At 60.5% G+C, this 205,650-nt stretch overlaps 9 protein-coding genes across 15 annotated transcripts; 4 read left to right on the top strand and 5 right to left on the bottom strand.

Annotated features, from left to right (window-relative positions):
• The first annotated feature begins 6,726 nt into the window (after positions 1 to 6,726).
• Positions 6,727 to 17,107, top strand: TMEM222 (transmembrane protein 222). Of its 2 annotated transcripts, none has more exons than XM_019488933.2 (6): positions 6,727 to 6,881; positions 9,872 to 9,956; positions 10,701 to 10,732; positions 11,492 to 11,588; positions 12,451 to 12,581; positions 13,478 to 17,107. In XM_019488933.2, exons 1-6 carry the CDS (start codon positions 6,760 to 6,762, stop codon positions 13,656 to 13,658), a joined length of 648 nt encoding a protein of 215 aa, XP_019344478.1. In that variant the 5' UTR covers positions 6,727 to 6,759; the 3' UTR covers positions 13,659 to 17,107. The 2 variants fall into 2 exon arrangements, with proteins under 2 accessions (XP_019344478.1, XP_006270255.2); XM_006270193.4 differs by having other exon boundaries at positions 6,728 to 6,881; positions 13,473 to 13,685.
• A 7,797-nt stretch (positions 17,108 to 24,904) lies between these two features.
• LOC102561101 (trophoblast glycoprotein) lies at positions 24,905 to 28,970 on the top strand. Its single transcript, XM_006270218.4, has 2 exons — positions 24,905 to 25,442; positions 27,406 to 28,970. Exons 1-2 carry the CDS (start codon positions 25,177 to 25,179, stop codon positions 28,241 to 28,243), a joined length of 1,104 nt encoding a protein of 367 aa, XP_006270280.1. The 5' UTR covers positions 24,905 to 25,176; the 3' UTR covers positions 28,244 to 28,970.
• Positions 28,971 to 29,837: 867 nt separating this feature from the next.
• Positions 29,838 to 40,273, top strand: SYTL1 (synaptotagmin like 1). 2 transcript variants are annotated; one of them, XM_059729502.1, is made up of 15 exons: positions 29,838 to 30,025; positions 33,064 to 33,478; positions 35,392 to 35,540; positions 35,858 to 35,957; positions 36,044 to 36,083; positions 37,008 to 37,050; positions 37,180 to 37,286; positions 37,561 to 37,683; positions 37,827 to 37,993; positions 38,367 to 38,469; positions 38,689 to 38,850; positions 39,056 to 39,134; positions 39,384 to 39,483; positions 39,627 to 39,832; positions 39,969 to 40,273. In XM_059729502.1, the coding sequence occupies exons 2-15, from the start codon at positions 33,351 to 33,353 to the stop codon at positions 40,106 to 40,108; spliced, it is 1,647 nt and encodes a 548-aa protein (XP_059585485.1). In that variant the 5' UTR covers positions 29,838 to 30,025; positions 33,064 to 33,350; the 3' UTR covers positions 40,109 to 40,273. The 2 variants fall into 2 exon arrangements, with proteins under 2 accessions (XP_059585485.1, XP_059585486.1); XM_059729503.1 differs by lacking the exon at positions 29,838 to 30,025 and adding an exon at positions 30,943 to 32,405.
• Positions 40,274 to 40,508: 235 nt separating this feature from the next.
• Positions 40,509 to 54,862, bottom strand: MAP3K6 (mitogen-activated protein kinase kinase kinase 6). 2 transcript variants are annotated; one of them, XM_059729492.1, is made up of 29 exons: positions 54,601 to 54,862; positions 52,509 to 52,648; positions 51,555 to 51,578; positions 50,528 to 50,715; positions 49,668 to 49,836; positions 49,241 to 49,347; positions 48,697 to 48,867; positions 48,293 to 48,405; positions 47,666 to 47,825; positions 47,373 to 47,523; positions 47,115 to 47,222; positions 46,988 to 47,037; positions 46,668 to 46,763; positions 46,401 to 46,485; positions 46,121 to 46,254; positions 45,381 to 45,508; positions 44,718 to 44,854; positions 44,441 to 44,546; positions 44,090 to 44,247; positions 43,754 to 43,931; positions 43,524 to 43,677; positions 42,710 to 42,881; positions 42,396 to 42,581; positions 42,166 to 42,271; positions 41,731 to 41,971; positions 41,523 to 41,632; positions 41,259 to 41,350; positions 40,936 to 41,012; positions 40,509 to 40,788 (listed from the first exon to the last, which is right to left on the bottom strand). In XM_059729492.1, exons 1-29 carry the CDS (start codon positions 54,845 to 54,847, stop codon positions 40,710 to 40,712), a joined length of 3,867 nt encoding a protein of 1,288 aa, XP_059585475.1. In that variant the 5' UTR covers positions 54,848 to 54,862; the 3' UTR covers positions 40,509 to 40,709. The 2 variants fall into 2 exon arrangements, with proteins under 2 accessions (XP_059585475.1, XP_059585476.1); XM_059729493.1 differs by lacking the exon at positions 54,601 to 54,862 and having other exon boundaries at positions 51,091 to 51,578; positions 52,509 to 52,584.
• A 5,725-nt stretch (positions 54,863 to 60,587) lies between these two features.
• Positions 60,588 to 67,401, bottom strand: CD164L2 (CD164 molecule like 2). Its single transcript, XM_059729495.1, has 6 exons — positions 67,237 to 67,401; positions 65,113 to 65,217; positions 64,192 to 64,269; positions 63,813 to 63,878; positions 62,746 to 62,908; positions 60,588 to 61,926 (listed from the first exon to the last, which is right to left on the bottom strand). The coding sequence occupies exons 1-6, from the start codon at positions 67,307 to 67,309 to the stop codon at positions 61,911 to 61,913; spliced, it is 501 nt and encodes a 166-aa protein (XP_059585478.1). The 5' UTR covers positions 67,310 to 67,401; the 3' UTR covers positions 60,588 to 61,910.
• Positions 67,402 to 75,362: 7,961 nt separating this feature from the next.
• GPR3 (G protein-coupled receptor 3) lies at positions 75,363 to 76,945 on the top strand. Its single transcript, XM_006270215.4, has one exon. The coding sequence runs from the start codon at positions 75,376 to 75,378 to the stop codon at positions 76,360 to 76,362; it is 987 nt and encodes a 328-aa protein (XP_006270277.2). The 5' UTR covers positions 75,363 to 75,375; the 3' UTR covers positions 76,363 to 76,945.
• A 7,777-nt stretch (positions 76,946 to 84,722) lies between these two features.
• Positions 84,723 to 120,173, bottom strand: WASF2 (WASP family member 2). Its single transcript, XM_059729490.1, has 9 exons — positions 120,080 to 120,173; positions 101,168 to 101,321; positions 97,369 to 97,503; positions 96,680 to 96,833; positions 95,198 to 95,315; positions 94,066 to 94,196; positions 91,945 to 92,100; positions 89,627 to 90,138; positions 84,723 to 89,095 (listed from the first exon to the last, which is right to left on the bottom strand). The coding sequence occupies exons 2-9, from the start codon at positions 101,295 to 101,297 to the stop codon at positions 88,938 to 88,940; spliced, it is 1,494 nt and encodes a 497-aa protein (XP_059585473.1). The 5' UTR covers positions 101,298 to 101,321; positions 120,080 to 120,173; the 3' UTR covers positions 84,723 to 88,937.
• Positions 120,174 to 124,945: 4,772 nt separating this feature from the next.
• On the bottom strand, positions 124,946 to 134,955 carry LOC102573813 (probable methyltransferase-like protein 24). Of its 2 annotated transcripts, none has more exons than XM_014601576.2 (5): positions 134,722 to 134,955; positions 129,652 to 129,750; positions 128,887 to 129,029; positions 127,728 to 127,962; positions 124,946 to 126,551 (listed from the first exon to the last, which is right to left on the bottom strand). In XM_014601576.2, exons 1-5 carry the CDS (start codon positions 134,938 to 134,940, stop codon positions 126,234 to 126,236), a joined length of 1,014 nt encoding a protein of 337 aa, XP_014457062.2. In that variant the 5' UTR covers positions 134,941 to 134,955; the 3' UTR covers positions 124,946 to 126,233. The 2 variants fall into 2 exon arrangements, with proteins under 2 accessions (XP_014457062.2, XP_059585474.1); XM_059729491.1 differs by lacking the exon at positions 134,722 to 134,955 and adding an exon at positions 131,492 to 132,347.
• A 6,579-nt stretch (positions 134,956 to 141,534) lies between these two features.
• AHDC1 (AT-hook DNA binding motif containing 1) lies at positions 141,535 to 205,424 on the bottom strand. 3 transcript variants are annotated; one of them, XM_059729487.1, is made up of 6 exons: positions 205,141 to 205,424; positions 154,436 to 154,604; positions 151,599 to 151,636; positions 146,252 to 151,327; positions 144,758 to 145,458; positions 141,535 to 143,119 (listed from the first exon to the last, which is right to left on the bottom strand). In XM_059729487.1, exons 1-4 carry the CDS (start codon positions 205,244 to 205,246, stop codon positions 146,295 to 146,297), a joined length of 5,346 nt encoding a protein of 1,781 aa, XP_059585470.1. In that variant the 5' UTR covers positions 205,247 to 205,424; the 3' UTR covers positions 141,535 to 143,119; positions 144,758 to 145,458; positions 146,252 to 146,294. The 3 variants fall into 3 exon arrangements, with proteins under 3 accessions (XP_059585470.1, XP_059585471.1, XP_059585469.1); XM_059729488.1 differs by lacking the exon at positions 205,141 to 205,424 and adding an exon at positions 201,491 to 201,647; XM_059729486.1 differs by lacking the exon at positions 205,141 to 205,424 and adding an exon at positions 185,102 to 185,896.
• Between the last annotated feature and the right edge of the window lie 226 nt (positions 205,425 to 205,650).

Here is a 205,650-nt window from a genome sequence, read left to right as displayed (position 1 = left end):
GGTATTTCCAACCCTTCCCACGTTGCTGTGAACAGGACACCTTTCTTGCCAAATCTGGCACAAAGATCAGATGAGACATTTTCTTTAGTATTTTTATTTCTCATCTCAAGCGGGTTTGTGAGCGAATCCCGGACTTCTGGGTCTTTCTGAAGGAGGTAGCGGTATCTGACTTTGCCGTTGCCTTTTATCAGGCACTTGGGTTGTTTCTAGACCTCCTGCCTAGCGTGAAAGTGGTGTCCGGTGATCTGTCTCTTAATGAAGACACTCAGCTCTCACCCTGGTCTTTACTAAGCAGGTTCTGCTGGGCTCGGGTTTTCTGCCAGCAAACCTGAAAGGGCTGAACCTGTTGGAAACCTGCAGTTAGTCTCCACCTCCGGAGGGAAGCAACTAAAATGCATCTGTGGCTACATGCAAATGGGGGAAAAAAACCACCCCCAAAACTTTCATTTAACCCCAAGCTAAGCCAGTTCATTAAACGCTGCTTTCCACAGAGTAGGAGAGAGCAAGGAGGAGGAAGCCAAGTGTTTGTGAATTGACCTGAAGAAGAAAAACATGTTTCCAAAATGGTCCCAAAGGTGTGTCCTTCTTGCTCTATTTTTTATTTTATTTTATCTTTTTCCTGCTATTAACCCTGCTCTGGGAGTGTGTCTTCCGAGGTGAACGTAACCTTGGCAAGAGCCTTGTGCCCTACAACAGTGACTCCTGAGCATGCCAGGAGACGCGCTTTGCCAGCTGTACTATTCTTAGTATGCTCCTTGCATCAGCTTTTGCAGTGAGATGCTGAACAAAGAGGAGATGGAGTAGGGTTGTAGAGCCAGGAGATGAAAATGTGAATAACTGAAGGGTAAAACTAGGCTTTCTGCAACTCCAGGCAAGAGGGGTTTGGGTTCCAAGAGGAGTCATTTACCCTAAAAGCTCCTCGGCTCTGGTGTCGGGGTCTTGTCGCCTGGGAGGAGGTAGAAGCTTTGTTGCATGGCAGGTTACTAGACTGGGTAGGGAGCAAGCCTACCCGGACACCGGCAGTGGATCCAAGCAGTCTCAACCTGAAAGGGATGGGAGGAAAAAGTAGTGGGAGTGCGGTATGGAGAGAACTGAACTGAAGCAGGGAAGTCAAGTGAGGAAATGGCTCTCCTGAAAGCCTCGCTCCTAAATGCCCCCCCCCAGGCTAATCTTCACTTAACCTTCCCAATGTCGCATGAAATGAGGTTCACGGGAGCCTGCGACGGTCGGGCAGAGGCAGGGCACTGCCCTTCTGTGGGCTTTCAGAGGGCATCCATGGGAGGTGGTGCCCGTGGGTGGGAAAAGTGCCAGGACCCTGCATCTCCATCACGGGAGAGCTCCCGCAGCTCGGGCCCTTGGAGAAACCATTCGCTCTTCCCCTCTCTCTGCTAAATTTAGAAGCTGCTGTGTGGATTAGCCAGTCATTTGCAAGTGGCAGGCGGTGAGAAGGGGGAGGTGGCACTGAAATGGCATCCATAAAGCGAAGCCCTGAATGTTGAAGATGGGATGTGGGGCTGGCTTGGCTGCTTGTTTTGGGGGGTTTGTGTGTCCCTGCTTGATATCGCCACCAGCAAGAGAGACGGAGCGGACATCTCTGGTTGGCGTTGAGCTGCTCGTGGCTGTCAGACTGCAGCAGGCACAGGCTGCGGAAAAGAAAAACAGCTCCCCCCCCCCAGCACAAGCCTTTCAGAGGGAGGAGGAGTATTTTTCAAGTGTCCTCCATCAACCTGTGCCTAATTGACATTTCAGATCCATTTCCCTAGGCTCTTGCACATGGCATCAGCTGCCCACATGCTGCTGCCGCTTTACTTGTCAATTTGGGTTCCCTCCCTCAACACCCCCCCGCTTTGCTTTTTTTTTCCCTCCCCCCAGCAAATGGCTCAGTTCTGGCAGTCCCTATAACACTTCAGCTGTCACGACAGACAAGGCTCGGGAGAAGGCTGCATGTTGAGCACAAGCTGGTTGTGTGCCTGCTGCTTTCAGTCTTTGGGTAAGAGCCAGCGCTAGAAAGGGAGTAAGCAGAAAGGAAGGATTTGCACCCTTTCGGTCTGATTGCTAACCGGGGGAGAGATGCCCCGCTGGGTGGGGAAATGCAAACTGATGTCCTCCCCACCACCCCGCAGGGCTCTTCCTTTTCTAAAGGCTAGGTCTGAAAAGAGGGCTGCCCCCCGTCGACCCCAGGCTCGCAGGCCCCTCTCCCCGACTGACGGGAGAAGGGGTCCCTAGGCGCAAGCCACCTGCGTGCGAACGCAAATGGAAGAGGCACAATGAGCCATGGGGAGGCTGGTGATGTTTCTGCTCTCCTGCTTTTCTGGCAAGGCATAGATCGCTGCAGCAGGTATTGTGTCTAGCACTCCTTGTGCCATCCTTTGATACCTGGAAGATATTTTTCCACCCCCCGCTCACAGCCTGCAGCTTGCTTTCCAGATGCAGCCTTTTCATGCCGCTGACTAGGTGTCCTAGGGTGGATGGGTGCCAGTTCTCTGCCACCGTCACCAGGCAGAACCTGGTGCGAGCTGCGGCTGACTTGCCTCCAATGGAAAATTGGGGGTAGATGGACTTCTAGCAGCGGGAGAGAGCTTGTCTAACAAAGCAAATGTGCTCTGCTAGTGTGGGCTGTCTCTTGTGCCTGCAGAAAGGGGGGAGATTGAAGGGGGATGCAAGGGCTGGAAATACAGAGAGTTTTGTGCCTTTTACAGTAATGCTCCTCTGCCCTTCAGCAGTTTGGTCCTTGTCATTGCAGGTGAGGCCTGGTGGGCGAGCAGGGGGCCCAAGGACTGCATGGCCTTGTAGCTACCGGCCAGGGTGGAAGCAGGTAGGATGGGGCTGCCACCTGTGCTACTCGCTGTATGGAAGAATACAGGATGCTGGTCTCTAGCGCTGTCCAGTTGCCATCAATGAAAACCTGAAAGACCAAATCGGATGTGAAATAACCTAAAACAGACGGGCTCGCTGAGGGGGGCAGTGGTCCAGGCTTGCCAGATGTAATATTAACACTTGGTTCTGCTGCAGCACATGGAGGCGGGTTTGTCCCTTTAATGTTGCTTGCCTTGGGTGTCTGTAAGGGAAATGGAAATGAAACCCCCTCCCTCCCTCCCTCCTCCCCAAGCTTGGGCATTGTTTGTGTTTAAGAGTTGTTTTTTTTTTCTGTGCTTTCTCTTTGCCTTTTCCTCTTTGAAGGCCAGGAGCGGAGTGCTCTTCTATAAGCCTTTTCCCATCAAGGTTAGACTGAAGCCCGAGCCGAGCAAAAGGCATCGCAAGTTGAAAGCTCCTTTGCCGCCGGTGAAGTGATTGACGGATGGCAGGCCAGGTCCTGCGGACCAGACGTCCGTGTCATGAAGTCCCATGGGGGCCTCAGTGGCAGGAATCGACGAGCTGGGTGGACTGCGCTGAAGTTTATCCCCGCAGTTGTTCTGGTCTAGACTTGGGGTGGGATAGTAGCTAACGTGTGTCCACACAAACTGGTTAGAACAAGGGAAAGTCGGCTTTGACGCAAGCTAACCTCACTGCATAAAAGCTAGGTTCTAACTTGACCGGCTAGCACGTTAAAGTGCATATTATCTCCTCCTAACTAGCCTTTTAGGATGTGAGCTGAATTGCCTACTAACACTGCAGCTTTAAATCCTAATCGAGACAGACCTTTACTTAAGCCTGATGTAGCACGAAGGAAAACGTGCGGTTCTGCTCTTTATCCTGTGTGTGCTCTGTGGATGGGGTGTTAATCCCCAGTGTGCTGCAAGTGGGCTCTTCCCCTGGGCTAAAACAGAATAAAATCAACCCTCTGTCTCTCCTCGCTTTCTCTTGATGCTTTCCTAAAAGATCTCTAGAATAGCTTCAAGCCAAGGAGGGGCTGCGTCTGTTCAATAATGGAGGGGCTGTGTGCGCCGTGGAAGAACAGAGATGGAAGGGGGGGAAATCTATATAAAAATGGGCCTTTTTGGCTGGTGAATTTATATCCTACTGGCTATTGGGAATGCTGCTCCCAAATCTGATTAGCAATGAATGACCTTCACCCCCCCCCTCCCCAAAGCAATCCTTTTATTAATGCAGCGCTCTGGATGCATTGCACCTACTTCGTGTTCCTGGAGGAGACTGATTCAAGCATGTGCACATAGGAACTGGGCCAAGACTGTTTTATTAGCAGCGTTCCACCAGCTGGCTTCACACTCCACAGCACCTCAAGCACTACTCATTATTTCCCCCCCTGCTGCACTTGTGGGCTCACGTGCCCGCTGTCTGCTAGTCGGTGGTCATGGACCTGGGTGCAACAAGGAAGCAGAATCACTTCTAAGAGGGGGGTAATAAAAGGGGTGCAAAGAGGAGTGCGGGGTACGTGAAGCCACCCCACATTGCAGACTGGTTTCCCTGGGGTTGCTGGGAAAAAGCATCTGGCTTTTGGGCGGGAAGTGACTTGGAAGAGGTCGGACAAGTCGTACCGCAGTGTCTTGCTGGGTGTGTTGTGGGGGGTGGAGCTCTTCTGGGGTGAACTAATTTTTTTTTCAGCTTTCTTGTGTAGTTGAATTGAACTTCCTAATAAAGCAGCTGTTATTTTTCTAATATTCTGGATTCTTAAATAGCCTTACTCTAAATACAGCATCTAGCCCACACCGACCTCCGGGGACTGGCTGGAACTCAATCCACGTTTATAAAATGTTCCGAGATCCTCATCTAAAATTCACTGGGGATGGGCAATTACCACCTCCCACAGCTCTTCTAGCACATATGATCTGATTCTTCTGTTCTCTTGATAAGATCTGGTTTGTTTCCAACTTCTTTCCTTCCCAAGGGGGTGCTTTCTTCCAATCCCCTCATATCTCTCTAATTTTCATGACCAAAGTAAACCATCTGCGGCAGTCATTCTTAACCTTTTGAGACTCAAGGCATCCCTGGAAAAATGCCAGCTTAGTTTTCACCTTTTTTTCATAGTAAAAAACATAAAAATAAAAATAAGGGAGTAATTCTTCTGTTGCAGAGAACGCAGACATCGGGGTGGGAGTGTATTTAACTCTTTGGATTCCTATTTGAAGTCTCTGGGTTTATCTTGTGAATCACATTTGCACACCCAACAACAAGGCACACTGCAACACTCTTGAAAGGATCTCAAGGTACCCCAGGGTGCTGCAGCCAGTGCTGGGTGAGAATCACTGTAGGCTAAAATCAAACGTGATGGGTGGGGGGCATCCAAACTTGTACATGGGACAAGTCTGGATAACGGGGAGCGTCTTAACTCCTGGGCCTATGTAGGATGCCTGGCCTAGGTGAAGTTATATGGCCCATGTTCATAGGAAAGTAAGGTGGGAGGAGACCTCACAGGATTGTCGGGCCAGCCCCCTGCTCAAGGCAGGATTGTCCCTGACCAACCCATCCCAGCCAAGTCCAACCTGCTCTTTAAAATTTCCAGGGAGGGAGCTTCCAGTTTCTCTAGGTGCCTGATCCAACGCTCAGCCGCCCTCGTCGTCGGAAAGCTCCTCCTCGGCTCCAACCTCAGTTTCCCCTGCTGCAGCTTGGGGCCGTTGCTCCTAGTCCTGTGCCCCGCAGCCACAAAGAAAAGCTCATCTCCATCCTCTCTATAATCACCCTCCAGGGAGCTGAAGACTGAGATCAAATCCCCTCTCGGTCTTCTCTCCACTAAATAACTGTAGCTCTTTCAGCCTTTTCTCATCAGTCTGGACTTCCCGGCCCCGTTCTTGAGCTTTGCTCAACCGGGCTTGGAATTTACCTGGCTGCGTCGCGGCCTCTCCGCTAAGAGCAAGCACGACCGGGGAGCACTGGCTCCGTCTTCCAGGCGTGGGGTTTGCACGCAAGATACCTGCCTGGCTGTGGGAATGGCCAGAGCCCCGGCCTAGGGGGCTGGGAGGGAGGACATGGGCTCGGGGCAGTTTTATAGCCCGTGGATCTTTGTGGATACAATTATCGAGCTTTGTTCAGTGGAAAATTGGAACGGAACGGGCTCTTGGATGATCTGTGTGCGTGTGTGAATGGGACTGGGCACGTGGGTGTGTGTGTGAGAGAATAGGCACTTGGGGGGGTGTATATATATGAATGGGCACTTGGATGCTGTGCACGCGCGAGAATGGGCATGTGGTGGGGGTGTGTATATGTGAATGGGCACTTGGATGATACGTTTGTGAGAGAATGGGCACTTGGGTGTGTGTGCGTGCATGAATGGGCACTTGTATGATGCATGTGTGGGTGAGAAAGGGCACTTGGGTGCGTGTGCGTGCGTGAATGGGCACTTGTACGATGCATGTGTGTGAGAAACGGCACTTGGGTGTGTGCACGTGTGTGTGTGTGAATGGGCATTTGGATGGTAAGTGTGTGTGTGTGTGTCTGAGAAAGGGCGGAGGGGGGGGGGTGTAAGACCCCTACAGATACCAGCATTTTGGAACCGCCTGGTATCCCCCCGACAGATGACGCGGGACACGTGTCCCACAGGTGCGGTCACACGCGCGCACAGCCTTGCCCTGGGGGCTGACCCCGTCTCGGACGAAGGCCTGGCCCGTGCCCGAGCCGCCCCGGGCCGGTGCCGGCTCCAAGCCGGGCTGCAAACACCGGCGTGAAACGAAGCGCCGCGTCCGCCGAGCAGCGGCTCCGCCGAGGCGCGGGGCTCAGGACGAGGCCGCGGCCACGTGGCAGGGAGGCGGAAGCTGCACATGGCGCCCGGCGCTTCCGGGTTTCCCCGGAAGTCCGGGTGGCGCGCCGGAAGTGCGAGCGGTCTCCAGGAAGTGACGCGCCCCGCTCGCCCGCCCCGCCCCGGTGATGGCGGAAGCAGAGGCTCCGGGGGGCAAGATGAAGCCGTTCGGCGGCGGCGGGGCCGGGCTGGACGCGGAGCGCGGCCGCTTCCCCTACTGCGTCGTGTGGACGCCCATCCCCGTGCTCACGTGAGTCCGCCCACCCCCCGCCCCGGGCCCGGGGGGGCGCGCCGCGCCTTGCACCTTGTAGACCGACCGGGGCAGGCCACGGAGCGCCGGGGTGAGCTCCAGCTCGGGACACACACACACACACGTATGTGTATACACACAATTATTTATATATATATATATATATATATATACACACACACACGTATATGTGTATGTGTGTATATAATTGTGTGTATACACACATATGTATATATGTGTGTGGTGTATATATATGTGTGTGTGTGTATATACACACGCGTATATATATATGTGTGTGCATATGTGTGTGGTGTGTATAATTGTGTGTATACACACATGTATGTGTGCATGTGTGTGGTGTGTGTGTGTATGTATAGATATAATTTTGTGTGTGTTTGTAAACACACACACACACACATATATACATGTGAGCTTCAGTTCATGAAAGCTTGTGCTGCATATACCTACACACACACACACTTTGGTTGGTCTGTAAGGTGCAAATCTACCCTGCTTTTATCTTGGGAATACAACGTGTTGCACCTTGAAACCATCTCGAGGCACATTACACGCTCGCACGGACACACGCTCTGATGAGCCTCCAAGTTGCAAATCCGCCCTGCCTTGGACGTGGCGCACCTGAGGGCACGAGCCCCTGAAAGGCCCGCGGGGCGCCCGGTCGAGCCCCCGGAGCGGACGCTGCCTCGCTCCCGCGGAAGCGCTCGGTTTAGCTTAAGCCCCTCGAGCAGCCACGAGCGACATGAAAAGAGGCTTTCTTCGCGCAGTACCAGGCTAGAGAGGTTCACGTGGTGGATTACATCTGCTTAAATTCGTGCCGTGGATGGTACACAAGAAAGAGAAAACCTGACCAGCCTGTTTAGAAAGGGCGTAGAGTGGTTAGTTGTTCGGTTCTGCCCAACAAAACACAAGGCGAGCGATGGGAGCTGAGATACCGGCTTAATTGCCCAGTAGCTGCGCTGCGTGTTCGGAGACGCGGGCTCGAAGTTCAGCGTCTGACTCACCTGAAGCCGCCGTCGCGGGCGGGGTGGGGCAGGGCAGGGCAGGGCACTGCTCCCCTGGGACAGGTGCGGTGCCGGTGGATGAGGTTGCTCACCAATTAAAGGCTTGTTTTCGCAGGGACCTTAGGGAAATCAGCCAAGGGTACGAAGATGTTGATGCTCTTGGAGCAAGGCATTAAGCTACAGGGATCGAAGGCCGCTGTACCTGACAGAGAGCCTCCCTGCCGGTGTGTAAAGATGAAGCTTTTACCTTCGCTTCGTGCCTCTGGTTGATTTTATTTCAGTCCCTGTCCTGAGAGTTTTTACATAGACAAGCCTGTGAAACGATACACTAGGAAACCGTGAAGCCGCTGTGGAGTAGCCGCGATGTCTCTACAGAGAGCCCCAGCCAGTTATTCTCAACCCATGAGCCGCCTCTGGAGCTTGGCTTGGGCTCAGGACTGGGAATAATGAGTCTCTGGCATACGGAGAAGACAAGGAAGGTTTGTTTTCACAAACCTTGTTTATAAACCTTTGTGTTTTTTTTATATATATATATATATATATATATAAATGAGACTGGAAAAACCAGTGCAAACACGACAATCCTTAACAATCCTTAGGGTGTCCTAACAAGTCCATGTCAAATCAGCACAGCGGAGAGGGGTACTTGGAATACACATAACCCATTCCCCAATAAATCAGTATGTAAAGCGCTGCAACAAAATCATCCCAACCCTAATGAAGTTATTTTTGTTTGCCTGCTAATGGTCTCAGTGGGTGTTGACTGTGCCTGAGCTGAGATGGGGGCTAAAACACCTGCTACATCCCATTTTAGAAAGGCAAATGACAGCAACTTAACTTCTCATGAAAAAGGAAAATCTTTGTTATGGTGCTGAGTTTCGTGGAGGTTTTAAGGCTGCCCGCCTACTTTCCTTGTAAAGTCTGTATTTATTTGGTTAGACTTCCCATGCTTCATCTCATCCCAGAGACCCTGATCTGCCGCGTGCCACACACCGAGGCTGCCCGTGTCACTGGCAGCGCTCGTGGCACAGGCTGGCCACCCCTGTCCCAGGTAGTGAAATGCAAAGAGTAAATGGTGTGAATGATGACAAGTAAACTAGATAGTTTTAGTTAAGTCCCAGGTGTGGGAGTTCAGATGCTCCCCCCTCATTAAATGTGATCTTACCCAAAAGGCGGAGAAATGATGGAAAAGACTACCACGTTGGTTCAGAGAGTGATGGAGGCTGGAGATTTTCTAGGGCTGGAGTGACTGACTTACCAGGGTGTAAATGGTTAGCTCTAAACAGTGACTAAGGGTGTGGAGGCATAACTCGACTCTCTTTGAAGGCTGTAAATACCAGGGAGGGAGGAGCCTTTTAAGGAACAAGGGACCCATTTAGGCTAAGGAATATTCTCTTTAATGGTGGGAGCCCCATTATCTATAACATGTAAAACAGGATTGCAGTGAAAACCAGCCTGGTATCAATAGAAAGATGGCTTAGGTGGTCAAATACATTTTATTTCCAATCTGTGAGGCTTGGTTTGTCTTCAGGACAGCTGCCTTTCTAGAACCAGTTTACCCAGAACAAGGAAATGGGGTAGTTTCAGGTAAAGATGTTAGGGCTCCTTCTTTCTTTGAGAATAATCTGACCCCTGGGACTCTTGTCCTCATAAAAACTCCAGCTAGTCATCACATTAAAAGCCTTGGTGTTGCTGCAGAGAACACTTCTGCAGAACAGCCCGTCAGAGGCTCTGTGGGGGTGGATGTCTGTACGTGCGTCCTTCCTGCCTGGACATCTTCAGGGTGCCCCGTGTGCATCCGTAGGACCTTGCCTCTGTTAACAGCTGGTTGCTTGTCTGCAGTGAGCTAGTGGTATAGTTCTCCTTATGGCCGCTCCAGCAGTCCCTTGTTGGCTTGTTGCTTTTTTCCCCCGCGTGTGACCGGGGAGTACGTACGTCACCCTGACAATTCTTTTGTTCCCTCCGTAGATGGCTCTTCCCAATCATCGGCCACATGGGCATCTGTACGTCGGCTGGAATCATTCGGGACTTTGCAGGGCCCTACTATGTCTCAGTAAGTAGCTGGTGGGTTTGGTTGATAAAGGAGGTGTTTGAAGTTGGTCTTGTTCTGACCTGACTGAAGGGTGTGGGAGCTGCTGCTTGTTTCACCCTTCCAGCATGTATTAAAAGCTTAAAATAATTGCTGTGTACATCTCTGAGGAGCAGGGGGCTGCTGTGTGTTCCAGCATTTCCACTGGCTATCTATCCCCGTACTGGATTCAAGGCTGCCTGGAGCTGTGACTCATGCAACCGTATTAGTCACCTTGGTGTTGACTACAGGCTGATGTAGATGAGCTGTGGAGTGGGATAAAAAAAAATGGGAGAATCAGGGAAAGGAGGTTTTTAACTCCTAGTGAACCTGGAGAAGCATTAGCTTCCATTAGCAAAGGTTAAGCCAGCATGTTGAACAAAAATGCATGCACTGTGGTGGTTTTTTGGTGAAAGGGGATCTAAATTAGGGCAAGTCTCATTGTGATGGAATGGATCATTTACAGCTTCTATGAATATGCGACCATCTCAGCAATTGGAAAGAGGTGTTTGCAAAAGAAGCATAGAGGGGGTATGCAGAATGTACAGGTGAGTCACCAGCACAATATAGGTGTGGCATTAATTGGAAATGCAAACTCCTACAAACACAAATAAGCTCTGCTTCCAGATCAAATTAGATAGAGGAAAACTTAGGTTGTCAACTCCACTAAGCAAGCAAGGACTCTGGAAGAGCAGTATGCACTGAATGATCTGGATCTCTTCTTTGCAGGAAGACAACATGGCCTTTGGGAGGCCAGTGAAGTAAGTACTGTTTCTTGTTAAACTGAATGAATTCACATGCAAATCTCCTGAATTCACTGAAACCGATACAGGTGCGTGACACAGTTCTTACTGTGGGCGATCGCCTGTTCCCATTCAAAGAAGCAACTAATGTCTCTGCTTCCCAAGGAAGAAGGTGAATTAAATCAGTTCTCTTTTAATATCATAACTTTTGCTTTTAATATGAGACTCTGTAGATGCATCTATTACAACAGTAGTTTTAATAAATTAAAAGCCCCCTTTCAGATGCATTTTGACAGTCTTAAGTGCTACAAGTTATTGATATTAGAAGCTGAGTGATAATCTCTCAGTGCTCACATCTTGCCAATGATTTCACTTTTCAGGCTGCAGATCAAAGCGTGCGTGAGTGTGGGTGTGTGTGCATGTGTGTGTGCACGTGTGCATGTGCGCGTGGAGGGAGAGGAGGGGTCCTAGGTTCTTTGTTCTATTTATATGTACAAGTATTCTGGATGCAGTCTGTATTTTAAATGTGAGAGACCTGGAGTTAATAGTATTCATGCTGTGTGCACAGCAGTCCCCTTCTGTCTGGGGGGAGCATCCTGAGACCCACTTAAGCATGTCCTTTTGGACAGAGTAGCTCCTTGGGTTCCTGCGGTTGCATTCATGAAAGAATGGCAGCCTGTCTGCTAACTTCTGCTTCACGCAGCCTGCAAGGAAAGGGAGCAGCAAGGGAATGGAAGGAACAGTGGCTACATCAGGGGTTCTCTTCTCTTCATTCAGGTACTGGAAACTGGATCCAAATAAAGTGTACTCCACGAGTCCCAATGCATGGGACACAGCTGTACACGACGCCTCAGAGGAGTACAAGCACCGAATGGTAAGGCTGTGGTGGCCTGAGGTCCAGTCTGTGTGCTGCACAGCAAACCATACCCTGGGGTGGAAGCTGAGGTCTGCAGTGGGGCAGTGTGCACATGCTTGCAGGCTAATTGAGGGACTGATCTCCAGTACTGAGACTTGCCACAGCCAATTCCAGCTCTGATGTGGTGTCTTTCTCCACTTTGACAACATGTAGCACCTTACAGGCTCAGCGCATCACAGGTGAAATCACCAGGTGTCACTAAACCTACCATTTAAAATCTTTTCTGGGAAATTAAGAACAGGGCTGTCCTGGATCTGAGTTTCCAGAGGGATGTGTAAACAGCAGCATTATAGTCTTACGCGTTGGCTTCTGCTGCCTTATTTTCCAAAATGTCTAGAGGACTGACTGAGGCCGAAGGAAGAGAAGAGAGCCTTGTTTAGCTTGTGGGGAAGCCTTGATTTAATTAGTTGCAGCAAAAAAGAATCTGCCTGTTTGTCTTCTTGTGGAAACATTTCCTTGTGACCCTCGCACAAGCCTGCCATTGTTCCTCTCCACTTGTCCATGAAATGGCCAGCCCCTGGTCCCTTGAAGGCCAATCCCATTTCTTTTAGAAGACCGTAATAATTGGGACCAGAGCAGGTTTTGGGCTCTGTGTGCAACTATTGATACTCGTGTGTCTGCAGGTTCACGCTTGCCTGGGGAAAGCCTTCAGGATGGAGGAGCAGTACATAACTGAGAGGGTTGGGGGAGCTGTTTAGCTCTGTTAAACTCTGACCTAGGGGCTGTGGAGAATCTCCCATCTTCCAACAGCTGAGAGAGGGGATGGCCGGAGAGGACCTGAAGCAACTGCCATTCTCATTGCATGTCTCTTCTGTTCTAGCACAACCTCTGCTGTGACAATTGCCACTCGCATGTGGCTCTGGCATTAAACCTCATGCGATATGATAACAGCTCTTCCTGGAATATGGTCAAACTTTGCTTCTTCTCCCTTTTGTATGGGAAGTATGTCAGGTGAGTTGGGGACCCAGGGGGCATCCATTTGTTGAAAGGCTTAACCTTTTGCATGCTTAAGAGACTACGAGAAGTATAGTGTAAAGCGACTCCTCCCTCCCTCCCAACACAGTCTCTCTGGCCCGTGGTTCAGGCCACTGCTCGTGCTGTTCATAATTCTGTGGCCAAGGTTGGCAGTTGGCTTAGTCCAAAGTAGTTGCAAGCTTTTGCTCTTTTGAGTCCTGGATCGCAATATATCATTAATTTTGAATTTTGTTGACCTGCCAACTCTTGCCTGTTCAGATTGCCATCTTCTTCCTTGGCCCTTCAGCCCCAAGTCTGTTTGCCAGCACTCTGCATGGCTTCTCTCTTCCTAAATGACTCCTGTGACATGTTCCAGGAGGCTGAGATCCTCTGCATCCACAGAACTGGGAGAGCCGGCCATAGCAGCAGCCTTCCCTTATGCTTCTCTCTCAACCTGTCTCGGCTGTTGTGAAGGAGTCTTGTACAGGGGCGTTTGAGTGGGTTCTCTCCCTGTTGCCTTTGGCAAGACAGTCTGAATAAAGAGGACAGTTGTAGCAGCATTTCATTATGTCTTTGTACTGTGGATGCTTGTGCACTAAGGTATTATCCAAGATTGCCATCTCCGTGTGTAAGGCCACGAAATAGTCAGGCAGAGCCAACCTGTGGCCTAGATTTGAACTGACAGCAGAGAGGGGTGACTGCCCAGTTACCTGTGCACTGCTATCAAGTCTTAACCTGATGAGTAGAACATCCCTGTTGCAGTGTTGATGCCAGTGGGGTGACAAGTAGCAGAACAGCATGGTTCAGTGATCCCCATACGTTTCTCCCTCACTGTCCCTTGCCATCTGCTCCCCTTTTTAATAACCCCTCTCTCTCTCTCTCTCGCAGCATAGGGGGATTTGTGAAGACGTGGCTTCCCTTTGTCCTCTTCTTGGGGGCAATCCTGACAGTCGCTTTAACCCTTCACTTGCGGTGATGGATCCCGTGATCTTCCCTTCCCCTTGGTGCCCAGAGGAGGAACCGTGGCTGCTCAGTCCAGCAAGGTGGAAACACAGGACTCTGGGAGTTACGTGAAAGAGCAAGCGGTCACTTTACCCCGTAGTAACGGCTCTCATCTTTGTTTCCTGGGCCTGGCTTCTTCCCTCTGTTTTTGTTCTGTCATCAGTGTCTCCCGGTGTTTGGGGTCCTGGAGCCTCCTGCTCACCCTCTGCAGATGGGGTGGTGGGAGTATGGGCTTTGATTGCAGCACAGGGCAATGTTGCCAGGGCTAAACCTGCCCCTCAGTATCAGAGCACAAACAGATCCTCCTTGTAAGGTTCTCTCTGACCCAGGGCTGCTCCTCCCACAGCTGTTCCTTCTCAGCAGATGTCACCATCCAATGCTTCTTGCCTCTTGCACTTCCCAGGCTTGGTGCAAGTACTTAAACTCAGAGCAGGGGCAGGGAAGGTACTCCCCAATTGCAGAAGCCTCCCATGGCACATTGCAAAGTGGGGATGCAAGTTAGTCGTGGCCCGGTGTCCTAGTGGGGTGTATATTGCCGCTGTGCTTGTGGACAACCTCCCGGTAGCTGCTAGTGAAACAGAGGCTGGTGGGAAAGCGCTTCCCTTTCAGCATTCAGCATATTGCTATGGCAGGGCAAGCAACTCCTGGCAACTTCAGACTGAGGGGAGCCGCATGGATGCGCACGTTGGGCTGTGCAGCGTCTCTGGCTTGGAGCAGCTTGTGCACTTCGATTGCATGTTGCAGAGATCGGAATCTGCTGTTGCTTTACTGGGCTAGTGCCTCAGAAAGCACAGTTCTCGGGCCCCTTCCTGTGCCATGTCTTTCTTCAGTTGCAGCACTGTTTTCCCAAAGCTGCTTCCTTCCCTGACATCCCTCACGCTTGTTCAGCCAAGCCTAGCAGGAGCCCAAATGGTGTGGCAACTACAGAAGGGTTTGGATGGGACAGAAGCCTTGTGTGTAGGCTTTCTAAAGCATCCTTGTTCTGAAGGGCAAGTGCATGTGCTCCCAGCTTGCTGGTGAATGGGAAATATTGAGACTGCTCAAAGTACTTGGAAGACCCAAATTCCTTTAAAGCAGTGTACCTCTCCATTCACGCTTGGGCCTTGGAGCGGGAGACTGCCCCCAAGCCAGGGGTGGCAGCAGCCTTCTGACAGCCAGTCTCAGGTTATTACGCAGGACATCAGTTGGCTGTGGGGTAGTTTCATTGTCCTGCCCCGAGGAGGCAGGGGCATCAATAGAAAAGCAGTAGAGAGCAACTTGTGGGGTTTTTTTTACCAGTGCTGGAATGTGACTGCCGCTGGAGATGCCAGCTTGGCAGCTGAGACCTCTACTAATGCCTTGGAGCAGAGATGGTGTGAATAGCCATGGGGCAGTTGTCTGCTAGGTGCTGGTCAGGGAATGGGCGTCAGCTCGGAAGTGGAAGTGGCATCTCCAGCAGGGGAGAGAACAGTCTAGTGCCCTTATCTGCTCAGTTTGTAAAGTCCCCTGCCGAGGGGCCCATCTAGCCGGCCAGCTGTGCTGGCTGGCTTCTACAGTATGGCTGCTTGTCTGCGGTCAACCTGTGCAAGCTCAGCTGTTGGACTGCAGGGCAGGGGTTAGCTTTTTTTCCAAGTCTGATGCTTCTAAGAAGTGGGTTTCACCCCCAGGTACCTGTTATGGCCAAAAACCAACATGCCGTGCTCACAGCCAAAACCAATGCTCTTTGCTCACAGTGGCACATCTCCTTCATGGCTTCCTTTCCTTCTTGAAGTCCATAGTGAATCCAGCTTTGCAAACGGAGCGTGCTCGTCTCCCACCCGCTGTCTCCCGCTCTCTATCTTCCATCGGAAAGGGGGACCTCTCTCTGGATTGCCGCCTCCTACTCAGTCACTTCTAATCACCCTTAAACCGTCTCTCTCTGGTATCCAGTTGTTTTTTCATCAGCCAAACACTTTCCTTTCCGGAGTCTTATACAAACTGCATTGTCTTTCCCCTACACCTGGAACAGAAAGAGTCTTCTCAGTATCTCCCTTGCATTCAGTCATTTCAAGCATGAGTGGAGAGCAGGCCAGAGGATTCTGATAAATAAGCTCTAGGCTGATTAGATATCAAAGGTCTTACATCAAAGAGAACCTTACAATGGGAGCATGGTGTTTTATCAAGTTACCCTGTGCCGCTTCACTTACTACCCAGCAGGCCTGCTACTTAATAGTGACATGATAGACCCGGCCAATTGAATAGGAAAGGGTCTTCGCTCTGCTCGCTCTCTCTCTCTCTCTCTCTCTCTCCGTCTTTCTCTCTCTTTCTCTTTCTTTCTTTTTTAAAATCTTACTTCTGGCAAGAATGCGACTGGGAAAGGCTTAAAAATTCCTGGACTTGGAGCTAAAAGCCAGCCCGCTTCTCGCAATAATAGCAGCCCCCAGTGCGCTTGGATCTATCTCTTACAAGTGGATTCAAAGCACTTCACTGATAAGCTGTGCGAGTGGTGCCAAAGTTGAGGTGTTTAATGCTGTCGGTGACTGAAGCCCGGAGCAAATCTACAGGCAAAACCTTGCTTGCTCTTGGGTTTTCTGAACTTGCATTAATTGCCAAGCCTCCTCCCCTGCGATGGAACCAGAGGATTGTAGGAGCTGAAGTGGGAATAACCTAACGCAGCAGGCTGTCCAGTCCCTTTGGGTTACAGCGAAAAAGCAGTGCTCTGACCATTGGGACCACTGCTTTGGTCGAGTTCTTGTTGAACATCTGACTGGCTTGCCCTGGGCACCTGGCCGTCAGTGCCACGGCCCACTTGAGCACAGGGCACCTCAGGGGAGGGCAGAGGAAAGCCATGGCTGATTCTAGGAAGAAGATCCCATGCAGGCAGCTAACATGTCCTGCGCAGGTGGGTGCACAGGCAGGAGGAGAGTTGGAGGTGTAGGGTCTGCAGGGAGGCCACGAGTAGGAAGTCAGGGTTGTGGTGGGGGGGGCTCCATCTCTACATGCAATACACAGGCCATCATGCTCCAGTAGGAGTTGGGAGCTAGGCCAGGGGGTGGGTGCCGGGGGGTTTGTCACGGTAGGCACCCAGACGTGGTTGTTAGCATGTGCAGGTCCTAGACCAGCTAACAGCCTTGATGTTTACATGGCGGAGCTGAAGCTACCAGGTGTGGCTCGGCTGACGTGGAGCGCTGGTCTTCTACCTGCTGCTTCCCTCACCTCGCCAATACAGTGCATGGCACCCCTTTTGAAGCAGCCCCCATCAAGCACAGCACCCAGAAAGGGTTGCCCTCGTTCCACATACATGCCTTAAAGGCGCATCTCTCCATCTGAGTTGGCCCCGTGTCCCTGCCCCTTGCCCTCCTCCGCAGTTCTGCTGCAGAACTCCATGGCTTTGCCTCTGTTCTTCGGCAGCGGCTAGCCTGGAGCGTCCTTGTCCTCGTTCTTCTCGCGTCCTTCTCGCGTTCTCCGTGGGACGTTGCGTCGCTTTGTACGTATCGCTCTTGCCGCTGTGATCTCGTGAGCCCGAGGTGGGGAAATAAACTCGTTTCTGTCTCTGTCTCCAACCGCCGGCTCCTGCCTTGTTCGGTCTTGGCTTCTGCTGTCAGCTGCCAGTGAGGAGAGAGTTTTATTCCCCATGTCCAGTTAAGGTAGAGAGTGTGTGTCTTTGCCACCTCCCCCGCTCAACACACACAAGCACCTGGGAGCCTGTCCTGGCTCCAGTAGCTGGGTACAGCAAGGTTGAAATGAGGCATGAATAGGGGCCTGGCTGGCACAGATCCGGGTTAAAGCTCCAGGCTGCCAGGCGCTGGGGACCATCTGTGTTGTAGGTCCCTGTGACTGGGACCCCCTGTAGTAATGGGCACCCTACCACCCCTGGTGGAGTCCACACAGCTCCCTAAGCAGCATAAAATGTCCAAAGGCCTTTGTTATATTTTAGAAAGGAAGGCTGCTCCTGCAGCCATCCCCCATCCCCGCTGCCTGCTGTTACCAGTCAACAGCCTTGAATTGCTAATCGTGGAGATCAGTGGCACAGATGCATCAGCAAACCTGCCTGGCTGGGATCGAGCAAAGAGCTGAGCAGACCTCCCAGGAGGCGAGTGCTGCCCTTTAGAAGATAAGCCCCCTCCTGCCTGGGCAGGTTTAGCCCGCTCAGCTGGGAAGAGCTCCCTTTGCATTGCTTAATTCTGCAGTGTCCCTGTTTTCCCCAGGTTTTTGTGAGACTCGTTTCTTCTGTCCCCTGGACAGAGCCTCTGCTCCAGGCTTCTTCTGTGACCCTGGGCAAGTCCCTTAACTTCTCTGTGCCATCTGTTCAATGGCAATGCCAGTGCCTGCCTCCCTTGCAGTATTGTGTGGGTAAGCCCCTTTATAAGTGATGGGCTGGAGCACTGCAGAGAACAGCCATGTTCAAAAGAAGCCTATAAATGAGTGGACCGTTGCCTATTTGTCCCTGACGCTTGGAGGTGAATTTTTAGTCACGGTTGACCTGGGAGGGATGTCAGCCTGCAGTCGGTCCCGTGTCTAGATGATGACGATGATGGTAATGACTGGGCAGCCATAAAAGGCCAAAACCCAACCTTCTGCAGGCATTTACCTTTGGGTGCATCCTAAATCCCCAGAGTGGTGTTGGATGGGGGTACGGCATCATCTGAGCCCCAAGGGGGATCTCATGATCTTTGCAACTGAAATAAATGGCTCTGCGCCGTTGCGTGTCTCAGCATCGCGAACACGTGCGTGATCCTGGGTGGTAGACACAACAGATGCTATTAGCAGAGCCAGCCCGCCCTTCGGGTTTGTACTTGAGAAATGCATGTTCCTCCATGAGCTTTCCTTCTGGTTCGGTGCGCAAACGAGTGTTTTTGACATTTCCGGGGAAACGGGCGTTCCAAAAAAAGTTCAGAGAATTTTCCCTTTGGAATTTTGAAAGGTCCTTTAAGTGCTCCCTCATCGCGTCCGTCCTTTCCCCACGTTATTCCCTGACAAAAAAATAGGAAAAGTGCCTGTTGGTTTAGCTTTTGCTGTGCCCCTCCTGGCATGGCAGGGAACAAGGCAAAAGTCATAAAAAATAGTATAAAAAAGAAGAAAAATTCCTTAAAAGGTCAAAGTGAAATTGCAAATTTCTAAAATGATAATTTTCCAGCCTATGCATTGGGATTGTTGCATGGGAGATGTTGATTCCCCCTCCCCCCCACCCCAAATCCCCCAAACTATTGTGACCTGCTGCAGCTATTAGCGTAGCTACTATTGGAATAGAAGTAATGGGATTTAAAGTCCAGGCCAGCTTGTTTGGTCTGCGGTGCCCACAGGACAGGTGTAACTGGCCCATTTAGCATGTGCTAAAATGGCTGCAATCCATCATTGCAGTGTCAGTCCTTGGACCGTGACCGATGCTCGTGTGGTTTTGCGGAGGATCCTGGTGTCTGGATACCATGGTGTGGACTGTGTTATCGAGAGGTGAGGGAGAAAATGGAGGACGTGGAAATGTGTGGGGTTAATCGCTCTGGGTTTAATTTCTCTCATTTTGAAGTTGCCTCCCCGCTGGGATGTCAGGTGGGTCCTGGTTGCACTCGGGGCTCTTCCTCTGCTCTTGACGGCTGCCTGAGACGAATTCATCAGGCCGACCATCAGCAGCAGAGGGACAAACTCCTACCCCCCAAAAGCTGCTTGATGAGGGTTTAATTTGCAAAGGGAGCAGCTACAAATGACTCTTTAAGGAAAGGGCCTGATTTTTGGTCTCCCAAAGGTGCCTTGCTGTGGGCAGAGGGGCACAGCGGGGCCTCGGGCATGCGAGATCGCAGTTATAAAAGGTTGAGACTGTCTGTAGGTGAAGCACCGAGGCGAATGGATGTGAACATCTCCCTCGTGCACAGGTTTCCAGGTAAGAGTGACCCTAAACAATTCCTGCCCTTTTGTAGATGCAGGCCCTGGAATCATCATTGCCACCACATTACTGATGGTGAATTCAGGTTTCCTGCGTGCATCTCGAGCATAACTGCATCAGCAGGAGTGCGGAGGTTTTGCTGCTCACCCTGGGAACCGCTCTATTGATTCGGTTCGCTTTGATCTTCCTTTTCTCCAGGAGACTCCTGTGCTACGAGGCTGCGGCTGTCAGAGCTACAGCCCTGGAGCCCCCCTGCTCTTCCCGCAGCACTGGCGGGAGCTTTTCTGCCACCGGAGCTACATCCAGCTCCCCTGCATGCAAAAGCTTTGTCAGCAGGAGCTGCCTTCTGCCAGCCAAGCTGCGTCCACACCAGGGGCCAAGCTGTGCCCACATAGATGGGCTGGCAGGGCTTTGTAATGGAGACGGGGCAAGAAGGAAGAATGCATTGGGAGGGGAAGGCTTTGTTTCGGTGTGGGGCTGCTGGGTGAATGGCTAGGAGGGTCCGTCGAGATGTTGGCACAAGGCTGCACTTATCAGCCCTCCATAGGGTCTTCCTGGGGAAGCAGCCCCCCGAGACCTGAATGCCTGCTGCGTCAAACCTGGCCTCGATTCTTGTTTCAAAGGAAGCACCCAGACTTCCTTTATCATAAAGAGTAAAAGAAAGGCACATGCCCGATTCCTTTATCCTTGGCCTTTCATCGGTGACCTGGGGCGACGTGGCCTCACGTACCCTCAGGCCATCTGTCTGAATCCTGCAGCCCCCTGCGCAGGCGGGGAATGAACGGGAGCAAAGGGAGATGACATCCCCGGTGCTAGCTGATTGCTCTGTGAAGGGCTGTGTTGACTGCAGAACCAAGTCCTGACCTTTCCCAGGCTGCGACCTTGGCCCTGGGAGACCTCTGGGCATCTCGTTGCCTCCTGGGGGCAGAATACGGCCTCGACGTGTCCCACAGGCGAGCGATGGCAGCATGCAGAGGGACCGATGGCAACTGCGATGCCTGTTCCAGCTGGAGGCCAGCGCTTGGCCAGCCCTCTGCTTCCCCGAAAGGTAACGCGCTATTCGAACAGTACCGAACGCCACCGCCTGCACCCGTGCCAGTGCATTTACCAGTCTGCCTGGCTTTCCTGGAGCTGCCATAGCCTCTGGCCTGCGGATGCCTGCGGCGCTCATGCCCAGCCTCAGCTGAGATGAGACCCGCGTGCCTGGTGTCGAAGGCCCGACACGCTTGCGCATGGCCGTCCAGACGTTAACCTTCAACCCCAGGGTGCGTGCCCAGAATCCCCATTCCCGGTCTCCAATAACCTGCGGGCTCGGGTCCCTCCCTGGTTTCCTAGCAGAGGGTTGCTCGGATTTGCTGCTGCCAAGGCGAACCCCTGACAGTCCCCAAGTGAATTAACATTCCTGGTGGAAGAGAATGTCTTTCCTGGACGGGGAGGGATGGGGGGAACAAAACCGGCCCAGCAGGAGGGGCTGTGAAAGGGAGGGAGAGGGCTGTGCCTACCACTGGTCAGGAGCAGAGCTGGGAGGCTGGCTTTGAAGTGGGGTCATTTTGTCACAGCTGGATGGAGGGGGGGTGCCTCTCTCATCCTGTTAGCAGGCCTCGCATCAAAGGGCTCCCCGGTGAATGATATCAAATTGCACTTAAGCATTTGCACATTAAGAGCTTTTGAAATGACAGCAGCCGTGTCTGGGCCCTGGTGCCTGGCCGGCTGCAGCCTCTTGAAATGTGCAGCCACCAAAGAGCCCAGTGTGTTCCCAGGGCAGGGAGGGGAGCCCTGGCAGGGACGGTGGTGGGGCAGGGCTGCCAGCTGTCTGGGCTCCGGCTTCAGCCCTGATCCAAAGGAAGGTAGGAAAGCTGCAAGGTCCCCCCCAGCCCTGCTTGGGCACACATGGCCCCCACAATCCCAGGCCTCTGTTCCCTGCAAGTGTGTGGGGGGGTCCCACGCTGTCCCAGCACCGGGGAGGACGCCAGAATCGGCACATCAAAGTGGAGAACAGAGCGCGGGGGGTGGGTCGGGTCGGGTAGGGGGAGCCTGGCCGGGCAAAGGCTCCTTTGTGGGCCGCTGGCACTGAAATGGGCACAGCGCTGGGGAAGCCCTGCTGACTATTTGCTCGGTGGCTGCTTTGCAGGCCCCCACTTTTCATAGCTCCTCGCTAAGATGTCAGCCGCGAGCGAGCACCAGGCTGGCTCTGCAGCTGTGTGCAGCTCAGCCCTGGTACCAAACCACCAGCATCCTTTCCTGCAGCGCCTACCTAACCCGGTGGTTCCTCTCCCGGCTCCTTGCCCATACGGAGATGCGGCTGGACCAGCTCAAGCAGCCGGGACAGGTGATCTCCGGTGAACGAGAGCATGTGGCTTTGCCCCTAGAAATGCTCCACCAGACGGTCTCCCCGCAGGTTCGTACCTGGGTGCAAATGAATTCCTCCTGCTGGGATGTAACATAACCCCCTCGCCTGCCCTCTGCCCTGACACCTCTCCCCCTGTCCTTGGGAGGGTGATAATGACCCCTTTAATCTTGGCAGCCCTGGCTTCCTTGGAAGGGGGGCTCAGGCCGTGCCTCCCAGAAGACTCTGAAGTCCTAGGTTGCAAAGGGGGTTTTGCCACTTGCAAGGAGCAAGTGCAAGGTCCTTGATCTGAACCCCAAGGTGATGCCTCAAGGACATGTGTTGCGGCCTGGCGGGGCAGAGAGCAGATGGGGAGGCTGGAAGGAGATAACGGAGGGGGTGGGGGAAGCGGAGCAGGGCTCTCTGGCCTGGAGCCTTTGCTCTGCCATCAACCAGCCATGCCCAGCTCACTTGGCACCGGCCTCAAGTGGTGTGCGCCTTGCCACCTTGGCTTGGACCCTTTGCTTCTACACTTCCCCCCTCCCTCTCCTCGCTGTTGTTTCCCCCCTTTCATCCAGGATGAGGAATGCGGATCAGGAGCTGTGACGCTGTGGCCCCTGCCCTCCTGACTGGGCCCAGCGCGGAGGTGAGCCTCCCCCCAGTTGCTAAACCTGCGGGGAACTTCAATGCTTTGAAAATTGAAAATGCCATTCATCGCCCTGCTGCTCCGGGGCGGCGGAGGAGCCGGCTGCAGCTCCAGCCAGCCCCCGCGCCTGGGGCCCCTGGTCAGAAGGAGAGATCAAAGCAGCCTCCGCTCATCCACTAATGCGTCAGGCTGGAAACCCTTCGGCGCTTTGTCATAAATCCATATACCCCAGGGGACGGGGCTGCTCGGGGGATTAGCCTTGCCCTCTCGCTGGCTAGCGGGAATCCAGTTTGGGACTGGAAGCTAGCCCGGCGGAGCTGGTTCTGCCCAGAGGAGCTGGGTGGGTCTCCCCCCAGGTCTCGGCATGTGGGATAGCGCGTTCAGGGTCAGTGCCGAGCCGTGGCCCCTGGGTTCACGGACCTTGCAGAGGCTGAAGAAACTCCGCATCCTGTCTTGCTTCTGCAGGAGGTGCCTCTGGGCCAGGATTTAGGCCCCCGAGCCTCCCCCTCCCTCCCTGCCTGTGCCCACAGGCTCCCTGCAGAAGCAAAGGCTTTCCAGCCCTAGTCGCACAATCCGCCACCACCCCTCAATCCAAGTACTCGTCTGCTCCTGCGCGGGACGGCTTCACAACCTACGCCTCGGCCTTGCATGTTCGCAATAGCCGTCGCTCAACCCTGCACCCTACCACAGCCCATCCAGAGGGTCTCGGGTGCCTGCATGCAAGCACCAGCCCCAGCATTTAAGGTCCAGAAGCTGCCTCCTCTCGTAGGAAAAATGCTGGTAGCTGCTGCTAAGAGGTTGCTAAGGAATGATCCTGCCCCCTTCAAGGCTGGGCCGTACTGACAAAGCCTGGGAGTGGGGACTGGCGTTAAAGGAAACGACGTTCCTTGAAGCCGTGACGGTCCCGTGTTCTTGCCATGATGGACCTTCCTAGACATCGTGACAGGACTGCGCTCTCTGGGGCGGGCGGAGGGGATGAGCCTGGTCCCGTGCCATGCCGAAACCCCCAGTACATCTATCCCTGCTGGGACCTGCAGCCATCCCCCCGTCCTTTCTTTCTTTCTCTCTTCTTTTTGCACTTGTGTGAGGGATCTCGTGACCAGCCTCGTCTTTCGGCCTCAGCTCGAGATTTCGTTTTTCTGGAGCAGGTCCAGGGGCCGAAAAACTAGCACGAGGCAGGGGAGGAGGGAAAGGGCGGCCTTGTCTCCACGTGCGTCGGGTGTCTGAGGTCATGGGGATGTCTGTGGTTGTATGCGCAGGCCTGGGATGGCGTGTGCTTGACCCACGGAGAGGAGCAGCTTTTGGCTCTTCGGGAACCCACAACTTGGTTGGAACTAGGCTAAAGCCCCGAGCTCCCAGGGCAGCCGTGACCCAGGCGCCCACTCCTGTGGCCTCTGCGGACCCAGGCTCCAGGTCCCTGTCTCTCACTTTGGGATCACCTGGACTACTCAGGGGCTGATGAAGCATTTTTTGGATGGGACAGAGTAACTGTGGGGTGTGTGCGTGTGTGTGTGTGTACATGCGTGCCTATGTGAAGCTAAAGTAGGCAAAGTGGTGTCACAATAGTGTGCACCTTTCTGTGCCAGCATGGGGTTGTTGCAGTGTCTGTGTATTTGTGACCCTGTGTATCTGCGTGTGGTTTGCGTGTGCACATCTGTCACATGGGAGTCTGTATGAGTGAGCTGTTTGCCCTTATGAGATGTATCACTCACCTCCGTGTGTGTGTGTGTGTGCACGCGCACATGTGTGTGTGTATGTGCATGTCCTGGCTTCTCTGTATGTCTACACTTGTGTGTGTCCTGGGGTTCTGTATATGCGTGCGTGCGTGTGTGTGTGTGTGTGTGAGTACACATTTGTGTGCACGTCCTGAGTTTTGTGCATGTGTGTGTGTGTGTGTATCCTGGGTTCTTTGTGTGTGCACGCACGTGTGTGTGTCCTGGAGCTCCATATATGTGTGCGTACACGTGTGTGTGTGTGTGTATGCATGTCCTGGGTTCTGTGTGTGCACATGTGTGTCCTGGAGCTGTGCGTGTGTGTGCGCATGTGTGTGCACGCATGTCTTGGCTTCCGTGTGCACGTGCAGGTGCACGTGTGTGTGTCCTGGGGCTCCATATATGTGTGTGTACATGTGTATGTATAGGTGTCCTGGGTTCTGTGTGTGCACATGTGTGTCCTGGAGCTGTGTGTGTGTGTGCGCATGCATGTGCACGCATGTCTTGGCTTCCGTGTGTGCGTGCAGGTGCATGTGTCTGTGTCCTGGGGCTCCATATATGTGTGTGCACACGTGTGTATGCGTGTCCTGGGTTCTATGTGTGTGCACGCGTGTCTTGGCTTCCGTGTGTGCGTGCAGGTGCATGTGCGTGTGTCCCGGGGCTCCATAAGTGCGTGCGTGTGTGTTGGGGCGTGCCGGTGCCCTGGAGCTCGCTGTGTGTGTGCACGCGTGTTTGTGCACGGCCCGAGTTGCGTGCGGGGCTCCACCTGTGCGTGTGCCCGGCCCGGCCCGGCCCGGGCGAGCGGCGGGGCCGGGGGCGGCGCAGGGCCCGGGGCTCCTCCCGCTGCCGCGGAGCCCCATTGTGTGCGGCGGCCGCCCCCGGGCCAGCTCCGGCAGCGGGACCGGCGGTGTAACGGCGCAGGGTGGGCGAGGACGGAGGGACCGGGGGCTCCCCACCCCCGGGTGCTGCCGCTCTGTGAGCGCGTCTCGGAGGGGAGCTGGGGTCCGGGAGGCCCGCGCCGGGCTCAGCCCCCCCTTCCCTCACGCAGAGGCCGGCGGGTGCCCTTGGCCATGCCCCGCCTGGGGGGTCCCGGGGGGCTCCTGCTGCTGGGCTGCCTCCTCCTGGTGCCGCCCGGTGCCGCCTGCCCGGCGCCCTGCGAGTGCTCGGAGCCGGCCCGCACCGTCAAGTGCGTCCAGAAGGAGCTGAGCGCCGTGCCCCCGGGCATCCCCGCGTACACCCGCAACCTCTTCATCACCGGCAACCGCATCCCTCGCCTCGCCAGCCGGGACTTCCAGGGGCTGCCCAGGCTCGTCACCCTCTCGCTGGCCAACAACAGGTAGGGAGCACCCCCCTTCCAGCCCGGGGGCAGCTGGGGTGGGGCTGAGCCTGGTGCTGGGCGAGCGGGCAGCCCCGGGGCCTGCGGGTGCAACCTCCACCCGTGGAAGCCCGGAGGTGTAGGTTAGAGCCGTGATTCTCAGCCGGGGTGCCGCTGTGCTCTTGGGTATCGTGAGGTCTTTTTAGGGGTGCTGCCACACCCCAGGGTGGTGGGAGATCCTTTTAGGGGTGCCACAAGATCCACGTGGGGTGCTGCCGTGCTCTAGGGTGCAGCCAGATCCCCTTAGGGGTGCCGCGAGGAGGCGCTGCACAATACTTGCACCGTTCGCTGGGCAGATGCCTACACGTGAGTCACAAGGAAAAATGGAGATTTCCCGTAGGAATCCTGGGCATCGCAAACCTCCTGACCTGTTGCCATCTTATTTTTGCTACAGGGAAAATGGCTCTGGTATACATATATTTTTCCATAGTTGAGGAGCAAGTGAGGGGACCCTGGGGTGTGACCAAAGGTTGGGAACCCACGGGCTGGACAAGTGCCCGTCTGGGACGGTTTAGGTGGGGATGACGTGGCCTTCCTGAGGTCCCGTCTAGCCTTCTTGTGCTGCCAGATGTTGCTTAGGGGTGTGTGTGGGTGTGTGTGTGTAAATGCTGCTGGTTTTTACCCCATGCGTAACCCACCTGGGGAACTCCCTGCTGCCAGAGCAAAGTGAAGCAAAGAGCTTAGTGACACCCTGGGGGGATAAGGACCATGCCCACATCATCCTGCTGCCTGGAGCAGGGCGACCCTTGCAGAAGGGCTCTTAAAGGCTCAGGCATGAGCAGCTCCTTTCCTGGGGGGTTTCAGGGCAAAGCTCTCCCGCTTGCAGCTGCATCCGTTCTGCAGCTCCTCGTCCAGCCAAAGCCCCCAAAAGGCCGGTGCCTCATTCCTGGGTCTAAACGCTCACTGCGGTGGCATCCAGCCTGTCTCCATGAGCGCGCGACACAACTCCATATCCCCACGCACCGCTGAGTGGGGACTTTGGGGTCTTTCTGGTTCTGCCGCCTTCAGAGCCTGGCCCTGGGTGACCCCTTGAGCGAACTCCCGACAGGTGCGGTGAAGTTTGAGGCACATGGGTGCTCATGGAAGAGGAGTCGGGGCTGCAAGGGGAAGGCGTGATGGAGACCGTCGCTGGGGGTCTCTCCAGCTTGGGGAGCGTGCACACGCCCACAGCTGCAACCTTCCCACTCTCAGCAATCGGCTGCTTCTGCAGCCCTCATTTCCTTCCTGTAGGAATCGAGGAGCCTGGTCTCCTGGCATGTGTAAGCTTTTGGGAGTTCTCTCTCACCCATTGCTGCAAATGCTCAGATGCTCCTGGATTGCACGGTGGAGCTCTCACCCGGGGCGGAAGAGGGTGACGGTCCCAGGAGCCTGCCCCGCCATGCAGGACCTGATACTGATCACTTGGTCTCTGACTTGGCCTGTCCTGTCACAGGGCACGTAGAGGAGAGGGTCTGCAGAGAATAGGAGAGCTCCAAAGAGCTCTGCTTACGGGCCTGATGTGAGTGCCATTGTGTCTCATAGTTTCATAGTTTCTAGGGTCAGGAGGGACCTGAACAGATCATCAAGTCCGACCCCCTGCCCCGGGCAGGAATGAGTGCTGGATCATAATACCCCATGAGGAGCATGGAGAAGGGTGGACGCTATAGAGGGAGAGCATTGAACCTGATATCTCTAGAGTGATCCATTCCCTACTAAGTGCCCTCCCTGAGATCCTCCATCGTTGGTTTAGAGATCGTTGCCCCACAGCACAGCTGTAACCCAGGCCCAGCAATGCCAGCCTTCTCCCGGCTGCCAAAGTCCTGGCAGAGGCTGCTTGGGTGGGGATGACTTGGAGCTGGGTGGGAAAAGAGGCCCTTGTTCCTGGGGGCAAAGCCGTTTGGGCTTCGCGGGATACTCACCGTGTGCCTACTCCTTTCTCTCCCAGGATTGTGGCGGTGGAGACCGGGGCTTTCTCCGCCCTCCCCAGCCTGCGCTCCCTGGACCTGAGCAACAACCGCCTGGCCGCTGTCCACCCCGACGCGTTCGGCGTGGGCAACAGCTCCTTGTGGGCACTGAACCTGAGCCGTGCGCTCCACAACGCCTCCGCTCTCCTGCCCCTGGCAGCCGCCATCGCCCGGGGTGGCTTCCACAACCTCTCCAGGCTGGAGCTGGCCAGCAACGGCATCGTCTACCTGCCCCTGGGCCTGTTCTCTGGCCTCGCCGGCCTGCGGCACCTGGACCTGAGGAACAACTCGCTGGTGGACGTCAAGAATGCCACCTTCGCCGGCCTGGACCTTGAGCACCTGGACCTGACTGCCAATGCCCTCAAGACCCTGCGGGCCGAGGCGCTGGCGGAGCTGGGCCGGCAGCCGCATCTCCACCTCTTCCTGCAGGACAACCCGTTCGTGTGCAGCTGCGACATCGAGGACCTGGTGGGTTGGCTGAACCGCAGCCGCCAGGCAGCCGACGCCGACCGGCTGACCTGCGCCTTCCCCCGGGCTCTCCAGAACACCTCGCTGCTGGCGCTGGCCGGGGCCGAGCTGGGCTGCCACTCCAGCCCGCACGGCGAGCGTGCCCTGCAGACCTCCTACGCCCTGCTGGGCGCAGTGCTGGGCCTCCTCGGCGTGGCCTTCCTCTTCGTGCTCTACCTCAACCGCCGCGGCCTCAAGGGCTGGGTGACCAGCACGCGGGGTGCCTGCCGCAGCCTGCTAGAGCAGCGCCGCTATCGCTACGAGATGGGCGCGGAGTCCCGTGCCGCCCGGGTCTCCACTCTCGACATGTGAGCCTGGGCATCTCGGGGAGGGGGCAGTGCATGGCTGCTTTGGGTCCCTCGCAGGCCTGGCCAAGCCCTGCCCGTCTCCTGCAGTGGTTCGCAGACTCCTCGGTCCCTTTGGCACATGCTGGCACTTCTGCTTCCCTTGCCTAGGGTGGCTCTTCCTACGGGACCTGCCTCGCAACCCAGCACCAGCTTTGGGGGACCATGGCTGGGCCAGCACAGTGGCTCCCTTCTGACGGGGCTGTACCCAGGGTAAGGGATGCAAGGACGATGCTACTGGAGCAGACTGCCCGGCTCTGCCCAGCTCCGAGGAAGGCACAGGACAGTTTTGTCTGCAGCCGAGATGTGCAATAAGAGGCCTGGAGCATGTGGGACGGTTCCAGCCCCCAGTTGGGAACAGCTGATTCCCAGGGGCTGCAGCCCCTGGCTGGAGAGACGCTACTTCAGTGGGAAGGGGCAGAGGGCATTTCAGGGGGGTTTATTGTTGCTATAAATGGGGGGTGGAGGGGAGGGTTTGATTTCTTCTCGGCACAGTTCACAGAGAACCTGCCCCCAGGCTCGGTCTCTGGCTGACGAACTGGGCTCAGTGAGAGGTGGGAGGCAGGGGGCACCAAGGCCCGAGCCAGGTGCTGGGCCAGGAGCGGCTGCTTGGCCACAGCTGGCGGGGAGGATGGCAACGATGTGCTCCTGTCTCTTGTCACCCAATGCGGACAATAAAAAGTTCCTCGAACGGCGCCTGGCAGGTGTGGGGTGAAGCATCTCCGGCCCCGATGCACCGTGGCAGGGGAGGGGGGCAAGCAGAAGAGACCGACACTTCATGGGCACAACGTGGCAGAGCAGCTAGGGGCAGAGAGACCCCTTCTCCCAGCCTGTGGTCTCTCCTAGAGAAAGCGCTTACCTCCTGGGACCCCAGCCCCTCGCTCCCCGTGCCCCGGGGTTTTGCCTGCCATCTCCGTTGGTGCCAGGGCAGGAAGGGGCATAGAGAAACAGAGGCCCGACAGAGCCGGGTGTGAGCATCTCCCTGGCTTGCAAAACCCAGAGCGCTCATGGCAGCTCGAGGGCACCCCCTTGTGCCCACCTGGCCAAAATGCCAGGGAGTGAGCCCCCCACCCCCAAACTCCTGCCCCTCTTTGCATTGTAGCTTGCTCCTGCCTTGAACAGCTAAAATCCTGGCCCCAGGGGCAGAGTCTTACCCTGCAGAGCCTGAGCCCAGCAGCGAGCCTCTTTCCTTTGACACGGGAAAGAAACAAATGAGATGGGGCCAAGGGGGGGAGAAAACCCCAGATAATAAGGCTTTGAACTGGTGTAAGTGAGGAGTGGGTGCACAACAGGCTGCCCCTCTCGGGTGTAGTCACCCCAGGCAAACTCCCTGTTAAGCCCACGCTGTAGCCCCCCCGGGGCCGTGTGTCCCAGGGCAGCCCTTGCTTGTGTGGGATGCGAAGCCAGCTGCCCTGGTGCCCCAGGCTCCCTCGTGCCAGGCGCTGTGCAGACCCACCGGACTCTTTCCGGGCCAGGCCAGGCCAGTCCGGTCCGGCGAGCCGCTCTCCTCCAGGCCCTGGTTTCCCGCCGGCTGCATGGGGTGGGGAGGTGTTTCCTCCCCACTGTGGTTGACTCAGCCTTAGGTCTCCCTGAGGTTGCTTCTGTGCAGCTCTGCAAACGCGCAGGGGCGGCGACAGGCAACGGCAGCCAACTTTGGCACCGCTAGAGGAGGAAGAAGGGGGTCCCTGGAGCCTCGCCTGCGGAGACCCGGCCTCTTCTCCCCACCCCGTGGGGGCCCCTGGCAGGACAGGTAACTCCGCCTCGGCCTCGCCTCCCTGAGCTCCACCTGTTGCAGAGGTGGCGGGGGCACGGGAAGCAGCCGGGAGCCACCCCAACCCCTGCACCCCAGCCGGCAGCACCCGGCCCCGGGGCGGGAGAGGTTGGACCGGGCGAGGGGTGCAGCGGATCCGCCTCTGATCCGGTTCAGACGTGACCCGTTGGGGAATCTCCTGGCGAAGGCTGGGCTGCAGCCCCACAGCGGGCTCTGCCTTTGCCTGGTCCCGCGGGGCAGGAGTAGGGGCTGTGTGGGGTGAAAGGGCAGGCCCTGCCCAGGTCCCCAGGACTCGCCCGCGCTCCTGCTGCCTGGGCCTGGAGGCACCGGGTCTGACACGGGAGGTGGATTCGAGTCTCCCTGCTCAGCACCACTGGCCTGGGGGCCAGTCCCTTGGTATTGGCCTTGTGGTGGCAGACAGGGGGTCTGGACGGGGAACCGAGGGCTCCAGGGCCCATCTCTGTGTGTGGAGCTGGGCCAGGACCCAGCTGCTGTGCTGCACCCCAGAGGTGGCTGCATCTTAGTGCTGAGGCTTAAGAGGGGCCGAGTGGGCTGGCGAAGGGCTCTCGCTGCCCTGGTTCCTTGCGTCTTGGGGTTGGGGGTTGCCCGGGCACTGCTGGGAGGGGCGTTGCGGAGGTGGGGGCTGCTTCTGGGTCCGGGGGCTCCTTCCATTTGATGACTGAGATGTTTTGGTGGAGAAGCAGCACCCTCAGCCCCTGCGTCTGGAGGGGACGAGACAACCACAGCCGGCGCGTCTCTGGGGCCTCATAAACAGGATGCCGCCTGCTGCAGACAGTGCTCCGGGCCCGGGGCACGGGTGGTGCTGTGAGCCTGGGGGGCTGTGAAATGCAGCTGCCTCTGGGGTGGTGGGCAGAGGGCAGGGGGGACGTGGGCCTAGCTCATGCACCCTCTGCCCTGCGGCCCAGCTGGAGAGCTTAGCACCGCCAGCTCCCCTCCTGGCCCTGCTCCCTTAAGGTGAACTGCGTTCACCCTGCTCTCCTGGGGCAGCAGCAAGCAAACCCTGGGCTGGATCTCTGGGCCCAGGTCTGCTCGTCCTCATGCAGCAGTGGCTGGGGCGGGAACCTGTCTTAGGGTCCCCAGAGCTGCCCTGTGGTGTGGGCATGGCCGCCTGCCCCCGCAGCCAGCAGTCCCTGGCACCGCCCTGCCTGTCCGGCTGTGCAGCGTGGCAAGGCTTGCCCCTTGCCCTGTGCAAATGTTTTCCTTCTGGGAGGGAGGCTCTGTGCCAGCCCCAGCGTCCCGCCCCATCCATCCGCCTGGGTGAAATTGGGCTGGCACGGTGCCTGGGCTGCGGCACCCATTGCCCTGCCCCAGCCTCCGGCATCCCGTGGGGCCTCTGCCAGGCTCAGCCGCGGCCTGTTGGCTATGAGCATGGTCCCCGCTCCGTCCCCGGCCAGCCGGGGTCCTTGGGAGGATGTCAGGGCAGATCCACCCCGCCCTCCCTACCCCGGGCTGTGCTCTGGGGCTGTTCTCACAAGCCAGCAGCTGGGGCCAGACCCATTCTGCGCGTGCATTATCCGACGCTGGCAGCGTGCGAGACTGGGTCCCTGGGCCGCGCCAGGTGAACGCAGCCTGGCTGCGGGGCAAGGGGACGGTGCAACCCTGCCCGCAGCACCCGCCTGCAGCCCCAGGCAGCTCTGATGCAACTCCCCCAGCCTTGCCACAGCACGGCAGCCTGTTGTGCAAGGCGCCTTGCAAGAACAAGCCCGTGCAGCTCCTGGCACGTAGGAGCCCCTCCCTGCAGCAGGGAGCTGGGGGGTCTCGCTGCCAAGGGGAGAGCTCGGTGGGTCTCAGCCCCATCTGGGGCACAACAAGCACGGCTGCTCAGCCCATGCCTCCCCTCCTCGAGGCAGGCTGGGCAGAGATGCGAGGAAGGGCAGCCCCTGTTCTGCGTGAAGCGGCTTCCCAGGGGTGCGGTCGGCTCTGGCGCTGAGCTGCAATGCAGCTGGGCGCTCCAGCCTGGGGCTGGCTTCGTGCTTCTGCACAGGTTGTCCTTCCCCTCGTCGCCCTGCCCTGCCATGGGCTAGGACTAGCCCTGAGTGCACATCTGCAGGGCATCAGCACTGTGCCTGGGGGTGCCTGGGGCTTGCTACCAGCCAGGAGAAGACTCCATGCGTCTCCCAGCCCCGGGCGCTGCTCCTGCCCCTGCCCCAGCCCAGCTCCCACGGGCCTGGGTGCTTTCGAGGGGCCAGGGTTTCGGGGTGTCTGCTTGGGCCCTGGCTGGCAGGCCAGGAGCTGTGTGTTTGTCGCCGCAGGAGGAGGAAGCTGTGCTGCGCGTGGGTGCGGGGTCACATTGCTACAGACAGGAAGGGCTGCGCGGAGCATCTGATCTGCTCCGCAGGTGACGGTTTTGCAGCTCAGAAGCTTCCCCCTCCTCGCCTGTCCCCAGCTCCGGCCCGTCTGCGCAGGTTGGGGGTGCGTTGGGGGTCACCACCCAGCCCAGGCAGCACCTCTGCAGGGCTGCAGGCTTTGGGGAGGACAGGCCGCGTCTCTGTGCCCTGCCCTTCGCTAGCTGGACCCTGTCCAGGATGCAGGTGCCAGCTTGCAAAGCCTGAGGTGAGGGATCAGCGCCGGAGAGGTTGCGGGGGAGGCAGAGACTCCTTGCTCCCCTCGTCCCTCCCCAAACTAGCTCGGGGTTCAAGCATCCAGTGCTGCCCTGGTGCAAGCGGCTGCTTTGCTTTGCTAAAGCCCAGGGCTTGACCGGGGTCTCTGAGACCCCACGCGCGGGTCCGGAGCACCGTGCTTCCACGAGCTGCAGGCAGCTGCTGCCCGCCAGTGCGTGCCCAGCCCCTGCTGCCCGCTGAGCGTGGGAGAGCACAGTCCTGGGACTGGGAGGTGCAGGCTGCACTGGGAGGCTTTCCCTGACCCTTGGGCTTGCCCAGTGCTGGCATGGGCAGAGCCCGCACCCTCCCCTTCCTCTTTGCCTTTCCCTTCTGCACAGACCTGGGCTGCGGCCGAGCCGGTCGGGGTGCTCAGCCCCTCTGCCTGGTCTCTTGCAGGGCTCAGGATGATGTGGGACCCACATCCAGGCCCTCGGGGGAGCACCGTCCAGCGCTGAGCCCTGCTGCCCCAAGATCCTTGTGCTTCCCGTGCACCCTGGCACCAGGGCGGGATGGCCAGCTGCTGTCCGTGCCCCTGGATCCATGCGGAGCGGTGACGCGCTGATGGTGCCTGGGCCGCAGGGCTGACAGCAAGCCCGGAGCTTGGTGCGTCTTCTCAGGCTCCCTGACCCGCTGGGACGGACGGCACGTGTGGTGCGGCCTGGGCCTGGGTGCTGGACGCTGCCATGGCTCAGGACATAGAGGCGGACTGCCTGCTGGACCTCAGCTTCCTGACGGAGGAGGAGCAGAGCGCCATCGGCGAGGTGCTGCTCCGGGACTCACAGCTCCGCGTGCTGGAGGAGGGACGCGTCAGGTGAGACCGCGGTGCCCACTCACCCACCTGGGGACCTGGCTCCACCCCCCGCATGGACATGCACACACATGCACATATACACATGTGCACATGAATATATACATGTGCAAGCATGCATGCACAGGCACTCATATACATACTTGCGTGCACATGCACACACATGTGCATGCACACACACACACACATCCCTGCACCTGTGTGAAGCAAAGGGCACAAGTCTCAGGCTGGACATTGGCTCAACCCGCTGATTGCTGTTCCCTGGGGGCAGCTGCCTGCGTGGGAGGCTGAGCCGTGTCTCCGTGTTAACTCTCCCGCTCCACTTCACGCTACTCACTGCCCAGCCCCGTGGCCTTGGCTTTGCGTGGTCCAGAGGTGCACACACCCACCAGCACACGTCAGCGGCCCACCGCCTCGGCCATGCCAGGCTCCAGGGAGGAGGGCTCAAATGTCCCCGTGGGCCTAGGCCTGGCTGCGGCCCCAGTTTAGCCAGGGCTTCCTCAGGTGGGGCTTTGCCCATCACTGTGGTGTCTGGGCACCTTGTGAGTAGTAGCACAGGCTGCCCTGGCAGTCCCGGTCCTGCTTGTCCTGGGTTGTGTGTTGGGCGGGAGGCTGGTTGATGGGGCTGGGGGTGGAGGTGGCCTGTGCTGGGCTCTGCTTTGGGAGAGGAAGGGGTTGCAAAGCAGGGAGCCTGGCAGCGTCCCTGGGAGGCCAGAGGCCCTGCGTTCACCTCTGGAAACCGCTTCTTGTCTCCCTTGCGATGGGCCGGGACGTACAGCCGGGGGTGTCTCTAGTGGGTTATGGAATAGAGAAAATCCCACACAATTTACTGATTCGTTTTGATGCACTGGCTGGGGGAGTAGTTAACTGATTGCACGATTTCACAATGATTACACACTTAATTTATACAACACAATTTTATTTTAAAACTCTTTGCTACATATATAACACTGCTTAGCTTTAAGAGACACCACAAACATTAAAAACACAATAATTACATATATCAGAAACAATGCTCGGAATGCACTTCCTTCCCAGACAATACTATAAGAATTAGTGTTACAAAAACAACTACAATTACAACTAAAAGTTAAATTTGAATCAATACTATTATTTTTCATATTATACTTACAATCCTAGAATTCCAAGAAGCCAAATACCAAAATATGGTTTCATTCCTCAGTAGTACGATTCAATGGGTTGGCCTCAGTAGTACGGTTCAATGGAATGGGCTCAGCAATACAATTCAATAGGCTGGCTTCAGCAGTGATAGGACTAAGTCCCCTTCCTTCAGTCCTTTTCAGGTGCTCCGCGGCTTCAGCGTGAACTAAGAGATTCGTGTTCACGGAGAGGGTAGTTTCAGGTGATCGGTCTGACCCGAGCTATACTTGCGATTTTTCCTTCGTTGTTCCACAAGTATAGTCACCTCCAAATTGGGACAGCAAGTTACCGTTTTTATTGAGCGAGTTGCTGTCAGCGGGCTCCTCCTACTCAATATATGGTTGCTCCCAGATTTGGGCTCGGATCTTCCTCAACAGATTCTTTTACCTTTGTTGAGCATTTTAAATTACCTTTGGGAAACTTCCATATCACTGCAAATGCCCTTTTCTTACCAACCTGGTCAAAAGGCCTCAGGGTTTGATCTCTTGGAATTCAGGATATTTGCTCTCTTTGTAAAAGATTTCTAAAAGATAAAATTTAAATTAAGACTTTAAGCAAAGTCAGGACCTTTTGCACGTAGTCCCAAAACAAAGAACTAGATAAGGAGATAAATCTTATCTTCTTCCTGAAACTGGCTAATGGGCAACCTTCCCAAACATTCAAACTATTTCATTCAATATGACGGGGCACCTTGCCCGGGTGGTCCCTGACCCTGGCCGGGGCTCAGCCCTCCCGCACTCCTCCCTTTCCCCCAGCAAACTGCGCGAGTCGGTCTCCAACCCCAGCCAGCTGAAGGGCCTGACCGGGGACTGGTTCTGCGACGTCCGGGCCAAGCGGCACCGGCACAACCACCTGGGCGCCGACATCGTCCGCGCCTCCATCCGCAGGAAGAAGAAGCCCAAAGGTAGAGGCTGGGTGGGGGCCGAGCTGGCCGGCTGTCGGGCTCAGCCACTCTTCCCAGGTGTGTGTAGCAGCTCCAGCCCCTCCGCAGCTGCACGGTGGAGGTGCCCGCGGGGCCAGCCTGCTTCCACGTTGGGCTGTCTCCCTCTAGCGCCGGCAGCTCGTAGAGATGCTGGCGAGGCCGCCTCGTCTTGCTGCTGGGGTGTCCCCCACCTGGGAGGTCCCAAATCCGGGCCCGGGAGGATGGGATGGGATGGGACGGGGAGGGGAGACGAATCCCTCTGAGGCTTCCTGCCACCGCTGTCTTGTCCGTGGGAGCAGGAGAGCAGGAGCCGAAACGTGCCCTCAGCGCGGGGGACCTGGGGCCGATCCGCGAGCCGGTGCTGGAGGAGAAGGAGGGTGCGCTGGATAGCGAGGACAGGTGAGCATCGCTGAGCCGCCTGCCGGGGAAGCAGCAGAAGCAGACTGCCCCTGTGCCGTGTCACTAAGGGCTTTCTCCCCTCGCAGGCTCCCCGCAGAGGCTGCCCACGACGCCGAGGACACGCAGGTCAGTGGAGCCCAGGGGCACGGGCACTAGCAGGTGGGCACGACAGGAACCGCTGCCCCGGCCCCGTCACTGCACTCCATGCCTGGGGCTTTCCTTCCTGAGCAAGGCCAGGGCATTGGTGCCAGGGCTGCGGGAGCTCAGTGCATGGGGCTGCCCGCACGCCTTGTGATGGAGATGCCAGTGGGGCACCAGCCACATGCACCCACGGTTACTACTGCCGTGCCAGCCTGCCCACGCGGTAGACATGGCTCGCTGCTCCCGGCAGGTTTGGCAGGGGATTTCCCCCCCCCGACAATGTCAGGGCATTGGTGAGGCATCGTGTTGGCGTTTGAGTTGCCTTGCAAGGTCACGGAGGGCAGCCTGGCCACGGGCACGTGGGGGGCATGCTATAGGGCCGGAGCTGCTTGGAAGAGAAAGGCTGCTGCGGCGATAAGACCCCGTCCCTCCAGCTGGCAGGGGACAGCGGGGGCCGACTCCTGGTGCAGACGGGAGCTCTCCCAGGGCTTGGGCCCCTCTGAGCCCCTGCCCAGCTCGCTCGGGTGATCCCAGCGCAATGCACCGTGAACGCAGCAGCATTGCCGTCTCCACAAAATGCATCGACGCCACTGTCAGAGCAAAGTCCCCTCCGCTGACAGAGGACCTGGAGGCTGATTTGCATAATTAGACATCCAGATCAGCTGTTTTAAGTATGCAAATAACACCGGAAGGCCCTTGTGTGTTGGGGGGGGAAGATGTGCCTTTTTCACTGCTGTCACTGCTACTTGCTGGATTTCCTGCTTCTGCACCGCTGCAGTCTGAAGAGCCGGGAAGGTGATTAACTCGCTTTGCATATGCAGATGAGCTGAATTAGAATGGCTTTCCCTAATGAGGAAGCAGAGCTGGCTGTGTTCAGCAGCTCCTTCACCAGCTGTCTTGTCTCTGTAGGATGCAGGCCAGGTGAGGGAGCAGGAGCCTGGGGACAAGCCAGGTAAAAAAAGCATCCCCTGGGCCAGTGTCCGCGGTGCTGTGGGGCCACGGGCAGTTAGGGAGCAGAGCCCCCCCCCAAGCTGGTCCCCATGAGTCCCCAAAACCACCTCCAACCTCTTTGCTGATGCAGACAGCGACGACTCATTCGAATCATTCAACACGTCCAGCCCAGAGGAAGGGGAAGAGGCAGGGAGCAGGGAGACCCAGGCATGCCCGGCCATCACCATCACTGTACAGGTACGCAGGCAGAGTGTGGCTGGGGGGCTTTGGGGCATGGCAACATCTGCCCCACAGCTGGGGCGAGAACCAGGGCAAGAGCCCAGGCCTGCCTGCCTGAGCGGGCCAGGAGGGAGGAGGCTGAGCAAAAGGGGCACTGGCACCATGTGCCTTTCCTGGCACTGTTGGCTGCCGCAGGGTGGGGGCAAGTGCCAGGGTCTGGGGTGTGTGGGGGGGGGAGGCTGGAGCTGGGCTGGCCTCTCACTTGGGGCTGGGGTGCGCTGTGTCCCCCCAGAGCAACGGGGCCCTGCAGAACAGCCAGGACGGGCTCGTGGAGTCGCCCCCCAAGAGGAACGGCGCGGGACCCCCCCAGACCCTGCTGACCACCAGCACCTCCATGTCCAGCCTCGGCTCCACGGTACGTGGGCAGGGCAGGGTGGGAGCGGGGCTGGAGCGTGCAGGGGGGCAGGGTTGGATGGAGCAGGGAGCTGCATCGCGCCTCCTGCCCGTGCCCCTCCGAGCTCCCTGCACATCCTGCTCTCTTCCCCGCGCCCGCTGCAGCTGAGCGGCAGCATGATGAGCCTGTACAGCGAGGGGGACGTGGGCAGCGTGGAGGTACGCGGCTGCATCCAGCTCTCCCTGCACTACGAGGCCAAGAGGAAGGAGCTGCACATCCACGTCATCCAGTGCCGGGGGCTGGCCGAGGCCAAGAAACAGCGCTCGGACCCGTGAGTGCCGGGCAGGGGCCTGATCCTGGTCCCTAGCCCCCAGGCTCTGGGTGCCAGGTTTGCCTGCCTGTCCAGCCCCAGGCCACCTCTGGCCCTCTTTCTGGGCACGGCCACGCTCCCCTTTGGCCCTAGCTGGGCAGCGCAGGGCAGGGCACGCATGGGTAGCAGCCTTGTTTGGGTGCAGCTGCCACGTCCGGGGCAGCAGCAGTGCCAGTCAAGGCTCCTATATCCTGCTCTAACCGTGTCCGCGCTAGGTGCTGTACAACTGTTGCGGCACAGGGCGTGGAGGTGGGGGGAACTTCTGCTGGGTGCGAGGCAGCGGCAATCAGCCCCAGCCCTGGTCCCAGCCCCGGCCCCTCTGCCCGGCTCCCAGGTACGTCAAGACCTACCTGCTGCCGGACAAGTCCAACCACGGCAAGCGCAAAACGGCCGTCAAGAAGCGGAGCCTGGACCCCGTCTTCAACGAGACCCTCAAGGTGAGCAGGGGCTGGAGCCCAGCCAGGGCAGGGTCCCACCCAGGGGTGTCTGGAGCATCCTCTCCCTGGACAAGGGGTTGAGGGCAGGGGGGCGGTGGCAGGGGCGTTGCTCTCTCTCGGGGCTGCTGGAAGGGGCGGGGGTCCAGCCGAGGGGCAGGCGGTGGCGTCGGGGAGCCCCTGGTGCCAGCGCCCCTCTCTCCCCCCCCACGGCGGCCGCAGTACAAGATGGAGAAGGACGAGCTCCAGAGCCGCGTGCTCAACGCGTCCGTCTGGCACCACGACACCCTGGGCCGCAACCTCTTCCTGGGCGAGGTGGAGATCGCGCTGAGCACCTGGGACTGGGGCAACACGCAGCCCGAGTGGTTCAACCTCCAGCCCCGGGTGAGGCACCCCCCCGCCCCGGCCCAAAGCACCCCCTATCCTACCACGCTCAGCCGGCGGTGGTCTGTCTGCCTGTCCCTTTCTCCAGCCCGCTGCAACCCCGCTGGGTTGTTGCCAGCCAGGGGCAAGGGGCTGTACGTCCCCCCCGTTCCTGCATCCCCTGCACACATGCATGCACGCTGATCTCCCCGCACCCTTCCCGCAGACGCCGGTCTCCCACAACGGCCTCATCAGCCGGGGCAAGCTCAACCTGGCACTGAAGTTCATCCCTGCTGGGGCTGAAGGTAAGACCTGGGCATGTGGCTCCTGGAGCCAAGGTCACGTCTGCTTCCCTGGGCACCCTCACGCCAGGTGCAGGGGGATTGGCACAGCTGGGACAGGGAAAGCAGAGATGACAGACATGCAGGGGCCTGGCGGCAGGAAGGCAATGCACACGCGTGTCCAGCCAGGGAACAAGCCCGCACAGGTTGTGGGTGCAAGGGGAGCGGGGCAAGGAGCTGCCCCTGCCTCAGCACTTGTCCCTTCTCCCCCAGGAGCTGGCCTGCCTCCGACGGGGGAGCTGCACATCTGGGTGAAGGATGCCCAGAGCCTCATCCCCATCCGGGGCGGCACCGTGGACTCCTCCGTGCAGTGGTGAGGCTGCTGGCAGGGACGGGGATGCCCAAGGGGGCTGCGAGAAGGCTTGGGGGACCAGCAGGGACCCAAGGGCAGGCTGGGGGCAGCTAAGCCTCCAGCTCGTCCTGCTTTCCGGGCTCATGCCACGCTCCTGCCCGCAGCTACGTCCTGCCGGATGACAGCAAGGCAAGCCGCCAGAAGACCCGGGTGGTGAAGCGGAGCCTGACCCCGCTGTTCAACCACACCATGGTGTACGACGGCTTCCAGGCCAAGGACCTCAGCGAGGCCTGCGCCGAGTTCACCCTCTGGCACCACGAGAACTTCTCCAAGCAGCTGCTGGGAGGCCTCCGCCTCAGCCTGGGCACCGGTGAGCCAGGGCCTGGCGGCTGCTGGGCACGATGGGGCGACTGGTGCCTCCTGGGCATCTGCATCCACCTGGGGAAGGGCCCAGGTGAGGGTGCAGAGGCCCCGTGGGTGACGGTGCCCCCCTCTCTCCCTGGCAGGGAGCAGCTACGGGCTGCCCGTGCCCTGGATGGACTCCACGGAGGAGGAGCGGCGTGTCTGGGACAGCCTGCTGCAGCAGCCCGGCCTCTGGGTGGAAGCCCTGCTGCCCCTGCGGGCCAACCTCACCCCCAGGACTTAGCTCCCCCCCCGGCCTGGACTCCCCCCTGCTGCTGGGGGTGGCAGGCAGGACTGGCTTCTGATGCCAGGGTGCTGGCCCAGGCAATCCCAGCGAGTCCCAGAGCTGCTGTGCCCGACCCGTCTTGGAAATAAACCCCTGTGCAACCGCGCAAGGCTGGAGATGCTGCCCCGGTGTCTGCGCTCACAGCTCGTGGTGCCACGTGGAGGGAGGCTGCCCATTGTGGTGGGTACAGGGCTGCCGTCTCCCCTGCCCAGGGGTGCTGAGCCCAGGCAGGATGATGCCCATCTGGGCTCTGGGCAGCTGTTCAGCTCACAGCCCCTGGCAGCCAGGGCAAGGGGGACCCTGGCTGTCATCACCCATAACTCCCCCCGCGACGTCCCAAAGAGGAGGTGCTCGCAGGCACAATAAGCAGCTGTTTATTGCTCGGTGCACAGTGCTGCGGTGTCCCTGAGGATGCCATAGGTACCAACCTTGGGGGTATCCCCATCCCAGCCTGGGGGCCAGCACCATGCTGGAGGCAGCTGTTGGCGGTGCAAGCAAGCTGGGCCGGTCTGGCCGGGAGGCTCCATCCTCTGCGGCTAGGCAAGGGCCGGAGAAGGTCTCAGTCTGCTCCCTTCTGCGCCAGCACGGCTCGCCGGTGCTCCAGGATGGCTGCCCACAGCCGGCATACCAGCCCGCCCCTGCCGGGACAGGGGCAGCCTTGTGAGGCCACGGCTAGGTCCCCGGCTGCCACGTGGCCGTCTTGGAGGAGACGGTCCAACCCAGGCCTGGCATCTCCCACCCCCTCATCCCTGGGGAGCCAGGGCGGGACAGCAGGGTGGTGGTACCTGATACCCGTGTACAGCAGGTCGTCCCGCGTGGCGCAGGTCAGCAGGTCGTGCAGGGTGAAGCCGTGCGCCAGGAGCTGCAGGGGAGAGGAGATGTGGGCAGGGGGCTTGGCTGACCCCCCCTCGGGCCGGGCAGAGGGCTCCAGGCCCCGTGGAGGGGGAGTCCAGCCAGCACTCGGGAGCCCAGAGCCGCGCGGCCGGCCTCTGTCGTGGGCCAGCTCTTCTCGAAGCCCAGGAGGGGAGACATGGGGCGTGTGGCTCAGAAGCAGTGGAGGATTTAGCCCCAAACCCACGCCATCCATGGCCGTGCCCTGGGGGCCTACCGTCTCAGTCGTGTCCCTGTCAACGCTGTGGTGCTGCAGCCAGTCCACGAGGAGGGGGTCCGGGGGCTGTGCCTGGCAGGGAGCGGAGACGACTGGGGGGGAAGGGGCTGGGTGAGCGTCCGGGACCCCAGCAAACCCCGTGCCCAAGGCCACCTGGGCCAGAAGAGAGACCTCTCCCCCCATCACGGCTCAGCTCAGCCCAGGAGGGTATCGCCCCGTGTTTTGCAGCAGACCCCAGGTCCCCTGCCCTCAGCCCCTGCTCACCGACGGGCAGTGACCTCCGCCCAGTGTTGGCGTCCTGTCTGGCCGCCTGCAGCGCCCTCCTCACCAGCCCCTGCCACTCCTGCTCCTTCTGCACCAGCTCCTGCAGCAGCCTGGGGGGACAAGCCATGAGGCTGGGGGCCAGGGGCTGGCCGCTCCCCGTGCAGCACCGCGGCATGGGCAGCCTCATGCTCCCACGTGCTGTCCTCACCTGCCCGTCTCCACGTGGAGGTGCCTGAGCTGTGCCATGAGCAGGGAGGTGCCTGGCGGGTTGGTTTGGGCACCAGGGCTGGCATCGCCACCCGGCCTCAGAGCCCCCTCGCTGCCCGTTGTGGCTGGCTGGCTCTTGGTCTCCTCTTGCTCTTGCTCTTGCTCTTGCTCCTCCTCCTCCTCCTCATTGCTTGCTTCTTCGACGTCCTTTTTACCCTGCACCCTGGCTGTCAAGCCAAGCTCTAGAGGTACCCAAGAGACATGGCGAGGAGGGTCCGGCGCCTGCCTTGCTGCGCTCAGGACAGCCCCCGAAGCACGCCGACGTCCCAGCTGCAGCTCAGCTAAGGATGCCGTCTTCTCCGACCGCCCCGCCAGCTCCAAGCTGAGCCAAGGGCATCCCAGAGCATGGCCCCCCCCATGCCTGCCTCTGGCCCACCTGTCAGGAGCAGGGTCAGTGCCGCCTGCACCGCCTGTCCCATGAGGTTGTCCAGCGCGAACATCCAGTGCGGCTTGATCTGGTGCCGCCGCAGGACCTGCTTCACCTGCAGTTGGGGGTACACGGGGCGTGGGCACAGGGCGGCCTCTGCCCCCCCACCCCTCCCTCCAAGACCCCCTGCCCCCTGGGTGCAATGTGGGTGGGGGCAGAGCCCAGTCCGGGGCACTCACTGCCTCCTGGAAGCCAAAGAGCAGCGGCTGGGCGTGACGGAGGCTCTGGCCGCTTGCCTGCAGCTGGCCTTGCAGTGCCCGCAGGTCTTGCTCCAGCTGCCGGGGGCTGGGGGAGCGGATGAAGCCCCCAAGGCAGGACACCAGCTGGGCGATGTGGTCCGGCTCCAGCCGAGCTCCCTCTGCGCTCTGCAGGGGAAAGAGCAAGCTTCAGCCACAGCTCGGGAGAGCGTTGAGGCCCCCAAACCCCCTGGGCTAGATGCCAGGCCCTGCCCGAGTTTGCCCAGGGAGTGGCAGGGCTGGGGACTGGTACGGGCCTGTGCCTGGGTCTCTTGCAGGGTGGCCACGAGGCTGGGCAGCTCCTCGGTGAGGATGCGGTGCAGGGTGGCTCTGCGCTCGCTGTCCTTCCGCAGCAAGAAGAGGCCACTGCTTTCATCCGGGGAGGACGACGAGATGCTGAAATCGGAGCTGGATGACTCCTCGGGGGCCCTGGGGAGGCAAGGGAGTGGCGGGGAGGGGTGCAGCAATGCCTGGGCATGCGGCAGGTGGGGGGCAAGGAGCTGGCAGAGGGACCCCCCAACCCTTGGCTAAAGCCAGAGCTCCCCCAGCTACAGCCCAGGGGGCTCCCAGCCTGGTGGGTGATGCAGGGGCGATGCAGACCCCTGGCAGGGCCATGGCAGAGGCTTGGGGGGGGTGCCCTTTCTTTGCTTGGCACTTCACTACCAAGGAAAGCCTTAAAACCATCTACGGGGGCTGCAGGCAGCCTGGCACGGCCGGGCTGTGAGCTCCAGCAACAGGCACTGCATTGCATCCCCTTGGCGGGCTCCCTCCAAGCGCCCGGAGCTGCACCCACGGAGGGGCTGCGCCAGGTGGGAACTGGTTATATAAAGCCAGGTGCATGGGCAGGCCGTGGCCGCCAGGGGTCACCCCCTCCCTTCTCGCCAGCCCCTGGCACCCGTGCTGGCCCTGCCAGGGGGGCACGGGGCGCAGGACGGGCACCCACCCCTTCTGCAGCAGGGACCGAGTTGCACGACCGTGCATGCAGGGTAAGGCAGGGCAGGACACCAGGACCAGGGGGCACATTTGTGGGTGCCCAGGAGCTACCCCCTCCACCTCAAAAGGGGGCTGTACCCGCGGCAGCCGCGTCTCAGGGTCGCCTCGCTGGTGCAGCGAGCCAAGGGTCTGCCGTCCACCTTGGCACCTGCCCTGGGGACCTGCAAGGATGAGGAGACGCTCCTGGGGATGCCGGCAGCCTCTCTGCGGCGCGCCAGGATCGGGGAGTCGCCTGCGGGAAGATAGGTCTGGTCACTCTGCTGCCCCGGTTCTCCGTCACCTGCCCCTGTGCCCACCCCACAGCTCACCTGCCCCCTCGGGGCTCCTGGCTTTCTTTCGGCTGGAGGGCGCCAGGAAGGGCTGCAGCAGCAGGGCCGCGGCTGTGGCCCGCTTGTCTGGCTCCACCTCGAAGCAGGCGAGGATGAAGGCCTTGGCTTCTCCCGACATGGAGTCCGGCACCTTGGGGTGCATCTTGAACATCCCCACCTGGGCGGGAGGAGATGGGGTGGAGGGGGAAGCTCCTGGCTCATCAGTCTCTTCTGCATCCCCGTTGCACAGGCTGGGTCCAGGCCAGCCCCCGCTTCGCTGTCCACCCTGTGCTTGACCGGTCCAGATAACCCCTGTACCCACCCCGCAGTGGGTACCTTGAACATGGCAGCCTGTGGGCTCTCCAGCTCGTAGAAGGGGGGCTTGCCCGTAGCCATCTCGATGAGGGTGCAGCCCAGGGACCAGATGTCCGCCGGCTTCCCGTAGCCCCGCGGACCGTGGTCGATGACCTCGGGGGCCATGTACTGCAGGGTGCCTGGGGGTGGGCACCAGAGCGTGACCAAGAGAAGCCAGCCCACCCAGAGGAGCAGAGACGGCCCCGATCCTGGGAGCCGCAGCGGGCAGCACCGGCTCCTTCCCTCACCCTGGCACAGGGGCAGGAGGGGCACCCCCGTCCTGCTCTCCTCCTCCTTCCAGAAAGAGGGACGACCCTGAGGCGAGGACCTCACCTGTGAAGGTCTCGGTGCTGGGGCTGATCCCAGCCAGCCGCTTGGAGGTGCCGAAGTCGGAGATCTTGAGCACCCCGCTGTACGTGTTGATGAGGACGTTGTCGCCCTGCCGGAAGGGACGGGGTCACTCTCTCCCCGAGCCGGCTCCGCTGGCCGAGGGTGCCAGGGACGGTCCCTTCGGCTCCCGCGGTGCACAGCAGAGCTGGCCGTGTGGGTCCGCTTGGCCCCAGGGCCCCCATCCCCGGCGGGGCTCCAGGCTCCACCAGCCCAGGCTCACTTTGATGTCGCGGTGGACGATCTGGTTGTCGTGCAGGTAGCGCAGCCCCTCCAGGATCTGTCGGGTGTAGTAGACGATGGTGGGCTCGTTGTCCTTCAAAGGGCCCCACTTGGAGCGCAGCAAGGACGAGAGGCTCCCTGCGGATCACAGAATCGGAGGATCACTGAGACGGGGGGCTGGAAGGCATCTTCGGAGGTCACATCTAGTCCAACCCCGTCCAAACCATCGCAGACAGACCATCATCTAAGCTCTTAGTAAAACTACTGTCGCCCCTGTGCAGCCCCTAACACAGCTCCAGGCATCGCGCCCAACCCTGCCACAGGTCACGCAGGGCAACTACGGAGCCAGCGCCCTGCTCCTGGAAAAGGGCAACACACTCGAGGGATGCCGGGCAGGAGGAAGGCAAAGCCCCCCAGTCCATACCCGTCTGCAATGTGTGGGGCTTCTCCAGAGTGGGACAGACCCCGCGGGGGGAATCGGAGCAGCCAATTCCCCCTGCCCAAGGGCACGGACAGGCAATGCACAGCCACGGTGGCCCCAGGACAGTGCGAGAAGTGAGGCCAGCTGGACCCCAGTGCATCCCCTCGCACTCTGCCCCAAGAGCCATGCGGACGCTGGGTTCAGTCCCCGCTGGCCCAGAGAGGGGGTCCCGGCTGCACCCACCTCCTGGCACCTCCTCCATGAAGATCTTGATGAAGCCGTCCTGGCTGATGGAGCCCAGGTACTGGACAATGTTCTTATGCCTCAAGCGCTTGTGCAGGGCAATCTCCTCGTGCAGCGGCTGTGAGTATCTAGGCCGTGGGCAGAAGGGGGTTACACCCGGCCTGTCCCTCCCTGGCGGCGAGGGGCTCTGGACCACGGCAGGGCTTTCTGGTCCCTGCAGGTTAGGGCCCCGACCTGCAGCCGCACACCCACCTACGGCTCATAGGAGGCAGCTGGAAGGGGCCACGTCTAGTCCAGCCCCTGCTCAAGGCAGGCTCATCCCTGACTTAACCATCCCCAGTGGAGTCTCCATCCCTGGCGGGTTTTAAGACCCAGGCAGACAAAGCCTTGTCTGGGATGATGTAGGTGGGGCTGGTCCTGCTTGGAGCAGGGGTTGGGCTGGATGTGACCTCCTGCGGTCCCTTCCCACCCTCGTTTCTATGATCCTCTGACCCCAGGGGAGGCCTCACTAGTGCTGAACAGAGCACAAGAATCACGGCCCGACTTGCAAGCGACACTCCTGTTAACACAACCCGGGGCTGCTGGCCTGTTCTGCAACAGCATCACGGTGCATTCGTGGGAGTTATAAAATCATACAAAATCAGGGTTGGAAGGGACCTCAGGGAGTCTCAGGCACCCCCGGCCAGCTCACACCCCGCTCCCAGCCTCCAGCCCCCATCTGTCATCCAGCCTGGCCCTACCTGCCATCCCGCTCCGGGATCTCCTTGATGGCGATGCGCACCTGGTTGCTGAGGTCGCGTCCAGCATAGACAATGCCGTAGGTGCCCTTGCCCAGCACCACCCGGTTGCCCGTCTCCGTGTACTCGTAGTCGTACTGCAGGGGCCAGAGCAAGGTCAGAGCCGGGGCTGTGGACCCCAGACCCTGCCCTGGCAGCCTGGGTGCTTTTGCTGCCCCTGGCTGGGCACCCAGAGCTCCCGGCACCTACCAAAGCAGCTTGCCCAGCTGCCGTGAGCACCCACCTCCAAGACCTCACTGGCGCTGCTGCCTGCCTCCTCGCCGGACCCTGCCTGCGCCGCCACGATGGAGCCGACCAGCTTGCAGAACCTGCCACCACATGGGACACGGCTTGGACGTGGCCTCACCCCCTCCAGAGCTCCACGGAGGGGGAGATGCCGTGACAGGCTGCGTGGGGCTGGACTGGGCTGGGCTGGGCTGGGCTGGACTGGGGGGCGCACCTGGCCGCAGCCCCCTCCCTGCCCTGCCCTGCCCCGCGCCCCCCAGCTCACCAGCGGCAGTGGTGCTGGGTGGGGAAGCACAGCTGGAAGTCCTCGGCCGCGGGCAGCACGTACAGGAAGGAGCAGCGTTCGTCCCACTTGGAGATGCTGGAGGAGGTGCCCGACAGTGAGGCTTCCCAGATGCCCCAAAAGAGCTGGGCTGGTGCCCCTGGGTAGGGGCCACATGCCCTCACCCCACTCCCTGCACTGCCAGTACCTCCAAAGGGACAGGCTCTGGTCACTGCTGGCTCAGCCAGGGCACAGGGGGTTCAACCGGACGCGGCTGAGCCCGAGACCTCGCCGAGAGGCGAAGGAAGGGGGAAACGCCTCACCTGACCCCGCGGATGGAGGAAGCCGGGAAGGTCCAGCTGGAAACCCCTGTCTGCGGGGAAACAAAAACCGCGTGGGGCACAGGCTGGGGAGCCCGGGGAGCCAGGCAGGGCAGGGCAGGGCTCTTACCTCCTCCATGGGGCAGACGTGGTGGAGCATCAGGGAGCATTCGGCCTGGTCCTCCCGCACGGTCAGCTGGGCCGGCTGCAGGACCTGGGCCGGCTCTAGGATCAGCACCTGGAGCAGACAGACGGGGCAGCTGCTGGACTGGACCTGCAGGCTGCGGGGCAGGGGAAGGGAAGCCTCGTTCGTCTCCCCCCAGCAAGGATCCCTGGCGCAGGTGACCCCATGGAGAAGACCAGCACACCGCACGCGCAGGCTCCTCACCGGGCAGCTGTCCGTGGGGGCGAAGGGCTGGGACGACACCAGCAGGAAGCCCAGCCAGAAGTCTGCCAGGGCCTGCCTGGGGGATGTGTCTGCCAGGCTCTTCTTGAAGTGCTTGTAAATCAGGAAGGTCTCCATGACGGAGACCAGGTACCTGCGGGGAGAGGATGAGCAGGGGCTCTGGGCCAGCCCGGTCCCCCATGAGAGAGGTGCTTGAGGGATGCCCGAGCTGGACCACCGCCTCCCCTGCCCATGTCAGGATGCTCGGGGGTCCCGCAGGCACGTCTGCCACCCACCAGACAGGGGCGTGGAGCTTGTAGAGCTTCTCCGAGGCCTGGGTGACCTTGGGCAGGTTGTTGGACAGGATGGCAGTGCCCAGGTAGAAGCCCACATCCCAGTAATACTCCATCTTCTCCAGGCTGCCCTTGCGGCCCTGAAGGCAGCCCAGCTTCATGCCTGGCAGGGAGGAGGGGACGGGAGGGAAGGGAGGGCAGAGACACGGGCATGGGGACCCCCTGCCCACCCCACTGCCCTGCGGCTTGTGGCAGGCGCATACTCTTCCCCACCCCCAAGGCAGCACGCGCGTCCAGGACAGCCCATGGGGAGCCCTGCAGGGCATCTTTCGCACCCAGGACCCTGCACGCCAGGCCCCCTAAGCCCAACCCGGGGCTGAGACCACTCCCTGCCTCTAGCAGATGCAGCGTCCCCCCGGCTTGGTTCGCTGGGAGAACCAGGGACAGAGAGGACGCACTTCCTCCCCTGCAACCCCCAAGGACCCCTTGCCCCATCCCAGAGGCTCGTCTGCTGCAGACAGAGAGAAGTGGGCAGACCTCCCCCCTCCATCTCACTCACCCTCTTCTGGGCTTCAAGACATGGGGCAGGAGGCTGTGGCTCCTCGGCCAGGAGGGAACAGGGCTGCTCACCTATTTGCCGGAGCTGCAGGGAGGTCTCGAACTCGTGCCCAGCAGCCATGAGGAGGACAGCGGCATTGAGCCCAGCGTGGAGGCTGGGTTCTGTGTCGAAGGCTTTGCTGTACCTGGGGAGATGCCGCGAGTCACTCGACAGGCCCCCAGGCCCCACTGGCAACAGGCGGCTGCTCTGGGGTGTGGTGTGGCAGGCGTACGGGGGACAGCCTGGCCACGGGCGTTCCCCCCAAGCGCCCCAAGGAGGGTCAACACATACGAAGCTGCAAGATTATCAGCCTCCATGCAGCTTCTCCCCGGGTTTGGTGCCCAGAGAGCCTGAGCCCCGTGCAACTCGGCAGGGGCTTGCATTGGCGCCCTCAGCCTTCATGCACCGGTGCCCGGCGCCTTCCCCCAGACCTCACCAGTGCAAGGACTGGTCCCTCTTGGCGGTGTCCGTGAAGTTGGAGCTGATGAACATGTCCTTGTAGACGCGGCCACACATGCAGTACAGGTCGGGCGCCACTCCTTCCCGCTGCTCCACCACTGGCAGCAGCACGGCCAGCGCCTTCTCCCGGTCCCCAGGCTGGTTTCGGCTGCACGGGGGGTGCACAGTGAGCCAAGGCTGCCCCGGGCACCTCCAGGCAATGGGGCCCAGAGGAGGGAGCAGGGAGAAGCGGTGCCCAAATCCCACCCTCTGGTATTGCATACGGCACCCAATGCTAAGTGCCTTCAGGAGCAAAGCTGTGACTACGGGACTCCTTGCTGCAGCTCGGGCCAAGTCTGCCCCATGGAGAGAAGACTCCAGGCTTCAAACCTCCGTGTGCAGCCCAGGACACACAGGCAGGCACGTCTGCCCCTGCCCAAGCCCCCCTGGCAGGAGTCGCTGGTGCTATTGGTGCCCACGGGCTCCGGCAAGGGGGGACTTGGCACTGGCAGGGCCTGACCCGGGCTGCAGGAGCTGCTCACCTGTTGAGGGCGAAGGCGTAATGGAAGCGGATGTTGTGCTGCTCGGCCACATCGCAGGTGGGCAGGGCGTGGAGGGTCTCCACCAGCGAGATGATGGCGTCGTAGTTCTGTGGGGGCAGGTGGGGGGTCACAGGGAGCTGGCGGGCAGCTCCAGAGACCCTTTCTCCCCCCAGCTAAGAGGGCAGCCACGCTGGCCAGAGCGGTCTGCAGAAACCAGGGACCCGCTGGGTTAGCCCCTGCCCCGCAGCCAGCTCCATGCCCCCTAGGCGTGCTGGGTCTACTCTGTCAGGGTGATGCCCCTACAGACAGCTCCCCCCGGGATCGCAGCCAGGCAGATCCCAGCTCCTCCAGGGAGGGGCACGAGGCAGCTGCATGCGGGCTCCCCCTTCTAGGGGACACACACGGGGCCCCCCGACCCCGGCAGCACCTGGACGTCGCGGTAGGACAGGAGGAGGTTCACGACGATGTCGAGGCTGAGGAACTCGACGCTGTCCAGGCGCTGCTGGATACGGGCCAGCTCCTGGCTCAGCTGCTCGCCCCGGTACTGCTCCCGGGCATGGCGGATGTCCCGGCGGAGGGTCTCCCGGAAGTACTCGCTGCGGAGCAAGGAGAGGAGCACCCCTGAGCTGGAGGGGAGACTGGTCCCTGTGACCGTGGCAAGCCCCCAGCACAGCGCATGAGGGGTATCCCCCACCCCCTCCGCTCCCAGACTGACAGGCAGGGCCAAGCATCCAAAGGGTGCAAGCCCGGACCCCAGGGGCTCAGGCAGAGGGCCCAGGGGGGTGACAATAGACCCATGGCAGAGCTGGGCTTGCATGGAGAAGTCCCTGGTCTGGTCTGACAGTGATGTGGGGTCAGAGCCCGCAGCCCCAGGCCTTTCCCGCCTTCCCTCTCCCCCAGCAGGGAAGGGCCAGGGCTGGGCCCATTGTTTCTACCCCCTCTGTAGCGGACAGGAAGCTGCGGTCTGCCCTGCTGAAGCCTGCTCGGCTCTTTCTCTTCCTCATTGCCTCTCCCCACCCCCAGAAAGGGGATAAGAGACAGCTGCAAAGAGCGTGGCGGGATGCAGGGGCAAGGGGGTCAGCTCAGCTGCTCAGCGCCTCGGTCAGGAGATGGGGACAAAGCGCTGCCAGGTCCCGTGCTGGGGGCAGCCCAAAGGCTGCTGGGTTTGAGCCCTAGCGGTGCCAGCACAAGCCTGGGACTTGTCTTGGGAGCCCCCCACCTGCGCTACCTCCCTGATGGCCTGCCCGGGGCTGGCGGAGGGGCCGTGCCCGGTGGGCACAGCCGTACCAGGAGTTGGTGGGGGTGGCCTCTAGCAGCTTGGCCAAGCGTGCCGCCAGCGGGGTGAAGAAGGCCTCCATGTCAAAGCTGGGCTGGAAGAGCTCGGTCAGGCACTTCATGGCGCTGGCGTCGCAGCACAGGACTTTGTTCTGGGCAGTCACCACGTAGGGGATGAGCGTGTAGCTGCTGCAGCAGTCCTGGCGGAGGGAGCGGGGCAGGGGTCAGGGTGCTGGGCGATTGCCCCGCCCCTCCTCCCCCAGCCTTTGCTTCGTGTCTTGACATCCCTGAGGGCAGAGAACCTGTTTCTCCACGGATCAGAACAGTGCGGGCTCCCCCTCCCGCTCACCCACACCCCCACTGCTGGATCTCTGCCCAGCTCTGAAGAAGCAGTAGGAGCTTTGTTCATACAGCTTCTGCGGCAAGCAGAGCTTTAACCACCTGGCCTGGAATGGGGCCATCGTTAGGGTCCAGAGTCAACAGCCCCTTCTGTATAAAAAGCAAGACAGCCAGGGGTGCCAGGTGCTGTTGCTCTGGCAGGAGCTGCCCTGCCCCCTCCCCTGCATGCAGCCTACCTGGATGGGGCACGGAGGATAGGACTGCAGTGGGCAGCTAGCGGGGAGCAGACTGTGTAGCTGCTAGCATGGGGATGTGGCAGCGTGTGGGCAAGGGACACGGTTGGAGGCTGGGACACTTCCTGCCCAGCCAAGTGTGTGTGCATACATGTATATGCATGCATATGTGTGTGTGCACATGCATACATGTCGGTATGTGTGCATGCATATGTGTGTATGCGCATGCACGTGTGGGTGGATGCATGCATGTAGACGTGTAAATGTGTATGCACGTGTGCAGTGAGCGCATGTGTTCAGATGTATGCCTGCATGCATATGTGCACACACGTGTGTATGTGCGTGCCAGCCTCAGCCCAGCTGCTGGCAGATGCCAGGAGGGGAATTGCCCCAGGTGAGCCAGGCCAGGAGGGGGTGGCAATGAATCAAGAGGAAGAGGCAGGTCCGGAGCAGCGAAGGAGACTCACGGAGTTCTTCTGGCAGACGTCCTCCTGCGGAGACAGAGCGGGGCACTGAGCTGATCACGGGCCCGCACGGGGCATCTCGGCCCATGCCAATCAGCCCGCCTCAGCGCCCGCTCCTCCACACCGTGCCCAGGCACGGGGGAGCAGGACGCCCACCACAGGGAGCCACACGGGACCACTCATGTCCCTTCCCCAACAAAGCAAGCCACGGTGATCAGGGAGAACCTTTGTGCAGGCTTTCAGGCCCTGGGCAGGCTCGGTGCCAAGCTGGGAGCTACGGGGGCTGGCAGAGTGTTAAATGGCTGTGGGGTTAAGGCTGCATTAGCTCGCTGTGGGGAGGTCTGCGCTGCACTTCCACCACGTGCTGTAAGCCTCCACCCAGCTCAGTTGTTTGCACCAGGGCCCCCAGCTCCCCGCATGCCTGTGGGTGAGCCCCCAAGTCTCTCCATGCCTCGGTTTCCTTGCACAAAGGAGAGCTGATTCCTCCTCCACCCCGTTCTTTCAATCGCGGACTTCCACGCACCGTTCGCTGTAGGGTGCCCAGCACCACGGGGCCCTGCCACTGCCACCATCATGCTGGTGATAAGCAGCCCCAGACACAAGCTGCTTCCTTGTCACAGGAGACAGAGGATTACATGGGACACCTGCCCGTCTGCCAAGACCTTCACCCATGCCCAGAGATTGCCCAGGCCCCGCTGCAAGCTAGCGTGTCTGAGCTCTGGCATGGTGCTTCCCAGTGAGAGACCTCACTTTGTAAGGCAGGCAAATGGGTGCCGCCTCTGGTGGGGAAACTGAGGCACGGGGTGGGGACGAGGCTTGGCCCAGCAAAGGCAGCCTAGCGGGGACCAGAACGCAGGCCCCACTTGCCCCCACAGCTCCCAGTCTGCTATCCCACCCGCTGGGTTTCACCTTCCCCAGGGCCTTCCACCCAGAGAGGCGCCCGCTCGCCCCGCTCACCCGGAGAGCCTGCAGGTCGGGCAGGTCGGTGTGGCAGCACAGCAGGATGTTGTTGGTCATGCTGAAGCTCTCGCGCACGCCCAGGTGGTAGAAGAGCGAGGGCTGGCATTGGGAACTGTTCACCTCCACCACGGCCACGTCTGCAGGGAAGCAGGGGGACCGTCACGCACAGGCCCGCAGGGCCAGCGCACGGCTCCCAGCCCCAGCCTGGGAAGGAGCTTGTTGGGGTCTCAGACGATCCCATTGGCTATGGGTGGGCTCAGAGCCCAGGGACCCTCATGCACTCCTGGAGAAGCCTGCGGAGCGGTTGGCCTGCCTGCTGTGCACCACAGGAGAGGCAGCCCGGATGCTGCTCCTCTCTCCAGCCTTGCTGTCCCCACCCAAGCTGCCATCAGAGGGGCTCAGACGTGGAGCTTAAGGTGCACGTGGTGGGGGCAGCTTCTGGGACGTGGGGAAGGCTTCCCAGCTTGCTGCTGGGGAAACCGAGGCAGAGAACCTGAGCACCCTCACCCTGCCCTGCGCTGCACTTGGCAGCCCTCGAGAAGACGGGTGCTAGAGCAGGGTGAGTAGGAGGGAACCCAGGAGTCCTGACTCCCGCTTCCCATGCAGTCGTTCCAGCCAGCACCGTGGCTCTGGGTGGGCTGCCCTCATCCTGCTGCCGGAAGCATTTCCCTGGGGCATCTGCCTGGTACCTCTGGCGAGGCTGCCAGGCAGGCCTGGGGGACCCGCGCCAACGGGAACCTGGCATTTTCCACCCCAGCAAAGCCAGAGCACACGGCAGCAGGGGCTGATGGTGAGAAGGGACCTTTCCGATGGACTTGATCACAAGCACTGAGCCCTGCACACCCGCTCCAAGGGCACAAGTGAGCCCCTGTGCCCGCCTGCGCCTGAGAGGCACAGCTGCTTGCACTCTCTCCTCTGGCAGTGTCAGGAGGAGACCGCAGCTGACAGGAAGGCGGTGACCACACCAGGCAAGTTGTTTCCACATTAGTTGACATCCTTCTGCTCCAGCAGATTTTGGCCCTGGCACACTTCTTCTTAAAGGGCCAGGCTCTCATATTCAGCATGTCCTTGGGTGCAAAGGCGCCCGCAGTCTGTGCCACCCTTCTGGGCAGGGGAGAGCTGAGCGGGCTAACTCTCTCCCCCTGCCCTGCTGAGACGCTGTCGCTTGGCCTGCACAGCTCTCCCCCCAACGATGGAGACGGTGTCTGGGCAAAGGTCAGAGAGGGCCAGGCCTGGCTGGGGCCCCCGACGCACGGCTTGCAATGCTGGGGCTGCCGGCCCCCTGGGCAAAGCATCCCCCTCCCAGCCTGCGGGTCCTGCCAGCCACCTCCAGCTGCAGCCCCCACTTCAGGGGGCTTGCGATGGTTTGCTTTTGAGCCACCCCCACCACTAAGGAGCCACAGCAAAGCCAGGCCTGGATGGCATCACTGGAGCAAGGCTGGCAGTGCCTCTCTTCCAGCCAGATGCTGGGGCATGAGTTGGATGGGATGGGCAGGGGAAGGGGCTGGGGCAGGAGCCGGGTCTCACCCCAGGATGGGCAAGGAAAGGGCTGGGGGGGCAAGAGCTGAGTTTCAACCCAGGATGGGCAGGGACGAGGCTGGGGGGCAGCAGTGCCATACCTAGACTGCTGGCGGCCCTGGGCGAACCTTTAGTATCGGGCCCCCTCCGCCAGAGGTAATGATTTTTTGTTGCAAAAGGCTTGATCACATCTGCAGTATCGATGTCTTTAAATAGTTTGTTCTCAACTGACAACATTGCCAGTCCCGTATGTGCACAATATGAACACTTTCTTTTGCAATTGTAATTTTCCCCCCTCATTTTTGGGCCCCCTTTCTGTCTGGCCCCAGGCAGCTGCCTGGTTGGCCCATGCCTGTGTCTGGGTCTGGGGGGCAGGAGCTGGGTCTGCACCCAGGAGGGGCAGGGGCCGGAGCTGGGTTTGTACCCAGTAGGGGCAGGGGCAGGGGCCGGAGCTGGGTTTGCACCCCGGAGAGGCAGGGGCGGGAGCCGGGTTTGCAGCCCGGAGGGGCAGGGGCAGGGGCAGGAGCCGGGTCTCGCTCCCGGGGGCAGGTCAGGGCAGGGGGGCACTCACCGGCGCTGTAGAAGGCGTGCAGAGCGGCGGGGTCGCCGAGCTCGAGGCGGGCGCGGGGCAGGGCGCGGAGGCGGGCGCGGAGCGGGGCGCAGACCTCCCGCAGGCAGCGCAGCGCGGCCGGCTCGCCCGGCCCGCCCGCCCCCACGAACACGGCGCTCGGCGCCCACCCGCCCCGCGCCCCCACGGCCCTGCGCGGCGTGCTCGCCTCGGCCAGCGGGTCCTGCCAGCAGCTGCCTGCCCCGGCCATGCCTCCCTCCCTCCCTCCCCGCCCGGCCGGCCGGCCGGCCCCGCTCCGCCCGCGCCCCGCCCCGCCCCGCCCGGGCCGAAGTCCGCGCTCCCCCCGCTCCCGCGCGTCGTGCCGCGCCGGGGCAAAAAGAGCAGCGCCGCGTTGGTTTGGAGCGGGCGGCCTGCCCCTGCCCCTGCCCCTGCCCCTGCCCCTGCCCCCGCCCCCGCGCGCGCCCCGTGACAGGGTCCCTAGCAGAGTGCCAGTGCCCCCCAGCCCCTCTTCTGCAAGCAGAGCACAGGGCTGCACACGTGCACACCTGGCACAGGCGGGTCCGTGCCCGTGGCGCTCACGGCTGGGACGCAGCCCCCAAGCAGCGCGGTGGCACCCGCAGCCGGAGAAGCCAGGAGAAGAAAAGGCGAAGGCGGCGATGGCTGATGGGCAGGAAACATGGAGCAGCGCAGGCCCGGCGCAGGGAGGGAGGTCTCGAGGGCGTTTCAGAGAGGCCTGGGGAGACGAGCTAGGCTGGCTGGCAGGTTAATGGACGGGCACAGGGCTGGGGGGCAGAGGGCTCTTGGCAGGCCGGCGCGCGGCTGGGAGCGCGTGCGGGAGGCGCCCACGGACACTCTTGCGCATGGCGGAGGTTGCTGCAGGCGCACAGGTGCAGCAGGCCAGTGCACAGCCCAAGGGGCTCCTTCCACATCAGGGGAAGAAATCCTCTTTCGCTCTCGTCCGCCTCTGGGACTCTGTCCTGGGCCTGACGCTCGTGCGGCTGGCAGGGGCAGGGCGGTGCTGGGCACAGGGCTCGCTGTCAGCTCAGCGCCCTGCTCAGCCCCAGGCAAAACTGGGAGAAGCCAGGCTCTGCAGGCCCGCTCCCCCAGAGCCGACGCCAGCTGCTGCTTGGACCGGCTCGGCTTCCTCTCTTCCTGTCACTCCCCGCTGCCAAAAGGACGCGAGGATATTTGGCCTTCTATGGCCAGGGCCCGGCTGCCTGGAAGCACGAAGGGCCGTTTCTTCCTCTGGAGCTCGGAGATTGCGCTGGCGCTCAGAGCAGAGTCCCCGCCGGGCGCCTGCGTGGGCTGCGTGTTTGCATCGGGGCGGTTTTCCCGGAGCTCGTGTGCTGGAATCGGAGAACTGACCGCTTTTTGCACCTCCTCTCACGCTGGGAGGAAGGGGCAGTCTCCGGAGAGGAGAAGCCGTGCAATGCAGTTGCAGTGATACTCAGGGGAGCGGATGGGGCAGTGGCACGGCATCCTCGCTGCAGGGGGATGGAGGTGCTGGATGAGCCCGTTGCAGCTCCCTGAATGGGGTGGGGGCCTGCAAAAGGCTCTGGAGCAACCCCGGCGTTCATCAGTAATGTGCTTTCTCCGTGGCTGCATGACCCCTGCCCCGGGGTGTCCCCGAGGCGGCAGTCAGACACGCCAAGGAGCGGATGTCCCTGCTTTCCTGGCTGCTGGGAACGTGGAAATCTGTCCTGCAGGGTGAAAGCCCAGCCCCTCCTGCCCGCCTGGATTGGGCTGCAGACTTCAGAGTGGTTTGCATTTCAGGCTGGCCCTGGGCACCAGCTACTCACCAATGTGCACGAGGCAGCAGTCCCAGCCTTAATTGACGGGGAGCAATGGAGCTGCTCCTTCCCTGGACAGTGCTACGCGGGAGCCCAGCACTGGGGCTGGCCGCACCAGGGGTCCCTTGCTGCACCCTGGGCCAAGGGTGGGGGCAGCGCTGAAGCAGCCTCTTGCTTGCTGCGAGGCAGGGGACCTCTCCCCTTCTGCAGGCATCCTGCACACATGCAGGGCAGGGGCCTGTCCCAGCATGGACCCTGTGGTCAGGGGATCTTGCCTAGGAGAGACTCGCGCGCCAGTCCCTGCTCTGCCACCGCCTTCCCATGCAACCTTGGGCAAGTCCCTCAAGGCAAAAGGGCCCAAAGGGACCGACAGGGCCCAAGCAGGCTTTGGCGCCAGGCACCATCGCTGTGGGACTTAGACAGCATTAAATGCGTGTCCAGGCTCGCCTGGGGCCTGGCACAGGCCCGAGTCCCGCGCTGCCCAGAAGCGGCCTGCGTGAGAAGAGGCAGTGGGACCTCCACACGATGCAGCGCCGGGAGGGCCAGGCCTTCCCATAGCAACAGCCATGGCCACAGCAGCCGGCGCATCCCAGGAGAGACCGGCAGAGCCACAGAACAAACAAGCTCAGGGCCGGGAGATAAAAATACCCGTCTGTGCACACACCGTCATTCGGGAGGCCCTGGCAGTACACATCATTAGCCAGCCAGCTGGAGGAGACGCAGGAAAGGAGGAGAGCGCAGGATGGACAGACAGCCAGCCTGGCAGAGCGCAGCCCCGGCTGGCGGAGATGCCGGGCACCGAGAAACCTGCAGACACTTCCGTGTGGATCCGGCGCTATGGGGATGGGGCTCGTGCCGTCCTCAGGGCAGCGCGGTTCTCCGGGGCGAGATGCACAGCCCGTGGGGGCTGGGGAATACATGGGCCTGACCATGCCAGAGAGGCGTGGCATGCCAAGGCACATGTGTGTACACACACGCATGCACACCCAACAGACAGGGTGCAATTACACCATGGGACAAGGAGATTTCGCAGTATCAGACACTGCCAATGCCGGAAACCAGCTGAGCTGGCCTAATGCCCTCGGGGCTCTCCTGCAGCCCCCAGGACATCTGCAAAGCTCCCAGGCGGGGAGCGCTGGACGCTGGGAGAGCTCCAGCTAGGGATGCTCTTCCTGGGCATCTTGTGTGCACAGAGCAGTGGTCACAGAGGCAGCAGCTTGGCATGACATCTGTGCCGCAGCCAGCCTTGGCATGCGAGGCATGTTTGACATGCGTGCCTATTTTCCTCCGCTCCAACATGCAAGCCCCATATCCCCTCTTCCCAATCTCCCCCTCCCCCCCAGCTATTTGACAGCCGTGTCTGCAGAGCTCAGATGCAGGCGTGTCGTGGGAAAGCCTGCGCCAAGCTGAGCTCATCTGTTCCTGTTTGTTTGCCTCGGAGACGGCGATGACTCCAACCCGCCTCTGGGGAATCTGGACCGAGCACCTCCTGGCTTGCAAGTTGGAGCAGGGATCTCCAGGGCCCCACCGTGCCCGCCGCCCGGGACCCTCCCAACCCCCCAGACTGCTACAGCACAAGCCAGCGGCTCCTCCGATACATGAAATCTCTGGGCCTGAAGCACCCACCTCTGCGACACAACGCAAGGCGGCTGCTGGGCCGGGTGACAAGGATCTTGCCTTGATCTTTCCCCTTGGCCTAGGGATGCTGGGGATGCGCAGGGGTCTGGGAGGGAGCAAGGCCTGGGGCTGCCAGGGCTCAGCATTGCCGATGCTCAGCCCCTATTGGATTGCAAAGCCCCGACTGTCCAGGAAGGCGCGGGCCGGCTCCTGCCTCACGTCTGCTCGCGAGGGAAGTGGAACATGTGCTCTTCCCTCCCACTCAGTCACACGTCCTGGGGACAGAGCCCCTCCTGCCCAGGCCCTGACCGCTGCTCTGGACGCCTTCAAGGGCCAGCACTGTGCTGCAGGAGCCAGGCTACAGCACCGCTGGACACAGCCCCACGGATCCCCCACCAAAGCCCCTGCTTGCTGGCCAAGAAGGGGAGTCTCCAGCTGTGGAGCCCGCAGGAGTCGCCTGCAAGCTAGAGCTGGGGGCTCTCTTAGCTGGTGTCCTGCCAAAAGGACTCCTCTGCCCCCCCGTACCCCATGCAGCTGCCCGCCTGGCTCACGCCTCACCAGCCCAGCCTGCCCGAGAAGGGTCCAGGAGCAGCTGGCAGCTGTTGTCATCCCTCTCGAGCTTGAAGGACTGGTGTCCAGCAAAGGTGCTGCGGTCGCTGGAAGCCACCAGGCCACGTGGAGCTGGAAGCGGGCTAGGATGGGACAGATGCTCCCTGGGTCAGGCAGGGCCGTGCGGTGGCTGGTTGGGATCAGGGATGTCCCAGGCACAGAGCCCCAGGGTGTCTGGGGAGCGGGGGCTGCACTGCCCCAGTGTCTGGTCCTCACAAGGGAGACCCCCCAGCACAACACGGAGACCAAACCTTCAAGAAAAAGAGCTCCTTTATTGAGGGTTCAACTCCGCCTGCCACACCGACTCCAGCCCCCCGCTGCAGGGAGCGTCCGTGCAGGTGCAGCCGAGATGTCCCGGTGCCCCCATCAAACAGGGGGCCCGCCCCGAGCGCTCCCCCAAGGGACCAGCAAGTCGGGGCCGTCTTGGCCCCAGGACCACGTGGGCTAGACCCCCGCCCCAGGGCTGGCGAGACAAAGAAAGAGGGCAAGAAGGATGGAGGGGAGCAGCAGGGCGCAGGCAGTGCTAGCGGGCAGGATGCAGAGGGCAGCCCAAGCCGGGCCCCTGCCCTTCCCCGGGGAAATCCAGCAGGACACGGCAGCTGGCCAAGGGGTGTGGAAAAAGGAGTGGAGCAGAGCCACAGTGGGGACGGGGGTCACGCAGGAGGCCTGTGCCCCGCGGCTCTGGAGCAGGGGTCATGCAGCCAGCCCAAGGGCACCACAAGCAAGGCCCGCAGCAGAGGGTGCCAGGGACCGGCCTGGGCTCAAGGCGTGACCAGCACGCGAGCCTCTCGCCCGCCAAACGGCACATCTAGGGGACGCGACCGGGGCCGTGCACAGCTGCGGGGGGGCGCGGAGACACCGGGCGGGCAGAGCCCCTGCCCCAGCAAGCGGCACCGAAGGAGGAAGAGGGTCCTGGCTCGGCGCCGGGGCAGCAGGCGGCACCGACCTCCTCCCCGGGACGGCACTTCAAAGCACTGGCCCAAGCGGCATCAGCATCAGATCCTAGACAAGAGAGAGCTCGCCAGAGAAGGCAGGGCCGGGGGCACCCAGCCTCGCCTGGCGCGTGCAGCACTGCCCTCCCCGCACCGCAGCGCGCCAGGAGGCTGGGCACCGAGACTCGCTTCCAAGGCCCTGACACGAGGGGGCATGGGGCAGCTCCAAGGTCCCCAGTTCAAGACCAGCCTGGGGCGATGCACCCAAAGCCAGTGGGTAGCATCTTGCACTGCTCAGCCAAGGGGGAGGCAGAACCAATGCCATCCTGGCCATAACAGCCACCGCGTGAACTGGCCTCTGGGGAAGGGGGTCCTCCCCAAAGCAAAGAGAGAGGGTTGGGGGGCAACCAGACTGGCGCTGGCCGGGAGCTCCAGTGGCTTTGGTCATCTCTCACTGAACAAGGAGACCCTGCCTCTCTGCTGGGCAGTGCCAGCCCAGGGGCTGCCCACCCTGCCCTCAGTGCCAGCCTCCAGGGACACAGCCCCCTGCCCATCTCTGCCACCAAAACAGAGCAAGCTTCTGGCACGGGGCAGCTTTGCTCTGCTAAGTCCCAAGGGTGTGGGGGAGCTGCAGCAGCTGAGGCAGGAGGGGAGGGGAGGGCAGGACTCGGGCCTGGGGCTGGTTCCCCCGAGCACGGCCCATGGTGGCAGCTACTCGGGCCACCCCTGGAGCCAGTTCTCAGGGCAGTCAGGATACAGGCAGCCCCCACCACTTGGTGCCTTGCTGTGTGCCCCCCTCCTAGGCAGCTGGGCTAGAAATGGCCCCCTGGGACCTTCCCCGCCCATCCCTGCTTAAGCCAGGGGTGCTAAGCAGCATGCAGCCAGGTGCAGATGTGCACAGCTGGACAGATCCCAGCTCTCAGCCCAGGGGAGCCAGGCAGCTGCACCCGCCTGGGGCTGGGCAGGCACGACCGTGCCCACGGGCTCCCCTGCTGCAAGGTGTCCGAGCCCCCTTGCAGACATCCACGAGAGCAGCCCTGGAGAAATCAAACCTCATGGCTTTAATTCATCACCCGGGGTTACACGGCTTGACCGCACCGCACACAACACGCACCCCCTGGCCCCCCCAGGGCATGAGAAACCACACAGCAACACACAGGCACAGCAAGAGCACACGGCAGGCCTGGCCTCTGGGGGGGCAGGAGGAGGGAAGAGGGGGTGCCCCACTCCCCCCATCCCTGCATCTGCAGCAGGGGAGGGGCAGGACCCAGGATGCATCGCACAGGCCCATGCAGTCGCCCGGGGCTCCAGGCACCAGTTGCTAAGCTACTCTGGAAGAGGCCGACGCGAGGCAGCTGCCGCACCCCATGGAGGCTGGAGGCGATGCCGCCGGCAGGGCGCGGAGGCTGCTGCATTGCAGCGATCTCCTTCCACGGCGCTGGCACCTTGCTGTGGGGCTCTCCCCGGGGCTCAGCGGTGGGGTGGGAGGTCCCGGCCAGGCAGCTTCGGCACCCTGATAGCGCCCGTCCGGGGAAGGAGGTTTCATGAGCCTGGAGTGCGTCCCCCCGGGGGGAGATGGGGCTAGGGGGCACCCAGGAGCTGCCAGTGCAGTCCCAGGCTCCAGTGCGTGGCAGGCCAAGCTTTTATGATGGCACTGCCCTCTCTCCCCCCAGCCAAGCTGACTCAGGGTCTCAGCTCCCCGGCTGCGGGGCAGACACCGGGATGGACCGAGCCTGGCTCCAGGTCTGCAAAGCGCCTGACTTTGGGGGGGGGGGGGGGGGGGGGGGGGCTTCTGGGTGTTACCAGGATCTAGGGCCTGGCTAAGCCATCACCGCGGTGCCATGGAGCAGCCCCTGCCCCGGGCAGGACCCAGCCCAGCTCGAGCCCCAGCCGGCTTCACACCGGCACCTCTCGGGGAGCCGACACGCGGGGGGCACGCAGCCCACAGCAGCCACAGACAACACCCCCACCCCACGTCTCCTGCACCTCGGCAGCTCCAGGATGCCCTCACCGAGGCAAGAGAGCCCTGGAGAAGCCCAGGGGGAAGCGCACGGCTTGCCTAGTGCCTGGGCATGCGGCGGCGAACGGAGGATGCTTGGACGGGGTGGCAGCCTGTGTCTACAGAGCGGCTCCTCGCTGTGTTTGGGGGCAGAGGCGGCCAGGCTGGCTGGGCAGTGCAGCACGACCAGCCTGGGGCCCCGGGGTGGGCAGCGTGGCCCCTGCCTCCCCCCAGCTCGGGGCAAGGGAACAGCAAGTCCAGAACAGCAAACAGCACCCCAGCCCCCCCCCGGGAAGAGCACACAGAGAGGGGCAGGGGTCTCGGGGCGGGTGGGGGCGGCCTGTCTCCTGGCGCAGGCGGCAGCACCTACTGGTTCTCCTCTCTGCAGCGTGCAAGGGAAAACAAAGAGGGGGCGACCCCCCAGCATTAGACATGCGGGGACCAACTCCCCATGCACCCAGAGGAGAGGACCCCCCCGCTCCCACGGGCAGGAAGGGGGACAGCGACCCGGCTCCCCGGGTGGTGCAAGCGCTGGCACCGCGCCGGGGGGGGCTGCGCGCAGAATCCCCTCACTTTGGGGAAGAACGAGGGCATTAAGGCCGCCCGTGCTTGTCCTGCAGAGGGTTGTGGGGGGCAGAGAGGGGCCTGGCCCTCGGCACTGGAAACAGACCCCCTCTTCACTGCGCCTCGAGCGGGCGGTGAGGAGGAGCCAGCTGGCGAGCAGGCGATGACAGACGGACGAGGCGCGCAGCCGAGGGGGGTTTATTCCTCATGTGGACGCCGGACAGACCGTGCTGGGGGTGGGAAGGGGAGGGTGGGCAAGGCAGCCCCATGCAGGACGCACCAGAGACAGGGGAGGGGCGACACGAGGCAGTTGGCACAAGACAGAAAACAAATGCACGAGGGGGTGAGAGCAGATGGCACGACGGCGCCCGCAGGACACGGGCGCTCCGGGGGGCTTGGCCAAGCTTTTGTGGGCACGGGGGTCGGTCAATGCTCAGCCACCCCTGACCCCCAAGGCTGCCCCAAGACCTGCTCTGGGGGTCAACACCAAGTCTTTGGCACCAGATGTGCATGGGGGGGCCTTGCCTGGGCACAGTCCCCCATTCACACAGTCTCGTCCCATCCCCTGCTGGGAACGGGGCTGCTCTCCAGCCCCCCGCCCCGGGGCCGGGCTGGGGGAGGGGGTGGGGGTCCTTACAGCGTCTGGTAGGTGCTGTCCTTGGACTTGAGGAACTTGATGACGAAGAAGATGACAGCCTGGACGCTCAGCACCAGCACGATGCCCCCGATGAAGCTGGCCGTGTCAAAGCCAGGCGGGCGGAAGGTGGGGGTGCCCGTCAGCGGGGGGGCTGTCGTCGTCCCTGCAGGGAGGGGCACCAGGGGTTAACCCATACGGCCACAGCCGCCACGCTCCGCCCCAGAGCTGGCTGCATTCTGGCCCAGCCAACAGGCTTCTACTTCCAGGCCCAGACGCCAGCTCCTACAACAAAGCCCAGGGCTGCAATTCCCACACAGGAGCTCATTAAGTAACCAGACTCTCCCGGAAGAGCTCAGCCCTTCCACACACAGAACTGCCAGGCCCGGGGCAGGAGCACCCCCTCCCCACAGGGCACCGTGGTAGCTGTGTTCGGCATACAGCGCACAGAGCAAAGAGCTGGGAGCGGGAAGGGAGCTGCTTGCAGCGGCCCGGAGGACCAGGAAGAGAGGCCATCGCCTGTGCCGATAAAGAGAGCGGGTGCCCGGGCCGGATCAATAATTCACGAGGCTCCGGGATGGAGTTACTCATGCTAATGAGCCCCGAGCTCTTGGATCCCCGCTCCTCCTGCCTGGAAGAGAGGCTCTATCTCCGCTCAGCGCGAGCAGGCTTCTTCCCACGCTTCCTCCCACGGCAGCACCCCCGCACGTGCTCCCGTAATCCTCCTCCTGTCCGGCTCCCTTCTTGCGGGGCTGGTGGATACGGGATCAGATCCCTCGCCTGTGTCACGCTGCCGGACCCGGTCCCAGAGCACCTGGGTCCCACCCCAGCGCTAGCTGCATCTTCTTGGCTGGAGAACCCAGGAGTCCTGGTTGCTCGCATGCCCACCCCTCCGCCTCCTCCTGGAGCACCCCTGGAGCTCACTGACCCCGGGGCGAGGGAGAGGGGCCCGTTCTGGCTCCCACAAAGAGCAAGTCCTGGCCTGCCCGATGGGTGCTGGGCATTGCCACCCAGCCCCGCTGCTCGTGCCACCCCCTGACCAGGGCCAGCCCTGTCCTGGCGCCGCTTGCCTGGCGTGTGTATCGCTGGCTCCTTGGTGGAGACTGGCCGAGGCTTCTCGGTGGGAGATTTCGGTGCTGAGAGGTCCAAGGGGGAGGAGGAAGAATGGAAAAAGCTGGTTAGACCCATGGCCTTGCCCTCCGCTGAAGCACGGCTGCTTGCCACGCTCCACGATGACTCCTGTCTTGCCACGATGGGGGGGAGCGTGTCCACGCTCCCGGGCAGGACAGTAAAGCCCGCTGTGCTAGGATGGGATCGCAGCTCGCCAGCTCCCAAGGGGCCCAGACAAAACCCACCGGGAGAGGGGGCAGAAGCAGGCCCCAGCGCTGCCCTGCAGAGAGCACGCCAGCCCATGGACCAGGGTGGGCCACCCACGCCACCGCCCGCTACCTTGACACATCGCGGTGACGTTGTAGATGGAGCACTTCTCCTTGGCCGGCTCCCCTTTCTTCACGCAGCTCCCGGTCCCTGAAAGGCATGGGGCAGAGACGGCTCAGACGTGCCCTCCATCCTGGGTACGAAGAGGGGGCAGCCCTGCCTTGATGCTCAGGCGGCAGACGGAGCTGCTGGCCCACAAGCTCAGATCGGCCTGGTGGAGCCTCTCCGCTCTGGGTGGGTGCCCCCAGGTCCCTGCCCGCCCAGCGAGGGTCGTGTTCCCCTGGGGAGCAGCCTGGACCCAGAGCCACCCACTAACCCCCTTTCCAGCTGCTCCGGGTTGTTTCGGCTGGGACCCAGGGCTTGCATTTCATTTCCCTCGAAAGCTGGGACAGGGCCTGCTTTCTGCGGCTGGTGTTTCCTCCAGGGCACTAGCTCCGGGCCCCCCACCCCGAGTCGCGGGAGCACAGGAGCCCCGTGCCCTTCAGCTCAGCTCTGCCAAAGGGACCAGCTCTTTCACCCCTAGCTCGCTTGCAGCAGGGGCTCGTCTCTCTTGCCCCCCTGCTTTCAGTATACCACCCTCCCCCACGGCAGGAAGCTGAGGATTGTTTGTCCCGTGCTCCCCTTGGCCCCTTGTGACCCGCCATCGAGTGCCAGGAGCAGCTGGGGCCGCAGCCAAAGGCTCTGAAACCCAACACCTGCCCAGCACAGGACATGGAGATGCTGGAGGAGATGGTGCTTCAGAGCAGCGCAACTGGGGAAGGCTTGAAAGAGGCCCCCCCCATGGGCCTGCCTAGCAGCTTGCCAGGGTCCAGGGGTCCCCCGCACTGTATCATGCATGGTGCCCCCCAGCACACTGGGCCCGTGCGTCAAGCCGGGTGAAGGGGGCAGCTGGATGTGCGGGTAGGACTCGGGGCGTTAGGCAGAGCCACGTACCTGGCCCCTTGGCTTCTCTGCAGTGCAGCCACGCGCAGTCCGTGATGTTGTGGGAGGGAGCTCCTTCGAGGCACTTCTCACAAGTCTCCAGCTCCGAGCACTCGCCTGTCAAGCCGCAGAGGATGCCAGAGGTCAGGGGACGGGGGTCCCCGTGCCAGCCTGAGGTTTCCCCCACACCTGCTCTGCGTTCCCTTCAGTGTGACCTCCTCAGACGGGGCTACCGTGCGGAGGCCGCGGCCCCGGCAATTCTTCCTCGTCCCCCGTTCGAAGCCAGGCCCCTCACCAGGAAGGGAGGGCAGGTGTTTGGACTCCAGGGCCCCTCGAGGAGCCAGCTGGGCCCAGCTAATCCCCGAGTCAGACCCTGGAGAGGCAGAGTCCCATGGCCCTCTGACACCGAGACCCTCGCTGACCTCAGGCAAGTCCCTTTGCTTCCCTCGCCTGCATCTCAGGGGGCTGCTGCCCTCTAGGTGGGTGCAGTGCTGAATGCCACCTCCATGGGGGCTTTACACAAGGGCACCCCCTCCTGCCCATCCAGCTCTCCCCTCCACACCTCCGCCAGGCCAGTCCTCACACCCAGCCCCTGGCCCTGCCTGGGCTGCTCCTTCCAGACACCAAGGCAGCCCCAGCCTGTGCAGCGTGCGTCCAGAGCAGGCAGCTGGCAGGGCCAGCCCAGCGCCCCAGAGCCCACTGCGAGGCTTGTGGTACTTGCACCTCTTCCTCCCACCCCTGCCCCCGTTGCCTCTGAAGCCTGGTCACCGGGGAGCCTCCCCCCAGCTGCCATGCAGCTCAGGGGCCCGATGCCAGCCAGGGCTCACCCCAATCCCTTGCCAGGAGGTGCCCAACCACCATCCAGGCTTAGTCCGACCTAGGAGCAGCACGAGGATCACCCCCTGCCCTGGTTCTAGCAGACCGAGCTCCCTCGGGACCCCCCGCCATCCCCCTAACACTCAACGCCCCCTCCAGGGAAGTGAATCACCCGGGCACTTTGCCGCTTGGCGTCTATTTTAAAGCCAGGATCCCCTTTCTCCCACCATGGTTCAAGCAACAGCAGCCAAGGGCAGGGGAGCCACATAGCCTAGTGGTTAGACCAGGCCCTCGGGGAAACCCCGAGACCCTGTGGGATGTGGGGTAAGGGGCTATGGCCCTGATCCTGCCAACACGTTCGCACAGGCATCACTTTTGCTGCTGGGGTGCAGTGCAGAACGGAGTCGACTGCGGGGACTCAGTTTACCTGCTCATGCCACGTTGCTACCTCCTGGGTGGAAGGGACCCGTCCCCCCCGGAGTGGGACAGCAGGGAGCCAGGGGCTGGTAGTCTGTAGCTGAGGGGCTATGATGGTACTGGGCTGCCCCCAGGCATGGAGGATGCTTAGAAAGGCAGGCGCTGGCCCCGGGTGGGGGAAAAGGGGTCTGTTTCCCGCTGGGAGAGGAGGGCACCTCGGACCTCTCCACAAGGAGCAGAGACCACCTCCAAGAGGGCAGACCCTGGATGCCAGGACACCACAGCTCGCTGGGCCCACGGCTTCGGCTCCCCCATGCCAGCCTCTGCCATGTTCCCGCTGAATAATGAATGCCTGGCCGGGCCTGCACGCTGCGGGTTGGGTTACTGCCGCCCCGGCGAGGCCCTAGCGAGAGCCCAAGCGCTGGGTGAAGGGCTGGACCGGCCCGTCTCGCAGCCAGGAGCACGCGGCTGGGACGGGGCTCCCCCAAGCCCAAGAGGAGGAGGGCGTCCACCCAGCCGGTGCCAGCCGCCCGCCTGGCTCCGGGATTAGCATAAGCCCAACAACCAGGAACAAAGGGCCCCTTTCAAGCCCCTCGCCGGGAAGGGCCCGGGCCCAGGCGGCTCCGGGAGGGGCCCGAGGGACGCCCTTACCTCCACGCACGAAGTTCAGAGCCGAGCGGCACATTGCCATGGATACCCGGGTGGCTCTGGTGATGCCAAGGCTCGCACAGGGACCAGCGGGGAAGGAGGGCTCCCTTCTCCGCCCGGTCCCGGGATGCCTACAGCCGGCCCCTGCCCGCCTGGGGCACCTGCGGCCCGGCGGCGAGGGCGGGCCGCGGCCCCCGGAGCCGCGCACTTGCCGGGGGCGCGGGCCGGGCCGGGGAGTTGCAGCGAAGCACCTACCTGCCCGGCCGGGGCGCAGGGCGAGGGCGCAGAGCAGGGCGCAGCGGAGCAGCCAGGGGCGCAGCGGGGCCATGTCCCGGGCGCGGCGGTAGCGGCGGCGGCGGCTCCGGCTCCGCGAAACCCGAGCGGCTCCCGGGAGGCGGCGCCGCGGGCTGCGCGGGGGCGGGGGGCGGGCAGGTGCGGGCCCGCCCCGGCCAGGGCGGTGCCTGCCCAGGTGCGGCTCGGCTCGGCTCGGCCGCGCAGGCAGCGGGCACGGCCGGGCGGGCCACGCGTGTCCGAGCCGCGGGCTGGGGAGGCCGGGCTCGGGGCGGGCGGGCAGGTCCCTGGTGCCCAGGGTCAGGCGGCGGAGGCTGGCGGGAGGGTGACCGGGTCCCCTGGTGCTCTCCCCCTGGCCGCATGCGGGGGCCAAGAAGGGCCGATGCCCCTTTGCTCCAAGCGCTGCCTGGTCCCTTGGCGAGCTTCAGCCCCACCGCGCGCCCCCCTTCAGCGACGCGCTGGAGGCGCCAGAGCCGCCTTGCTCCGCTTTCCCCTGAGCCCCGACTCCTTCCACGCTGACCCCGCGCTCTGGTCCTGTGCGAGTCATGAACAAAGAAAGCCCTGCTGTCTTCCTCCTCGCCGTTTGGTGCTTTGTAAACCCCCATCACGGCCCCCTGTACCGCCCAGCATCCTTGCTGCCCATCTTGGGACCGTCTCTCGTGCTGCTCTGTCCCTTTGGAGGGGCAGGGACCAGGACTGGGCACAGCCGTCGAGGCGTGGATGCCCCATGGCTTTATAAAGGGGAGGATGGTACTTTCTGTCTTGTTCCCAGTTCCCATCTTCCTCCTCCCTAGCCTTTTCGACAACACGCGCAGATGATGGCTCGGTCACCTGATCCAACCCCTGCCCGGGGCAGGATCAGCCCTATCCAAACCATCCTATTCGACCCAGCCTTTAACCGCTCCATAAAATGACCGTCACCCCTGACACAACACCGGGCATCGCACCCCACCGTGCCACCGAGAAAGCAGGGAGGGGGACCACAGCCGCCAACACCCTGCTGCTGTACCAGGTTGTTAACACACGCTCGAGAGATCCCAGGCAGAGGCCGTGCCCCCGCTACAGAGGAAAGCAGTTGGTACCAATCTGACCCCGGGGGGGGAATTTTTTCCCCTGACCCTCTGTAGTGGCAGAGAGCTGGCAAGTGTGATCCTGAAGGGCTCACAAAGCAGGAGGCAAAGAGAGATGAGCTCCAGGAAGAACTAGGATTTGGGGAGAGGGCGTGGAGAAAGATGCAGGCTGCAGATGAACGGCATGCAGGGCACCGCCTTGAAGGAGCTGCACAAGGAGGGCCAGCTTTTCCCCTTGGCCCACGTGCAGTTTATCACGCGGGCCCAGATAACTGCAAGGTAGGGAGATGGGGCCAGTCCTTGATCTCCCTGCTTACCCCTGCTCAGCCTGGCGTAGCAAAGGTCGTCTCCCCACCAGCACCAGCCTGCCCTTCACGCTGCTGGTGCTGCTGCCTCCTTGGAGAGCATCGGCACAGCAACCGCAGCATCGCTCGCTGCTTGCTCCAGGTACGGGGACCTGCCCGAGGGGGCTGCGTGGGCCCATCTGGAGCAGGCTGAGGCTCTGGCAGCAAAGCTGGAGCGGTGCCGAGACACCCCCCAACGCACTGGTTCGTGGGCCATCTGCACACGTCGCCTCCACGACCGGAAAGGACAGAACCAAATGATGCCCCCAACTCGCTTCCTCTGCAGCTGGGGCTTGCTGCACCTCAGCAGGAATTGCAATAGTTAAAACAGAGCTAGGCCAGGGGATGCTCCAGGGCGGGATGGAGGGGCAGCAGCCGGCAGGGCTGGTGCCAACACAGAGGAGTGTGGTCCCAGCCCGCCCCATGCCACAGCCAGGGCTGCTAGGAGCCTGGGCCTGGGTGGCGGTGGCAGGGGCAGCCTGTCAGCGATGGGACCCAGGACCCGGAAAGCAATGCTGCTCAGGCCCCCGGCAACTCCATCTGCAGCAGGAACCCCCCCACCCCCCCAGCCGGAGCCAGGGCTCCAGGACCGTTGCCATGGCGACAAGGCTTCTGGAAGACTGAAAGCAATTTTGGAAATGCAGGCGGGTTGCCGGGGAGATGGGCTCGGCCTGGGAAGCGCGGCACCCGGCTCACACGTGCAACGAGCTGGGAGGCCTCAGCTGGTACCCGCTCGGCCCGGCACGTCGGCCCAGGTGCTCGCCCCCCTCCCCGGAGACACCGCGCCCACTGCAGGGCTGGCATGGAGGCCCCTGGCCCTGCCAAGGGCACAGACAGCCTCCAGATGACTCTGCTCCAGCTGGCACCCAACGGATGGGCTTGTTGCCCCCAGCACACGGCTGCACAGCGGGCACGGCCACCCCTGCCACGGGTTTAGCCTCGGACGCTGCCCGCCTGGGCTCCAGGGCTGTGAGGATGTGCCCCAGCCGCAGGGCGTGCTGACACTGCAGACCTAGAGGTCAAGGCTAGGAGACCCTACAGCAGCCGGGCACAGCCCCGCAACCCACAGACCCCCGCCAGGATGGGGGCCACGCCATACTTGCAGTGACCCCCCACCCTTGCAGCCAGGCATGGGCTGGGGCGGGGGCAGGACCCCTGAGCCAGCCCCGTTAGCATCTCCTGGGCCCTGCAAGCCCCTGCCCTAGCAAGCCCTTGGGGGGCAGGCGGCAGCAGGGGGGTGCTGCCCCGTCCAGGGGCACGCAGGCCTGGGGCTGCCCCGGCTTCCCCCTGCCCCGCGGCGCTGGGGGCTCTGCAAACAGCAGGGCCCTGCCTGCCTGCCCCTGGCAGATGCCTGCAATCCTAGTGCCGCCCCCTTTATTGATTCATTTTTTTTAACCCTCCTATTTATGGACCGTGGAAATTACCAGGCTAATCAGCTCCTCGGGCCTCGGCAGAGAGGGAGGGGAGAGAGAGCATCTGCACGTGGGTGTTCAGCGCCGGCTCAGCCAGGCGTGAGCTGCAGCAGTGGCTTTGCTAGGAAGTTAACTCTTCATGGCTTGCAGGGGTGGGGGGCAGGTCCTGGGAGAGTCGGGGGCTCTGCCCAGCCAGCGCGGAGCCCATGGGGCAAGAAGGGCCCGGGTGCTGCATCCCAGTCCAACGTCTGCGTTGCAAAACGGGGAGAGACGAGGGGCCCTTCCTCCTCTGACTACCCCCGGCCCTGTCCCGCTGCAGAGCAGCGCATCCTTAGACAGCGTCGACCTGAAAGAACAGACGGCCACGTGCACGGACGGACGGGCCAGCCTCCCCTGGCTCCAGCCTCTGCTGTGTCTCCCGTGTTGACCGGGACCCACCCCGGGGCTTAGTGCTCCCGGGATGCAGACCCCTTCTCCGGGTCTCTCGGGTCAGAGCAATAGTCATTATGGGCCTGATCCTGCCCCCCTGGCCTTGGGGCTGGGCACCCCTGGCCAGCGGTGGGGTTGGAGCCTTGGGAAGGCTGGGGGGAGAGGCTAGGGGAGTCCACAGCACTCAGCACCCACGGGCTGCTCCCGCCTGCTACCTCTTGGCTTGCAATGAGTTTGCTGGGTCTCTGCCTGGGCCCACCAACACCAATGCCAAGCCTTGAACTGGGTGACGGGGGGGGCAGGAGCGACCCAGGAGTGCCATTGCCACTCTTCTGCCTGGTAGGAGGGAGATGAGTCGCTGTACAAGGAAGGGCCCTTCCTCTTTAACCAGGAGCCGGCATTTAATGCATCGCCATCAGCCACGGGTATTGGACCCGGCAGCTCTGCCCTGGGACCTGGGACCAGCCAGGAGGCTTCTGGGGGAAGAGAGAGCCCCAGCGAGCTGCAGTACTGCTAAAATATCCCCGCCACCCGCCCCAGGCATCCATCTCCTGGTTGCTACGCAGCGAACAGGCTGTCGGGAGGACGTGCGGGTTCGGCAGCCCTTGGGGAATCTGTGGATGGAGCAGCAGGGCCCAGGCAGGGATGGAGGAGTCCGGCAGGCGTCACCACCGCAGAGGGGGAGCGATGGTGGTAGGGGGCTGCCGACAGGCGCTTGCGCTCCTAGCAAGGCAAGCAGAGGTGTCAGCTCACGGCAGGCCGGCGGGTCCCAGGCTACCAGCCCACCGGGGACAGCGGGGCCGATAGCATCCAGCAGCAGCAGAGGCAAGGGCTCACGGGGCGGGGGGACAGGGGCTGCCAGAGATCCCAGTCCAGTTCCCTGCTCTGCTACCGATCTCCCCCACCACCTTGGGCAAGTCACTGCCTCGTGGGGGGCCAGGATCCCTGCCTGCCTGCGTAGGGCAGTAGCACGGAGGGGTGGCCAGGAGACCTGCAGAGCCAGCAACAACGAGCAGGAAGAGGAAGGCGGTGAGAAGGGCAGCGCAGCCAGGCTGGCTCCAGCCTCCCCTTCCCTCGGGGCTCTGCTGGCAATCAGTCCTCCAGCTGGGCAGGCGAGGAGCCTCGGGGGACGCAGGTGCCTGAGCTGAAGTTTGTCAAGGCCCCAAGATCCCGGTGGAAAACCATGCTAGTGCTCTCCCCCCAGAGCTAATCAAGGCCCCTGCCAATCATCCGTCATGCCACCATTCCCCATCCCTCTCTGCGCCACGCGCCCGACCCACCCCTCCATCCGGGCAGCGCCGCGGGCATCTCCCAGCCACTGGTTTCCCCAGTTCGTGTGGGAGCCCACAAAGTTGGCAACGACCCACGTGGGGATCCTCCAGCGCGAGGCCTGGAGGAAAGCAGAGCAGCGGGCTCCATGAGCCCCACTGAGAAAGGCGCTGGGGAGCTCGGGTCCCGCATGCGACGGGGCGTGCAGGGACAGCAGTGAGAATCCAGGCTCGGGAAGGCGCCACGAACCCCCTGCCCCAAACTGAGCAGGCCAAAATCCCCCCCCCCACCCCGCCACCCGCCAGGATCTCTGCAATGCTTTCAGCAATGGCCAGTACCGTATTTATTCACATACTGCGCCCCCACAAGCAGGCACGCACCTCTGGGAAGGCAGCGTAAGGAATGGAAAGAAAGGGCCCTTTTCACCCAGCAGCTGAGACTCCGTTTCCCGGGTTACGTCGCACCCCCAGGTTTCAGGAGCTAGGTTTAGGGGAGAGGCGAGCAAGGTTCATGAGTAAATAAGGTACTGTATTTTCTCACATACAATACGCGTGTCCCCCCACCCCCCAAAAATATGGGACCCATCTAATGCCCCAGGCTGCCTCTAGCCATGGCAGGTGCTGCCACGGACAAGGCCCATGTGCTGCACTAACAAAGCTGCGGGAGAAATGTCTTCCCAGCAAGGGAAGACTTCCTGATGTCTGGAAGCCCGGGGCTGATAGCCATGAACTGTTTCTCCCAAACACCGCAGCCGCTTGGCAAGATGCGAGTGTGAGCAACCTCTCATCCCCATCGATCCGGTAGCCAAACGTTCCCTTGGTGGTAACTGAAGCAGGCTCAAAGCCCTCTGCCTGCCCGGTCTCGAGTTCCCCGGCTGGCAGCATCTTCCCCTCTCGCCAGAGGCAGGAGCTGCATCCCTGCTATTCGCACCGACACTACAGTCAAGGCTTTGCAACGGAGGCGGGAAGAACAGCCCCCGAGCCCATCTCCCAGGAGCAAAGGGGGCCTGATCTCCCCACGGAGCATCTCGGGAAGGGGGCAGGGGCTGCGATGCCCGAGCCCTGAGGAGCGTGGGGATGGGGAAGACGCCTTGCTCCCTCCAGAACATCAGGACCGATTGCCTCTGCAGCAGTGAGTCACGGCTCCGCCACATCCCACACGCGTTGATTCACAGCACGGCTCTGCTGTCAGGGGCTGCATGTTTAGTGTGTGCGTGTGCGAGAAGCCAGGCGGCCTGGATGTGTGCGTGCCTGGATCCGGGCTGCCTGGCTTCTCTCTCCCTCTCACGCACGCACGCACTGCAGTGCTCTTCTTCCTAGTCATTGGGCGCTCACTCCACCCCGGGGCCATTCCCAGGCTCCAGCAGAGGATGCAGGCCCTGCGCTCCCTGCCCCAGGCCCGTGGGGGTGGCGGGGAGCCCGGCTAATTGAGTGCAGGCTGCAAGAAGCTGGAGTCCTGCTGCTCATGGCCAGTGCGATGCCTCACGTACACCCACACGCCGGCGGGGGCTTGGCCAGGCCCTCTCCCTGCCAGTCACCCGGGGAGCCCTGAGCGGGAGAGGGGGAAGCTCTGCTTCCTCTCGGCTAGGACGGAGCTGGCCGGTCCTGCTCAGGGCGACGGTGCCATTGGGAGCGGGGCATGAGGACAGGGGATGGGGTCCAGTGCTGAGGGGTGCGAGGCCAGAAGGGAGCTGAGACTGCATGTCCATTAGAAAGCACCCCCGGAGAGGGCAGACACACACGCAGCACCGGGGTTTGCCATCCTCCGTGAAACCAGCCCACAAACCCTTCTCCCCGCCTGCGCATCGCTCCCGACCCACGGCGCCCAGCTCATTTCTCATCTGTATTCCAGTGCATTCTCCATCTATATTCCTATGTTCGCTCTGCCCAAGGCGGTGCCTTCCCCAGCCCCTTCCCCAGCCCCGACAGCCATCTGGGCCCTGCGTAAAGAGCACCGAGGGGGCAGACGGCCTTGTGCTACCTGCACGTGCAGCGCAGCCTCCACGGGCTCCGATCGCAGTCCTCCGGCTGGGCGGGATGGCCCGGGCGCTGGAGGTCGGTCAGTCGAAAGGAGAAGGGGGTCAGTAAATGCGTAATGGAGCAGCAGAAGCCTGAACTCAGAGCTCCTGGCTCTGCTGCATGGGGGTACGAGAGCCCCAGCGCCCAGGTCTCCCTGCCTGGGCCTGTAGCCCGTGTCCCCAGCACCCTCCAGGAGGGTGCCTCAGCACTGCAAACGGCTCCTCGCTGCACGGCCCTGCTGTGCACCAAGCCCAGCACCGATCCAGAACAGGCTGGCCGCTTGGGCCTGTGGGGGCCGCCTCTCGCATGTGCACCCTGCGTGCCACGGAGAGACGCGGGCATCCATTATTCATCCCACCGCAACCCAAGCCTCCATCCCCGGGTGTTGGGGGGGGTCCCTGCCGCGGCCTGCTCCCGGGCTGGGATCTAATTACAGGTGGATGCCTTGCACGGAGAGATGATCTAACTCCGGCTGCTTGCTATTCTGCCCGGGCAAGCTTCGACCTCCGCAGGAAAAATAACCCACCTCCACTTCGCTTGCTCGAGCCGCCCGGTCGCCCGTGCCTTGGGAGACGGCCGTCCGCGTGCCGGAGCGCTGGTTCTCGGGCAGATCTAGATGCAGCTACACCCCAGCCGGGCTGGGCCGGAGACGGTGCTGGGTACAGGAGCTCTAGGCCCAGGCGCTGGGGCGCTCGTATCCCCCACGCAGCAGAGCCAGGCCTCCGCTTCAGCTCAGCCCCGGGGCTCGAGTGTGAAAAGAGCAAGGGGCGCTGTGCAAGGACAGGTCATCGGGGCTGGCACGGATTTCGTGGGCGCCAGGGCTGGAAGGGACCCCCCAGATCCGCAGGGAGACGGCTGGGGTTGTGGCATGAGGATGCTGCCAACCCGCCAGCCCTCTCCCCCTCCTGCCCGGCTGGGCATCATCAGCCTTGGGGTGTCCCCATGCACCGGGGAGGGGGCAGTGCGGGCTGCGCCCCTGCTGGGGGGCGGAGGGGGTCCACCTGGCACCTCACCCCCCCCGGGGAGCCGGCAAAGGGCTTTGCAAGGCCGGGGGGAGGGAGGCACCTGCCGCCCGGGGATTTTTATGAATGGGTGGAATGCAATTACTATGCAGCGCCGGGCCCCGCGCCCATGCTGATTGGCTCCGGCGCCCCATTGACGTCACCTGGAGTGTCGTGGGGGGGTTCTGCACAGATCGGGGGGGCGGTGAGTCACTGCCCGAAGGGGCTCCATCACTATAACTCCGCGCCGCGCCGCATGGACCCGCGCCGCAGCCCGCCCCGCGCCCGCCGCTGCGGAGGTGAGTGCCCGGCTCTGCGGAGCGCTGCGGCGGGCGGGCGGGCGGGCGGGGGGCACCGGGCTGCGGGGCGGGGCGGGGGGGTCGAGCCCTTGCTGCAAGAAGTTGAGCCCCCAGGGGGGAGGGGAGAGCACTGCCTGCACCCCCTGGGTGGAGACGGGGAGCCCCGGTGCAGTGGGGCACAGGATTGGGGGGGGGGGGGCCTGTCCGGCAGGGCGCTAAGCGGGTGCTGTCTCCCGCCACGGCAGGTCACGAGAGGGCGCGATGAAGGAGGACGTGAACCCCAACGCCACGGGGGGCCAGCAAGGCTGGGTGGCGGCCCCCAACGCCAGCGGCGGCTCCCTGCACCTGGACTCCGCGGAGCGCCCGCTCGCCCTCAACCCCTGGGACGTGGTGCTGTGCGTGTCCGGCACCGTCATCTCCTGCGAGAACGCCGTGGTGGTGGCCATCATCTTCTACACGCCGGCCTTCCGCACGCCCATGTTCGTGCTCATCGGGAGCCTGGCCACCGCCGACCTCCTGGCCGGCCTGGGGCTCATATTCCACTTTGCCTTTGTGTACTGCGTGCGGTCCCAGGCCGTGGACCTGGTCACCGTGGGGCTGCTGGTGACCTCCTTCGCGGCCAGCGTGGGCAGCCTGCTGGCCATCACCATCGACCGCTACCTCTCGCTCTACAACGCGCTGACCTACTACTCGGAGCACACGGTCACCCGGACTTACGTCATGCTCATCCTGACCTGGGGGGTGTCCGTGTGCTACGGGCTGCTGCCCGTCATGGGCTGGAACTGCCTGAAGGACGTCTCCACCTGCAGCGTCGTGAAGCCGCTGACGAAGAACCACCTCGTCATCCTCTCCGTCTCCTTCTTCATGGTCTTTGCCGTGATGCTCCAGCTGTACGCGCAGATCTGCAAGATCGTGTGCCGGCACGCCCACCAGATCGCCGTGCAGCGGCATTTCTTGGCCACCTCGCACTACGTCACCACCCGGAAGGGCATTGCCACCCTAGCCATCATCCTAGGCACCTTCGCTTCCTGCTGGCTGCCCTTTGCCATCTATTGCCTCCTGGGCGATTACACCTACCCGCCCCTCTACACCTACATCACCATCCTCCCCGCCACCTACAACTCCATGATCAACCCCGTTATCTATGCCTTCCGCAACCAGGAGATCCAGAAAGTGCTGTGGACCGTGTGCTGCGGGTGCTTTTCCACCACGATGCCTTTCCGGTCCAGATCTCCGAGTGACGTCTAGCTCATCAGCCTTCTCCAAAGACTCATTTGCACATGCCATGGCCTGTTTTTTGCACAATCACAGACTGAGAGCCCTCTCGCAGGCATCTCTCTTCCAGATCCCCGGTGCCCGGTGTGCGTGAGAGCCTCTCCCTTTATTTTTCCACTTTTCGAATTTACAGAAGGAAAAAAAAAATATAGAGATATATTTATTTTTATCCATAAGAAACGTGCGCCTGCGCGAGCGTGCCTGGAGGAGCGTGTGCGTGAGACCGAGCCAGCGTCGCATTTGCTTTGAAACTTGTTAAAGACGTGTAATTATTATTATTTTTTTTATTACAGAAAAAGTCCCTCTCTCACCAAAACCTGAAACCTTCCATCCTTTATTTTCTTTTTTGGGTTGCTTTTCTACAGCTTTGTTAACGACCTCAGAAAGGTTATTTTCTACATTAAAAAAAAAAAAAAAGCTCCGTCATTTCACCCTCCCCAAAAAAACGACGGGCCGGAGAGACACCAGGTTTTTGTTGGGTTTTTTTTTTAAACCATTCATGCATTATTTATTAATTTATTGTTATTTATGACCAGCCTCTTCCAGACAATAGATTTTCCCCCCAACTGTGTAATTTGCTGCCCTCTAGTGTTCAGTCTGGTTTAATACCGAGAATAATGAAGGATCCTTTCTGCATGTTGAATAATACGGACCGGTCCGTGTTGGGAACCGGTGGTGTGTCTAACCGTGACGTGTATATGCGACTGGAATAAAAAGGGAATACTGTCATACTAGCCCGTGCCTATCGAAATCCAAGGGCTCAGGTTATCGGAGTTGCTTTCTCAACCATTGCACTAGAAACTCTTGAATTAACTAACGCTTCCGCCCCGCCGGAGGCAGACCGCGTGCTGGCCAAACGCAAGCCCGCCCAGGGACCGCTGTTCGCTGTACTGTACCTTCTTCCGAGCTGCACAATCCTGGAGAGGAAGCGCGTGCGAGAGGCACCTGGGCAACGTGAACTCTTGCCGCTGGGCTGCACGGCCGGCGCCCGCGCGGCGCTGTCGGGGCGGGGAAGCGCCGTGCTCTTGTTTACAATCACCCGGGACAATAAAGATAATTTGTGATATGACACAGGCCTGTTTCATGGCGGGTGGGAGGGTCGCTGCATGGGCGGGGGGCATTTCTCTTGCCAACGAACGAGGAGGCCTCGTGTCTGATTAGTGCTGCTTTCATCACGGGAACGCTCCCGGGCTCTTCCTCCGAGCTCTGGGCAGCGCTTCTCCCCCTCAGTCAAAAGCATCCCAAGCCACCGAGGCGTTTCTGCGTCTCCCTTGCAACGGGTTTCTGCTTCCCAGCTGCCCCCAGCACAGAGGCTTTTACTCTCTTTGGAGCTACTGGGGGGGCCACGAGTCTCCAGGCCCAGCTTAGAGGTGTCTGGGCCCGGCAGCAGCTCGCAGAGGCAACTTGGTTTTCAGCTGTGCCAAGCACTGCCCCGACCCCCTGGGCCCTGAGCTGCACCCCCTTGTCGCTCACCTCCGAGCACCGCTGGTCTCTCCTTAAATTGCAGAGCCCAGAGCTGCCTGCAGCTGGGGCCTGACCAGGGTGGGGGGCGGTGAGCCCTGCAGCCACGGGCCGGGGGCTAGAGCGTGTCCGGCTTGGGGCTCTGGGGTCTCCCCGAGGTGCAGCGGGCACTTGAGCCGGCTCCAGGCTGAGACCACGACGGTGGGAGCAGGAGCCACCTTCTTCCCTGCTCGTAGCAGCTGGTCTCTGCATCCGGGGGTCTCGCAGCAGCTGGGCTCTCCATGCACCATGCAAACATCAGCACCTGGACACAGGGAGAGAGGGCGAAGCAAGGAGAAAGCTAACACAGCCACCTCTGCCTTTGCACTACAACTCCCACAATGCACCGCGCTGGCTCTGGGAGGGAAGGAGAGATGGGAAAAGCAAGGGCACAGCCCAGGGGGATGCAGCAAATGTGCTCCTGGCCTGCCACGGCCTCCAGGCCTGTGGGCAGCCTTGGTGAAACCAGGGGTTGGCCAAGGCACAGCCTGCGGGCTGCCAGGGGCACAGGCAGCTTCCCTGTGCGGCAAGCAGCTGATTGGGGAGGGCACAAGCAGCACAGGGCAGGGAGCAGAAAGCAGAGCAGCTGATGGGGCAGGGAGTGCAGGATGGGGAGCAGAAAGCAGAGCGGCTGATGGGGCAGGGAGTGCAGCATGGGGAGCAGAAAGCAGAGCAGCTGATGGGGCAGGGAGTGCAGGATGGGGAGCAGAAAGCAGAGCAGCTGGTGGGGCAGGGAGTGCAGGATGGGGAGCAGAAAGCCGAGCAGCTGATGGGGCAGGGAGCAGAAAGCAGAGTAGCTGATGGGGCAGGGAGTGCAGGATGGGGAGCAGAAAGCAGAGCGGCTGATGGGGCAGGGAGTGCAGCATGGGGAGCAGAAAGCAGAGCAGCTGATGGGGCAGGGAGTGCAGGATGGGGAGCAGAAAGCAGAGCAGCTGATGGGGCAGGGAGTGCAGGATGGGGAGCAGAAAGCAGAGCAGCTGATGGGGCAGGGAGTGCAGGATGGGGAGCAGAAAGCAGAGCAGCTGGTGGGGCAGAGAGTGCAGGATGGGGAGCAGAAAGCAGAGCAGCTGGTGGGGCAGGGAGTGCAGGATGGGGAGCAGAAAGCAGAGCAGCTGGTGGGGCAGGGAGTGCAGGATGGGGAGCAGAAAGCAGAGCAGCTGGTGGGGCAGGGAGTGCAGGATGGGGAGCAGAAAGCAGAGCAGCTGGTGGGGCAGGGAGTGCAGGATGGGGAGCAGAAAGCAGAGCAGCTGATGGGGCAGGGAGTGCAGGATGGGGAGCAGAAAGCAGAGCAGCTGATGGGACAGGGAGTGCAGGATGGGGAGCAGAAAGCAGAGCAGCCTCCCAGCCAGGCTCCAGACGCCCCTTGTGAGCCGGGCTCGCCCAGCTCCTGACCCCTTGGCAGCCCTTCTCTGCAGCCGTCCCACCACAAATCCCCAATGTGGGGTGAGCGGTACCAGGCCGGGGGAGCCCTCCCCAGGGCCCGGGCCCACAGCTTCCGTATTCCTCCCCTCCTCTTGCAAACGCCGGGCCCGACACCCGCAGGGCCCTGGGGAAGGGCATTTAGTGCCCTGGAGCGGGTCCGCCCTCTCTCCTCCTGTCCCATCATTGCTCGTGGCTGAGCCCCGGTGCACAGACCAGGCTGCCCCGAGCACCGGCGACAGACTGTGCGTGCCCCAGGGCCCTGCCACGCGAAGGCTGGTCTCCACGTCTCCACGGCCGTGGGCTGGGCAGTGGGCACTGCTCCACCCCATCTCGTAGCCCCTACACTGCTAACGTCCCGCGGAGAATCTCCTTCAAGCCGGGGGCCGCCAAACCCGGAGCTCTGGCTTCTCTCGCAGTCGAGCCGATGTGCTACGTGCTTCGAGGGCAATGAATCAGCGATGCTGCGTTTGATGGGAGCCGGGAGCGAGGGCACGGGGCGAGGGCGAGTCTGGAGGGGCCGGGTGGCACGACACCTTGGGGGGTGGTCTTGCACCAGGGCAAAAGCAGCCCCCGAGGGTGGGGAGAGGTCAACCAGAGCAGCGCCCCCAGCTCCCTGGTTGGCTCACGTCCCAGGACCAAGCCACCCCATGCCCCCACCCCCTGCCAGGGGACGCAGGGCTGGCTACGGCTCGCTTTGCAGCTGCACCCGGCTCAGCACCCCAGGCCCCTTGCCCAGGCTCTCGGACCCGCTGGCAGGTGAGCGTGGCTCCCATCAGCCGTGCCGTTGGAGGCAGGCCCCCCACCCCTGCTGGGGCCAGGCCTGGGCAGAAGAGAGAGTCCCAAATTGGCCCAGGGGGGTCCTAGGAGGTGGTGCGGACGGCGTCAGGAGCAGCCTGGCTCCCCAGGGTGGGGGCTGCACCCCCGCGTGCACTGCAAAGCAGAGCAGGGCTGTGGCTACACCCCTCCCGCTGCAACCAGGCTCCCCATCAGGGGTGACGAATCCAGCAGCCAGCTCCCCGCGCGGAGGGAGACGGCCGGGATCGAGCGTTTCCTACCTGCAGCTGGATTCCTTCCCACCCGCGGCCGAGTCGGTCGGTGAGTGCCAGCTGTGCCCAGCTGTGCTGCGGGGGCCTGAACCTCATGGGGAGTCCACAAGCTGCACCCGTCCCAGGGCAGCCCGGGGCCGACGCCGGAGATGGGCCCATTCCCATGGGGGCCGAATAAAAATATCATGCAAGTAACCCACGGGTGCAGCGTGGCTGTGACGTGGCCTGAGACATGTCAGGCTCCTGGTTGCCGTCCCTCGGACGGGGCAGGGGTAGGCTCTCCGTGCCCGGTGGCAAGGTGGACTGGCTGGACGTGCCCAGCGGGCAGCGAGCTAGATGCCTAAGGAAGCAAATCCACTGGATTCAGCCGTGCAGCCCGGGCTGCGTCCGATCCCCGGGGCAGTGCCGGTGCCCTCGGACCCTGCCTGCTTGCCCAGCCCCGTGCCAGGACTACGGGCAGCTGGCGTGGGGGGGTTGCTTGTCACTTGTGGGTGCAGCTGTGTGTGCATCTCCACCCACGGGCCTCGCAAAGGTCACTCGTGGCTGGCACTGCCCTGGCCGCGGGGACGAGGCTCACAGCCAGCTGCCAAACGAGGGAGCAGCGACCCCGGGAGAGGCACATTTGGATGAAGCCAACGGCAGCCTCGGGGCCTGGGCGTGGGCACGTGGGCAGCGTTTGCTCCCTCGCGGCTCTCCTTGCAAAGGCCAGGCCTGGAAGAGGGAGGCAGGGGGATCCTTGCAAGGTCCCCGTGGACCGGCTCTCGGCAGCGAGATGCCGCAGCCCTGCCCCGAGCCCGGCGCTCCCCCTCGCAGGCTCTCCGGGGGCCGGGCCCACATGAAAGCTGTAGGTTGTAGCTGCGGCGCTGGAATTGACGGCGCCGCGCTCGGTTACCAGGGAGGCAGCGCGGGGGTCAGGGCCGCAGGTGACATCGCGCCAAGGTAACCATGGCAAAGCAAGGCTTGCTCCTTTGCAGGTGAGAGACTTCTCCTAGCAACCCAGCGCCAGCCCCCCCAGGTGCCAGGGCTCTTCCAGGCTTCTCGCCCTCCTTGCCGATGAGAGCCGGGGAGGAGGATGCCCCTACGCAAGCTGCCCCGCTCCCAAAGCAGCAGGTCCTTGTTCTCCCTGCTCTGCTGCCCCGGGGCTCTTCCAAGGGCACGAGCACGGGCCCACCTCACGCTCCTGGCCTCCGAGTGCTGGGGCAGATCGTGCCCCGGGCCTCTGAGCACGCCAGGAAGCCCTTTAGCCAGCGCTTGCAGGGGAGGAAGGTGCTTGCGAGACATCCTGGTGCAGCCACGAGCCTGCCACCCCCAAACCGAGCACCGGCGCGTCTGGCTGGAGCACGAGACGCATCAGCCCGCGGCGTCCGCCCCAACCCAGCGCTCTCTTTCTCCAGGGCGAGAGCCGTGCTCGTGCTTTGCTGACCGGGGGCTCGTGCCTGCGCCCAGAAGCCAAGGAGGGGTCGGGAGGAGAGCGGGAGCCCTCGACACCCCCTTCCACGGGCATCTCAGTGCTGCCAAGGGCGGGGGGGACTTGCCCCTGGTTTTTGGCCTGGCGGAGAGATCCCTGCCAGCAAATCGGCAAGACTGAAAAGACAAAAAGCAAGCAGGCCGCTCTCGCAACCGCAGACCGTTTTCTAGACTCTGCCGTTGCTCGAGCCTGCTCTGGGTAGCGGCGGGGGAGCTGCTGCGGGGTTGCCTCGTTTGTGCAGCCCTGGCCCACGGACCCTCATTAAGAGCAGGACTCAGGCCTCTCTGCAGCGAGGGTTTGACAACCGCTGCCTCAAGCCGCTCGCATGCAGGCGCCGGCCTTTGTGAGCGCGCCCGGGCCTGGCGCAGAGCCGCCGCGCTGCCAGACTGCAGACGCTCCAGCTCCAAATCCATAATTCCTCTGGCACCCCGCGGTTATCTGTGCGCGGCTGCGAGCAGATGGAAGAGTTACAGATAAAGCCCGGCGCAGCGCGGCAGCCGCTTTGCCTGGTCCCCGCACGGCTGCAGATGAAACAGCACAAGAGAGGAAGGAAGAAATACAACATAAAATAAAATATAAAAGAAAATACAGCCGGACATTTCCAAAAGGCTGGTCCTGCTTTGCCGGCCCGCCATGGAGGCCTGGGGAAGGGTGAGCAGGCAGGATCAGGCCCCGCGCTATGGGGGGGATGTCTCCCAGCACCCGGGGATGCCTGGCTAATGAACGCGGCCTGGGAAGGGGGCGACACGGGCGTAGCAGAGCCGCGCCGCACGCTGGGAGAGCAGGCTGTTAACACTGATCATGGCTGGCAGTGCCTGAACTCGCCTCGGTCCCAGAGGGGGAATTAAGGGAGAGAAGATGACGTCAATGTGGAGAGGCCCGATGTCCCACTTGTCCGAGCCAGCCAGCAGCATCTTCTTGGTGTTGCTCACACCACCTTGAAGGAGAAAATTAAATGGGTCTTCGGAGACCGGGGCTCCTGTGAAGCAGCCTTCCAGCCAGCTGCGCTTTAGTACCGAGCCCGGCACAAGCAGAGAGAGACACGTACGCACATCAAATGCTTTGGACAAGGCCAGAGTTGCGAGGCACGGGCAGGCCCCGAGAGGCCCTCCCAGCTGCTTCTGCAAGCGGCGGCTCCTCCGGAAATCGTGGCTAATGGAGAGAACTTTGCAGGACGCGCCGTTCGCCACGCCATCGCGTGTCTCGCCGCCGGGGGAGGCAGCGCGTCGGCTTGGAGCCTGCCACGGCCATTTCCCCGCTCAGGCCAGAGCCGTGCAAAGCAGGTGTGCGAAACACGCGGCCTTTCGCCTGCCACCCGGGCCGCAGCTGCGGTGTCGGGCAGCCAGGAGCGACGCTAGAGCAGCTGCCCCCCATGCCCAAGTACGAAAGGGGTCCAATCTGGCTTGCCAGACCCCTGGCCTTGCTGCCAGGCAGCTCAGCCCGCAGCCGTGCCGGGGCGAGGGCCGGCTGCAAAACAGGAGAGAGGAGCTGCAGGGAGAGGACCCTGCTAGGAAGCCTCCCGCTAATTGGAGCCGTGCAGCGGTTTGGTCCTAATCAAGGAGACTGCCGCTATTATGATGAGAGGAACCGACAGGTCAGCCAGCCTGTGGGAAACGAAGGGCTCATGCACGAGGGATGGGGACCTGCAGGAGCGTGCTGTTCCTGCATCACGCTCTCCCCTTGGGTCACCTTTGCAGAGCCCGCCGTGCTGAAATGACTGATCAGAGCCACATCTAGGTCCCCTTGCGAGGACGGGCTGGCAGAGCCCCGGCTGCTCGTCTCGGGGTCTCGCGTGCAATACGGGGCTTGCTGCTCACCAGCGAACGGCTGGAGGCTGGGGGCATCCGTATGAGAGCTAAGCGCCGACCGCAACCAGCTCCCTTCTCTCCCCCCACCCCGCCGCCCTTAGCTCTGCCATAGCAGGCAGGGATTACCTAATTAATCTAACGAGTTTGCAGCGGGGTCGTGAACCTCAGTGACCCGCCCGGCACCATGCAGCCTGCATGCGTGCCTGCCCCGGGGAAATCAAGGGAGTTTCCAATATGGGACAGCCAGGCCTGAAGGCTGTGGCGCACGTGGGCCGGAGGGTTTGAGACAAAGGCTCTTCTCTCTCCCACCTCCATCTGCAAAGCAGCACATTCAGGCAATGGGCTAACTCAGCAAGTTGTCTGACAAGACACGCTGTCCCTGAGAAAGCATCCCGAGTGCCGCGGCCAGCTTGCAGATCACCCATGCGCGACAAACGGTGTGCCATGCAGCTTGAGCGGGGCTATTAGCAACTTTAAAGGCAACGAATTGCTTTTAAATAAATACCTATTTATTTACAAGCAAGGACTACCGCAGGGGCCTTGCTTTAATGTGCTGTGAAGAGACCAGCCTGTCTCCCCGTGCAAGGATTCCTCTCCTGGCACGGTTCTGCAGATGGATGAGCGCTGGCTGGCTGCACAGATGGCACTTCTCCACCCCAGAAGTGGCTGCATTCAGTGGTGGATGAAGAGAGCTCTGCTTGCACAGCCTGCAAAGTCTGTTTTACACTCCCAGCTTCTGGGGCTGGCTTCTCAGATCACAATACAGCAGCCTTGGAGAGATGCATCACTGCGTACCTGGGTTATGTAGACCCAACCCTTTCTGGAACCCCTCTCTCCTGTCCCAGGGCTGGGGAACTTCTGAGTACAGATAAACCAGTCCCAGCAATCGGGCGGTAGTAGCAATCTGATCTCAAATTTGGCTTCCCAGTTTCAGTACCTCCTCTCAAAGGCGGCCACAGGCAGCTTACCAAACCCACTCTCCCGGGACCAGGTCCTCAGGCCTGCAACGAGAGCATCTTCGCTGCGTTACCTGCATTCCCAGCCCGCTAAACCCCCACCCCTGCTTCCAAGGAGCATCAACACGAGGGGTGATTGGATAGAAAGATTTTATCAAGAATTTTTTTAAGTCTACATTTTAAAAAAAAGACTATTGTATTTTTTACAAGTACATTACAAAATCTGCAACCGGGGGTCTTCAACCTGGGGAGACAGAACCAATTATAAAAAAAGTACGAAAGCTCGGCTTAACAACAACCGGAAGAGGAACACGGAGACAGACGCTGTTAGGAAAGAACGGCGGGGCCAGACTCTGAACTCGGGGAGACGGGTGTAAATCTGGAGCTGCATGCTTGCAGCCGGTGACCTTCCTCCTGATGTACACAGGCACAGGCCCCTAGGATCAGGGCCGTCATTACTCACTTGGTGGGGGTGGGTGGGAGGCAGACAGTCCTTGATCTGGAGTCCAAGCCTGGATGCGGCCACCCCGATATTTTGCTGGTGAGGTGTCAGAGGGGAGCTTTTAATCCTCTGCACCCCTTTGGTCTGAGGGGGTGCGTTCCCTTGGGCTGAGCACCCAGAGGATGCGGTAGCGTGGCCCGTTCGCAGCACAGCTCATTGGGCAGCATGCTGCGTCTCCTCCCCGTCCCACCACGGTCGCCCAGCAGACCCCACCGATACAAGTGGAAATCATTACTCTGATAAATATATTTATGTCATATAGGAAATAAGGCACTTCGGGAGCATTATGGCTCTTCTAGTTCTACATCATTCTAGTCAGGAAAAAAAAAAATCAGTTAAGTTTCTGAAATGCATTAAAATCACTAAAGTTAATACAGCAATACAATCTGATCCACGTCCCCCTTGAAGGCTTTGTGGGGAAAACACAGGTGGAAAACCGGACCCAGGGCAGCTGAGAGGGATGTGGGACATGCCTCTGCCCCTGGCCAAAGCCAGGCCCAGCGCCCTTCAAGGGCAGGTGCTTTCCAAGCCAGCACACTGAACGTGTCCATGGACTGCAAATCTCTTCCTTCTGAAATCAGACTTCCTGCAGCTCCATGGCCATCTGGGACTCGCCAGGAGCCGTTTCCCTGGATTTGGTCTGGTGCACTATGACTGATAAGGAGAGGGGAGACCAGTGAAGGTCAGCGACTGCAGATGAGCCCTGGAAACGGGGACCAGGCATTCCCCATGTGCGAGTGCGGGGGGGGAGTGCAGCGAGAAGCAGCCAAGCACTGCAGCTGAGAACACAGTGAGACTGTCTAACCTCTAACCAGCATCACGCTGCTTCGAAAGGACAGACACCGTGACCGGCCTGGACACTCACTGCAAGGCAAGAGAGCCGATGGCACATCGGTCCCAGGCTGCACTGGGCTGGCATCTCCACGGGAGCCCAGCATCTTCTGCTTCTGTTCCTGTCTCCCCCGAGGGCGGCTCTGGACAGCCCTTTCAAGTGCCTCCTGCTCCCCTCTCCGGATCCGTTAGCTGCTGGGCGCTCCCTCGGCTGTGCTGCTGGCCGCTGCGACAGGCGCGGTGCACGCGGCGAGGTTAGCAAAGAGGTCGGGCAGCCGCTCAGCCAATCGCCGCGGCGTTGCTACAAATGGGTCAGCAGGCTTCTAATTAGAGTACAACCACCCTGCGGAGGCTGTTCTTGGCACCTATTTCCCTTCCCCACCACTACTTTAAGGATTGCTCAGAACATACCTGGCTACCCACGGCTCTGCGCTTCCCCCAACGGGCTGCTGAGCAGTTGAGATCAGCAGTACTTAGCAGTAATTGTGGTATCACCCCCATCTGCAGATGTGGGGAGAGGGTGGTTAGGGACCCCTAGCACCTGTCCACAGCCCCCACTGGAGATGCACTCTGAAGGACTTAGTGCTTTTGAAGCACAATTGCTTTTCAGCTAGGCTGGCAAGAATACAAGCATTTCTCCCTCCTTGATGGGAGCCGCTGCTTCTGTCTGCACAATGACAAAAGGATCGAAAACTCAATGGCATGGGCGTGGAGAACGGTAGGCAGAGCTGGGGGGCAGGTCCCTGAACGGTCTAACCGCACCCTCCCCACGAGCCAGCTGCGCACAGAGGCACTGCCCATCACCGGTCACGAAAGAGACCGCACCTTTCCTACCCAACGTGAAGGGAGTGCTAGTTCCCTCTTCACAAGGGCATGGGCTTAGCCAAGGCAGCTCTCAAACCCAAGCTGGGCTTTGTGCGCTTTTGGTTCCCAGAACACTGTGATGCACTTGGACACGGGAAGATTTGTCCCCTTTTCCAAAACTGAAACTAATGCAGGCCCCACTGGGAAGTCGTGTAAGCATCACTGCCCACATCCTTTGAGGATTCTGGTTTATGCTTTGGCCTTGTTGCTAAAATGCATCGATGCAGAGGCCCAATAAATTAGGCTCACTGGTGTTTATGGTCAAACTGGAACTTGACAACAAGCGCCTTCATTAGCTTGGTCCCTGGTCCTCTAGAAGAACCTAAGAGCTGCGACAGTTGGTTATTAAACAGAGAGAGAGAGAGAGAGAAAGGCACTCAGAAAGGCAAGAATTTAAATGTTATAAAAAGCAATGAAGCTCGAGAAGGGAGCTTTGGCAACACAGGAACGTCAAGGTAGTTCCCACGTATCAGCAGCATCCTTGCTTCAATACCTGAAAGCAGTGAGAAGGCACGCCACAGATGGAAGGGAAGGGCAGGCACATGGTGTCAGAGTCCTTTAGAAGGGGCAGGGCAGGGCAGGGCCCGCAGTCTCCCAGAGAGACTTCAGAACTGCTCCTTTATAGCACACCGACGGACTTGGCTAGTTGGGACCAAGCAAGGGATGGAAAATGCACCTGCTTCCCAAAGGAATTCTGGTCTCTGCTCTGGAGATACTTCTGCTCAATTAAAAAAAAAAGGCAATAAAGGTATCTAAGTGAAGTCAGGTAATCCAAGCTCCCCAGTTCCCTGGGATGCACCTCTGGTCAGGAATTTGTACCCTTATCTGGGAAAGGAGTTGTTAAGAACATTTACTGAGAATTACACTAGTGAAATACGGATGTGAAGCGATGGAAAACCAACAACATGGGTTAGGTCTAATGTCACTACTGGCTGACTTGGTTTGCAGACAAGACACCTTTATGCAATATGAAATCCTTTTTCTCAGGGTAGGAGACAGCAGCACAGGTTAAATACTGGCTTTTCGGTGGCTCACGTTCCTGCATAAAGTGCGCTATCGACCTCACAGAAAAGCACCCCTAATCAACCTGACCAACGTGCTGCTCTAAGCAGGCTGAATGAGATGTGAAGACATCGCACTCGAGCCCTGGCTGTAAGTTAGCTGTAATCACGCTGAATGCCCAATGTGCCCAAAGCCTGTACTGCACCCAGAGCACCCTGCCCCTCCCAGTATCACCAGTTCCACCTCCCTGTACTGGACACATTGCAGAGCTGACTAGATAACCAATAAAGCCCTCCTGGCACAACAGATCGTGTGGTGCCTAGCAAGGCCAGTTTTGTCAGCGCTCCAGACGTGACAGGGGAGCTGCTTGGTCTGGTAACACCTCTGCTCAGCCAGGAGGAGGCAGCCAGCTGAGCACACTGCTCAGGCTCCAGCCTTTTAACTCAGACTCTGCTGACAGATTCAGAGGCACAATAAAGGATATTCAGGGCAGTGGTGGGGGGGAGAGGCAGCTCTTAAAGAAAACCTAGCACTGACATTTCCATCTGGTGCACCCTGCCATCCCACGATGAGGCAGGCAGCTTAATTCGAGTTAGCTTGGAAACCCTGGGATAACGGTGCTAATTGCCAAAAACGTTATTTAGCAACGGGTTGCACTACAGAAGGGACATTACTATTTCCCTGCAGCATTAACTGAGGAGGGAGAACCAATTATATCCACTACTTCCCTCATGTTGCTGCAGTGAGAAAACTGACTGAATTTTTTTTTTTTTTTGCAAAGTCCAACAGCTCTGTAATAAGTCTGATTTTGTCTATCATAGGTCTGATTTTTACTAGGAAACAGAGCCCCACGATGCGCAGGCTCTCTGAGCTGGCTTTCTCTGCGGCACCGACAATCTGGCAGTTCAGGTTTGCTTTCAAAGCCACCATGTCCCCTCCTGCTGGCAAACAACACTGCAATCTTTGGTGTCCCTGAGGAGACCTTGCAGAAAGGTGAATTACAAGTCCTGCCAAAGCCAAGGGTCCTTGGCATGTCTTTGGTTATTGGATGAAAGAGGAAAGGCTAAAAAGGTTTTGGCAACCTGGTTAAGTACTTGATTCTTTAGGAAGGGGCTAAACCAGCTTGGAGGGTGGAGAGTGGAGCTATGGTTAATCTGACCAGTCATCCTCATCAAACTCCGAAGAATCATCCTCAGAGTCACTGTATTCTACAGCAATGCGGCGCGAAAGGATTGTCGCCACGTCGTTGCCCACGACATCCCGCTTCTCCTGTTCCCGCTGCTCCTCCACTTTGCGGAGCTGGAAGCCTGTCAAGGCAACAACAGAGATAGTCACTCAAGGGCTTGTGATTTCATGGGGGCTAAAGGGAAATGACTTGCTAATGTCTTCTGAACAGCCTTGGACAGGGTCGGCTCGGTATCTGGAGGCAGGCTGGGCCAGCTTGGTGTAGCAACAAGCCACCAACCGATGAGGCCAGGCTGGGAAAAGGTGTCTGTTTCTATATTCCCTGTATGTGCTGTACACGTTGCTGTTTTGAAGGGAGGATGACTGCAGCTAGCAGGGCGAATGGCAGAAGATTATAGTCAGAATTATTGCTCTTATCAGGATGAAGCAGGGGTGGGCAGCGTATTGAGATCCTCTCTGGATGCAGCTATCTACAGCAAGTGTGGGTTGCAAAAAGGAAGCCAGTGGGAGCGATGCCCTCTGGAAAGACACCTGGGCCCTCACCCTTAGTGCCCTGAGACCTCCCAAAAAAAGGGACAGCAGCTACGTGCAAGAGAAATGCTTTACACTAAGAGAAATATTTTACACTCCAAAAAAACGATGCCAAGACATACCTTGACGAATGGCTGACAGCAAATCGCTCCGGGCATCGCTGACCGCGGGCAAGGAGGATTTTGGCTTGGAGGCTGATGAGTCCAAAGGTGGAGGCGAAGCTGCCGGGCCATTCATGCCACCTGCAGACAAAGGAGGGGGGCCGGGAGGTGGCGGGGGTGGGGGAGGTGGTGGCGCACCGCCAATTTGCTGAGGTAGCGGAGGCGGAGGCACAGCAGCATAGTCTGCTGCGGGAGGGGGTGGGGGTGGAGGAGGGGCAGCAAAATCGGGGTGAGGAGGGAAGGCAGGCGGCGATGGTGGCGGCGGGGTGCCTGGGGTCGGAAAGCCCGCAGGAGGTGGCGGCGGGGGGACTCCTGCCGGCGGTGGCGGCGGAGGAGCTGGAGGAGGAGCGAAGCCTGGCCTGGCTCCTGGAGGGGATCCAGTCGGAGGAGCTGGTGGAGGGTGGCTTGGACTAACTAGGCTGGATCTCTTCAGCCCTCCAGAGCCAGAACCTCTTTGGTTGTCTACTGGGTAGCTGTTGTGGAAGAAAGAGAAAGAGGAGCCTTAGCCGTGAGCTTCGCTTACATTACATCAACTAACCTTTGTGCAGGAAGGATTTCTTCTGACAAACAATCACCTCCAACTTCCAGCTTCTACTGAAATTCCCCAGGACGCTGCTTGCTGGTATTAAGTATCCTGTTGCCTTTCTCCTGGCTAAGGCAACAGAACAACTGATAGCTCACAGGGCAGCTGACAGAACCATCTTATCAACCAGCGATCCAGCCTCTCCCTGCCCCAGGCCAGGCAGCATGACCAAGCCCCGAGTGCCTTCTCAGCCCACACTGCCGCAGCGGTGTTCATCAATAAATCCAAGGGGTTGCATTTATTAGTAAGGAATGGCAGGTGAGGTAGCATCCATTTGCTATTTATGCTGTGTGTGTTCCTGGGCTATTAGTACATTTGTATAAAGCTGTTCATTGGATTCACTGCTGTGGCTCGAAGCCTACAACTCTAGCGCTAGGGATGATTTGCCACCGTTTTCCTAGGTCTAGGATAAAAATGCATGGAGATCCAGTACACACTGATGGGAAACACTGATTCACAGTTGAGTGAATAATCTGGAAACAAAACTGTTTCCATAAGCAGAAAACACTACAGGCCTGGGAAGCACCATCAACTACTGCACATGTCGTTACTGGAAGCCCTACGCTGATGGCTCACTGCCTGGTAAACAGCAAACAAGAATGGTTTTGCCTCAGAGCTGGGCAAGTTTAACACGGAGCTAATGGTGTTGATCTGATAGAGAGAGATTACTGGTTATTTTATAACGATAGTTTGCGGGGGGGTTGGCCAGGGGGGAGAGAGGTTCTCAGTCAGCAGCCACAGATCTCAGCAACTGTGCAAGTCAGATCAAATGCCATCTAAAACCCCACACCCCTAGTCCTGGAAAAGAATGCAGGGTGGAGCACCGGAGCCTGGGCTACGAGAAAGCAGAGTATTTTCTGCAATCGCATTTCAGAGCGCGGTACTGCCCTTAGACAAACTGGTGCTGTTTGTCAGACACTCTCTCTCTCTGCTTGTTAACATTCACCTGTGGTGGAAGCCATATTCTATAGTTCAAACCTCTGTGGCTCAAGCTACTATTAAAACATAATTTTGCAGCCTGGAATTGGTATGTAATGGGCCTGATCCTGCAGAATGCATGTACCCTCCAACTTACACTGAAGGCAACAGGTTCAGCATACGCTGAAGCCAAGAGGGTGCTCAAGACCTTGCAGGAGACGCTCTGCACTTGGCAGTATTGGTTCCCAAGCCCTCAAACTGCGATGTTTGCCAGCACCTACAACTCGTACTTGCAAAGATCAGACAGGGTAGATAGGGATAGGGCAGGAATCCAGTAGGAGAAACCGGTTTTGTACGGCGAGTGGTTGGGGAGGCAAGGCCACATGTTCTGAAATATTTGTATGTGGAGAAAGAGACCTATCAGTTGAAACTCTCCTGACCAAACAAAGACCGTTCACTGGAACTGCGAGGCTAGGAGGAGGGTGTCAACACCTGAAATCACAGAAGAACTGGGGATATGCCCTCCTTCCACAGCGGATATTATGAAGCACTTGAAGTTTTACCTGCTGTTGTTCTCATTATGACTTTTACTTTTGCTGACTGTCTCCCAAATTACGAAGGGGGTCACTGGCATTGTGCACTTTTCTTCCAGACAGGCTCGCTCTTACCTCAGTACAGTATTTGTTAATGGGTTTCAGCAGAGCAGCCAACCCTGTCTTATGCCATTGCTTTGCAGCGCGTGCGGTTCTATAGCGAGACAAAAGGTCTTGGAAGTTACCTAAATTCCACTGGTGGTGGAGGCAGACTATCATCTGGGAACGAGGGAGGTGGAGGCATGATGGAGTCCGACGGTGGCGGCGGAGGATAGCAGGTTACATCCATGCTATCGTTGGAGCCGATGCTGCCGTTCTGATACACCATGTTGGAGGGGTACCTAAAAAAAGCCAACACAAGATTAAAAGAAAACAGTGGCTCAGCTATACCCAGTGCTCCTTGTAGATGAGGAGAAAATGCTCAGCAGGGAGTCAGAAACATGGGAACAAGAGGACAGCCATGCAGACAGCAGAAACTGTATTATTCAAGCTCCTCTAAAAGAAGAGTTTCTTTCCACATAAAAACACCCAAAGCAGTGCAGCCCTGACATGGCAGCCTTATAAAGTATCAGAATACAAAGAACAGCTGAAGGCACAGTCCAGTTCAAAACAGCCTATACATAGTAAAACAAAGTTTCCTTATCACTGCTTCCAGGAAAAAAAGGCGTAGATTGTTAGAAACCCGAGATTTACTGTATGGGCTTCTCAGTTCAGAAAAATGGAAGCATGCTGGCTACTTTCCTTTTTATTTACTATTAGCATCTACTCGATGTCATTCTCTATTCCTAAGGGCTCACGCAATACTGCAATGTTCACTCCCCAACACTGCAGGGAAATTTCTTTTCTTTTGTTTTATTTAAAATAATAATTATAAAAAAAACAACACTCCTACTCATTTTAGTATTTTTAATATTTGCTTTTATTTCAGGGCTGGATTTTGCTCCAAAATGGACTTTGCAAGACCTCTGTTATGCTGCACATTGTCAATGGCACCAAAAAAGTCCCAAGTGCAACGGAGTTTATCAAGGCATGGACTAGCACTTCCTGAATGCCTGGGAAAGCACCTGGCACACTGTGGATGCAATAATAAAGTATCCAAAGCAGGAGCCACATGTCTTGGTGGAATGAATCACCCCCTCCTCTGACAGTCAGTAAGATCGTTCCAAGCAGTGAAAGAAAAACAGGTCTCGAAGGCTCAGAAGCCAAAATGGAAAACAGCGAAGCAAGGGAAAGGTGCCGTTGTGCAGCCTGATTCTTCCAGCCAGGCCTCCTGTAAACAAGTTTTATTTTTAAAGCTATAAAGAGTGGGATTTAAAAACAGCAGCAAAACCACCAGGATTTTCTCAAATGAAAAGAGGCTGCAAGCAGCAAGAAGGGAGCATGTTGAGAAGTGCATTGTGGGGATTCAGTCTGCTTTCAGCCTAACTGATGTCACCAGTTAAATTAAAATCTCCGAGCAAAGGGGGCTGGAGAGAGAGCTGTAGCTCAAAAGACCTGGCAAGGAGGAGAAGAGGCTTAAAATGTTGAAGTGCGATTTGTGAAACGCAACAAAGCAATCATGGAGACGCTGCCCCACCCCCTCGCTGCAAGACCCAAGAACACTTTCTTGATGCAAAACAGACAGACACCTGAAGCAGCCGGCTCTGGGAATGTCTGCCTGCCCCATCTCCACCGGGTTTTCCCCAGGAAGAGGCTGCTAAATATATTCATGCCACAACTACAAGGAGACAGAAAGGCTACCAAAATGATGTCCCTTTAACTCCTTGAGTGCTGATGCGAGTCGTGGGGTGAAGAAACCGCCTCATCTCACTTGCTGATTTTTTTGGTAGGGGGGTTTCCACATGGCAGACAGCACCCACCACCTCCCCCAGAGCCCAAGCACAGCCTGATCCCTGCAAGGCGGCCTCAAAAGGACATCTCTAGGGTGGGAACAGAATCTGCACCTCCTGCTTCCACCCTCCTGCCCAGTTGCACTGCCTTTTGGTTAACACGCTCCTTCCTGGACTTATCGCCACTTCCAAGCCATTGGCATTTCTGTGTCTGTGGCACAGGAGAGCCAAGAGCAGAGCCGCCTTGGAAAACCACTCGTGGCCCGCCCCTCTAAACTGCTAAGTTCGTGATTTATTTAGCAAATTTCAAATCGTCACATGGATTTACTTTAGAGACTCTGATTAGCAGTGGTATCGATCCAGGCTGCACTGCAAAGCCGGAGAAACTGCAGAGCAGGGTGAACTGCATTACAATCAGCAATGCGAGGCTACTTCCCCTTCGCGGGGGGCAGGACGAACAGCCACGGACGCACTTACCCAGCAGGCCCATGTTTATCCTTGGACTCAACAAACTCTTGGCCCATTTTCAGCTTCTCCCACTCTTCCTTCCGGGTCTTGATCTTCCGGGGATTAATGTTCCCTCGGTTGGGATTCTCCCTTTTCTCTTTCTACAAGAGAAAAAGAGTGTGGGGGGAAAACCCATTAGAACACAAAATGGTGGTTGGTTTAGTTCTTCCTTATTCAGGGTCACTGGGAATGGGGTGGCAAAGACCTGGGGACAACCAACACTAGAAGATGTTACTAATGTCATGAAGTATTTTAGAGAGCCTTCACTACTGAAGGGTCCAACTGGCAGATCAATACTAAAACTAATACTCCAGCTACACTGCAGCTTCAACAGACGCTGTCAAGAATGCAAAATCCCTTCTCCAAAACTGCCCAGCCGGTGTGTTTAAACTGCGCCTGAGAAAAACTAGGCTAGTATGGCAAGGAATGGTAGGGCAGTTTACCTTCCCTGGCCTGCATGTTCTTTGGCCTATGTTGAGGCTGCCTATAACAAACTGGATGCTTACTGGAGCAAACTGGATGCTTATCTTGCTGGGATCCTACGACCCCAGCTGACTTCCCGCCCTTTGGGCAGGGGGCTGGACTCGATGATCTTCCGAGGTCCCTTCCAGCCATAATGTCTATGAAATCTATAAAATAACTCCTTGCCAAACAGCGGTGACTTCCATGGGACTTGTGTTACATGGACACACACCTGCCACAAGAAGCTGGGCTGGGCCATGACCAAGTTCTCTTCCAGCACTCAGTCATGCCCAAGTCCCTGCTTCTGTGCTTTGGCTGGAAAGCCCCGATATGCTTTGAGATGTGACGCTGCAGTCACCTAAAATGCAAATCACTTTGAGGTGATCCCTGGCAGGCCAGCTATGAAGTCCTTTCGTAATGCAATTGGCCATATTATTCACCAGTGTTAAAAGGAAGCTCAGCTACAGCAATCGGGCCAGGATTTGTGTTTTGTATTTTTACTTGTGAGAACGCCCAATTCCTCCCTAAAGAACCCAAGGGAAAGGAAACACCAGGATCGGAAGAATAGCTACTTCAGACGATTGCCTAACTTTTGTCTAGGATCATTTTGCTGGTCTGCAAAGACGTCCTGTTCCCTCACCCTGTGCTTCCGCTTCTCTTTCATGATATCCTTGGTGTCCTGCAGCATTTTCTCCTTCCAAAGGTCAAAGAAGTATGAAGGGTCAGTGTAGAACTTAAGTGCTTCTTTGCCATCCTCTCTGGGGTAGAAAGACACACAGGAGCCAGTTAGGTGCTTGCATGAAGCCCAAACAAAATGCCACAGACAACCCTTCAGGAGTTGGAAACAAAAGGCCAGACATTTTACACCTGCTCCTCATCTCCTTCAGAACAGACAGCAGGCCTCTGGATCTGACAGGAGCCACCCATTTCACCCCCAAGGCCTTGCAGCACAATTCGCCTCTGGGTTTGGATTTCTGCATCTGAAATTCTGTGCAAGACCTCAGCTGTTCTGAATCATCACTAAGAGAACGGTACTTCTCTCACCTCCACTCTGCCCCTGTAAAATATAACCTCCCCTCCCGCTTTCTGTCAAGGCCTCCTCCTACTTTCTCTCTTCACGCAGCCCTTCTGCAGACAGCGTGGCTGCACAGCAAGGCTGATAAATACACCCCTAAGTGGACATGTCTCAAAGCCCTGGACAAAACTCCTATCAGAAAGCAGAGAAACTCTGGTGAAATTCTGCATCCTGCTCCCCCCACACCACAGACTGAGCTCCTCTTACTTCCTCCAAGAGCACGCAGAGTCAAACCTTCATTGCAATTGCACGTACTGTGACCTTTTGGCAAGTTCCTCCTTTCCCCTCACCCATATCCTGCTTTTTTTTTTTTTCCTCCTTTTTGTGGAGAACCATCTTCTCTGCTGCAGAAACCCTAAATCAGAGCAGCAGCGTCCTTGAAACTCATGAGCACATACACACACTCCTACTTTGCAGTACGGCTGCATCCCGTGGAAGACAGCTGCCTCCAGCTATCTGTAATTACTTTTACCTGTTCAAAAGATATTTATGGAGGTGGACTACAGAAAAATTCGCATTCTGACCCCCCGCTCTGCAAGCATCGACAGGATGACATGACACAGCTAGATCATTACGGGGAAAGACTTCAGGCTGCTTATCTAGCCAGGTTCTAGGTTGCAACAGGCATCGGAGACCTGGCACAGAAAATATAGAAAGAAACCCCATAATTTACAGGATCCTCTTGCACTGCCTATTTGGGCCCAACTCGGTCTGTAAGAAAGCTCTCGGAAAGGGGCATGATTATTGAGAAGCATGACAACATGCATCATAAAGAACTAGGAAATGTATGCAGTGCTATTCAGGGCTCTCCTCCGAGGCAGTCACAGAAACAACACGAGGTAACCTAACGAGTAGTTTCTAGTGGCATTTGTATGCCCAGCCCCATAAGCAGAACCACAGAAGGCTCAAGGGGAGGGTAGAGACTGCCTGACACTCCAGCAGGTTACTCTGCTTCCCTTAGGAAACTGCACTTCTCGATGAGGCTGGATGATAACCTTGCTCCTTGAGCGATCACCTCATCTGGCTGCAGAGATGCTGCAGCTTTACCTGTAAGGCGAGAGGATGTTGAGTGGTGGAGGAGTATTGCAGGTGCTGTAGGTTTCAAGGACAGGAACTGGGAGAGATTCTCTGTCAAACAGCTTCTGGTCCTGAGTGGTAGAGCTTTTGAAGGCCTTCCTTGTGTTAATGCCTTGTAAGGACACTGTAGGGAAGCAGTGAAGAGAGAAAATGAAGGACACCTCCCCTTAGGCCATTGACACAGAAGATTAAGCAGCAATATCTGACTTCTGTTGTGGGGCTCAGCATGCTCAGCGCTTTTTGGGGTCAGGTTCCTTTTTCCACAGCTCTCTTAGGAAGCCCAGCAACACTCTGACCCTGTCTCCACCAAGAGCAGAGCCGGTTTAGCTATGGCTGTCAAGAAAGGTGCTGATGAGCTTTTAAAATCTCTGTAAACAGAGCTGTGCTGCCATTTCATTTACTGACCAGACAGCCACTGTGTGTGGAGACTTGATAATGCCCAAGCCCAGCAGAAGCAGACTGGTTTGGAACTCCTCCACATGCATGCAGCAAAGGGCTTTTCAAGGAGAGGAGGGAAGAATGCCTCTTTAGTGGAAGGGGGGGAAAAACCCACCCGCGAGCCTCTAGCACTTATAACAACTTCAAACTCATTCCAAGGCTGTGAACTCCGGGGCTCTTTAGCATGCGGGGGCTGCAAGCGCTGCGCTCCACTCCATTACCTTCTTCCTCTTTGGGATCCAGTTGAGTGACTTTGACTTGCAAGCGGTCAACTCTCTCGACCAGAGTGCTCACCCGAGAGGCAAAGGTGTTGGCCTGGGTAAAGAGCTCTCCAAAAATGTCCTCTGCAAATTTACCTGGAATATTAAAGCAGCTGCATTACACATCTGGGCTGCATTAGGCTTTTCAACCCCCTGCCCGTGGTGCTCCGCAGCTCTCCCAGTACTGTCCCCTACCACTAGCCAACCTGCTGCTGCTTCCCCATTAGCATTAGCGAGCCATTACTTAGCATTTAAAAGAGCCACATTTGTTTTCAAATTTGTCAGTGCTGATATTAGCCTAGGAGGCGCGGCGCGGCGCGGCGCGGCACTGTTCCAGCTGAAGCTGACCCTTCTCAGGGATCTTTAAACAATAATGCAACACAATTGAGGCATACTTCTTAAGTTTTTATTAAAGTAATAAAGAAGGGCTGACACCAGTCAAGCTGACAGGATGTTGTATTAGCCTGCGTCTGATTGGTCTACACTCCCTTTAGGGTTCTATCATGTTCCCGTTATTAGACAAGCAAATATAGTTAGATTTTATTGCTCTGTGGACCCTCCAAAGGCTCGCATATTATAAGCCACCACCCTGCAGTAGGGCCATCTCGAGGGTAATTGGTGCATATTTTTACAGTTCAGTGTTCTTTAGACCCTATATGCTAAATCCAGCTCCAGCTGCAGTCGCAGACAGGAGTACTGACCCTTTAGTTCCTTCAGGTGGCAGCATCTGAAAAATTGACGCTTTCAAGTTTATTTTAGATCAAAAAATACGTACGGTGACTTTTGCCGAGTTGCTTGAACAGGGATGTTCCCTTAGTAAAACCTCTGCTGGGCTGGCGAGCCACTGGCCAGCAGCCTGCCACAACGCACGTAATTAATAATTATCTGCCCTGTGCAAGCGCCTAAAAGCCTGTCATGGAGTCCATTGTGCCCGGCATTGTATGAATAGAAGAAGATGGCTTTTGTCCTAAAGAGCTTGTCTTGCACTTAGATTGCCAGAGACAACAGTTAGACACAGACGGGGGAGGACAAGGAAAAGAAGAGACATCTGGGCCGTTTTTGTTTTCTGTTTGTACAGCACCTAACACAATTGTTTCTTGGTCCCTGGCTGGGACTTCCAAGTACTACCTAATGGGGGCGGGGAGATCAAACCAGAGCATTGGTTATTAATGATTTAGTCACACCTGCTGCCCAACTGCTCCACCATCAGAAGCAGCACCGTAAGTCTCTAAACATTTCCTGCTAAGACTGGCAAAACAGAAGTCCAGAGGTAAGCTGCTAATAAGCAGTCTGATTTTTAAAGAGCACTGAATAGCCACGAGCTTCCCCCCTGAAGTCACTGGCAACTGTCAAGTGCTGAGTACTGATGAAAATCCCATCACACACTCCAGAAACTATTAAATAAAGATTTTGGAGCCCAACTTCAGGCTCTTTAAAAAAAAAAAATTCAGCCCCTCATGCAACAAACCACGTGGGTAAAATGACAAGTGCATTTTAAGGGGTGTGTTCAATGTGGATCCTCAAAGTCAGCCCGCACCTGGGGTTTCTATGCAAGTTGCTTAAAATATGATTCTCCTCCCACTGTATATGAAGTTTTATGCAGGGACACCGTCTCCTCCCTGTGCTAACTCAGAGGAGAGTATTTGTTCTCTCAGACCCAGGAGTCAGGGAGAGCTCATCATAATTGCCTTTTGTGAAGCATCCTCTCTATGCTACCTCGTTGTAAGAGGAGGTCATACATTTTTGCAAAGGATGTCAGAATAGCACAGGCAAGGCTTACCTATAGCGTAATTTGACACACCTCACAGCAAAACAAAAAACAAACAAACATCAAAAAAGTTGCAATTTGCTTTCCGTTTTAACGAGAGCAGGAATGCCTCTTTAAATTTCACAAGGGAAAGGCTGCAGATGTTGGAAAAAACCTAAATATTCGTTTTACAATGGTGAAAATGACACTCGAAACATAGTATGTGGTACCACATGCGCTGGTCTGCGTGTTTGGGGGTATGTTTATTCCTATATTTGCAAAACTGCATCCATATAGGGATATCATATAAGAAAGCTCCAGTACACACTTTCATATTTCGTGCAATTTTGAGGGGGGGACGGGCCAGCTTTCATTGCGTCAGCTGCTCAGTCGCTTTTACTGCAAAAAATATAACTTCTGAAATGATCTTTATAGTGTACTGGCAGGAAGACAGACTGATTTCATAGGTCTTCTCTATTTCTTGCTTCTACAACATCACGGACCTGACAAAAATACGAAGATGACACGTGCAATGGCTGTGATAGTAACGAAGTTACTGCATTATGAATACTGTACAGGTTTTGCGTGTGTGTCTTTGTAAACAAGTTAGCGGGGTGATAGGCACAGCTGATTATATGACAGGTCTGTTGTCACTTCCTGAACCCACCCTTGATTACTCGGGTATGCAAGGCATGAGGAAGCAGTATGCTGACAACTAGAAGACGATCACTTGGGTACAAACAACCCGCAGCGATCAGACCAAATATCTTATTTAAAAGTATCATCTTAAGCCCTAGAGCAGGGCTTAGGAGATGCTAGTTCCTCCTTCTTTGTTCCCCTCAAACTCAGTGATACACCCAAGTATTGCTGCCTCTGTGTGCTCTCTCTGCGTTTCCCCTACAGCACTCTCCTCGTTGTATCTGCAATTGGTCCAGCAGCTTCCACTCTCCAACCCCCAGAGCCAGGCTCCCTCGGTACCTTCCTGATAAAGGAACCAGGCTGCAATTTGGCTTCCAGCACTTTGCTGTCTCTGATGAGACTCGCAGAGAGATGCTTTGAATAGCTGAGATGCACGAAGAAGGTCTAAACCTCAGGGATCTCCCCGGTGCTTGTCACACTTACCCGCCGCATGCCTCTTGGACCTGGATTAGCTCTGTCACTCTGCATTTGAGATTTGCACAGATTTACTGCCTGATCCCTCATGTCACACTCTCACAGGGTGTTTTTTCAGAGAACCCTAATAACTACAGGACCTTCCCTGGTGTTGGATCGAACAAGTGGATGATGAGGGGTGGAAACAGACTGATCGTGTCTGTGACTATGTAGACATTTTTAGTAGCAGACACACTGCAAGGCCAACTGCAGACACAATGGCTCTTACCATTTATTTTTATTATAAAGCTTAGGCCCGCGTTTTCACTCTGCCCATTGAAAGGCTATCGGTCAGCTCGCTGGAGAGCCAAACCAGCCGTGGTTATGATTTGTGTTGTCGTTCGTCCGTGTAGCCTGCAAACTCCAATGCCCCGGAGGCAATTCTTAGTTTGAAGTGGCGACTTTGGGGCTTGTGAGGCAATAAACGTACTGCAGGCAGACAGGCTGGATTCTGCCTATGTGTTTTGATTACCTTTCATTAAAAATAAGAGGCTACTGCCACACTGTAGATTTAACACAGTCTAGCTACATTTAATAGTGCGTGCAATTACAGGCACATTCTCCGATGCAAGATACTGGCTGCTCGGAGAGCCTCCCATTTCACAAGCCTGAATGGCGCGCCATCCTTCCATCTGCAATTCTGCTGCAGTCCCTGAATCTCCTCCCCTCCCGTTCTCTCTTGGGTGGGGAAGTGGTGGGAGAAGTAGAAGAAACAAGCGGCTGATTTCTTTGGGAGAAGATTTTAGCATTACCCAGGGAGGGCAGTTGGGGGAGAAGCAGGAACGCAAGAGGAGGGAGGGAGCTAAATAAAGAGCGCTAACAGCTCCTGAGGGCAAGGCACAGGCTCGCCATGGTACTCACTCAGGCTGCCCAGCTGTCGGATGACATTTGCCAGGGTGATGTTGGTCATGCATTCCAGCTCGCTTCTAACGCTAGGCAACGTCTGACGGCACAGGTGCCTTGGCTCGATGTTCCTCGTTACTAACGGCATGGTGGACCCGCTTCAGGCAGTGCTCTGAAAGATGAAAAACAACCCAAAAAAGAAACAGGAAAGGATTACTCAACTGCAAATTCCAGGCACACCAGGCCCATGGCACTCGCTTTTCCTGCTCTGAAATGGCTTTATTTATAAGCCTGCTTTTCCCCTCCCTGCTCTTATAAAACTGGTTCTTCGAAAAGAAAGATCCCGCTGTTCTGCGGCTTGCAGGGGAGCCGCTGAGACCTGCTGGCTCAGGTGTGCGGGCGGCAGTGGAAAACTACCCACCTTTGCTGAGCAAGGAGCTGTTTACACAACTGCCGCTGCACCCTTCCTGCGGACAGGCTCGTTCCTGCACCAAAGCCGGTGAACGTCTGACGACAGCGCCAGAACCTTTGCTGCAACTCAGCCATTGTCTCGCCCAGAGGGCTGGCAGACCTTAAGCACATATTACACACCAAGCCCATGGTCGTATCCAGTCCCTCCTTCCTCAAGGGCAGCGCAGGCAGTGAGAGCTCTCCCGAGACAACAGGAAATGCTTGCAGCTGACCAGGAAACTTTCTGGTGACTGTTCTTTATCCTGTAGGCTGTGCCCCTCTTCCCTTGGAAACTCCCTTTGGGGCCTAGGTTTATACTGAACCATTGTTTTAGTGTTTCAATAGCTGATCCTAACTGGTAGCCTTGTAAGGACTCGGGGCTGGAGCCCAACTCTGGGGGCGGGGAGGGAAGGGGAATATGAACCTCGATTTCTTGCAGCAGACACACTGCGCTTCCAACCCCGACTTCCAGCGCGTTTGACAATTTATGGACCGCAAGGACTTAGGAGAGTTGCACTGCAGAAAGTGGTTTTCTGCGCCTGCCTGTTCCCTCCCAGTGCTTCCTAACAGCAAGATTTCCAGCAAGCACAGTCAGTCGTGGAGGTAACTGGCCTCTCTCACATCAACCCCATTCCCAAAAGAGAGAATGAAACTTCACTCCCGAGGAAATGGGGCTCTGATGAGTATTTAGCTACATCTCCAAGCATCTTCAAACCAAGCAAAAGCAAATGTACTCCCAAGTTCTCAATGTATTTCAGATAAAAAAAATCTCTTTTTCAGGTCAGAGGAGGAAGAGCCTTACAGATGCAGGCTACTCCCTTTGTACTGGGTATGCTGATCTGCTCACATTGGGTGTAAAAATAAAACAGGAAGCTAACAGCTTGGGGAACATGGCTTCCTGTCACCCACAGCAACAAACCAAGAACCATAAAAAAAAAATCATCAGCTGTTTGCTCTTGACTTTGAGCCACCCTTTGATAGTCTCTGTGGCAGCTGGCAGCTTATCTCTGAGGTCCAGGAGTCCTTCCTGGATGCTTTTCTATCAGGGTGTTAAGAGGAAGGAGTGGGTATTATCTCTTGCTAATTACCTCACAAGCCAGATTCTGAATTTCTAAATTTAATGCGTTAAGGCAGAGGAGTTCGAGGTCCAGAGCCCTGCAGATGTGCCAGGTACGCAGAAACCTCTGGTACGGACCCGTGCGGTTTGCCATCTAACAGCACCGCTGAACTCTGCGGTGGGCAGGTCATTTGGTTTACTTGTCCCGGTGTAACGGAAAATGCCGAGACCCCGAAAACTTCACCAAGAGGCAGTAAGGACCATCCGACTCTAACCCAAGAAAAGCAAGAGGTTTTAGTAAGAGGTCTGAGGTCTTGCCACTGGGAATTGCTGTGCCTGGGTGCTGCTAAAGTCGCCCACACCTGCTGCAATATTTAAGTACCAAGTAAACTACAGAAGGACTTGCATTGCTCATTCTGAATCCCCTGTATTTTATTTAAAATTCAAGCATGAGAGCATGTGCGCCCTGACCTCAAAGAGCTATCTCTGGACATCCCACCCACCTACAACGGTATGAGACCTTCTGATGCGTGGAGCAGCCATCAGAAATGAGACAGCCAGAGAATGAATGAACAGGAAAAGTGCAGAGAAAGAGACCAAAGAAAAGACAGAATAAAGGAGAGAGAGAGATGGTGGCAACCACGCCCGTCAATGGCCCGGTCAGGATAAGGGATTACCATGCTGCTAATCCAAGAGCACATGTCACGAGAGACGAGAGCAGGGGACCAACGGTGATCTGTTAGGAGCTGCTACCTTGAGTACACCACGCGTTGGCAAGGCCTAATCTGCACCGAGGGGTGAGAAACCGAAGTACCCAGCACCGGCTAGACCCATTTGTTACCCTGGCGCAGCACTGTCCACACTACAGAGGTGCACCTGCCAACCCCGCTGCACAAGACCCGACCCAAATGAGAAGGCAGGGGGCACAGCGCTCCATACGCCCACTACGCAGGCTGCAAAATTCGGTTTTTAGCCCCTGTGATTGAGAAGACAGCTTTTCTATTGTTGCCTTGGAAGGCAAAAAAAAAAAAAAAATTAAAAAGAGTGCTTCAGTTAATAGGCAGCCCTGGAGCCCCTAATGCCGCTCGCTTTCCCCAGGCTGCAGCAGGCTTGTCAGCTTCCATTGCTGCCATCCTGAGTCCCGGAGCCAGCACCGAAGCTGACAAGAATGAGATCAACTTCATTCTGCTGCTGTTGGGGAAAAAAACTTGGCGGGGGGAGAAAACGGGGAACAAATAGCAGAACTGCAGAAGTGGGTGGTAGAGCACTCAAAAGGAGAAGAAAAATGGGAGGGGGGTGGGGAAAGGAGGATGGGCATAGAAAGGATTGCAGGGCTGCACAAATGTCCCCTGCAGTTGCAGGAAGGGAGGTTGTAAAAAAAATTAAAGTTTTCTCTTTCAACAGGATCAAAACACCAGGGGCTTCAGCATAATCAGACATCAGAGCGACTGGAATGGAAACCGGGACCTTGGAGCTGTTGTAGTGGTTGCTCCCTCCCACTTCCCCACCAGCTCTGGGAAGAGGTGGCTCTTCCCTCCTCCCCCAGATACTGCCTGCGACACTGGGAACCCCCTTATCTGCCATATCGGTCTCTGAGTAATATGTAATAACCAAAGGCTAAACCCATCTTATCAGGGGTGTTGGTTGTAGCCGTGTTGGTCTACAGACATAGGCAGACAAAGCTCTTTAGGCAGATGTGGTATCTTTTATTAGAGCAGCTAAAGAGTTGGAAAAAAAATTGTTCTTTGCAAGCTTTTGGAAACAGGCACCCTTCTTCGGGCAGAGAGAGGCTGCTGGTGTGTGCGTGCTCTCCTGGCTGGAGCAGAAGCCCATATGCAAAAGGCAGGTCTGTGAAAATGTAAATGCATAACCCATTTTATACAATTTTCAAGCCTGATGTGCAAGTAGGTGGGAGGAAGAGATTGATAAATTTGACTGGAAAAAAGGGAAGACGGGTGTATATGGAGAGAGGGATTCTGGGGAAGTTGGAAGGAGAAGAGAAGGTAGAAACTACACGTAAAGAAAGGACAATATTAGAGGGTGGAGTAAGAAAGAAAGAATACGCTGCAGACAGGGCAAGGATAAATACAACATGATGTCTAACAAAAAAAAAAGAGAGACAGCGGGGCGTAACCAGGAAAGGAAAGTTCAAATAAGAGTGAGAACCTACTATTACGTTTTATTTTTAAAAAAGTCATTAGGAGAGAAAACTGATTAACAAGATGCTACCAATGCATTCAGGACACAAAGAACTGCTTTTTTCCCTTTAAACTGCAGGAGCATGACAGCGCAGCTATTTCCAACCCTGGCTAGTAGGATTAGTTGTCAGGCATTAGCAGGTGTCAAGTAAATGTTTCAGCCCGTGTATTATGTATGGATTTAGATATCTTGAGTCAAACCAATTAAACAAGGTTGAGATGCCAAAGCGCTGCTGAAAAGCAGGGTGTGCTTTTGTTTTTAAGAGTCTTAGTGTTGGTTCTGTTTAAATGCCACGGTTTTCAGGTGTGTGCTGTACTGCAGAAACCCACAACGAGAATGCTTTATGGATCTAAAGCACCCGCACCCTCCCGGTTGTGATATGAGTCGTGGTGGGATACCTAAAGTAATGAGGCATCATCTCCAGGGACACAACATGCTTTGGAGCCAGAGACGGCTACAGGATATTGGAAAGAGTACAAAGACACAGCACCAACCACATCTAGGAACAATCCCAGCGTCCCAGATGCTGCTCGTCGCTTCTTTGAGCAGCGATATTAAATGGGCAATCTATCTGGAGTGCTGGACTGCTGCTGGTTTGGTTTTAAATGGGGGCCCTGATACTTGTCTGCCCAAATCCACAGGAAACACTGCCTCAGTTTACATTTGGAAGGCCATCTTCAAAACTGCAACAGAAGCAATGCTAAAAAATTACTTTAAAAAAATTTTTTTAAGCAATCGGTGACTAAGATCCTTTCACGTGGTGAAATCGCCACCCACTTGATAATGGAAAACGGTATTTTTTCAGGCCCCACAAGAGGGCACACGACTGGGTTAAACCCAGAGACGAGGCTTTTTCTGAACGACCACAAAAAGCAGGGAGACTAGAGGCTGAACTGCACCGGAGCTGTGAGCTTTGTCTCTCTCCTGCTCTGCTCGGGGCCATTTTTGCTTGACTGCACTACCCACTGCTCTTCCTAAAAATTTGCAGAGCGGAGCAGCAAACAGCTCTGCTCTGGGAAACTCATTTACCACCCATGGATCCCTACCGGTCTCCCACCCAGCCCCATCATTTCATTTTCAAAGCTCACTATGAGCTGGCCCTCACAGTAATTCCCTTCCTTGCTCACTCCAGCCTTATCCCCCTTGCTTTTCTCCGTAGCTGGAGAGGTGGCCCTCTTCTTCACCGTACCCTGCCAATCTGCAACTTCCCCTTCTTAGCAACCAAGTCTTCTCCTTCAATTCTTTTGGCTCTTTAATTCTGGGCTGACTTGATCTGTTTGGGTTTTTTTTGAAACACAGCTGATTTCCTGTCATTAGCTAGTTAAAGCGGCCGAGGGAGAAATGCAACTCCTATTCCACCACGCTGCCTATAAAGCATGCTTAAATGAGGAAGAGCATCTTCCTACCAAGATTTCTGGTCCGTGTGTACTTGCCGACTGGTACTCACAAATCCTATAGACAGGGCTCTGCTACAGAGGATTTCACAGGAACTGCAGCACTGTGGCTTGAATTCAAACAGGGCTGCTTTATGGATGCTGCCTCTCTACAAGCCCTTGGGGTAAAGCTACACCCCTATTTGTGGCCATTAAAAATAGAGCTGGGACAGTGAAATCTTGAGAATGAACAACTGTTGAGAGCAATAAGGGAGATGATTTGATTAGAAAATGTTAAGATGCACTGCAGTGACCCGCCAGGTTAACCATCACCTTTCCTCCGGGAATTGTGTCAACAAAAGGAAGTCGGTGAAACAAGCCAGACCGAATCCATCTACCACGCAGCTGGGGTATGGAAAAATACCACCACTTGGCAGCGGAGAGCTCGGATGCTGTGGTCATCACCATGGTGCAGAGGAGGGAGAAGGGCTAAAAGCAAGTCACGTACAAGCCGCGCGCGCAAAAATTACTGCACAAATCCACTTTGCCGTGTTGCCTGGAAGATTTGGGGAGCTGTTTTGTCACTGAGCGACTAGCATAGCATTAATGGGAGTTACCAATCTAATTCCCCACAGTCAGTTAGTGTGAGAAGTGACCTCTCTTCGATGAGGGACCATCCGCACAGAAATTTGAGCACCAGCCGTAATCTCGTCTGCCACGATGTCTGCTGGAGCACAAAGCACCTGGGGTGGACCCGGCACTTTTTGAGGAATCTGCATTTTCAGTGCGTCGGGGTCACTGCTAGCCTTCCCCTAACTATCTAATTAAAGTCTCTGCAGCAGGGTGGTGACAAACCCTCTTCTTGGACATGCACACACAAAAAAAAAAAAAGCCCAGCAAAGAGGAAGTGGCCTTCAGCTAAGCTCCTCGGAGAGTTGCCTTTGGGAGTACCCACTGGTGGATTAGACACACCAGCAGGTTTGGGAATGAGGGAGGAAGGAGATAATCAGATCTGAAATTCCCATCAGTATGAAACGAGCCTTGCTCAGTGGCCTGCCAGCACAGGCTGACTGTTCTTTCTAATGCCTATCACAACACTGCTTTAAATTTCAAGCTTCTCTCAGCAGTCACTGCTCCCCCATCTAGCTGTAATGGCCAGAGAGAGACAGGCTTTTATGTAACCCCCAAAGGCTAGCAAAAAAACCCAGCAGCAGCCACACGCACAGGAAGACTGGAGGGAGGAGGGGAGGGGGGAGAACCCGCAAAATTCAGCAGAAGACTGTGCCGAGCGCTCAGGGCTGGATCCAAGTGCACAATGTGGCTAGAGGAGTAGGATGAAGCAATCAGCAATGCTGTTGTTACATGCGAAGAGAGGAGAGACCTAGCAATCAGTACTGCATCTGAGCAATAAGGAATGAAATTATAGAGCAAACTGCCATGTGATGCCACAAACTATTCCGTTCCGCCAGCTGTAACAAGTACTCATTCCCAAAACCACGTCACGGGCTCATCTGTCATTAGCGGCTGAGCCTGCCAGCAGCTGAGCAAGAGTCAGCGGTGAAGGGCAGCTGCGGGGCTGCTTCCTTTCACAGAGGTCCACCAGCCTCGGGGGGGTTTGTGTGGGCAAGTCCCCTGTGCAGGGGATAGCATCCTCCGCCGGTGCTCACAGCTCATTAGGTACCGAAAGGTCGGTCCAGTCCTTCCACTCACCTGCCACCACACAAAAGCTTCCCTGGAGCAAGATCCAAGGTCTGCCCCAATCAGATAACTGCCCTGAAGATGTACAAACATGGTTATGCGGGGGGTGGGGGGCACCTCCATCACCGGTTCAGGAAATTCAGAAAAGGGATGAAGGCAGTGCTGGAGAGAGGCTGGCTGAGAGCAGGGGGGTAAGAACAGGCGCGGAGGCTTACTGCGAGCTCAAATCCAGGTGCAGCAGACAAGCAACTCCATCAGGGGCCCTGGATTGACTGTCTCCCAAATCCGGTTTGCTCTGTTTCCAAAGTGACATCTTGGATTTTTAGCCCTCCCTTTTGAAACTGCCAGCTCCGCAAACCCATAAAAGGAATCTGAAAGCCAAGCTAGGTTTTTTTCTGGCTTATGCATCCTCAGCACTTATTGCCTTCAAGGGGATCGCCCAGTTGTGACCGAGAATTTGGCTTTTTACTTATCAGCTCTGCTGATGTTGAGCGAGCCAGACTAGAAGGCAGCTTATTCCCTCGGAGCTGGGTCAGCTCTACACAGAGAGAGATGGCATTTCCACCCGGGCACTTGTGAGACCAGAATCCTATTTTTCATTCATTTTGTTAGAAAATAAGTTTAAAAAAAAAAGTCACTTGGTGACTCTGGCCCTTGAAATAATAACAGACAGAACTGATGCAGTTAAATGAATCTCTAAAGGGGAGTGACCAGAGAAAGCCAGTTAGGCACAATTAAGAACAGCTGTCACAAATGTTTGATTTTTCAGAAGAGAGAGCCAGCGGTGAAAGCGGTTTTTAATTCTTGCAGGAACTCAAAGGAGGAAGGTTTCAAGGTCCCTGGCACAGCAGACCAGGAGAGGGAGATTTGGCTACTGAGCAACAAAAGCTCTTTGCTGTTGTCCAGGGGAAACCAGCAAAGGAGTTTTTAAGTCTCTCCCCAGTTTTGCAAAGGGAGCAAGGTCACTAGTGACACCACAAAACAGAATTGCTAGGTCCAGATACTGCAGGTACATTTAGACCGTTTCAACCAAAAGGAGAAGTACCACCTCGGATGCTCAGATATTACAATTATGTGGGGGAAAGACTGAACAAGGACCGGCAGGAGGCTCGAGAATCTTGCAGGTTTGAGTTGCATTTTGCCCAGATCTGAACTTAATATTATTTGCATCTGATGGGTGTTCAAGGACATATATTAAATGATTTAGTCTTGATGCATTCCTAGTAGATCTGCCCTCAGGAGAGCGACTAGCGCCACATTTGGCTTCTGTGACAAACCTCAGGAGACAGACCAGGGACTGAATGGGCCAAGAAGATGATTGCTCTCAGCCCAAGAGCTGGTCAGGGCTGAAGTTCACTCTGTTGCTACGCCTGCAGCACCACAGCTCTGGGTAACACAGGAGACCTCAGTCTCCAGGGCTCTATACTAGCACTGTCTACCAGCACTCGGTTCACTTCAATTATTCATTTTCTAGGCAACACATTTTCAATTAGCTACTTGATTAACTTTATTTCTATTTCACAACTATCAATACCCCAGCTCCATGACACTCTTGCACAAATGCCTGCGCAGAAGCACAGGCAAAGATCTGCAAATGGTGCACGTCCGCTAAGGCATGCGCCACTAAAGAGCTCATTCCCCAGCTGAATCGGCGCTAATGAGGATAGCATGTTTTCCTCCTCTCTCGTGCCCCCTCTCCAACAGGAAAAGGGGCTCCCGTTTATCTGTAATGAAACATTCACTGTGCTGTTCTGAAGTGCCACTCTCCCATCGCTCTGGCATGGATTCAGGATAGAACAGGACACTGAGAAGAACAGGCTTTCTAAAAAAATATAAAAATGACTTACTCTTGAAGCCGAGACAGATTTTGAGACATACTTCCCCACAAAAACCCCTCTGATTTCTCATTTGAAACCATACAGCTCAACTGCTCTTTCATTTTCCACTCACGCCTAGATAATTATATCACAGCAATGAGTGCCCCCACCCTTCTGCTGCACTTGGGGAATACTGGAAAGATAAGTCTTTTCTTAATTATTAAATGTAAATAGCTCATTAAATATAATCCAATTACTTTAATTGTAAGAAAAGGAAGTAATTACAATATGTACATGTATTCTTGCCTGAACAGTTTTAATATCTTAAATTAATCTTTGCAATGTTAATATTTTAAGTTAAACTTTGACATTGCAAAATGAGGGAGTTGATGTCTTTTTCTTAAGTGTTATTTATATCTGTTGGGATTCTCATCATCAACAGTTTTGGAGGCTCATCCAAGTTGAAACAGTTTGTGAAGAACGTCTAGGTAATGTCCAAAGAGGAAGCAGGTTTATTGCAATTAAGAAAAAAATTAATACACAAGACATTTATTAGATTGCAAGACTAAAAGCCGAAGAAAGCGTAAAGATGTCAGGTGAGAGACCAATGATAGGAGCCATTACAAACTCAGCATTTGCTCTTCTGCAAAAGGGCCCCAGACTTTCAGACACCTGCTTAGCTCTACTACCATGCGTAGTCCTATCTTGTCTCTCTCCAAGCTAACAACACCCGAGAGCTGTGGAAGGAGAGGAAGAGAAGGGCTGCCATCCTCTTGGAAAGCCTGGAATTTAGCAAGGCAGCAAATAATGGGGCGATGACTTCTTTTGGGAGATTCCCGACAGTAAAAGCTTTCCCCAGTTGGGAGGAGTAGGTTAGACTACATACCAGCCATGGTCCCCATCTTCAAAAAAGGGAGGAAGGAGGACCCAGGGAACTATAGACCCATGAGTTTTACCTCGGTCCTGGGGAAGCTTTTCGAAAGAATCATCCTGGCGCATGTCCAGGAAGGGCCGGCAGGGGAGGTGATGCTCAGGGGCAACCAGCATGGGTTCACTGGGGCAGGTCTTGTCAAACCAACCTGGGGGCCTTCTATGACCAGGTCACCAAGTCCTTGGATGCAGGTGTTGCAGTGGATATAGTCTTTCTGGACTTCAGGAGGGCCTTCGACACGGTCTCTCACCCCATTCTCAGTAAGAAACTAGGAGACAGTGGTGTTGATGCCTACACGGTTAGATGGGTCACTAACTGGCTGGAGGGCCGCACCTAGAGGGTGGTGGTGGACGGGTCTTATTCGACCTGGAGGGATGTGGGCAGTGGGGTTCCCCAGGGCTCGGTCCTCGGGCCCGCACTATTCAACATCATCAGTGACTTGGGCGAGGGGGTAGAAAGGACCCTGTTCAAGTTTGCAGATGACACTAAGATGTGGGGTGAAGTGGGTACGCTAGTAGGAAGGAACAGGCTGCAAGCACATCTAGACAGGTTACAGGGGTGGGCGGATGAGAACAGGATGGGGTTCAACACTGACAAGTGCAAGGTGCTGCACCTGGGGAGGAAGAACCAGCGGCACACCTGCAGGCTGGGGAACTCCCTTCTCGCCAGTGTCGAGACAGAAAAGGATCTTGGACTCATCATTGATGCCACAATGAACATGGGCCGACAGTGTGAGGACGCGGTCAGGAAGGCCAAACCGCACCTTGCCGTGCATCCACAGATGCATCTCGAGCAGGTCCAAGGAGGTGATCCTCCCCCTCTATGCAGCACTGGTCAGGCCACAGCTGGAGTACTACGTCCAGTTCTGGGCGCCGCACTTCAGGAGGGATGTGGCCAATATGGAGAGGGTCCAGAGGAGGCCACCCGCATGGTCAGGGGTCAGCAGGGAAGGCCCTACGAGGAGAGGCAACGGGACCTGAACCTGTTCAGCCTCCACAAGAGAAGGCTGAGAGGGGATCTAGTGGCAGTCTACAAACTAGTCAAGGGGGACCAGCAGGCATTGGGGGAGTCCCTGTTCCCCTGAGCAATCCCAGGAGTTACAAGAAACAACGGACACAAGGTAGCGGAGGGTAGTTTCAGGCTAGACATCAGGAGGCGCTAGGGCGGCTAGGACCTGGAACCAACTTCCAAAAGCAGTGCTGCTAGCACCTACCCTGGGTGTCTTTAAAAGGAGGCTGGACGAACATCTGGCCGGGGTCATTTGGCCCCGGTACTCTTTCCTGCCACGGCAGGGGGTCGGACTAGATCTCCTCAGGTCCCTTCCGACCCGACCAACTGTGAAACTATGACCCACTGACCAAGTTTAAATGGTCTCTATTCTCAATATCCCTACCCTCAACTCTTTGCACTGAGGCAGACAATTTTTCCCTTGCTTGGGTGTTAACACCTCCCAGGTCCTCACAACCCATTACATTCACTTCCAGTATCTGCTCAAGTTATGCTTTGCTCAGTCACCCTTTATAGGAATCGTTACCAGTTTAAGCTTATGGATTAAGTAGGGTGCTTGTACCCAAAAGCTTGCAAAGAGCAATTTTTCCAACTATTTAGTTGGTCTAATAAAAAGACATCACATTTACCCAAAGAACCTTGCCTGGACTAGGATAGCATCTTCAAACTGAGGAACAAGTGAAGTCAGATACCCTCTGCCATCCCGCAGGGACAGCTAAATTAATAGTGAAATGCATGGAATATATTTAGACTAATGCACTGTTAAAGGGAAACTCTCATATTCCAAAATCTTAAAGAATTTGGAAACCAGATAGCAATACAGCAGCCATCTCAAACAACTTTAGCCATCTGGGTGTGTTTTACTGTGAAGGGCAATGCGAAGATGCTAGGCAGGACAGCAGAGATGAGAGTCCTCTACTGTTTCCAGAAAACAACCAATACCGTCAGCAGCTAAAAAAGACTAGAAGGACGCATCCTGAAGGACCATGCTGCTAAACTGAGGCCTTGCCTCTGCTACACAATACACTTTGCTTGCTCAAATCAGCCAACTGAAGATGAATTCCCAGAGATGGTTCATCACTCCTGTGCAAGGTGACACACCCAAGGGCCTCACCCTCACAAGGGTTTTACCACGAGTTTGCAAATGTAAGGTTTTACTGTGGTGGTGGTGATGAAAACAAAGGCAGGGGCTGGTCTCCTATTCTAACCACTGGTTGAACCTTAATACAGACCGTGATTTTGGAACTCGTTTCCTCCCTTGGTTTCTGCGAATCCAGGCTCGATGGCCTCTGGACAATGTTGGCAAAGCCAGCTGTTTTAATCAGGCTTTTCTGGACTGGAAGGGTGGGGATCGCACGGGTGATGATGAGCAGTGATTAGGACTCAAGGGAAATGGCTGGGGACTCTCCAGTTGGCATTGGGATAAACTGTTTGTTCAAGTTTTGCGTGGGCCAAGACTCAATGCTAAGTACACCCTCCTCTACTCCAAGTTCTGGGTCTTCAACCCTAAAGAGTCAGAGCTTTTTTTTTTTTAAAGACTTGAAACCATGATTTGCTAGAACTGGTATTTTCATGAGGAACAGAGACTAGATTTATCAGGGCTGCTCCCAATACAAATCTTCCGGCGTGTGTTCAACACCTGCCACACGTTCCATCACCTACAGCCGCTTCACCGAGATCTCTCATGTAAAGCCAGACCCCAGAAGCAATGTTCATGACATAATGTTGAATTCTCAAGAGACCAAACTGCTCTTCTGTACAAATAGGCTGATTACAGGGTTTTTAATTTAGCCTCCACAGAGGAAGTGGCCAGTTATTTCACGCTGTCCCAGACAGAAGGTAAAGGTTTTACACAAGCTGTGTTTATGGCAACAGTGCCTTTCTCCTGCAAAGGATCAGACAGGCAGCTGCTGGTATTGTTAGGACAGGATTTGGGCGTGGGCATGCTTCTCTGCTTTTCTGCAGCTGTAAAGCCCAAACTGGGAGAGTGTGGGCTCTCTTACACCACACAAAAGCAGGGTGTATGAGAAGGGGACTCTCACTTCTGCTCTGGCAACGACTCAAGTGACAGTTTGCTGGGCTAAGGGGTGGTCGTGGCACTTTCACCCATCCATTCAGCCGGGGTTGCCGTTCCCCCTCCCTCTCAATTAAGTCCTATTTTTTGCACTCCATGCATGAAAGTACAGCTACACCAATACAGCGGCTATTGTGGCTGATAGCCTCCTCTGAATGCCACTTAAAGCCCTTCAGTGCAGAGCTGCCTGAAAGGAAAGCACCATTCATTCCTCCAAGCAATAGAAAAGAACTTTGCTAGACGGAGACTTAAAGCAGGACTCTGAGAAGTAGAAAAAGGCAATTACCGAGAGAGGAAAACACAAGAAATTAAACACACTCCAGCCTGTTGGTCGTAATATAATAGGCCAACAAAGTGCTTAGCCAGACCCTAGAGCATGCAAACAATTTATGCAGGGCTGCTATGAAATCAGTGACATCAGCCCCACTGGCCATCGCAGAATAGAACTGAGGTTTCCATTAGCAATTCTAAACAGCCCGATTGTGGGAGATTCAGGACCAAACACAGTCTGGAGTTGTTCTTTCCTTTTGAGTGCTCTCGTGGAAGGGAAAGCAGGCAAGGGCCTGCAAGGAGCCTGCTTCCTGCTTCCTCTCCCCACCCCACATTCACCATCTGAAAACTCTTTGCATCTCCCCATGCCTGAAGAAGGGTGTTTGTGCCCAAAAGCCTACAAAGAACAATTTTTCCAGCCATTTAGTTGGTCTAATAAAAGATACCATATTTACCCAAAGAACCTTGCATCTCTCTGGGTATTTACCGCCCCTTCTACAGTTTGGCCTGTCCAAGGCACCATGGGCTGGCAGCCCTCAGCATTCTCCAAACAATATTAACTGCTCGTACATTCTGTCCTTCTCCTTCATTTTGCGTTGGAAAAAAGGAAGGCAAGAACCATTAGCTCAGTTTTTACAGACAGGGAGGTAGAGGCAAAGAAGAGTTAAGCGACTTGTCTAAAGTCACGTGGAGAGCCAGTTGCTAAGCCCAGAAGCTAAATCTTGGTTGCAGTCCTGCACCGTAACCACCTGCCCTGGAGAAAGGACATTTCCATCGCAAATCAATCTGTGCAGAGAAAAAGAAGGTCCTTCATTTCACAAAGGAATTGTTCGAGCAAATGTATTGCCATCCAGCAGGGAAATGACATGTTTCCCTGCACTAAATCAGCACCTTCCATGATGATGACTACCTGGCTATACCAAACGGCCTATCGGAAAAGCTCAGCTGTAGTTAGATGCTTTCCAGCAAAAACTAAATAAGCCAGAGCCCATTTGTATTTGATTTAGAGCAACGTGGTAGATCAATGCATTTTAGTGGGAATCTCCTTACACGTTTACCATCCAATTCTGTATTGCGGGCTGCCTCCAGCAACAGTGGCTGGGCCTCACCTTCAGAACAGCAGGTAATGGATGCCTGCAAAACGCAGTCGAAATGATGGGCTCAGGGCAGACCTCACGTACAGGAGGGGGAGCATGCGGGTGGGCCTCAACAGAACAGCATAGGCCTTTGATAGCCAAGCAATAATGATTACCACGTATAAACCCTGCCTGTCCGAGCACCTCAGAGGGCAGCAATATCACTGGAAACGGAAAATATGGCACAGAACCACTATGGCCAAAGACTAGTGACTGGGCATATGGAAATGTCAAGGGGAAGTTAAAAAGCCTAGAGTCGCCTTGCATATCTGCAAACACCCATTTCTGCCGCAAGCCCCAAGACCAGCAAGTCCTCTGGGAGAGCCCCTCCTTGCGAGGGGCAGGTCTGTGCTCTGCGGCTCAGTTATTAGTAGTACCGCGCTGGAAAGCTTTGCTACAATTTCAAGAATTAGGGGTGGGATCTTAGGAAACTATTTTTTAAGCTCGACCACGACATCAACAGAGCGCTCTGCGTTTAGATGCGATTAACACGCTGTACTGCCCATATGTTGCGTGCCTCGACCAAACGTGACTCGGGCTCGTATTTCGGCTTTTCTGGGAGGGGTGCTGCCCCTTCTAATTCCAGAGGAAAAACTACAGAGCTCCCTAAGGAATAAAAATCTTGGCTAAAGCTGGGTGACACTACCATCCTGTAACCTAGAGAAACACCTTAGCACACTCTTTTTGCACTACAATCTGCTGAGACTGGATCAGCAGTGTCAGATTTAAACAGCTATTCAACCCTTGGAAAATTAAATACACTAAGCATTTTTTTCCCCTCTATTAAACCGAGTTGCAAGAACTCTGAGAGGAAGTAAACTTCAGCAGGGTGGTTCTGCTTTGAGCATTAATTTGCTTATTAATCATCAACAGCTCCAGCACAGATTTATAATGTACACTTCTAATATGCACGCGGTCACAACCAGTGACCTGATCCTGCAGAGAGCTATCACTGGGCACAGTGCTCGTGCCTACAAGCAGCTCCATTAAAAGAAAGAAGATGGCTAATGGTTGAAAGGGCCAGAAGTCCCTTCTCTACTGGAGAACAGCTGCATTTTGCTCGTGTAACTAGAGATAAAGGACACTGAATGAGCCACAAACTGTATTTTATAGGGGTTTTGTACACAAGACTGTATAACTGATGATACAACATACCATGCTGCATTTGCCTTCTTCCTCCCTTAAAGAAAAAACAGAAATTATCAAGTCTCCTGAGAGAGAGAAAATGCAGAATGGATTTTTGTTTTAGCTTTTCCATTGTGCATTCCCCTTGCACTTAATGGCATTTGTACAGGCACTGTATAAGATATTTTAAAAAGGGCCAAAGCCTATCTTTGCCATTTTTGGCTCACGTGAAAATACTTTAGCAAAATATGCTTTGCTGAATCCTGAAGTCTCTGTGTAATGGAAGCCCAAGGAAATCTAAAAGCTTTTACCTGAAACAGGCAACCAAGAGATGGGAAAACACCTACTGGACTCCTCTAACCTACCCACCACCTTCCACGTGTGCAGGATTGTTCCTTGTAGTGTGGTTTGCTTAGCTGTGTTCTTGGGGCTAAAAGTTTAAATTATGCCTAATTACAATGAACTGAAAACCTCAGATAAAAAAAAATTCAGGAACCAAACATGATTCCAAGAAGCCGTGTGGAAAAGGATAGCTACAATCATTAAAAGACGGAATTTTTAAACTGTAAACCTACCCAACCACAAGCTGTCAACCAAAAATCTTACCTGACTTTTGTGGCAACATTAAAGCTATGCATCTCCTCTGATTTCCTCCTCCACCCTCAAAAGTCACTAGACCTGGAATCAACCAAGCTGGCCATTAAAAAAGACGAGCTTTAAAAGTCTTCGCGTCTCCACCTACACCACAAGATTGCCCAAGCTTTGTGAATGAATCAATTCCTCCTAGACCAGCCCTGAAGAATAAGTCACACTTAAAATATGCCAGAAAACTGGGTTAGCAATTACGTGTAAGGATTTTCTTCTCAATGAGACCCACTGACCAATGAGTCACTACTCATGAAAGTGTTCTCAACTGTAAGCTTTAAGATATGCTTTCTGTATTTATTTGGCACACAATACATTTCCTAGAGATGTGGGTATAAAATTTGGCTCAACAGAACATTACTACTAATTCAGCCCTTTTGCCAAAAAATTCGTCAATAGTTTTGTGGCTGTCTACTGCTTATTAAGACTGTTTTTTGTTTTGTTTTAAATACAGCACTACAAATACATTGCTGCACTCTGCATCAGTACTACTACCCAAAGCCCGCTTGCCTTTTTCTTCAGCTCTTATTCTAGCACGTTTTCCATTATCGTGAATGTTCTGGACACCCGTACAAATTTGAGCTTAGGAAGTTCACCAAAAACTTATCATGGCAAGGGGCAAACGAATGGTGAGTGGAGGTCCACCTTGAAGTTTTAAGGACCACTCAGCTTCCCCGGGTTCTACCAGTTTCATTGAATCATAGAAAATTTGGGGTGGGAGGGAGCTCAGGAGGTCACATGTAGTCCAACCCCCTGCTCCAAGCAAGACCAGCCCAACTACATCATCCCAGACAAAGCATTCACTGCCGCTCACCAGATTCAGAAGGAAAAGGCGGTGGTGAAACTGCCGGGTGTGTTGCTCATGTCACCTGCGGGTGCTTGGAAAGACCCTGGCCAGTAGAAGTGGTACTGGACCCAGTGGATCCAGACTCCGGTCTTAGCCACATAATTAACAACAGGCATGATAAATTTAAAAAATGATCAAGACAAGGCATGCTGCTGAATTTCCTCGCGGTAAAACTGAGGTGGCCCTGTCTTCCCTTCAGGATAGGTAATGCACACTGGTTACTCTGAGGCGCACACGTACATAAAAAACCCCCAACCAAAGTGAAGCAGGGCCTCAGAAAGATGTACAGTCCATTCATCCTGGAAGATTATTTTCTCGTAGCTTCCACCCACTCAGCATGGTGCTTGCACCCTCGTTTTGGCTAGGTTAAACCCTAAAGTTGATGAGCCTGCTATAGTCCTGGCAGGGAGAACAAAGGCTTTGGAGTTAAAAACAAACCCCAACACATAAAAACAACTCATAGTAGAAAACTCATGCTTTTGAATGCAGAGGTCCCAGGTTCAATCCCTGCTGCTGACAACACACTCAGGTCCTGCCTTCCAAGTGGTGGCTCACACAGGGATCTGGATTAGGTTGACCTCTGCACCTTAGGTCCAGCTTTCCCACTCACATTTTCAACAAAAACTCTCGCTCTCTCTCTCAAAAAAAAGCATAAAATCTGCAGAAGCATCTGGCCCGCTCAGTCCTCTCGCCAGGTAAAGCATTGATTGCGAGTCTGCAACTGATCAGATTTTCCAAGTCATACTATAAAGATATCATTGAAGTTTAAATTCGATTGGTTTAAAACACGAAATGGAAAAGGATAACTTAAATACAAGACAAAACCCGCTCAGAGCGCTCGACACAGAACTTCTGCTGAACCGAAAATCCTAACGCTGAACACGTCCATGTGAGCAGCTTTTAATAAGCACCGGCTCTGCAGGCATTTCAAACTAGTGTGAGACGTTTAGGCCCTTTTTCTTCCTCATTTGGCAAATACTGTGCAAGCGTGCACACTTAAATATTGCCCATTAAGTAACATTTCTCGTGTCAGTTCTACTGCAAGGCAGGGCCTTTGTTCTTCGCTGGCCCCGGCACGTCTTTCACTTTCAACTTTTCCCCCCTCTCGCAAGGCTTCCTGCTCTTAAGGATGTCATACAAGCGTAAGGAGCACAAAGGGCTTGACAAATTACAGCCCTGTCCACAGCAGAAACATCTTCTAAAAGCTCCTCCTCGCTGCTAACATCTCCTCTGATGCCTGGGATAGCGGGCGCCGTGCAGCAGGCAGGTCACCAACACTTTTAACACCCCGGGAAACAAACCCGCTCTCGGCATTTTAAAGCGGCATCGAAAACTGCCAGCCGCCCCCCCTGCGCGGGAGGGCGAGCGGGGCTGAGGATGTCACCGAGACACGTCCAGCCCAGGCAGCAGCACAAACTTTGAGAAAACTTCCCTGATGTCAGAGCAGGGCCCGAGGGCCGGGAAGTGCCGCAACTTCCCCCGGCCCGAAGGGATTCAGGGCTCGTGTCCTCCGAGTGCTGCTTTCGGGCAGGCCCAAGGACACGCGGGAGATGACACCCGTGTGGAGGTCAGCGCGGGGCTGCCCTGGGCCTGCTGCACCCCGCGCAGCCCCTCCGGGATGGGGGGCCGCCTAGGGCGAGGTGTCCTCGGCCCCACCCTGCCACGCCGGGACCACGCGCTCTCCCGCCCCCGGCACTGCTGCGGGTGGGGCACAGCACAGCCCCACGCACCTGTCGTGGCACCCCACACACCCCAAGGGGGGGAGGGGGCACACACCCCAAAGGGGGGGGGAGGGGGCACACACCCCAAAGGGGGGGGGAGGGGGCACACACCCCAAAGGGGGGGGGAGGGGGCACACACCCCAAAGGGGGGGGGAGGGGGCAACTCCACACACCCCAAGAGGGGGGAGGGGGCACACACCCCAAAGGGGGGGGAGGGGGCAACTCCACACACCCCAAGAGGGGGGAGGGGGCATACACCCCAAAGGGGGGGGAGAGGGCAACTCCACACACCCCAACGGGGGGGGAGGGGGCAGCCCCACACACCCCAAGGGGGGGGGAGGGGGCACACACCCCAAGGGGGGGGGAGGGGGCAGCCCCACACACCCCAAGGGGGGGGGAGGGGGCAAACACCCCAAGGGGGGGGCTATAACCCCATAAGCGGGGGGCAGCCCCCCTGGACCAGTCCCCCGGTCACTATGTGGCAGGAAGCGCCCCCCCACCACAGGCCCGTGGCTCCCTATGTGGCAGCGGCCTGGAGCCCGGCTGCCCCCCCTCGCCCTCCCGCGCGCGCTCGCTCACCCCCGCTTGGAGCCGCGTCTCGGCCGCCGCCGCCGCCGCTACCCCCGGGGCGGGCCGCCCCCGCCGGCCGCCATTCCGCGACTCCCCTCCCGCCCGCCCGGCCCGGCGCGGCCCCGCCCCGCCTCCCCGGGCGCCGGCGCGCCGCCCCATTGGCTCCCCGCCTGCCTCTCCCCGCATGCCATTGGCTGCTGGGCGCCGCCTGTCAAAGCCGCCGTGCTGCGCCGCTTGCGTACGACGCTAGCGTAACACCGGGGCCGCACCCAAGCGGGCGACGCAAACAGAGTAAACAAGGGGGAACGTACCACCCGCGGGGAGGGGAGGGGAGGGGAAGCGAAGCATGGCTGCTTGGGGTGGGAACTCAAGGCTAGCACTTGACGGAAATAGTTATGTGTCTTCTTTGGATGCCATTGGGCTGCCTTGTTTTTCTTTTTTTTTAGGGAACGGTGGGCATTTCCAGGGCTGACCCACCCCTCATTTGGCATTGGTCTTGTCCTACCCGCACGGCTCGTGAACTCTGAGGAAGGGTCCACTTCGGAAAAAGAAAAGGGGGAGGGGGGATACTAGTAGAGGGAAGGGCCCAAATGGAAACGAGAGCGGGGGTGGGGCTGGGCCTTCCGGCAGGGGGCGGAGCAGAGGCGGGCGGTGCCTGTTTAACCCCTGCAGTGCCGCAGCCTGGCCTGCCTGCCACTTCCGGATTAAGAGGCACAACTAGCAGGGCAAGGAAATGGGCACAAGTCACATCAGCAGCACGAGCCAGAGGCCTCCATCTGCTCAGCCCACGAGGGATGGAGTGCCCTTGCAAATGCATTATAATTAATTCACTAAGTGCCACCCTACATTTGGGGTCCCCCCCCAAATCCCAATATATGCCCTTTGCAATGCTGCAGGGACGCGCGGCAGGCGAGAGCAGTGCAGGCGCTCCCCTTTGCACCAATGGCACACGCGTAGGAGCAAACTCCCCGATTCCCTCCCGGCCTTAGGGAAAGTTAGAGCAGCCTGGGGGTCGCTCTAAACTGTGCCAGCTGGAGCTGGATTAGGCACTAGCTAGAGCGCACCACAGCCCACCTACTTCCCCCTTGCGTTTCCACGTGCCACGGGAAGCTGGCTGCGCTGGGGACGTGGGACGGGAGCGGGGTGGGGTGGGGAAAGCAGCTCGTCCTCGCCCCACTTTGCGCACAGCACAAAGAGAACAGCCCAGGGACCCTCCTGGACTCCCCCGGCGCCCGCAGACGACACACCTGCCACACGAGCCACGTGCAAGGCCCGCGCAGCTCTCCGTCTCCCCTCCCGCAGCGCAGCACCTCGCGGGGCTGCCACAGCAAAGGCCAACAAAGGACGGCTCGGCAGCTGAACGCCGCAGCAACTGGGTCAGCGAGCATCTCCAGGGCTGAAGGTCACGCTCGTCTTAATCAGCACCTGCCAATCTGCCAGTGCTCCCTGACCGCATCCCATCTCCCCCCCCCCCTTCCCTGGGGCCTGCCTTTAGCTCACATCTTGAAATAATCAGGACTAATTACTTGGCGCCACCCCTCCAGGAGCTCCTCCCATCAGCACCAGGGATTCTCAAGCAGGGTGCCCTGAGATCCTCCCCGGGGTGCCACTGCCCGGTTAGCGATTCAGGAGAAAAACCCAGAGGTTTCAAATAGGAATCCGCAGCTGGGGTCTTTCCGAGTGCTTTGCCACAGGGAAAAAAAAAAATGCTCGTGTTATTTTTCTGTAGTCCAAAAAAACAGTGAAAGCGAAGAGCTGGCATTTTCCCAGGGGACCTTGAGTCTACGCCGGGACGAAGTTGAGAGCAACGGATCTACGCTCTCCCCGTGAGAAGCCCCTTGCCCGGTGCCCCGCACCTCTGCGGTGCTAACAAGCTCGCACCGCCGCAAGGCGTAGCCTCTGCCCCAACGGGAAGGTGCTGGAGGTTTTGGACTCCAGGTTTTCCTCGCTGCCAGTTCACTCGAAGAGGATTTGCTTCTCTCTCTAGGTGTCATAGCCTCAAGGGAGCCACCTAATCTGTGTCTGCTCTGCAACCTTTATCTCGGGGGGGGGGGGGGTGCTTGCACGCACACGTGTCTCAGTTTAGCCCTCCTGAATATGTGCTGTGCTGCAGTATCCCAGGCAGCCGCGCTGCCCCCTGACACTTATTTCTCTCCTGGAAAGGATCTCATCACCTGCCAATTGCCTTTCTGTATTTTCTGCCTGTAAATGATCCTCTGGCTGCGCTGCCCTGCAGACCGCCAAGGTGACTAGCTGAGCAGCTGGCGTGGGCGGGGGGGGGGGAGATGATGGAGGCTTTTCCATGACACGCTGCTTTCATGGTGAACTTCAGTCCTGAGCTTATGCTCCTTTTTTCTATCCTTCCCCAGCGCTGCAATCTCATTACGTTAAGCCCGTGGGTTGTGCCTGTCAAAATCTTAGTGCCGACCACCGAAGGGGGCCAGCAGACCGAACGAGGCCTTCTGGAAATAAGATGCTTGATCTCGGGGAGCTAAGTAAGATCAAGCCACTGCCCATCTGGACTCGGGAGGGCTCACTGGGCCATCGCACTGCAACTCTGCGTGGAGCTGACCATGTGCTCGGAGCTGCACAGGGTGATCTCTTCACGGCACTGCAGCATAACGGCAGCGTGTGTCGATAGGCAACTGCTTCGGTGCTAACAACCGCGTGGGTATTGCAGCACATCCGAGTACATCCCCGCTGCCCACATAACACGGGGGGTCTCTAGGAACGGGGGGCCTAAAAGCCTCCTTGCTCATCTGTAGCCCAGCACGTACCCAGGATTTCGGACAGGTTTGTCCAGCCTGCGTTGGAGCCTGTGCCGCTGCATTGCTAATCCCCGGGCAGGCTCGGTACGTGCTGCCGTCTCACCTGGGACTGCACGGTTGCCCTGCCTGAGGAGGGGTGCACGGAGCAGCGCACCCTCCGACCGAGAGGCACCCGCAGATTGCGACTGGCTTTGGGAAACGGAGGCAACGGGCAGGGATTTGCACCTGGCCTCGACATTAGAGCAACGCCTCCGGGGCCGAGCACTTGTTCACGTGCAGGCCTCCGAACCGGACCAAAGCTGAAGGGATGCGGGGACCGAAGAGCATCAAGTAAAGCCAGCCCGTCGAGCTGATTGATCTGCTTTGTGAAGACAGAGCGGTGGTGCAGTGCTGTGTGTTGGGGGCGGACGTGAAATCCTGCCTGTGAGCTTCAGCGGTCCCTTGGTTTTCCCAGCCAGCTGCTCACTTGTGCTGCGTGGAGGAGAGCTCTGCTTACATTTCTCATTCTGATAAGCTGCAAGGGAGGTTTGCGACGCGCTGGCTCGTCACGCCGTCAGCACTTTATGGACACGAAAACGGGCCTGTTCTTCAAAAGGGGCTCAACTCAGCGACCGAAGCCCCCAGGACCCCGAAATGACCTGTTTTGTAGGGAGGCCACGTAGCCTCGTGGTGACAGAGCAGGGCTGGGAGCTGGGAGCAGCGAGGTTTGATCCAGGCGCCGAGCTGCGACAGCGACTGGCATCACGTCAGTCCTAACCACAAACCCCTTTATCTCTCCGAGTCGCCGTTTCTCTCTCCGCAAGACGGAGACAGCTGCGCTTTTCTGTTTTGCAGAGCGCTCCGGTTTGTCATCCTCGAGATCTTCTGCCGGAGCCTGATCAGCATGGCACCCCAAGCCCAGCGGCCAGGCCAAGGGCCAAGGAGCACGCATCTTGCACCCCAGTCTCCCCCTTCGATTGATGCTTGCACGGGGCGCAGCGAGGGGCCGCGATAAACCTCGGGGGGGCTGGAGACCTGGGCTGGCAGCGGTCACGATGGCAAAGTGACAACGCCAGCACTGCCCAGGGGTCAGCGGGATCCCGGTTCCCCGTGGGCACGGAGGTGCCCTCGCCCCCAGCCTGGCTCGCTGCTTTGCCCGTGCCGCCGGGCGCCCAGGCCGGCGCTGGCGCTGGTGGAGGGCACTTGCGGGAACGCAGCGGTGCTGCTGACATTTACTAATCAGCGCTAACCTTAGATCCACACACACGCCGTCTCGCTCACTGTCTTGTCTCCATGGAGACACTGCAACCTTTGCTCACTAGTTAACGGTATCTCAGAAAAAACGAAACTCCGACGCCACCCTTCCTCCCGGCTCCCGCCCCCGTGGGAAGGGGGAACTTGCCCAGAGGAGACAAAACCTGGCTGTCGCCTCCGAGATATTTTGCATCTGCAGCCAGGGACAAGGGTGAGGCGGTGCTAAGAGGCAGGCAGGATTTGGCCCCCCGCCACCGAGTGCAAGAAGCGGGCTGGCACGGCCAGTTTGGGTGGCACTGATGCAGTGGGCAATAAAGACATGGTCTTATTTTGCATGGTCCACCCCAGAAACCAACTCAGGGAGTTTTTATTGCAGCAGCCGAAAGGGTCTCTGTGTCCGCGGTGTGCGATGGGATCCTTGCCAGGCTTCTGCACTGCTGGGCAGAGCGCAATTTGTGCGGTTCATGGCTCTCGCTGGCGCATTTCATTCCTTCCTGCAGCTGACGCGCATCCTCCCGCCCCCAGTGGCACCTGGGCTTACTTATTTAGCAGCAGGTTACTGGGGTCGGTGCTGGCAAAATCACGGCAGAGCATCTCGAGAGGCTCTCGCAACCCGGACGCCCGGGCTCTGCCAGCTTATACCGAAAAATAAAAATCCTCTTGCACTTTATGTCTCCGCCGGTGACCTCGGAGCCCTGCTACTGCACGAGCAATGTCAGCCCATCGAGCAGCATCTCCGCCGTACACAACTTGCTGGGGAGGAAGGGAAAAAAAGCAGCGAATTCCAGCCGCAGGGGGGTCTAGGAGCATGCTCGGTGCGCCCGTGTCCTGCTCTCATCTATTCTGTTTTCAAATTAACATGGGAAAGATGCCCATTACCTGCTACCAGATAATGACTATGATTAGGCGGATCTCTGCTGCCAGCCGAGATCTGAAGGATTTTGTGCGCTCCAGCAGAGAGAGCAGCCACAAAAACAAGAGCAATAAAGTGTAAATAAAAAAAAATAAATAAATAAAAAAAAGAAGAGCCCCTCAAGGAACTAGGCCTCGCCCCAGGGAAGCGCGCAAGTCGAATTGGCTTTAAATGCCATTCTGTAGCATGGTTGCGCGCTAGCGGTTTGAACCTAGGCATGTAGATGAAAGCAAACTGGACCTGACCTGACCCAAAATTGGAACTGGAATTTTTCTTTGGTTGCTCAAAAAAAGTGTAGGGGTTTTTCCGCCCCCCCTACTTTTGCCATGAGATTGGAAATGCTGCACTGCTTTGTGGTGGCGGGAAGCAGACCTGCCGGCACTGCAGGAGAGCAGCGGGCCCCGTCGAGCTCCCACCCAGCCGGCAGGAGATGCTCTCACGATGCAGCCGGCTCTCCAGAGAGCCCCTGCCTGCTTTCATGGAGGGTCTTGGGGGGCTGGCGGGACTCTGAAACCCCCTGTCATTCGGTTGAGATGTTCGCTGGGGTTTGGAGAGGAGTCTCTGGGAGCAGGGAGACCAAACTCCCCCATCAAACGTGAGCAGGCTCTTATTGGGTCACTCCCTTTGGCTTGGTTGAAAATCCCAGCTGCCCTAATTGCATCAGGCCAGGCTGCTGCTGGTTCCTGCAACCTTTGCAGGATTTCCCACTTCAGCCACCCTAATGATCCCGGTTAGAAGGGCTCCCAAGCAGCAGGGCGCAGGGAAGGACTGCATCGTGCTTACTCCCCAGAGCCGTTTTGGCCCTCGCTGGCTGGAGGGGTGGGGGGGACCGATGCAAGCTGCGGGCAGAAGCATTGCTGCGTCTCCTCCCAGGAGGCATCAGCAGGGCTTATTATCCGAGCTCCTGGAGCTCAACAGCAAGGCACTGGCATTGATTAGGGAGACTGCGAGCAGGGCGCTCGTCATCTGCACCCCAGGGCAGCGCAGCGGGGATACGGGCACATGGTACGTGGGGCTCCAGCATGTCTCGGCACCGTGGAGCTGGTTTCGGTCCAGTTCAGGCATCCCCCTGAATCCGACATCCGCCCACCGTCCGAGTTGCGGGCCTCGGAGAGCTCCGCGGGTTCCTCGGGAACCCGCTGCCTGCGTCACCCACGCGTGGGGAGCAAGGGTGCTCGCTCCAGGATGTGCTGGGACCTACAAACCAGGGCCAGGTGCAAACAAGGCCCGCTCCACAGTCCACCCCCTCTTAGTACATCCAGCTGGTGTTGACCCAGCCCAGCGTGTAGGAGCTGCTGGCGTTGAGGAGCTCCCAGTGCAGGAACCGCTGCGGCTTCTGCAGGTCCTTGTAGCTGTGGAAGAGCCGGAAGCCCCTGGCCTCCAGCGCCTTCAGCAAGCTGTACCAATGCCGGACCACCGCGGCGCTGCTCCCGCTCACCTCGAACCCGGGCCAGTGGAGGTGTAGGGTGAGGATCAGCTGGTGCACGGCGGCCACGGTGCCGTCCAGGAGGATGCTCTCCAGGATCTTCCACTCTGCGCTGGCCAAGTCGGCTTCCAGCACGTCGATCTGCCCCAGGGAGAGAGAGGAAAGCAAACTCAGCTGCTCTCATCAGCACCCGGGTGGGAGGAAGGGAGGCAGGGCATTGCCAGCAGGCATGGGCCCCCTGCTCGGATCATGCACAGCGTCTAAGGGACAAGGATTTAGCAGGTCTGGAAAAAGGAGGCAGGGCTGCAGCAGCTGTGTTTGCTAGCAACATCCTGTGCATTTGGCCAGGCATTATATCCTGCCACGGCCAGGCATAGATGCCCCTTTCCTCCTCCATTCACCAGCTCACGTGGCCACGATTCAGAGCACATCCTTCCCTGCGCCTGTCCTAGAGTGGCGTTGTCTAAGAAGCCGGTTCTCAAAGCCCATTCGAGTACACCAGAGTTGGGTCAGTGGCCTTTGGACAATCCCAGCCCAGCTTTCTAGGTCCCGTTACCTGCATGCTGCCCTGCCGGGTTGGGTGACCGCTGCACACCTGATTGTGGGTTGACGGAAACTACAGCGAAGGCAAGCATGAAACAGCCGTGCGAGAGGCAGAGGGGGCTGCATGTTAGGAGTGTTGCATGTTTGAATAGGCTCTGCCCATGCTAAAAAATGCACAGCTTAAAGAAGTGCCTGGGCTGTGCTACAAGAGGCAGAAGGCTTCATCACTCGGAGGCTGAAGGACGTTTCTCCAGTGCAATGCCAGCAGAGTCTATTAGAGATCTGGAGAGCATGGCAGAGCTGGGACTCTTTAAGGACCGAGGGGGGATTTGACAGCCGTCTTCCAATGCAAGAAGGGTCATTAGAGAGGACGGTGATCAATCGTGCTTTGCATCCCAGAAGCCCAGAGCCTAATCAATCGGGGAGCTGTCGGGCAGATACTCGAAACGACTGTCTAACTCGGAGGGGCCTAGCCTGGGAACGGTTTACCCAGCTGAGCTGGGGAGTCTGTCGCTGGAAGTCTTTAGGGGCAGGTTAGACAAACATTTGCTGGAGCTGGTTCAGACAGGGCTGATCCTGCCTTGAGCAGGGAGGGGGCTGGACTAGGCGACCTCTCCAGCCCTGTTTTCCCCCGTTTCTGTGCAACACAAACTCCAAGGACTGCACTTTGAGCCACAGCAGATTAGCAGAGACCTCTCTCAGATCCTCTCTCTCTCACCTCTACTACACGGACGTGGTCACGAGGGGAAGAAAGACGCGGCTACATGCCGTTACCTTCTCATGGCCCAGGCTTTCCATGATCCGGCTCAGCCTCTTGGACGCGCTCCTCTGCCTCCGCGACGAAGCGGACGGGGGTTGCTCGTGCCAGTCCAGCCACACGCGGTGATGCTGGACACGTCCCTCCTGCCAGCGCTCCTCGGCGCGCCGGTCGGGGGTCCAGCCAAAGCTGTGCACTTGACACCCCATTTCATTCATCCGCCGGGCAAACTCGGAGCTCCTTTTGACCACGCTGCCGGCAGACAGAAAGGGAGAGAAATGTTAGCAGGGCAGGCCAGCGCTCCGCCGAGCACAGCGGCTTGTCTCCGACACCGGCTAGCCGTAGGTGCTTTGGAGAGACATCCATGTCCGGGGCACGTGCCGCACGCTCCCTAGCACCAGCCAGAGCGTTTCCAGCATAGCATGACCTGAGGACCGTTGCTTGCAAGACGGCGTGCTATGGGTGAGGTTATGCAAGCAAAGCAGAGACGGGCAGGCTTGGCTCGCACTCTGCAGCGGAGGTGCTGAGCAGGTGCCTTTGATCTTCAGTCGCGGCTTCTCCGTGCCCAGCCTGCGCCCGGGAGAAGCCAGCCCGAAGCGCCCAGGGACACCGGAGCTGAAGGAGCTTCTGCACCCAGGCCACTGCCCCAGCCAAGTCGGCACGGCCAGGCCTCCTTTATCCCATGAGACGCTCCCTATCCTTCTAGAGGGACGGAGCTCCCCCACGCCAGATGCAGACCCCAGACTCGGAGAGAAAGGCAAGGCGGGAACCCCAGAGCCCTGGAGGCTCTTGCCAAGGGCAGGGACGGGGAGCCTCCTGCTAGGGGCAAAACAGCTCCATTGCAAAAGCCCCGGTGACAAAGTCTCCCGGGTCCACGGCAGCCCCGGGGGCAGCTGCCTGGCTGCCAAAGGATGCCCGAGCAGCCCCCAGCCCCTCTGCCGTTCCAGCCCAGCGAGCCAGCAAAGCCTGCCCGGAGGCACGTTCAGAGGGGCCGGGAGGTGGTGATAACACTGACTGAGGCTGCCAGAAAGCACCGAGCCTGGAGCAGATCCGCGGCTGCCTCCGCGGAGCAGAGCCGCAGGCGGGGAAGGGGTGGGTCGCAGGCCTGGCCATGGGCTGCCGCGAGAGGAAGCCTCCCCCAGCCCCGTTTTCCTCCCTTCGCAGGAGCGCCCTCACCTGAAGGTGTATGCCAGGCACCTCTGCTGCTGTGGCTTCGGGGCCAGGCTGGGCAGGTGATCCAGGCACACGCGCCAGGGCCCCCGGGTGCTGTCCGCGAAGGCCTTGGGCCCCGCTTGGCTCAGAGCCCTGGAGCAAGGCAGCTGCAGGGGAGGAAGGGCAAAAGCCAGCCCTTGAGGCAGGATCTGGTCCAGCCCAGCACAACGGAGGGCTTGAAGGCTTCTAGCATCCCAGCCCGAGCCGGGCAGCGGTCTCTCCATGTCCATGCCGCCCCCCGCCAGGAGAGAGCATCTCAGCTCTAGGCTCCCCCAGGCCCCCTCCCAGATGTTTCCTTCCAGCCCTGCCTGGCCTCACCGGCCCCCGGGACCCAGCCGTAATTGCTGCCCTGCCTCCCCCCGGCCCTCCCGCAGCTGCAGCAGGAAGCTCTGGGCTGCTTCCAGAGCGCTGCAGATGGCAGGGATAAGGCAGGGCCAGAGACCTTCCCATGCCCTCCTCACCCCGGCGGGGCTGCGGCTGTGGCAGGAGCCCGGGGGCTAGGTGGCACTGCCCCCCTCCAAGCCCTGGCTATTCCCTCGTCCCTCCCCCTCTGCCAAGCATCGCGGGGACCACGCAGGGGATACAGGGCGCTGCAGGAAGCCAGCACGGTCCAACGGGGATGGGAGCAGAGCGGTTTGGAGGCGGGCGGGGGGCGCTTTCAGAGAGCCCCAGTGCCTGCCACCTCGTGGCAGCTGGTTTGGAGAGGGGCCACGGTGCCACGCGCCCTACCTGTGGGGTGCTGATGTAGGCAAGGAACCGCTCGGCCTCTCTCTGCAGGGACTCGCTGCCATCGGCCCAGGGCTGCGGGACCACGTCCTGACGGGTTTGCTGAGGTCGGAGAGAAAACAGCTGCAAAACAGGAGACCGGGCTCCCGGGAGCTCATGAGGCTGCTAGCTCCTTACCGGACCCTGACAAGGCCCCGAAGGGCTGGGGACCCCAGACCCAGCACCAGCAGCTTGCTGCCAAGACCTCTCCGCGGGTCAGCACTTGGATGGGGACCGTGCCGCAGGGAGATGGGAAGGGGACCGGTCTTGCCTGGCAGTCAGGGCTGGTCTCCAGGCCTGGCAGGGAGCACACTGTCCTCCCAGCCAGGGCTGAGCGAGCCCCTTCTCTGCGGGGCGAGTGCACTCGGAAAAGCCCCCATGGATTGACCAGCCACGTGGGCACCATCACTCGCAGATGCACTCTTCTCCCACCCCTTTCTCCAGCACCAGGGAAAGAGGAGGAGGAGGTATTGCAACCTCTGCAAGGCCCCGTCTGCAAGCCCCTGCCATCAGGGCTCCCCGGAGCTGGAGCTGGGGCAGGCACCGCCGCTCCAGGGCTGGGAGCGAGGGGCAGCGACTTGCCCGAGGTCCCTTGGGCAGTCAGTGGCAGAGTCCAGAACCAGCCCACGAGAAGGAAACCCACTCCCCGTGATTCCCAGCCTGGCTGGAGATGATGCCATGCAGGAAACAAAGGCCTGCTTGCCCAGGTCGGAGGCACTGCAGCGTGCGGCGAAAGCCTGCGACAGCGGCAGGGCTGGGGGCGGCCGCCCGGCCTTATCAGTATGATCAGCAGAGCGCCTGGAAGCAGCCCAGAGCCTCCCGCCGCCAGCCCAAAACGCTCCTCCGGATGGGCAGGTCATTAATTACGGCCAGAGCAGGCCTCGAGCGCCAGGAGACAAACAGCTCCTCCGCCCTCGCGTCCGCACAGGCTCCGTGCGGCCTCCTCTCCCCCAACCCCAGACCCTCCTCCAGCAGCAGGGCCAGACCCCGAAGGCAGGAGGCTGCCGGGCAGGGTCTTCTGCAAACCCCCCCCGAGAACTGCCTCACCCCCCCTCGGCCAGCAGTAAAGGTGCTTCGACGCCTCCCCTCGCTGCAGACCCATTGCTCAGATGAGGAACTGAGGCTGTGGGATGCTCCCAAGCAAGGAGCAGCTGCTGCAAGCCTAGCACGCTAACCAGTGGGCCACCCTTCCCTCTGGCCACATACATACCCTGCAAGACAGCAAGGGCACCTCTGCCCCAGGGCAAGCAGAAACCCCCTTCGCACCCTGCTGACCAGGCTGGGCTCCCCTCCAATGCCCAGCAAACTTTGGGGGAGCGGAGGGCTGGGCCCGAATCATTGACCCCGGCACCCCGGGCACGGCCAGCTCTTGCTCCACGGGCCCCGTGAGCAGGACAGGACCAGGGTGCCCCGGGGCTGGGCGGGGGCGTGCTGTGATTCACCTGGCTCATCCTCAGCAGACAAAGGGCCCAGGCAGCAGCTGCAGTGGCGATCAAAGTGCCGGAGGTGCACGGGCGGGCAAGTTTGGCCCGGCCCGGCCCGGCCCGGCACGGCTGGCAAGAGCCGCACCAACACGCCCGCTGGAGCCCTGCCCTGCCCTGGCAGCCGGGAGGTGGACGGAGCGCGGCTGCCTGCTGGAGCCGGCCCCGGCTGCCAAGAGGGCCGGGTGGGGGGAAGCTAATCTCTGCTCCGATTAGGCAGGATTCCCAGCCACCGAGGTTTCTTCGCTGTGCTCCCCCCTCCGCGATAACAAATAATAATATAATCCCCTTAATCCCTTCCCCGAGGAGCCTGCATTCCTCACCGAGACAGGAAGCGCGGCGCTTCTGCCGCTGCTGATAAACTCGTGCTGTTTGGACCCATGGAAAATGAATGCCTTGGGTTGCATTTTGCTCCCCCAGCTGCGGTTCCCCTCTCCGAGAGCCGGCTCCTGCTCCCCTGCAAGCTCGCCAAGGGGCCGCCTCGGCCTGGCACCCGGCTTTGCCCAGGATGCTCGCGGTCGGATGCACCCGTGCCACGCCTGGACCCCGTGGGCACCCCCGCCCCACGCGGATGACACAGGCTCTTCGCTGGCAGCGGCGGGACGCGTGCTGCCCCCGCTACCTCTCCCCCAGCCCCTTCTCCGGAGGAGCAGCCTATTAATTCAACCAAAACCCTCACGTAGAGCAGAGCTGTTCCCTTGCCCAGCACAGACGGCAGGGACCCAGAGACTGCTCACGCTGCTGCAGGGCTTGTCACAAAAAAACAACATGCCCCCTACGGCTCTCGGCTCAGCCCTTTATAGGAAACACCTGTTTCCCTCCCCCCATCCCCACCCCAGCTGGGTCTCATCATAATCGAGCAAGGCTGGCTCCTAAAGGGGCTTCACCTGGGTTTCAGCCCCAGACTTATTGCTCTCCATGCAGGAAAGCTGTGGGCTTTTGGCTGGGCGAGCTGGGGCTGGGGTCTGCTGCCTGCCCCCCTCGCCAGCATGGTGCTCCATCCAGGGTCTTGCCCCCGCCGCCCCGTGAGCAGAGGTGAATTTGCAAGGCCACCGCCCCGAGAGCCGTGCGTGGTGCCCCGGGGGGTCTGGCCCCTTGTGCGGGCTGGCCTGGCATCACGGCACCGGCTGCCCTGGTCCCGTGGGCCAGGCGGCCTGGTAGGAGGGGAGCTGGGGTGCCAGCCCCCAGCAGCCGGACCAGCAGGATGGGAAAACCCGGTGCCAACACCTCTTCTCTCATCCCTGGACCCGCTGCACAGCCCTGGCCCCCTCGCCGGATCCCGCCGCCTCCCTGCTCGAGGCCTGGATTTCGGATGAAGCCCCTGGGCACGGGTTCAACACAGTCGCTCTGAATGACCCTTGTCCAACAGCCCGTGCTATTCCTCCTCGGCCCTTCCTGGCCCCGGCACTGCTGATCTCAGCTCCTCCGGCTCCAACACAGCTTTTACAATTACTGGAGAGTGGAGACCTTTGCAGGCGCTCTGCCCCCAGCTGCGCCGGCTCGCAGCTTCCCTCCCCCACGCGGCAAACCCGCGGCACCCAGGGCCACGTTTCCACCGCTCAGCGTGGGATGAGCCGCCCCGGCCCCGGCCCCATGGGCGACAGGCATGGGTGCCTTTCGCCCTTTGTCCGCGCGGCCCCGGGCAGCTGCAAGGCACCGGCGGTGCCGGCTTCCCACAAAATCCAAGAGCCGGCGCCAGAGCTGGGGCTCAGCCGGCCCCAGGAGCAGTAAAGGACCCCAGTCTTTCCCCTCGAGGTCCCCGGTTCAAATCCAGCGGGAGGTGCCTGCGGCTCGGCAGCGCTGCCTGCTGCTTTGCTGGCATGCGATGAGTTTGCCAGGTCTCAGCTGGGAGGCCCAATTCTGCCACAACCCACCTCTGCCCCCAGCCAGGCCAAGCGCCGCTGGGTCCCGGGGATGTTTGCTCAGCCTCGCCCCCCCCTCGCCCCCCAGCCGATGGGGTCACTGCATCGCCCCACCTCTCCAGATCCCCCTCCCGGCCCCTGAGTCATTTCCTCCTCTCCCTTTGCCTCCTTTCCAAGCCGGCCGGCCGGCAAGATTTAAAGACAAACACTGGGAAATGCTTCCCGCAGCCCGTGGGAAGGGTACCCCCTCCCCGCCAGAGGCAGCTTTAAGGCCAGGCCTCGGGGCTGGATGGTGCTGAGGCAGCAAGCAGGGGCCTGGGCATCGGGAGAGTCCACGTCTAGGCCCAGCTTTGCTGCCGGCCTGCCGCGAGATGCGGTGCCTCGGTTTCCCCATCGGAGCGGAGCAAAACAAACCAGCCACGGGGCACGGGCACCGCCGCCCTCTGCTACACGAGTACAACCGCTGGCCTGTGCCAGAGACCCCATGCTGCTCTCTGCTCGCAGAGAGTCTCCTCTAGCTCGAATCACGGGACCGCAGGAGCAGGACGAGATTCACTGCATCCTCCGCTGCTCTGCCCGAGCGCCCTGGCGCGGATCGTGGGGCCGGGGCCGAAACGGGAGCTCGGGCTGCGTTTGCATGCGCAGGCGTGTGCGTGCGGCTCCTTCCCCGGCACCGAAGGCAGACCCCGCACGCGGCCTTAATCTCCCTTGTTTGGTTTAATGGTCATCCCCAATAAAAGCTCTCGCCTGGCAGCGGGTCCAGCGCGGGGCTGTGGGGCGAGGCCGTCAGATCGGCAGCGGGAACCTATCCGTCCCCTTTCTGCGGCTGTTGGTTCGGTACCAGTCTGAACCCGCGGATAGCTCGCCAGAAGCTCCCTGCCGGCACGGGCACAGCCCGTGGTTTTACATGTCTGGATGACGCAGACAAGAGCAGGCAGATGGAGTCAGTGCACAGCCACGGAAAAAGCTTCCCCCCCATGCAACGCCATCCCTGCTCCTTCCTCCATTCTGCTACAAATGGCCAAGCGTGCACACGCATGCGAGTGTGAGCGCGTGTGTCTCCTGGGCCCTTCAGAGCAGGGGCCTCTGGGAGGGACTGCATGGGTCTCCTTCATGGAGAGCGGTGTGTGTGTGCACATGTGAGAGGGAGATGGAGCTGTGTCTGGGGGCTGGGACCGTATCCATGTACCAGGGTTTCTCGAACAAGGGGCTGTGACATTGTGGATGAGTGTGACGGCGCGAGGGTGCGTGTGCGCGGCTGTGCCACCCTCGTCCCCGCTCTGTGTCACCTGTGGGAACTCTTTCCGAGCCTGGCGAGGTTTTCCTCCGCTCTTCTCAGCCTCCCGGAGCCGCCTGCCCGGCGGGGACGCCTTGCAAAGCAGAGGGGCAGGAGGAGGAGAGGCAAATTCCTCCTGTGCTCCCCAGGGACTAGAAAAGTTTTAACCGTGGAAAACCTGCGGCCCCGACGCTTCCCCACCGCCAACCTGAGCAGCCTCCCGGGTCCCCGTAGCCCACGAGACGGCAGAAAGGACAGCCCTTCCCTTCCCCACCAAGCCTCCTGGCCCCCAGCTAGGATCTCAGCACCTGGGCAGGGAGGGGGGCCAGCAGCCCTTCTGCAGAAGAGCCTGGGGGCAAGCCACCCAGGAGCAAGGGGAAGGGGCAGCATGCCAGGTGGGGGGCTCCGGGCTTACGGGCCGTGCAGGGCTCTCGTTCTCGTCCTGGTAGCGCGGCGGGCAGGCAGGTGGGGCCGGCTTGGGGCCGGGATCGGGGCCAGGATCCGGCTCGGGGCCCCCGCGGACGGTGCGCACGGTGAAGGGCCCCGGGGTGCGGGCGCGGCCGCGCAGCAAGACCCGCGCCAGGCTCAGCACCGCACAGCACAGCACCAGCCCGCGCAGCGCCACGCGCCCCATGCCAGCTGCATGCACCGCCCCGCCCTGCCCTGCCCTGCCCATGGGCAGCACGGGGGGGCTGCGAGGGAGAACTTCCCCTCTAGCAAAACACTGCGAGAGAGGGAGAGAGGTGCTGCAAGCTCCATCCGGGGAGGATGGATTTGGGGCTGGTCCTGTTTGGAGCAGGGGCAGGTGAGATCCTGAGATCCCAGCCTCGGAGGCACGCGGCGTTCATGCCCCCCGGCACTTGTTTTGAGCCCATGACCAGCACTCCCATCCCTGGTTTTTTCACGAGTCGTCCCACGAAATCCGCTGGCCCCTTTCCCTGCCCGAGGGAGGCCAATAAGACACTTCGGTGGGCTAGGCCCACGGGACGAAAAGGTGATAAAGACGCCTGCATCCCCCGCAGAGGAGTGTGCACTCCCCCTGACCCTGCAAGACCCCATGCGTGCCCACCCGGAGCGCGCCAGGCTGCAGCCCCTGCACCGCCTCCTCCAGAACGGCTCGCCCAGGTGCTGGTTGCTCGATTCCCCGCATCTTTTTACTTATGCACTCCTCGTCCACGGCCCCGCCAAGCCCCAGGACCTCCTGGGCAGCCTCTCCTGGCCCTGGCCAAACGGGCCATGGAAGGAGGCTCTGGCCAGGAGGGTCCCAGGGACTGCAGGGCCATTTTCCTCACCCTAATACGTTGCCCTCTCCGGGCAGAGCATCACTGGGCAGTGTCCGCTGCCCCCTTGGACTCGAGGGCCCGTGAGCGCTGTCTGGGGTGCTCTGCTCGGCATCCCTCGGTGCACTCGTTATAAACCTGTGACCCTATTCAGTTGGCACGTACCCCAAACCCCTCTCTATTAGCAGGGTGGCTCACCATTGCTCTGTGGACACAGGGCGTGGGTTCTTCATCTGCGGTGCTCAGTGCCCTGCCTCCGTGCGCTCATTTTGAACCCTCGACCTTCACTCCCACCCGTGCTTGCACGTCCCCAGCACTTAGTGGCCCCCCACATCCAGGGGGGTTTCAGCTTTACTTGGTGAGCGCTGGCACAATGCACGTCGCATAGGCCTGGGGCACGCCGTGGCAGAGCGCGGAGGCTGAAAGGGAGAGGCCTTTCCCCATTCTGTACGCTCTGTCTCCCTCCGACCGCAAGCTCTTTGGGGCAGGCAGCACCTCGTGCCGCGCGCTTGTACAGCTCCTAGCACAAGGGGTCTGAATCCGGGCTGCAAACCCGCGCTAGAAGACGAATCGTGTTGCTCCGGGCTCTGGGTTTCCCTCGACATCACCTGCGGTGTGCTTCGCCGGCGGCCCGTGGACCCGAGTGCCCGAGCACCAGCGCTTTCCCGGGAGGGCGAGCTTGCCTTTGGAGTGACGAGCAGCACCTATATAATAAACCCACGTTTTCTATTGCTATACAATGCCAATCAGTGCGTGAAGCGTGCGACGGGCACGTCCTACAAACACACTGAATTAACTACACATCAGTGTAAACACTTTGGCAACCAAACTCTTAACATTTCTTTCTTTCTTTTTTTTTTTTTTGAAGTACTTTCTTTTTTCAGCAAACAGTTACGATGCAGCGGGAACTGTGCTGATAGGAGAAGCTGGATTACTCTGATAAAAAAAATAACAATCAAACCAATCGGTAAGCTTTTGGGCCGCCCGAACAGCACATGCCGTTTTGTAGATTTAATTGAGTCTTTAAAAAAAATCAAATCCATCATGCTGTGTTCCAAGAAAATCAGTTTAGTTGTTTCAAAGTTTGGACCGCTTAAAGTTAGAAAATTGTGCTGGGCGTCTTTGAAACGGGCTCTTTTGAACGCGCCTGCACGTTAAAGCACGATTTCCTTCCAGCTCGACTTAAGTGTCCGATCTTAACGAGATCTCCGCAACCAGCCCGTTTTGAAGTCCCGGGTTTCACGATACCTGAAGGCAACGGACCCGCTGGCTTGTTGTTGTTGTTGTTGGTTTTTAAACTCTAGTAACGAAAAGAAAAACTCCGAATCACCGGTCATTTAAAATTGGCCCCAATCTGATCAAAGTGGGAACTTGGGGGCTCACACAGAGACACCTCCCGCCCACGAGGAGCGATTGCTGCGAGGAAATGACAATGGAAACCAGAGATTTGAATGGAAAGGAGACCTAGGAGCGTTGTTGTGCGGCGCGGCAATCGATCAACACTACCCGAGGGTGGAAAGGGCCGTATTAAACACCACACCCGAGCGCGGAGGTAGAGGGAAGCGGCTTGACGACTGACCACGAGCCGGGATCGGGACCGTCTCGGGCTGATGCGGCGGGTGCACGAGTGGGCTGGGATCCGCTTGGCAGCGGAGCCTGATTTGGGTGTGTAACTGGGCACATCTACACGGTCGTTAGGGTGCAGTAAGTTCAGCGCTTGCTGAATGAAGTGCTAACTAAATGCGCAGTCGCTTCAGTCTTGCAGCCAGCGCACGGTTGTTGGAGTGATGCTTAATGTGCAGTAGCCTAATGCTACTGCGCAGAGGCGTGTTAGTAGGCTGCTGTGCATGAAGGGTCTCATGGGCCGCCTGCCGCACCTTCCCCATGCCTCGGTTTCCCCAATAGGCTCAGGGACCCTCATCTGGGCCCCGGCAAGCCGGGGCAGGCTTGTACCTCCAAGGGGCCGAGCGTCCTCAACGCCCCGCCGGCTCTAGCAGGGGCCCGGAGAGCGACCGCATCTGGACTCCATCATCCTTGGCACAGCCGCAGCTCCAGGGCATTTGCTGGCGGCGACTCCCAGCCCCCCGAGGCGCGGGGTTGGGGCGGAGGGGGGCTGCTTCCCTTCTCCGCGGCCCCTCTTTTGTCTGCGCCCTGTGCAACCCTGCGCGGTGCGGCGGGGCAGGCGAGGCAGGCGAGGCACGGGGTGGGCTGGGCTGGGCTGGGCTGGGCTGGGGGGAGAGGCGCGCTTTGCTCCATGCGAACATGCAGCTCCATGTAAACACCAGCTGTGTCAAGAGTGAGCAGCTCCTTCTAGGTCAACAGACAGCTGTGTTGTTGCCAGGCAACGGCCTTCGCTCTTCTTCCTCTCCATCAGGCCCCTCACAGCGCCTCACTCAGGAGAGGGGCTGCTAACGAGGCGGCCAATTAAAGCAGAGCGCGCCCCCGCTTGCCCCCGTGGCGGCACCCCCGGGCCCTGCCCCAGGACCTCGGGGGGTCCAGCTCAGCTCCCCCGGTCCCGGGCAGATGCCGCGGCACAGCCGAGCAGGCCGCAGCCTGGGCGCACAAATCCCTTTTGCTCCTGGCTGTGGTTACGGTGGACGTCCCGAGTGTCTCCCCGTGCTGGGCATCGCTGCCCTTGCCGTGGTGTCCGCAGCCAAAACCCCACCGGCCGTGCCCTGCCATACCCGCAGACGGGGCGGTTGTGGTTGCAAACGCCCGGGGGGCTCTGGGTCCCCGCCGCACCGGGAAAATCTAACGGAGGCCTTTGGAGCTGGCACCCGGGGGCAGAAGTGCTGCCGGGGGCGAGCGGGGGCACCGGCGAGGCAAAGCCCCTCGGTGCAAGGGGTGCTGCCTTCTGCCCCTTCCACCCTTCTCCCTGCCATCGCCTTCCCGCTGGCCCTTTAATTTGCAAACCACGGGGTCGCGGCTCTGCAGTGGCACTTTGGCAGGTGGCTGGGGCTGTTTGCTGATTTGTTTCCAGGCTCTTGTTTGGTTTGGCCAGGATGGCACCGGAGGGGAGGCTGTGCCTTCGGCTCCGAGCGGGGTGGCAGCGCTTTCCCGGGGGTGGCAAGAGCCGGGGCGGGGGGTGGAGGACGCAGAGATGGGGGCACCAAGCATCCTTGGACCCTGCTTTTATGCAAGGGCTGCAGAAAGGCTCCCCCCAAACCCCAGGGCTTGTGCTGGCGAGTGCGCCCCCCCCCCCCAGCTCCCTCCTGTCACTGTGCAGATGTCTTTCAAGCCTCTCATATTTGCTCTGGCAGATCGTGCTCCCCCCGCGCACCCCCCAGTCCATCAGTATGCATCATGTGTTTTTCTCCATGGCAACCTCCTTCCTCTCGTTCCCCCCCCAACAATGCAAAAAGCACTTAGCTGCAGTAGCCATGACCCTGTGGAGATGGCTAACCTCTTCCCACCCACAGGTAGCTGGCACGCCTTTCCTCTCCCCCTCTGCCCGCAGCCCCCGAGGCCCCCGGCCGGGGGATGCTGCGGGGTTTATCTTCCGATTCCTGGAACTTTCTCGCCGGCCTCCCTTTATGGCACTGGCGCTTTTCCCATTTGTCTCTGCTAACCTGTCTGCAGCCCAAAGTCAATGCCCCCCCTCCCCGGTGCTGGCTGGGAGACAAGCTAATCTAATCTATCCATCACGCGCCCAGGCGCTGCGGGGTGCAAGCCAGGCCGGCCCCAACCCTGCTCCCTGGGTGGCCCGCTGGGCTCGGCCGCGGTCCCTGACACCGAAGGACAGCAAAGGGCGCGGCACCGGGGCTGGGAGGGGGCGCGCGCCGGCGATGATTCACGCTCGGGCGGCCTTGGGCGAGAGGCGGCCTGGGAGGGAGCATGTGGTGTGCTGTTCAATCATGTTCAAGGTGCCACAGTCACATTGAGCAAGGGCAGCCGGTGCCTGCTGCTGCTCCGGGGAGGGGCGCTGCACGCTCCCGGGCTCCTGCCAGCTTGCAGACCCCTTGTCCCAGGCCCCATCGGCCTCTGCCCTTAGGGCTGGCTCCAGAGCTGCGTCCAGCATGGGCTCCCACGGATGGGAGTGCAAAGCACCCAGCCTGCTGCTGGATCAGGCCCTGCGGGTTGCTTCCCTCGAAGCCAGCGGCTACTAGCATGGGAGCAGCACTCGCCCCTGGCTTCCCGGCTATCACGTCCCCACTCCCAAAGCCTCTTCTGTCCTTGCCCTACTCCCCAGCAGCTACAGCATAGGGGGTACCAACCCCCCCAAGCCCATATCCCTTGGCTGATTAACACCTACTTGCTGCCTCGCCTTCCTTGCTGCAAATGGAGCCCAGAACCGCCGGGTCGGGAGCGCCCAGCTGTTCCCGATGCCGGGTGGATCAGCCTTTTATAGCCTCGCCATGCCGGGGAGACCAGCGAGTTGTGCTGCAGCAGTGCCTTCAGCCTGGCCCGAATCCTTGGGCCGCGGGCCCCGGTTCCTCCAGCCCCTCGTTGTGGGGCTTGCAGAATCAGCCGTGCGATCCCTGCCACGCTGTCCGCTTCCAGCCCGAAGCTTGGAGCAGGTCGAAATGGTTAATCCCAATACATCTGTGGGGGTTGTGGGGGGAGCGTCCTGGTCTCCGGGGTCCGATTTCTGGCTCTCCCCCATCCCTAGGATTGCGGGTTTTGTCCTTTCACCGACCCCACAGTGCAGGGAAACACCGTGCCCAGGGTGACTCCTGCAGGGCTCTGCCGTGGGCACAGGCAGGAGGAAGAGCGCCAAAGGGGCTCTGATTTCCCTCTTTCTCTGACTGGCAAGTTCACTCTGAAACCTAAGGATTACCAACAGGCCGTGTCCAGTCCAGCTCTGACTGTCCACGCTTTGGGGCTCCCCCGCTTGCAGCCCTCACTCCTGCCAAGACCGCGGGGGTCTGAAAGCTCTCACCTCTTCCCCCCAGCCCGGCTTTGAAAACTCAAAAATTCATGGGTCTCATTTTACAGCTAGGGGTCGAGGTCCGTTTCTTTGCCCCTTTGGGGCTGGGTTTGCGGGACCCTGCGACTCGCTGTGAGCCAAAGCAAGCCGGTTCCTGCGGTCTCTCCTGCCTCCGGGTGCGGGGGCTCAGATAAACCTGGTGCTGCGGGACGTGATGCCGCCGCCCCTCTGCCAACACGCGCGGGGCTGTCACCCGTGCCCTGCACCCTGGGGCCACCTGCACCGAGCTCCACGAGCACGATGCAAGTCTCGGGCAGCCACCGGAGGCGGGTAGAGCCTGGGCTTTGTGCCGGGGCAAGCGTTGCCCGTGGGGGCCAACGGATGGGAGCTCACTGCAACACCCCCCAAGGGCTGGGGGGTGGCTTCAAGCTCAGAGCCCACCGGGATTTCCTCCCTGGCTCCCATGAGCCCACGGGAAGTAGGGGCAGCGAGGGGGACGTACCAGCCTTCTCCAAGCTTTCTACCAGCTCCTCCCGGATTATCAGGGCCGGACGGGGATTTGGCTTCCTCCCTTCGCACTGGCAGCGAGGGAGAGTCCTCCGAGCTGGGAAAGGCCATGCCCATGCCCGGTTTCCCAGCCAGCGCGCAGGCTTCGGGGCAGGCCTCTCCATCCCTCTCTTGTGCCACGCGGCCTCGTCGCTAGCACAGACACGGCACCCTGAGCCCCCTCCGCCAGGCTAGACACGTTGGCACGGCCGCCCCGCGGCAGGAGGATGCACCAGATGCCCCCTCGGAAGCCGGCGCAGCTGCCGCGCCGGGCACGGCGCCCCGCAATCACTTCACCGCAGTCGCTTCCAGGGGGCCGCGTCCAAACCCAGCCTAGCTTCCCGAGCAGCCGCCTTCGCTCTCCCCAGCGCCAGCGAACGCACCCTCACACCTCAGCCAAGCCACTGCAGCGCGCTCCATGCCCCCTCGCACACCGGGGCAGGCGGGGGGGGCGGCAGGGGACCACTCCCCTGGCCCCCCCACCCCACCCCGCCAACCATCCAACCCTTAACAGAAGCGAAAGCAGCCTCGTCACTCAATATATAGGTTTCTTTTAATATAAAAAAAGTGCCTATTAAAAATTCCTTCCTAAATACACAAAAAGACCAGTCAAGGGGGAAAGTGAAAGGATCTTGGGCACGGGAGCGGGATCGGAGGGCGGCCTCGGCCAAAGACATCCCAAAGCACGAGGAGCTCATGTTCTGGACCGATGGATGCTCAGAGCGGGCGCGCTGGGCCCGGCGCGGGGTTCACGACCAGCACTGCCGTCGGGTCAGGAACAGACAACACAAGGAGGGGTGTCGGGCGGCTGGGTTGGGGTTTTTTTGTTCTTTTTTTCTTTTTTTTCCTTTTTTTGGGGGGTTTTTGTACGGTTTTTTGTTTTTTTTTTTTGCACAATCCACAAAAGCTGTACAGAGTTTCCAAATCCTGGAGACGGGAAGGGCACGGGGGTGGGGAGGGGCGTGGGGAGACAGGGCAGGGGCCGAACTAGTGTCACCCGCACACGCACACGCACACACAGGCACGCACACCCTGAGCTCATCACAGGCGCAGCTGGGGACGCACGGAGGAAGGAATACTGTTGTAGCAAACAAAACGCAGACATCTCCTTCGCCTCGACCCCCCCGGACCCCCTTCCCACGAGCACCCCCCGCCCCTCCAAGAGGCCGTGTTATGCATTTTTCCCCCTTTTTTCTCACTGTTTTTTGTTGTTGTTTTAATCTTTTTTTTTCCTTTCTTTTTCTGTGGGGGTCTTTTTTTTGTTGTTGTTCTTTTTTTTCTTTTTTTTTTTAATACAAATCTGGATCTTTGGGTGCAAACTGCCAAAAACAAGGATTCTTTGTCCGGATAAGAAAAATAAAACTAAAATCGTCGTCATTGTCGTTTAAAAAAAGGCAACGGAAACCCAATGAACCCATGCTGAATTTGCACATCACAAAACCACAGCAGATGTACAGAATGCAATATACAAGACACGATTTATAATAAAACAGTATATACAATAAATAGGTTATTGTTACTTTTTTTTTCTCTTTTGTCAATCGATCTGTAAATAAATTTTCTCAGTGCATACTGACGGGTTTTTGCTTTGCTCTCCTGCATATTTGCCTCTCTCGGGTTTATTTTATTTTATTTTTTTATTTTTAAATTCATTCTTTATTTGTTGGTTTTGTCTGTTCTCCGTGTGTGTGTGTGTGTGTGTGTGTGTATGTGTGTGTGTGGTTCTCTTTTTTCTGCATTTTTTTTTTTTTTTTTACATTTTTTTTTCCTTTTCTTCAAAAGTATTTACAATTGCTGGTTTTGTGCAGGAAAAATAATAATAATATTAATAATAACAGAGTCCCTCTGCTTCCGTAGGGAGGAAAGACCCGGGGCAGCTCTGCTTCCGATGAAGGAGGGGTCGGGGCGGGAGGCGGCGGACGGAGGCGCGGGAGGCGAGGCGCACGCTCTTCTCGCCGTTGCGGGGTCTGGACTTGGGTGTTCGGGGAGAAAGACCTCCTTCTCCCCAAGCCCCTCGCCAAAAAAATCCGGTTGCCAAAGGGAGCCGGGGGCCGCGAGAGCGTCCTGCGGTGGTGGCCGGGCTGGGACAGGGTGGGGGCCTTCTCTTGTGTTTGTGAAAGCTGGGGGAGAGAAACGAGAGAGGAAATTAGCACTGCAGATGCACCCCCTCCACCAGCCCGTCACGTGCTACCTCGGGCATGGAGGCCCGTAGGGCTGAGCCAGCGCCCTCCGATCACCCGTTCAGTTCTGCTCTTGTACAGCGCCTAGCGCGAAGGCGCTCGAGGGACAAGTTTTGCCAAGGTCTTTGCACCTCTTGAGGTGCCGGCAGAAGCCAACCCGGCTGGGAAGCCCGGTGTACTGCCCTGGGTTGAACTCAGCCCTCCTCTTCCCCACAAAGCTGTCCCTCCGGTCTACTACCCCCTAGCCTAAGGGGGCCCTTCGGAGCACCTTGCCTGGCCGAGAAGGGGTTAAAAAGAGATAACCCCCCCCCCCAAATTCCGATCACCAGCCTCAAACGAGCACTTAACATGCCTCTAATAAGGCCGTTCTGGTATGCTAATTCGATATCGATTGATTGTTAAAGGAGAGCCCCTTCCCGAAACCCAACCAGCCGGGGAGAAATAAACCTGGCACGCAATTAGCACCCGATTACCTGGGCCCTGATGGCACTAACCACATCCTGATTAGAAAGGACGTGCCCTTTGGTGCCCCTGGGCTCTGGGGTTCCCGGGCAGGGGGCTGTGGGGAAGGGAGCAGGAGGGGGCTGGGTGCCTGCGCACACCTGGCCCCATCAATTAGGCCCTGTGGGAGGATTAGCAGATGGCTGCAGGGCTTTATCTGTGCAGCCCAGGCTGGCCACATTGCAGAGAGCCAAGGCCAGGGCTGCGGCAGGGGTTGGGGGTTGGCAACACCCCCCCAAGGCCGCATGGCTACATGGGGGGGCACAAGCTAGAGGTGGGGGGAGCTGTCTGGAAAGGGTGGGAGCTGTGATCTGCAGGACAGGACCTGGAGCACTGCCCACGGATGCAGGCTGGACCCTGCCCTCGCATGTGAGCCCTGCATAGACCCTAAAGCTCCCCTCTGACAGCTCGACCCAGCTCCAAACGGAGCCGACGGGCACCCACGGGGCAGCCAGAGGGGGCCCAAGCCTGGCTCAGATGAGGAGCCGCTCCCCTGATGCCGATGCCAAGGGCAGGGGAGGCAGACCTGCGGCCAAAATCCCTTCCCTTCCTCTTGCCCCATCCAGCCCCTGGGAGCCGCCCGAGGCAGGATCTGGCCTTGCAGCTCAGCCGCCAGCACTGAGCCGTGTCCGACGCTCCAGGGAACCGCTGCCAGCACCTCCCGTACGCTGGCCAGCAAGCAGAGGGGATGGAAATCCCCCCAGGCCCTGCTGCTCAGCCAGGATCCCCTGGGGCTCCCAAACGGGGCTACGGAGGGGCACCACACAGGCTAATTCACCCAGCCTCTTAGCAAAGCTAACGAACCTACCCGCCGTGCCACGCTAACAGAGCGGCACAGGCGCAGGTCCGTGTGGCACGCCGGCTTCTAGCTCCTAGCTCCCCGCGGCATCGATTCTGCCCCAGCTATGCTCACAAGGCTCGGCCTCAGGCCCGCGGGGTGCCAGGGTGTGAAGAGGGGGTCCAGGCTGTTGGCTGGCACGTCCCAAGGCACTGCCACCCTCTGTGTCACTGTCCCACATGCCCGTGAGGGGAGAAACAGGGCTGGGGAAAGGGAAGGAAGAGACCACAGGGACTTACCGGGCAGCGGCCGTGTCGCCGAGATCTGCCGGGGGGCTGTTCCATGACTTTTGGGCTCTCCAAAAAAAAAACAACCAAAAAACAAAAAAAAGAAGGGAAAAAACCCCCAAGCAACAAAAATCCCCCTCAAACAAACGGCGAAGCGGAGACAGCAGGGCTCTGGTACCTCCAAGGCGCGGGCAGAGGGACGGGGCCAAGTCCTCCTCGGCCTCCGCAAGGTCTTCGGTTGAGTTCTCAGAGTCGATTGATTCACGGGGGAAAAGCAACCATGCCCCCCAAAAAGCCCCGCCCCCCCCACCGCTGTCCCCCGCCGCGCGCCGGCGTCCCGTGCCCCCTGGCGCTGGCGGGCGGAGGTGGCTGTCCGATTGTCTTTCTGCTGGAGTCCGTGGGGTGGAAGGTGGGTGGGGTGGGGAGGGAAGACACGGCCTGCTCCGAAAATCACAGCCATGTCGATCGTAGCACGAGTTTGTATTTTTATTATTATTATTTAAAAAAAAAAAAAAAAAAAAAAAAAGCAAAAAACCTCCGGGTTTCCTCTCGCTTCCTTTGCTCTTCTTTGATTTTTTTGATTTTTTTATTTATTTTTAATTTTTTAAATTTTTTTTTCCTCTTTTTTTTTAGAAAACAAACAAAGAGTTCTCGGTCTCCTTTAAATACAGAACTTGAAAAGTGTTCCAGAAAAAGTGCTGGCTAAATTAGCTCTGGAAGAGAAGGACAGAAAAGGCCGGGGTGAGAAGGGGCCCAGCGGGTGCTCGCAGGTGGTCTGCGCTGCAACGACCGCCGGTTCCCACGTGCCAGGGTCCCACCGACCCACGGAGACTTGGTGAGAGCCAGTCCCTGCCTCGGAGGGCCAGGGACCACTGGCACGAAGCTGTCTCTCCCCAGCTGGGGTGTATGGGAAGCCTTGCAATCCGAGCCGCGTCCCAGGGCCTTCGCGTGAGCAGGCGGGTGACACGAAAGGGTGACCACTTTTGCTTTACAGATGTCTTCACTGCCTCCTGCACCCGGGAGAAGGACAAGCTCCCCTGACCCTGCCCGCTCGCATGCCCGGAGCGGACCCTGCATGCCTCCCCCAGGCCAGGAGCCCACGGCAGAGCTGAGAACTGAACCTGGCTGGGCAGGGAGCCTCAACCCCAGCTCCCCTGCGCCCACGGGGACCTGTCCCATTAGAAGAGGCAGGTTTGAAGTTGCCCGGCCTAGAAGCGGCCGCACAAGACCCCAGAGCTAGCAACGGCCCATGAGACCGGTGTCCTTCCCCAGCAGCCCAGGGGCTGGGATTTCTCACGGTCGATACCCCCACGGCAGCTAGGCTTGGAGCTGCCCCGAAGAGCTGATGCACCCGGGGCAGGGCAAGAGGGGACCAGCCTGGCTCCGACCCCTGTGCTCAGACGTCAGGCTGGAAACAGCAGTGACAGCTGTCAGCGTGGGCACAGCTACCCACCTCCCCGAGCCTGCCCTGAGCCCCGGCTCTCCCACGCCGCCCGCGGCACCTACCCTGTAACAAAACCTCGTTGTCCGGTTGGCACTTCAGATGACACTACAAGGAGGTGACCGTAAAAGTGTCCTCGGGGTGCTGCTCGACCATGGGCCCCAGAAACCCGCTCTTCTGGGCGGAGGCCATGCCCGGGTGGCCCTGGGGCGGAAAGCTGGGGTACCTGTAGTTGTCCTGCAGCTGCAGCATAGAGTCTCTTGGGACTGGGGAGATATTCAAGTCATTCATCAAGGGGCAGGCATAGGCCCCTCGGTGGTGGGCCCTGGCCATCTCGAGGGTCTCCTTCTCGCCCTTGGAGGCGGCGGCGGTGCTGGGGCTGGTCAGGTGGGGGTTGAGGCAGGAGGGGTCCGTTCTCCCCATGAAGTCCACCAGCATGCTGGCCCCTGTCTTGTTGTCGTAGGGCGGGCTGCGGGTGCTGGAGTTGGGAGAGTACCAGTAGCTGGGGTTTTTGCAGCTGGGGGAGTCGTAGTGGGGCTGAGGCATGGGTAGGTCCCGGCAAGCCATGTGCGCGGCGGCATGGGGCAGGCCGCTGCCCGCCATGCCGTGCTTGAGGGAGTCGCAGGCCGGCAGCTTGCGGAGGTCACCCGGCCGCAGGTCGTCCTTGAAGGCCAGGGTCGGGGAGCAGTTGGGCGAGAAGGCTTTCTGCAAGCTGGCGTCGAATACCGTCTGCGGGGCCGGGGCCGCCAGCTGGTGCGGCAGGGTGGGGAAGTGTTTGCTCTCCAGGTCGGTCTGGCCCAGGCCGGGCGAGTCGCTCTGGAAGCCTTGCACGAAGGTCCCGTCGGACGGGGTGGAGGGGTTCATGGAGTAGGGCCCGGCGAAGTCGCACGGGTCTCTCTCGCTGACGCTGAAGCCCCGGGACTGCGAGGGGAGGGGGGACATGCTGCTGTCGCCGCTGTAGTAGTCCAGCCCCAGGTCCGTGCTGTCCTGGAAGAGCGGGTTCACCGCCTGGGATTTGGAGGGGAACTTGGCCTTCCCTGTCCCCCTCTCCTTCTTGGAGGCGCAGGCCCCTCGGGACCCGCGGGGCTGCCGGGGTCCCGCGTTCCTCTTGGAGGGGTACACGGAGGAGGAGGAGGAAGAGGAGGAGAAGTTCAGGTGAGAGGTGTCGAACATGTCCACTTTCTTCCGCCTCCCCCGGCCGGGCTTGGAGCTGCTCTGGAAGAGGACGCTCTGGTTCCAGTTGTAACCCGGGGCCGACGAGGCCTCGTTCCAGTCCATCATGAGCTTCTCCAGGCTGGAAAGGCTGGACTGGCCCTCGCTGGACGAGGCCTCGCTGTTGGCCCGCCGGTAGCCGGCCGGCTGGTTGAACTGGGTGCTGTCGGAGGAGGACTCGGAAAAGGTCTCCGACACCGTCTGCTGCTTGGCCTTCTGGGGCGTGTAGTTGGAGATGTCCAGGATGACGTTGGGCTCGTTGATGTGGCAGTCGAAGCCCGGGTTGTAGAGCTGGCTGAAGGCCTCGGCGTTCCAGTCCAGCGTGCCGTAGCCTTGCCGGAAGTTCCACTGGGACGCGCCGGGGAACTGCCGGCAGTTCTCGGGCGACGGCTGGAAGGAGATGGAGCCTTTGGGCACCATGTAGCCGCCGGGGGACACGGTGCTGGCCCGGCTGTCGCACCGCAGCGGCGTGTGCGCGGAGCTGGAGAACTGGCCCCCCTCGGAGCTGTTGAAGAAGGAGGCTTTGTTGAGGGGCAGATTGGGCCCCGCCGTCTGCTGGGTGTAGCCGGCGCTGTGGGCGCTGCTGGGGGAGGACGGCAGGCTGCTGCCGCTGCCGTAGGCGAAGCTGCAGTCCTTGTTGTTGGGGCAGTCCTGGGTGGCGGCGTACGGCTTGGCCGGCTGGAAGACGCTGGAGGGCGTCACGCTCTGCCCGGAGCCGAAGCTGCCGTACTGCGCGTAGCCGGGCGCCGCGCCGGCGGCGGGGTGCGCGGTGGGCGACCGCGAGACGGTGGAGGGCGGCACCAGCTTCTGGAAGGCGTCGGTGCCGCGGCACTCGGAGGCGGCCTGAGACACCGCGTAGGCGGCCGCTCGGCTGTGGGAGAAAGCTGGACGGCTCTGCATCACTGAGTGGAAGGGCGCCTCCGTGGTGGGGGCGGCCGCTACCTTGCCGCCGCGGCCTGTGTAGGATGCCAGCCCGCGCTGGCTGGGCATGGCGTTGGGGGGCGCGGTGTAGGCGGCCGAGGACTTGCGGGACTCTGAGCGTGAGGCCGACAGGGCGAAGTCCAGCAGGTCCGAGGAGTCGTCCGAGTCCAGCAGGGAGCGGAAGTAGCCGGTGAAGAGGTTGTGCCGCTCCTGGCTGACCTCCGCCTGGGAGGATGTCGTGCTCCCGCCGTAGAAGCCGGCTCGGCTGGAGGAGCCGGACTCCAGTGCCGAGGAGGCGAAAGCCCTGGGCTCTGCGCCCTGGAAGCTGCAGTTGCGGCTGGCCTGGCTGGCAGGGTGGCCGTGGTGGGGGGCCCAGGGGCTGCCCTTGTCCCCGGCCCACTCGGAGGTGCTGTCGCTGAAGCTCTGGCCGGGGTTCTGCTCCGGGAAGAGCGCCCCGTTCTTGCGGGAGCGCCTCTTGCGCTTGGGCTTGCCCACGGGGTCGGGCTCGGGACGGCCCCTCTTGCGGGGGTGGACGACGTCGGCGTGCAGGGCCGCGGCCGGCTTCTTCTTCTTCCCGATGCCCTCGAAGAAGTCGCTGAAGGAGCAGCGGGAGGTGCGGGCACCGTGGCCCCCTCCTCGCCCGCCGCACCCACCCCCTTTGCCCCCGCGCCGGCGGAAGCCCTGCACCCGGTGCAGGAACTGGGAGATGCTCTGGGTGTCGGGCGCCTGGTGGATGGACTCGGGCTCGCTGGGGGTCCAGCAGCGTGGCGGGGAGCAGCGCCCAGCACACTGGCTCTGCCGGTTCAGGAAGGCCAGCTTGGCCAGGACGTCCGAGTAGTCGGCCTTGCTGTCGTTGGTGTCTGCGATGTAGGAGGGCTGCGGCGATGCCAGCTTCTGCTTCCTCCTCCTCCTCTTCTTCACCTCTGGCGCAGGCTCCTTGGGCTTGCCCTGGCCCAGCATCAGGTTCTTGGGTGGCCGGCCCCTCTTGCGCTTCAGGATGATGGGCATCTCGCCCGGCGGGAAGACCACCACCACATTGCGCCCGTTATTCTTCATCTTCAGCAGTGGTGTCGGCTCTAACGAGCTGCTGGCCGCCATCTCCTTGCCCTCCAGGTTCAAGTTGCTGCTGAGCGACGAGACCTTGTAGGTGGTCTTATTCCTCCGCCCCAGGGACACAGGAATCTTGGCCATCTTCACCACCATCTTGCGCACTCCGCGGCATTTGCCCTTCTTGGAGGGCAGAGGCGCCTTCTGGCCGTCGTCCGGCTCCGGCACGGCGGGGACGGGGGCCGCAGGCAGCGGGGGCAGGATGGGCTCGGCCAGCCCGGCTGCCACCTCCACCGGCACGGCCAAGGGCAGCACGCGGGTCTCAGCAGAGATGTCCAGGCGCCGCCCCCGCCCAGCCCGCCGCCGGCGGCAGAGGATCTTTGGTTTGTCTGTTCTGCGCAGCGCGTACTTGCGGTGGTCTTCCCCGCAGCGCCCCGCGCCCCGCCCCGCACAGCCGCCCCGCCGGCCCACCGCGCCCAGGGGGCACCTCCCGAGGTGGGGCGGGAAGGCGGGCGAGCCAAGGGGCTCGGCCGCCAGCCCCTGGGGCACGGGATCCAGCAGCTTGGGCACGGGCCCCAGAGCCGGCGGCGGGGAGCCTAGCAAGGGCGGCTCAGCATCCAGGAGCTGGGCCTGGGAGTCCAGCAGCTGCGGCTCCAGGGACTCGGGCAGCGCCTCGAGGGACTGGAGTCCTAACGGCTCCGAGAGGGGCTCCAGGGACTGGAGTTCCAGCGACTCGGACAGGGGCTCCAGAGACTGCAGCTCCAGGGACGCAGACAAGGGCTCCAGGGACTGCAGCCCCAGCGGCTCGGGCAACGGCTCCAGGTTCTGCAGCTCCAGGGGCTCCGGCAGGGGCTCCAGAGCCTGGGAATCGATGAGCTGCGGCTGGGATTCCAGAGACTGGGAGTCCAGCAAGTGGGACTGGGAATCCAGCTCCTGGGCTGGCAGCAACTGGGACTGGGGCTCCATTGACTGGGGCTCTAGCAGCTGGGTGCCTGGGCAAGCCAAGGAAGCCAGTTCATTTAGTATATCCGCGTCGGCCAGCTCTGAGTAATCGCCGGCGTCCGGCGGGGGACAGCCGGCTTCGCCTGGCTCACCAGGCAGCTTGGAGGCGGCAGGGGAGCTGCTGAGGTGGGCACTCCCCCTGCCCCCCTCCATCTCGGCCTCGTGCAGCATGGAGCGCCCCGGCAGGGATGCCTCGGCCTTGGCGTTCCACAGCGCCACCCTCTCCTCCGGGCTGCGGATGCTGTTGGCCAGGGTGGGCGAGGAGAAGAAGCTGTACTGCAGGTCCCGGTCGCCGGCTGGCAGACGGACCTCGTCGCCGGGCGCCGTGGGGCCGCTGAGCCTCAGGCTGCCGCAGTCCAGGTGGAGGCCGCTGTTCCTGAGGTCCTCGGACAGCCGGGTGATGTCCTTCATAATGTCGATGAGCTGCACCACGGGGTGGAGGTTGATGCGCCCGTTGCCGCACTTGCTCTTCAGCAGCGAGACAATGCTGTCCACGTTGCAGCGGCCAGAGGCCAGCGTGGCATTGGAGAAGGTCTTGGGGGCTCGGTCGTGCGTGGCAGTCTCGTCCACAGTCCCCACCACAACCCTGGCGTCGCTCAGCAGGCCGGGGGGCGAGAAGTCCTCTCCCTTGGCGTGCAGGCTCTGGCACCGGTCAGCCGGGTCCCCATGGAGCAGCGGTCCGGATTGGTGCTCCCGGCCCAGCGCCGGGCACGAGCCCTCGGGGAAGCTTAGCAGGCTGCAGGACAAGGCTTTCTCCGCTGGGCAGGCGGCCGGCCTCTGCCCCGGGTGCCCGGCTGAGTAGAACTTGGGCTCTCGGACGTAGTCAGGCGAGCTGCGGGCAGCGCTGGATGTCACCACCGGGCCCGGGGGCTTCACGCGCATCCTGAACTCCTCCTCCCCCGGGTGCCGCTTAGCCGAGCAGTTGCTGACATGGGAGTCGGGGAAGCCGATGCAGGGACCTGGAAAGGGCAGAGGCACAGTCAAGTGGGCTGGAGGGACCTGGGGGGAACAGGGATAAGAGCCCCCCTTCCCATGCCCCTGCTCCCTTTGTGCCCTGAATGAACCGCGAACGTGGGTCCAGACCTCCCAGATCGGTGGCAGCTGCCATCCTCAGCACTGCCCATGCCTGCAGTGGCCTCAACATGGCAGCAAAGCCCCCTCCTGCCAGCTGAGCGCCCATGTCCCAGCCCCAACCTCCCTGACCCCGCTGGGAGGGGGCACAGTGCTTACCCTCGGCTTTGCCGCTGCGGCTGTTGCACTTGAGCTCCCTGCAAAGGAAACAGAGGAGGGGATGAGCCCTCCCAGAGCAATGCCCCCCGGTGCACCCCGGGAGCTGTGGGCATGGGTTTGGGTTTGTCTCCAGCGCTGAGGCACTCTGACCCCTGGACTAAGCCCCGGCTGGCACGCGTGGGAATAAGAGATGCGTGGGGGTTTGCCATGACTTGGGAGAGGAAAGCTGCCTCCTGGGCATGCCATTAGGGTGCCCGCAGCCCCTGCTCCTGAGCCCGCGCTCATGACTCCTGATGCCCCGATCTGTCCTGAGCTTTGCTCTGAGCTGGGGGTGCCCCGTGCTTTGCTGAGCTGGGCTTTGCACACGGGCACCACAGCTGGAGTCTGGCCTGAGGCCTCACAGCCAGCCCCATGCCAGATGCCTCTGCCATTGGCATCTCCCCCCTCGACGCCCACGCCGCCGGGGTGGAGAAGGCGTGGGGAGCCCCGCCACCGCCGGCGGAGGGCTTTGTGGGGCCATCGCCACTAGGTGTCCCCTGCGAGCCGCCGATCCGCCTCCCGGTGTTTAGCATGTGCCAAGTCCCGGCTGCCGAGCCCATGCCCCCGTGCCCACCCTGCCCAAGTTTGCGAGTGGCTCTGGCGGCGGATGGCAGAGCCCCTGTGCGCCGCCCTCCGGGTGGACAGCCGGGCGGCACCCTTCTCCCATACGGAGCACCTGGCTTGGGGGCATGTGGGTGGTGGCGTCGAAGGAAGGAAGGAAGGGAGGAAGGAAGGAAGGAAGTTCTTTGTTCCCCAGGACGGATGGGAGCAGAGACCCCCCACCAGGCCCCGGGGTGCATGGGAGCCTGCCCTGCTCCTTCCTCCCATGCCCCAGCCTCCATGCCACCCTCCTGTGCTCACAGCCAGGGGTCGGTGCTGGGGTCTCCCAGCAGCCCGGGCTGGCAGAGAGGACCCCGCTCCCATCTCACCACTGCCCCCAGATCCATGGCATGGGAAGGGAACTGTGTGTCCATCCCAGCCCTGGACCGTGCCTTCCTCGTTGGCTGGAGTCCACGCAGCTCTGGAGGGGGGAATCGCACCATTTGCTGCGAGACAAAGCTCAGAGCAGGACCACGGGGATTTCCAGCCTCTCCCCCCCTGCCTGCACCACCCCCCAGCCCATCAACCCTTCATCACCTCCCACAGCCGCTGCCACCTGGAGAGGTGCGAGCTGCTCCCATGGGGCCCGAGCGACACCCCCACCCCGGTCCCCACTTAGACCCATGGGGCCCAGCTCTTTCTGGGCTCGCTGCTTCAAGCCGGTTTGGCATGGGGAGCCCAGGGGGCTGTCTTGCACCCGCAGCCCCATGCAGAAAGCCCCACGGAGGGGTGTGCAGAGGTGGGGGGGCTCTGGCCTGGCACAGAGCACGGGCATGGCTTGCCAGGCCTCAGCCCCGCTGCCCATGCCCAGCCCAGCCCAGCCCAGGCTCAGCTGCCAGCCTTGCTCCCAGCCGGCCGCTGTCTGAAGGCGCCAGTCCTGGAAAATTGCTGCCGGAAGTGAGCTCAGCTCTTTGGCAGGTCCCCGGCCGTGTGCCGCGGCCCCCGGCCCCTCTGCCCCGGGGCTGGCACAGAAGCCCCCTGCCCTGCCCCGGCCCCTCGTCGTCACGGGCAGGCACTCAGGCTCCCCTCCTCCCTCCCCCAGGACACCCGGTGCTGACGGCTGCAGTTCCCAGGCAACGCTTGGCCAGATGTGGAGTGAGAAGGGTCAGGATCCCAGGGAAAAGCACGGGCACCCGCAGGGATCAAACGCTGAGCCTGGCTGTCACTGTGTGGAGGAGGGCATGGGGGGGGGCAGTGCCGGCTAGGGGTCAGAGCAGGCGGGGTGGGGGTGGATGGTATAAAGATGTCAGGACATTTCGGGCATATAGCCCCCCACACTTGCTTGCTCTGGGGTGACCTCTTCCCTACCCCGTGCCTCAGTTTCCCCCTTGCAGCTCATGGTACTGCACACAGGAAGGGCTGGGGAGCATGCTGGGGTGACCCTGGGGTATGGGGTGCTGCAGGAGCCCCCCTCTGCAGTCTCCATGCCAGCAGAGGAGGGAAGGGGCACTTCATCATGCCCTAGATGTGCCCGGGGCATTTGCAAGGGGCGACACTGGCTTGGTCTGAGCAGCTGCAAGCCGGTCTTTGCTGCTCTTGCAACGCTGGGCTACCCACACTGGGCTTGGCATGCCCCTGCCCACAGCCCCCCGAGCCCAGCTCCGTGCCCCCCGCCTCACTGCATGGACAGAAGTCCCCTGGACCCTCCCAGAACCAGGAGGGTCCGGAGTCGGCCCCGATCCGAGTCACCCTGGGTGCTGTGCTGGGTACAGCCGGCCCCCAACCCACCTGTGACCCCTGCCTTCCCCTCAGCCCCAGGCGCCATCCCCTAGGGCAAGATGCCTCCTCCGCCCCCCCAGCCAGCTGCAGTGGAGACCAAAATGCCTGCGGCAGGGCGAAGGCAGGTGCCCCGGGGGAGGCCGGCCTGGCAGGCCCTGCCTGGCTTCAGCTGCCGGAGGGGAGAGCTGGGAGGAGAAACACAAGGGGCCCATTCAGTCCTGGCATCCTGTGGGCACCACCCACCGTACGCTGCGGCTGGGCTGGCCAAGGAGAGGCCAGGCAGGCACAGAGACAGGGGTCCAGCCAGGCCAGAAATACAGAGGAGGGAGCAAGACCCGCCAGCTTTCCCGGGGATGCCAGGAGGCAAGTCGACCCCCCACCGGCCCCTCTGCAGATGGCATCGGCCTCTGCAATTCCCCGGTGCCCAGCACGGTGTGGAGAGAAGGGGTGGGGGGGTGCATAGGCCCAGTAGCCATTACCTTGGCCTCGAGTGCTTGCAATACAGGTTCACTTTGAAGCTCCTCTCGCCGCCCTCCGCCTCGCTGCCGGGCTGGCGCGGTCCGGAGCCCTGGGCGCGCTGGAACCATTCGGCGGGCGGGCTGGCTCCGTTCTCCAGGCCGATGGGCTGGCAGGCGACCGAGGTCCCATCTGCAAAATGGAAGCACACCGAGCCGGGCACGTCAGGCCAGAGGCAGGGGCAGGGGCAAGGCATGCCATGTTGGGGGGAATCGGCATGTGCCAGGGGCTCGGGGCGGTGGCGGGCATTGGGGGGCATTGGCGAAGGGCTGCATGCCCCCCGCAGCCCAGCGCCCGGCACGGCACCAAGTCGTGCTCGGCTCCGGTGTCGTCAGCGCGGGCTCCCACAGGGTTATTCAGCCTGGCGGCGTGCGCACGGGCACCGAGAGCAGCGCCGGCTTTCACGCCTACCCAGCTGTCGGCAACTGTCGGGTTGTCTAAGCTTCTCTTTCCCCCTCTAAGCCGCCTTTGCAGGAGAGGACTGACAGGTGAGGCTCCGGGGGCGATGGCATCCCCTTCCCTGAGTGTCAGCTGGGGGTGGCTTGGCCCCGAGCGCGGCTGTGGCTCTGGCTCCGGCCAAGGCACTGGCTGTAGGGTCCTTGCAAGGGGAAGGGTGCTCCCCGTGTGCCCTCCTGCTCCTCTCTGTGCCCAGCGTCCCTCTGTCTGACTCCGGGTTTCTCCGGCCCCGGAAGAGCTCAGCCTGGCTCTGAGCCCTGCGTTAGCAAGACCTTGCACCCAGGGCTCTCTCTGCCTGGAGGCGGGCGGCGTGTGTGTCTGCCTGCCTGAGCTGGGTTGTGCTTTTTGCTTCCTTTGTGTGCCTGGCTGGGTCCATGCCCTGTGCATGCACGCACACGCGTGTGCGGGTCTCCGTGTGCTCGTGCGAGCACCCATTTTGGGCTGTCCTGGCCCGCGTTTCCTCCCTCTCTCTCTCTCTCTCTCTTTGTGTGGCGCTGCCTCTCTTTGTGCGTGTGATTGTGTGTCTCTGCCAGCTTCTCCTGGCTGGCTTGCCTGCCTGTGTGCCTCGCCGATTGTGCCTCCTACTCCGTCGCCTGGTGTGTGCGTGTGTCTTTCCCCAACCGCCGTGTGCGAGCGAGCGCGGGAGAGAGAAACAGCATGTCCCCAGCTCTGGATCTTTGTTGTCGCTCCTCATCGGGGTGTGTGTCTGTGAGTGTACGTGTTCCCCCCCACCACCCTGAGCTTGTGCAAATGTGTCCTCCCCCCCAGCACACAGACGCACACATATTCTCTGCGTGATCCCAGTTCCTGGTGCCAGGATTAGCGTGACAACTTATCAAGGAGGCAGGGAAGGAGAATTCAAACCTGTCAGTTCTTCAGTCCATGTTCCCCCCATCGCCACCCCCTCTCCCTTCCCCTGCTCCAAGCCTTTGGTCTCGGAGCTGGCACGGAAATGCAGGCAGCTCCCCCCAGCCCAGCGGAGAGCTGCGCTGCTGTGCTGCCTGCCTGGTGTTGGGTTACACCGAAGGGCAACGAGGAACAGGAAAATATGCACTAGAAAGACCGGTCTAGTCTCTGATGCATCTGCTAATGCGCCCGGAGCTGAGAGCTGCTGGAGAGGAGAGCGAAGCAGGCAGGAAGTGCACAGAAGGCTTTCCAGAACCGCCTCTGGGTCCCAGTCCCCCCCGCCGCACACACACACATGCACACACACACCCAGGCACACTCACAGGCACTGCTCTGCCTTTTCACTCGGCTGAAACGTGGAGAGACTGAAAACCAGTGCAGGCACTGGGAGCCCTGGCTGGGGCTGGGGCTGGGGCTGGGGCTGGGGAGGGGGGGCGGCAGGGGCTGGGGCCTGGCCTGTGTTATATCAGCAGCAATCCAGAGCAGCTGCTTCGGGTTCAGGGCGCTCGCTCGGGATTTACACCGACAGGCAGGAGGAGAGGGGCTGGCCGTGGCACTCATGCTGTGCGTGCAGGAGACACGCGGAGATGGACGGAGCCCTGGGGCGCACAGGGAGTGTAGTGCACACAGCAACACACACGTGTGCACAAACACACGGACTCCTGGAGACACACACAGAGTCACAGCAGAGCACACAAACATGCACACATATGTGCAAACACGCAGACACACATACAGTCACATGCAGAGTCACAACAGGAAACGCACAGTAACATGCACCCGTGTGTACGAACGTGCAGACACACAGAGAGACACACAGTCACAGCACGGCACACAATAACACACATACAGGCACACAGATGTGGGTTCCCAGAGACACACACATTCACACAATCACAGCAGGGTACACAGGAACACACACATATGCACAAACACGCAGGCTTCTGGAGACACCAACACAGCCACAGCAGAGCACACACATAGTAACACATGCACAAACATGCAGGCACCCAGACACACACTCACAACAGGGCACACACGTTAACACACACACACAAACACACGGGCTCCTGGAGACATGCATGCAGCAACTGCAGGGCACACACAGAGTAACACCCACATGTGCACACACTGGTTCACCGACACCCCCGTGCACGGGGGCACACACATGAAGTCCCAGCCAGGCATACGCAGGCACACAACACAGATGACCACAGGGTTATAGAGAGGTGCAAACACACCCGCAGAAATTCAGGCACCCACGGAGAGCAGCACACGCCGTGTCATGCAAGGACATGGAGGGAGGGACGCATGCAGAGGCTCTCAAAGGTGCACACCCCCACGTGCACACCCCCACTCCAGCCAGCTCCCCGGCTGTACCCAGACCACGCAGGCAGGCGTGGGGTCCTGCGCCGTGGCTGCCCGGCGGCTATTCCAGCCCTTTCCCCAGGAGGCTCAGCCTGTGGCCGGGGAGGAGCGGAGCAGGAGGCACTCCCTGCCCTGGAGAAGGATACTTGGGGGCACAGAGGGGCTTAGGCACGTGGGGGGAGGCTGCACCAACGAGGCACCCACCCGGCCCCATGGCAGAAGCAGCCTGCTAGAAGGGCTCAGTCACAGCGTCCCATTCAGCGTGTGCACACACATGTGCACATATATGTGCGAGAAGGGGAGCGGCTCCAGACTCGGATCTGCCCCCCGGGGCACGGGACCTGCTCAGAGTTGGAGAGCGGTGGCTGGGATTCAACCCCGAGGATGCACCCCGCCACCCCCCATCGCCACACCGGTCCCCTGGCACGCCGTCTTGCCCGCAGGCGTGGGGAGGGGGGCACGGCAGCTGCCCAGGGGCCCCCGGTTTGCAGGGCCCGGAGAGGGGTGGGGGTGCGGAGGAGACAGATGCTCTCCACACAATGTTCACTTTCACCTCCTCTGCTCAGCCCCAGGCAGCGGCCACATGTTTTACATTAGGAGCTCTGGACTTCGCCATTCCTGGGTTGTTAGCCAGGGGTAGGGCTTTTTTATCCACCCCCCCCTCTTTTTTTTTTGCTGGTTACAAAACACCAGCAGAGACCACACAAGAGAGAGAGCGAGAGATGAAGGCATGGAGAGAGACAGAGAGAGATGCATGGGGAAGGAGAGAAAGGAAAGGGGGGGGGGGCGTCGGCAGAGACAGACACCGAAGGAGAAATGCCGGGTGTGCGTGCGCGAGTGTGAGCGAGTGTGAGCGCCAGCGAGATTGCAGTCACCTCTTGTTTTCCACCTCCTGACCCCTGGAGCCTTGGCAAGATAACAGCCCCCGAAGAGTGCTGACTTGCCTTTCAGAAATCCAATATCCTCGCCTGGCGAACTAATCGACTACCTGAGCTCCCCCCTTCCCCCCCCAGCGCGGGATTAATCCTGCCACTGAAAATCTTTAATTAGTTTAACAGTTTCAGGCTTGGCGGAGGCAGGAAGCAGAGACACAGACACCCCGGTCCCCCCCCGGGACCTGCGGGGAGGCGGCGCAGCTTGGGCCCGGGGCTGCGGGGGGGCCGCCCCGCTCTCCTCCACGGAGGGAGGCGATGCTGGGAAGGACACGGCCCCTCTGGAGGCGGCATCGGGGGTCCCCAGGGCTGTGTGGGTGGGAGGGAGGCAGCTGGGAGCCGGCGGAGGGAGGGAGCTAGGATGCAGCCAGGATGGCAGAGTGTGCATGTGGGGGGGCACCCTACACCAGCCTCGCATGGGATGGGCTGCCCCCCCAAACCCACCACTGCAGGGCATGGAGGGCAGCGCCTCAGCCTCCAGGGCTGCCCTGATACCATGGGGACGGGCACGGCGGCTGCGCAGGTCCAGCGGCAGGCAGGCGGCACAGACAGGCTGCACCCCCCAGCCCAGCCCAGCTCTGGCCACCTCGCCCGGGTGCAAGGGGAAGGCCCCCTCGCCCTCTCCCCAGACCTCCTCCACTAAGCCCCCTCCTTGCAATACTGATCTGCTGCACAGTGGTGGCACAGCCTGGGTCCAGTCGGGGAAGGTGCACGTGATTCTGGGGTCTCTCCTGCCCCAGCGGGTATCAGCCCGTGCTAGCCCTGCAGCCTGACGCCCCAGAGGCAGAGCCCGGCGCCGCCGCAGGGCTTGGGGCTGCAGTGAGGGGTGAGATTCAGCACATGTGGGGGAGTCCCAGATAGGCGGGGCTGAAGGTGGGAGACCCGTGCCAAGCCAAACAGAGAGGCAGGCACAACGTCCCCGGAGCCCTGGATGCCCCAGCCCATTCCTCATCCCCCAGGAAGCCCCGTGTCCGCCCCAGGGGAGGTAGGAGAGCTGCCCCCACACCACGTCCTCTGCCAGTTGGGGTTTCTGTTTGCTCCGTGCAAGGAGCCCATGAAAAACACTGGCTCTGGCTAGGCCCGGCCCCGGTCCCGGGTTGCAAGGGTGTGAAGGGAAGCACATGCACATAGTTGGAGCGACGCGGAGGCTTCAAAGCCAAGAGGAACAAAGGCCGAGTCTAGTCGAGACGTTCTCGGAGCCAGGTGCACGCTCACCCGCTGGTGCTGGGGAAGGGCCGGGGCCCTGTTCACCCATCTGTGCCCAGCTCACCCCCATGTCCCTCCTGGCCTCTCCTCTCCGGTGCCGGGCAAAGCACCACCAGCTGTCCGTGCCTCACAGGGGCTCTGCCCATCGCCAGCCCTTAGCGCTGGTCCCCACTGCCCTGCGGTCCCTCCCCACGCCGCCCCCACCTCCGCATGGCACGGCCTCCTCGGGAAGGCAACGGGGCGCCCAGCAATGAAAGGAGGCTGTGATGTGCGGGATGGGCACGGGGCCGGAAGCCAGGAGAGAGGCGCTTGACTCATCGCTCTGCTACTGTCTGTCTTGGGGAAGAGGCCTGGCCTCAGTTCAGCTCTGTGAAATGGGCACAATCCGGTGTCCTGCACGTGCTGTGAGGCCTCCCGGCACCACAAGACTGCTCTACAAAGGGCAAGTAGTGGTGTTGAGCAAGGAGCTTGGGGCTGTGCGGGGGGACCCACAGGCTTGGAGGGCACACTGGAGCACCACCGGCGACCAGCAAATGGCACGGCGGACGGAGTCAAAGCGAATGCCAGCGGGACGTGGACAGTGTCTCCGCAGAGCACCTCGGGCTGGGCCTGGCTGGGTGGGGGTGGATACAGGACTGCCCCCAGCCGGGCTGGGAGAGGTGGGTTTGGAGCAGCTCAAGCCACACGCGTTCTGCCGACACCTCCTGCTCATGTCACCGGGCACTGGGGCCACGTTGCTGAGACCCACCCCTTCCCCATCCCCGAGCCCCCTGGGTCGGGGTTCACAGGTCACGCAGGGAGGGGACCAGGCTCCATCACTCCTCGCTCAGCCCTTCTGGCAAAGACAGTCCCCTGGGCCCCGAGCCGCATGGTGGGCCCCCTAAATCAACCAGGTCAGCTCCATTCATAACGAGCTTTTGGAGAGCCCCAACGTCAGGGCCGGCTCCATTTGCTGGGGAACATTTAGGAGTCAGCCACGAATCCCAGGACTCTGGGAGCTATGGCTTTAGGAACTGCACCAGCTATGCAGAGACCCGCGGTTAGACCAGGAGCAGGACACAGACTGGCCGGGGGCAAAGCCGGGAAAACGAGCATCAGTTCTGCAATGAGCCCGTTCCAGCTGTGAAGTCCCATCCGGGACGAGACGTGTGCACGTGCATGCACACCCATGTGCAAGGTGACCACGCTCCCCACTGCTTTCCACCAAGCACTGGCCTGTATAAGACCCTCCCCGCCCACATGCAAACACACATGTGCAAACACACACGCGTGTGTGTGCATACGCATGCTCCCATCACCCCGCAGGGGGGTGTTTCTTTTGCTTTCATCCAGAGGAGACAGAACAGACGGCGGGAGAGTTTCACAGTCAGCTACAGGGCCAGCAGTGACCTCAGCTCCTGGGTTCCCATCACCGGAGCTGACGCCTGAGGTCACGGGGTTGGGGGGGAAAGGTCTGATGGATTTGGCCAGACACCACTGCCTGGAGCCCCCCCAGCACCGAGCACCATAACCCCGGTCGGGCAGCTGGAAGGAAACCTCCGGTGGGACGGCACCGTGCAACGCTGCGAGGCAGATGGCACAGCCACGAAACACCCACTCCCTGGGCGGGGAACGTGGCAGCTCTCGCGGGGTAGGGCTTTCCATCTGCAGAGCGTCGAGGCTTTCTGCCGCCCCGACGGGGTGGCAGGTCATACCAAAACCCTGGCCACGCGGGTGGGACGTGGCACGCGGCACCCGGCTGCCTCTGCACGGCTTCTCCCGGCACGGGCGAGCGGCTTCCCCTTCCCGCGCCAGCCCCCGCGGCCGAGAGAGACATTTTGGCTTCTCCCTCTGCCTCTCGAGCGTGGCTCGCCCCGGTGCTTTCTGGGAAGCCTGCAGGGTGCCCGGCACAGATGGCGGGAGCAAGGGCTGCCGGGTAATTTCCAAGCGCCGAGTGCTGCCTTGTGGGGGAGGATTAGGCAGCTGGTCCGACCCCGAGACATCTGCAGCGCCGGGGAGAAATGGCTCAGCCAGGCCCCGAGAACGACCTCGCGGCGCCCGAGCCGCCCGCCGGCCCCTGTCCAGCCCGGCCTCCTGACGCTGTCCAGGCGCGCCCGGCTCCGAGCCCCAGCCAGCGGCTCCTTCCCCGCCTGGGGCCGCCTCTGACCTTCAGCCCAGCTGCCCGGAGCTTTCCCTGCCGGGGCGGGAGGGGCAGGCACGCGGGGTGCACCAGGCCGGATCCCTCCAGGGACAGAGGGGCAGGATTTGCAACCCCCCCAGGGCTGCCTTCCAGCCACTGCTCCTCTCCCCCCAACTCCAGCCCATTCACCTTGCGGCGGGGGTACAAGCAGGGAGGGGGCTCGGGAAAGGAGCCGACAGATGGGCTGCCGGAGCGGTGGCACGGCGGCCGCGCGCTGCAGTTCAGGGAGAGCGAGTGGGGAAACGGGCTAAATTTAGCCGCCAGCATCCGTGCCAGCTTTGTTCCCCCGCCCCTCGTCTCCGCCGGCAGCTCCTGGCCCGCTCGCTGCCTCCGCTGGGTCCCTGGCGCGACGGTGCCCACGGCAGCACCCGGTCCCAGGCTGCACCGTGCAAGGCACCCTGGCGCCCAGAGCAGCCGGGTCTGCTCTCCGCCCGACAGACGCCCCGTGAGCCAGAGCCGTGCTGCACCCTGCGCGGCGCCTGCCGCATGCTGGGTCGTCGCACGGAGCCGCCTGGGCTTCCCACCCCCACCCCCACCCCCATCTCGGGCACGGCACAGGCCTCTGGCCGGCGCGGTGCGGGTTAACGCCAGGCAGGCTGGAGGCTTCGAGGCTAGTAACATTTGGAAGGCGCCAGCTGGAAACGTGCCCGTCCCGAGGTCTAGAGCTCGGCAGGCGATGCTCCCCGGCGCTGGCCTGGGCAGGGGGGCTGCGGTGGGGAGGGCTGGGGAAGGCGGAGGCGCGCGGACATCCCCAGGAGCAAGGATGCTGCCCCCCGCGGGGGCACCTGGGCTGCTCCGCAGGGAGCAGGGCGACACGCCGGCCCTGCCAAGCCTGTCCGGGGTGCAAGCTCCCAGCACCTGGCCCCGGAGGGCCGCCTTATTTTAAGGCCCGGGTGCAGCCAGCCGGAACCCAGGTAGGGTTTCAAGGCACCCGGGGGCCCCTCTCCTACGGCGCTGGTGACTCACGCGCCATCTGGGGAGGGCAGAGAAAAGGCGGGGAAGCGGGAGCCCGTCCCCTCCCTGGTCCAATTTTAGAAACCGGCTAGACGGGCCTGGCGGGGCGGGACCCGCGGGAAGGGAGCGGGGCGAGCGGAAACTCCTGGCCCCGGATCCGGTTTCCTGGGAGACCCGGGCCGCGGCGGGGGGCTCGGAGGGGTGACGGGGCGACTGCCAACCCAGGCGTGCTGCGGCGCTGGATCCGGCGCGGGGGTGGGGGGCCGAGGTGAACACCCAGGGAGAGCATAACGCCCAAGTGAGCATGCCAGTCAGGCGTGCGAAACACACACACACACACACACAAGCTACAGCGCCCCATCTGCCACGGAGAGGCTCAGGACGGCCGGCTCTCCTCGCCTGGGCTCCAGCCCCCCAGCTCCCACGCTGCAGGGGAGAGGGGAGCTCACAGGCCCCTTGCCGGGTCCCTCGCCTCGGTGTTCCCACCTGCAGCCCTGCCCTGGCCCACGCCAGCAGACGAGGTGCGGTGCAGACACGCAGGGCAGCGGGTCCTGGCCACAACAGTGTGGGCTGGGCCCCGTGGCAAGGATTGAACCAGATCCCTGGGCTACGCTCCAGGGTGGCATGAATGGGGCCTCCTCCATCCACACCCCACAGTCAAACCAAGGTCCCAGCCATTCCCCTACATCTCTACGCTGTGCCATCTCCCTGGCTACCGCCACTGAGGACAGGTACCACCGCCACATCCTCTGGCTCTGCCCGGATCAGCGCCACGGCCACAAAGCAAGGCGCCTGCAAACCTCCGTGCCTCCCTTATGCCAAGGAGGGGTGCCAGGATCCGGGCGGGTGACCCCGAGAGGCCCTTCCACCGTCCTCCCGGCTGTTGGAGGACTTGCAGCCGACCCGCCTGTCCCCCCTAAAAGCCGCCCGGGGCGTCTGACAGGTGGCAGCCAGGCGGAGAGGTGCGAAGGGGAGGAAAGCACCACTTTGCACTTCCCCATCCACGGCCCCGTGCCCAGGGACCTCGGAGCACTTTGCAAGCCATCACACCTCGTGGCTGGCACACGTGGGGGGCAGACATGTCACGGGCCGCTCTTACCGGAAGGGGTGGGGGGGAACTGATGCTTCAAGCAGTGAAGCGGCATTGCTGCAGTCCCACAATGGGGCAGGGAGGACCGAATCCCCTTGGCCGGGGTCGTGGGATGCTCCCCAACACCCCGAGAGCGGTAAGCGTGGTCCCAGCTGCCCTCCACCCCGACGTGGCGAGAACACTCCTGGACTAGGAGACACCGGGACGGGTGGAGGGATGGCGTAGTGCCGCAGGGTGGGCCACGTGAGCCCACAGCGCTCCATGCCCATGTCTGCATGCTGCGCCTGGCTTGGGGGTCCCATTTACCCCGCATGTTTCAGGGCCACAAAGGGCTGCAGCGGAGCAGGAGGCGCTGCTGGGTGCCACGTACCCCAGCTCCGGGACCCGCCTTCCCTGAGCACCCTGGTTTTGGGGACTGGTGCCTGCACCCCTCTCCACAGCCCTGGTGCAAGGAGAGGCAGGACGCAACTGGGGGGCAGGGGAGAGGGCTCTGGGCAGGGGACACCGGTTATTATTCTTGCCAGACCGCTCTCCGTTGCAACGGGAAAAGCGCCCGGCGGAGCCCGTGCTGATTGCCTCCCGCCTGTCAGTCAGGCATCACTTTGTAGATGCCCATAAATTGCTCCATTACCTCTTCTAATTGAGGAGAACGCAGCTGCCGAGGGGCGGTGGCAGAGCAGGCTCCTTCTGAAGGATGCCTCGCACGCAGCCTGCGGGTGCCGGGCCGCCGGGGAGCCCCCCACCCCAGCCACCACGCACCCCAGCGCCTGGCCCGGGGGGTGGGGAAGCCTCGCAGGTGGGATGCGGACTCCAGATCCAGTCCTGACCCCTCCTGTACGCCCGGGCTCAGGAACAGACCCACGTGTCCTGACTGCCCACCTGTCTCTGCCTCTTGCTGAGGGGGAGCTGCTCATGCAGCCCCCACGCTCTTCCCTGTAGGCCTGGATTGGGCTAGTGGACCAGGCTATGTCCATAGGGGCAGGAGCCAGCAGTGCTTCCCGTGGAGACCTCCATGGCCCCCCCAGGGGATCAGGGATCCAGTCTGGCTTGCCATGCTGAGCCCCAAAGATGAAGCTGCTGGGATCCAGGCCACCTGGGCAGAGAGGCTGCATGCTCCCAGGTCACCGTGCTCTGGAGGGATGTGGGAGCCACGACTGCCCAGGCTCCCCCGTGCAGGCCATGGGCAACCTCCCCACACCCTGGGTGGTGGCCCCTGGGCCACGTGGCCCCAATGGCACCCAGAAGCGCTGGGAGGGCGGCGGGGAGAGGATGATGCGACAGGACTGCAATGCAGCGCAAGCAGGGGAGCACGGGGAGGGCAGGTGACATCTGGCCACGAGTCCAGCTGTTGGGGAATGAGGCGCCTGCCTGAGAATGCATGCCTCCCTGCCACGCGGGGCTGGGTGGGGCCCAGTCTTATGGCAGAAGCGGCCTCTCCCTACTCCGATTTCCATGCCCCCCCCCAGAGATGATACCCAGGGCCAGGGGGCCGTGCGATGTCTGGCTGCAGCCTGGTGCTGTCCTCGTGCAGGCGACTGCAGCACGATTTACTGTGCTGCAGCTCGTGCTGGCTGCAGCCCAGCACGCAGCAGAGGAGCTCTCACCCAGGGCAACATGATGCAGGATGTGGCTGCCGGGGAGCGCGGGACTCAGCCAGGCAAAGCCGGCAGGCGGGACGAGACCCCGTGCGTGGGACAGCTGCGGCCTGGCCCTGCTGCATGCGCACTCCTAGCTAGCTTCACTTGGGGGTGAATGGAGGGCACCCGCATCCCAAAGGGGCTCTCAATGCAACAGCACAGGGCACAGATAGGCACAGGCAATGCACAAACCAGCTCCTGACTGCCATGTGCGGCCCCGAGCACGACGCTCAGATGCATCCGGACGCCGGCACAGCCTGCTCCTGCCCGGGAGCTGGACAAGGAGGCCTCTGCAACTGGGGAGGAGGAAGATGCCTGCTCTCCAAAGCTTCCCAGAGCCTGTGTCCAGCCCGCCCTACCCCACAACATCTCTGGGATGCTGTGTGCCCCCTCCCAAGGCGCGGGCAGCAGGAGGATGGAGGAGGTCCAGATAGGCTTCAGGCGAGAGAAAGGCGCCTGCAGGAGGGAACGGAGAAATCAGAAGCCAAATCAGCCCTGCAGAAAATCCGTGGAGAGCAGGTGGGGGGGGAGATGGGAGGGGAGCGAGATGGAAGAGAGGAAGGAGAAGGAGTGAAAGGAGGGGGAGGCCTTTGCTCCCAGCTGGAATGTCGGCCGGGGCAGGAGGCTCGCAGATGCTTCGGGCTCAGGTTTCAGCTGGGGGCAGTTGCTGGGAGCCGACTGTGGGAAAGGGGTCTGATTTCTCCAGCCGCTCGGGAAAGGCTGCGGGGCCAGGGCCTGCAGCAGAGGGGACACAAGGGGCAGCCCCCACACAGTGCCCGGGTGCACCCGGGCACCTCCTGGCCTGGACTTGCCGCCCTCCAGAGCAGGTGTGAACCAGAGCAGGGAAGGCAGGAGGGCCTTGCGGCTCATGCGGAGGATCGATCTGCTCCAGGAAACGGGCAGCCCAGCCCCGGCTCTCTCCGCTCACATGTGCTTTATGCATCTGCCAACCCCTTCCCGCCGCTTAAGGCGCACGTGAGGTTTGGGAGTGAAGGTGCGAGGCAGCTGGCACGGGACTGTGGGGACCCCGGAGCCCAGAGCAAGCAAGGGTTGGGGGAGAAGAGAGCTGGGGATGCCAGGGTGGAGAGCACGGGCCAGGAGGACAAAGGGAGGTGGAGGACAGGAGGCATCAGGATCAGCTAGGTATGGCCCTCATCTCCCGTGACGGGCACAGCTCAGCACTTCACTCCGGGCGGCCACGCGTGATCTAGCTCTCTCTGCAGCCCTTCGCTAGCCGGGGACCTGTCCCAGCCCTCCCGGCACACCTCGAGCCTTGCAGCCCTCTTCGATGGCCGGGGAAACCAGGCAAGAAGCAGGGCAAGGCTTGGGCCAGGGCCATGCAGCCAACAGTGGCAGAACCCAGGCGTCCTGGCGCCTGGTCCCCGCGGCTCCTATCCTGACGGCAGACCCTTGCACCCACGCCTCGACCGGAGGGAGCCCAGGCGTCCCCGGCCCTGACCTGCCAGGCCCCGTGCCTCTGCAGAGCGCCCGGCCGCGGCCGGCCGGCGGTGCAGGGGGTCGGGCGGAGGCGCCGGGGGCCGGGTGCTCCGCGGTGCCGGCGGGGAGTGGGGAAGATTGTGAATTCAGGCTCAGTCATCCTGACATCAGAGTCCTACATTGGATCCAGTTGCCACAGCAACGGCGGGTCAAAGGGCAGCGAGGGGAGCCGGATCCTGCCGTCAGAATTCCAATTGTGCCGGTTCAGAATAAACAGCCGCGCGGCGATGGATGGCCGGGCAGGGGGTGGGGGAGCCGGGGGGGCCGGGAGCGGCTGGGCTCAGTGTGGCGTTGTCAGCGAGATGTCACTAATTGTCTGCAGAAGCGGCAAACTCCGCATTAACCCTTCCCACGCCACCGCTGCCTGAGCTTGGCAGCCGGCGCGCCACCCCTGCCCTGCCACACGCCATGCCACGCCAGCTGTCCACGTCCCTCCGCCTCGTGGTCCTACCTCGCCAGGCTCCGGGCTTGGACAGCAGCACGTGGCCTCTTTGGGGGAGACCCCATGCCTGGAGATGGGGTACGCTGCAGGAGCGAGGGTCTGGGTGGCACCCCGTGGGGCGGGGGCACCCCGTGGCTTCTCAGCCAGCTGCCTGAGGGGAACAGGGGCAGCTGCGAGCATGAGGGCAGGGCTGGGGGGCACAGGGGTGACTAAGAAAGCAAGGGGAACAGGAGCACCTGAACTGGCGGAGCAAAGGGAGAAGGGGGTGCTGCCCAATGGCCGGTGTAGAAGGCTTGCGCCCTCTTCTCCTGAACCCCCAGGCTGGGGATCATGTGCTGGGCAGACCTCAGGAGCAGCCCCTGGGCTTACGCTGCCCCAGGCCAAGCAGCGACCGAGCAGACGGGCACATGGCGACATCAGAGCCAGGCCCGGTCGGGCCTCCATGCACCCAGCCGCCACGGTGATGGGCTCAGCCCCGATGACACAGGCAGGCCGAGCACCCGTGTCAACCCGGCGCAGTCACTCCAGATTTAGATGGGCACGGCTAGGAGCAGCGCACGGCCCTACCCCTCTCCTCGTCCCTCAACTTCCACCCAGACCGGTTATGGAGGTGGGCACCAGGTCCCTCCGCCACGCTGGTTCTGACCCAGTTGGGCTGGCAATGACTAGACAGCCCGTGGGACCCTCAGCCAGCCAGGCAGGGGCTGACACGGGTCAGACAAAGCTCTCCTGACCCCCATCCCTAGTGAGTCCGTGCCACCCGGGACACAGCAAGCCTCGCTGCGTTTGTACAGCACCCGGCGCAGAGCCGCAGCAAACACGCCTCTGGGAAGGACCGCGGATGTCTGCAAGGAATGGGAAGCCAGGCTGCCTAATGGGCAGAGCACCAGGCTGGGACTCGGGCCCGCCATCCACCCAAGGGGTGACGTGGACCACTGAACTGCCCCGTGCCTCAGTTTCCCCTGCAGTAAAGCAGGGGCAATGCCCCCCGTGCCCTTAGGATGGTGACATGGGATCTCGGGGGGGTGGTGCCCCCACGGCACCGGCCTCCAGCCTGGCGTGGCAGGCTCCGGTCCCTCGTGGCGCTCGCGGGAGGAAGGCCGGCTGCGGCCAGCACTGACATGGCAGCAGAAGGGGCCGTGGGGGCGGGGAGCAGGCCGGCGCGAGATCAGCAGAAAGCCTCCTGGCTCCGCTGGCCCCGTCCGACGGCCTCGTTCGCCTTTTGTTCCTATTCATCACATTCCTCCCGGCTCTCTCGAGTGCCAGGCCAAGGGGGGCCGACCCGGCGGGGGGCAGTGCCCAGGGGCAGGGAGGGGGCCTGGCCCAGCTGATCTCCTTGGAAAGGCCGTGTCTTCTCTGCACGCTCCCTCCTCTGTCTTGCATGGGTTTTGGGTTGTCTCCCTCCGGCCCTGGGCTCTCCAGGTGGGTGGAGGGGAATTACGTCCTGCCCAGGCTCCCAGCTCCAAGGGAGCTTGCTGATGAGCAAACAAGAGGGTCCCTCTTCACCGGCGGGTGCCCAAAACCTCCCCTAGCGCTTGGCGGGGCATCTCCCCAGCCTCTCCGGGTGCACTGGAGTGGCCCAAAGGAAAGGACCCAGGCACCACAGGGACTGGGGTCTCTCCTAGCAGCCAGGGCCGGGGATGCAGGGTGGGCTTGGGAGCACTCAGGCAGTACCAGCCCTTTGGGGTTGCTCCAGGGGCCAACCGTGGCACCCCACCCCCCCTTGGCAGCTGGAGCATGGTGCCACCGCCCCACCTCGCTGCCCTCTGTCCAGGCCAGCAAGGGAATGGGGCCAAGCCCTGCCTACACCAACGGGAAGGGCCCCCGCACAGGAGTCTGGGCACAGGTTGGGTTGAGGCTCAGGGAAGACACAAAGGCAGGGGTGCCCGTCCCTCACCGCGCTCCAGCCCACTCGGGGACACGGGCACCTGCGGGGCAACCTCCCTTCTGCCGGGCTCCGGTTTCACCATTTTCCTGGGCACAGCCCCACCCTGCCAGTACAGCCGTCAGGTCGGGCTCCCTCCCTCCCTCCCTCCTGGGCGCCGCCTGGCTGAGCGAAGCACATCGAGCTCTTTTAATTGTGCTTAATAAATCAATCCCGCCAGCCCCGTAAATCAGCGGGGCTGCTCCCCTCCAAGCGCCCGCCAGGCTGAGAGCCCATGGCCAGACGTGGCTTGGGGGTGGAGGGGCTCAGCAGAGAGGTACAGCCCCCCCCCGGTACCCCCCACTCCGGCTCCGTGTTGGCTCTGCCCCCCGCAAGCTGGCCAGGTACATCTATTATTCATGTAGTGGATGTGGCGCTGGCGGCAAGGGCGGGGGCAAGACACCTGGGGTCTGCCCCAGACCCGGAAAGCCCCATGCCCACTCTGTGCCTCAGTTTCCCCTCCCATGCTCTGTCTTATCTCTGGTGGCCCCACAAACTGCCCCACTGCAGGAGCCTGCTCCGGTCCCCGCTGACCTGCACCAGCTCAGAGCTGCAGTCATCAGAGAGGCAAAGGTGCAGTGTGGGCGGGGATAGGACTGTCCTTGCAGGGCTGCTGGAGGGATAAAGGGGCTGTGCTGCACCTGCATGGAGATCTTGCTGCAACTTTCCCCTGCCCCACGGGCTCCGGGTGGCTCTCGCTGTCACGGGCTTTGGGCACCTCTGGATAAGACATGTCACCGCTTGCCCATCGCTAGTCAGCAGTTAGCAGCGCTATGGGGCTCATGACACACAGCGGTGTGGTGCTGATCCTCTCCAACAGAGGGCAGCAGGACACCCAAGCCCACGCCCAATGCACACCCACCCACCCACACACACGCGTGATTTGGACCCGGTAGTGGCACCCCCCCTCTCCAAACAAGGCTCTGACAATAAAATCCCTGCTGCTTCTTCCCAGCAGCCACTTTGCAGAGTGAAATCTCTCTCCGCGCTGCCCAGCGTGTTCACACCTCTCCTACACAAAGAGCCAAAGGAAAATAAAGGTGCCCCCAGCCCAATCAGGCACGCTCGGGGATAAATCACCAACCAGCCCGGCTTCCCCCACTCCTGCAGCAAAACGCAGCGCGGACCCGTGCATGCTCCAAGCACGCCGCAGCAAGCTCATTAGGGACAAGGGTTAACAACCCAGCACCATCGCTGCCAGGCGCTGCCACTGGCAAGGGCACGGGGGCTGGGTACTGTGCAGCATCCTGCTCTGATATTTCGGTGCTGGATCAGCCCGGGCTCCAGAGATTGGGGCAGCATGCGGATCCCAAAGAGGGTGTGGGGAGTAGATTGGGGCCGGCACGAATGAATGCAGTGGACCCTGCCAAACTCGACGCCCTTCCAAGACAGCTACCACGCCACGTCCCGCGGCGGTCACAGGGGTGCCACCGGCACGCAGGACACGGCGTGGGGGGCACGCGGAGCTGGCAGGGAGGCGGGCCACCCCCTCCGGTGCCCGCGCAGGCGCGGCATGGGGGGGAAAAGCAGCTCCCGGTGAAAAACAAACACTGCAGGGCTTTCAGGGAGCAAGCTAACCTTGACATAGTTGCAGCAGTCACTAATAGCAGGCAATATGCCTGTTCTTGGGGGACTGTTGCAGTTGCTAAGATACTGGCAGCCGTGTGAATGGAAATGGGTCAGTAAACCTGTGGAGAGATAGTGTGACACTGTAACCACCGCAGCTGCTTGAGCCCGGATCTAAATCCCACCCTTTCAATATTTATCACTCCCCGCCTCCGAGAGCCTTCCTGTTAGCAATTTTCCACGCTGCCTCCCTGGTCCCCCGGCTGGGGAGAGGAGTGGGGAGAGCCACCACCATCCGGGCTGGGTTACTGGAAAAGCCAAACTGGGATTGCAGGGGGAGAAATGCAGCGCTCCCGCCATGCATGCACACATATGCACATGCACGCACACGTACGCACGCGCACATACGCACACTCGCAGATGCACACACAAGGTCTCCCCCCCTCCCCAAGCAGGATGGAGCCAGTTCTTGAGGAGATTTAACAGGAAACAGGCTCTAATCCCTGGGTAGGAAAAAGGGTGAAGAGGTCAATTTGCTGCTGTCCCTGGCTTAGGCACTGTGGTAAAATTACCCGCGTGCTGGAGAAGCTGGTGGGAAGGTGCCCACGCCCCGCCATGCCCCATGCCTGCGCCGGGCTGGGCGTGGGAGAGGTGTTCCTGCTGAAACGCGTTCAAACAGCCTCGGGCACGGAGCAGGACGCAATGGGCCAGGCCCGGCCCAGGCCGTGTGCGCAGCTGGCGTGGGGAACTCATGCTGCCCTGCTCCACTCACAGGCCCCGGTGCCACATCCCACACACTCATGGGCATGCACACACGTGCACACATACACAGGCACGCAACCCCCGCACGGGCGCTCACATCATACACCGAGAGGCACACAGAGGCACGTGCACACACAAAGGCAGGCACACAGGTTCACACATGTGCACCCACACAGATGCACAGGGGCACACGCACACAGAAGCAGGTGCACACGCCTGTGCACAGATGCATGGTTTCTGATCGCGCTTCCGTGCATCCCGAACCATGCTCCAGAATGGGGGGGATCACAGGGTGCACACGCAAACCCAGCTGCAGAGCCGGAGGCCTGGGACCCCGTGCCCGAAGAGGGCTGCCCACCCCTGCCCAGCCTGGATGGAGAGCATCGCCCCAAGGCCCCTGCAGTTTCCACAAGTGTCAGGGCTGGCGGGGAGCGTGAGCTCAAAACAAAGAACCAGCACCTGCCTCCGGGCCCTGCCACGCGGCCACGAGACAGCCAGTACCGCCAAACCTGCTGCTGTGGGCAGCTGGGGCTGGGGAGCACCTCCAGGTGGGACAGCCTGGGGGGGGAGTAGGCGTGCATGCATCCTGCCATCCGATCCACGTGCGGGGGGTGGCAGGAAGCCACGTCACCACGTCCGCGCATCGAACTCAGGCCACGGCAAGGACTTGAACCCACACTTCCGGGCTGGGGGCACCCATGCCTTTCCGGCGCTCGATCTCCACGTCGCACCAGCCCGCCACGCGCCACGACGCACCGTCGGAGCCCGGGCGGAGAGGCGCCGGCGGGGAGAAGATCTCTCGGCTGGTTTCTTTCCTATGTGGGACTAGGAGAGTTTGAGTCAGCCTTTTGGTTACCCAGGGAATAGGCTCCCGCGCTGTGATTTATGGGCCTCAGCCCTGCATCCTGGGGGGGGAAGGGATGGGCGGTAGGTGTGCAACGGGCTGCAGGGAGAAGACAGATCGCTAATACTTCTTGCCTAATAGCTCTTGTGTTCCAGCCACTAAATACCGCACCCCCCCGCAGGTGGCTCGAGCAGAACGGTTGATATGGAGACAGAGGGAAGCACGGGCTGTCTGTGTAAGGTGACATTCGACAGATGCCAGGCTCAGACTTGCTGAATCCTGCAGCCCCGGCGGGCGGGAGAGCAAGGCAGGGGGGGAAGGGGCTGGCTGGGCCCGCCCGAACCCCAGCCCCCTCTGCCAGGAGCCCTGCGGGCCGTGCCGGACCCGTGACCTTTCCTGCGGACAGCACCTGAGCAAACCTTACCCATGATTGCAATGCGGCGCTGGGAAAATGGAGGTGGGGGGGCGGCGAGCGGGGACCCATGCACCCCGGTAGTGGCTGCAGCTGTTTGCTGGCCCAGATGCTGCGTCCAGGCACCGTTCTCACCGCTCCCCGGGGCCCGCGTGGTCCCAGGCAAGGCAGCGGGAGGTTTGCCTGGACTCAGGACGGCCAGAGTTCGGGGCAGGGTTTGATGCCGGACCAAGCTCTGAATGGGAGGGGAACAGTTTCAGCAGAGGAAGGACCCCGAAGCCCCCTGCCCGTGAGCCCTTAACCTAACCCAGCTCATCCACCACGACCTAGGAGGGAGTCAGGCCATAAGGGCCAACATCTCTGCTCCAGGGAGCTCGCCCCGATCCAGCTCCAAGCACGGTGGGCACCCGCCCAGGTTCGGGCTCCAGGGTGGGCTTGGGGCAGCCTGGCAGCGAGGCTGGATGAGACCTGGACTTTGCCCCCAGGGGCTGACCAAAGGGCCACCTCCCCCCGCTCTCCTCTGGAGGGGATCAAGCTTGTGAGGAGGATCCCTCTGCCCCTGCCTGCTCCTCCTTCCCTCTGCAATTAGGCGCAGGAACGCGGCCCCTCGGATCAAAGGGCCGCAGCACGGATGGGCGAGCAGGGGCAGAAGAGATTCCCGTCACGCACGGATCCAGCAGGCACTGGCTTCACCCCTGCGGGCCAGGCGCCCTGATGCCGGGGGCAGGGCTCCGGTGTTAGCCCCCCATGCCTTGCCCTCCCACCGTCTCCCCTTCCCCAGAACCACTCGGCCTCCTGCCCCGAGCCGTGGCCTGGCCTGCATCTGTCCCTTGCCCTCTCGCAGCACCCCGCGCCTGGCTGGGTGCACAGCGCCAAGGTAGGGGGAAAGTCTGGCTGGAGGTTGAGAGCTGCCCCCTGCTCCCAGCCTCTGCCACTGGGCTGCTGTGTGACCCTGGGCACATCCCTCGCTCTCAGAAACCGAGCCAGGGACAGAAGGTGACAGGGCTGGGCCGTGCCGTGCCGCCCACGGGAGACAGAGGTGGGAAGGAGCAGCAGGGAGGTAGCCTCCGTCACATGCCCCGCTATCCAGCTCAGTGCCAGGACATCCCACCCTTTCTTAACCCCGGGGACGTGCTACAGGCGCTCTCATCCGCCGCGCTCCAAACTCCGCTTCCAGATTTTCCACGCGACCTTCCTGCTACCTGGCTCTGGCGCTGCAGGATGCCCCATCCTGCTCTCTGCTCTCCTCTCCTCCCACCCGGGTCCCCGGGGAGCAGAGTGAGCATCTGCAGCCGGGCGCTCAATCCAAGGGGGAGCTGCCGAGGAGCTGGCCAGGCCGGCGGGAGGGGAGGCCAAGGGGTCAGGCTGCACCTGGATGCATTGGCTCCAGAAACGGCTCGGGTTGTGTTTCAGAAAAAAAATCAAATGAAATAAAAGAACCCATCCCAGGGCTGGGGAGAGCGGCCGTGCCAGGAGCCCCGGGACATGGCTACCCCATCTCCCTGCGGCACGGGGAAGCCCTTCGGCACCCACCCGTCCACGCCCCACCCTGCACAGCCACCACGGAGCGGACAAGCAGCAGAAAGGCAAGGGCAACCCCAGCCCAAAGGGTTTGCAAGCGAGCTGGGGCAGAGGAGACCCCAGGGAGCAGGCCTGGCATGGGCACGCTGGGCCCACGGCTTTGATGTCAATGTAGCCGCGAGGTCCCACCCAAAGCCCGTCTCCGCACGTGGCCCACCAGGGATGCCCCTGCCCCAGGCCTGGCGAGAACCTCCGGCCCCAGCAAGCACATGCCCGGACGGGGAAAGAAAGGAGCCCTGCCTGCCTTGCGCCCCCCTGCTCTCCTCCCCAGCCAGGACCCCGCTGCTCGCTCTGCTTTCATTAACGATTATTGGATGCGGCCTCCTCCCCCGCCCGCCAGCTCCGGCTCCTGCTCGCTCGGCGCTCGCTCCCGCGCTCTGGTATTTGGTGTGTTCTCCAGCTGCAGGAAATTCCTAATGCTCTCCATCACGCCGTTCCTGCTCACAGGCCCCGGCCCTGCCAAGTCTCCCCTAAAGGAGACACATGTGCTGGGCACTCCCCACCTCTGGCCCCCCAGCCTCGTTGCTCCTCCACCCTCCCAAGCCCCCCTTTTCCCCAGGGACAGCGGGAGGTGGCTGCAAGCCGGAGGCCGGTGGCCGCGGCACAGGGTCCCCAGCCCCGGACGCTCCCCGGCCTGCCTTTCCCCGCGTCTCGGTCGGCGCGATCGCTCCTGATCTTATTTTAATTCGTCTCAGACGGTGTCGGAGTGTTATTTTAAGGCAGAGGATATGCACAGACATTGTGTTTTCTGCTTTTTTCCTGGCCCGGAGCCAGTCTCTCTGGGCTGTCAGCTACCCACTGTGTTGCAGTCACGTGTGGAAAGAGGCAGCCGGCGCCAGCTTCAGAACTCCTGGTAGCGGCAGGAGAAGCGAGTGTGCACTTTCTTCCCTCTGTATGTGTCTGTATTATTAATAGCGTCTCTCTCTGTGAGTTATCCATAATGTATCTTAATACCTGTCCGTCTGGAGATGATGTATAACGGTGTGTGCACACAATGCCTGCCTGAGCCGGGACCCACAACCTCCGTGCACAGCGCGGGGAAAGGCAGAGGAGGGGGGACGGCCAGCCCGGCGCACACGATACCTGGGCATCCATCCCCAGGGCAGCGCCGGAGAGGGCCGGATGCAGGGCACCCAGCGGGCATCGATGGGTCAGGCTGAAGGGGACGTGCGTGACAGTGGCCAGCTCACCCATGCCTCCGCGGCTCCTGGCAAGCCTCTCTGCCTCTCACCCAACACCAGCGTACACACGCACCACTAAAAAAGCCATATATATCTCCACTTCTGTGATGCATAGGGCTTGACACAGGGCTCCCTCATGCTTGGCACAGGGGAAAGGTGCCCGGTGAAGCTATGCCACCCGCCAGGGAGCAAAGGAGGGGAAAGGCACGGTGCAAAGGAGCAAACCGCGGCCCCGAGAAAGGGAATGGTTCGCCCACGATCACACGGGACGCCTGGGCTGGAGGCGAGCCTGGAGCCCCGGCGCCCAGGGCTCATGCTTCGAAGGCAAAAGCAGATGCAGCCCCAAAGCCGACGTGGCTCCTTTATCAGCCTCCGCCGAGCTGGTGAAGGCCAGGCTGAGCGAGCCGGCTGCGAGAGGCAGGGAACGGGGCCTGCGTCGTTGCGCGCGCTAGGACGGCCTGACAGCTAGGATATATGCACACAGGCACCGTGCGGCAGCCTGGCCCCCCCACTACCCTGAACGTCTCCGCTCTGCTCTTGCCTCCGGTGCAACGCGTGTCTCTGCTTCTAAAGTGGCGAGCCCCCTCCCCCTGCTGCCGAGCGTACAGATGGGGAGACGGACCCCGAGGAGCTGCCCGAGACCCTCTGCAGAGCGCTGGGGGGGCAGGAAGCTCTGCTCGTGCTCTCTGGCCTTGCTGCATTGCTCATGCCAGGCCCCTGGGGGCCATCGTGGCCTGGATGCAGCTGGGCCCTGGGCAGCTTGCAACTGCAACCAAACACCCCGAGTGCAGGGGCAGCTCCCATCCACCTTGCTCCCGTGGCTGCCTGGGTGTGCAGAACATGCCCCTCGCGTACCCTGGGTGATCACGGCGCTGCCATTAGCTGCACGCAATGCTTTGGGCAGGGCCCTCTCCTTGCTCTGGACTTGGACAGCACCAGGCTCTGGAGGGGCACAACGGAGGCTCCTCGGTGACACCATGAAGCACGTGTGCCCCTGGCTGGTTATGTGAGGCAGGGCTGGTTGTGTGTCTCCCAGCCCCGCCAGGCCACGTGCTCTCCCCACCTGTTGTCTCCTGTCACGGGGCAGCCGGGTTTTGGAGTAGGGGCAGGACCGGACAACACCTCACCCGCGGGGGCTGGATGCACCGGAGACCTGCTAGTCCCTTGCACCACAGACGCGTCCCGTGCACACAGGCCTTGTCCTGTCCATACGAGTTGCAGGTCTGGGGGGCTTGGCGAGGCCCTTCTCCTCCCCGCCCCCACCACCAACCACATGGGTTGACCGAAGCGGCATCGTCTCGGCCCCCGAGAGGAGCTGACGGGCTGGCGGGACCGTGGCACGCTGACTTTCTGGAAGGCGTTAGCTCCGCAGCCCTCAGCCCAGCCACCGCCCGGGTCCAGAGTGGGGCTGGCGCTGGAACCTGACACTCACATCCCCCCGCAGGAAGCCAGCAGCTGAAATCTCCCCAGGAGCGGCCTCGGCCCCAGCTGCCGGCTGCTTTCCTGACTGTTTCCAGAACCGGGGGCCGGAGCGCCCTGCACAAAAGCTCTGCCGTGGCGGGGCCGTCCCGGGGAGCTGCCACGCTGCGGCTGCAGCCCGCGCCTGCCTCTCGGCTCCTGCGTGCGAAGCCAGTTTCCCTGGGGGAACGGGAGCTGGAATCCAGGGAGCGCAATGAACAGGAGCGCGAGGCTTCGCGTTTCTGGATTCTGGTTCCCGGTTTCTGCTCCCGGCTGTTTCCATGGAAACTGGCATCGGACCTGGGAAAATAAGGTTAGGGTTTTCAAAGGCAGGCTTCTCTTCTCACTCCCTCGGCCCTGGTTTCCAGTGCTCCCGCCTCCTCCCCCCTTCCCGGCGAGAGGCGGGGTAGGGAAATGCTGCCAGCGCAAGGACACAATCTCCCTTGTAGATCCCAGCTGCCTGCTGAGAGGTGGCAGAGAGGCTCTGCAGAGCCACGGCCACGGGCGCTGCCGACGACCCACGGCTCCTTCGTGCAGGGACCCTGCCATTTGGAAGTGCCTCCCTAAGCAGGACGCGACGTAGGTGGAGGCCTGGCAGGAAGGGCACCCCGCGGCCCCAGCTCTGCCACCCCTGCGGTGAGCACCCACCGATGCCTCCGTTCTGCCAGCCGGAGCAAGACCCTGGCGTCCCGGCTCTCGCCGCCTCCCCCTGCCCCAGCCGCCGCGGAGAATCGCCTGCAACTTGAAGAGAACTTTGCAAAGCAAAACCCATGAGCATGCAGTCCTGTGCGCGCCCACGCGACTCGATCCAAAGGGCAGGGGCAGCCCCGGGCACCGCGCCCTCGTCTCCCAGCACAGCGGGGCCCGCTCCGTGCCACACGTGCTGCGCGCGCATGCTACGAGACAGGCCCGGCCTGGAGACTGGGGACTCCTTGCCCCCGGGGAACAGCGACTCCATCGCTTCCCAGTTCTACAACCAGCCACCGCCTCATGCAAGCGGGTCACCTCTTCACTGTCTGCCTCAGTTTCCCCACGGGTTCACTCCGGGTCAGAAGAGAAGAGAGAGACCTGGCCGGAGGGGAGGGAGGGGAGCTGGGAGGATGCCGAACACGCACTTGCTGGAAAGAACTTGGAGAGCCTTGAATGAAAAGCAGCACGGGAAGTTCTCATTATTCTTGCTGCAAGGACACGCAGACATATGCACACGCATGTGCATACCCACACGCACTCACGTGTGCAGGCACAAATGCACACTCACATGCATGCACATATTGTCACTCAAAAACGCACAGCTGCATGGCAGCGACGGCTCCTTTGGTCAGACGCAGCAGTGTGGGTGGTGGGGCGGGAGGTCTCTGTTTTGGGGCTCTACAGGGATCCCAAGGAAACCCAAACTCCACCACACAGAACTGCTGACCCCCACAATCCCCAGCGCCCCCACGGCCGCTGCCTGGTCCGCCAGCACGGCTCTGCTCTATTTCTATAGTGCTGGGCTGGCAATGTATATATTCCCCCCTGCCACGCCGGCAGCTCTGGGATCCTCTGTTCAGCATGGGTCACTTGGGGGAACGTTTTTTTCTAGTGTTATTAATAACCTGCAATTAAACCCCAGCTATTTTGCAGCAGGGGGAGTCCAGAGGCTGGAGCAGGGCCCCTCCACCAAACCTCCCCTTGGCCCTTGGCTCTCGCCTGCGCACCCTGTGGCTCCTGCTCGGAGCACAAAGCGGGGTGGGGGGTGGTGTTGCTGACATGTAATCCAGGCGGACGCAGGCTCACTCAGCCCTGATGCAGCCCGTGGGTCAGGCTGTGGAGTGGCGAAGCCCTGCCTTCGGTGCCAGGGGCCAGTTTCCATCCACGGAGCATTGCAGGTAGCCGTGTCCGGCCCCAGCCACACCTTGGCACAGCTGGAAGCAGGGCTGTGACCACGCCTCCTCTGCTTGCAAACCCATCCAGCGTGGGCAGCAGCACACGAGGCTGCGCCTACCCAACCTGCTGATTCAGCTCTGCCAGCGCTAGCCCTGGGACACGCGAGGAGCAGCGAGGAGGAGGGCTAGAAGGCAGCAGCGAAGCACCCCTGGATCCTGTCTACACTATGGCTGGGAATGGCAGCACAGCTCACTGGGTGCTGAGCAGACCCCCTCCCTCTGATGCCGGCTCAAAGTGGTCTAAGTGGGGATTAGCCAAAGGCCCTGAGTCGCAAGTGGGTGGGAAGCAAGTGCCTAATTCCCTTTGGCTGCCGTGAAAATCCCAGCCCCAGTTACAGCACAGACCCTCAGCCCTGACGGTAGCCAATGCCAACTCCCACCATGGTGGGCCCCAGCCCCCGGCGGAGGTCTCCTCTGGTTACGACAGGATCATACAGCACTTAAACTTCCCTCCTGTGGTTACTGCTACTCTGACGGCACACGGGAGGCCTGGGTGCGTTGACACCAAGATAGGAAATAATGCAGGGCAGATTAGCCTGCGTGGAAGGGTTGGCTGCGGCCTCCCAATAGCGGGGAAACCTGTCTCCAGAGGAGGAAAGTGGGGAAGGAGAGTTGCTCACAGCTGTGCCCTGGGCTGCTGTCTGTGGGTCTCTCTCATCTATTCCTATTGCTGGCTTTCTGCACCTCCTTTCCTTCCTGTACAGCCCCTGGCGCAGCAGAGCTGGGCCCTGCTTGGGGATTCCCAAGTGCACCAGCCTCTCAGGGTTAAACTGCGCTTGCTCGTGGGCGGTACAGCCAGGCCAGACCGGCCCGGGACCATTCAGCAGTGCACGGCTCACACCGATGCTCTAGCGGGGTTGTCTCACTTCAACGGCACAGCCTGAGGTCGCTGCTGGGTGCTGGGCACGAAGCTGGACAGACGGCTGCCCTGGGCCAGCAGGGCAAAACCTGAGCAAACCTATCTTCCACGTGCAAACAGGTCTGTGCCACATTATCTGTGCTGCACACTGGAGCTTCACCTCTGCCCCAAGAAGCCCGCGGCCTGCAGACAGGCCAGGCCGGCAGGACCGAGCGGTATTTCACAGCCCCAACTCCTGTGCCCTGAAACACCGTCTTGCAGCTGATGAGAGGGAGTGCCAGCGATGCCACGGGGGCAGCCTTCTTGGGGGCTGATAGCCCTGTTCTTTCCGGGGGCCTGGCTAGATTCACCTCAGCCTGGCTGAGAAGCAGGAGAGAAAGGGGCAGAGCCCCTTGGACCCTCCAGCCCACGATAACTCAGGTTGGGCCCGAGGCCAGGCCCATGCCCAAGCTCCCCCACAGCTCACGGCGTGGGGGTCTTGGAGCAGCAGGGCACAGACCGGACCTGTGAGCAGAGGAGGGACCCGCTGCTCTGTGCATTGTCAATCGAGCGGGTCCCGGCACTGCTGACAGCGGGGATGTGGAGCATGGGCATGCAGGCACGCCGGTGCAGGGATCATTGCCCAGCCTCTCTGCAGCCCTGCGGTCAGCCTCTGCCCCGAGCACAGGCCCTGCTACAACAGGAGCAGTGCCTGGCACCCAAGGGGCCAACCCCCCATGCACTGCGAAAGGCCCATGCTTTGAAGCTGCCATGCATCCCCTCTCATGCAGGTCCTAACAGCAGAGACTTGCATGAGGTGAGCTCTGTGCTGTCTAGTGCAAGTCCCATGGCGGCCCCCCAACCCCTTTGACCACCCCAAAGCCTGGGGCTGGGGATAGTGCATAACCCATCCCCCTCCTCTGAGTCCTGCTGCCTCTCGGCTCCCTGAAGGCAGCTGAGCAGGGGGTGCAGACCCCCGGGATGGGGCATAGCCCTGCTCACACCAGGCTGTGGTTTGGACCCCCCCCGGCCGCAGGCATACAGGTGTTGGCTGCGCTGGCGCGGCTGCAAAGGCAGGGACAAGCTCTTTATCTCCGCTCCGCCTGAGCTGATGGATAGTGGATCCCTTCCCAGTGCGGATGGGAAAATCCCACCCACCAGCACTGCAGCTGCCGCCGTTCAGCTGGTCCTCCCAACGCCATCCCACAATGCATCGCGGCACCTTTGGAAGTTACCCAAAAGCCTCCGCTCCCAGCACGGGGCCAGCCGGGCGGGCGTCCCACAATGCACCAGGACCCGCCAGGTCATGAGCGCTGACCCAAGGCAAGGCCGGGTGGGGAAGTGAGCATGGCGTGCCGGCCGCGGCCTGGCCTTGCCTCCGCACGCTCGCTCGCTTCCTGGAGATGCGCCCTGTGGAAACAAAGATCCTGTTCTCATGGCAATGTCCTCTAGAGATAAAGAAGAGGCGAGGAGCACACACTGCAGATTAAATGGAGCCGTGCAGAGCCGCGGGGAGGGGCTGGATCCCCCCGGGGGGGAGGGGGGGTGCACTCGCTCCCCTTGCAAAGCTCGCCAGCAGCCAAGCTGGAATTCAAGCCCCCGAACACCGCGCGGATCCCCCTCCCCTCCTGGCGCTGGCGACGCAGCCCAGGTTGGCTCGCGCGATCTGGGAGCAGGACGGGGCGGGACGAGCTTCCTGGCATGCAGAAATGCAAGTCTGCACGGTCCCTGGTTTTCCCCCTGCAAGCAGCTGCTGTTCTCGGTCGCCAGCAGCTCTGTGCTTGCAAGGGGGGGGAAAGAGGCATTTGCCCAAAATATGTTGGCTGCTGGAAAGGAGAAAGCTTGGCTTTTAGAGGGTTGAGAAGCCCAACTGCACAAAAAAGGGACCTTCCCCCCCAGTCCATACGCCTGCAGAGACCTGGGTTTTGGGGCAGGGGTGCCTCCAGGGAGCCTGTGCCCCGAGCCTGGAGTTTGCACCCGAGCTGGAGCATGCACACGGGGTTAAGTGTCGCGGTCACATGACTAGAGAAGCCAATGGGGAGCTGCTGAGTCAGGGATGTTTCAGGCCCTGCCACCGATTTGCTACCCCGGGCAAATCATGTCACCTGCCCTGAGTCCATAAGTAAAGCCACTGCCGCCTGCCTTTTCTCTCGAGCGGATCAGCCACGGATCTCAAGTCACATTACAGGAGGCGGGAGCCACTATGTCCATTTTACAGAGGGGGAGACTGAGGCACAGCAAGCACAGGGCCACCAGACCATGCAGCCTGCAGACCCGGCCGATGGCAGTGCCACGGACCTGCTGGATCACAACCACACCTGCAATCTCTGCCCCTGCCCGGTTTCCCTCCGGAAAAGTGCCCTCTCTCCCAGGGCACAGGGGCTAGCACCGCAGGGCCCGATTCAGGCGGTTCCTTTTACTGCTGAAAGGATTCTGGTGCCTTTCCCGTGCAAGGCCCCTTCCCCGTGGGCGCACAGCTTAGCACCATTGCCCCGCTACAGCTATGGAAACTGAGGCACAGCACTGACCTTCGCAGGGCCCAAACGCAGATGTGGGGGCTTAGCATCCTGGGAAGCCGAGCCTCCTCCATCAGCCACCTGCAACAGAGCTAGGAATAGCCTCCTTATCACCTGCCTTCTAGCCCGGCAGGCTGGGCTCGCCGGTGTGCCCTGGAGGAGAGGGCCCTGCTCTTCTCCCTCTTGCTCCCCTCCTGGCAGCTGGATCCAGACACGCTGCATGGACAAGGCCTCCCCGCATCCACTGCCCTTTATCAGGCCCAGCCGCCTTGCCAAGAGCCGGAGGCAGGCCGGGAGGGCAGTGCAGAGAGCCCACTTGGCTCCCCGTGCTGGCAGCTCCTCCCTCCCCCAGCTGCATGGGGGAAGATGTGTCCGCTGGCCCCTTCCTCCATGCCTGGACCCACTGGAGGAGGCACTCGGTCACACCCAGCCCCAGGCAAGGCAGGGCCCCAGGCCCCCAGCTCCCAGCAGAGCCTCCCGGGGAGACTGCAAAGGGGGTGGCCTGGCTCAGATGAGCTCGTGTGGCCACCAACAAGCAACATGGGCGCTCCCAGGCTGCTCCGATTCAGGCACCAGGCCCTGCTCGTGGTCCCCGTTCTTCTTGGTTTCCCACCCCACCATGGCACAGGCTTAATGATGCCAGTGGGTCCTGCTGGACCCCGCAGCCCCTGGGGAGGGACCGCCTGATCTGGGGGTGCGGAGGAGCCCATGATCCCCTTGGAGATGCCTCTAGACCTCTGCCCCTAGGACTCGCAGCAGACCCCCTTCCCTCTACTGCACCACAGAGCCCAAGGCCCTTCCAGCCTGAGGATGCCCTGAATCAGACCATCGCTTCCCCCAGCCCAGGGCGCCAAGTCCATAGCACCGATGGACGCGTGCACGGGACAGGGGAGCCCAGGGGAAGGCAGGGGGTGGGGGCATCCCCTCCGCCTCTGCCCCAGCCCCCTTGGCATCCCGGGACCCCCGGCCGGCCTCCCCGTGTGGGTTCAGCTGCCACCGCCGGCTGCAGGATGCTCAGTAGGAGACTCACCCGGCGCTAATTAATTAAAACAAACAGCAAATTAAACACAGCAAAATGAAAATAGCTCCGGAAATTAATTTCCAGCCAACCCCACCTGGAAAGGCTGGATATTTAAAGAACGAGCGGAGCCCGCCGAGACTGCGCCGCGCGGGCGGCTCCTAGAAGGCACCGCCCCTCCCCGCCCTGTCCTCCCACCCCGCCCCGGCCGTGGGCTCCCCAGGGGACCCCGAGATGCGGGGAGCTCAGCGAGGGGAGCCACTTCCAGTCAGCCTCCTGCGCCCCCACCCCGGGGTGCTGCTGCCACGGTGAGTGCACAGTTGATGCAGTGCCGGGGCTGGGCCTGTGCACGAGGGATCCTGGAAGAAAATCCCTCCTAGCAGAGACCCTGCAAAGCTGCACTGGAAATAACAAACGGAAACCGAAAGGAAAAGGCCCAGGCAGGTGCCGGGAGCCCCGGTTTAGGGCTGAGCAGTGCCCATTTCTCCTGGTCGGGCAAGGGGGAATCCCTGCAGACAGCCTGGCGCAAGGGGGTGCAGCCTCCCCAGGGCCGGGGGTCACCTCCAGCTCCAGCCCACTGAGGCGGGTAGCTGGAGGTTATGGCAGGGTTTTGCCCTCCTGTTTTCGGGATTCCCCTGGAAGAGACTCCTGCCCGTCTCTGGCCTGGCAGAGCTGAGTCAGCGGCTGTGGGGAGGCCCATGGCAGGAAGGAGCTGGCCCCAGCACCACCAGCGCTTCCCCTTTCTGTGCGTGCGAACGGACCCAGAAGATCTCCAGGGGCCGGGGAGGGAGGCATGACCACGGCACAGTAAGCAATGCAGGCACCACGCCACTGCCCGGGGGGAGATGCCCATGCCTCTGGCCTTGCTAGAGCGTACGAGGCGCGATCTTCTTTGGGCTCGGCACGCAGGACGCTTGCACCAGGCCTTCGCTGGGATGGGATCGGGCAGCACCTAGAGAGACCCCAAGTTTGCCCGCTGTATGGGAGCCCTGGGGCTGCACCCTGCTCCACAGGCCTGGCCTCATGGCTTGTTGGGGCCCTTCTTGCCAGGACCCAGCTGACACTGAGTAGCCCCCCGTCCCCCTGCCGTGGATCTCCCCCCAGCCCAAGCTCGGTGCTGGATGTCAGGCTGACCTTGGCTCTCTGCCCGGCACAGCTTTCCCCCGCACTTGACACGGCCCTGGCAGGGGTGGGGGCGGGATGGCAGAGGTGCAGCTCGGGGGGTTTTGCAGACCACGCTGAGACTCCCTGCTCCCCCACGCTGGCAGGGTCTTCCCCGGCGCCCGCCCTCGCCCTGCTCCATCCGCCCCCGGGGCCGCCGGCCTCTCCCCTCCGCCTTGCAGACGGCTGCTTCTCCTCACTCCCGTTGACCTAAATCTCCTCCTGATCCAGCCCCGCCGCAAGATCTTCCCGGCACGGCTGGAGGCGCGGGGGACAGATGGGCAGGGGGCATCCCCCCTTCCCCAGGAAACCGGGGAGACGCAGCAGGGCTCCCTCCCACCCACCCTGGCTGGGAAATCTCCCGCCCCCCACCCCAGCGCCCGGGTCTCAGGGGCCCAGACTGGAAACTGGGTAACCGCACGCCCAGCCCAGTCGCCCCGATCGACCACATCCCTCCGCGCGGGGCCCTGCGAAGGAAGTTCCAACGGCTCTAAAGTTTCATCTGTGACTCAGCCGCTGGCAGCGTTGGCCAAGCGCAGCCGGCTCCAGAGAGAGAGAAAGAGAGAGACCCCTTGGCCCCGCTCGCCGGGGGGGAACGGTGCATGCGGGAGTCATGGGGGGAAGCAGGGGGTGGGGGAATTTCACGCCGCCCACCCCTGAGCGCGCCTGTCTGCAAAGCCCCGGCCGGCACGCCACCCCCAGAGCCAGAGCAGCCCGAGCTGGCTCCCAGCGACAGCAGAAGGCTTTTAAAATCCCCTACGCGCGGCGTGACTCACTGCAACCCAGAGATGCCCAAAACAAGCTCCAACACGGAGAGGAATGGAGACAGCCGAGAGGCTGGGGGCGGGGATGAGGGGAAGGGGAGGGCCGCGGAGACACAGAGAGGAAGGCAAGAGGCAGAAATAACAGCATCTGAAGCCCGGCCTGCTGGAAGCCAGTCAGCTCGGCTTGGCCAGGCGCTGGCACAGCCAGGCCCGGAGCTGGGAGCAAGAGGACGTGGCCCTGCCCGGCTTGGAGCCACTGCCCGGCGCTGCCCCTCTGGTTCGGGCACTGCTGTGGGGCGATACAAGCAGGAGGCGATGGCTGTGCCCGAGGGCAACCGGACAGCAGTTGCACCAGAGCAAGCCCTGCTCCTGCCCCGCACCTGGGAGCTGAGCGCTGGGACATGCATAGGCACCAGCGCTAGGCACCTGCCCTCCCAAAAACAGCCCACCCTGGTCCAGGCCCCTAGCCACTGACACAGCCACCTGGGCATGGCCGGAGGTCCGGGGCAGTGGGGCACGTTGCAGCCCCCTCCCGTCACCCCACATCCCCGCCAGAGCACCGGGACCCTGAGGCACTCGGAGTCCATGGCAAGGAGGCAACCGAGGCGAGCAGGGGCCAGGCCCTGGTGCCGCCTGCGCCAGAGGCTCCAGGAGACTGGCCAAGAGTCGGCAGCTTTGTTCCAGGTGCCCGTTCCCTTTTTTCATTAGGCTAATGGGATGCGGATGCATTATTCCATTCCACACGCTGCTAACGAACCACTCAGGCCTCTGCATTTGCATTAATGGGCAAATCTGGAGGAGGGTGGAGTGGCTGCAGCTGCCCAGGCCTGACCTTCCCTGCTGCAGCCTGCCTCGCTTCCTCCAGACCCACCCGGGGAGAATCCCCATGTGCCCCCTTTCCCGGGCACATTCACCAGCCTGGACCAGCCCCTGGGGTCCCTGCCTCTTCCACCTACCTGCCCGGAGCAGGTCTTAGCTCCCGTCTCCCCGCACCTAACACCTCCATAAGGGTGAGGCCAGGCCAGCACGCAGGGCCCCAGACGCTGCCACCCTCCAGGCCCATGCATGTCCCATGCAACCGGAGAACCCTGCACCCCATTGCTCCACCCTGGGGGCTTCAAAGGCAGCCCCTGGGCCGCTCTGGGGCTCGAGGGGTGGGTGCTGGGGGAGACGCAATCCTGGGCCTCCTTGCAGCCAGAGCCTGCTGCCTGTTTGTTCCAGCTCCTGCCTGCCCGCGTCCCCGAGAGGCTTCGAAGGCGAGTGACCCAAGAAGTGGAATGCGAGAGCCTCCAGCTGCCTGCACCCAAATCGACTCGGGGAGGGGCGGGAGAGGAAAGGAGGGAGCCAGCTGCACTGGGAAGGTCAACTGCAACCACCCAGCCCTGCTATTCTTCCCCTGCTCATTACTGCCTGCGTGTGCATGTGTGTGCGCGCCTCTCTCTCCTCTTTCCTGGCTGTTAAGACACAGCCAGCTGAGCTGAGCCACGCCGAGCCCTCCCCAGCGCTGCAGTGATGTGGCACAGATGCACGGCCCCGACGCCCAGCTGCCATTTAGCCAGGTACCGGGGAGTCGCGCGCCGCCATTCCAGCCTGGGCAGGGGCTCGGTGCTCCAGCCTTTAGGGCAGCCGGGCTCCCTTTGACCTACCCTGGCCCAGAGAGGGGTGCATGGCGAGCCACCGAGCCCACCCACTGCCAGCGCGCCCGCCTGGGACTCTGCCCTCCTGGAAACGGTGACGCGGGTCAGATTTGCCAAGGATCTGACGTGGGGGGGACGAGCTGAAAGGCGAGGTGTTGCCCGGCATGCTCGGAAACATCCCGTCTCCCGGGGGCAACCACGTCCGCCCACGAAGGGGCCAAAAGCACGCCCAGGCCCACGGCCAAATGTCCCAGCTGCTGCTGGTCTAGAGCAAGGGCTGAAGCCATGGACAACGAGGAGCTACAGGGGCTGTGCAAAGGAAGGGCATGGAGTAGCTCCTGCACAGAGGGGCCGGCAGTGAATTGCTACCCACCTTCCAGCTCGCCCTGGTCCCTGAGGATAACTCTGTGTACAGGGAGAGCGTTATGGGATAAACAGAGGGAGGGAGACAGAGGAGCCGACGAACGAACGATGCACAAGAGCCTCTGTGCACATGCAGCGGCAACAGCTCCAGCGATCAGAGGGGCCTGCGGGCCCCACACGGCTGGGGGGCGCAGGCCCATGCTCTCTGCCCAGCCCTGCTGCAGAGATGCGCCCGGGGGGCACCTGCAGCCACCACACAAACTCCTCCGTGCATGTGTGCGTGCGTGTGCGCGCGAGGGGTGTGCGTGTGCGCCTGGGTTTGTCACAGACTGGTGAGCAAGTTAATCTCCGACTCCCTGACACGTGGAATAAAATCACGATCCCGTAATGGAATTCATTCGTCTTCCTGTCCAGGCCGAGAGCTGCCCCGGCGCCACACGCCAGAGCAGAGCGGGAGCGAGCCTCCGGCCAGCGGCTCAGCACCAGGGGGCAGGGGGGCAGAGGCAGGAGGATGAAGGTGTGCGTGGCGGGGAACCTGACCCCTTCCTCTCCCCTCCTCCCAAGCCAGGGGACCGGCTCCTGCTGGGGGCTGCGCTAACTTGCAGTCCATTAATGAGGGAGAGACGATGCGCGCCGCTGGCAGGGCTTGAAAGCCTGAAAATAAGGAACTTCCTTAGGACAGACCCCAAATCAGGGCTGGCCTCCGAGGTCAGGGCAGGGGGGCTGTGAGGAAGCTCCCCCCCCTGCTCCCAGAGAGTGGGTATGGGGGTGGCATGGGGGCATGGCCCACCTTGGTGCATAGGCCGGCTGGCCTGTCCAGGCTCAGACTGGTAGCTTCATCCCAAGGCGCTTGCAATGGGCAGGGGGGCATTGCTGGGCTCTGCCCACACTTCCGGGGCTTGACCCACCTGCCCTGAGCAGGTGAGGGATGCACGGAGCTAAAACCTGCTGGCCTGACTCCCTGTACCCCCCTGCCCTCCACTGTGAATGCCCATGGGAGGACAGTAGCTATGCCACAGCCCGTGGGCTTGGTCCCTGCTGCTCGCAGCCCTGAAGCTGGCAGAGAGAGGCGGTGGCACTGTTTTCAGCTTCAGCCCCCGCTCTGACTTCCCACAGTGCAAGATGCCCCTAAGCACGTGTGAGCCAAAGGGCAGAGGGGGCTGGGCGGGGAGGGACAAGCACTGAGAGACCCCAATAGACCAGGTATGCGGGGGATGGCACCCCAGGCTCCTGTACCTCCAGCTAGTGCCTTATGCACCCACCCATGCCCTAACAGCTGGGGGTAGTCACTGAAGGGCATCCCCCCGCCTCTGTCCTGACGGCTTTTCAGCACCTTCCAGAAAACAAGCGGGTTTGTTTCAAGCCAGCAGCCCCCGGATGCCAGGCTGACAGCCAGGGATCTGCCCCGGGTTTGGGCTCCAGGGTGCAATGGCACTGGACTGAAGCTGGGGAGAGCTCCTCGGGTGCAAGGCCTGCCTTGGCACGCGGCTGCACCAGCAGCTCACGGCAGGGGAAGCCTGGGGGAGAGGCGAGGGCAGGTCGGCCCCTCCAGGGTGCCCGCTCTTTCCTTGCGGGAAATGCAAGGCAGCTGGCATGTACCATGGGTCGGGGCAGGCACACGGGCAAGTTCATGCTCTGGCATAGCCATAACCCCGTGAGCTCACGCATCCACCCTGTTCCCCAGTCTCCTTCTGTGCTAAGGGGGAAATGGCACGGCTTTACCAACCACAAGCCACTGCAAGGTGCCCCGAAGACACGGCCTGGGGGCTGCATCAGGACAAGCCCGTCTGCAGGTCACTGCAGCTCCGCTCCCACTCTCAGTCCGGTGCCCAGCCCTGCTCTCACGTGCCTAGCGCAAGACGAGCCTGGCACCCAAGATGCCAACAACCCGTGCCCTGTCCAGTGCCTATGCAGGGTCTTGCCTCGCTGCTCAGCTGGGAAAGAAAAAGACACCCCCCTCCCCAAAATCTGAGCAGAGGCAGCCACTGCCCATCCAGCTTTCCCCAGCAGGCGAGAATAAATGGTATCCTTGATGCACAGGCGCAGAGGGCCAGCCTGAGAGCTGGGCTGAGGGAGGAGGGGGAGAGGCCGGCGGCTGCCCCGAGCACACAAAGCCCCTTTCATAAGGGCTGGGCTCAGATGTGCATTGCCGCGGAGAGGGACCTGACTGCGCTACCAGCACAGGCGGGGGGTCCTGGGATGAGGGAGCAGGGGGCCGGTGGCCTTTTGGAGGAGTGTGTGCACATGTGTGCATGGGAGAGGGGGCGGCGGACACCTGAGTTCACATCCTGGGTCTGCCACAGACTCCAGTGAGTCATGCCTCAGTTTCCCCACCTCTAAAATGGGGACAATGCACGTACATGCGTCTCAGAGACACCCCCAAGGGAAAACCCAGGGCCAAACAACCAGGGCAGAAGAGAGAGAGATCATGGCTAGTACATGAGCTGGGCGGACAGGATGCCTGGGTTCTCTTCCCAGCCCTGGGAGGGAGCGTGGCCTAATGGGCAGAACAGGGGGAGGGGGCCAGGACTCCTGGGTTCTAGGTAAGCAGGATGGCCGGAAATACAGTCGCTCCCCAACCCATGGGAAACTTCGACGCCTCTCCCGTGCCCGGACAGCACAGCACCGTGGCCTGTGGCTTCCTGCGCCTCCCCTCCTGCCGGCTCTCAACTCTACAAACACTACAAGTCACTCGCACGAGAACAGGCGCTGGGGGCCTTCGGACCTCCTCGGCGCCTGCGGCTTCTCCTCCGCTTTGGAGGGTGCTGAGGCACTGGGACTCAGCCCCCCTCCACAGGCTTGCATTAGCCGTGCTTAGGGGCCAGCCCAGCCTGGGCCATGCTCACACATCCTGCCCACAAGCACTCAGGGCCGCATGGCCCCATGGCCTGGGCTGTGCCCAGCAGCCTGGGGCAGGAAGGAAGCAGCAGGGCAAGGGCAGGGAGGGTCCTGGTGGGAGCAGGACCGGATTCCTGGAGCTCCTCTGTGGGGAGGGGGAAGGGGAGAGGGGTGGACACCAGCCTGCAGGAAAAGCAGGTTTGGTGGGAGATTAAAGGTACAGCAGGGGCAGGGGGCGGGGAGGCTTCTCTGAAACACCTGGGGCCAGGCCGGGCACAAGCGCCAGCACAGCCCTGCCTTCCCCTTGCACCCATCAACCGCTGCACCCCTTGCACCCACCAGTCTCTCCTCTGTTGGCTGACGATGGGTGGGGAGACACACACCACTCCTCCTGCCCCAGCCTGCTCCCAGCCCAGCCCCCCAGGGGAAAATGCACCGGATACACCTGTGTGTGGGGCAGGGGGGTGGGGGGCATTAACCCATGCCCTCCAGGCTAGGGTACCCTAGCACGCCTGGCATGGCCTGGCTGTATAAAGCAATGCCACAGCCACAGGGCCGGTGGGGGCTGCAAACCCCAGCGCGCGCCTGCTCCGGTCTGCTTGGCTGCTGAGACATGCCGGCATCTCCTGACTGTCTCCAGACCCTCGCGCTCTTGGCCGCGAGCCTCCTCCGCGCCTTTGTCTGCACACTAAAAAGGACCTGCGCCTGGCTCCAAGGGGGACCGGAGAGCTGCACAACCCCGAGCGGCTGGCAGCGCTCGGAGCCAGCTCCCCACTCCGTGTCCCAAAGGGACAGAGCCATTGCTAGCAAGTGGGGGAGAGCTCCCCTGGGCCAAGCCGGCTCCAGCAGCGGGGCGCAGGCAGAGACCCCCCCACCTCCGGGCCAAAGCCCCGTGTGCCCGGAGGGGGAGGGAGGACCGGATGCAGGCAATGAGTCAGAGGCAGAGTAGCAGGTGGCAGTGCAGAGGCGCAGCTGATTGCTCCTGGCGCTGCCCGCCTGCTGGGGGGGCGGCCTCCCGCCTGCCTGGGAGACAGGTCCAGGGCTGGGGCTGAGCGGGGCGAGTCCATTCAGGGGGGTTGGGAGGAACCTGAAGCTACAACCCCACTTTTCTTGGGCCAACGTGGCCATAGCGGGTGGCAATGTGCCACGACAGCTCCCCACTGACTGCCACAAGCCCAGAGATGCACCAAGGTCTCCACGCTATGCTAGGCCGACCACATCTGAAGCCCCAGGCTGGTGGGGAGAAGAGGGTGCTAGCAAGGGGGGCCGCATAGAGGAAGCTCACTGCCCAGGGGTACTTGGTGCCGGGGCCCGTGTGCTGAATTCAGACCCCCCAGGCCCTGCCGGAGCCCCTCTCCTACCAGCCAGCCTCCCTGTGCGCGCCTGCCCTCCAAGGACAGGCCCGGCTAGGGGGCACTGCCAGCCCCGCTGCAAAGCAAACCGCTGGCTCCTCAGCAAGTAGCAGGGATGCGCCCACATGCAAAGGGCCACGAGCACCAGGCAAGCTAGCACCAAGGTGCAGAGGCACAGCTTCAAGGAGGAGGCTTCTCCCTGGACATGCAACACCACAGGAGGCATGCCCGGGTGGTTTGGGAGGGAAGCCACGAGGCAGGCCAAGCCTGGAGGCACCTTGTGAGGTCAGGGCACGTGCTGCCAGGGAGCTGGGCCCGGGGTCGCCCGCGGGGCCGAGGGACCCCAGCCGAGCGTGGCGCAGCTTGTCGCCATTCGTTAGCATTGCCGGCAGGGGGGTGAAGGAGTCCGATATCCTTCCGCTCCCTCCAGAGCGGCATCTGATGGGAGTGGGAGAGACAGATGGATGGGGGGGGGGCACAGAGGGAGGAAGGAAGCGGGTGGGAGGGGGAGGGCGATTTGATCTGAGCCCCCAGGTCCTCCTTGCCAACCCCCTTCCCCTCAACAGCGCTGCTATCCCCTACCCAGTGTCCCCTGACCCCTCCAGCACCCACATGCAGGCACACAGACGTCACTTATCCTCCCCTTGAGAGGTGGGGAAACTGAGGTACAGTGCTTCAGGCCAGCCTCTTTGCACATGGCAAAGCCGGAGCCCCCATCCAAGGCAAGGGGCTGGTTTCCATTAGAGCCGCGGCAGAAACGCTGCTGCCTCCCACCCCAGCGGGCACGACGGGGACCTAGCCCTAGCCCAGAGTGGCCCTGGTGGCCGTAGGCACTTGGCAGCTGACACAAGCCCTTGGAGGAAGCATTCGTATTGGAACAACCGTTCTCCCTGCTAGGCTCTAAGCACCCGGCCCCCCAGGTGGGTGACACCCGGATGGGCCAAAGCTTCATGCACGGACCAGAGCAAACACAGACAGCACCTCCCAGCACCTCTGCGGGTACCAGTGAGGAGTCTCCAACCCTTCCCAATAGCCCAGGGCTTCCCAGGCAGAGCCACCTCCCTTCCCTGGGGACTCCTGCAGGAGGTGGCTTCCTACAAACTGGACCCGGGTTCAACCCCCTTCCCACTGAGAACTAGAGGAATTGCAGGGGGTGGGGGAAACTGAGGCATTGAGTGGGGATGACTCAACACAAGGCACAGCCCCCTGCGGGATGCCCTCTTCCCCACGCCCCCGTGCACCTCAGCGGGTGTGCAGAGAAGGGGTTTGTGCGGAGGGGGGTGCATTTTGAAGCCAGGCAAGCAGAAGGGAAGAGGCTCTGGAGCCTCATCAGGTGCGTGCGCGAGAGAGGAAATCAGGCGACTGCAGGAGAGCTGCTGGCAGGGAGTCTCTGCTCCATCTTCCCGCAGGTTTCAGGCTGTTAGACAACTGGGCCAGAAGACCTGAGAGCAATCAGTGCAGTGCCGCCGCGGCCGCTGATGGGGACAGAGGCTGAGGTTGCAGCCACAGTGCAGCCAGGCACCCACGGGATGGAGAGGGCCAGGTGCAGAGATGCTTGCGGGCAGCCAATGCCCCACGTGCACCAGGGCGGTTGTGCACAAGAACCCTCTGGGGCACAAGCAGCCTTGTACGGGGACCAGGGGGCATGCCTGCACTCTCGTGCACCAGTGGGGGCAGCTCCGACCCCGAGGAACCATCACCCCAAAGGGACCTTGGTGACCTGGGACCCTGGTGGGGTGGAAGGGGTGAGCTGGCCCCTTCATTAACTCCTTCCTGCCAAGTCCAGGAGCGACCCCCTCCCGCACGAAGGCAGCTCTGCAATTCCAAGCACAGCCCTGGGATTCCTGCTTTCCAATCAAGCCTCTTGCTGCGTGGGGCTGAGCTGCTCGTTAGCGGCCGCTCATTAAGCGCCCTCCAGGACGAGGAAGGTACCCGGGGCACCTGCACCTCCGCCTCTAATGAGCTCCATTACGGTCCTGTCGCCCCGAGACACAAACGAGGGGGCAGAGGGTCCTCTCCGCCACTGATGCCGGAGCACCACGAGCCCGCGGGGGGGGCAGCGGGAACCAGGGGCGAGACACGAGCAGGCTGGGAAACAAGCGCCCCCCAGGCCCTTCGCGGTGCCCGGCCCCTCCTTTGGGGGCAGGGGGCTCTACCAGAGGGCCTGGGTCAAGGCAGAGGGAAAAGCTCTCAGGAAAGGGAGGGCCCCTGCGAATTGACTCATCGTGGCAACTGCAGGGAGGCGGGGAGGCAGCTGCTGCTGGAGGAACGCCCTTGCCTCACCGCAAAGGCAGCCCACGCCCCCGCACCTCGGCCCGGTGCCCACGCCGGCCGGCCCCGGGACCCACAGGGCACGGGATGGGCCTGATTCTGAACCCCCCTCACCCCAGCTCGGGGGGTCTATCCCCCCTGCAAGCAGCACGGCACGCCCAGCTGCAAGCCTATCTGGGCACGCCAACCAGGCCATCGGGGCAGACAGAAAGGTGCCAAGCCGGGTCCTGGGCTGCTCTGGTACCAGAGGCTGGACACCGGCTCAGTGGAGCTGCGGGGACACGTCGCCAACTGCAGGCCTCGACGGTGGGTGGGGACGCACGTGTGACATGGGGGCTTGCGCCTGTGACCCACGGGCAAGGCAGGGACACAGGCGGCTCGCTGCAACGTCTGGAAGTGGCCGAGCACGGGAGCACGCAGCCTGCGGCTGTGTTCGGGAAGCTCTTTCCCATGCCCGTAGCCCTCAGGGGGGTCACCCCAAATCCTCAGGCTCTCAGGCGAGCCCTGGGTAGCTTTCTTGCTGCCCCCACCCCTGGGAACCCGGCTGTGCTCGTTCTGCTCCCTGCAAGGTGAGGGTGCAGCTGCCGGTCCCCCAGGTGCTAGATTTCGGGGTGGCTCTGGGGGTCCCAGAGGGGCGAGGGGCTTGCCCAGTGTTGCCCTGAACTGCATCGTGGCACTAGGCCTAGGACCCAGGTGTCCTGGAGCCCGGCTCTGTGGCTAGCTGGCGGCCCCTCATTCCCAGGAAAGAAAGCAAACCCAGGAGTCCTGCTCCGACAGGCGGGCCACAAGCCACGATGCCCCCCACGCATCTTTCCACCCTGCTCAGGAAAGAAACACCCCCTCCATGCACGCATGCACACATGCACGCCTGCATGAGCCCGGCCCTTCCCGCCGGGGGCACCGGGGCCACGTGGGCCTGGCCGGTGCCCACGGAGCCACGGCCCTCCCGCCCGGCGCCCCCAACCTCCGACCCCGGCCCAGGCGGGCCCCAGTGCTCGTTAATGTTTACTCAGGTTAGTTGAGCGAGCCGGCAGGGTTGCCATGGCAACCTTTCACGCTGTGATCCACCACCGGCGACTCAGCCACGAGGAGGAGCGGGGACGGCGCGATGGCCCCCGCGGTGCGTGGGTGTCACCTTGGAGACTCCGCGGGCTGTGCCAGGAATAGTTTGATCAGCGCCCTCCCCATCGCGTGCGGGCTTGGGGGGCGGCCGCAGGCAGGGCACCAGGCTCCTGGGTCCTGCATCGGGGAGGGGCGCCGGGCTTCGTGCCCAGCCAGGGGCGGGTGGCATCTAGAGAACTCCTGGGTTCCTAAACCCTCTCGACCCCATGGCTGGGGCTCCGGCCCCGTGTCCCTACTAGCCACGTTGCTGCCCCCACCGCGGCCGTGAGACTCGCAGCGGCTGGGGTGAGAGGCACCCAGCTGCCCCGAGCTACACGGCCCCTGCCCTCCCCCCCGCCAGCGCGCTGGCCACCCTAGCCCCCCGGTTCGAGTTGCACGGCTCTGCCCGCCGCTCCCCCCTCCCCGGCCTGCAGGCTCCTTCGATCCAACTGTCTGTGCAGCTCCCTGCCAACACGCCTCTCTGCTGCATTATTTATAAAACAGAGGAGCAGAGGGCTAGGCAACAGCTGCAGAGCACTCCACGGAGGGCAGCCCTGCCCTGCTCCCCAGAGCCACGCCGCCACGGGCATGTGTCACCGCCTGCGCGGGGGGAAGGGCTGCCCAGCACCCGCCGCCTCGAGGGCACGCCTGTGTCCGGCCAGGCGCCCAGGTCCCCCGGAGCCCCCCGTGGGTCGGCACCGCCACGGGCCACGGGTCCCGCGGCTCCATGAGCTCATCGGTTATTGTGCAGCTCACATGAGCCGGGGCCCGGCATGTGGAGGCTTCCAAGACACGCCTCCCTCTCTCCCTCCTTGCCAATCACCCGGATACGGTGCCCCACGTCCCGGGCATGCGTGGGGGGGGGACCGTGCCACAGGAGAGGCCTTCCTCTGGAAGCCCAGAAACCTCTCTGCAAGCAGAAAGCACCTGGGAAGGGCTCGAGGAGAATCCCACCCGGGCACCGGGGTGGGAAGCAGGGAGTTCCCTCTCCATGAGACACGCGGGTGCAAAACCAGCCCAGCCCAGGAGCTGGCTGCGGTGCTTTGTAGGAGCAGGGGTGGGGGGGGAGGCTGCTCGCTATTGCAAACAGGTCTGCCTTGAAGGCCTGGCAGAATGGGCTGCCTCCTCCCCCCACCATGCCCCCCTCCAGCAGCCCCACCGCTGGGGAAAGCCGTGCTCGGGCTTTAATTTTTTATTATTAATTTCACATCCACCTCGAGCGCTGCCTTCGCTTCCCCGGCTCGGCCCCCGCCCCCACTCCCCCCTTGTTCTGCTGAAGATCCGTACCGGCTGAAGCCGCGCCGGGCTGCCGATAGGATTAATTCTGCATGACTGCCCATCTCCACAGGGGTGTCTAAGACCCTCCGGCCTGCAGCAATCTTTAAAATTCCTCCAGCCCAACTTAATTCCCTCTTCCTGCAGCGCTGGCGCATCTGCTGCAGTCAGACACGGAAAGCCAGGAGCACCCAGAGGAAGGGCAGGTCCCAGCCTGCACCCCTGCACCTGGGGGGGGGGTCCCAGTCACATCGGGCCCCCCTGCCAGGCAGGAGCTGCCCCAGGGCTATGAGGTCCTGACTCCAGATGTGCATGTAGGTACGTGGGAATGCGGCACAACGTGCACACCCAGCCCAGCCTGCAAGAAAACCCTGTCAGCCCCTGTCCTGGCCAAAGCATGACATTTAAATAAATTAATAATAATACTAATACTAATACTAATAATAATAGTCCTGTTTGTAAAGCCAACCACTTTGGGGCATCCCACCCATGGGGTTTGGGCATTGTCAGCATAAGAGGGGGAACTTTGCAGGTAGAGCTTGACTCCCAAATGGCATGACTCCCAGAGCTGGGACTTCAAAGGAAATGGGGCAGGGGGAAAAGATTGTGAGGGCAGAGCCAGGCTGGGCCAAAGCTGAAGCATGTGACCCAGACGGATGCCCACCACTAGTCGGGGCAGATTGTGCCACGTTCTGCCGGCGGGCCACGACCCTGCAGGCGTACGAGGTGGTCCTGCCACTCAAAGCAGCCAAGAATCCAGGGCCAGGATTGAGGGTGCTACAGGGTCCAACACTAGGAATGAGGGTGCTGCAAGGTCGAATGCTGCCCTGTTGCTCTTGGCTGGCACCGTCCTGCCCCGGGAGGCAGGAGCCGGGCTGGGGTTTTGCTGGGTGGGTGCTGACACCACAGATGTTTGGAGCAAGGTGTGAGGAATGGGGGACACCCCAGGCTTCCTCGGGGGGAGCGGAAGTGCTGGGGTGCCCTTCACCGACTCGGGTGTCCCCAGGCCATGTCAGCCCAGGGGACGGGGTCCCTATTAAGACACAGCTTTGCTCGACGAGCTAGCAGCCCCAGGGCCCGGCATCACGTGAAACATTTGTGAACGTGAATGGGGCGGGACACAGTGCCACGCTGGCCTGTGCCCCTGACCGGTGGGTTTAAGCCCACCCAGGCTCCCGGCTCTGCCCCCATCCTGGCTCAACAGTGGCCCTCAGCTCCCATGTCCACTGCACCTCCACACAGAAGCTCCATGGCCCGGGGCCTCCTGGTTCCTCTGGCACCAAGGCGACCGGGGTGTCACGCAAGCGATGGCCACAGCCCCAAGTTTAAGCCTGGCTTGCCCCTAGTCCAGCGAGCAACCCGAGGACTCTGGACTCCCATCTCCCTGCCCAGCCCTGGGCAAACCCCTTCACCTCTGCAGCTCACGTCCAGCCCCGGGGCACAGACCACGGTCCCTCAGCGGCTCGCACGGAGTATGCACGACGGGGTATGGGGTGTGGGGGGGCTTTGCACACGAGGTCCCAGCAGCGCGGACATGAGCTGAGCCGCCTCCGCCACTCGTCCTTCTGCTGTGGCAGGGCTGCCGAGAGCCAGGGCTGGGAGGAAAGAGGAGGCAGCTGCGTGTGTGTGTGCTCGCTCACTCTCTCTCCGTGGTGCACACCCGCGCGCACGCGCTCGCCCCCGCCCCACTGGAATTCCCAGCGTGCACTGCAGCAAGCCGAGGAAGGGAACATTTCCTCGCACTTTGAAGGCTCTGAATCCAGCGCGAGGAGGAGTCTAGCCCTGGGGCAAAGCTAACCTTCCGGGAGGGGGCAGGGAGAAGATGCCCCCCTCTTCCTCCTCCTCTTCCTCCCAGCCACAGCCCACTCTCCAGCACAGCCAGCACACAAGAAAAAGCCCCCGCACGCCCGCCTGAGGGACGTCTCCCTCCACCACTTGCCCCTGGTCGCTGGCAGGCAGGAGTGGAGCTGTGGCTCCGTGCATTTAAATCACTTATATCTTTACTTTCTCCTGCGCTGGCTGCGAGATGGGACTTTTCTTCCCCCCACCCCCCGCATTCGTAATTAGGGGGTGGAACAGATGGCAGAGGGTTCGTTTAAAGTAATGCATCCATTAAAATAACCTTCCCTGTCGGGGAGCACGCTGACGGGGGCTGGCGTCGCTCGGGGGCAGGCAGCCCAGCTTTGTTCTGTGGGGATGGAAGTCAGCCCCGGGTGGATGCTACAATCCGGCCCGCCGTGCCCCCCGAGCTGCCCAGGCCCACCCCGAGCTCCCAGGAGTGCCTGCATCCATGGCTTCCCCAGCACCTGCCTGGGGACAAAGGTCCTGAGCCAGCCCGGCACAGGGCAACTGTAGGTCGTGCTCCCCACATGCGGTGAGACCCGGGGGTGCACGGTGCCGCGTGGAAAGGATCCCCAGTCCAGCCCCAGAGCCAGCCGGGCACGCACTCCAAGAGACAACCAGGCGACGGATAGCAGGGCTGGGCCCTGGATCCTTGCTGGCAGCAATCAGGAGTGACTCCAGATTCACCCTCTCCCACCTCTTCCCGCAGGACTTGGTCCAACACTCGCCATGCTGCTCCCCTCTCACAAAGGCCCCAGGTGCAGGTAACGCCCCACCTGGCAGCACCTCCAGCCCCAGCGCACGGATAAAAAGTCATCTGGAGACATTGCGGCGGCTCGGACGGACCCGGGACAGCCCGGAGGAGGGACCTGGGGAGAGCAGAGGCAGCTGCATTGGTGGGCAGCTCCCCTCCGCCCCAGCGCTCCAGGGCCCCACGCCGGCTCCCCCAGTTGGAAACCCGAGGTGGGACTCGGGACTGTTCATGTGAGGCATGGCTGGCCAGCGGCAGCAGCAGCCGCCTCTCCTGTTTCAGCCCCACTCCCAGGAGAGCCAGGAGGCTTTGTTCAGGAACTGGAGAGCAGAGCAGGCCGAAGCGAGCAGACGGCCCCTGCCAGCGCTTGTGTTTCACTCCCCTGGAATGCCGGGCGGGGGGAAGGGGTCTGAGCACGCGGGATGCTTGCCCGTCACGGAGGGGAGCTGCCTGCGCGCCCTGGCAGCCAGCCTGCATCTGGCAGGGGTGGCTGCGGGAAGGGGAGCCCGGGGAGCTTGCATGTGCCTGCGGGGGCTGGGTGTCCGTGTGTGCACAGGCACACGCGTGCATACCCCAGAGGTGTTACCACGCACACGCGTGCAGGCCCATGTGCTGGCAGTCCTCGGCTCTTGCACACACAGTGCTCATTTCACCCCCCCGTGCCTATTTGGCAAGAGAGCGGGCTCGCGGTGGCTTGCTTCTCCTGTATCTGGGGGAGGCCTGGCAAGGAGGGCAGAGGGGTCCCTGCCCCTGTAAGCGGCTGGGCACAGGGGTGCAAAGTTGCCAGCTTGGGGGGCAGGAGAGGAAGGAGCAGCATTGAAATCCCAACCCCCACGCCCATGTTCAGATCCTGAGTGCGCTGCCTGTAGGGCATCCCTGCTTTTGAAGCAGCAGAGGCAGGAGGAAGGAGGGCAGGACTGAGAACGAGCTTTGCAGGCTGCTCTCCTCTCCTCCCGAATGGCTGGGGCTGGGAATATGGCTGGGGCCGGGCATGGAGGCTGCAGAGCACAGCTCCTGTCCCCAGGGATCAGGGATTCAACCCCTCACTTGCCATGTGCCAGCCGTGCCCTGGCCCCTTCACCCACCCAGGCGCAGGCCTGGAGACCAAGTGGATGCCCTTCATCCCAGGAGGGAAGAGGACCAAGGCGAGGCAGTGTCCCAAGACAGCTGGGAGGCTGCTCCTTTGTAGCTCATGCCAGGCCATGGGGACCCTGCGATGCCCCCGTGGAGCAGGCTAAGAGCTGACCCCTCCTTGCCTGCCTCCCCTTGGCTCTCCTCTCCATCAGCTGTGGTGCACACATGCGCATACTGGGCCCAGGGGACAGCCAGCGCCAAGAGGCCCCCAGAGCCAGGCCTTTCCATGCCAATGACTCCTCCAGCACCCCCAGGATCTAGCCAGCTCCAGCTGGTCTCTGGCTCTTGCCCTGCCCACACTTGCATACGCCATGCAGGCCCTGCTCTCTGCCCCTACTCCCGCTACGCATGGGCAAGAAAGCACGGACAAAGCCCTGCTGCCCCACCACCATCCAGGGCAGGCACCTTCCCCTCCTCTGGGAGCCCAGAGATACCACCCCCCGAGCTGCCCAGAGCTGGGGCAGGAGGGAGGTTCAGGTCCCCACAGCCCCCCTGCATCCCTGGAGCCACGTGGAGCCAGAGCACACACAGGACAGAGCCAGCACGAACATCCCACCCATGCACTGCTGCTGGCCAGGGGCAAAACGGGCGATGGGAGCACCGTGCCGGCTGCAGGGGGGGCAGAGAAACAGGGTGGGTTTGAGAGGTAAGCAGCTAGGAGACTGAGGCCCAGGCGCTGACCTTGGGGCTGGGAGCAGCAGGCCGGGGTCACATTACAGCCCGGGCACGCTGCCATCCATCTGCAAACACAGGCCTCTGCCCTGCTGTGGAAAGCCCCCGGGTCTCCCCTCCCCCTGCAGTCACCGGCCTGCCGTCGGAGCAAGGGAAGAAACCCCTTGAGACTGTGGATAAGCAGGGTGAAATGGTGGCCCAGGGGTTAGGGCACTGCCCTGGCTCTTGGGAGACCCCTGGACAAGACCCTCCACCTCCTCGCGTCCCAGCTCCCTGCCCATCAGGGTGGCTGTGCCCAGGGCCACTATAGGGACAAATGCATCGCAGCCCAATGGGTGCCCAGCTCTCCTGCCCTAGCACAACCTGTTGCCAGGGTTTGGCCCCTCTTTTTGGGGTCTCCCTGCTAGCACCCTGATGCCCCCAGAGAGCGGCCAGCTGTCCCCCGGGCCTCAGCCCGCCGGTGCCATCTGGATTCTTGGCTCCACATCTCACTCCTGTGCCCGGACGTAGCCCAGCCCCGCTCACTCCTCCCCAGCCCTCTCCCGCGTGCCAAGCTCCCCTGCCTCCTTCGGCACCCACAGCCCAGTGCCCAGCTCCTGTACTGGGGGCACTGGGACCCTCCAGTGACTCACGGTTTGCTGCTGCTTATGGAGCCAGAGGGATCCTCCTACACGTGCCAAGAGCCTCTCAGATCCACCGCCAAGGGAAGGGAGCCCGAGGGGAAATGCCCCCTCTCAGAGCTGCAGGACCACCACCCAGAGAGGGGGCTGCGCCTCTCCTGGAAGACGGACGCAGCCCGTCCGGAGGGGCAGGGAAGCCCGGCCCCATCCCTCGGAGGGGGGCTGGGAAGGAAGACAATGGCTCCTCTGTTCCAGTCTCTAAGGCCACGGGCCCCAAGCCCACGGACTTCCCGTGCCGCTGGCCTGCCTCGCAAACACCTCTCTGCTCAGCGCCGTCCACTGTCACCTCCAGGGCTCCGGCCCCGCATTCCTGCCCTCCCGCCGAGACCCCGCTTGCATTGTTTTCCCACAGGTCCCGACCAGCTGCCTTCCTACCTAAGACTGGCCGGAAAGCAGGAACCAGCCAGCGCCACAGGGAGCTTCCCTCCGCCCGGGGTTTCGGTCCAGCTCCCAGCCCTCCTCTGCGCCCCGTCTCCGTGCCTTACCCTCTGCTCTCTCCGGATGATTTCCCCACCCTCGCTGCACGGACCCCTCCGGCTCCCGCGGGCGAAGATTCGGGCGCGGGCTGCGTTCGCCCGGAGGTTTTGAGGCCCTGACTCTGCAAAAGCTCAGGCGGATCCAGATGCTGCAGTCAGCTGGGAGTTAAGCCCGCGCCTAGAGCAGAGGAGCCGCCAGGCTTGCCTTGCCCCTCCGTTATCTTCCGGGGAGGGTGGGTGTCTCTGGAGCACCCATGCACATGCTTGCAGAGGATCCCCCACCTCCTCTCCATGTGCATGACAACGCGCGAATCCCAGCTCCAGCTCCTGCGTTGCAGCCTGCCCCCCTCTCTGCAGGTGGGCTGGGACTTCTCTCCCTCTCCCTCCCCAGAGAGCTTCGCGCCTGCCAGTTCTTGCTAACATCTCCCCGCCACCCCGGCCTGGTCTGCGCAGCACCTACGCTGCCCACCTGGGCTGGCGGCCCCAGCTGCCTGAGGGGGGGCTCGGCCCTGCCCTTGAAGCCGAGCTGCTTTCCCTCTCCGAGCGCGTCCCACGCACCTGGCCACATCTCGCCCCCCTCCCAGCACCAGCGGCGTGACCGCAGGCAGCTGGGGGGTAGGAACGGGCAGGAGGGAGACACCACCCTGCCCTCCTCTCCCCGGCCGAGGGGGACGCGCTCCTGTCGCGGCCAGCTGGCATGCACGCATCCTGCAAGCTCTAACAGGTGCTCCCCGGGGGCAGCCTTCCTGCCCGGGCAGGTAACAGGCCCCAACGGGCAGCCTGTTTGAAAGCGCGCCTGGCCCCCCCTCCGAAATCCAGCTTCCCCTCAGCTGGGGGAGGGTGGGGGGGGGAATGAGCCATTTAATTGGCTCCCTGAGGAATTGCTCAGCACCCAGGGACCCTTCTCGTGCCCAGTGCGCCGGGGCCTTGATGACTCTGTAGGAAGAATGCGCCCCTTGCTGCGACAAACCGTCTGCTCCCCGTGCACCCAGGACCCCGTGCCCGGGCCGGGCAGCGGTTCCTACGGAGCAGTCTGTGGTTCAGACTTCCCCCACGGAGGAAGGGCTCTCCCCTCCCCACCCCCAGCTCCGGGCTCAGCCCGCACGCTCCGCGTACCTTGCTCAAGGCAGCACTCCCTTCCTTGCACACAGGCCACATTTTCTGCTCCCCAAGGGCAGCAAGGGTATGCTCCCCTCTGCCCCAGCCAGGCCCTGAAGGCAGCACAATAAACTCCAGGCCATTTCACATTACAGCACCAAATAACACCCCCACCCCACTACGATCCCCTGCAACCGTGAGACATCACATTAAAACCTCAGAGGGCACCTGAGGGAGATCACATTGGCTTCCCTCTGGTATTTGCAAAAAGTAAATAAAACCCGGCCACGGCGCTCGAGCCACCTTTTACTGCGAAAATAAACACCTCTGCCAATGCCCCCACGCCAGGGAAGGGGTGTCCCCATGGGCAATGCAACACCCTAGCGTCTCGGGGGTAGAAAGGGCATGGTGGCTAGCACAACGCACAAAAGGGAAGAGGCCACGGTGCCGCGCCATCGTGTGAGGAAATGAAAGTGTTGCCTTGGCCCATGCCGGCACGCATGAAGACATGGCGTGGCAGGCCACAGCACACCGGTCCACACACTGGTCACACTGCAGGGAAAAGCATGCCCACATGCACACGCAGAGAAGGCGCCATGGCATGCAGCACAAGGCATTTCCACATACACACCAGGAAGACCACGTGTGCCACGCCAGGTGGTGTGCCCCCACCACAGCATGCACAGGTGTTCTGGTGAGCAATGCTGGCGTTCACATCTAGGGAGGGGAGATGGGGCACCACAGAGAGCAGGGGGTTATGCCCACCCACGCCACATGTGTCCAGAGACCACCTCGCGGGTGCAATTTGTGGCCCCTCCGCTGTGGATGCGAGCGCACAAGGGAACATGTGAGGGACAACACACTCTCAATTGCCCCTCACGTGGCCGGTCGCTCGTGCGTCCCAAAGCCCAGGTCCGAAGCATGCCCGCAGAAGCAGGGGTTTGGGCCCCTTCGCGCCACACCGGCCACAAGAGAAATGCCCTCCTCCCTCCAGAAGCCCAAGTTATTAGCAGGCCTGTCAGCATGGCGGGATCTCTGCCTGGCACTTATTCCCACCAGGGGAAGATATATAGATATAATATACATGCTACGCAAACCTTCACTGGGCCTAACCACGTGCACAACCTCCACCGCCCACGCGGCGGCACAGAGCAGGCCCCGGTCCCCTCTGTCTTACCCCGGGGGTAAATCAGGACCGTGCCCTGCCTCCCAGAGACGTGGCCCATAAGAGTCGGCGCGAGGGGCCAACGCAACCGGGATGCTGGACCTGGCACGCCGCAACGGGCCCCGATTTCCCGAGAGCGGACGCACGGCACTTCGCGAAGACCGAGGTCTCTTTATAGGGTCTCCTGTTGCCCCCAAGACGGAAACACCCCACATGACCACATCAGACCGCAGACTAGGGAGCGGGCCAGGTCTCCGGTGCAGGGGGTGCATCAGCCAGGGTCCCCCCGCCGCAGCACGACCACGCCGCGGGCCCAGAGGCGGGAAGCAGCCCCCCCCACAGCTGCCCTGTTTGCCAAGTGCTGGTTGCTAGCACTCGGGAGACTAGCAGGAGCATTGCAAGGCTCTGTTTCCACTCGGCTGACACACTATTTATAGAAGCCTACAATTCTCCCAGAGCTTTCCTCGGGATCTCAACAGAAATAGCCTGCCCCAGGCCCCTCTGCTTCCGAGGAGGAGGAGGAGGAGATGGCCAGGGTGCACGCGGTGCCCAAGCGCCCCTTCGGGCCACCTCTCCCCCGCGACCCGGTGCCAACGCCGCCCTGGCGTCGAGTGGGGCCGATCCGCTCGCGGACGCCAGGGGCAGGCGGCGGCGGCTCTGCTGGGAAAACTAACAAAAAATAATAATGGAAAAAAAATAAAAAAATCAATGGAGCGGGGGTGCTCCGAAATCAGGTCCCGTGGCCGCCGGCGGCGCCCACAGAGCTACACCCACGACGGCTCGGGCCTACGCAGAGCAGAATTCGGCCTCCGGCTCTTTCCACACACCCCCCCCCCCAACAAATTCCAGAGATCAGCAAGAAAGACGGCGGTGAGCAAACACCCCGGGGTGGAGCAGGGAGGGGGGAGGATGGGAAGACCCCCGCCGCGCCGTGCCGTGTTGTGCCGTGCCCACGGCGAGCGCCCGGGCTGGCGGGGACGGGCGCCACGTCCCGCCGGACCCAAGCATCGCCCCGAAACCCGCCAGCGGGGGAAGGCGCGCGCGAGGCAGGCGAGGCAGGCGAGGCAGGCGCGGCAGGCGAGGCGGCCTGACAGCTGTCACTCCCCCGGGGACCGGCCGTGCCCCGCGCCAGCGTCCCGCGGCACCCCGGCGAGCGCCAGTGCGGCAGGCGGGGGGCAGGGAGGGAGGAGGGGAGGAAGCAGGACCCCCCGCTCGCCCCGCGGCTGTGCGGGGGGAGGCAGCCAAGGAGAAGGGGTGCGTTTTTGTGTGTTTTTTCCCCCTTCCAACCCCCCCTCACCCCCAAACCCCCCCCCCGAGGCAAGAAGAAAGCGGTGTGGGCGCGCTGCCGGGGCTGCGGGCGCGCAGACAAAGGGCCGCGCGGCCGGACCGGACTCACCGTGCGGCGGCGGCGGCTGGCGGGGCCCGTCGGCGGCGTCGGGGCGCGGCTGGTCGGGCTGCGGCGCGGGGGAGCCGGGCCCGTCGGGGCCCTTGAGGGACAGCATGCCGCGGCCCCGCTCACATCCCGCCCGGCCGGCGCACAAAGGGGAGCGGGCGGCGAGCGGGCGGGCGGCGGGCTGCGCTCGCCGAGGGGTGGGGAGAGGAAATGAAGACACCCGGCCGCCGCCTCCGCCTCCGCCTCCGCCTCCTCCGCCGGTGCCGCCCGGCCCAGCCCCGCCGCTTCCCTCCGCCTGACAGCGGCGGGAGCGGCCTCCGGAGCCCCGGGGAGACGGCGGGCGCGGGGCATCATGGGGCTTGTAGTCCGCGCCGCCGGCTCCCCCCCCCTCGGCCGCCGGCGCGGCCCGCAGCGCCCCCTGCCGGCGCCGCCCGGCCCGCTGCGCACGCGGCTGGGCAGGGCCGGGAGAGGGCAAGCTGGGGGTGACGCAGGGAGGTGTGGGGGTGCATAGGC

This window comes from Alligator mississippiensis, chromosome 6, assembly GCF_030867095.1.
Source record: "Alligator mississippiensis isolate rAllMis1 chromosome 6, rAllMis1, whole genome shotgun sequence".
Lineage (NCBI taxonomy): Eukaryota > Metazoa > Chordata > Crocodylia > Alligatoridae > Alligator > Alligator mississippiensis.
This window is presented reverse-complemented; position numbering and strand designations above follow the sequence as displayed.

What these genes read in the sequence shown, in the direction of transcription:
- TMEM222 (XM_019488933.2), top strand. Translation starts at nt 6,760, where the DNA reads ATGGCGGAAGCAGAGGCTCCGGGGGGCAAGATGAAGCCGTTCGGCGGC. An exon ending in GCCTTTGGGAGGCCAGTGAA is followed by an intron (nt 10,733 to 11,491) that starts GTAAGTACTGTT and finishes CTCTTCATTCAG; the next exon opens with GTACTGGAAACTGGATCCAA. An exon ending in TTGTATGGGAAGTATGTCAG is followed by an intron (nt 12,582 to 13,477) that starts GTGAGTTGGGGA and finishes CTCGCAGCATAG; the next exon opens with GGGGATTTGTGAAGACGTGG.
- LOC102561101 (XM_006270218.4), top strand. Translation starts at nt 25,177, where the DNA reads ATGCCCCGCCTGGGGGGTCCCGGGGGGCTCCTGCTGCTGGGCTGCCTC. An exon ending in CTCTCGCTGGCCAACAACAG is followed by an intron (nt 25,443 to 27,405) that starts GTAGGGAGCACC and finishes TTTCTCTCCCAG; the next exon opens with GATTGTGGCGGTGGAGACCG.
- SYTL1 (XM_059729502.1), top strand. Translation starts at nt 33,351, where the DNA reads ATGGCTCAGGACATAGAGGCGGACTGCCTGCTGGACCTCAGCTTCCTG. An exon ending in GGAGCCTGGGGACAAGCCAG is followed by an intron (nt 37,051 to 37,179) that starts GTAAAAAAAGCA and finishes TTGCTGATGCAG; the next exon opens with ACAGCGACGACTCATTCGAA. An exon ending in TCTTCAACGAGACCCTCAAG is followed by an intron (nt 38,470 to 38,688) that starts GTGAGCAGGGGC and finishes CGGCGGCCGCAG; the next exon opens with TACAAGATGGAGAAGGACGA.
- MAP3K6 (XM_059729492.1), bottom strand. Translation starts at nt 54,847, where the DNA reads ATGGCCGGGGCAGGCAGCTGCTGGCAGGACCCGCTGGCCGAGGCGAGC. An exon ending in ACTGACCCTGCTCCTGACAG is followed by an intron (nt 41,972 to 42,165) that starts GTGGGCCAGAGG and finishes GGGTACCTCTAG; the next exon opens with AGCTTGGCTTGACAGCCAGG. An exon ending in ACAGGGACACGACTGAGACG is followed by an intron (nt 41,013 to 41,258) that starts GTAGGCCCCCAG and finishes TCTCCCCTGCAG; the next exon opens with CTCCTGGCGCACGGCTTCAC.
- CD164L2 (XM_059729495.1), bottom strand. Translation starts at nt 67,309, where the DNA reads ATGGCCCCGCTGCGCCCCTGGCTGCTCCGCTGCGCCCTGCTCTGCGCC. An exon ending in CGTCACCGCGATGTGTCAAG is followed by an intron (nt 63,879 to 64,191) that starts GTAGCGGGCGGT and finishes TGGACCTCTCAG; the next exon opens with CACCGAAATCTCCCACCGAG. An exon ending in GCCAGCGATACACACGCCAG is followed by an intron (nt 62,909 to 63,812) that starts GCAAGCGGCGCC and finishes CCCTCCCTGCAG; the next exon opens with GGACGACGACAGCCCCCCCG.
- GPR3 (XM_006270215.4), top strand. Translation starts at nt 75,376, where the DNA reads ATGAAGGAGGACGTGAACCCCAACGCCACGGGGGGCCAGCAAGGCTGG.
- WASF2 (XM_059729490.1), bottom strand. Translation starts at nt 101,297, where the DNA reads ATGCCGTTAGTAACGAGGAACATCGAGCCAAGGCACCTGTGCCGTCAG. An exon ending in CCGACAGCTGGGCAGCCTGA is followed by an intron (nt 97,504 to 101,167) that starts GTGAGTACCATG and finishes TTAATATTCCAG; the next exon opens with GTAAATTTGCAGAGGACATT. An exon ending in AACATCCTCTCGCCTTACAG is followed by an intron (nt 95,316 to 96,679) that starts GTAAAGCTGCAG and finishes TTTCTACCCCAG; the next exon opens with AGAGGATGGCAAAGAAGCAC.
- LOC102573813 (XM_014601576.2), bottom strand. Translation starts at nt 134,940, where the DNA reads ATGGGGCGCGTGGCGCTGCGCGGGCTGGTGCTGTGCTGTGCGGTGCTG. An exon ending in ACGAGAGCCCTGCACGGCCC is followed by an intron (nt 129,751 to 134,721) that starts GTAAGCCCGGAG and finishes CTCCGACCTCAG; the next exon opens with CAAACCCGTCAGGACGTGGT. An exon ending in TGCCTGGCATACACCTTCAG is followed by an intron (nt 127,963 to 128,886) that starts GTGAGGGCGCTC and finishes GTCTGCCGGCAG; the next exon opens with CGTGGTCAAAAGGAGCTCCG.
- AHDC1 (XM_059729486.1), bottom strand. Translation starts at nt 185,492, where the DNA reads ATGTCCCAGCGCTCAGCTCCCAGGTGCGGGGCAGGAGCAGGGCTTGCT. An exon ending in TTGGGCATCTCTGGGTTGCA is followed by an intron (nt 154,605 to 185,101) that starts GTGAGTCACGCC and finishes TCCATTTTGCAG; the next exon opens with ATGGGACCTCGGTCGCCTGC. An exon ending in CCGCAGCGGCAAAGCCGAGG is followed by an intron (nt 151,328 to 151,598) that starts GTAAGCACTGTG and finishes TGCCCTTTCCAG; the next exon opens with GTCCCTGCATCGGCTTCCCC.